The 288,358-nt window shown below is 38.7% G+C and overlaps 1 protein-coding gene and 1 long non-coding RNA gene across 2 annotated transcripts; one reads left to right on the plus strand and one right to left on the minus strand.

Moving 5' to 3' along the window:
- Positions 1–5,950: 5,950 nt before the first annotated feature.
- PDZRN4 (PDZ domain containing ring finger 4) lies at positions 5,951–241,967 on the plus strand. The gene is made up of 10 exons (XM_066319038.1): positions 5,951–6,580; positions 8,882–8,968; positions 12,672–12,776; positions 199,493–199,746; positions 201,303–201,405; positions 224,526–224,624; positions 226,819–226,881; positions 230,362–230,463; positions 233,700–233,816; positions 239,812–241,967. The coding sequence occupies exons 1-10, from the start codon at positions 5,951–5,953 to the stop codon at positions 241,336–241,338; spliced, it is 3,087 nt and encodes a 1,028-aa protein (XP_066175135.1). The 3' UTR covers positions 241,339–241,967.
- Positions 241,968–269,236: 27,269 nt separating this feature from the next.
- On the minus strand, positions 269,237–271,171 carry LOC136360866 (uncharacterized). The gene is made up of 3 exons (XR_010743522.1): positions 271,054–271,171; positions 270,696–270,836; positions 269,237–269,648 (listed from the first exon to the last, which is right to left on the minus strand). It is a non-coding gene; the product is annotated as an uncharacterized lncRNA (long non-coding RNA).
- Between the last annotated feature and the right edge of the window lie 17,187 nt (positions 271,172–288,358).

Raw genomic sequence — 288,358 nt, forward strand, 5'->3', positions numbered from 1 at the left:
TTGTTATATTTCACTCTGAACTTTCCACATATGTTTTAAAATATTTTACTTCTCTCCCTTACCAGTTGATGTGTAAGTAAATACTACAAAAATGCATAGGTGAAGGCAATTTTCTAAACATTGCACAATGTGACACTGGAAGGAGACATGCAAATGGTAGAAATACTCTGAACAATTTCTCTCACTCTGAACAGCTGTCAAAGCCTACACTGAGACATGCTGAGTTGGAAACTGAGGTTCTGCTTCTCTCCTAGTCTGTAGTACCTTATTTTTCCATCTTAGGTGTTTACATCATTTTGCTGTGTGAAAAGGAAACCGTAGGAACAGCCACTAGGTGTTTGCTGGTTGATCAAGTACTGCAAGGGCAAGAGGCCTTAACCCTTCTCAGGAGGGACTGTTGACAGCAATGAGGTGATTCCTTTCCAATCCAGTTTGGCCTCTGTCCCCTCATAAGAGCCTGGTAACAGTGAGTGGCTCTTCTCAGTGACAGCAACTGATGAGACTTCATAATGTGAAAATTATCCCCTTAGATTTTTTTCCTTGATTTAATGGGTGCTAAAATAGAAAGCTTTTTGTATCTCCATACCCTTAGGGAGCAGCTCTGTGGAAAGGAGGTGTCTGCGGCAAGCAAGGGCATTGTGGACTGGCTCTGCAGGGACAAATTTAAAACCTGTGACGTCTGGAGGTTGCAACAGTTGGATGGGGAAAGGGAAATGAGCTAGTAATGCCCAAGGCAAGGCTCTGATGTTCCCTTACATTTATTTCCACTGCCAGAAATTTCTGCTGGGGCTGCAGCCAGCCCCACGGTGTGCAGGGCAGTGCAGGACTGCCAGGCAGGGGTGGGCAGCCAGCACAGCCTGGCTGTGGGACTGTGCTACAGACCTGACAGGTATGAGGGGTTTACACACTCACAGACCTGCTTTCTCTCAGCCTGAGCCTCGCCTCTCCTTGCTACTTTTCTCCTGCCATGTTAAATACTAGCAAGTAGCATATGTTTAACACTGAACAAGAGAAGGGCGGAAAAAAAAAAGGTAGAGGGGAATAAAGAACAGTCTCAACCCTCAAACAAGTGCGTTGATATAGATCAAGTGCATTGTCTTCTCTTCCTGGGCTTCCAGTTTAGTGGATGGCTTTGCCTTGCTCAAAGTCTCCTGAAGAGAAAGAGAAGAGCAGTCCCATTCCCTGTTCTGACACATACTTCCAGTTTATTTGAATAATTTTGACACAGAATCTAAAGAATTTAATTATCTACCTCCTCATGCACGAAACAGGGGTAGGAACAATTTCCTCCTTCAAATTAGTTTACTATTAAAATATTCTGTTTAAAAGGTGTATGGGAAAACCACCTTTAAATGCTCATATCTACCTTTGACTTTGTACTAAGGACTTCAGTAGAAATATAATACTGAAAAAAAAAAAAAACAACAACAACCCTGTTCAGCTGCTGGAGGTTTCCAAAGCTGATAGCATAGTTAATTTCTATCAGGTAAGTTCCTAAAAGGCTAAACAGACATGCTTAGGGGCATTTGGCTTTTATAGCACTGGGCAGATTGACTCATATCACGCACCATCTCACTGCTCCTTGAATTCCTCTGTCTGCAAGGCTCAGACCACAGGGTGTGACTGCAGAGCACACCTTCCAGGTCAGGCACATCCTGGAAGGTACTTTTATCCACCTGTTGCATTGGAAGATGCATATTTCAGTCCTGACTGCCCTAAGGTGCCTTAGTGAGGTGTCTTTGTTAGCTGCAGGCATTGTATAGGAACTTTGTTGACTGCTGTGAATTCTGCTGGGTAGCACTGGCAGTAAGTGAAGTGAAAAGTGAAAAGCTGTTCTAGAATTTGCTTATGGCCATTTAGTGAACGAAAGAGGCCGGTCAATAATCTAGACCTCCCACTTACTGGTTTTTAGGACTTGTTCTCATTTTTATAGTAGCCAGTGCTGATTGTTGATTCATTTGATGTCAAAAATAGTTACACAAACATAGAGATCATATAGTGTCTTTGTGCTGGTGAACAACATAGATTACAGATGCTCTCTGGATATAATCTTCACTGAATGTGTGCATCTGAAATGAATTTTCTTTCCTTAATTAATGAATGCAAATACTTGCTCAGGTATCAGCAAAAATCTGTATGATTTCAGACTTGGACACTTCCTCAAATACTTTTACTGTTCTCAATGATAAACTGGTATAGAATTGCTTGCTGACTTAAAAAATTGTAAACCTTCGGACTGACTATCTTCAATACAACATGGGTAATGTGGTCTAACTTTAAACTTTTAATCTTTTTTTTTTTTTTTGACAAAGTGCAGTGACAAAAATGCTTTGCAGACTTTCGATGATAACAGATTTTAATAGCAAATGCTCAGATCAAAGTTCTTATCTCAGAGTGAAGTTGCTGAGTCTTCCTAGCTCTAGATTGGTTACAGTATTTTACTAGTGTGACTGGAAAAAGAACCTTCCTGTGAAATCCTATGGATGAATAATAGGCCAACATTTTTTATGAAAATGAGGCAGAAAATACAAAAATACATATTTTATTCCCACATATGTGACTTGGAAGTTCACAGGATTTTCCCCTTTTACTTCAATGGAGCCTGGAGGTTTACAGTTACCTTCAGGATTTCAGAGCAGTAATTCTTACTTTTCTTCTGATTTTTTCATCAGAAGGCTTGGAAACAGCTGTATAATTTATCCTTTAAACTGTAGATCATCTTAGGAGGAGAAAAGAACTGTGGGCAGATATGACCCTCTATTTATAATAGAAATAGCTCTTCCTCCCCTCTCTGAGGATCAGGAGCAGCTGGGTTTCTGTGCTGATAAAAAACTCCTTCAGCACAGTTATCCCCACCAAAATCCTCCCTCAATGTGTGCGTGTGTGTGTGCGCACAGGTACTTGTGACTCAGGAAGCAAATACTTTCTTACTTCAAATTACTTATTTTACCTTTCCAAGCAGAGCAAAAATGAATGTGTTAGAAGCTGTTGAAGACATGGACTGATCCAGAGACAAGACAGAGCACATTTTTTTGATCCATGACCAGGTTCATCCCAGTGTGGTGCTATCACAACTGTCCTCAGTGTTCATGACAGCACCTATCTCCCTAGACCTGCATTTCCCTCTTTGACCACTTCAGTGAACCCATGACTGGAGTGGCTGTATAAAACCTGGAGCTGTAGGCGCTGAGACCTCAGAGGAGCAAACAAAATTATAATTATGTTGTCTCTTTAAGAATATTTTAGGACGGTATGAAGATAGTGGTTTTCATTTCCTGATTACATCAGAACTAATAGGACTAATTGCATGAATCAGCCTTTGTAAGCACATTGGTAACATTTGCATGTATTTATCCATGTGTATCTATTTCCATGGAGGTCTGGTAGGCAGACAGCTGTTTCTTTAGATGAGTTTAGTATATTTGTCTATATTACAGGTTCCTGGACTGGAAAATTGCTTCTGCTATAAACCCAGTTGCCTGTGCTTCCATCTGTGCTGACATCATGGCAAAGAAAGATAGTTTCTTAGTCCAGTACAAGCAAAGAAAATGGCAACTGTCTTTCAGGCTAGTGCTTGGAACAGTTTTGCCAGTGCATTGACATTTCGTCAATGCCCAAAGTGGGCCAGAAATGACAGAGGGTTTTTTTTTTTTCAAGCATGCCTATCATAGGAATCCTAAACCATTGTTTAATTAATCGCTTAATCTAAAAGAAGCTAAAAGGCTCCAAGGCCCAAACTTGACTACCTCATTCCTACAACTGCATTTATACATAATAAAATATGTATATATGTATATGTATATGTATATACATATATATGTATATATGTATACATATATAAAATATGTATATAATATATAAAATATGTGAATAAAATGTGCCAGGGGCTCCAGAAGGACTTAAAGCTTTGCCCCTAAACCTCCACCTCCAAAAGAGGGCAGCCACCTCAAACTATCCCTTGGCCCTTGCCTCTGCAGCGCTAATGCTGTATCCGACTGTGATTGGGAGGCTGCTCAAACGTCTCAGCCAAAACCATTTCAAATATCACACTAGCAGACTGACAGAAGCAATACCAGTTTAACAGATTATGAACCAGTGTTAGGGCCTTTTCTCTGCCCAGTTTAATTTATGAATGAAGACATTACCGCCTGTGCTCGGACCTGAAGTTCAGGGCCATGTATAATGAGGTCAGGGAGATACATTGGGGTACTGGGAGACAGATGAAGATATAAACAAGTGATGAGGCAAAATTAATAGTTAAATTCAAAAATGGAGAGGAGGATGCTATTTTAAAATAATTTTCTATAATATTCTGAATGACACTGGTTTGACCCCATGAGCAAAGCAACTAAAATCAATGGATAGAGGATTAAAACCAGTATGAATAACACAATTAGTTACTCAAGGTGTCTGATTTCTGTTTTTATGTGAGAGAATGTGATTTTGATCTGCAATGAAATATTGGATCGTAGTGCATTGTCTTCAAGATGAGAGACTATTTGATGGTGCAATTCATTTGCTTATTTATTTCATGGCCATGGTAATCCAACAAAAACTGTGGGTTTCTGTTTGGCAAGTCAGAAAGAGTAGATTAGTGGTGCTTCTCAGTAATATTTGTGTCTGTAGATGTTCTGTGAGGCATTGCCAATCTTTTGTTAAGTAAATCATGAGTATACATAACAGAACCGCTATTCCAGATTCAGTTCTAGGGGCAGGTAAGTGCAAAGTTTTCCTTCTTGCTTTGAGAGAAAAAAAAATAATAAAAGAAAAAAGAAAAAAAAAAAAGTCTCTGCTCTATTGCTCACATGATGTCTTTTTAGCCATGGAAAACAACCATAACAACCATTCATTAGTGGATCTCAAAAGCCCCCATGGCTTTCCCAGAGATTCAGAGTTTGAAGCAGAAATTGCAGAACTGGTGAGGACACACCCTAGCTCTACCTCAGAAGTTCTCAGCCTAAGAAGTAACCTGTGATCGAGTCTGGATCGACCAAACCTGTCATCCTTGCCAAAAATGATGGTGTCTGATCCACGCATGAAGAAGCCCACTGAAGAAACCCCTCAGAGAGCTCCATCCCTCTCTGCTCTGGGAGGGCAGGGCTGGGGGCAGCAATCTGACCCTGTGTTTTCAATAGTGAAGTTATGTGGGGAATGTGTAAGGGGTTTCATGTTTCAGTGTCTGTTGTGGGTTGAGCAGAAATGAAGGGGTAGAATCCAGGCGGCTATTGATCCTAACTACGCTTTTCCAGATTTTGCTGCGTTTTAGCTTTTCTTTAAGTGAAAGTGTTGTTTATACATATGTTGTAGTTTAAGGGAGCTCAACAAGTAATTTTCTTATCCTGACTTATTTCCTTTATGGTGTGGCAACAAAGAGAGCACTAGTACTAGGGATTTCAGGATTCTTCGCCCCGACGGATATCCCAAAACGGGAGGAAAAGAGAGGAGGAAGCCTTTTGGAGAGACGTGAAACAGGCGCGCTCACACGTGCGCGTTCTTTACCAGCACAAGTGTGCATCAGTCAGAGTCTGAGCGATTCGCTGTCCCGCAGCCCTTCAACTCCCTTCCTCCCTCTGCGACCACAGCCCAGCCCCGAGTGACCGGCCGGGGGCACAGCTCTCCCTCATGGACAGTGTCCTCACGGAGGGCGGGGGGTGCGGCCCGAGCGGCGGCGCGTCCCCGCGCCTCGGTCCGTCGCCCCGCCGCGCAGCGAGGATGCTCCGGGAGGGCGGAGGTGGCGCCGGGGCTGGGCGTGGGGCGGTAGCGCCGCGGAGAGGGAGCTAATGCGAGAGGGTGGGGGAAGCCGCCGGGATCTCCCTCTGGGCGCTGCCGCCCGCCTCCCCCGGCGCAGCCCCGTTCCTCCGCCCGCCCCTCGCCGCCGGGAGCGGCTCCGGCGGCGTCGGGGCCAGGCCGGGGTCGCGGCGCCGAAAGTTTCGCGGTGCCCGGCGGCGCCATGGGCTTCGACCCGTCGCGGTTCGCGGGGCCGGTGGCGGCGGAGCTGCAGTGCGGGCTGTGCGGGCGGGTGCTGGAGGAGCCGCTGTCCACTCCGTGCGGGCACGTCTTCTGCGCCGGCTGCCTGCTGCCCTGGGCGGCGCGGCGCCGCCGCTGCCCGCTGCGCTGCCGGCCGCTGGCGGCCGCCGAGCTGCGCCCCGTCCTGCCCCTCCGCAGCCTCGTCCAGAAGCTGGAGGTCAAGTGCGACTACAGCCCGCGGGGCTGCGGCCGCACCGTGCGGCTGCGGGAGCTGCCCGCCCACCTCGCGGCGTGCCGCTACGGGCCGCCCGGCCCCGCCGAGCCGCAGCCCCGAGCCCGGCACCCCTCCGGCAGCGCGGCGGGGCGGCCGCGGGCGGGCGGCGGGCACCGCAGCCTGCGGGCGCTGCGGGGCGGCGGCGCCCCGGAGCCGGGTCACGAGCTGAAGAGGGAGGCCCTGCGCTGGAGCAGGAGGGAGAAGTCGCTGCTGGCGCAGCTGTCGGCGCTGCAGAGCGAGGTGCAGCTGACGGCGCGGCGGTACCAGGCGAAGTTCGGCCAGTACATGAGCCACATCAGCAGCATCGCCCGAGACCTGGCGGGCAGCCAGCCCGGCAAGGTGAGTGCGGCCGCAGGGGTCGGTTCAGCTATGCTCTCCTCCAACCTGCTTTTCCCGACTTGTGAACCACCGGCCGACTGACGGGGCGGTGTCCCCGGGAGCCGGCGGTCACCATCTCAGCAGTCCGGGACGCAGCCAGATCTCGCTGCGCATCCCCCGGGCGGTGTGAGCCGCCCCTTGCCTTCCTTGTGTCCCTTGCCTCCCTTGTGTCCCTTGCCTCTTTCGGGGAGATTTAGCCGCCGGACCCTGTTGCCAGATGAAGAGTGTTATTTTTACTGATTTTTGGTAACACCCCCACTGGGGGACACGCTTCTTGCAGGGTCCCTTTTCCGGCGCCTTTCGGTAGCCGAAAGCCCGTGCTGCGGTGAGCCCAGCAGTGCCTGGCAGAGGCTGCGACCGAGTGCTTCTTTGCTCGGGCGGAGAGGATGGGGAACGGGCGGGAGGGGAGATGGCTTCGCTCCTGGGCTGGCAGCTGGCAGACGGGTCCTGGTTCCTCCGATCAAGGATATCTACCTCATGCCGCCCCGCCTCGCAGGGACCCAGCTGCTCTTGCTGCTCATTTTGCTCCAGCTGATACTTGGCGGCAGCTCAGGGGCGTGGAGCTGGCTTTTAATTTGCATTTGAGCAGCTAAAAAGTTGTCTTTAAAAACTTGAGTGTAAAATTCTTATAGGCTTTGGAAACGATGGCGAAAGGGCAGCAAAGCTTTGGTAGAGTTGAATGACAACTACCGCCGTTGATAAGCTGAAGCCAGGAGCAGTGCTGCCCTCTCCCCTCAAATCTGAGGGCATTGCCCAGAGACGGACACGCTTCCTTAGGCAAAACAAACCATCCGAGAATTGCGTTGAGCTGGCTTCACATGCTGTCATGGAACTGGTTGGTTTTTAATTCCTGCCTGGAAGCTCGCTGTGCAGGCTCAGGCATTGCTGGTTGCAGCCGTGGTGAGAAGTGTTTTAATGCAAAGAATTTTTCTTTCTACCAAAATCTGCATGGGCAGTGAAACTTACACCCTAAGCAATGTAGTGTGCTGGGCATCTGCCTGCTGCATGGAAAATGAGAAAGGGGATGTTGTTCACAGGACACCAGAATACAGGTCTCACAGGTCTTCGTGGAATTGAGTAACTCTGTTTGAAAACTTTTTTTTTTTTTTTTTTTTTTTTTTTTTTTTTTTTTTTTTTTTAAAGTTTCCTCTGGTTAGCTAGTCCACGGGGTTTAAGTTGCTGGATCTGCGAGGTGTGCTCATACACTTGCTTCATCTCTTGGCAGATGAGCTAAGGTCATGTGGAGTGGGACAGCAGTGAGTGCTAGGGGTGGGCTGTGCGGAGAAAGCGGTGGCTGAAGAAGGGAGAGGCGTGGGGCTGTCGCTGAGGTGCGGGCTGAGGGCGGCCGAGGTGCGGGGACAGGCGGCGGCATCGCTCCGCCCGGGCACCCGCCGCTCCCCGGAGCCGCCGGCAGGTGTCGCTGTGGGCGATGCCGCTGGAATAAAGCAGGAATGAAACAGGAGCTGGGGAGGAAAACTATCAGTACAATAAAAATATACGGAATTAAATTCAAATGTACCGTTCGGGCATAAAACACGTCACTGGCACAGTTAATAAAATGTGAGTTTCAGCGTAAAATAATAACTTGCTGTGATAAAGCCTTCAATTTTTTTTTTTATTATTATTTACCTGGTCCACTGACGGAAAAGATTTTTCTTTTCTCATTTTTAACTTTTACTCAGTTTGCACTTCTCGGTGTTTGCTTTGTATTTTAAGCCTTTTTTTTTCAGAATGAAGCTCATATTTTTACAGATTTTTTTTTGGATTTATTCTTTTTGGAGAGAAAAAGTTTGGGATAAAGAGCTGGTTTTCATTTTCTCTGTGTTCTCTGAAAGTTGCTTTAAAATGTGTACTGCTATCACGTTTGGTTCTGCAAATTATAATGTTGTGTATTTTAATCTGTATGTTCAGTGTTTGGAATGTTAACACATACAGTGAATTTATGTTTATAGAGACATCCAGACATTTGGAGCTCTGACTTTTTCGGTGGTGCCAAGCATTCCTCACACCAAAAACCTGTCCTTTTTTTCTGTTGAGCTGAAGATAACTAGAGATAAGTAGGTGTTACCTGCCAACTTTTCAGTGAATCATGACTTTTCCTTTGGTTTTTTTTCCCAGTGCCAAGCCTTTTCAGTCTAGTTTTCCTTCAAGCCTTATCTTATATATTCCCCAGCTAAAAATCTTATGTGCAATAATGTTTTCATTTAATAACTTCTTCTTGAGACTATGTTCTTTAACAGTATTTAATCTCTTGCTTCTTAGGGAGGACAACGCAAACCATTAATGATCATGCTACACCGAGAAAATGATACTTTGGGGTTCAATATTATAGGTGGACGACCCAATCAGGTAATGAGAAAAGTAACTGTGGGTGATTTTCTCCGTATCTATTTTTACTGAATGCACTGTTAATTAAGAGTAGCTTTTGATGACAGTAGGTGTGGAATCTATTGTTCAGATAGAAGAGCTATTTATTATGAGGTATAACTGGGGTCATTGTTTGGAAGATGTTATCTCATGCAATTGTATTGCTCTTATTTTTTTGAAGGGTGTTTGTAGTGTTTTTGCTTTAAAACTTTAGGCTGGTTTACACTCAGTTCCCATGTGAGTAATATATATTCATGCAAACTGTTCAATCAAAATCTCTGGGACTACTTGTAAAAGTCATTGTTGCAGGATTAAGCCTTTGGAATTTTGTGAAACAGCTTGCCTTTTAATTTCATTTACAGGAGAGAAAAATTGCCTCTGTAGCTCAGATAGTTTAAGCCCATGTCCTGTTCTCACATGCCTGCTTTTAGTTTTTCTTTATGAACTGAAACAGTTTTCACCAATGCTGTGTCTTAATCTCATCAGTCTAGGCTTAGAAAGTTCATTGCAAACCACAGAATATACTTAAGGATCACTAGCCCCCACTTAGAATATACGCATGAATATGCTTGGTTTTGTTTTTTTTTTAATTTCATCTTTCCAAAAGCATTAATCAGGACTGTCATTGCTTATGAAGGGTAAAGAAACCTGTTAAACTGGAAAATTAATAGTTGATTAAAAAGGGTTGGTAATAATTATGTACTGATCAGGTTCTTGCTAAGTGGGAGAATTGTAGCCTTGTTAAGTGGGAGAATTGTAGTTGAGGAGGGGAGTAGGACCCTGTATATTAGTTTGGAAATCTTCTGCTCTAAAGCTATATTTAGTGGTGCCAAAGAGTCTGTTCCCATTAGTCCACTGTCTGTGCTGCAGAGTTACTGTTCCCTGTGGGTAAATATGAAGACCAGCAGTTATCAGATGTTGGGGCTGTAAATCCAAAGCAAGAGTTACTTAGATTTTTCTAGTGGAATGATGAGACAACAGGTGGCTATGAGTTAAAGTACACATGCCATGATTATATTCGTATTTGGAGTTTAGCAGTAATAAAATTCAGTCAGTCTTTAGTTTGGATTGCATTGTGACATCTCTTCTTTACATCTGTAGGAGAACTGCAGGGGAAATGGAGCATGTGTTCAGTTTTCTTGGGATGGCAACTGAGCTTCTTTAAAGAATGTAGAGGTTGACAGTGCATACTGCAACAGTGATATGTATCACAGACTGTCAGACTTTCTGACTTAATATTTTGTAGTTTTAAGGAGTGAATTATAAATATAGTAAGGTTTATAGCACCATGTGTTGTGAAAACTGCTGAATGGACAAAAGGAAATTAATTTCTATTAATACTCATATTTAGACACAATTTGGTGAGATTGTGAGGCAGGGATGTGTCTCAGGTGGTTTTGAGTCTTGGAAGTTCAGTTTGGAAATTCCTTTGTGTTTTGTGTTGACAAATGTGTCTACCACAGGCATTTGATTGGCATTTCCCGGGTATCAGTGTGAGACTCAGTGTGTTTGGAGCTAAGAATAGAAAAGGAAAAAATGCTTGAGTTGACTCAAATATTGAAAACACGAAGTTCTGCTTGGGAGCTGAAATAGTGGAACAGTTGCTGTTAAAAGACAAAAAGAGTTGATGAAGGTGCTCTGCACATTCAGGCTGCCCAGGTAAAAAGTGCCCTTGGTTGAAACATTGGCTCTTGCAGAAGAGCAGAACACTGATATCTCTATATTAGTCATGTGCTTGGGGATGTGTTCCTCATCACATGTTATTTGTGTTTTTTAAGTACAATGCAGCATTTTTCCATTGGAATGCAGGTGACTCTTGGTGACTTGGGTAGATACATACTTTCTGTTGGCTGTGTTTATTTTCAGTCCATAATAGGCATCCCCACTGTTTGCCTCCTACCTGAAGGAAGGAGGAGACGAAAGGAACAGCTCATCATAGGATCATCTTTTATTTTGTCAGAAAGGAACTTGCTTCTCATAAGTGTGTCTCTGAGAGGTGATTCATTATTTTGAGGGAGCAAGGCTGCTTTGATGGGCTCTGTCTGTCTGGCAGGATTGTTTTCCCTGAGGACACCACGCCAAAGTCAGGCTGGAGGGAAGTGTGCTGTAGGAACAGTTGCTGCACAGCCCCTGTTTTCCTGTCAGGAGTGGTGGATACCAGCACATGCAGCTGTTGGGGACCACAAGCCAGACTGCAATACCCTTATTTTTAACAGGCTACACATTGCTTTGGGAAAAGCCAATGACATTTCTGATGGAAATACAGTTTTATGTGGGCAAAGGTGCTATAATCTAGCTTTTTGTTTCCTCAGGTTAAAACCAAACTATATCGCTCTTGTATTTTCACTTATGGCCATTATGCTTTTTTTTCATTTCTCCCTGCTAAGATGGGAAGTCAGTGGAAGTCTATTTGTTCATCACTTCAAAATATTGCTAGAACTGTTACTGTGTTTCCCTTTTGCTTTTTACCTGACGTGTGAGTCTCTATGAAAGGGGTGGGGGGGGGAAGGAGTTTATGAAAACATAGTCTGACTAACGTTGAGATGAACAGATACTTATTGATCTTAAGTCAATAGGTCAGGTCTCCATAGGACTGTTGCCACGTTGTGTAAAGTATGTTTTACATATGCCTTTACAGTTTTCTCGATAGAAAAAGTAATAAAGTATTTTCACCACAAGTGTATAGGACCTAGACTTGAAACTTGTACACGTGTGAACTGTGTTGTTAGTCAGGGATTCGCCAGTCACAGAAGGAAAATAAGCATCATATAAGCTGCAGTCAAAAGCATAAATCAGCTGGAAAAAATTCCTTCAGTTACTGCTAGATAGGTTATTATTTGTATAAACACTTAAAACCTTCTAAGTTGTTGTCTGCTTGACATTAGTTCTTTAGTAGTAATTATTTAAAACTACTTTTAACTATCATATGGTGAAGTAAAGTAATTCCAGCATGTACAACAGCACCAGTTATATTGTTGCAGCTGTGGTAGATAACTTGTTTTAAATTTGACCTTATGTGAGTTGTACTTTGCATTGCATAGAGATCAACTGGAGATAGATTCTCTTTTTGTCCACAGCTCATCTGTATGGATTTCACAGTTGAGCAAGTTTTCAATCTCCCATGTGAATAGGATTTATGAGGTTAACCAACCTCATCCATGAGTTCCAACCAAATCCTCTCAATGTAATGTGCCAGCTAACTAATGTCACTTTGTTCTGTGGAGCTTTATTTTCAAATGCAGTAAGGCAGTTTGCAAGCAGCAGTACTGCAGGAACTCTTTTCCTTCTGAGAGAAACACCTGTGCATCCATTTTTATGAGTGTCTTCCACTGTGCATTTATGTGCTAGTCACTGGCTGCTGTGATGTCTGAGATTTGCTCCAAGTCTTTTAGCTGGGATCAGATTACTGTTGCACACTGTGTCTCATTTAGACTAAAATAACCGGAAGTAAATGGATAATCTTATAAAAATTGCTGGAATAGTTCATTAATTCTGTCCTTTTGATTAATAACTACTTTGTGTTAAGCAAGCTAAAAAAAATCCCAAGGAGCTTAATTCTTAGCTAGAAAAATGAACTGCATATTTCAGGTGGATTTACATTTTTTTTGGTTGCTGCTGATTTTAGTACCATCTCAGTTTTGTACTGATGTGGCTGTTTCTGCATCTTCCCTATTGCTTGGTACAGAACAATCAGGAGGAATCTGCTGAGGGAATTTATGTGTCAAAGATTTTGGAAAATGGACCTGCAGACAAAGCAGAAGGCCTGCAAATTCATGACAAGATTATTGAGGTAAGAAAGAACCCACACCAATGGATTAGTCTGTCATATTATCAGATTAAGAAAGGATTTGATGGTTTTCACCCTAAGTATGTTGTAATTTTCCAGTTTTGCTGTGTCTGAACATGATTCTTGTACACTGAACTTCCAGCTTGAACATATATTAGTATTAAAGACACAAGATGGATTTTTCCAACAAGTAATGAATTTACTGGTATTGAGATTGAGCTGATCTAGGTGAAGCAAAGGTATCAACACTTAAATAGCAAGCAATAGAAATATTCTGTGTTTCTTTTTGTTGAGAAGGAAGACAAATGAATGATGGAAATTTCACACTTTAGTGAAACTGATTTTGTCCTGTGTGGGGACTATTCCTTTCATGACTGAGATGAGGCATAGAAGATGGCTTGGTAAGCGCTGCTGTGAAACTTCTTAAGTAATTAGAAAAGTACTTTCTGCTGTATGATCAGAAGATCATCTGTTGTTCTCACCTGGATCACTACAGCACTTTGATGGTCATGTAATATGCTAGCATAGAACTTTCAGTTTCTTCCTGCATTGTATGCAGTTTTTCTCATAAAATAACTATAAATAATAAAAGAGATCAGTTAAGTAAGTTGGGAGATTAGTTTGATGTCTAGGCAGCATGTGTACCTGTAATTAGCCCTGTAGGAAATCTCAAAGGAACGGTTTCCAATGGTGACAGAAACAGACTCCTTAGGGTGCTGTCAAGATGGCATTTCCCATCCCAACTCTGACACAGATCACAGTGGCAGCCCGTGGTTTGTTTAGCAGCTGCTGCTGTCTAGTAGCTCCTGGGTTTGTTTAGGCCATGGCACTCTAGCTGTGCAAGGTTAGGGCTTAGAAGCATGGTGTGAACTTGCCAATGGGATGGGTGTTTGAACAAAGACACATGAAATAAGTGGGTTGGAAGAGAAATGCAGAATTCTGCTGCTAGTTTCTTGTATTATATGCCTGTTAAGGACTAAAAGCATAAGCTAAAACTGTTTGAATGCTGTCATTGCTCTTATGGGACCTATGGCAATGTGTGAAATCAAATGAATATATTTTCTTGGAAGAATAAAGCTTATGCTCTTGCTGGCAGATAGATGCATCTCTAGGAGATACCAAGTGGGCTGAGCAGAACTTGCCTGAAACCTCTTATTTCGCTAAGGTATACAAAAAGCTTTCACATCCAATTTTTTTTAACAGCAGCCTTATGCTGTAAAGATCTGTTTTCTTCTGACATTACTATTTCACTTACCACATTGTATTTTGGGTTTTTTTTACAGACTGACCAGCTATGTATTTTCATGCATTCCCTCAACACTTCCTGCTTTAATTTAATGTGCTTTTATAGTGCCTTGTTTTTTTAAGACAAAGTGTTTTTGGAAGAAGGAAGAATAAATTCACAAACTATCATTTATTAAATGTGAGGTCATATCTCAAAATGTCACCATAATTGATGCTTGATTTTTACCTGCTGAAAAATTTTGGCTGCATAAAATCATACTGAAACAGATTTCAGTTCTATGTGATGTTATAGATCAAATCTAGCATAAGTATTCACACAGTTCTGAATGCAGCATTATATTATTATGCAACAGCTTTGTATATAATTTTTGTATTCAGGCAAGCATTTAAAAATATTTTGAGTTAGGCCAGAATTTCTAGTATATGTTTCAGTGTTTCAAAATTTATTAGACCCAAATAAAAAGAGCAGGAGAAAAGAGGTAATTATTCCTCTGTGCTAGATACAGGAAGCAGCTGGAGTCAGAACATTGAATTTTTCATTGTCCATGCATAGCTATCAATGTCTTCTTGCAGTGGGATGCCCTGCCAGCTCTGATGTGGTTTGTTGTGAAAGATAATTCTGAAAACTTTTTCTGTGAGGAAATAATCAGGGTGGTAACTGATTATTAATCTGATATTAAACTGATAAATAATCAGTAACTCTTTCAAAAATGTTGGCAGATATATGGAATATGAATTTTGGTGAGAAGATGATAGGAGGTGGGAGTTCTTATTGTTTGCTTTTCGCTTTTTTGGTGATCTGATCTAATGGGTGATATTTTATGGGACCATTCTTCAATAATCAAGAGCAGAAGGATGATGTTATATGAAGAGGCTGTAATAGCTGAAGTAATTTGTTTGGCAGTGGGATGCCCAGGGTGTTTCTAGCAAAGTGTATCTAATGGGATAACGGACAGAACTGTCCCATTAAATCAGAAAATCTGTTCTCAAGGCATATTGCTAAATAAAGAGGGTTATTTGTTTCAGTGGTTTGTCACATGTTTAACAAAAATTAACTGCACATGGTTGACTATGGTGAGTTGTGCACATTTCAGATGGCCATCTCGTGAGCAACCTAGTGCAGCAAATGGATTTCACAGTCCTGTGGCACTGGCAGATGGAATTGAGAGCCAAGGCTGGCAGACATAAGTTTACTACTTATGTACCACTACATAAGTAGTGTTGCCTTTAATTATATATATCATTATCTATGCAGCAACATTGCCAAATAATTAAGGTATTTGGAAGAATGCCAAGGGAAGGAATCAGATTTATTTCTTCAGGTATTTATTCTAGGTGTAAAAGTGCCACACAAATTACTTGAGCTGCTGGAAGGTTTTGAGATCAATGTGCCTAAGCCTTAGGCCCTCTGACACTTTCATTTGAAGAAGATTGGTGTTTATTTGGGCTTTACCCTCAGGGAACCATATTTTGTGCAAGAGGACCTGAAAGCTGAAACAGATGCCTGTATGCTGGCAGGGTGACAACCTTGAGAGTGGCAGAGTGACAGCCCCAGGTCCCCTGTGTCAAGGGCCTGCAGCTCTTCATGGGGATGGTCAGAGGACCCTTGCTGATCGTTTTCACTGTTCTGCTGAAGAACAGGTTTCACGCACAGCATTACCATCTTTATTAAAAGTTAACACCTCTGTGAAAAAGCTACTTATGTGAAGCTGAGCTGGGACAGTGATGTGCACAAGCAACACTTTGATATATATCTTTCCAGGTGTCCTATTACAAGCCCCAGATGATCATTATTTACTCATCAAGAATAAACCCTTATGAATTACTTCTATGTAGCAGGTTCCTGTAGAAGTCATGGTCTTCTGATGCTTTCAGAAGTTTTTATCCTAAAATCTAGCTCCCTAAAATTGACATTGCATCATGTTTTCAATGACTATTTCAATTGTTCACGTTCTGTAAAATGCATCTCATAAAACTAGATGCAGCATTGATATCTGTGAACATGAAACCCTTAGTTATGAGCAGTGGTATAAAGCCACCCAAGATCTAGTTTTTGGATCTGTCTTCTACTTTTCCACCCTGCCTCTGTCAAGAGGAGACAAGCAGCGAGCAGTGCGCAGGGCTGTTTATTAAGGTACGCTAGTTCAAAGAATTCTGTTTGCTTCTAGGAGAAAATTATATTATTAAAGTATGTTTAGAGTCGTTCACAGTTATATAGCTCAGCATCATTTTACCTCCCCCTCACTGCATGCTAATCATTCCTACTGAGTAAATTCATTTCTCATCTCTCTTCATGCTTGATTACCTCCTCAAGGCAGCGTAAAACAGCTATGATCTTTAGCAAAGTTACTGATACACAGAAGTGTTTCACCTGCTGCTTTTTTTATCCATATTTGTAGTTCTGAGTAGTTAATGCTGAAAGCAGCTCTTTCCATATGGAGGAAAACTTGTATCTCAGTTTGCAGTCAGTTCAGCTTTATGTAAGTATGGCACCACATTGGCCAGGTCTCCAAGCACAACACTTAATGCCTGATTACCAAGCTATTCAGAACTAGTTCTTTGGGTTGGCTTTTTTGTTTGTATTGTATTAATTTTACAGACATTGGTATATCGTGTCCTCTGTTTTTAAGCACATCTTTGGAATTAAAAACAGTTCAGTAATTGTTTTTCTCACATTGTCTTCCATTCTGTAAGCCACAATGTCTTTCAGAATACTCTTGAATCACTTCAGTGTTGTTCAGGAAATACATGACCAGGACAGAATTTGCAATCCAGATGGAATTTCTGATGTTTTTGGGGTTTTTTCCTTAAAAAGAACATTATTTCATCAATTTGAGGAAAAGGAGCAACTGTTAATTAACATTGCCAAAGTAGATTTGCCAAATAAGAAAACACCAATGAAAAAGTTTGTATGCAAATAAAAAGGACTGAGTTGAAGTACAAAATATTTATATGTGGAACTGTAGGCACATTATCAGCTGAAATGCTCAAGTGTTTTTCTGTTCCTTGCACTGCAAGGAGAAGACTTCTCTTCTTTAACTCTCAAATGAAATGAGAATATTGGCCCTTCTGCAATTTTAGTCAGTTGATTCTCATGAATTAAGCAGGCATGATAGAGAAGGGAAAGGAAAACATTTTTAGTCTTGCATCTTTATGTCTGAAAAATAAGACAGATGCATTTATATATCATGACTGTGTATTTTGTTCATGCAGCCTGAGCTCCATAAGTGGATGATAAATAAGGCTTCATCCTGTATTCCATGTTTTCCTTTGTTCTTTCCAGTTTTTTGGAGAGTATTCGCACAATGGCTTTGAAGCACATGTCAGCAAAGCCAGTTTGAATAAAGATGAAGTCTTAAGGCTTATCCTGGCAGAAGTAACTTACATCTGCTAAGTGCCTACACAGAGACTTTTTTAACTATTGCCAGACTGCTGACTGTGCTGTGTGTCAGTCTTGTGATGTTTTATCTTCTGCATGTTTCTGTCATTATGCTCACTATGTTGCTCAAGCAAAATCTTTGATACTAGTCATGTTTATTTGGCTAAAAATCTCCAGTGTCAGATTATGTCTGCAGAAGTAGTGAGTCTTAAAATGTCTTGCTGGGATCAGAGCCAGAAGATTTGGGATGACTTTGAAACAAAGCTGCACAAGATGTGGCCAGTAAGATCTATGTGGTAGCTAAGAAAACTTAATATAGTTAATTTTAGTGGTGTAGCTTTCAGTGCATCTAAATATGCCTTAGCTTTATTAAGTTCTCTTAAATTTCTAACAAATTCCTAAGATTATGTTGCAGGTAACCAGGTTTGGCACCTGCAATCATTAGAAAACTCCTAATTAGTGTGAAAGATCGCTGGCATAATAAATTAATGAGACCACAGTCTTAGAAATGTCTGTAGAATCTTTTCACCTCTCCCTCATCTGCTGAGATACAGGTTTTTGGACACCTGAAATATTTCATCAGTCTGAATAAATTTTTAAAGTTGGGTGTGACCAGGTCTTCATAACTTCAGTTAAATTGGAGCTGCTGCCCCCATTGACTTTTTTACAAAACAGAAATCCTTAGAGTGTTTCTCAGAAAAGCAAGAGATCTGGGTTGTGGTCTCTGCCTGAGAAGGATTGAATTTACTTGCCCTTTACAGGTACTTGCCCTTCATACTAAGGCAGAGGCTCTCCAGTGTTAGACCAGCATCCACCCATCCTCCTCAAACAGAGCTGGGTGCCAGCAGGTCTTTAGAGAGTCAGGAGTATCCAGTGGTAATCTGGTGCGAAATGGACAGTTCCAGGGAGCTGTATCTGGAATACTTAACCTTTTCCAGGGAAGTGCTTGTGACAATACACAGGAATTTCCCTCTTTCTTCCACAGTCTTGTGTCTTGCGTGACACTTTGTTTAATGATACTTACATTTCTATGTTCATAGTGGCTTGACTTTTAGAGGGGAGGTAGCAAATGCTGTCAGCCAGGAAATCCTCTAGATAGGACACTTCTCTAAATGTTAAAGATGGGGTTCCCTGATTGAATAAATACCAACAGCTAGGGTTTTCCTCCTCTGCATTTTAATTCAAGCAGCAAGTATTACCTGAAAGATGGTTACTACTGCTGGTGCCCACTATCAACAGGACATGAAGGTTGGATCTCTCGTAGGTCGAGGAACTTAGTGTTCAAGGTACTGTCTGTTCTAGAAGCTGACCATGGTTTATCCTAGAATGCCTGAATTTTGTAATTCATTGACTCAGTACACAGATCAGTAGCCTAAATTTGGCTAGACTGCTACAGGTCTTGAGAGGTACCTGCATTCCTCTCTATTCACTGAACTAAAATGCAAATATTGTGTTTAGAGAAACAGGTTATGTTCCTTCCAAAAAGCACTTAAAATTCTGGAAATTCACTGTCTGTATTTTAAAAAGAAAAATGAGATTTTATTTTTCTGTGACCTAAAACATCTTGAGGTTTTTTATGGTGAACTATATTAGTCTTACTAAGACTTCAAGTCTTTTTTGTCCTAACGAACAGGCAAAAATAAAACAAAATGATATTTTAAGAATTGGTGAAATTTGTGTAATTGAGTAAATATTAAATTACAAGATTTTGTGAACAGAAATTCACTATTTGATCTCTTAGTTGACTGAATGAAGTCTTATATCCATAAACAGGCAAAATATTTTTTGATACTTGCATAGCACAGCTTAATGAAAAAATTCTAAAATTCCTTGCTTACCAAGAGGTGGGGTCTTTTAATCTGACATGTAAACTGAAATCTTGCTGTGGATGCAGCTTTAGAGGCCCAAACCTGTAGGAGGGCTTCCCATCTGTATTTGCTTGGTCTTGTACTCAGAGACAAACTGGGCACATGTGCAAGTACAATGCTGGGTTGTTTTTGTGAAAATATGTGTGCTCACACTGCTTTTATCTAAAAAATGATGGAAATGCCAAAGGTAGTTGGAATATGACCACCAGATGAGCTCTCCAACTAATTTATTTGCAGAATTGGTATATTCGACAGATAAGGCCTTTTCAGAAGTCTCTTCAGATTGTGAGTCATAGGGCTTGGTCAGCAAGGTGCTCCCAGTAAATAAAGAAAAATGATGTTTGTGGTAGCTGAATGGTATGAGGCAGATGGGGCAGAATTAACAGTGTGAGAGTATTTCTGAGATGTGACCCAGTGTGAAAGAAGTAAGAGTATGTGAAGTGGAAGTGGTGAGAATCATCTTCTACTTTGTTTTTTATGCTACTTCTACCATGCTGGGTTCTTGTTTAGGCAACTTTGGTTAGGCATGATGAAAGAGGTTTCAGGACCTTGCATGCACATGAATGTGCATAACACCTGCTCTCCCAGGAGATACTGCTATTTTACTCTGACTGTGGGGGATCTCTACAACAGATGGATCACTGTAGGAGCAGAAGGGAAAGAGTGAAATAGAATATGCAAGAAAAATGGGAAACTTTACAATTCAAGAGTAGAAAGCACCAACCTCAAGTTTCCACAGAAGTACTGCCTAGAACTTGCTCATAAATAGGAAGTGTGGAAGCAATGGAGAGCATGTAGGAGTAGGGGTAACTGAACTGTCAAATTAGATCATCTGTGCACACTGTCATGGCCTCTGATAGGTAAATGAGGGGGAACAATACTGGAACAGAATTATGGTAGCTGTACTGGGTCTGCAGAGTTAGGCAGTTGCTGAATTGGCAACTCAGAAGTGCTGTTAGGAAGGAAGGATTTTAGTTAACCTATGGAAGAGCTGACTAATGTAAGAACCTGCAAGATCCCATAAATGGTGTTACTTCCATGGGCCGCAGATCCCTCGGCATCATCTGAAGGCCTGCTCACACCCATCTCCTTCAGAAAGTGTCTGATCTCACCCCTGAGGTATAATGTGTCAGAAATTTGGCAAGTTGGAGCTTAGCATCTTCCTGGATGCCTTGTTTGAGCTTGACTTTGCTGCATGTCATCTTTCTCTTCCTTCCCATGAGTATTTTTGGGTTTCTTTAAACCTTTAAAGTAAACCTTGCAAAACAAAAAGACTTAAGCATCCTTCCATCTTGCCCAGCATCTGGAGCAATGCAGTTTTATATATAGCTTAAGTAGTAAGTTTAGAGGAAATTTTTGTTCATGTGAGGAGGTGTTCATTAAACACTTTCAGGAATGCGTTAAACAACTTGTCTAATATCTGTCAAATGCTGTTGCTTTCATCCCCTTCCCAGGAAGAGAAGGGTATGTGTAGGGGAGTGTTTTGTTTAGGAATTTTCCAAATAATTGCATACATACATATTTACATGTTGGTGTCTATTTATGTTAGGGAAGAAAAGGTCATAGAAATGTATCTTTATTGCTGGAGGTGCAAGGTCTTGTGTGAAAACCATACTCTTGCCATTTCCCAGAAAACCATTCTGGGAATGGTCTTGGGCAGTCCTGAAGTACGTGCTTTCTTATCCATTGATAAGCCAAATCTCCATGACAATTGGGTTGTAGGTTGTGTACCATTGCCTTGGCCTTGGTCGGAGTCTGTCTTACAGATACGGTAGACTTGATGATTGCTGTGGAGCTGGGTACCCTAACCTGGTGAACTATGGAAATCTGAAAGGAGGAAAGGCATTCTCCAATGACTTTCCTTAGCCTTGTCAACTACATAGAGAGCAGAAAAGGCCAGAAGCTTCCGAGAAGACTTCAGGATGTATCAGGGAGAGGTAACCCTTTGAGGCTCAGGTGATCAAGACTAGTGGGAATAATTGATGGTAAGCCCAGCTATGGGAAGCTCTGATAAAGTCTGAGACCATGCTGAGTTTGTTGCTTAGAACTGAAGGATGTGCAATGAAGCCATGTCTCTCACAGCACATGCTGCTGGCACCCCAGAAGCTCTTGGCATTTTCAGAAAGTGAAAAGAGCCGCCTTCTGCCTTTCATGAAGGATGTTCTTTATTGTGGTTGAGACAACTTCACAGTTAGAGGAGTTGACAGCTTACATGTGTTGTGCGAATGCAGTGTTTTATCTTCTTAAGTCACTGAACTGATGGTTGCAATCCCAAGGATATGTGCTCCAAGAGCTTTGATCTCTTCTTTTTCTTAATCAGCTAGTTATATTTATAAGGAGTAGGTAATCACTGTTCTCTATAATTGGAGGTTGAATGAAAAAAAACCTTTCGTGTCTGCCAGTGCTGAAATGCTCTAAATGAAGTAATTATTCAAGGCTTCACTTAAAAAATTAATAACCCAGTTTTTAAGAAGCTGTGAAATACAGCAGTGTGTTGAATGGGAGAATGTTCCTCCATAGAACTTTTGAATAGGAGTGGTAAAAAGCATGTACAGCACTGTGTTTTCCATAAGCTTTGAAAATAGAAGTAATGATGTTAAATATATATATATATATATTTATATATTTGGCAACTTCTCTGCAAAATGAAAAATTCTGCAGTATTTAAAACCATACTGTTCTGGAAAAACTAATTTTCAAATTGGCAAGAGCAGATGCAGTCACTTCAAACCACCAACAAAGACTATATACTTAGTAAAATCAAATATACTAAGCAAAGTGCATTTGTTACTAATGCACAGACATTTTGGTAAATATATGTCTTGTTTGGAATTGCAAATGTAATGTAATTTTACAACTTTGTGTGTAGACCCAACTTGATTGAATCACAGCTGCCACAGGAAAAGAGTGCAGAATGACTCAACACTGTTTCTTAATATAAATGATTTTGGAAGGCATTTTCTTTATGAAATATTGTTGACAAAATAAGTCACGGCTTCTATGTTTATTTACATAGAACTTTATTTACATAGAAAGTTTATGCATGTTATTTACAGTATATGTTTTACATATTTTTTTCTTTTAGGAGAATATTTGTCTTTCAAGTAGCAAGGCTGGGAAATAGAGAAGGAATGGGAGAAATGACAGAAAAAAATATTCAGAACTGTTGACATCCTGCTGATTTCTACTTGTTTTTTAAGTATGGAAACCTTATTTGAAGATCACTGTATTCCAAACACGTATTAAATGATTTAACAACTTTAAAATTGGATAAATTGTGATTCTCTGTGTCTAGAAGAGGTCACCTAATGTGGGAGAAGTCCTGAAATGGGTTGATAGAGAATATGAGGGTTTTTTCCCTTTATCCTATTTGGAGCATCCAACATTTGAGAGACCCAGAGGCTCAGAGCTTGCCCATCTGTTTCCAAGTACAGTCTCTCAATCTTGCATTTGTTTCTTTAACCACGCTGATCAAGAGGGTAAATATCTGAAGTCCTTCCAGCAGCTTGTGGGAAGAAGGCATGCTATTTTAAATGGAAGGGATTTGCTGTCTTGAGTGAATTAAAACATCTGGATCCCTACACTTCTCTGTTACAGTCTGATTGATTTAGGCTAGTCTTTGGCACATGGCAAATATGGAGCCATATGGTCTTCATGCTGTCAGCAAGATTTTTGAGCACATACCTCTGCCTGCCCCCCAGCTTTCTCTAGTAGCTGCTACTGTGACCTAAAAATAAATGTTCCGGCAGCTTTTAGGCTGTTGTGCCCTTCTTGAGCAGATTAGTTGCATTTTTTTGAGGGGTAAAATGTCCAGCACTTGGACCAGAAAGCTGAATCCTGCACTTCCCCTGCAGTGCTTGGAGCCCTGATCCAAATCAGATGCCTCGTGCTAGTGCCAGATGTGTAGCAGCACTTTCTGCCTTACACTTTAACTCTCTAACACTTCTAACTTGCACTTACATTGCATGTTGTTTTTTTAACTTTCTCCATAAAATCTCCAAGTGCTTGGCACAACCAGTTTTTATATATGCTCTAAGTGTGTGATTATATGGAAAACTGACTGTTTTGAGAAGCTTTTAAACAGAAATTTACTTATTAGTAACCAAGAGAATGGTGTTAAAACCACAGTGCTCTTGCTAGCACACCTTTTAATTTTCTTTTCTTTGAGTGGTAGGCAGAATAAGTATGATATATATCAAAATTTAGGAATTCTTCTGTGTTTCCAAATATTCCAAATACAAAATACCTTATTCTTTTAAACAAGTTTTTTAAATTATTTATCTTTTTTTCATTTTTATTTTAAAATAGAGCAGGGCGAATCTGAGTACTAGGAAGAATATTTCTATTTTTTCAATATAAAAAGAAACTGCAAGAAGGAAAAATGGTTAATATATTTTTTAATCTATTGCTAGAATTTTTCATTAAATAGGTGTAGACCACTTTTTTCAAAGTCACTTAAGTACTGTACCCTTGTACTAAGAGTTTTTATGTATTTTTTGTTTCCTCCGTGCTATGAGGTAATGGAAATCTAAAGGATCACTATTCATCAGTGAGCCCAGAGGTTGTATCTTCTAATTAGCACTAACCATGGACAATATTTAAAAGATTAAATAACACAATGAGATTTCAGAATACCTTTCAGAGAGTGAACTGTTCAGACAGTGCTGTTAATAATATCTTAGCAGAGCTACTTAAGAGCAAAGTTTTCATTTGGTTCCTTACACTCTTATGTTGGTCAGAGCCCTGCAGTCCATTACAGCCATTCTGCTGAGGGCACTAACAAGTGTTTCAGGGAGTTTTAGTGGAAAATGAGGAACTGTATGGGTGTACTATTGACTTCTTGCATTGCAGATGTCTCTCTCTTTTTATGTACTTTAAAACCAAAAAATAACCACTTCTGCTTTCTTAATCAGAGTTGCTACTTAGTGTGTAAGTACCCTATCCTCTCACAGAACTTGTTATCTGTCTATTGGGCTTTGAGCCATTAAAGATCTGTTCTGCCAGGAAAAGCCTGAACTCAAAAATCCAGTTACTAAGTTTTTCCTTTGATTCAGCCAGTTAAAAATGAAATGAGACTTTGAGCCTAATGGACTGGATAGGGAAATGTGTAGTAGACTACTACAAAACAGTGGAGTCCAATTATAAATTGCAAGCACCATCATTGATGCTGCTTTTTCCAATTTTAAATGAGTTGAGTTTTCTCCAAATTCATGTATTGTGCATTTTACCAAGAAATGATTGGCTAAACCATGATGAATCCCTGCTACTAAGTAGGAGAACAATTGTAAGTGATGTTCACCACCCTGTGCCAAGCCATCTGCCTGATGTTTACTTTTTTGAGTGCTGATCATGTGTTCAACAGGGTACAAAGCTCAAAAAAAACCCCGACAAACCAATCTAAAATTTGAACCTAGGGCACACACAACACTTAAGATGAGATACATACTGCCCATGAATAAGTGTCTTAACATTTCCTCATTCTCCAAATACTGAAGAGTTAGGCATGTACTTTTTAGCAAAGGTGATTAGTTCAGCCTGAAATATTTCACTTAGTGATGTCTGAATTAGGATGAGATTCAGTTGAAGCAAATGTTAGTGATACATCTTAAACTCTTTAGAATTTTCACATGAACCAACATTTTTTTTAGTGCTTTTTAGTGCTTTTGAGGTTAGGTTGTTGAGATAAAACTCTTTGTACAAAGTTCTTCACCATAAAGCCAGAACAAACCTTATTGAATTTTGCATCATTCCAGAATGAAGAAAATTTAAGAAGCAATAATATGATCTGGTTTATTCTTCTTTGTATATTATGTCTTACATGGGTCTGATATTCCATTCTTCTGGAATTATATATTTCACTAATTAAATGGAAAGCTCATAATATGTAAAATGTCAAGATAAGTACAAAGAGAGAAATTCAGGTAAAAAAAACCCTGTTTTTAGAATCATCTTCTATGCTGTCATACTCCTGTTTGAGGGGCCTGCTCCAACTCAATAGTCCTAAATGACTCAGTGTTACATTTTTCATTCAACTAACCAAACAAAATGGGCATACAACAACAAGATCAAGCCTTATTCTGGGTTTCAGATATTCCAATTGCAAAATCATGAACATTGTTACTCAAAATCTGGCAGGAATTAGCATGAAAAAAGATGTGACTTGAAATGCTCCAGTAAACCCTCCCTACTTAGGGACTAGCTTTGAAATCACGTAACATATGGTTTCATGATATATCCAGTCTTGTTAATCTCTGCACCTTAGGCCTGGAATAAAGTAAACCTAAGTGTTGGATGGCAGTCTGTGTCCCCTGAGGGGATGGTCGGTGTAGCTCTGGTTTAGCTGACTCTGCTGTAGCAGAAGAAGGAAGGAACCTCTGCATCGGCTGAGAACACATTCCAGATCTCAGTTTTGACTGTTCTCTGTGCCTTTGTAGAAGTCAGCAAACTCTGATATTGGCAATTTATGGAGGAGCCTGAGTAGGTGTTTGTGGAACCTTGGTGATGGGTTTTAGCAAGTGAAGATGTGGATGTGTGTTGAAATGGTTCAGGGCACCAGCCACTGAAAGCAGCAGAGAAATGCTTCATTTTTCAGCAGTCTTCAGAGAGATGGAGTTTGTTCAGAGAAACAGACCATGCAAAGATTGAGAGACTGGTGATGTCCTTTAGGCGAGAGAACAATAAAAGTTATTGCTCAAAATAAAAATTTTTTATCTGCACTTTTGCTGCTTTTGTGTTTAGTATTTTTTATGGAGATCTAAGTTACAAAAGGGAAAGAAGGCAGCATCTTTTATCAAACTTTTGGTTGCTTGGTTGGGATTTTTTTTTTTGTGTTGTTTTGTTTTGTGGTGTTTGGGGTATTTTTTAGACCAGGACTGAGAAATTTGATGTTGGGATTGCTTCCTGCAAAATAACATTTCCTTTTCTTAGTTATCTTCATTGATTTGTGTATCCACAGTCTATTCTGGAGTTTCATGGTTGGGTGTTTCCACTCAATTTCAACAAGCATATCTGAGCATTGAATGAGCGTATCAGGTTTTAGGGTGCACACATGTGAGATGCATTGATTCTGAGAATGCCTCTGTGGGGAGGCATTAAAAACTGCATTTGGAAGGAGATGTTGCCTGTAGAAGTACCTGGGAGCATTTGGAGGCTACAGAGAAAAACAGGGAACACTTGGCAGCAAAAGCACAAACACCAGTGTAAACTATAATCAAGAAATAACAATCTAAAAAATGAGGCAGACTAAAAGGAAGTTACAAATGTTTAATGTTCAGTACGAATTTCTTATAATACTTTTTAGTGGAAGGGCTTGTGGCATTTTATTTGATACAGTTAGGATATTAATAGGCTAAGATGTCAGACACAAGGGGATAATATAAAAGGAACAGCTGAAATTTTATCTATTAAACAGACTTTTGCAGTCTGATTTTTTTTTCTTTATATGGTTTTTCAGCGGTGCACTCTGGATATTATTTAACTTCCCCTTGCAACAGTTTTCCAGCTTCAACTATTATATGACTGTAAAACTGTGCTTTTGGGATGAGACTTAAACATTTTTTTACAATTTGTGAGCTTTCTGTATTCAGATGGCAACTGCTATCATTTTTCAAACTACTGTTCTACATGTGAGGAATTGGAAGTGTTTAATGTCCAAAAGACACTGTGAGTAACAAACTAGAATAGAATAGACTATTTTCAGTTGTAAGGGACCTACTGCAATCATCTAGTCCAACTGCCTGACCAAGTCAGTGCTGAACAAAAGCTTAAGTATGTTATTATTATAGTCTCTTTCTCAAAGTCTAAAATTGTAATCACTTTAAAGGAATTTTTTTTTAAATGCTAGTGTTTACATGAATACTGCAATAAAACTTTCAGTCTTCAACCAAAGCACTGTTGAATGTATTTGCACTAAGAAAGATCATGAGGGTGAAGAAGGTGGATGATGACAGCCTTTTCTTCCCTTCTGTGCCATTGCAGTTCATAGAAATGCATCAGAAGTGGTGGGGAGCAAAAGCGACTGACTTAAATGCATGTACTCATTACTTCCTCCAGCAGCACTTGAAGAATTTTTGAGGTTTTTGAACTGTTTTTTTAGAACTCTGGTAGATCAAAATTTCATGTCTTACTGCTCCAAACTGAGATGGTAATGCAGTGATTAGGGTTTTTCTTTTTGTGTATAACCAAGAACATTCATGTGTTCTCCTGAGATTAAAGGTCTGTGTTGGGGTTTGAAAAGTTTTCTGGAGAGTCTGTGTGCATTTTGGTGTTGGGTACTTGCATAGAGAAGCAAAGTGCAGTGAAATCATCTACAATGTGTACCTTGAGGTCAATCAGACACACTTTAACGTTTACTTAAAATACTTCAATCACTATATCCATGATGGCAAGCCAATATACAACAAATGGATGTTTATATGTATATGTGTATATGTACTTTTACAAAATCACCTGCCGTCTGAGGAAGTTCAGTCCGGCATAAATATAAATCTTTGCATTTACTTTTTAAAGTTTATTAAAAAATGTTTCCAGACAATTTGTGTGTTAGGTGAAAGGTGGGTTTTTTGGTAGTCTTTTTAATCCTTTTTTTTTAAGAGCAATCAGTGCTTTTTTATTCTTAAATAACAGTGTTCTGTTAAACACAAATGCTATATTCTAACTCAAAGCCATGGGCAAATGCAAAAAATAGTAAACCAACGTGTTTTCTTCTTACTTCATGCTTTTATCTGAAATCTTACTGTAGAAAATATTTCTTCCTTGATTTTGAAAATAGAGAAAATGTTTTCAGTATTTCTCTGTAAAATCCTACTAAAAATATTTCAAAAAATTCGATTCCTTCTTGCACATCTCAAGTCACTTCTGGTTTTCACATAATGCTCACACCACTGCATGTTAATGGCATTTAGCTGAACTGAAGAAATAGTGACACTTTTATTGTATTTCTCTTTATTTCCTGGACAATCACTCTATTTTTCTTCTCCTCTGCTCATGCAGTTGCCATCTTTTCTCAGTTTCTTGGTGCACAAGCCTTCAGCTGAGTAAGGGACCACATGCATCTGAAGGAAACCATTCTTATCTGTTCTTAATTTTTATGCACTTGTTTGCTGCTGTTTGATAAAGCTGTTAGAGAAGGTATTAAAAGTCAAGGGCCAGATGACTGAAGCTGTGAGCTGCTCTCAGTAAGGTCAGTAAGAAGAGGAAGGTGGTCATGCTCCTGTGTGAAGAGTGGGGCAGGAGATGGTAGGAGGGACCATGCAGCAAGTGGAGAGTCGAGCACTCTCCGGTCTTGTTATCTGCCGCTTTATGTAGTTAATTAATGAGTTTAATTCTTGTCATCTCCTTATCCTCTGTGATCTTAATTGCTTGGCAAAGACTTCTTTTTCTGTGTCAGGGTTTTTAATGCTGTCAGAATGTTGCATTGAGAACCTGACATTCATTGAAGTTTTACCTTATTGTTTTCTCCCTTTTTACATTAAGTAGGGTGAAAAAGACTTTACAGCATTGCCAGGTGGAGAGGTCTTAGGTAGTTCCTGGTATTTGAGTTGCACTGTTAGTATAGAGGCAGGTTGAAGAGCAGCTGCTGGAGTCTGTGTCATGTAAACTTTTTCAGATATTCCTCTGAAGGAAACCCAGTTGACTGGGATCTGGGCCCAAACTGTTGGAGCCAAAAGGCTGGATCAATGGATGATAAATAATGCTGTTGAGTAGAGCCATGGCTACTCCCAACTGACTAGATGGGTATTCTGTTAGTGACTCTGCCCATGGAACACTTGTTTGTTGAAAGTAGTCACGCAGATGCCTTGCTATACCTGAACAGAGGACATCAGCACGATGAAGACTGTTGCAGGATCTGCCTCCTTTTTCCTCAGTGCTGTGTTACACACTGCTGCTTAAAGAACAGAACTGGGTGCTCAGAGGCTACTGCTTATGCAAATATTTGCAATACTGGTGGAGGTGATTCTATAAAACTTCTTGGCTGTAGACTTCAAACTTTGAATGATTATTGCACAAGTTGACTTGTGATAAAATGCTGAGTGACTATATTAGTATATTTCATTCATTCTTTCCTCACTTTGGATGATTAAATACTCTAGTACTGATGAACAAATCTGCCCTTTCAGTGGGAGGTATTTATGCAATTAGTAATTTTATTACCATCAAGAAACTCCAAAGGAAATATTTCTGCAGACATTGCTGTTTAATTTGCTTTAAATAAGACTTGTAAGTCTATTTTTATTGTAGAAGTTTTGTTGAATTCAGAAACTTGTTTTAAAAATTATGACAAAAGTAACAAGTACCTCCTCCTTCAAAAAAACAGTGTTCGTAATTAATTGAATGCATGTATTTGTATACACATGCAAGCTGTCTCATGTACCTTAGTCTTCATACCTGATTTTGATGTAGATGACCCTGTTTCGTGGGAAGTTGGCTGAGGTCTGCATCATTTCACCCCAGGTGCTGAGTGTTGCAAGTGGCTGACATGCAGGAACTGCCTGTAGGTGTGAAAGGGAGCTGCTGTGGTGGAAGAGCTTCCAGGAACAGCTGGAAGCTGCTGTGGTTCTCTGTGACAGCACCCATTACCATCAGCAGCATTACCATTAGAGTCAATCTGTGCTTGCTCCCAAGGGACTTGTGTGGCAAGATGAGATCAAAATGTACAGATCCTTGGGTTTACATATATAGGCAGATTTGATATGTAAGCAGATTTGAGACTGATAAAAGGCCGTTAAAATAAGGAGGCTTGGTAAATGCACGAAGCAGTATTATTTAGATTGTAGTGAATCATATCCTCTGATTTCATGTGCTGTGCTGCAGCTGTGGTGACCAAAAGAGGATGGCTCTTTCCTCTGGCCTTCCATGCTTAGGTGTAGAGTACAACTCGCCTGCTAAATCTACTCTTACAAATGTTGAAACTGCTTGGGAGGCAGTGCTATAACTTATGACTTCCTACTGGTCTGTTACTGATTAATTATTGCTGATCTTTGTGTCTAATCAGAGCTTTCACTCCATGTGTTTTGTCATTAAAGAGCTCAGGGAGCTTTCAAAACCAAGATCTACAGGCCAGGGTGCATAATGCTAATTCAACAAGATTGTGACTTCCTCATAATTCAAACATGCCTCCCTACCTCCTCTTTTTTGATCTACTTTTTTCAATAATGTTAGCTGCCAGTGATGTTTAACTAGTTTAATTACTGTTGTTGATTCTGTCAGGAAGTTTCATAGGGTTGATGCAGACAATTTCTAATCCAATTGTTTAGTATTGGCTCATGGTTGATTATAAATTTGAAAATATTGTAGGAGTCTGGGAAATCCAGATAATAACACTTGATAATAGTTTTAATGCTTAATCAAGCTGAGTATTTTCATTTGCATATATTTCCTGAAAAGCCAACACTGATTGAGAATGACAAGGATTAGTTTTAGATCCTAGGGGTCCTTTGAAAATTAGGAAACAATTGACTTCTCTGGGTGTAGAGATCCAAAAAATTGGGAGACAAAGCTATGCTGTTGAGTCATTCAGTGAATCAGATTTACCCGTTGATAAGAAGTGGGTTAATGAATGTGTTTTAAACAAAAAGGACATGGAGAGCAAGGTGAGAGAACTTATGCTGATGAGTCAAGACCTCAGCTGCCTTCCCTCCTGCTCCATCAGCCTGCCATGTCAGAATCCTTACCTGCAGTGTCTAACCTACATGGTTTGCCTGCAATTAGTCCACATTTACAGGTTGGTGTGCCACATACAAGAGTCCTGCTGGGTTGATCTGCTGTTCCTGGCAAGGCCTGTCATTTGCTGGGAGTATGCCATTTATCTGATCTTTAAATAGCTCTCATTTTACGGAGGAGGCCCTGGAGTGCTCCTCTCTAGGGCTGTGCAGTCAGCTGCACTTGGCCTTGCCTGCTTCTTGTGAGCCAGGAACCTTGAGACCTTCTTCTCAGGGCCCATTCTCTGCCCAGCCTGTGCTTGTGCTTGCCCTGACCCAGGACCTTGCGCTTGGCCTTGTGGAACTTCATGAGGTTTGCACAGACCCACCCTTCAATCCTGAGGGTCCCTCTGGGTGTCATCCCTCCCCTCCAGCATGGTGACCACACCACACAGCTTGGTGTCATCAGCAGACCTGCTGAGGTGCACTCGATGGCAGTGTCTGTCACCAAAGGCATTAAACAGTGCTGGCCCCAGTACAGACACTTGAGGGTGTGTAATCACAATATATTATATATACACAGAATACGTTTTAAAACATATGTGTATATGAATGTATATATTAACATCTCTGGATCCGTCATGTGAAATCACTGTGAAAACTATGCAATGTAAAACCTGTTATTGCTTATTGGTTAAATTCTGACCTGTAAATGGGAATGAAAGTTTTAACATTGATTGTAGCTACTCTGAGACTTCACTCTGTGCTTGTTTGTTGATAGGCCTCTAATCGACTTAGTTGTGTGTATCTTTTGAGACCAGGTAAATGAAATTACAGTATTAGGACACGACCAATCTCACTGTTAAATATTTCCAGAGGATTTGGTTTTGCAAAATCAGGGTGCCAAGCATCATTACAAGCAATCTGGTAATGATATACCAGATATATATAATGATACATATAAAAGGGATTAATTTTAGGAAGGACAAACAGGATGGATCGCATTGTTCCCTTTAGAAGATTTTTAATGCAGTAAAAATTTCTAATCACAGGCAAGCATGTATATCTGTTCTTTCTATTTGGAAATAGCCATATCTATTTCTTCTGTTCATCAAAAGACTGAAAGTGTTGTAGAATTTCCTCAATTTTCATTTGAAGTAAATGTTTCTTTAACCTGTACCTTTTTATTTTGGTCTGGTTATCCAAAATTTGAATTAAATGGATATTATTAAAATAATGAAGATTTCTGGAAGTTCAAAAAAAAACCCCACAAAGAACAACCTCTTCAAAAATTGAATCTGAATACATTATATTTTCACAATTGTTTCCAAGGAAGTAATTGAGCAAAACAGATCAAAAAAGAGTTGCTATACTGAAGATAAAGGAACCTAGAAAATAATAATGCATAGAAAAAACTCTTCAGATCTTTTAAAGATCAGAATGAAAAATAGATGTAATTATTTTAATGTGGTTTTGCAAATTTAACTTGTTAGTTTTTACAATTTTCCACCTATTGTGATTAAGCTGGACCTCTTTATATTACCTGCTATAGTGAGAGAAAATATTTTTATCAGTTTATTTGAAAAACAAGATGATATCAAGCTATTATGTGTAGGTATCATTCAGAACATATTTGTTGACTTTTATAATTACAGCTTAGTGAAATGATTTATATTATTGTGAACCATTCAGTAGGCTATTAATGGCACTTTTGTCTTGTAAAATGAGCCAAAAATCGTATGTCTGAAATTTGTTTTCCTTTTTCAATTAATGTCGTGAGAATAGACAATAGCCTGGACTGAGGCAATAATAACAGCATGGAGCCAGACAGAGTGAATCCTGTGTTTGAGAGTAACATGAAAGGTTACTATCCACCCTTTCCTTAATCTGCCTCTACCAGAGAGCACACTGTTTTCAAGCTCTCATCTCTGTTCGGAACAGTGGCAGCCATTCATTGTGATCTTGCCATTTATTTTTCGTGATACTGGTCTTGCAATACATTAAGGAAATTCATAGTTTGATGGATTTGCTTTTGGGTTAACTTTAATTAACTGCATCACTGATTGATGGGTCAAAAGTTTGACTGCATGCTTTTAAAATAAACATTTTTGAAACTTAAGATAACAAAAAAACAACAACAACAAAAAAGAGTGGCATTATCTGAATATCTTTTAAATTTTTCTGATAATGCAACTGAAGAAATATGCTGGATTTTTACATGAAGTGACATCTTGTAGCTGTCTGCACTTAGGAATGTGATTTAAGTTCCTAATTAATGTGAAAAAAAGTTTTTGGTTTTTGTGCCTGAAAAAATCTCTGGTTTCATCCAAACACACACAACTGCCTTTACCTATCCCATGAAAGTTTCCATTTCGTGACTTTCAAGTAAGGATAACCTCTTGCAGTCATTAAGGAAACCAAAAAAACTTTGCTTCTTTTTAAAGTGTTTTTGTTTCTCAAGTGAAAATAAATACTGTTTCACTGTGCACCAATTAAGCCTTTGGAGCAGTTGGTGATACACTTCAGACTAAATTAATTGCAATTGGAATTGGTATCTCAGCATTTATCTGATATTGGGATACACAGAGGATCTAAAGACATACTAAAAATATTACTTGAAAATTACTTTTCTTGAGGAAAAAAAAATTAAAAATAACGCTTTACAAAACTCTTAGCAATTTCCAGACCATTGTATTTAAATTGATAGATGTGACCATAACCAGTCTGAAAAAAGAGTGTGGACTCCTGTTTATGTCAGTAGTGGCTGATTCTGTGTTTTGCATTGTGTTTGCATTGAATCTAATGCAAAATTTAGTTTGTAGTGAACATCTGTATTTTGAATAAAAGCATTCTAACTCTGTAGTAAGTAATATGAAATGTGTCCCGGTAATCCTTCAGCTGAAAGAAGCAGGTGAACTGAGTTTTGGTAAGGAAAACCTGAGGAAGGTTTGAATTTTCTTCTGTTTGTATGCAGTATCGAACATTACCTGGGAAGTTACAGCTGGAATTTTCTGTGCCTGGAGTTGCAAATCAGATTTCTGATTCCTCCATGTCACTGTCTATTTCCTGTTTTCCACCTACAGCATTTATATTCAGAAAGGTAGTGAGCTCCTGCTGTGAGCGGCCCTGCCTGGCCTGAGACCCATGACATTGGTCATGAATGGACAGAAAGGGCTTCACAATTAATTCTCTGTTGATAGAGTCTGCTTGTGTTGGGGATAGTGGCAGTATTTTTTCTGTTCTCCTACTTTGCCTTTGAGCAGTGGGTTTAGAGGAACATTTTTCTGGTAGCCTAAACCAATAAATTTTCTTTAAACTCAGTGTTAAACTAGTGCTCCTAGGGAGAAGCACAGTCTTAGAAATTGCCTTTTATAAATAAAACCTAAATAACTCATAAATATAAGGACTAGTCACAATTAGATGCAAGTTCTCATTTTGTCAGCACAGTATTATTCTAATAATAACTGTTTTTGTCTGCATTTTAACCTATTGTGCCAAATGATTCTTTTACTCCAAACCACATTGCTGCATGGAGGCACTTAATTTGTTTTGTGATTAAAGATTTTGAATTTTTATACCAAACTGTAAAACTTTGTCTTACAAACACCAAAGACATTGTCTAGAATATAACGAAAATTTAATTCCAGCATTTTTCAAAACCATTGTGATAAATTATTGTGTTTAATTTCACTTGATATAAATGAAAAAGAAATCAACAGAGTAATAGAGTAAAACACCGTCAAAGGCTATGAACTCCACTGTGAGCCTCTTCCCTGTAGAAGCTGGGAGAGCTAACTGAGGAAGGAATGTGTTTGCTCTACTCTGACTTTTCCCTTGCTCTGGATACTGACCAGCTGCAGAACCGACCTTGAGCTTGATGGTCCTTTGGCTTCAGTCAGCACAATTCTTGTGGGAGGATTTTGTGTTTGCTGGGGTTTTGGTCAAGTCACACTCATTAGCAGTCAAAGCTGCTGCCCAGGGTGTATCAGCACCAGAGCCCAACATTCTCCTGTTACAGCTGGGTTTCCTGCCCCAGCTCTGCCTTGGCTGTGTGGTCACAGTCAAACTCAAATGTCTGTTTTCCTATCGTAAACCTATGATAATCTTGAAAAAATTCATTTTCTTTAGGTCACTTTTTGCAGTGCCAAGGACTTAAATTTTCCTAGTTGACCACACATGATACCTACGTGGATGTTTCTTTGCTTTTTTTTAAGTTGCCTAAAAAAAGCCCGAAAACATTTTTTCTGCTGGGGTGTTACTGAAAGTATTAAAATGTTTTTGTTCTTTCCTAATCTCTCATATTTGATAAAACTTCTTTTTAAGGCTTGCTAATTAACATATTCTCTTCTGAGGGTTTTGTGTTTTGTTGGGTTTCTTTTCTGGATGACATTTTATGTGTGTGTTTTGTGTTACAGTTACATTTGTGTCCATAGATTATTTCAGATAAACCAGGCACAGTGACTTTCTTCTGTTGAGAAGGCTATACTCAAATTAGACTTTACATCCTGCTGAGCCAAATGTGCCACAATGATTTAATATATAATTTCTCTTTAAATTACTCCTAAAATCTTGACTGCAGATACTGATATTAAAGTAGATGTAAGGGATTTTTGTCTGGTGATAACTGAGAATGATGAGCAGTGGCAAAGTTCTTTACTGTATAACACCTGTTGAGTTTGGAAGCTATCTTTGAAAGAAGCCTAAGGATTCTCATTCTATGTCTGCTGACTTCAGCACACTTCTTAAGGCTGATGTTTTACTGATACCATTGGCAAAAAATTATAGAAGAATGAAAAAGGCCAAAGGGGCTGACATCCAGCATCACTAGCCACTTTGTAGTATGCACTGGAAAAGTTTCAGAAGGCACAAGCAATGCATAACCAGCCTACTGTTGACTGAGTTAAAGGGAGTGATAGCAAAAGAGCAATGACACTGCTTAATGATGAGGCTGATATTACTTTGTGTCTTGGGCAGGGGTATAATTTGTCATTAAATAAAAAAATCCTGGGAAACAGTTTATAAATTATGCCTTCAGATTCACTGGAAATGTTTTTCTCTGCTCCAAAACCCCTAAATGTTTATGATGTGTTATTCTCACAGTTCATAGTTAAGAATTATATGTATACACTTTAGTGAAATGTGAGTATCAGGATCTGAATGGATGGCAAGGTCTCTGCATTGAAGAGCTAAGAGCATTTGTGTCTGTACTGGGATATCCAAGCTGTTATGTCACTTAATGTATGAAAGGTTAGACTGATGGGAAAGTGCATAGCAAGTAGAAACACTTAAAATATCATTAAGAAGAGACAGGCAAGTGGATGGTTTTAGGGATACATATCCTAAATCACCAGACTGCTGTGGTAAACATTTGTTAGAGGGAATTGTCTTCTGAAGGCCTTCAGAGGGGCTCAGTAGCCAAACACATTATCAGATTTATGATGCTTCCTGAAGTTAGAAAAACATATATTTCTGTCTTGTAAGCAATAATTAATAGTAGTCTACAGAAGTTAAAGCATTGTTTGATTTTCTTTTTCTAAAGTAACATTTTGTGATTATAGGTTTTTAAAAAGTAGAAGAGAATGCTTACTATTTGCATCTCTCACAGTTATAAATAGAATTCTCCTTCTATATCTGTTGATAATCAGGTTAGAGTCTGCTTGCCTTCAGCTTGGAAGGGACCAGTTAAAAAAATCCTCTTGAAAATCTTGATTGGTTCAGGACTGTAGTTTGCAGTTCATGGAATCTACTGAAATCAGAGATGATTATTTAATCCTATGATGGATGAAGCCAGGATGTCTGTATCATCAAAGAGAGAAAAAATGAAATGTGAGTGAGCAGAGAAGTCAGTAAATATGAGAATAATTGGAGTGGGCATGCAGAGGGAGTAAGGAAGGATACATTGCTGACACTTTTTTTTAGCAATCAGCTTTGAAGTCAGCTACTGGTCTGTGTAAATGACCTCTACAGCCTAAGCTGAAAGAGGTTAGAGGGTTAGATAAATGCCCAGTTCCATATAAACATTTCAGGAACACCGATCCTGAACATTTTTTACAATGACAAGACAGCTGGGCTTCTTGCAGATCATGAACTAAATGATCTGAATTTGTCTTTTGCAATTTGACCTTGGTAGTGAGGTGGAGTTTTTAATATACTTTAAGGGTTTCCTCTGGCTTCTGTTGATAAGTAAGTACACTCATCTGGTTAGGAAAAAAAATTATTGATTAAATATATAATTAAAATCTGTTTCTTTGAAATGCTGCAAGTTGTTCACTATTGGAAAAAATGAGGCAGTTAAGACAGCTATGGACTGAACTCAGGCAGTCAGCTTGTAACATCCTTTTAACTGTTGGAGATGGTGCTTAAAAGTAATTACCTAGTCTATAATACTTCCACTGCAAACCTATTCCAGAACTTTGTTTTGTTGGTATGACAATTGTAGATGGTCTAACAATTTCCAAAATAAATGGGTTTTTAGCCATCATCATCAGTGTTAGCCTTTTAGCTTAAATGATTCCTGTCTTTCTAGAGTTTGTTGCTACAAAGTAGTTTTTAACACTCACAGCTTTTCTTGATGTTAATACATCAAACAAAGCATGTTCTTCTGTTTTCCTTGAAAAATTTAGAATTGGGTCTTTGTCCAGACAAGAAAGTTGGGCTAAGATGAAACATAATGTTGAATTAGAGCAGGAATTAGGACAAACTGAGTGAAATGTACTGGGAACTGCCTTCTGGATAGTAAAGGCTCTTGTATCATCTATTCGACCTCCCTATTTTCTGGTGTTTGGAGTAGACAGAGCATTCTGTGTCTTTCCATTGCATGGATGTCAGTACCTGTCTGTGAAACCTCGTGGTGGAATGTTTCTGTTGCTCTCCTGACAATGCTGTGGAGCTCAACAACATCCAATAGTCTTCAGTTAGACTTAATGAAAAAAATCAGTATATAGAATCTAAAAACTACTGCTGTTGGTTCCTGTGAAATATGTGATACCAGATAATAGACTTTGAAGTAGGGTGCTTTTCAAATTCTTTTTGAACTTTCACTGTACTGGTTTTAGACATTATGTATACTGAGAAAAGATGTGGGGAGGAAGTTGAAAACTCAAATAGCCAGGAGTTAAGTAATTGTCAGACTTCTAAATTCTATGCATGAACATACAGCATAATTTGGCCTTCAGTTATAGGACTAAAGTTGTTAGATTTTGGAGAAAAGGGGTTGTGGTCTGTAGTGTTGAACAGATTATGCTAGATTTCAAATCACTTTGAAAACAGGGAACTACTGAATTGAAGCTTTTTTTGTACTGGTTTGGTTTTTTGGGCAGATGTTGTATTGGAATATTTGCTTCGAGGATTTGCTTCTAAGCTTGCACCATATCTTGAGAAACATCTGAGTGACAATATTTAACCAAATTACTAAAGATATTTTTGATTGTTCGTATCTTGAACTTCCAGTTTCTCAGTTTAAATTGTCTGCTTCCAGCCATAATTTTCAGTTGAAATTTTCAGTGGAATTGGTTTAATGTTGCTTTGGAGAGCGCAAGGGATCTGGGGAATACTGGTCATGGGTGCAGACCATCAGCAGGTGCCAGAGATCTTCCTGGAGCCACGATTTAGAGTTTGCTGCACCTTTTCCATTGCAACAAGTTGTCTGAGTCACCTGCCTGCATGTACAAGAGTCATGTGAATATAGATGGTTATGTCTGTTAGGAGGAAGTAGGCAAATTGCCTAAAGAGATCTGGTAAAGGAAGAAGATACCAGCAGAAGGTATAAGATGGAGGTTGGCTACCTGGGACTACTCGTGAAGGAAAATGGTTTTTCCCCTCCCTATCCCAGCACATTAAAAATATGCAGTAACCAAGTGCTGTCCCTGTTCACATCCTCTGTACCTCCTGCTATAAACATAGATTTAGGAAAATCCCAAGCCCCTTCACTGGTCTCTGCCCTCCTGCTTTGAGGACTAGAGGTGCATACAGGGGCTTAGCCAACAGGCAGGTTCTCTGTCCTGCAGCTGTTCTTCAGCTGCCTATTTGTACTTGTTTGACTTCTGCTATTTCAATTAGTAGAAGAACATTGCCTAAAATCAGGGCTTCCATTAGAAGTTAAAATTGATTACTGTTTCAAGACCTAGTTAATAAAAGAAGGAGCAAAAGTCAACTAGAAGGCTTGGCTGAATGACACAACTTTTACATAGGTAGCTTTGTTCATGATGAGCTGAAAAAATTGTTCCCTTAAGGTATCATAGAAGGTAGAGCTTGAGGGTTTTATTTTTCTTTTCAACCATCAGTCTTGAGTCTTTGTTGTTAGCTTGAAAGAATGTGTTTATTTTTCTTGTAGAACTTCAAATCTTTTCTACTAAACAAACATATTGAACTCAAGGCCACTTACATCATAAACTTCTTGAATTATCAGCAGAGCAGCATGAAAGATCTTTGTTCCTGTCCTGATAACAGTGATAGATGTGAGAGACCTTAAAGAAAAGGCCATTATCTATCTTCCTCTTTTTATCAAAGAAGCAGAGTGCTCCAGGTCAATTTTGGAAGTTAAAAAAAAAAAAAAGAAAAAAAAAGCAATTAAGTATTCATTACTTGTGCTTGAAAGAATAATTTGCAATTTTTTTGGCAAAAGAAAAATGTTTTTGAAAACTGTCTCAGAAACAGGACCAGTTGCAGTTTATTATATTTACTGATTTTAGTGAGGGAACTGAAGGGGAATATAAGCTTTTTATTTTATTTTATTTTATTTTTTTTTCTTTATGTCTGTGTGAGTATAGTTATTTCACAGAAATGTATATTGCCATGTAATCTTCCATGAATAATCATGGATTTATAAATCTGGAATTAAATAAGTGAGAAGGTTTGACTGCCATAAAGGCAGTGAAATGAGGACCTGGGTGTTGAATTAATTGCCATTTGAATTGGAAGATTTATCAAGAAATATTTAATGTATTTTTTAAATTCTGTGCAATTTGGGGGAGTTTGTAACCACAGTAACATTTTGCAAAGGGCTAAAAGTCCAGCCAAGTAACGCTTAAGCTAACATTATGTGTTTAGCATGACAGCAGTAACACTACTGAACTCTTCAAGTCACTTCTTGACTTTTGCATTGTAACTGCAGAATTTATTCCAACATCCATTTTATTTTAAATTAAGAATCTTTGAATTCTGCTGAGTAAGTAGCAGTATTTTTTTTTTTTTGCCTCATCAGTGATACAATTTCACTCAGGGGATCAGGAAAGCAAAAACTGTGTTAAAACCAATCAAACAACATATGACTGCTGAATCTCTAAAAAAGCTAAATGTGCCTGTAAAGGAAATGTACCCTTCAAATGATTTGCCAAGATAATTTCTTTCTCTCTGTTAAATGGATTTAATCACAGCTAGCTACCTAAAAAAAGTTTTTTATGAAAATGAGATACGGTATCTGACTTTCACGGATCAGGTGAGACCACAGCTTTTGAATATAAAGAACTGGTAACTGACCCAGGGCTACACTGGTAGAAGGCAAGCGTGCAAAGACATGTTTAAGGTTTTGAATGGTATTTGAACTCCAAAAACCTTTCCCACTATCTGAGCTGGATGCAACCACTGATTAGCTGCAATGTTGTAAAGTAAGACTAAAGATGGTCCACATTAACTAATTCTACTGATTCTAATTTTTCAGCTTAGCACACCATTTTTCTATCTTGACTGGGGGAACCAGCTGCTCCTGAAGTGATCCCTTGCAGTTGCATACCAGAGGAAGGGCATGAATACATCCAGTATAAGTGACAAGTGATTTTAGATCCTTTTAGCTTGCTGTTGTAAGTTCAAGCTTATCTTCAACTGTTACTTGAGAGATTTATTTCCCTGTTCTAATGTCAATCTTCCTCGGTCCTCTTTACTTGCACCTTCTGCAGTCCTCTTTTGTGATAATCTTGAAGGTTGGGCTTCTGTTTTTGAACAGAGCAGCTTGAATGGAGCTACACTGAGTTAGGGGTAAAAACATCAATGTTGTTGTCATCCTTCAAGATGGTGTTTGAATTATTCTTTTCAGTGTTGGAAGAGATCCCTTTGAGAGCCTGATGTGGACTAGAACTGTGGATGGAGAGGAGAGAAAGAAGGAGAGACAGTCTCCATGTCCTGCAGTGCCTGAAGGTGCTTTGCCAGTTATACAGACAGTGTTTTGCAGTCCCTACTAATGCATATTCATTTCACATTTGGTAGCTGTGAGGGGAGAAAATAGCATCCTGGACTCATAAAACTTCAATAGTTATAGCAGCCAAAAAAAGTCAGATAATTTTAGATTTATGAAACACTGTTACCTCTCCTGAAGCTCTACCCTTTATGAAAGATGACTCTTTCATGGATCCTCGATATTACATTCACATGTCTTTAAGTCACTTAGTGCTGTGGCTGCATCTGAGGAACTCTTTCTGAAAGTGAAATGAATTTTGTTTTACCTTAGGTATATTATAGATCTCTGGCATTCTCATTTTCCGGAGACTTGAAAGAACAACTTTTCCTTCTGAGACAAAATTTTTCCTGCCTAGGGCCTTAATTATTTTTAGGGTAGCTGAATCAGGAACCTTGTGCATGCAATGGACTCATAGTGCTGAGTAGCAGATGCTCCGGAAGGGAGAGCAGCATCCCTAGTGCTAGATGGTGCAGAGGGCACTTTCACAGTGCTGCCATTAGTCTGGGCAGCACATATGAACTGCAGTTACAACCAATAGACAAATCCCTTGGACACTGTTGTGGCATGTACCATGTTACCTGAATACACCATGAATAAATTGAATGTGGGAGAAAAAACAGAGGAGCCCACATTTCTCATTTCAAGGGAAGGGAATATGGGTTATTTGACAGAGAAGAAACCCGCAAATGAGGCACTAAAATCTCCATGGGCTCCAGCCCATCTTTCTGATAGAAAATTCATGCCTGTGGCAATAATTTGAAGGATCCTGGGATCTTAGCTGGAAAGTGAGCTGCCTTTTCCTGTTCTCTCTTTGCTGTCTGTATTTGTGTGCCCTGTGCCATAAGAGGGGGAGGGAAGGGGGCTGAGATGTCCTGCTATATCTTGGCTCTTCATAAATTTGCTTCATATTTGGATGTTTTCAAAGGGGTTTGCTGCTTTTGCAACTTTCTCATAACTCAGTGGCTAATTTTTCTTCATCTCTGCTTGTGTGGTAATCAGTTTCTTGATGCACCCATAAAAAAGGCTGAGTTCATATCTTTTGCAGTTGATTGACGACCCTTTTTTTTTTCTCCTTAGCACTAATCCAATTCTTTAATGAGTTGCCAGAGCATGTTTTAAGCATTCCTTGTGCCAGTTTTTAATAACACCATATGTTTTTTACTTGCAACAGCAAGTAAGCTTATCTTTATTAGTCATGAAAAACTTAGAAATGTCCTAGAAATTAATTCCTACTAATACTCATCCTGCCTCTCCACATTATTGTAGCACTCTGAGTGTGCATGTGTAGCCTACTCAACGATTGTGCAAGCTGCAAAAAGACACAGACTCTCATAGTATAGTACCATAATTATTATCAAAACCTGTCTAGGAATGTGAGGGGGATTTATAGCATTGTAAACATAATGTTCATGAATCAGTGCTTGATTGAGCACTGTTGATATTGGCAATACTGTTCTCTACAGCCTCTTATGCTGCTCCTACGATACCTGCACGTTCCTCCATGAAGAACATGAGGCAAACAAGAGATTTCGGTATCATCTGCACACATCTGCATCTCTGCTCCAACATGACCAATAATGCAACATGAGTTGAAACACAGAATTTATCCATGCTCCTATCTGTCTATATCATGTAGTCACAAATTTATCAGTTTATTTTTAACTCATGAAGTAGTGAGTTGAAAATGTTTTTATAGTTATTGAAAATAACAGACAACCATATCTTTTCATTCTTAGTTTATGTTGATTTTTTGGGGTTCAAATGATTTCTTGCTGTATTGCTTTTTGAAAGAGAAGGTCAGTGTTGAAATTTGGACATGAAGTGTAGCAGTCAATAGTGAAGAGTTTCTGCTATGGTTGGCTATGGTCAAAAGAACTTACAGGTCAGCTTTTGGGCCCCACAGTGCAGAGGAATAACAGTCTGGATACAGAAAACATATAATAAAACTACCAGAGAGGGTATAGGAATCCACGAAGTAAGCAGTGACATAGCACTTGTGTGTTTCTGGTATTAACCCTGTCAGAAGTTCAGGAAATACATTTCTTTTTCTGTTTGCTCTATTCCCATTACAGAAATTTCTGATTTCGCTTTTCTTAATTTCTTTTCTTATCCCTATGAGGACAGGGATAGTTGCTAAAAGTGTAATGTGGCCTGCTTACTTTTCATCCCTGCTTTGAATTTTCCCATGCCATAAAAATTTCTAGGTGAAGACAGCAGCATATTGTCTCTCTACAGCCAAAGAAACTGCTTTCCAACTTGGGCCAGAAATTGGTATCCATGACTTGCTGTTACTTTTGAAAAGTCTGCTGAAGTAGGAGCTTTAGCAGAGTGTCCCCCAGGACCGTGACCCTGCCCTGCACCCTCTTCCCCCTTTTGTGGTTTCATTTAGTACCTGTTGCTTCACTGTCTCTTCTAAAATGTCAGCACTGTAATGTTATTTTATGTATTTTTCTGACCTCACACTGGAAAAAATCTATTAATCTCCTGGTTATTATTATGTCCTGCCAGCTGCTAATTCCCAGCAATTTAGGATATTGCTAAATCCTGCTGCTTTACACGCCCTCTGGACTCTTTTGTCTTGTTGTTGACCACTTCTTCTAAAGGTACTGGCTTCTTTCCCACTCCTCCCTGTTTGAGTGGCCTCTTGTCCGCAAACAATCTTCTTTACTATTCTACTTGCTAGTAACCTAGTTAAATTTTGACTTTTTAAGAACTGTTGCTACTTTTACATCATGAGTTAACATTTGAAAATCTGTAGAGCATCTGTCATTAATGTAATGTCTTTGTGTCGATTTTGTAATACTTTTTCTGTTGTGATATCCATAAGCACCTCCAACATGATGGGGATTCTGTGGCAAGGTGCATAGAGAGTGAATCTGCCCATGCGTCAGCAAGGAGAATTTTTATATTCATACAAGATTTCCTGGCAGCTTTTCAACACCCACTAATTGAACAGTTAAACTTTTACTGCCTATTAGATGAGAGGGATGAAAGAAGTACCCCAAGATGTGGACTAGGAAAGAGAAATTCCTGTAGGAATGGTTTTACTGTCTTGCCCTCCTTATGGTCTGCAGTTTGTCTGCATGTGCTGGTGGAATCCAGAAGGTCACCCCAGCTGGGATGTGTCTGCTTATGGTACCCTCCTTATGGCACAAAAATATATTATCATGTTTTTCCTTCTCTCTTCTGTTTTTAACTTGAAGAAGCCAAACTAATTCAAATTGCTTTGGGCAAGGTACAGTATTTTGTGTCAGAGTGGGATGCAAGCAAGGAAAGTCTCTATTGGCATTCAGTATGTCATCTGTGATGAAGAGCTCTGGCACATGCCACTTGACTGCAGCTGTGTTTTGGATGCCAGTGGCTGTGGAGTGGGAGATATGGCAGGAGCACTTGGTCAGGATCTGACCCTACCTCTTTCTAGGTGGTGTCTGTATGTCCTTGTTTATTCTTTGGATAATTATATAAATGCAGTTGTGCAAGGCATGAAACACTGGAGTGTCTTTTGCTCTTTTCTGCCTGTTTTCTGCCTCTTCTTCTGCGGGAGGGTTTTTCAGACTAGTCCTTTGATCTAATACTGCTTGGATACTTTAGAAAGAAAATCTACAAGAAAATCTCTGATTTTTCTCAAGGCTTCTGTGACATTTCAGGTTATTTTCTCTTGGAACTAGTCCCTTGTCTTCTGAGGATTCTTCACCCACACCCTTTATTGTCCATCACATAGCACTAATCCTACATCCTATCTGCCTTAGTTTTTCTGCTGTCAAAACAACTTTTGAGGAAAAAAGCTGAAGAATTTCTTAAACACGCTGGTAATTTTATCCAGTTTTCATCTAATGGTTTCTCTGGGTTTTTTTCCACTTTAAAGCCTTTTGCAGTGATAAAGGTGATCATACAAAGTTCTCTACTCAACAGTGACCAGATTTTTTCCAAATCTTACTGAACAACTCAAGTTTCTTTTTTGCTCAGAACAATACAGCAATAAATCTCTTACTTCAGCACCTACCAGATGAAAATCTCATTGTACTTAAATGAAATAACAAAAGGTCCCTGCGTGATAGGTTGATGTTTTTCTTCTGTCGGAGTCTGGAGACAGGCAAACAGGATACAGGGGGTTTCTGTTGTCTGTGATGAGCAATTAAGCTGTTGGCCTGCTCACGAGAGTAAAGGCTGTCTGACCAGTTTAGTTCTTCCCCAGCAGCCTTCTAAGGAACATTGCTGGTTCAGACTGGAGGCATGGAGGGGCCCCGGCTGCGAGCTGTGGCTGGAAGTCATCTGGTGAAGTTGCACATCTCCAAGCCAAAGCAATCTTTCCTCTGCACCTGCAAAAGGCCTCTGGTTGGCCTTCATGAGCCATTTTGGCCAGAACGAGGGGAAGGAGACAAACTTGTGTTCTACAGCAGATAACCCCCTACTTTTATGGGTCAAACTCAACCTTTGTGTACTTGGAACGTGTAAGGGTGTGTGTTGGGCTTTGTGTAACCTGGGTCACGTCATCTGGCAAGTAAACAGCTGAGCTGAGCATTCAGGCCTTTTGCAACTGAGTCCTGTGCTGTAATTGCTGTTCATCATTCCTTTCATTACTGGCCAAATCTGTAGCTTAAATCCCTGTTACAGTATTTCTGGCTCAATTTTAATAACTTCATGCATATTTCTCTGTGAGTGTGAATCCATGGTCTTGTGGAGACTTTGAGGCTCTTGCATCAGTCATCTTAAAGCCTAAAATGATTATCCTCAATGCTACAAGTAGATGTTTTTAATCATATATTGAGTAATGGGCCTGAGTTCTCCACATTCAAGCTGAGTCCTATATGTGGTATAGTGCTGTTCCCTATAGCAACTCCAGGACAGTGGTGGTCTGGGCCCTGGCAGAAGCCCTTGGAAAACAGCAGGTCCACGGTCGTTTCCATCTTGTCCTCTCTCCCACATACTAATAGCATTATAGCTTCTGCCTGGGTTTCTTTTGAAGCGTTAAAACCTAGATGTTTTGTGATGTTATGTTTTTATCCTCTTTGCTGAGATGATTCTTAAGAGTAGAAATGCAAATAAGAACTGGTCAGGAATTAAGTAAACCTCTCTATTGCTTTAATAGAAATTGTTAAGAACTAGGGGCTATTTCTGGTGCAGTGGGACTCTCATGGGTTCACTTTAAAAAAAATTGCACGTAGTTAGAGTTTTGTTCACTGAAAATGTAACTTCAACATGATTAATTCAGGGAGTTAATCTTACCATAATTAAAATGTACTGTTTTTTTTTGTTTGTTTTTTGTTTTTTTAATCCAAAGTAATTTTGTAATTAATAGCATTGACCTCTGGGTATGAACAGGTTAAATGAAGGAGAAAAGTACTATAATCCTTGTAAAGAAACTAAGAAGTAAGGATGCATTAGAGGAAGAAACAGTAACTCTTGTGCTGGCAGAAACTCTCAGGGAAAGGGCTTGTTTTGTAACCCCTGGCAGAAGGAAAACACCAGCTCACGAGGTTTTAGAGAGCTTGAACCATCTCTGGATATTTCAGCAGCAAGAGGAGCTGGCATTTATCCATTTGCTAAAAGACTTTACAGATGTGAGCTAGGCAGACTGTTGTTTTAGGCAGCCAGGAAATGAACTGTATGAAACAGGCGGTTAAAGAAGAAAGATGTGAGTGAGCTGCTCTTCGGGACAGATGAGGGGCTACAATTCTAAAAGTTAACCTTATCCTGTTAAAGTTAAGCAGATCATCCCATCTGGTGTTTGTATATGATACTGCTGAATTCTTGCTAAATCCTTTGAAAGTTGTTATAAGTGTAACTTTAAGCTGGATGAAATCTAAGAAAATCTGGATGATGTCACAGTGTTTTGATGAAATCTCTCTGCAAAGACAGAGATGCAGTAAGTCTGCATGTATTGTGGTGTACTCAGGGTGTAGGGAAAGTTGCACTGTGATGCTACTAGTCTATGACTAGACTTGACACATTTTAACAAGCCTTGAAAATATTGTTCCATAAGTATGTATAAATGCATACAGATGTTCAGGATGGAACAGAGAAAATGTAGCATTTTTATAAGTGGGCTAAAATAGCCTTAAGCAAGGGTAGATTCAATATTAAAATAATCACTGCCACTTTAGACATTCTTTTTTATTTTATGCCATTAAGTTCCTAGAGATGATGAAGGTAGGTTGTGTTAAGGAGTGCAGTATGCACTTTTTTGATGACTGAAATGAGCTATAACACTTGATAAACAATAATTAGCTGAAGATGGAAGAAAGTCTGAATTTTAACAGAAAGGCCAATCATAAACAGAGCAGAGACCACCAAATTACTGCACAGAAGGTATGTGTCTAGTCAAAGTTAAAATATTTTGGGAAATATAGCATAAGTGATTAATATAGCGTAAAACTGTCCTCTGCAAGTTGATTTGCATCTTGTCAGTGGTAAATCTAACAAGAATTACATTCATTGGGTAATGGGTAGGAAGTGTTTATAAGCCACAGTTTAAATAGAGGGGATGTGTTTTACTCATTTGTTTTCTGGGAATGTTTTGAAACATTTGTTTTAATTCATGTTTAAGTAGAAGATGTGTTTTGCTGTAGGCTTTTTGCTGTTTTGCATTCTCTTCTCAGAGAGTGAATTCTTTGATCACTTGATACCAGTAGAAATTATCTGCACCAGAAGGTGGAAAGAGAGGGTAGAATGTCACTGTCATATTTAGAATGCACCTCAGGGATATCATACCTTCCTTCATCAGTAGTTTGCTCATAAGAAAAGCTGCTGTTAGTGAGAGCCTCAAGGCCATAAACAGTTCTGTCACATGGAGTCCATAAAGAAGTGTTGTGTCACTTGCTTTATCTGACAGATTTGCTAAGTTTGGTGGTCTGACACAGTCTTCAGTGTGATGCTTTCATACTCTGTCACGTTGCAGCATTTAAGCTGAACTAGCTGTTCAATTTTTGTATCATTTTTGTTTGCCTTTTTTGATTGTTTGTTTGTTACAGGATAGAAATAAATTATCAAAGTTAGAATTTTAAATTCCTGTTTAAAGTATTTCCAGAAGTACAGAATACTAATTTGCTAACAGGAAAGGCTAACTAAATTATTTCCTGCCAAGTAGGTAGCAAATTTTCTGCCTTGATTCAGTAATCCAAGATAAACAAGGTATGTGCTATTCCACTTGCATGAATTCAATGGATTTAGCAAATGTACCATCAAGAGTCAGTCGTGCTCTCTGTACCAGCTGTGTGGGTGCTCCAATACTTCAGTAACTGCTTTTCTAGACCACCTCAAATGCTGCTTGCTCCTGCTGCGAGGCTTAACTTGGCTGAAGTGTGTCTGTGTGATCACTGTGTGTCCCAGGTTTTTTTTTGTTGCTGGCCTTTGTTCCAGAATTTATTTTTCTAAATAAAGGGTCCCCCCAAGTCAGGATCAGCACACCATGGCAGCAGCTGTCAGAGCTTGGCTCATTATCACTGCTCTTACCTATAATGTGTATTTTCATAATAATGGCAGCCAATTAGTTATAGATACATCCTGTTAAATAGCTTGCGGAATTCCTTGCTGAGGGCTTTAACTCAGAAACCATAATGATACATTTTCACTTTAATGAGCATTTTTGAAATACTTTATGAAGACATCAATAAATTAAGGTTTGCTAGATTATAATTTACTTTTATTAGACATCAATTTTTATTAACTTATTTTGTGCACTTACTACAGGAAAAATAATGTGTTCTAAATGCATATGAGCAATTTAGACAGTATTTTTAGTCCAGAATTATTAAGCAGTCTGGATTCATCAAGATATAAAACGTATGATTGGGTTGTTCTGGTTTTTTCGTGGTATTTTGTTTGTGGTTTGGTTTTGTTTTGTTTTTCTTTACACATTTTGAGATAAAACTTGCTCTTAATTCCTAATTGGAATTCCTAACTGGAGGCTATGGTAGCATTTTCTTCGAACTGTATGAAAGAAGTAACAACCACTTTGTGTCTTCTGTATCTAGTGGGATTCTATCCGCATCAGGGGGTCCTGTTTGTCACCACAGTTTCATATCGCTGAAGTTCAAAGAAAAATGCAGTTAATCAAATCCCAGACCCCTGACTTAGAACTACTGTGTTTGATTTCCATCAGTATTTATGGTTATGCCATTTTAGTGGTTTAGTGTTTCTGACAGCTATTGCACATTTCCCCAGTATTCAGTTACTGCAGTGACACTGAAGGTCAGCAGATAAGCTTTCACTTATGTTCTCTAAATTGAAAAAAACAAATAGGAGAAAGGAGTTTCTCTCACTGGAATTGGAACATACAAGAACACATTGAATCAATTATGTTATTATTATTTTATAACCTTAATAATGGGATTTGTCTTTCATGAATTTCTATTGGGATTCTTGTGTCTGTGGTTCTGTAGATACAGGCAAAGTAGTTTAAGCAGCCAGAAGTGGGTGTCCCCTTGCCTTATGGCCCTGTGGTTGGGATGCAGGAATTGGACTTAGGCTGTCACACTAGAGTAAAGTGACAGATTCACTACGTATTTTCAATTCTCTCTTAAATATTGTCCAAGGTTTTTAGAATTACTAAACGAGGCAAAATCCAACATGAGCATTTTTAAAAAGTCTTGCTGGGCTTCAGAAATATAATACTCTAGTGAATGAGTGTGTACACAAAAGTGTATTTTTTTTCTGATTTTCAGTTTCCTCTGTTTGCAGCGTTACAGCGCACACAGAGACATTTATTGGATTTTATTTTTTTGTTGTTGTTGGGGCTTTTTGGGAGGGATAAGAGGCTGCAGGGCTTTTGAATTTTTTCCTCTCCAGAATTTACTTATAATATGACATTCCATCTATGCATAACAGCAAGTCTGAAATTCCAGAGAGATTGGAGAGTTAAGCATGGCCCACATAAACAAACATGCCACCTCTTCAGTTTCATGGCTATAAGTCATTTTGTCAGTTGTCTTATTTGCTGTCTGAAATCACTTGCTCTTTATAGCATATGATGCCAGAAAAAGGGCTGATATTCGTGGCCAGAAATTGAAGCTGACAAGAGTTTGTAAAGAAGGAGTGACACAAGCCAGGATAAGCCGTTATAATGTGCTGTATTTGTCAATACCACATTAGGAAGAAATACTTTTGCAGCCTGGTGACATGGATGATAAATGAGTGTTTGCTGCAGTGTACCGCATGATCTTGATGAACTGACACACCATTGGGAATTTGTATCCTTGGGGCAAACTGCTAAGGAAAACAAAGTTTTTGAATGAAAGTGCTCTAGACAGTCAAGACAGTCAAAGCTTTTCATATATAATTTGAAGGTATCTTAAAAGTGCTGACAAAACCAAAATGATAAAGTGGCTGCAGTGTCTCAGTATTTGCATTTGAGGGGTGTGTCTAAAAAGAATTATTTCCAAGAGTGTCTGAAGGTGGGACTAATTACTGCTGTTACACTGATTTCATCATGGAAAAGCTATTCACAGCCAAGTAATTTGAAGACTTATCTCCTGCACACAGGAGATAACCTGTATTAAGAACCTGCAATGAGTGATGAGTTGGAATCCAGCACCAGTCCATCTGATCTGTCTCCTCTTTAGCAATGAGATGTAGTTGGTATATGGTCCCTTTGGTTGACGTAGTAGGAGGCATTTTTTTTCTTCACTACACCAATTCTGTTAATTAATTTTTTATTAATATTTTTCAGAGTTATGGTAATTCTGGTGTTGCCAGGAACACCATCACCTGTAGAAGTATCTTAATTAATTTAATCAGCATATCCTCATTGACCTGTACCATTTTGGAAAAAATCACAACTTGATTTATCAGGTGGTTTCCTCAGAGTTAAATAGAACAGGCTTTCCTTTGTTACTGCCAGTGGCTTTTTTATTGGAAGGGTCTTTTGGAGGAGATTTAGGATGTGTTTCTCAGAGTAACAAGGGAGTGTATCTTCTGCATTTCTGAAAGTTCATGTGAAACAGCATGAAGTTGCTCAAGATTCAAGTTCTGCATTCAGGTTCCAAGTCAGGTTGTTTTTGTGTTATGATGCCTTGTTGAGAAGAGCAGTGTTTCCTCTGTTGAGAAGAATATTTTCTATAAAATTTTGTAGTAAATGAAAACAAATGAGACAATATTATCAGAGGGAATTTGAAAGCTTTTTTTCTGTCTTCTGATTTAGTAAAGTAGAAGAGTTTCGACTAGAGATTTTGCAGCTTCTCTCCAAATCTCTAATGATTATCTCTTTGAACCGCAGGGTCAAAACCTGCCTGCAGCTATTTTGTTTTGGTTTGGTTTTGGTTTTTGGTTTTTTCTGCTTCTTTGCAGTGCCTCCAGCAGCACTTCAGATATACAGCTTACATCAGAAAAGATCGTCCTCTTGCTTGTGGCTGGTTAGACAGCCATTGTACCTGTTTTTGTCTCATGAGAATATTGAGCACCTTCTTGTCTCAAAAAAGACAAACCCTAAATCTGTCATGTCAACTTTAACTTTTACCAGAGGAAAACTTGACTAGAAAGCCGATGTTTTTACTGAAGTAAATACTGAAACATATGGACCTTGACTGATGTTAACACTTTCAGGGATAATAAATGCATTAACACTTCTTCATTGTCACTAACAAAACATTCCTGCTGAGGCACATCTCAGCTTGTAAACTGTAGAGGCCTTTACTGGGAGGATTAAGTACATTCAGTGCAGGGAGACGTACGCTGGTAGCCACAGCTTTTTCCATCAGATGTGTGTGTGTATCAGCTTTCTCTTTCTTCCTTTATATTTCATAGGGATAAAGAAAAAAAAAACACCAAAACTAAAAAATACAGGAAGGTTAAGGTTACGAAAACCCCAAGAACTCTTCTCTATTAAAAAATGGACTTGAAACTTTATTCCTGGTTGTGTCATTTTTGCTCACGTAAACAGGATTTCACCCAAAGGAAAACTCCGCAGGCTTGTGTTACTTATTGAAATGTCTGAGAACTGTCTGAATGCAACTTAGTTGTGGTTTTTTCATGATAGACTGTTGATTGATGGCAGTGAATTTGTATCTTCTTTGCATATTTTTATGCAACCATTGCTGAAATTCAATGTTGTCTTTACTTTTCTGTTAGAAGTAGCGGTAACAGTTTGGAAAATAGAAGTATTTTTCTTAATTGTTAAGGTTGTTGCCTCTGATCTTCATTAGCTAAGACTGAATTAGTGGGAAAAAATCTTTACATACTACATAAAGAAATAAAACCTCTCAGTATTTATTACTGTAATTTATTGGAACTGAAATGATAATACACTCTTTGGCTTAGCAAATGCAGAGCAAAAATATTATTTCAGCTTGCAATTCAGGTATAAGCGAAATTACAGAGGGTAAAAATGTTGAAGCACAGTGAAACAGATAATTTTAGGCTAGACATCTTAGTCTAAATTTTATGCTTTTTTACTTGTTTGTTTTTCTGTTTCAAGTGAGAGTTTTAAAGAGTAATTTAAAGAAAAACCCAACTGCAATGGGCTTGGAAAAAGCCTTGTGAAACAAACAAACAAAAGAAAACAGAAAGGAGAGAACATTTCTCATCATTGGAAATAAATACAGCAAGCAGACATTTAATGAGACTGATGCCATGGTTAGTTACATATAACTTGTTCAATGCAAAGCAATTATTTCAAAAAGATTGTTCACAAAGCCAGCTTCTCTATAGGTCAGAGGGCCCATGCTTGCTGTGCATATACTTGTGGACATTTCCAGAATTGTAGGAGTTTATGCCTTTGTGAGCTGGCTCTGAGGCCAAAAAAAAAATTTAAAAAAACCTATACTTTTAGATATTAGAGTCCAGAAGGTGTAACAAGCTTTTAACCAAAACATTCCAATTTAAAAATAGAGACGTGCCTAAAAAAGACTTCCTTCCAAGCTTAATTATTGCCAGCAACTTCCACCACTTCTCTCCACCTCACAAATATGCAGAGATTTTGATTTCCTTTTAAATTACCTGGCAGTTCTTTACATGTATATACTTCTGTTGGCTCTCTCTTCTTTTCCTATAATTTATCTTTCATCACCTGATGATGTAGTTTTGCATCTTTGCCTGACATTTGCAAGAATTGTTGCCAAACCCGTATGATGCTCCTTCCTGTTCAGATATGTCTCTTAGTACCTAGGGATTGCATGACTGCAGTATGATCTGTGATCTCTAATATTCAGCTGTCCTGTAACGACTCTCCAAGTTCATCAGCTGATTGAAAAGATAGTCCTTTCCCTTCCCCAGTCAGAAGACAGTGGCTGAGGTTAAAACAAATCAGATGCTTGCTCCCACGCAGAGCAAGCCTTTGTTCTGAAGCACCTCTTATGTCATCCCCAGTTTTACACACAGGGATGCTGAAGCAATGGTTTGTTGCATTTTTTTTTCTTAGTAGTGCCATTAGATATGGATATAGAAAAGAGGTGGAAGAAATGTTGGAATGCATTTCTAACAGGAGACAACTAATGCAACCTGAACAAAAATCTCAGAGATGGTATCTTCAACCCACATGTGGTACAATTAGTAGTCTAGCTGAACACCTAGTTATTTTGCAGAGTAATTGCTTTTTCTGATAGAGCTTGGTGAGAAGTGTGAATCAGCTTAACTTCCAGGTTGGGGTTTTTCCCCCCCCAGTTACAGTTTCCATCCTTAAGGCATTCACCCCTGTTTTCCTCAAAATGAGCATGTTGATGTTAAGGAATTAATTAGAATTTGTTCACAGATGCTAATGATTTGTCTATTGTGTTTTACTTAGCCTTAGCAGATTTATTTTGGACAAAAAAAGTGTTCAGACTTTACTGAACATTCTCATGAATAAAATAGAAATACAATTTCTGTCACCCCAAAACTGAACCAGATTCCATAGCAATCCATAATGGTTTCAAAAATGCTGCCTTCAGTTTGGAAGAAGTATCACTAGAAGAAGTATAGTCTACTGCTTAGAAAAAAAGACAAAAGGTGATGTACCCAAAACACAATTGAGGAAAAATACCCCCTTGATCTATTTACTTTATTTGCCAGTACTTCTCATGTCATGGTGTTTCAGCATTTCCCAGGGACTCAAACAGCTTCCTCTACTGTTTGCAGAATAAATATTTCTGCTTCTTATTGATCTGGGAAAGGTCTAGGCATTCCCTTTTATTTCCCCTTTTTGGTATTTTCTTTTAAATAATAACAAGAAGGCTGAGAAACAGAGATCTTTCTGCAGTCTTTCTAGAGCAGGTCATGTAATTTTTCCTGCTTTGTTTCGCATAACTGAGTCGCAACCATGAGGTTACACATCAGTTAGCATTGCAGTGCTTTTTTCTCCTTTTCTTTACACTTCTCTACTCTCTCCGGGGTTTGTACCAAATAACAACTTTCATAGAAGGGTTTGAGTTGAAAGGAACCTTAGGGATCACCTGGTTTCATGCCCCCTGCCATGGGCAGGGATACCTTCCACTACAACAGGTTGCTTAAAAACCTTCTGTTTGCTCTCTTAGCATCTCTCCCTTTATTCTTTTTTGTGAGTAGTCTGGTTTGGGGTTTGAGACAGGGTTTCAAACATTTTGCTGAAAAAGCTGACTGAGATCTGTATGTTTGAGAGTTTTCTCTTCACTACAGGGTTTTCTACTCTTAATCTCAAACATACTTTAAAGATAGCTTTGTGGAATTTGGATGTCAGCATTTATAACCTCTCCACACAAATTGGTTTTCTATGCTTCACAATATTTTCTTTCAGCCTTTTAATAACCCCAAATAGAGATACCTGTTGCCCAATCAAGTTTTTTTCTTCATTAATTTTAAATCCTTGTTTTTCTTCATGGGAGTAGATTTTTTTGTTTCTATTTGCTTATATGAGTGGGGTTTATATATATTTTTTTCTACTGCTTTTCACCCAGGCTGTTTTGTATTAGTCAGCTGGCTCATTTAGTTAAACTTCATTCAGCAGAAACTGATCTATTAGTTTTCATGTAAGTTACAACTTTAAGAGGACAAAGAGAGAAATAACCTCCCTGAACTACACTTTGAATAAATGTATTTTTGAATGATTGGATAAGGAAATATATATAGTCTCTGTTTCTGCCCTTGTCAGACAGTCAGATGCTGGGTGGTCTGGGTGTAAAAATTGTTTCTGTTTCTGTGTGCAGATGCCTGGAGTCATTATATTCAGGACTGTAAGTTAGACCCAGTTTCATAGGTGAAAATGTCGTAGCCAGTTTAGTGGACTTCTCTTCCATTTTTCTTAGTTTTAAATACAACTTCTCAAATCTCAATTCAGTCAGAACAGAACAGGAATCATTACTTGAAATTACATAGCTTTGCTAAAGATTCTTAGCCTTTATAAGCTTTAGAACACAAATTCCAAAGCGAGTGATTAGAGCTTTAGCTAGAAATCTCTGTCTCATGGTACACTGGTTGGATATTATCAGAAAGGCTTATTTGTTTGTTTGTCTGTACATATATGTGTTTTCAGACTGAACTGACTTGCACCTCATTATAAGAACAAAAGAAAATGTAATTTTCTTTGATATCATCAAAATCAAATAACTCTTGCAGCAAAAGAAACATAATTACTCAAACGTCTTTAATCCACAGTTTTTGCTACAACTTGTTTTAGTTTCATGATGTAGATCTAAGCTGATATTTTATTCTTCCACCGTTGGGTGCTGACACTTGAGTGTATGTTGCTTTTACTTTATGAATTTAACAATCCAGAAAGGTCTCTTCTTTCCTTGAACTCCCTTTGCCCTGTTACTGCTGGAAAGAAGATCTTTGATTGAACTGTAACATTCAGAGATTTGAATCTCCACTTTCTTCATGTTTATCAAATTTGATTCCCTATACTTTAAAGATAAATGGTTCTAATTTACAGATGATGGTTCTGGTTTTAAGGATAAAGCTAGGCAATGACAGGATGCCAATGACAGTTGCTGTGCTTAAATTTGTGCAGTCTTGCTCTTTTAATGCATTAAATATTGCATTAATTTGAAATTTATATAGGCTTTTTTAGTTTGTTATATGTACAATGAATGTTTAGCATTTTGAGAATGATGATGATTGAAAACTATTACTGGAGCAATGCTGAGATGCATTAAACTACCACCACCGAAAAAACCCTTGCCTTTTACTTTAAACTGCATATGCTATCTAGTGTAAATCTACGTGTCTGTAGTTTACTTTGGACATGACTTTTAGATACTATTAGATCTCTTCACAAAGTTTTAGGTTTTTTGTAAGCTGAAGTTGTTTTCCATCTGGAAGAGATAAGTGCTTTCTGGGGAGAGAAGACAAAAGGGCAGAAAGGCAGGTAGTTGTGCTGATGGTACCTTTCTGAGATAGGAGGACTTTGGTGGACTTGGCAAATTTAATGTCTGACATGGGGTAGGTAAATGTCTACTCTTTTTTAGTACTGTCTGACATGGGGTAGGTAAATGGGTTCAAAAGTTGAGTTGGAGTAGATGAAATTTTCTTGAGAAATCCTTTGCTATGTCAGCTTCTATTTTGTTTTTTTTTTGATAACCAGTTTTTTACTCTAGATTTCAAATTCATTTTACAGCCTGAGACCATTTAAAGACCTGAACCTCCAGCCACCCTTACTTCATTTTGCAGCTGAATACATTAAAATGAAAACATTGAAAATTAAAATTTTGCAAAGTTTAATTGAAACATAAAAAGATAATTAAACAGGAGGAGGAACAAAACAACTTTACCTTTCCCATTTCTCACGCGACCTTTTTGCTTATTCAGGACTTCTTTCATAAGGAAAAATAGGCCTGTGCAGTTGTGCAGGTAATCCATTAGAGGGCAATGTAATATTGCACTGGAAAGGATGAGCCAACAGAGACCAGGGGATATACAACAGGTATAAGTTTGATAAGGTTGAACTTAGTCTTCTGTTTAAAATTAAGCTGGTGTAATTGCAGGATGTATGTCAGCTCAGTGGTAGAATGAGAAAAATAATTTCCTTCATATTGTTAGGATATTTTGGTAGATGTAATGGATTTGTTGTTATAATAGAACTTCCTTAAAATCTTTCTAGTTAGAGAAGGTGTAAAAGGATTTATTAATGCAAATTCCATCAAGTTTACTTGCCAAATTTCTCAGGTAAGAATTTTTTAACCATTTTGAGGAAAAGCTAAGAATATATAAGTTCTCTTTGAATAAGTAACTTCAGGTAAAAATTCTACTGAAATTGTACCACTCAATACATGTTTTTAGCAGCTCAGACATATACTACCTCTATTCTTCCAGATTTCAGAAAAGTAGTAAATAATATAGCGTCAGAATTATGGTTCAAATTTTAACACTTAAACAAAATATTGTCTCATAAACACACTGCTATAAATGTAGTGTCACTGCCTGCTCTGTAGATGGAAGAGGTTTCTAAACTTCAGACATCTTGATCTCTCTTTAATCTCCTGATCACCACTTGAAAGTGAGAGGTGTGCCAGCAAAAACACTGCTTTATGTTTTTTCTATTTCTTAACACGTGTTAGCATCACTGATGAAAAGAGAACACTGATTTGGATCAGCCTTTGGGTTGACACAAATTGGTGCCTCTTATGCAGAGATAGTCACATGAACTTTATGTTTCCTATTTTCGTTTTCATATTAGGGACCTGTATTTTTTGTTCCTAGATAGAACAGTGATTAACTTTATTGAAGTCAGTGGATTGGGACGATGCCTATGCAGGTTCAAAAGTGCAGATGTGATTATTGGACTTCAAAGGCAGTTCTGGAGGAAGTTTAGGTTCATAAATTCCCTAGGTGTGAATGTGAATATTTAAGAAGATTTACAAGGCATCTATTACAAGAGAGCATGGGCATGGACAATGGTGTACTGCTCAGTGATAATTGTGTCATTTCATATTTCAAGCAAATGTTTTTTGTTGTATAATAATTCATGTGTTAGGCTTAAATGCATTATTTTCCATTTGGTAATTCAGTAAAAATAATCTACCAATGCCAACTAATCCAAACCTTTTTATTATTAAATTTTCCTTTGCAAATATGAAACAAACTGATAGTAGTGGTTATTATTATGCTAAGTACACATGTATGTCTGTTTTTACAGCAAGTGGTGCTTATTCTCTGTGGAGTGACTCTGCAGAGCTTTGTTTTGCTCTGAAGTACTGAAATGGAGCATCCATCCAAACCCCAAGCTTGAATGATCCAGTGTTTTATTAATTGTACACAGATGAAGAACTTACACTCTCTCATGTTCATTTTTTTTAACTCCTATTTTTGTTTTCCAGAGCTGCACAGAGACAACACATATAAATAGTCCCAAAGCTATTAACTTTCTCATCAGTGCTATTTTTGTCAGTGACCTCTGATTAGTGCTGGTTCCATTATGGAAATATTTGCATTTATTTCCCAAAGGGTTTACATACTCCAGAAAGAAACATGCAGCTCTAGTGTTACCTTGTGAATATGGCTAAATATGACACCTAAAGGTAAAGTGTGGGTTTGTTTTTTTTTTTTTTTCTCAATTTTACACACACGCACACCCCACACAGCCACACCCTCTGCAGGAGTGCTGCACAGGAGTGCTATCTCTGATGAAAAATGTGAAAAGAATGCTTTGTCTGTGAGTGAACCAGCTGTCTGACAGTGTCACACCCTTTACTCTGATTCTCAGGGTGGATGGTCTGCTGCAGAGGGTGACTTTTGTGCAGTTTTTCCTTTTTAGTAGATGGAGCACAGGAAAAATAAAGAAATCTGTTTTTAGCATTCAGTTGGCTGTTCAGAAAAGGTCCGCTAGCAGGGCATTTTGCTTTAGATTTTTTTTGCCATGAGATTTTTTACAAGATATGACTAGGTGGTTTGTATGTAATACACAGAATTTCATCTTAATGAAATAAACAACATTTATAACCTGCTCAGATTTTACAGTGGAAAATGCTGTTGTTGGTGAGCTGTCAGAGGTTTCTAGTATGATTGATGAGCTGGGTTTAAGTATATGAAATTTTAAAAACTGCTTTGTGAAATATGTTAGTCGTTTTGTTTTATGGCCCCTTTTCATTTTCATGAGTCCAGGCAACAGTGAGTTGTGAGCAGTGTTTAAAGACTATTGGTGACATTGAATCCCACTGCTTCCTGCCCTGAGTGAGGCTCCAGCACTTCCCTCTGACACAAGCTGGAGAGAAGCACTGGTAGAGCAAGTAACTCAGAAACTGAAGTTAGTTCTGTTTCACTGTAATTCAGTAATTAGTGATTACCTCATTAGACTGATGATATTGTGAGTGTGCCATATCTTCTGATTCCAAGTGGGTGGCCTCCTTGGCATGCTGCTGGGGCCACCCTTGGGAATGGTTTTCTGAATAAGTGACTTTTCCAGCTGAGGAGGAGCTAGAGGTGGAGAGGGGAAATGTGTGGTGAGTGACTGGCTCAGGCTCAGACTGGGATTTTTTTTTAGAAAGTTATGGTGGTAATTTCTGCTTACAAGCCTTGGAAAAAAATTATGAACTATGATATGAAAGCTGCAGTATATAGGAAACAACTGAGTTCTTCCAGGAGAATACTACCAGCTTATTATTTAAACTAAGAGAAATGTGTTATACACATCGCAGACTTTTTTTCCCCTGTTCATTCAGTCATTCTCTTCTGCCTCAACCTTTTTCCTCAAAACACTAAGGGAGGAGGGAAGGCAATTCTTGCGAAATGCACTCATGCTTGCTACCAAACTTGATTTTCCAACCCCTACCTCCTCCTGGGGATTGTAGAGTGGGAAAATGCAGATTTGACAGTTGGGCAGTTTTCTGTAAGGAATTACCTGTTCACACCATCACTTTGCTTGGAGGACTCCACAATGCCACAATTGGAAAATGCATCTAGAAGGGTACAGTTGATCATGTTTCTAGTTCTTTGGCCTACAGTAAACAAAATCAAGTGTGCAACAAATGGTGACATTCAATTTAAAAGTCACTATCTACTAACTGTATAGACACTGTCAGTATAGTAGGACGTAGAAGAAACCATGCTTCTCTAACTACAGAGACACACATTTCACAGGTGTACTTATTTCCTTTTTGATGGCTGAAAGTCATTAAAATTACTCAGGATAAGGTTCTCAGGTTGGTGATTGGTGAATGATTATATTCTTTAGGTAATCTGTTGCTGTAAAATCTTACCTCCCTGGTCACATTGATAAGGTGTCTATTTAATCTAAATTTTAAAATTATTACAATCAATTCAGGTTTGAGAAGGAGCTACTGCAGCTACACCTACAACAGTGAAGGAAGCTGGAACTACCAAATTTTGGTGCTTTACAGGCTGCCTTCTGCAAGACAGATTGCAGTTGCAAGGTTTAGGATCAAACTCTTGGAGGTCTTCTGAAAATTGTACAATTTACACACCAGTAAGTTGTTAATGCTATCCATATGGTCTCTGCTAATGTCAAGTTTCATAAGCATTTCCACTGTAATTCTAGGACTGAAAAACACCAGAAGTGCATTTGAGCTTTTAAGCATGGCTTCATGGGGCAAAGGGCTGCTTAAAGGTCCCTCTTCTTGAAGGACTTGCAGCAGAGATTGTGGGTTTGTGGCAGTTGTGCCTTGGTGGCAGCCCGATGTGCTTGGTGTGTGCTCCTGAGCATGTTCTCTCCTCTGCTGCATGTCCTGCTAGGTGGGCATATGTGATATTCTGTGTGTCCATTGGGAAGCTTGAGCTATGCAGTGCAGGTCCTCCTCCTGTGAGACTTCAGAGCTAGGTAGTGCACATTCTAAACCATTTAGTTTTAAAGTTATCTGTATCTTTTCCAACTGAAGGAAGAAATAGAATTACTTGAATATCTATAAATTCTTGCCTTGAAATCTACCTGTTTCAGGCTTTTTGTTCTTGTTTCTGTAAGTCTGCATTTGCCCTACTTTCTTATATATGAGCATTGTGGGTATAGAATGAGTTCAACTCATGATCATCTGTTGTTTGGTAGTTGTGTAATGTACTTCAGATGAACAGTAAGCAGGGCAGAGAAGTAAATACATAAATATGTTTAAATATCTGTCTAGGTAAGCGAATACTAAGTAAGAGATTTTGGCCCTTTTTTTCTTAGTCTTTTTTTTTTTTTTTTTTTTTTTTTACTTCCCCTTGGGTAGTTTAAAAGGTTTCCAGCTGTTTCATTTTCAGAGCTTCTACTTATTTATTTGGAGAAATCTGCTTGTATTTAAAGTCTGATTGCTTGGTAAGATGTAAGGACATAAAAACTTATCTAAAACTGACTTTTTACTGTTTGTCAAGTCAGTATCATTTAGTCATTAGCTTGTCTTACAAATAATTCATTAATGTTAACATTCAGCTGTATACAGCAATATGTTAATTCCTATGTAATTTGCATTAGCATATCTAAAGGAAGGCAAGATGCAGATTAAAATGAAAGATTCCAAACAAGTATTGCAATCTGTTTTGACACAAGGTATTAACTGCATTATCAAGAGTGGTGTGCCAGTAGTGACTGAGCTTACCCAACACTACTTTGCCATTTGCCAAAGAAATTTGGGGTCACTCTATCATCTGTGTGCTGCAGAGAAAAGTGTGCAATGTTAAGACAGATCAAGCCAGTGGAGTGCCAAGTCTGTGAAAAAGATGGTAATATATATATGGCCCTTTCTTAACAGTGGTAGGAAAATTGCCAAGCTTCTAGGAAGTTTATGCCATGGCTTATGTTTTGGTTGTCTCAGTTGAATAAATTCATGAATGATCATCATTTTTCTCTAATGTACTTTTGTTGTCCTCTTTGATCATGAAGTTGGTATCTTACACAGCCAAAGGGAATGTTTGTGATGTATGAGTCTATAGAAGTAAATAATTACCATTAAAGAATATCATTAGTGAATTGCATTAGTGCATTAGTGCAATTAATGCACTAATGTTCATCAGTTTGTGTTGCTGAGAAGAAATAAAAGTATGTTTGAAAGGTAATTTTAGGAACTTGATCAGCTGTGTGTCTGTTTTTGCCAGCAGCTGGAAGGTTGAAGGTGAAATGAATTCTGTTCAAATATTAGTGTATATAATGGTGGGACAAAGCCATGGGGTATAAGCTGATTTCTTTTTAAGAAGGGCTCCACTTGGGCTTACCTTTCCTCTCATGACTGATATTAAGCATGGATTGATGAAATACTTATGGCAACATTTTTCTGGGATTTTGCAGGCTGAAGGTCATCTTAGACTAAAGACTACATGCATTATGATTTTTACAGCTGAGCTTTGTCTGTATGGCTCTTCCAGCTAAGAATTTAAGCTCATTATTTTGCAGTAAGATTGTCTGCTTTCTGACACTGTAACCTGATTTACAATGCATACTATTAGTAGTCTGTACCTTCTTAATGAATATAATCAGGCTGAAGACACGTGAAACACAATTGACAAATGCTGTGTATTGATTTTAAGCCTGGCCTGATTGACATACTAGAAGAATAGCCAATTTGCCAATAATAGGCTATTTGTCTAGCAAAATAAATGTTAAATCTTGATAACTATTTGAAATTGCATTAAGGGGTCACTGCTCTAAGTGCCTCCTAAAGAAGATCACTTACAAAAATCTATGCACCCCCTTATCACTCATATGCACATCTCCAAACATGTAAAGGAACTGTTACAAGACATATAATGAGAGCAAGTATGGAAGAAAGCATATGTCCCTCTTGGGAACAGAAGTTATCACTGAGTTCTGGCATCATCCAACAAATTTGTTGATAGAAATTTGTTTGAAAAAATTTCTAATTAACTGCTGGATTTTGTTATTTACTTGAAGGTTCACATATATACAATGTATTAGAAAGTCACTGTGGGAAATACGTTGTACATAGTGGCCTTTGGATTATTTCTTACTTGTCCTAAAAGGTTCTGCTTGCAGTTTAAAGGACAAGACATTTGAATAATTTTAAATCAGTCACTCAGTGAAAGTGTGATACCCTCCTTGGTTTTTTGAGTGGTATTTTTAGTTTCAAGAATTGAGAGATCAGTTTGTCTTGAGTAGCATTGGCCACCCAAGGGAGCAAAGTTGCAATTATTTTCTGGTCTGCTCTTATACTGAATGTATTTGTAGATTACTTTTCTTCATCACTTTAACCTTCATCTGTAAAGTTGTCCTTTTTTCCCTATGATGTGTTTATCTGTAGGTGCTTTATTTTTCTTCTTTTTTTCTTGGTAAGCTGTTATTGCCTACTGCTGGCAGTTCTAAGTGCGGTTTGAAGTAACTGAAAAATACACAACTGCTTAGCACAGCTTCAGCATATTCCCTTTGAAATATATCTAAACTGTTTACTGGCACTTAGAGTTTTGTGTATGTTTAAGCTTGGCACTTAAGCAGCCTTTCCTTTAAGCCATTAAGTGAGAGGGAAGCATGCTGCCATTAGATATGCAACTTCACATGTTTAGTGTAAAACTGAACGGGGGACTTGCAATGGTGATTAGTTCAGCAGCTTTCTCTGGACTACAGGCATCGTTCCCAGTATCCTGGCTGACTTCCAGCTCAAGCAGTTGTGGTCTGCTCAGCTACTTATTTTCACTGGATCCAATATTTGAGTCCACTTTGCTTTTTATGCTTTTATTGTGTTATTCCCCAATGCAAGCTGAACTGTTTTTTTCCCTTAGCTGGCAGCCTTTCTGGGTGGATATGAAATAATCACTGTGAATAAATGTGTTTATAGTAGACGTGTTAAGTAGCTGAGGTTCCTTGCTGGTCAGATTATTTGTAACATATTATGTGTATATGTATTATTTCCCCTTGTGGGTTAATATGGGAATATTTACAGGCATAGCCCATAATATTTAATGGTGCATTTTCCTGGATAGACTAGTATTTTAAGAAGTGCTAGAAATAACAGGGCTGTTTTAATGCCATGGCTTCAGTGATGTAGACAGAAAGATTTTTGTGCCTTTTAGAGGTTTTATTTAAATTAGAAGCAACCTACGTGTATGCTCAGTCAGTCACCTGAGAACTCTGGTGTCACCTTGCTCCTTAAATGACATGTTGTGTTCTTCATTGATTATAAATTACACTGTTGCTGCTGCAGTGGAAAAAAAGTTTGTGTGTGTGTTTTGTTTGGTCTTAAACTTTTTTTTGTAATTGGGAAAGTGCTAAGCCAACACGTTTTAATAGATCAGCATGTAGAGATAGTGCAGCACTTTTTTCATATTGCAGTTTTTAGGAAGAGTTAGTTAAATAAAACTGCTTACATTTGCTCTGTGTTCCTTTCTGTCTCATCCAACTGACTTTCTGATTGCAAAGTACTGCTGGACGAGTAGGTTGCATATTGGTGTGCTGCTTTCCCCCTGGGCTCTCCCCTTGCTCCTCATCCTCCGTGCCTCTCAAGGCAGTAAGGCAGGCTTGCCTACACACAGGCAGATGTATAACCCCACTGCAGTGGCTGCAGTGCTGTAATATCTGGGAATATCCCAGAACTTTCTCCAAGAACTTATTTCGGGGTGATATGTGTGTTACCTGGCCAGCTAAGTTACAGCTGTCTTCAGTGCAACATGAAAGCATCTGTTTTCTGCTGGTTTGCAGACTTGCAGCACTGAGTGAGTACCTGAGCCACCCAGGGCTCCATGCCTGTAGCTGGGACTTTGGTTGGTGTAAGCTAGAGTGCCCCTTTACTGTTTGTGTCAGCTTTGAAGGTCACAAGCTAGAAATTAAACTCTTTGAGATGATTACAGTGGTGCTAAAGATAGTGCAACCTGGCTGGTATGGAGTGAGGTAGCTGTAATGGAGTTGCCTCATTCCTGACAATACAAGTAATCTGTCTGGACTGATACCTTCAGTATTTCAAAGATATTTTCTTACCTTGTTTCCAAGATTTCTTGGGGTGGATTCACCTCTTTCCTTTTCTGTAGTTTTCTCAAACATTTTTATTTGAAATTTGCTTGAAAAGAATTAAAATGCTCAGATTCTTGTGAAACCTCCTGAATCCAGCATCTGGGGTTTTAGCTGAAACAAAATTCACCTCCTTGCACCCTAAAATACCAAAACACTTGGAATAAGTTTCTAAATATAAGGAAACTGTTAATAGTTATAAAGTGTGAGTTCATCATCAAATCTTTCTGGATTACTGGACTTTTGAAATGTTTCTTTCATTATTCAAGTAATCCACAAATCCAGTTTTGCAAAGAGCTAATGTGTCTGTTAAAATTAGGTGTTGATATTACTAGAAGAGAATAATATGGTATTGTACAAAATTGTGCATACCTGGAGTAGATCCTGGCAAACAAATATGCCTTTAAAGTGCATACAATAGTACACATTTTACAAATAATTTGTGTGATGCACAGAATAATTTGGACATTTTTCATAACTTTTTTTGATGGATTTTAAAAGTCTGTAGTTACGTATGTAGTGATAAAGGGGTTGCAGAGCTGCAGCAAGCCATCTGCTCCCAGCAGATGGCAGAATATCCCACTTTATTCCATCCAGCCACATACTGGGCGCAGCCCAGGCTGCCTTCTGAGCATTTATGCTTTTGATATAGCCTCTGATTTAATAATGTAGTATATTTCCAATTTAAGCAGGTGCCTTTAAGGCCATGGAATATTCCTGCTTGTTGCTTCTATGAAACTTTTCTGAAGGGTGACCTTGGGAATATTCTGAGTCACAGACCTTTGTGCCACGTTGAGGTGAGGCTTTTGGGAGCAGATGGTGCCCAGGTTCCTTCAGTGGAAGAAGGGTGCTCTTTGCAGGTGGGTGGTCACAGACTTGCCAGGGCCACCTGGGCTGTGCCAGGTTGCAGAGAATGAAAGTGATCCGGGTTGTCCAGATGCTGCTGAGACTTTCAAAGAGCTGAAGGTCACACCATGTGGCAGGGCTGTGTCCATGCCCAGCGCTGGGCAGGCAGTGCTAGTTAAAGGAAATCCATTTCCCCTATAATGATTTAAGCAACTGGCTGAGCTCAAGGTGAAAACTCAGGGAGAGAGCATGTTTTTTTTTAGAAAGACTGTTGTGTAAAAGGTGGGTATCAGTTAGATATTTTAGCCTGCTGCTAGGATTTAAGGCAGACAACCCTTCATCTGCTCCAAAGCCAATTATGTTAATGGTCTCGTAGATCTAAAAGCCATGGCTGTGTGTCAGGCAGGGCCTCTCTCACAGAATGTATGTGTGCAGATAAAAGGGCGCCTGACATACGAGATGTGCCTGCCACAGATTAAAGTAATATGCTTTCTGTTGCATTTCTGCTGTGATCACTCAGCAAATATTAGTAATGTTTTGATGAATATTAGTAACATTTTAATGAAGTAGCAGAGAACTGAATTGCAATGGTATTGATGGCAGTTGTTTCAAGTTGAAATCAAAAGAGAATAGTATAAAGTATAAAGGGTAATAGTATATAGTATAAAGGGTAGGGAATAGTACAATTTAAGCCTTGCAAAACAGAGTATAGCTTATGAACTGCAGGGTTTTGGTGTTTAGGAAAACTGGATTTTTTAAGTTAATAGTTTAGATGATTATACTCATGTCTGTTCTATGTCTTGTGTTATTAACCAGTAGTTTTAGAAAAGTCTCACAGTTCTCAGGGTACCCTAGTATCTTTAGGGCTATCCCTGTTACCTTCATTCTGCAGAAGGCACTAAAACCAATGGATGGTGCTAACATAGACAGACTCACATAAAACAGTTTAATAACAGGCAAATAATTCAGCTTACATCTATATATCAATATAGACAATGCACTCAAAAGTAACTGAATGTGTTTGAGTGCAGAGTTTTGTATTTTTAGATTTTACAACAATTTCACTGAGATGGTTTTATTATCAGGACCAATGAGCAGTGGTGAAGGGTGCTCTCTGTGCTATGTGCTCATGTTACCTGCAGCTGAGGGAGGAAGAAGTGGAAGTCAGATAGACAGAGAAGCTTAAATTAGCCTTATTTTAGCCCCACCTGCACCTCTAGTTGTGTTTCTCAGTAGCATCTGAATTAGCCTTGTTAGAAATTAAACTCATCTTGATCTAGGAAGTGAAATTTATCTTAAGCCACTCAGCTGGCAGAAATCTACCTTCAAAGCGAAAATTGAATACCCCTTTCTACTTTTGATGGCTTTTTTGTCCTTTGTATTGTTCCATTCCTCGGCACTACTCAGTTCTGTGGCACTGATTTTTCCTTAGCCTTCTCTAAATATTAAACTACAAAAAATTAATGAAGTGGAGAGGTAGCTGTGAGTGGGAGCAACCTTTGCAGCCCTTTTGTTTCAGCTCTGTTGAGGTGAACATGTCAACAGCTGTCAGCAATAATGCTTATTTCTCCTACAGCAATGTGATGGATTGATATGTGTACCAAAATATGTTAGAAATTGAAATAAAATATGCATTTTTTTATAATTTATCAGCATTATGATGGCACCAAAAAGCCAGTCTTATGAATAATACAGAGATCTGCAGCGGGCATTATGTACTGTAGGTAATAAATGCAACATCTCTCCTAGTCTACCAGGAGAGTTGTAAAGCAGAACGCATTAGTTCTGCTATGTGATAATAAATCACTTTAGTTTGTCAGAAGGCTCTGGCTAACTTTTACTCTTGAGGTATGAAAGAGTGCAGTGCCATACGGCTCTGGATGGTTTCTGAAGTGTTTAGGCTGGCTCTGAATCTCCTGGGTGATGTTTAGAGTGAGCGATACGGTTAGATAACAAGTGGCAGTATTTCTCAGGTATCGATGTTGTGATGGCTCCCGTTGTTTTATTGCCGAGAGTGGCTGATTTTGTCCTAATTGGAACTGTAGCTCTTCTCTGATGCTTTGAGTCTCTATTTGCAACATGGTCTCCGTGCTTCTCTGAAGAGTGTGTGAGAATGCTGAGTGACAGCCTGCTCTGCTCCTTGGGCATCTTTTGGAGAGGGCAAATGTCAAATACCCTTTCTTTTCATTTTATATGCGTAAACATTGTTGTAGGCACTCAGAGTAAAAAAGCTAAATTTCTCTCCGCTTGCATGCATATAAGCTGATCATTTCTGCAAACAGCCCAGATGATGGCAACACAGAGTAGTAGAAGCAGACCTGGGCTGATTATGCAAGATTAGAGGAAAAACTACTTGTGTAAACTTCACTAAAATATGTGAGTTATCTTGAGTTCATTAATTTTGGTTTAATTTTCAGAACATTATTTATTGTAGTGTTCTTAGAAAAGATAGTCTCTATAATCCATGCTTTCATAATTTGTACAATTCATTATTTAGATTTAAAATGATGGAGTCTTCCATTCTTTAGTCAAGAAATAACAACAGAAATTATAGCAAAATGTTATTAAAAAGTTTTATCAGTTGAACAAAATATGCTACAGTGTGTGTATAGCATGTTACAAGGTGTTACAAAAAGAAATCTAAACTGCCTAATATGGGGAATGTGACTGTAACCTCTGCTATTTTGTATGCTTCCTGCTTGAAGAAACATTTATGAATATACTGGCTATTATTTTTTTTTGTTGTATTCACAAAGCCCTAATGTACTTTATTGTCCCACGTGATTACAAGAGCAGTCCTGTATTTCTGGCTGTACCTTACAATATTTGTGAAGAGGTTGGTAAGATGTGAATTTTGAGACACCTCAAATAGAGTTCCCATTGCATAGGAGCATCCCACCAGCTGCTGCAGATACTCACATCTGCCACTGGCACTCTAACCACAACCTCCTTTCCCTTTTCTTGTCATCGGCGAGAGGGAACAAGACCTTCCATCTGCAAAGAGCAGTGTGCTCCAGCAATGACAGTGCTGGGTTTCCAGAGTTACCTGTTCCATTTTTCTTCATCCTTGCATGGGTCCTTTCATAGGATGTGATTCTCCATTGAATGGTTTGCTTTGAAGACCTTGGTATAAAGCCCAGAGTAAACTGTTTTTTACCCACCGTTGCTGCTGCTGTATGCCTAGGATGCTGCTGGGGAGCCAGGGGCACCTGTATGGTGGCCAGTGACACTTCAGGGGGACCTGGCTGTTTGTCTGGCCCTGTGTGTGGTGCCACACACAAGCTATCACTGTTCAGTTGTCAGCGGAGACAACAGAGTTTCTGTGTGGGCTGCACAGAGCATCAGTTCTTACTGCTGCCTGTAGGGACAGAGAAAGGCAGGGGGAGCAGGAAGGTCCCTGTGTTTACGTGGAGACTTTGTGACTCCTTTTGCCTTGCCCGTGGTACTCCAGATGTTTCCCTGATCCAGGATACAACACTGTTCTTGGAGTACTCCTCAGTGCCAGTCCTCTGAGTCCATAGGAGTAGCTTGGCTTTGTACTCCATGGAGAGCAGTGTCTCAGTCTTTTCTGTGGGTTGGTACAATTGAACACACCATTCAGCCTGTTGACTGAAATTACATTGCCTCAGCTAAAGTTTTCCCTGGCAGATTTTGCAGCTCTTGAATTACATCCATTCAGAATAATTGTTCTGTGCTTTCAGGGCTCTGAATGGTGTAATTAGTCTCGTTTTTATGGTAACTGATCTGTACCTTCCATCTTCAAATAATGTAGTGACTTTTTTACTCTGGAATTGTTCACAGAAAGTATTGTGTACTTTAAAGAATGACAGTATCTTTAAAAATATTCTTCTGCAAATTACTCACTGTTGTGACTATTATTCTTTCTGTTGCTAAGAAGTAAAATAATAATGAGCAGTTCTATTAGTGTATTTAACAAACAGCAGTGTGCCTTGTCTCACAGAAAAGCAAACAAAATAAGGTACCTTTTGGAGCCTTATTTTATTTTAGATCAGTGGTGTACTATAACTCTTACTTTGCCTTTCACCCTTTTAAGTTCTGGTAGTGTGTTCTTATTCCTGTGTTTTTCTCACCTTGGCTCCCGTCACTGGCTGTTACTACAGTCCTGTATTGCAATTTTATTTGAGGCGTCAAATGCCTAACCTGAAGTTCTCATTTCTATGTGGTCAGTGTAGTTTTCAGAGGAGACTCTTACTGAATCAGTGAAACATTGTAGCCTGTCTTGTCTGATAGTGGAAATTAAGAATGTGCAGAACAAACTTTGTTACTTCTTGCTGTGTGGAGTTTCCTCTGAAAATAAAGAGAAGGTGATTTGCTGAAAAATTGAATGGCATTGCAAATTTTAATGATTATGTCAATAACTGTCAATCATAATTTTCATTTACTTGGGGAGATATCCCTAACGCCTCTAGACTCTCTGAACAGTCCTCTGTTTCATTTTGATTAATTCTCATTTCAAACAAGTACTAATTTCCTTGTTAACTGGATCTGGGAATTGATGCAAGCAAGCTGTATTTGGTTTGCTTAAAAGAACTGGGGAGCATGTCCCTGTCTCTTTCATGTAGAAGCCTGGTGTGCATGGTCCAGTGTGCAAAGGTGCTTGTTGGCAGAGCCCCTGTGTCTGATGGCACTCCTGAGGTCCTGCCGACCCCAGCTGGTTTACTGCATGATCGCAGCAATTGAGGCTGCTTTGAAACAGTCATTAACTTCCTCAGAACTTTGGAGACAATATTTTGCTGGACAGCTTCTAAATTTACTTTTTGGGATAACTTTTTATACTTTCTATATCATTAACACATTGTGAAGTCTTTGGTTATGGCTGTGGACTTTTGGTGAAACAATAATTGATCTTTTAAATCAAGCTGACTTTATCATAACACATCACAAAGTGTAAGAACTGCTTCATCCCTGCCTGAAAGAAGTTGCTTTAAAAATTACAGTAGAATCTGACACAGACTATTTGATCTCATGGCTGAATGTGCTTTCAACAAAATGTGATGCAGAGTCTGTCCTTTGATCTCATTTGTCCTCTTCAAGCACGTTTCTGGGGTGTTTAATGTACAGAATTCATTTTGTACAGAATAATGCAGTGCTGCAGAAATGAAGTCAGTAACATAAGTTTTAATGCTGAAAACTGAAGCAGCGGAGCATTATCGCACATGAACAGCTTTATCACAGACAGACCTGTTCTTACAGGTGCTTTGCAAAGCTGTTATTGAGAATAAAACACCAGAATCTTCAAATCAGAATTTGAAGAGTTTGACACTTGAATGCATTTGGGTTTTTCCTGGTGTCTGTGTGGCATTTCAGCTTTTCTTTGTCAGACCATAGATTCTTTACTTGCTATACATAGTCTTCACAAATGTGAGAAGGAAGGAATAAGCACAAATAAAACCAAGGTCTTCCTGTATATCTTATTAAGACATCAAGTGTATGTGCTGTCACTGATGAGATTTTTGATTCCAGGAACTGCATTAATGCATTAGGTTACAGAAGCTCCCCTGAAAGCAGAAGAAATATCACCTCCTCAAATTTAAGAGTGTAATAATGGATCATGAAGTGGAGGAAGTGCCTGTTTGAAAGTTGAGGGGAAGGATTCAAAGCAAGGTATCCAAATACATACAGAGCTTCTGTGTCCTGTTGTAAGTAGGAGAAATAACTACAGTTTTACTCACTAAAGGTTTCTGTTCATGGTGTGTGAGTGAAGGAGGAAAAAGAGGCATCAGTCAGGAAGGGGGCTGGAGACAAGGTACTAGATTAGATGGTGCAAGTTGAAAGAGAACTGGTTTATGTCAAAGTGGGGAAGAAAGAAGACCATGAGCAGGTACATAAAGTCAGTGAGGATCAATGAGAAGCAAAGGGAGCCGAGGAAGGTGCAGAGCCAGAACTCAGGCTGAGCTCCATTACCCCAGGGGTTGCTGTAGTCTCCAGATCAGTGTTGAAGGCAAGTTCACACACACAGAGCTTTCGTCACAGGATCCATAGCCAACAAAACCCACACACTCTTAGCAAAAAAAAGTTACTGCAGGCAGAAATAAAACGAACAAATAGAAAGACACCCCCCTACCCCCCACACTATGGCCAGTGATGCAGAACAGAGTCCGTGGATCAGCAGTTTCCTCTCTTGGGAAGGGCATGGAACAGGAGTTAGAGGCCTTAGCAATAACAAGGAATCATTTTGATTTTTTCAGAGGCTAACAGCAATTTCAGAGTTACAGCCTAAACCTCTTGATGCGAATGAAGAAGGTTTCTGCTAGCAGCTGGGTGTACCAGCTTGCCAGACCCAAAATTGGATTCTCTGCTCTTTTTCCTCTGTGTCATGCTGTATGAGTTGCATTCCTCCGTGATGCAGCACAGTCTGACATAATTCCTTGATGATGATGTCATATCTGGATTTTTGGAGGTGGTCATGCTTCCCATCTTGTGCACCATGATGTGGCAGCACTCCTCGCGGCTTTCTTCCCATTTAGGGTTCTAGGAGAAATTTCCTTTCCACATGGCTGTAACTGTGTAAAAATTAAGTATTTAAAATCAATTTCAGAAATTATTTTGTCTATAGAGACTATAGGAAATGATTTCAGAGCACAACAAGAAGGATGAATAGAGAATCTTAACGCTACAAAATCTGCCTTGCAACTTACCTTTCTCAGCTTAGATGTAAATCTGAGCTCTGACAATGACAAATGCCCACTTCTGACTTCCTATTATTAATTTTCCTTCGGTCAAAGTTGTTTGTTTTATGACCTACTAGCTCCCTTCCTGCCTGGGATTTTTGCCCTTAAGCTTTCCATACAAATTACCTGATATGATTATTTCCATAATAAAAAGTACCCAAAACTGCAAAACTCACATGCAAAAATAAAGATACATAAGCACAACAGTGCTCTTTCATAAACACTGGCTTTGTGCTGGAGTAGACTGAGAGGAATAATGTATTATATGAGTACAATAAATATTTCCTAATCCCTAAACACTTCTAAATCTTCAGTAGAATCTTGGGAAATATTCTGTATAGCAATATATTATGAGTCAAACTTGTAATATCGAAAGTTGGTGGACTTTTGGAAAGTTGGTGTAGTTTGCTCCCCAAACTACATGTATAGATGTAAGGCTTCACTAGGGGCTGTTTCCTCAACGGTATTTGCAAACAGGTATTTAAAAGTTTATTCTCTTTCATGTGCAAGTTTACTAATACCTTAACACAGCTTCTTTCATCTGCAAACCAGTTGATAGTTTATAGCCCACAAAGGGTCTATTCTAGGTGGCAATGACAGTAGAGAAAAATCAGATCCAAGGTGGTTCTTGAAATTCTTGTTTGTTACAGTATTTTGGGTTCAAACTCTGAATTGGAAAAAATACTTAGTTTTTTTACAAGGTTACATTTGCTTTGCTGTTAGTTTACTGTCTCCTTTTCTTGCTAACATATCCAGATTATTTGTCAAAGCGAGTGAATTAAATCACTACACAACTGGAGTACATATATTTGGATTTCTCTCTGAAGTCTGTTGCATCATCTGATGACCTTTTGCTGATAAGTAAAAGGAGGTTGGCCTACAGGTGAAAACATTAAAGTCAATTTTAGATTTGGGTTTTCTCAATTCCTGTGCAGATAGAGTTTTCTGGAAAAAGACATAATAATTACAGCATCTTTATATGTTCACTGCTATAATTCATTCTTCACATGTTGCTTCCTGTTTCCTGTAAAGAATCATTAATTGCTCCTGTCCTCTTTCAAATACATGAGTTTAAAATTTCTTCCATTTCTCTTGGTGCAGCCATTTTCTAATTATTCTTTTCTAATAATTCTTCGGGATTATTTCAAGATTCATAAATGCATCATATCAGAAAAAAAGCTACATACCCCTGTAGCTTTATCATTAATTTCTGCAGCCAGATGTATTCTTCTTTTTTCCTCTTCATTCCAGTTTCTCTGTATTCTCTTGCTCTGACTTCTCCAAACTCTTTCACAAAGGCACCACTACCCAACAGTGACAGCTGGTATTGTTGTGTAAGTAAGAGGTAACAGGAGTTTCTTAAAGCTTTCCTTAGTGTGAGACCCTTAAAAATGGAATAGCATTGTTTAAGTGTATTTTGTATTTTGATAATAGAATTTTCTTAGGCTAAAAAGGCCAGAGTATTAGGACTTAAATTTCTGTGTAAGTATGTTTAAAAACCCTGTACCTAAGGGATTAATTCTTTGTGGTTAGAATCCCCAGTGTGGGGATTTTAAAATGAATGGCAAAAAGCACTGTTACAAAAAGGACCAATTTCCTTTTAAGATGTGTGACAAGTAGAGACTAGACTAATTTTAATTTCCTGTATCCATCAGAACATATCATTTGACTATTGTTTGTATTAGAAATGGAGTATTCTATATAGTGCCTTTTTATTTAAGACATTTTTTATATTTTCATATGAAAAAACTACACCATGTTTCTAAATATAGGTGTAAGAGCATTGATTCTAAATCAATTGATCCTGTCTGGTCTTGGTTCCAGTGTGGACATAGGCTCCTGAAAGGGTTCAACTTGCTCTTATGTTTTAACTTCTCTGTTTTCCTATTATCCAAACCATTCTTCTATTAGGAGCTTATTTGAGCTCTTGTGACATTTCAGTATTTGCCATGCCTGCAGGTGTTGAAGTTGTGCCGTTAACAGCAGGAGTTCAAAGTCAGAGACTTAGTTCTGTAACAAAAAAATCTCTTCTATCAGTGCTCAGCATGGACAGTGAGCTGTCAATTGGTGAATCTATTACCAATGCCCACATGAAAATATGGATATTTCTTCTTAACCTGGTCCATCACAACCAGTTCATTTCAAATGGTTTAGTTCTGCAAGGTATCCAGAGCCTTAAGAGTCCACCTTCTCTGTGCAGAGATGGAGACACATTCTTTGACTTGAAAGATCTTGGGAGAAGAAGCTTTGCACACCCAAATTTCAGTTCCAAAGGGTTAAACCAAATAACCACCGAGATGATTTCTCGGAATGTAAAGAGTAAAAAAAGCATGCACAGTTTAGAAGGTCATGGTCTCTGGCTTTTTTTTTTATTTATTTATTTTTAAACTACAGCTATTAGCAGTATTTATCTGGTTGTTGTTCTGTTGGATTTGCAACTCAGCTGTGCATAAGGTCAGCAGTTTTTATTGTTAAAGACCATTTAGGAGGACTTATTTATTGATATCTTGCATAATTTATGTTTTCTGTCTCCAGATAGGAATACACAGTGTAGGCAATAGTGTAGGTTTCGAATGATGTACCACGTGGGGAAGCTGTGCAGAACAATGGGTTGATATTATATTAGCAAATGTAATGACTGGATGTGTATCTTCCTTTAATCATTGAGCTGTTTGCTGTGACCCACCACTGACCTCTTTAAGAACCATTTCTTTTTCATATACATACATTTGGATGGAATAATACCTTTCCTAGGTAATTATGCCTCGTGTAGATAATATCTTTGCCAAGCAGTTGGATGAATTGAGGCTTGACTCACTAGTTTCCAAAACCAGCAATCATTTTCTAGTGAAGCTTTAGAATTAAAATGATTCTCTAACTGAAATAGGCGCTCTAGAAAACAGTTAATTAAAGTAAAAATCTCTTACACACCCTTTGTGATTTGCAGTATTTCTTTGCCTTGGGGAAACACCAAGAGACTCCTAGTTTTCGCAGTGATCATTATGATTTCTTTGAAAATGACTCCCTAGAAATATTCATTTAGCCAGGTCCCATATTAAGAACATGAGGGGGTGGGAGGGGAAGTCATTAAAGAAAAGGTCTAGAACCTATTGGGAGTCCCCATGAGCTCATACCTAATATCAGAAGGTATTTCCAGTAGTCAGAAACTACTGACCAAATAATGTCCCTTTTCCCTTAAGATCCAAAAGGTAATCATATTCGCAGTGAGAGATAAAACACAGGATGCTGAACATGGATTTACAGTGGTTTAACTGATAGTGTTTATGTAAACAGGTAAAAACTTGTGTGTGGGGAAAAACCTTCCTAAACTGGAACATTTTGCTTCATATTTGGAGTAGTTTGCCTTTCCATCTGCTCATGTTTAATTTGAAAACTGGTCCCTGGGTGCTTTGAGAAATCATTACATGATTATGTGCCTTCAGCTTATACTTGCTGTTTCACTGATGCTGATGTTAAGCAGATAAAATTAACACTTTTATTTTTCCCTGTATGTGCTGCTGCTTGGCTAGAATGGATATTTTCAAGGTTGTGCACTATGCAAATGTCTTTGCACCGAATAGTTCACAAGTAGATGAGAGTTGCTCCTGTTTTCATGAAAAGTAGGATCTCTTTGCAAATTACTGACTGCTTGTGATGGTTTAACTGAGGCTGGATGCCAGGTATCCACCAAAAGCAACTCTGTCACTCCCTTCTGCAACTGGGCAGGGGAGAGAAAATACAATGAAGGGCTGATGAGTTGAGATAAGGACAAGGAGATATCACTCACTGATTACTGTCACAGAAACAGACTTGACATGGGGAAATTAACTGAATTTATTACTGATCAAAATCAGAGCAGGATAATGAGAAGTAAAATAAATCTTAAAAGCGCCTTCCCATCACCTCTTCCTCCTTCCCAGGCTTTACCTCCTCCCACCCAGTGGGGTAGAGAGACAGGGAGCAGGGGTTACAGTCAGTTATGACATGTTTTTTCTGCTGCTGCTTCCCCCCTCAGGAAAAGGAAATCTCACCCTGCTTCAGCCTGGGATCCTTCTCACAGGAGATGGTCCTCCATGGACTTGTCCAGTGTGACTCTCTCCCAAGGGCTACAGTTCATCATGAACTGTTCCAGTGTGGTTGTTCAGGAAAAGCCTACTCCAGTGTGGGTCCCCCACAGGGTCACAAGTCCTAAACATGCTCCAGCATGGGTTTCTCTCTCCATGGAGCCACAGGTACTTTCAGGAGCCTGCTCCAGTGCAGGCTTCTCAGAAGTCAGCCTCCTTCAGGCATCCCCATGCTCTGGTGTGGTCTCCTGCACTGACTGCAGGTGGATCTCCTGTGGATGCAGGGGCACAGCTGCCTCACCATGGTCTACACCATGGGCTGCAGGGGAATCTCAGCTCTGGTGCCTCTTCCTCCTCCTTCTCCACTGACTTTGGTCTCTGAGGAGTTGTTCCTCTCACTTCCTCTCACTCCTCTCTTCTCTGGTCAAAATCACTTCTATGCAATAACCTTTTTCCTTCTTAAATCTCTTATCCCAGTGGTACTACTGCCATTGCTCATTGGCTCAGCCTTGGCCAGCAGCAAGTCTGTCTTGGAGCCTTCTGGCATTGGCTCTGTTGGACACAGGGGAAGCTTACAGAAGCTTCTGACAGAAGCTATCTCTGTAAACCCTTGCCTCAAAATCTGACCATGCAAACCCAATACATGCTATGAGTTGTTTAGTGAAAGACAGTGCAGTTTCATTTTTTTCACTTCTTTAGTTCTTTCCTCACTTCTTTCAATTTACATTTGTGCTTACGCCAGTTCCTTATTAATATTAAAACTTTCAGAGTAGTAAAACTACTGTGGTGTATAAATTACTGTATATTAGTGTAGTTTAAATCAAAATGTGAGCAACCTCTGAATTTTGTCCTTGTTTAGCTGAACTGTTTTAAAACTTCACAGTCAGTTAAGTCATACCTCTTGGTTAAATTGGCATCACATTACATATATAAGAATATTAAAACCTTCTTACAATTTCTTCATAAAACATTAAAGCAGTCGGGATGGTAAGTGTGAAGAGAATGCAGAAGAAAAGTGCAATTATCTTCTCCTGTGAATTTTTTCACAGAGTAAATCTGACCTTGTAGATTGACCCAAATCTTTATTCTGCAAATTCTATCTGGTAACCTAGAACAAAGGTGGCTGGTGATACTGGGTATGTGAAGCAAATTGTCTCAGGATCACATCAGCCTTTTGAAGATTATCAGCTTGTTTGACATTGTTTTGTGCGTCACTTCCCTTGCAGATGCAATATGCTCACTGAATTTAATGTGAAATTCAGAATTCCTCCTGTCCATGAAGTTGTTTGTTAACCTTTCTATGGAATGTGGCTGTGGATTACTCTAAATTCAAATTTGTACCTTAATGGACAATTTACACTTTTTAAAGGTTTGCTTTTTAAGTGTTTGGCTGTGTATCTGCCTGTAGTGCTTATCATGTGGCATTTTCAAATATTATAAAGCCATGATGCATTGCAGAGAATGATCAAAATTACCTGTGTAATTATTCCTTCATATCTTAAAGTTAATGAATTAACAACATCACACCTGTCAGTACATTTGCAGGAAACCCTTTATTTCTTAATCATAGTTTGTTTTCTATATAATTAATGTTGTTTACCACTCTTTTGCTCTATTCTCTAGTAAGACAGCAGACAGCTGAGTGTTGCCAGGTCTTGATTTCTGCTCTCTCTGTACTATCACATCAAATGAAAGCTTTCAAACTCTATATTAATTAAAGCAAGTGAAGCTTGAATTGAGTTCAACGCTTGCTAATACTCTGCTAAGTACTTAAGTCAATCTGGAGATTGCTTGGTAAGTCTAATTATACTCTCAGGAATATATGGGACTGAAAGGTCATCTCGTGTTGACTATAGCTATAGACAAAGTGACATCATGAATCTTTACAGATCCAGTTTATCTTTTGGAGGTATTATGAAGTTGTACGCAAGGTTTAACAAAAAAAATTAAAGAACATGAAGATTGCATTACATGGTGAATGCAAATACTTAAGTGTACATGTGACTATGGCAGAGGACTCAGCTGGATTTTAAGTACATGAACTTATATTCTCATTTTTAAGTTGAATTTTACTCTTTATAAGATAATTTTCTTTGATAGCGACCATGGAATGTAATTTTGAAATACTACGGGATGTATTTAAAATGTAGATCCAAAATTTGCCTGTCTGCTCATATCACTGAAGGAGGTGATGGGACTCATGTATGCAGCAGAACTGCATAGGGTCACTTGAGTAGCTGTGTTTAAAATGTTAACCTGATTGGTTTTTCAGTAGCCAGCCCATGAAATTGTATGACAAAAACACTTAAAACACTGATATAGAATGAACTGCACTTTAAAAACACAAATGATTTCTTTTTTACTTTGGTAAAAAACGAAGTCAGGAATTTTTTGCTATGAGCTCAATTTCAGAATACTGAGTGTGCACTTTGATGGGTGAAGAATGTGGATGCAGAGATGTACTCATAAAAACCATGTTGAAGGCAGGACCTGGTCGAGCTGCATGTATGAACAGCATCAGTCTGTGCTATAATCTCTCCAGCAAAAGTCAGTATGACTTCAAATCTGAAAACAGGGCCCTGTAATAATATTGTTATGACTGAAAACAGAAGCAGGGTAAGAAAGGGACAAAAGCAGGTTAGTTGGATGAAAACTTTCTCAATTTCACACGTGGATTTAAAGCATTTTTCATGGGGAAAAAGAAAATAAACCTCAAATGTGTGTCATAAAATCTCTGGAGAATTACTTCTTAAAATCACCTTCTAAATTATGTTGCATCATATTTCACTGAAGGTAACAATCAGCTAGAGGTTTATTGATTTATTGTCCAATTTCAACTAAGCCAGAAAATAGTGGGATATTGTGGCAGCTGTCATAAATGTATGAAGTCCTTTCCCTCAGTTCCTTGTTTTTCAGTATGTATCAATATTCCATTGTAAAACTACCCTGACAGGGAAAGCCATCTCCCCGCTTCCCTGTAAAGAAGAATATTCCTCTGACAGGTGAACAGCTCTTCACATGTGGCTAGCACAAGGTCAGTTTTCCAAGCCTTTTGTTCAGAGTATAGTTTTATCCATCACAGAACAGATAAACACTCTAATGTTCTACTGTCAACGTATTTATTATCTGAATGCAAGAAGTTAACATAGATATTGTCATCTGAAAAAAGAACCCCACAGTGCAATGCATGAATGTTGTGCCATAAGCTTTGACATAAATTTTACGGAAGAGTTCCTTTTAGAAGCTTGAATCTGATACCCATAAAATGAAAGCCTTTTTTAAGTGTATGGTGAGTAGAGAAATGCTGCAAGCTTCATTTAATTTCCTTGCTGACTTTGTACTTATTCTCTGTTGGAGGATTTTTGTGTGTTTTCTTTGATTCTGCAGTCAAGTCTATTTATCATCTTTTAATGCAAACCCACACTCACTATCTTCCAGTCGGTTTTAACATGTTACCACTGTAGTTTCTGGTAGTTTCTTGTGCTTAAGCAGTGACCCTCTGCAGCTAAAATGGAATACTTAATTAACAGTAATTTGAAGATGCACATATAAATGGATCTTCTATTATCTTGTTTGGTTTTTACTGGCTTGTGGAGGAAAAGAGAAATAAATAAATAAGGATGGTGATGAGGCATACCCAATGTAAATGAAAGCCTAGTCAAAGAACAGCCATGGATAAATGACAGTTGTTACTATTGCAAGATACTAGGTTATGAAATCTGAGAAGAAGCATCAAGATTTATTGTCATTCAAGTCTCTGTTGTTAGGATGAGACTCAGGACTCCCCTTAACAGATACGCAGGAGTCTGGAAAACCTCCCGTGCTGATATTTTTCCAATCTCAGTTGACTAAAATGCACTGGAAAGGGTTGTTATTATAACTGTGGGTTTGTGTTTTGGTTTGGTTTTTTTTTCCCCAGTCCATTCTCACAGAGCAGATTAGGATGATTGCACCTTGCTCTATTCTCAGTGAACACAGAAAACAACTAATGGTCACCTGGCTGTAACAATTTCCCGGACTGGGAGACTATTACTGTCTCTCCTGTTCTTCTGGTAAAATGTTATCACCGCAGGCTTTTTGTCCTGTTGTTGTCTAGTCAATTGTTCCAAATATATTTATGTTCATGTGCATTGTCCAATCCTGATTTTTTGAAGTTGTTCTTAAAATTGCAAAAATTTTATCAATGTAGTGACATCTGCAGGGTTTATACACATACAAACTATTTTCATCTAAGCCATTCATGAAAATGGCAGGTTTTCCAGGACCTGAGACAAGCCATTGCAGATCTTCTTTATACCTTTTCTCGGCTTGATGGAGAAGAGCTGATAAATCCTTTAAATTGAGTGCAATTCAATCTTGACCATATTTCTTCTACTTCTGGGAATGTCACATGTGACAGCATCAACAGCCTTAGTGGTAAGGCTATATCACATCTACTGCCTGTTCCTTATCCACTACAGCAGTTGGTCTGTCAGAGAAGGAAATGAGATTGGCCTGACTGATTTCTTCTTGGAAAACCCAAATTGTCTGTTCCCTATCACATTATCCCTAAGGTCTTTAAAAATTGATTGTTTAATAATTTGTTTTACTGTCTTTCCAGTTATTGAAAGTAGACGACTGCTTTTCACTCATTTCTGACCTCTTTTTCCATTTTTTAGGAGAGATGTTGTGCTTGATCTCTTGTCTCCAAATTTTCCATTTTCTCTAAATTCCCAATGAACTTCAGTTGGTTCATTACCTACCATAAAGTGGCCACCACCAGGCCTGGCCAACCTGAGAACATCTACTTACTAACGTTATTTGACTTAATTTCCCATGGTAAGACAAAGTCTATACAGCTATGATGATTTTCTTTTCCCATTTTGTGGCAGTAATCCACGACTTTGGTGGGATGTGGGTGTGTATTTAAAAAAAATTGTATTATAGTCCAGTGAGGATGTTTGACTCAGATGCACTGTGAATTGCTACTGTGATAAAGCTGAAATTGATGATAAATCAAGCTTTTGAACAAGTTTAGGTCCTCTTGAGGTGTGATTGCTTTTACATGGTTTCACAAGCCAAATTGAGGCTTTATAGTTTCAAAATATGTTTAAACCAGGCTCTGTGTAAAGTCTCTAAGGCAACAGCCATCTCTGCCGGAGCACTGTAGTTGAAGTAAAGAGGTGCCTGTGTGTCCCGAGAGACTACCTCTGAAGTCTAGATGAGTATGTTTAGGTACCTGAATGATAAAGGTTGCACTAGAGGAATGAAGGTGTATAGCAGAGGTGTCTAATGACATGCTGGTACTGAGATGCAGGTGGCAAATCTGTGATACTTGTTCATTTCTTTACATGTCAAAGAACTTTAAAACTAGATAAGATTTCTGTGAGCCCACTGTGACTGTATTAGTGAAGCCACTATGGCCAGAACCCCGTGACATTTATTTTTTGAATACTACATATAACTTCACTACATATATTGTTACAGGGCCCATGTCAGTTAGTATTTTCTCAGACCATCTCATTCATGAAGCAGGGCTTGGTTCCAGGGGGCATGGTGAACGGAGCCACTATTTGGGAGATGGAGTGCATTTTTTGGATCTGAACTGAGCCATCCATGCTCTTTACAATGAGGAGGAGATTTGTGTCTGGGTTTTTTTAGTTTGGTTTTAGTTGTGTTTGGGGTTCTGGGAGCATGTGCATATGTGGGTTTTTTTGTTGGTTGGTTGGGTTTTGTTTGTTTGCAGGGTTTTGTGGGGTTTTTTTGTAATGTGTTTCAGATATAGACAGTGAAGTTGGGTCTTAGATCTGACTGTTGTTCATGCACTTTTGTAAATGCTGCCCTTTTGACACATTTTACAACTAAATAAATACCTTTTTGACAGAAATTATATCCTCATGATGTAGACTGTCTGGTCTGCTTTGTGAAATATCTCTTTAAAAATCTTGCTCTCTTGGTCTGTATAACATGCTAATAGCATGGAACATAGTCACTCACTAATCGTTGATATTGTTACTAAGAAGTAGTATAAAGTAGGAAAATACATTAAAGATTTTTGTTACTTTGCTCTTCTCCACAGAAAATCAGTTTAAACCTTTATGTTACATGAGAAAATAGAATGAAAATAAAAGTGGCATCAGCAACATTTAATGTAGCACAGAAGACCAGTGGTCAGTGAAACCTTGTATTAACTCGCTCTTTTTAAGGGTATCTATTCAATCTTTACCAGGCCTTCCAGCCTTGCAGAGAAGCATTGGGCTGGAAGGGAATGTTGCTCCATTTGAAACAGCTATCTACAGAGTGTAAGTACATTATAACTGCATTGATAGTTCCATTATCACAGTGTGAGTCTATCAGACTCAGTGAGGTTGCTAAGTAATCAGTCAATTGCAGTTCTTTCTTAAGTAGGGCTCTGGAAAATACAAGGAATGCTGTATGGAAAAGTGTTGCTCTTGGTGTTTATTTCCAGTGGTGGAACTTATTTTAGTAAAATACTGGCATATTTTATTCACAGATGGAACTGTGTGGCAAATCCACACTTACAATACTGAAGCTTTAATATGAGGCTCTGCCATACTGAATGGTGCTAATGCACAAGGTTGCTTCGAGATGCAAAAGAAAAATGGACAAGAAGAAAATAGAGATGCAAATCTGATGGGCATGAGAGAAGGATATCTATCACGTTTGAAACAGGTCATCTGTAGCAATAAACTGCTAGTTTCAAAACTGATACCCTTACAGATATAATGATGGTTCAGAAAATAACTGCCATATCAAACAGGAGTCAGATTGTCCATTACTGCAACAGCGGGATCACCTTTACAATTGCCTGTTGCAAGGTGTCATTAAAAAGATTAGTTGAATCGTTGGGCAATCTGAACACTGATGCCAACCTGTGAAAAATACAATCTAGAGCAATTTAATTTCTCCTGAAGTATTTCTGCTCTTAATATCACCAGACATTTGCTCTTTGGAAACTTGGATTTCAGGCCTGTCTGGTAAATCTTAATTCATAATATTTTAATAGAAATGTTGAAGTTTTCTTTGTGAAGGACTTGATCATTGAATCTTAAGGCAACAGAAAAACCTGGTAAATCAGTTAGTCCTACTTTTGCTAACCTTAATTTAATCTAAAACAGTACAAAGTAGATTGAAAGAGCTAGCCAAGTGTGAGGAAAACTAATCAAGAGTTAAAAGAATTGAGAAAGAAAAATCTTAGAGGTATATTATATAGAATATTTGCTATTCCATCTAATAGAACATCTTAAAATAATGTTAGCTTTTTATTTGGTTATATGCAATCATCTGGGAGAATCTAAAACTTGCTAGCAGAGACTACGTAAGGAACAAGGGGATCCAAGAAGTGAGGATTTCTGTGGCCTTGGTCTGCTAAGATACTTGGAGCCTACTCACTTAATGGTCTGTTCAAGCTACAGTAATATCTATTTATATTGCATATTTACAGTGGGTATTCACCAAGTAAGATTGATCATCATAGAGTCTCTCCATAATGAGGAGATGGAGGTCATCTTTTCCAGAAGATGTGTTACAGGAGCCAAGTTTATCTTTCTTATTGGTCTTTCTAGGAGGACTCAGGAGACACATTCTCTAACAGCAGAACTGCTGAGGCAGGTTCCTTCTTCATTACAGCACTAGGTGCTTGGTGTTGTTTGAGTCTGAGTGAACAGGAAACTGTATTTGCCATTTCAGAAGTTATGGTTATTCCCAGATTGGGTTATGAGAACAACTTGTTTGGAGATTTGTTGGGATTTTTTTAGAGAGTGAAGACATGATTTATATTTGGATTGATTGAGGGTGAGCAATTCCAGACTGGGCCCTTTGGCCTGCAGGGCTTGTGGGCCTCTGAGGCCACGGGGCTTGCAAGCCACAGTGACACAGTTAGAAATTCACATTTGTGCAGTAGAAAATCCACAGTTTATATTAAGGTGTTCTGGGAAGTAATGGGTTTCTAAGTGTAGAATTTTAGTTCTGGCACTTTAGCCACCTTAAGACTTAGATAAATAAGGGTTGTTTGCATTCTTTGTATAGCCTGTAACTGTAAACTATGTGGTGAACCTATATAACTCGCCGCAGGCTGATAATAAACGGGAATTCAACATGGTAGCCGCACTGATTAGATGTGTCATCTGTTCTGTCTGACCTCCTGATAGTTAGGGACCCTTGCTATAGGGATTGACCTGTTCTTCCTATGTTTCTATAGCATTTGAGTGTGGACATAGGAGCAGAACTGTACCTCAGATTTTGGATTCAGAAGTCCAGTTTTGCCACAACTGGTAATGCAGACTCAGTCATGAACAGTCTTGGTGTTCAAGACAGAGACGTGTATGAACAGCTCTGCCTTTTGTTCTCAGACTACATACAACCTTCTTGTAACCCTGCTGCTGTATCCTTGAGAGATAAAAGTTCCAGGAGATACAGCTGCAGCACACTCTGAAGCTGAGGGTACCAGATACGTGTTTTCTTTCAAGAAGTGCCTCAAGAATCCAAGGTACTTCTGAGTCCTGAGCTGCTTCCCATTGTCCAAGCTCAGACTTGTGAAGAACATGAGTGTGGGTAGTAAAGTGCTTTTTTGGTGCACAGCATCTGTGTTTCTGATTTCTTAGCTCTGTCTGTGGATCTTATGGCATATGCTGGAACTTGCAAAGAGAACACTGATTTAATAAAAAAACAGTAGTGTGATTCTTCAAACTGTCCCTGAAATTATATTTGTGGGCCTCATATTCTTAGACAAACACCAAGTTAATCACAGTACTAAACTAGAAGTAAAGCCCATATAAAATTTGCTACATTTTTTTCAAAATTTAACAAAATAATCAGTGTGCAGAATTCTTAGTTTTATCTTCTGTTTACTCTTGTGGTCTAATTTAATAGTGGATATCTGTTTTTAATAGAGCTCTACAGTAATTTTTACTGCTTTAAAAAGAAAGGAAAAGTGTGAAATTAAAAATCGCTGAAGGAATTCATAAAGATAAATACTTCAATATGGTAGAATGTTCAAGGGAAGTGAGTATAAAGATGAACCTTTAAATCCATTTAAGATTCTGGAGAAATATACTTGTCAGACAATATTGTTATTACTACTTCATAAAATTTTGGCAGAAACCCTGATGCATGTTTCTTCTATAAAAACATTTCACTGCCATATAGTTCAGATCATTTGGCTGCTGTTAAATAAGGAGTTCAAATAATTTGCCTCCTCTTTATTTTATTTGCATCTCTCCTTAGATTCAAGCTGTGCATGTGTGAAAAGAGGAGTTGAAGGGGATGGTTCCACTTTGAAATTCATTAATAATAATGATGCATTGATATTTTATGAATAATCTCTCCCAGCAAATTTTGGTACAGTTAAAGGGAATTGCATACTCAATTGTTTTAGTCTTAGACAACGAGTTTAGTTGCTTCTACTTAAAAGGATTCAAGGATATTTTTTTTTTCTTTTTTTTGTGTGTGTGGCAGATACTGTAAGTTCCAACAGTTTACAGCAATATGTTAAAAAAGCGAACAAATTGTACTGCAACTTTTTCTTCGTGTTCAGAAGCTGTCTTATACTGTTTGATACCAAATAAGCAGCAAACCTAGAAGAGGTATTTTTCCTTGCTACTGCTTATGGTAAAAATGTCCTCAGAATGTCAGTCCTTGACCTTGTGGGCTCAAATACTTTGAATGTAAATATGTGTATTATTTCCTGTACAGTGTCATTTGAACTCTATTTGTCCTTGTTCTCACACATTTATTTTATCAAAAGAGATTACTGTACTAGACAAATTGTATTTTCTACTTTCATGGCCATAACAGTGAAATAAGCAAACTGACATTTGCATTTCTCATTTCTTGCATTGTGAAGTTTTGATCCACTCTGCAGGCATTTGCCCTTTGGATTGGGTGAAAGACATTTCAAGACTCAGTTGCTAAAAGTAGACTTGTAAAATTCTTGCAATCAAACATGGAGGGCTTCAATGCCCCGTCCAGAAGACAGGACATTTCCCAATTTATTGTTGATTTTTTTGATTGTATTGAAAATGCAACTAACGCAATAACATATAAGACATTAAAATATGCTGATTATTGTCAAGTGGAACCCTAAAAATTACAAGTTTAACCCTTATCCATCAAAAAGTCTCAAAAAGTCTTGCGGTTGTATTGCTAGTACTAGATGAGTGTTTTGAAGAATTTTGCAGGAATTAAAATCCAAGAGAATGAAAAGAATAGTAAATGAGTTGGAGAAGGTAGGCCTGGGGATTTTATTTTAGCTCTGGAACCAGTTTTGTAGAAATTGTGAAAACTCAGATTTTAGTGGAAGTTCACACTTAATTTGTTGTTTAAAATCACTACCCATGATATTCATGGTGCTATTAATTACGACAATAGTGTACTTGTGGAGGGTATATTTAAATGATGTGCTATGATCTTTACTCCACTTTTAAACACTGGGCTAAGACCAGATGTAGTAGTGACTTACCAGTGATACTCTGTTCTCCTGGAGGACCTCTTTAACCCATCTAGTGCTATCTCCCAGCAGAGGTGAGGAGTAAATTTAGGAAGTCCTTGTGACAGTCCTTATTTCATTTGTGGGTGAATGGGCAACTGTAAACCTGCATAAAACAATGACAATGTTGTGCCAAATCCATTCAGAAATTAGTTTTTGCTAGTAATATTCAAAATTTACAATCATGAGTGATTGTCTTGTAAAAGGTATATAGACTTAGAAAAGCATTTGCCAAGGATTATCAACTATACATGATTTAGGGTAGATCACCTGCTCCCTGAGTGATTGTTTCCTCTAAATAGTTGTAAAATATAAGAAACTGTGTTGATCATGTCATCTTACCTATATTTAGGAAACAAAATACATGAACATGAAATATACTGTGTTTAGACTGCATGTATGCAAATCATCATGGGTAGAGATTTTTCATTTTAAAGGCCTAGTAATTTAACCTACAGGGTGCAGAGGTGGAATCTTAAATTCAGTGGGAATTCCAGTTCTTAAAAAGATTTCTTTACTGCCTCTGGAGCAAAGGAGCAACCTAGGTCTATTTTTAGATTTATGCATAGTAAGGATAGAAACACTACTCTGTATGTAACCTAGTGGATTGTTACCATGACTGTGTTTAGTAAAAGACATGTAAAATCATGTAAAAAGAGATGAAAGGTATGGTCAGAAATCTTAGCTGAAAGGCATTTTAACACTGCATGGGTTCATTTCCTTTACTGTTGCTGTCTTGCAGGTACTTAGCATTTATAGACATCATACCCTTGTAATTGAACTTGCATGAATCATTTATTTACTACGCTGCACTTACGGGTAATATATGTCAAGGGAATTCATTTTTATTATAGCTGATGGAGCCATTATGATGTCATAATATATACAAGGATAGAGATAGAGCTTGGACAGAACTTTTGTCTCTTACATCTGTGAAACTCAGCATTGTCTACATTTCTATTTCTCAAGCAGATTTTGTGGTGTAGTACTCTTCTATCCCTTCACAACAGCTTTTTGGTCAGGATAAAGATATAAGTTATCCTAGATATGGTAGTGATGGTATCTGCATTTAATTTGATATGAAAAAAAAAATCCTTGACAAAATGTGGAAATTTGCTAAGGAAGTTTAACATATGCTCTTTTCCTTTAGGATTTTAAATAAGAGCAAGTATCTTTTGAGGTTCAATTCTAAGAACTAACCATAATGAAAAAATATATAAACATATGCATTATGTTAGAGTAACTGACTGAATTGCCTGATTTCAAGTCTAGTATTTTGTTTTGTTGAAGAGATCACAAACTATCTCAGTTCTAGACCCAAGCTGGCTGCCCTGCTAGGTCTGGAGCAGAGTGAGTGAACCAGTAGACAATGCCTGTTGAATCCTCCCCCAGTGAGAGATTCTGAATTCTTGGGGTCTTCATGTCTTAGACACTCCAGTGCCTGAGTGAAGGGGATGAGCAAGTTTCTTTGTGCAGAGAGATAAAAAGCGAAAGTAATTTTCTATAGGCAAAAACAAGCCTGGTGATCAAGTTTAATGAAATAAAAATGTTCAACAGATCACCTCTATACTTGCACCTCCTATGCTACTATCAAGCAAGTGTAATTAGAAAACAGTGGACAGTTGTTAAATAAATAAGGGCTTTTCCAGCCTGTACCTTTGGCCAAAATAGTTCAAACAGAATTTTGTAATGGGCATAGCTTTTACTTTAAAGCAGAATGCTAGAATGGGGAACAACTTGTTTGTTATAAGGAAACATAGAACAGAGTTTTAGAGATAAGACCAGGCTTTTGCATACATAGTGTCCTCTGATGCCCTTATGGTCCAAGAGGAATGGGCACATTCAGGAGGAATAAAGGTTTGGTGCCTAAGAGTAATATCTTTATGTTAGCTAAATCTCTGAAGAGGCATTTCATAAGAACAACACATACATCTCTAAGAGAGCTTTTGAGAAACTTATTTTTGAGTTGTGGCTATTCTGTCCAGAGTAGCCCAGTGCTATTTGAGATGCTTAGTCGGATGCATCCTTCAGCGCTCAAACTAAACTGCCAGAAAAAAACCCTTGCTTTCTCTAGTCTTCTAGAGAGCTGTATTTCACAGGTTAGGATTTCCTGATTCAATTAAAACTATTTTTACAGACTAGTATAAAAGAAAATCTAAATAGGAACTCTTATAAATAATGCGATTTGAATAATCCTAGCTTAGAACTCCATCTCTTTTTAGAGGAAAGATTGCTGCACTGTTTAGTTATTTAGTAGTCTGTATTTCAGTAAAATTTAAACCTTAGTAGAAACAAGCCTCCAGTTTAAAACAGAAAGTCTATATCTGCATTCCCAAGAATCTATGATGTTCATATCAGTCAGTGTACAAGTGTCTGCGCTGTGCACTATTACAGAAATATAATATATAGCTCTCTGTGCATGTGGCAGTACTATCTGGATGTTTGTGTTAAGTCTGTAGTTGTCTAATACTTATTTTTATAAAATCTATCATGTTTTCTACTGAACAGTAGCAAAAGAATTAAAAACTCTCTATATATGTTAACAGAGTTTTTTAAGCAAGTCTGATAGTGAATCTGGACACTGTTTATGATGATTGTGTTACATTCCAAAAACACATCTTCTCAGAACAATAGTAGATTTTAAGAAGCAGAAACTGAGTCAGACAACCCTTTTGGAAGTTTTGATGAAAATAACAGTTTGATAAATTCTGTGTGTCTGGAGGAGAGAGTCTAATTAGAATAGAAATGTCTGACTTCTTAGATTTGGAATACACTCTTAGGCCTTTCACTTATTTAATAGATATTTTATCAGAGCTTAATCCCAATAAATATGCTACTAAAATAAAGATTTTAGTGCTATTTTAAAAGTGAAAAAATCTAAAAAAACCTTCAGCTCTACTTTTCCTTTTTTAAGAAATACGTTAATTAACCTAACTAGTATGCTAATATTTACGAGAAGGGAATTAACACATCATCTGAGAAGATGATGTCAGTAATTACTTGATTTCACTAACATCAAATCAGGGTCCATAAGATACTTTATAACCATTATTTATTTCCAAGTTCAGGTTTGATGATTTTTCACTTTTATTTATGGCAGCTATCTATGCGGAAAGTTCACTGCAAATTGTCTAAAGGAAAAATAAAAGCCATTTTTTTCTCCAGAGGAAGGCTAAACCTCTCCTAAAATTTAAACCAGATCAATCAGATGGCTCATCAATATATATATGCCATCTTCTGCAGTATTACATATGACCCTCAACTTCAGAAAGCATGAGCTCACTCTGAGGTACGCAAAACACGTTTGAGTTATGTTCTCTTTTTAAAAGCAAAGATTGCTTCTAATTTATTGAGGAAAGGGATTATTAATTCTCAGATTCAATACAGGGATCCAAAGAATTAGATTCCATTTTTAGATCCCAAATTAAGGCTTGAAACTAGAAACTGTGGAAGTAAGAGGGTTTTTGTAAACAAAATCAGACACATTCAAAAGTTAATGGAAATATGTGACTGGAGATGGTCTCTAACTATCATGTTAACAAAAATTTTCAAACATAAAGCCATAAAAGAATATCTCATTTCATTTTTTCCCACTCTCTAGGGGGAAAGCAGGAGCGTAATTTTTCTTTCTCTTCCTTCCTTTCAGTCTTATGGGGAACTACATTCTTCTAGGTGATGACACTGCCAAACTGTGTTTCCACATAGCTGAACATCTTGATTGCAAAACAGTGCAGCTCTTATGACTGAAAACATTTCTCTTTCCATCTGTCTTGTCTTTCTGCGTACATCAGTGCCATTGCATACCAGGTTCCTGTGATGGTTTGTTCTATCAGCTTAATGGGACAGGTTGTAGTGCAGGCACTCTAAATCTCTCAATTACTAAAGGTATTCTCTCCTCCTGCTGCCATTGTTTACTGTAAGGTAAAAATATACAGAAGTAAGAAGCAAAGTCAACTAGCAGATCTATGCAAGCTTGCAGTTCTAATTTCGCTTTTATAAGCTTGGAAAAGCACACTTTAGACCTTTGTGGAGACTTTTCTTGCACAGCAACACCTTCCTAACTACATTTTCTTTGCACAACACTAGCTGCCTGTTTTCTGTGTCACTCATACATTTTGATGGAACAGTAGGATGAGGGACAATACAGTGCTCAGGCCGGACTAGAAGATCAAGGTCAGTAATTCAGGGAAGTAATTTGCAGCATTCCTTATGGGACCTTATAACAGAAATTGTCTTCTGTATATGGAACCAGATTGTTTTGCTAAGATTGAGGCTCCTTTTTGCCTCTTATTTTGGTGTCCTTCTTGTTGATGTGAAGTGTGGGAATAACAGTGTGCCCAGAAATGTTTCTCTCAAATGGATAACTGACTGGTTGGTAAGTATGAACAATCTGAAAAATTGTATGCAAAACATCATCATTTCACTCTAATTTGAAAGGTGTTTTCAATAATATGCATCGCTGGATGTGCAAAATATGCAAACTGGATAGTTTAACATGATTCTGAATTGAGCTTTCCGTGTAGGAACTGAAGTTTCATCAGTCTTGTGCATGTTAAATGTATATAGATTCTCCTTGCTCTCCCCCATTTTTAATTAACCATCCAATTGTTTTTAGCAGTCAATTCTCTGTGTAGTTTATGGCAGTAAATTATATCGGCAGTCATTGTTTTGTTGTGCAATAAGCTATTGCTAATTGGCATTTCCTCTTTAATAGACTCTGTTAAGAATTATGTTTAAATAATTGCTGCCAGAAAGCACAGTACAGAACTCTTAATTACTGGCTAACAGTTCTGTCCTTCAGATCCTTCCTCCAAGCTATGCTTTCATAGAGCATGTGCTTTTAATTTGCATTCTGCTCCATAAGACTCAGGAGGATCTACTGTCTATCAAAGCCAAACTCATAATAACGAAGGATTTGTCACAGCAGATCAGACACCAGGTCTCTATAGTCTCGTGCCATGCCTCTGGCAGTGGCTATTTCTTGATATTTTAAAAGAAGGTAAATCTCTTCCCAAAAGGCTAATGCATCTTATCCCTTTGTGTGACACTACACATTTCTTTCTACACCTTACAATTCATTGTCTCATACCCTGAAGCATAAGACTTGATTACCCTTATTGTCTTACCTGGCATAGCTACAAATGTTATTATCAGTCATAAAATTATGCAGTTTTTTTAAAAATGTAGCTATGTTTTTTATCTTGATGACCTGATCTGACAGCCAGTTCCATTGACTATGGAAGAGAAATTTTTCTCTATATTGCTTCTGCATTTGCTATCCTTTCATTTAAAACTCCTTTTATTTTATGTAATAGAGAAAAGAGTAGAACCTGATCAGATTCTAATATATCCTATCTAATTATGAATATCTGCATGAAATTCCCTCTAAGTATCATATAATTTTGACTGCTATAAAATTCTGAAATTTGTTAATTGTTTTATTGCCTTCCATTTATTGGTTCAGCCTTAGAACCAGTCAGTTGTTTTCCTGGTGGTTTTTTTGTTTTGTTTTGTTTTGGGTTTTTTTTTGTTTGGTTGGTTGTTTTTTTTTTTTTTTTGTGCTGAACACACTAATGAACATTCAAGTGTACTCGGTGTATGAGCTGGGGCCTATATTTTTAAATTGTAATTACTTCATTTTCCCTCATGGTGAGAGAAATGTAGTAAAAGAATACATAGTAGGTCGTCTGAAGAGTTTTGCTTTTAAGTTAATTACTGTGGAATAATTATGGATTTTAAGCAGCTAAAATTGAAGTTCTTTCAGTCTTTTCAGCAGATCTTTAGAGTCAGAGTGATCAGGATGTGATACGTTATGGGAATGATACAGACTGTTTATGGACTTTATTTTTAATTTGCGTCACCTTGCATCTGTTTAAGCTAAATTTAGTCAGTCCTTGTGACACACAATTTAGATATTCCCTAGAAAAAGTGTAGTTTCATATAACCAGCAGCAAATGGAATAATTGCATGCTATACAGTATATGCAAAAAAACCACCTTACACAGTTATCATAGAAGCATATAGAATATCCTGAGTTAGAAAGGACCCACAAAGTTCATTGAGTCAAACTCCTGGCCCTCCTGGCAAGAATCTTGTCCAAACTCCTCCTGAACTCAGTCAGGCTTGTGCTGTGACCACTTCCCATAGGAGCCTGTTCCAGTGCCCAATCACTCTTTGAGTGAAAAGCCTTTTCCTAATGTTCAGTCTTAAACCCCTCCTGATACAGCTTCAGGCTGTTCCCTTAGGTCCTGTCACCAGAGAGGAGATCAGTGCTTGCCCATTCACTTGCTCTTGTGAGGAAGTTCTAAGCAGCTATGAGGTCTCTCCTCCAGACTGAATAAGCCACGTGACCTCAGTTGCTCCTCATGTGGCTTCCCTTCTAGACCCTTCACTGTAGCAGTAAGATACAAATAAAGATGCTTGACTCCAGAAGGCAGTAGAAATCTGAAGGCTTTATTTACGATTCATGCAGCACTTTTATAACATGCTGTGCTAAGAAGACACGTTACTGGTCCATAGGGCTGAGTCCTCTCCCATTGGTTAAGTAATAGAAGTAGCAAATAACACCTGTTGTTATGGGAAAGGACCATTGTTTAGACAAGATTGTTTTGTAAAAAGAAAAACTGTTGAAAAGTTTCCCTTTAAAAGAGCTAGCTCTTCTCAAGCTTGGAAACTACTGAGTCCACACTTCACCAGCTTCATGGCCCTCCTTTGGGCACATTCTAATACCTTTATATCTTTCTTGTATTGTGGCACCCAAACCAGCCGAGGTGAGGCTGCCCCAGTGCAGAGCAGAGTGGGACAATCCCCTCCCTTGCCCGGCTGTGATGCTGTGCTTAGTGCACCCCAGGACAGGGCTGGCCCTCCTGGCTGCCAGGGCACTGCTGACTCATGTTCAACTTGCCACTGACCAGGACCCCCGGGTCTCTTTCTGCAGCACTGCTTTCCAGGATCTCATTCCCCAGTCTCACATCCAGGGTTGCCTTGTCCTTGTTGAACATGTATGGTTGGTGATTGCCCAGCTCTTTAATTTGTCGATGTCTCTCTGCTGGTTCTCAGTACTTTCACTTTTCTGTTTCAAAAAACTGTTTTGTGGTCCTGTGGTGTACAGTGAGATCTGTTTCCTCGTGTTTTTTTTTTTTTTCCTAATGAATTTGCATTTTACCACTTGTAGTATCATTGAACGTTTCTTTTATCATCTACATTCTTTGGCTACTTGAAGATTGTAAAACTTTCCAGAATTTTCAGTAAACTCCCACTACAACAGTTCCTAAGTTGTTCAGTCGCATTTCCAAGTCATTAATAGATAGTGCTCATCTCAATTACAACCCCAGGAGCATTCACTCTTACATTTTCTTCATTTTGAGGGGCAGCCACTTGCCATTACTCATTGTTGCCTATCACTTAACTGTTTTTCAATCAATTCTATCACTCTGTCCCTTGCCCCACAGTTATTTATTTTCCTTAAAAGACTCTAATGGAGGGAGTTTATGAAAAGCTCATTTGAAACTCAGGAAAATTAAGTGCCTTGGGTCATTTAATCTGCTGTTTCAGCAACTGTTTCCAAAAGAGCTCAGGAAGCTGATATTTTTGTTGTTGTTGCTGCTGAGGGCGGTCTGAAGAAAGCTCAGGTTGTACCGTGTGCCCTGAATCTTCCCCCGGGGGCGGGTGGCCGGCGTGTCCCCGGCCCGCGGGGCGCGGCGCTGTCCGCGGTGCTGAACGCCCGCGCGTCCTCCGGCCCTGACTGCGGGGTCGTGGCCATGCGTGGCGTTCTGCGCTCCTGCGCAGCGCTTCCTGCACCTTCCTGCAGACAAAGAGCAGTACAGACTGGCAGAAAGCTGGGTTAGCATTAGAGTGCTCCTTGAAGTTCAGCAAATGCGCCCATCAGCAGCAATGAAATTACAGAGGTGAGGTTGAGATGAAAGCTGTTACTAGAGTTATGGAAATAGTCAGTTGTGGCAATCCAAATAACTGAATATAGAGTAATTCTTGGATTAGATCTTGGCTCCAAGAAATTTTTTATATTTAAGTTCTTAATTTTAAAAACATGGCACTGGATTTTATTTTTTTAAAAACATCATTGGTAGAAGTCTTTCTAAATGCAGATGAATTGATTATTTGGTGATATTTTTCTATGTAAAAGGCCAGCATCGTTGCTGTCTTATCTTTGAATCTGTCTTTCTGCCCAAACTGATGGCTGGAACAATAGAGATTGTTCTGGAGCAGGAACTTCTCTCAGAATCCAGGTCTTATCACAGTTTTAACTGCCAAAGGCTGCTATTCATACTGTCATTCACTGTTGCTACATAATAGATGGTGTCTGCCTTGCACACCATAGATAACTCACATTAGGAACTGGATTTAATTCCACGTAGTCAACTGACCCCAAACCCCTCCAAACACAGCAAAAAAAAAAATCCAACAGCAGAAGATAACTGATAATTTAGATTGTCTGAATGTGTGACTTTCTTTTTTGCATCGATTGTCATTGGGATTGTTGGCATGCCCACTTTTGATTAAGGCTGTTAAATACTGTTTCTCCATAAAAACTATGACAATGTAATCTTATCTATCATTTTCCCACAAGCAAGAACTGAACGTAACCACAATCTGTGTGTACTCACAAAGTGATTATTTGTATTGAGAAATAATTATTCCTGATTTTTTTCCCTTCATATGTGTGAAACATGGCATAAATTAACAAAATATATGTATATATTCATTACCAATATTGCATGGTGTATAGTGGTTTAAGATTTTTCATGTGTAGGCCTGTAGAAATAGTCTGAAGGTGGTGTCAAGAGTACCACAGGCTTCGTGGTATAATGACAGGGAAGGTTATACGGACCATAATAGCTGCCATTTGATCAGCGTCTCACTTAAATGAATAGGAGGATCTTCTTGTTGTACCTTTAAATAAATAATAAATCATATTTCCTGTGATTTTTTTATGTGAAAGGATTGAAACAACATGTAAGGAGAGAAAGTCCTTTAGTATGTGATTCAGAGCTTCTCCTCTGAGTCGTTGGTATTTAAGGTTTTGTTTTCATCAGGAACCAAATTGCAAAAGAGCTCCAGGAACACCATTTTGTAAGTCCAAGGAGGCCTAAGGAGACAGAATCTTCTTAATACTTTTCCTTGTCTTGGGAATTAAGTCTGGAGTAAGAGATTGCATGTATTCTCCATCCAGCTGGGCAGAAGAAGAGGGGCTGTTGTCATATGTTGCCTTTATTCCCTGCACCTGCCTCAACCCTCTAGCTAGTAGAGAGAAAGGGAAATACACTGCAGTCTCTATTTAGTTGCAATAAATTACTTCCTTCCGCTGTCACGGTAATGGAAAGAATTCTCTATTTGAATCACAGTTCCTTCCTAGGACTCATCCAGGACTGATGTTATAGGCTGTTTATTGTGCATCTTGAGTAAAAGAGGCTTAAGTTCTGCATTAGTTCTGTTTGGAGCTAAAGGATCTACTATTTCCAACAATAAAAATTGTGTATAGGTACATCATCCAGTTAAAGCCTTAATACTTTGTGTGCATAAAAATTATCAGTAATGGGTTTAATGTGACATGCAAATGGTAAAGGGGCATTTTGGGTAAATATTAAGTAATTCTCAATTGATCTTGTCAAGTTATTGTTCCACAGCAACATAATAGAAGTAATTTTTTTTTTCTTCTCTGTGTTCAATTTAACTGTTGTTTAATTTAACCATGACAGTGTTGTACTGCTTGGTTGGAATGCTGTGTGACCATTCCTATACACATAAATATATAATTTTTGTTATGATAAATGTACATGAGTTTAAATGAACGTGCAGTGGCAATTAGTTCCAGTGTCTCTTTCCCACAGGAATACAAAACTCAGCCTTTCCCAGAGGTTACTCTGAAGCCTGTTGGGGGAGGATGGCTGCAGTTCATCTTTTCTTTGTTGAAAAACAAAGAGGAGTTTTCTTTGTATGCTACTTTAGGCAGCCATGGCTCCTTCTCAGCCCTTCTCTTGCTTTGTCAAAGGCAAATGGAATTCTGTTTCCTGTTTCAGGCTACTCTAGTACTATTTCTTAGAGTCATATTCTAGGATGGTTTTTTTCCAAAAATATCTCATCATAGTATTTCTGCAAAACTGTCCTGATCAGAAACAAAAGGTCACAGTTCACTTCCTCCTGATGTTTTCCCGGTGTCATAGTGGCTTAGAGACAGTATTGTGGCAGTGCAGGGCTCTTCTGACAAAGAGGATAGTATGGCCCTAAACTTGTCTTGAACTCACAGGTTTTAACTTTGGGGCATTTATTTGGTAGGGTTTTTTGGTGGTTTGTTGTTGTTGTTGTTGTTGTTGTTGTTGTTGTTGTTGTTGTTGTTGGATTGTGGTGTTTTGAGGGATATTTTTGTTTGTTAGTTGTTTGTTTTGAAGTTTTTTGCTTGATTAATTTTGATTTTCGTTGGTGTTTTCTTTTGTTTTGCTCTGTTTTAGTTTGGTTTGGGGTTTTGGTTTTTGGGGGGTTTTTTTGTTTGTTTGTTTTGTGTGCGTTATTTGAGACCTGTGCCTTACAGCGACTTGTGTGTAACAGTGTATGCGGTAAAAGGTGAGTGAAGTCTGTAGAATAGGCATTTAGACTGTATTGCAGCGTACCCTTCACCTTTGAAAGTCCACAGTTTGATCTAAGAGGTATTTTACATGTCTGTAAGGCTATCTTACACTGCTGAAGGCGGCAAAATATTTAGCAGAGTAATAACATAAATGGGCAGCTGTGGGAAGATGACAAGAGTGCTTTGATAATGACCTGCAACACTTTCCTTATCTGACTTGGGAAGGGATAAAATATTCATTACTTCGCTGCAGCCATGTCAGGTTGGGAAGGCTGAAGATCAAGTAGTCTGGGGTGTTGTGCTGGAGCATGCAACCAGTATGCAAAGTTCAGTGAGCCTTTTAGTTGTAAGTGGCACTTTCATTTTTACCTTTATAATAAAGGTTTTTCTTCAGCTTCTCCTTAATTTTATTTTTTTTTTTTTGTTTCTTCTTTAGGCTTCTCTGTCACTCCTAAACTCTCCCTGATAAATCTGTTTATTCAGAGAGTTCATTTGTTCCAGAGGTAACAGTTCAGGGAGTTGCCCAATGCCTCCTCTAATTGTTCCAGTTGATCATCAATTAGATGCATTTTTTGATTGACAGTGATTTAAATTCTTTTTAGTATAAAAAATCGTATTTGCTTTTCTGTTTTTTGAAAACAATGGTAAGTTGTTATAGTGTAAACAGTAAATATCCTTGTTAAAGAAATGTGACTGGATGTGTTTCTCAAGTGTTACTGCATTTAGTCTAAAAGTATTAAAATACATGTTTCTTTCTCTTCCCTTAATGTGATCAGCAAATGAAAGGGACAAAAAAATCCCACTTCTAGATGTCAGACTGCTTCCTATTATTCTTTGTTTTTATATAAACTAAAGTTATAACAACATGATTAACTATATGGTTAAAAAATCTACTGCAGAGAAGGTATAACAGCTTGAAGAAAATTAAAAGGGCTATTCAACCAGCAGTCTTACAATCAACTGAACTAACTACGAAACATTGTTATTCATCTATTCTAAGATGAATATATATATATATAATAATATATATAAAGAAAGAATATATATATGCAGACATGCGTACATGCCAAGTAATTCTCTCTAGGTTCTTCCTTGCTTTAAAGATGGAAGTTGCATTAAAATAAAACTCCAGTTCTAAATTATCTCCCCAGCTACCTGTGCAGACCATTGGGTTGGCCTGGGAATTTTCTCACTACATGTACTGAAACAGTCAGTGATTGATGCTGTATTAATTCACAGCACAGATGCTTCGCCTTTGTTACCAACCATTAGACAAATTAGTTCTTACAAATTCACGTCCCACCCCCACTACATCCAAGCTCCCCACTCTGGCTGGTTAGTGTTGCTAATAAGCTTAATTCAGAACAAACTGAAGCTTTAGGAAGGAGGAGTTTGCTAAGGGAAGAGGCAGAAAACAGGTAGCAGCCACTGGGATCTAGCAATACAGTCATTTGCTGGGAAAGCTCAGCTCATAATGACAATGATCTTTTCATTGTCAGACCCCCCAAATTAATTTTCCCTCCCACTTCTCATGAGGCCACATTCATCACACAAATTGTGTTAAATGTACTTTCGACAGGACAGAGAAAGATGAGTAGTAAAATAATTTGATTCTAGTAGCTTCTTATCTGGGGAAGTTAACCAATAGGATGATATCTGTAAAGGTAATATTTCTCTAAATATTCCTGAGATAAATCTGTGTTAAAATTTTTCGCAACATTTGGGCAGAAGGTTAAACAAATGAATGAGTGAGAAAGCAGTGGAAGGAAAGTGGAGTCATATCTTTAGCTGTTTCCACTGACCTCAGAGTTAAGCCCTGCTTTGTACAGAGGGCACAGAAGCTGAAATAAATGTGCACAATTTATGTTGGTAATAATCTGTATAGAGTAAAATTGGGGTTTTTTATTCTCTTCTTTAAAATTAATTTGTCAGAGATGGTTTTCAAGTATGCTTTTATAACTCCCCATTAAGTTTTTGCTGTACATTGTCTCTTTTTGGTGATTTAAAAAGATGTAAGAAATTATGTTGTATGGAGGAAACCAAGAGATTTGTCAAGGTCAGCAGAAGCACTAGAGCACAAGGAGGCAGGGGAATCCCAGCACAATCTAGTTTTCTGAAATTCTGCTTATGGCTGGATTAAGTCACATTAATTGAGCATAAAAGCAGAGCGTTTAGTGCTTAGAATGTGACTGGAATTGATGTAAAGATTCTTGTGCAGCAAAGTGCAGAAAGTGTGCTCACTGCAAACTTGTCTCTAGTATTTTCAGTATATGATTTGCTCTCTGTATTTTATTTGTGTTTGTTTAAAATAGCCATAATTAAGTGAACTGAGAGCAGTAGCTGTCTGGACACAGATCATATTCAGTGCATGATACCTTACTCCTAGATGAGGTTCTATTCAAATCTGAAGGCTCTTCATTTTCACCAGTATTGGCGTTTGTTAAAGACATCCAAAATGCCTTCTATATTGCATTTGCATTTCCTTGATTCACATGGTCCCACACCTATAAACATGCCCTGGAAGTGTTCAAGATCAGGTTGGATGGAGCTTCAAGCAGTTTGATCTAGTGGAAGATGTCCCTGCCCATGTCAGGGGGGTTGGAAAGATGTGATCCCTTGGAAGGATGAGGTCCCTTACAGGCTAAATCCCCATTCTGTGATGATTTTAACATTTTTCAGTTGACTTCCTGATGTACTGCTGACATCCACCATAATCGTGCTTCTTGTTACTCTCCTTTTTGCTAGGGTCTTATGCTGATTGCACTTGAGCTGTGCAGAATTTCAGGTGTTGTGCAAATGTGAATTAAATACACAGATGCACTTTTCTTCAGGGAAATACAGCTCCCAGGTTGCACAGCTTCACTCATCTCTCACCGCTTTTGCTCCTGTACCTAGATAGGAGCAAAATTCCACTTGAAATTCTTCGGTTTTTATGACATGTTGGAGGTAACATGATTTCATAATTCATACACCACACTCACACGTGGTTGTTGACATAATTCATACTTCAGTTCACTTCACAATGCTTATTATTGACACTTTTAGCCAACTTCTATGTCTCTGGTAAATCTTACATGTTTATTTTCAATAATGGCATCTGTGTTGCAAGAGAGGTGGCAAAAGGTGGAGTAGAAAAGTTCTCATGTGGAGGTTGTCTATTCACACTGGATTGCTTAAAAACCAAAACCTTAGAACTCTCATAGCTTCCACTTTTTGTTCAGGGATGTTTGGAAGGACCATTTTTTTTATGAAGAGCATTGTATTTAATGTGCAGTTTAGAAAGTATGCATATTATGTATTTCAGATAGAGATCAAAAACATATTTTTTCACTCTATTTCCTTCAGAGTTATAGGAGGAAAAAATCTGTTTCATTGTCATAGAAAAACAAGTATTTCAGCATTACTTCTATATTGCATTTTAATTTCACTGGTGACAACTAGATAATACCACATTAGTGACTACAAAACATATGTTTACCTTTATGCATAACCACAATATTAGACAATAAAGGTGGAAGTCAAGGGAATGGAAATGAAAATAGCTTCCAGGGAAAATTAATAAAGGGATGGCAAAGCAGAATTAGACTGAGTTGCTTTAAAGGTCATTGCCCATCTTCTTTCCAGAAAAGAAATGGAAAAGAAATGTGTGTTGGGGTTTTTTTGAGGAAGGAGGAAGCATTCTGATGTCTGTCTTGGAGTTCTCCTGTTTACCTTTTTTATATAATTAGGCAGACCAGATTGGCATTTAGTCTTATTCAGACAACAGTAAATTAGGCTTAACTCTTTAATTACAGTGAGAAGGAAATCACCTTTCTGATATCCTTCAATTAGCTGAAACAGCTGTTAAGTTATAATTAAAATTTCACATGGATCATTTGAGGTTTTGGGATGTTTCCATTTAATATAGAAAAAACATTTACATATATGCATTTGCTTTTCAGCAACCTTTTCTAGTCTGTCAGTGCTATAGTATGAATACTGATGCTATATTAAGCATATATTTCTGGCTTTATGAATAGACAGCTGCTGCTAGGAAAATGAAAAAAAGGGTATAGAAGAAGGTGAACAGAAAATATCAAAGCTCGAAGGTGCACTGGAGCTATCTCAAAAGTAAACTTCTTTTTTCTCATCTTCTTTCTCATTTCTTATTTCTCATGCTCTTTGAGATTCTAATATTATCTTTAAAACAAGAAACGTGTTTTGGAGATGAGCAGTAACCTCAACACATACCCATAATGCTATACAACCTCTTGTACCTTTTAAGGACTCAGACTTGTAGATGCTTTGATTAAAATAATCTGTCATGAAGTAGTTCATATATTAAGCAGAGTTATATTCTTAAACAACAAAAAGTCTTAAAATACTCTAATTTAATCAAGGGATAAAAGTTTTCTTTTGTAGCACCTCTTGCTTCTGTGTGTATCTATGTGCTTAGCTGGTCGTGAGGACCTCCAGCATGCAGAGATGGATTAGATCAATAGTGGCAAGCACTGGTAAAACCTTGCAGCAAAATATATTGGGTATTTGGAAGTGAGTTACCCAGAAACTGAATAGAGCTGCTCAGTGCACTAAGATAAGAAGAGGTTTCCATACCATTTGTTACTTCTTAATTACTTAGAACAGTTCAGAGAACATCACAGGAGATTTGCCAAGTATGAGAAAAATAGCTTTTGTGATCCTCCTTTTTTCTTCTCTGCAGTCTCAGCGCTTCACTAATAGTCTGGTTTGTCATGGACCTAAATGGGCTGCAGGAGCACAGCTGCCTCACCGTGGTCTTCACTGTGGGCTGCTGGTGAAACTCTGCTCCAGTACTTGGTGCATCTCCTCCACCTCCTTCTGCACTGACCTTGGTGTCTGCAGGACTGTTTCTCTCACGTATTCTCATTTCTTCTCTGGCTGCAAAATGCACAGGGCTTTTTCCCCCTTCTTAATTGTTACCTGCACCAAATCGTTCAAGAATTAAAGCTAGATCTTGTTCTCTTGTAGGTATGTGCACTGGAGATGGGAGGTTTTGACTAAGTGGTTTTGCCTTTTCACTCCTGGATGGAAGCAAACTTCTTTTATGTGGCTTTTTCTGAGCCTAGTTATTAGTAGGGGAAGTTTAGTGGGCTGGCACTATGTGCTTGCAGAATTCAGTTTTGTTGTGCTCATTTTCAGGGTAAAAGTACTGGCAAGTCTTAAAGGATGAGATTACCAGAATCCTCTATTACCAGAATCCTTTATTCCTCTAGTCAATCTCCTCCTTTTCTTCTTCCTTTGCTATTTCCTCTTTTTGCAGCTAATGTTGAGATTAGTTCTGTCTTAATTTTCTTTGAACAGTTATTCTACCATGAATTGCTTTTTATTATAGCACACTAAAAATAATTAGTGGCTTAGACCCAGTCACATATCGTCAAGAGCTCCCACTTTACCATTGATGAGAAAGTTTCTGATGCCTTGCTTCTAGAAATTGTGCACTGTGGTTTCAGATTAATATTTTAGCAATTTTGTCGTTTTTTAACCTTCAAATCAATGACTTTTAACCTTCAAATTTTAATATGTCAGCATGGTGATCTTTTGTGTCTCTGTTCTACTTCTATTTGCATTATAATTCTGTTGTCTTCTTGAGAGCGCCACATTTAGCTAAGAGGATTTCCTGTTGCTGTTAGGTTTAGTTTTCTAAAACTTATTTCTGTTGTTTTAAGAGTGTCTTTCTCTTCAGAAACGTTACCTGGTTACATATTTTTCAAGATTGTATATGTTAGATTTTCTTAAATTCCTGGATTTTTGGGAGCTCTGCAGAGGTATCTATAAAAGTAGGTACAAAAGATGAGTTGGGGTAGCTGTAGCACAGTTTCCGGGACTGTGGAGGAAATGTATTAATAGTTTTCAATGGCATTTTCACATTATGAGAGGAGGGTTTTTTCTCAGTTTGAAGTATATCTGCCACCTTAACTGATATCATGAATTCTTGCTCTATGTTTTTTTATGTGTGGTTTGACTTAATTGTCTCAGAACTATTCTAAGATGCAGAAGAAATGACGATTTGTCATTTGGCGTGGCTTCTTTTATAAGGTCTTGCAATTTATTTTCAAACTTGGATATCGGCTACTGTGTGTTTATGTACTCAAGTAAAGGAAGAAAGCAAAACTTGGATATAGTGCAGTGTCTGTCTTCAAAGGCAAGGTTTCTTTGGTACAGTTGTGAAGAGCTCATACCTGAATTTTAAATGGGTGCATTGTTATGCAGTTTCCAGCTGTTATTATTTGGGAAGGGAAACAAAAAGCAAGAGTAAGGTCTGAGAGAACAAATATTTATCCGATGAGGCATGGAGCCTTCACACACAGCTTTTTGTTTCATTTATCTGCAGCTCAGTAAGTTTAGATATAGGCAGACCCAGCAGGTGCAGTAAAACTTTTCCTTGGATTTCTTCTTTACTCCTCTGAGAGCAATGACATTTTACATCAGCTGCAAGGGTTGCATTGTTCACATCTGCTTTCTTAAGTATTCCTTAGCTCTCAGTTGATTTATGTTTGTAATTTTAAAGTTTTGTAATTTTTGCTGTATTAAACCATAGATTTTTGCGTCACCTGGATGCTTCTCCAAAGCTTGTACCATGTAAGCTCTTATGGAAGAGGATGTTGCTGTCCTTTCTAAGTCAGCTTAAGAGAGCAGTGTGGTACTGCAGTGTGGTACACATTACAGGCTGGTGTGTAGGCAAAACCCCCTATTACCATTGACCACTTAACAGAAAGCAACAAGGTGCTAGTTTTCCTATGGAGAGAGACTGAGCTTTGCTTTCCCAGATTTAGATATCTGATATTGGTGCATGAAACAGTAATTTAGTACTTGCACATATCAGTTTTAGGGTGGTGTAACACCATTATGACAAATGACATTAAGATGGACTAACACAATGGAAGGCCAAATGTGCTGTATTTTGTCTTGTTTACTAGAAGCACGGGCATTTAAAAACGCATCTATCATTGTAATTCAGGAGCATGCACTGAGACACTGTCTTATGTCCAAAGCAGGAGATAGTTGAAAATGGTATATTGTGTGATTAAAGATTTTTAAAGAGACTTTGATTACATCTCAGTAAAGATCACGAGTGAGTGTAAAACTGCATATCTTCATTTTCCAGTGCCTACACTGCATTGATTAGCAATACCATTTGCACTGTGCCACACAAACTGATGCAGCTGAATTGACAGAAAGGAGAAAACAACATTAGCTAGTGTCTTGCTGTATTCCACCAGACAAGCTTATATATTTCTTATATCCAAAGGTTTAAGATATTTTAATAGAGCCCTGGATTGTAATAAAATGTATTTGTGGGTTTTCCTTTAACAATAAAACAATGAATCTAACAATAAAACAATAATTGCCCAAGTTTCCACAGTTTTAAAGCCCTAAAAGAGGAGGTTCATCAGTGTCTTGATATCAAGCTTGTTTGTTGAATTATGGCCATTTTCTGCAATAAAATTTGGTTTGGTGGAAGAAATGGATTTGCAAGCCTGGTTTTATTAGCGTGACTAAATATTGGGAACCAAAACAAGGAAATTCTTGCATACTGTCACAATTTGCATCCATATGGATCATAAACTCCTCTATGCATATTTCACTCATAGACTTCAAGTGGCATTATCTCATCACAGAAGGAGGAGCAAGGAATGCACTTAAATTTAGAAATTGTCCTCGTTACTGAATGTCAGATAAAGGCGAAGCCTTTAAAAAGGAGTCTCCCTGATTTACTACCTTTAATGTGCACAGGAAGGGATGTGCAAAGCACATCATTAGTGTGACAGGGTGAAAGGGGCAACATGTTTCTTCTGTTACAATGGAAAGAGGATGAATCTGGCACAGCTCTGATGTCAGAACCTCCATCACCTTTCTCACAGATGATGTAGATTTTAATTGTACTCTAGGCTGATTCACATCGCACCAGCTCCTACGTGACATTGAGATAGATGAAGCCATTTGTTGGCATTATCAGAGCCAGCTGTGTGCTTGGCTGCAGCTACAGTAGGCATTATATCTCATGCATAATCCTCTCATTGAGAGAGGATCACAAGCATCTGAACCATATGGCAAATAATTTTTTATGATCAAAAAAAGGACTCTTGAAGCTAGTTAAATAGAAGAGTCCTTGAAATTCAATCAGAGGAGGTTTTTATTTTCATGTAGCATTATCATCTTAAATTAATTTTTAGCTCTGTCATCATCTGTGAAATACAGGAATGTTATTTTTTCCCCAAAAGTAAGAAATTAATGTTGTGATTACAAGAAACACCAAGCAGACTTGCATAGCTCATTTTCTTCATGTTTGAAGAGTGCCTTGCAGATGTTAATGCCTTTTTTCACTAATTACATACTTGTATCACTGAGAAGCCCAAACAAAGTCGGAAGTGCCTGAAATTAAAAAAGCTGGGGAAGGGGAGAGAATTGTGCACATTAAGCTATAGGGGTGCTCTGTTGATGTCTTAATGCTTTAGTTCCTGAGTGCTGTTACCATTTCCTAGGGATGAAAACATACAGCTGTAGTAAAAGCCAATAAGCCATTGCTCTTCAAATGAAAAAAAAAAAAAAAAAAGAAAAAAACCACACCACACACAAAAAAAAAAAACCCACCACAAAACAAACAAACAAACAAACAAAAACCAAACACACACACACACACACAAAAAAAAAAAAAAAAAAAAAAAAAAAAAAAAAGGGTGGTAAGGAAGAAGAGAAGGAGAAGCTTCAGCTCTGTAAAGTTACTTCTGGGAAGCTGGGGTTGGAAGAAGGGACAGAATACTGGCATCAGAGACACCAGCATCCAAACCTTTTTAGCCTAGGAGTGGGTGATAACTACTCTCAGCAGATGAAGGTACTGCTCAGGAGCCTTCTACTTTTCATTCTGCCTATACAAGGAAAACTCTTGCTGATGTCTTTGGACACCCTCCCTTGAGCATACCATCATCATACCAGCATACCAAGAGGCAGCCAGAGCAGGTATTGGCTCAGCACAGAGGTCGGTGGCTGCTGGAGGGTGCTGTGTTAAAAGGGAAGGCAGTGTCTGCTATTTCAGAGCTTCAAAGGCAGAAAGCAGTAACACGAATCACGCCGCATGTGAATCGGCCGTGTGTGTGCTGGAAAAGATATGTGCTGTTGAGGACTTGGCTCTGGGGACACGAGCAGTTCTGTGGGCCACCTGGTAATAACATGCATGGCCTATCAGCAACTTTCATGCTGCAAACTTACAGAACATAAATAAAGGTTCACCAGAGCCAAATAGCAACAGCTGCCTTATCTGGAGGATACCTTTTTTATTGGTGCTTTATTGACAAATATAAAGCCTTTAATTGGTCTGTGGGAGGAATATAGCCATGTAATTTACAGAACCTTTAATTTTCTAGTGCTGCATGCCTGAAACAGATTGTGGTTGTTATTGCAGCCTCCTGAGTTAAGCAGAGGTCCTGGCTGAACTGCTGAAATACTGTGAATTGTTCATCTTTATTCTCACATTTAGAAAGTGTCTATGTGTGCCTTGGGGAAGAAGAGGATCAGGGGGAGGAATCCCTTCTTCAATAAAGTGATGATTACGAATTTGTGACTTCAGTTACTAAAATGAGAGTGAATGAAAAGCCCCAGCCAGGCTGTTGTTCTTGTGGCTTTCCCTGCAAACCGCCCATCACTCTCAGCAGGATGGGAAGCAGAGCTGTGCTCGTGGAACAGGCTAACAGGGAAGAATTGCCTTTGCTGCAGCAGCTGCTGAACTGAGACTTTCTGGATCATGAATGTATGTAAATATGTCCAACTGTTTGCCCTTCACACATCTTTGACAAGTTTGGAGTAAAAATACTGCACTGCTCCATTAGTTTGCTTGCCTATTACAGCAGATGCTGTTAAGAGCACTGAAATGTGTTTCTAGGTGAGCCTCCCTGTCTGAAATAGGATAAAGAAATAAGGCTAGAGAGACCCCCAGATACAATCTTGAAAAGAATATAAAGCAAGCTTTGGCAGCAGGGCATGCCCCAAGTCCACTACAAAGACAAAGTTGTTAGCTCTTCAATCTAATAAGCAAAGCAGAAAACAGTTGTGGCTTCTGCATGATTGTTCTTTTCTGAACTCTCTCTCCAACAGAGTAACAGCTGTTTTGGGGTCTTTGTACAGGTTTGATTCCCGACTGTATCTACTGAGTGACCAAAATGGCTGCATTTGGATACCAAGCTATACTTCATAGGGATTTCACTGGCAATGAAGGTTACGTATAAATAATGGATGAAGAAGGGTGACAGGACCTGAACACTTGTGGCTTGACAGATTATCTTGTGATGTATTACAATTAGATATGCGTCAGTGTCACTTCATTTATTCAACTAGTAAGGGTGCGTAGCTCTTAGATTTATTTGAAGGTGGATTTATTAAGAGCCTTAGTCATGTCCTCTCGAAGTTCAGAACTGATTTTTAAACATCCTTACCGGCTTTCTAAATCACTTTTTCCTAACAAGTATATGATTTTTTTTTCATCTTTTTTAAGTACTTGAGATTTTATTAGCACATATAATAGAGGGGTCTGGTTATTTTTAAAATAATTTCATTTGCTCAAGGTAAGTACTTACAAGGCAAGAGACCACTTTGTATATTAGCAGGTCAACAGATCAATTTGGCCTTTGGGAAGAAGTTTGTCTGGGTGTTTGTACAGGAAGCTGGTAGATAATCAGCCCCAGCCATCACTAGGTGGTACTACCTAGAATTGGAACATCTAGTGAACAGGAAATAAGACAGGCAAAGATTTTGTATGCCTTTTTGCTTTTTAAATGGAGGTAATGAAAAAGCATGTTGTGGTAAGGTGCAGAATAAAATGCTGCAGGAGATGTGAGAGATCAGATCTGACTTCATTGCAAATGGAGCCTCTCAGACTGTCAGGTTAAAGCCAGAAAGGAACTAGTGTTACAATCACTGTGAGTAAAATCACTGTAAGTTAATCACTGTAGATTTTAAACTACCATAATGCTTTTATCCTTTTTTTGTTCTAGATGTGTTTCTCTCTGTCATAAACGCAGTTACAGAACAATTTACAACAAATATCAGCAGTGTGCTCAGCCCATCTGGGCTCCTGTAGGCAGGACCTTTTTTCCTTTGAAGTCATTTATAAAACAAACTGTTTTTCTGTTTTTTAGTATTTTTTAGCCAAGGAGGTGGGTGTAGGACAGCAGGTGGCCACAGAACCCAGCAGAAGCTACAATCCTCCAGATAATCACTGTATCCCCCGCTGCCTCCCTCCCCAGCACATGCCAACCAACAACATGTTACTCATTTCATGGCAACCTCCTTGTTCTTCAGATAGGAACTTAACATGGTTTGGGGATAAATTGCACTCATAGCAAAGCTGATCCAAGCCAACAAGGTTTCAGAGCATTTGCTCTGTCTTGTAATAGCAGATGATAATTGATGGATGACCGGCGTGCAGGACCCTGACAGGCTGGTTGGCTGCCCTTTGCACTCTGCCAGTTCAAGCCTTACAAGTGTGAAATAGCCAATTACTGGAATACCTATTGAAAGTAATAGGCCAATGAGCAAATGGCTACTGTGGGATGTGGTGGTGGTGGAGGTGGAAGAACGCCAAGATAAAGTTCTGCTCTGAGCAGCTGCTCCCACCACAGCTTGGTAATACTATTGGATGACCAAATGATGAGAGAAAGGTATTTCCCATTTGAACTGCAAGTGTCCTGCCTTGTATTGACTTAAAGTTTATGATGCATGATACCGTCTTGTTACCCAGATCCTAATTTGCAGAAATAAATCCTCCTTTTAAAAGGTAGTTAAATAGGTAATAGGGATAGTCACGGCCATGGATTTTGTGAAAAAGCATTAAATACAATTTTTGCTTGGAATGAAAAGTCATATAGTGTGCAGAGTGTTAATACTTGCCAGCCATTTGCTATTGACAGAACAATTTATCTTGATAAAGGACAGTGAAAAATTCCAATCTCTTCACTGGCATCACATTATCAGCGGTAATATATGACTGCATCTAAATATAAGGTTCAGATCTGATACAGCTGAGGAGTTTCTGGTAATTTTCTCGTAAATATTGTGTACTGGACAATGAAAAAATGTCGTTTTTGCCATGTAATTGGATGACCTGTTTTTATGTGAGATTTAAAGTTTTACTGTGTTTAATGGAATAGACCATAATATTTCCTTTTTGGGCAACCTGTTTCTTTTTATAAGACTTTAGCAATATAATGGATATTACTGATTTGACAGAGCAGAACTAGCAGACAAAGAAAGATAAAACTTAAGTATTAGTCTGGTGAAGGGAAGATTCTGTGGCCACACAAACTTGTCACGGGGGAAAAAATCTATCTGAAAATATTATTATGAAATTGTCTGCTGTCAGTTGTTAGCTTAATGTGGATAGTATGTCTTCTTTTGCCAGGATAGGAATGCTTATGGGTAACTTTTAGGCATGAGCTTCTTAAATTTCTTAGCAAAAATATGTGATTCTTAATTTAAATTGTAATAAGAACTTGTCTTATTTATTTCAAAATATGTTAGAAAGAAAAGTGACAAGTAGCTTTGGAGAAACAATTTAAAAAGCAGTTGACAAGTTCTTTTATCCTTGTTTCTGTATTTGGAAGTCAACCACTGTGTAAAGACCAGAAGTGTAAATTAGGCCAATGCCAGTGCTCTGTATAATCTGTGTTTTTTTTCAGTTCCCAGTCACTTGTTTGATGCTGAAAAGTGAAATGACAAATGGCATTTTGATAGTTTCCTTTGAATTTTCTATTAGCTATTACCAAGTCCATTTTAGATAGAAAGAATAGAAGGTGGATTAATTTGATACTCAACAGAGATCAGCCCAAAAATAAGATTATTGTTTAAATCAGGGCAAAGTTTACAAAACAAGAATGAGGTAAAGACGGCATTTTGATCATGATTGCTTTATTACCTTTAAAAATGTGGTGGCTTTTACTTTATACTTAAAACTCTGAAAAGTATTATCCATTTGTATTTTTCACATTTTGTTTTGTTCTGAGTGTATCTGATTGCAAAACCCCTATGCGTAGTGCTCTGATGAGAAAGAGATCCTCTCTGCTTATCTCCTGGAAGGCAGTAGATATAATTCACCTTGTGAAGATTTCCACCAGAGGCATTGCCACTGTCCTTAGACTTAAAAAATTATTAGGCATGTGCCGGGCAAAGAACTAAAGTTTCTAATGACTGAAACAGTGAAAAAGCTCTCGAAGGAAGGCCAAATCTGAATGATTCATTTCCATTTTAAGGAATAAGATGGGTTCAGAAGTTTCTATTAAGTTTTCATTTGTGGACTCCTCTGCAAGGCCAAAGATTTTGTGTGCTTTTAGCAGACTAGGGACAGTTAGCCCTGTCATGGTTCCTGGGAGAGTGAGAAAATGTAATTAGTTTCTCTTTTCTCGCTTTCTTCAATCCAACAACTTTCTTCTAATATTTTACTTTCCAACTACTTGACTGCCCCGAGAGGAGAAACAGTCTGGTGTTATACCCCAAACCATTTGTCCTTCCCCAGTTACTGTGTCTGCTGAGCATTTTTATTGAGCTAGGCTAATATCCTCAAATTGAGCAATCCTTCTGCAATTCCCTTGCTTGTTAATTCCTCTCTGTTGCTCCTCTGAGAAGGTATGAGGAGGAGCAGAGGTATCACACTTGCCTGACTGCAGGTCCAGTGGTGAATAGAGGCTTACATTGGAAATGTTGTCTACCCAGCTGTGAGAGAAGGGCTTGCTGTCCCTTTTCCTCAGCAATTGATGGCCTGGATCTCAGCAGGAGGAGCTTCATGTTCTTTGGCAAACGGGCAGTTGAGGTACACTGAGGTTTAAGGGCCTTTGCTATATATCCTCCTGCTTCTCCATTTGTTAAATCCATGTGGGAGTTCAGTGTCATTGTCAGGACAAGCAAGGATAGGAATAAAGGCTGCTCCATGTTTGCAGTCCCTTTGGTGTTAAGAGCAGAGAGGGAAGATCACAAGATTCTTCCAGCTGCTTGGGATCTTTTTCATTTGGGGTCATGTAATGAGGTTTTTTCTTTTTTTTTTTTTTTTTTTTTTTTTTAGCTTTCTGACACAGGCAAGGAAAAATGGGCTTTTATATCCCTCAAATGAATGTCCAGGTATGACAAAACACAGGTAGTTTTTTTTCCTAGTAAAACTCTCAGCTGCCATCAAAGAAAAGACTTTTATGTCTGTCAGAGAGTGAGTTCTGTAAGAAATTTTATCTGAGGAAATAATGAAGAACAAACAAATGCTGCAGCCAGTGCTAAAATGTTGAAGAATTCCCTCAGAATCTTTGACTGGAGAATTATGGACACTGAAGCTATTAGACATGGAAAAATGTGGAATATCCCAAGCTGTGCATTTATGTTCCTTTAAAGATTTAGTCCTAAATTAGTACTGGTAGTCATGTGCTGGTTTCTTCTCTTATATTTACAGTGTTTTCTCTCTTCCCTTTCTCGGGTTTTTATTTATTTCATCCAACTTTGACTTGACAGTGTCAGACAATTTTATTGAAAAGGTGAAAATATCACAAAAGGTAGAAGCAGATATGTCCATCGTGTCCTTTTTCCTTCATCTTTCACCAAAAACTGGCCATTTATTTTGTAACCTGTTGAACTGCAGTATTGCAATGGAGTTTAGGCAGAGTGCTACAGGAGAACTTCCCAGTCGTTCTTCCTGGCACAACACTGGAGTTACAAAGTGAAGGATGAGACTTCTTGTTTTCAACACATGAACTGACAACACACATATTCCACTTATTTCATAGGTTATCCATTGTGCATGTTCCATTTTATGCATGTTCCACCTGATCTCTCAGCTTCCCCTGCCTTCTGTTGGTGTAGCACCACACGACATCTGTTAATGAGATGCAACCAGTGATGTGTGAAGTGTTATGCTGCTGGTTACGGACAAGCACATTCCAAGCTGTGGTAAACAGTCACCTGCTGCCCCTGATGCCTAGTGCACCACATTTTACAGGAACACAGCATGGGATGACTCTTTTTTCTGCCCCATTAAGAGGCTTCTTTGAAAGAAAGCCTGGTCAGGGCAAGGGTGTCTCCCAGGGCCAAGCTCACTCAGAGGCTGGGCCATGGCAGTGGCTATGGGGCAAGCTCTCCACTGTAAGGCTGGCACTGACTCATAGTCTTGCTGGAAAGTGCTCCATCAGGACAGCACGTTTTCAAGGCATGAGTGTGTCACGTGGTTTGCCCCTTGTAGATCTTATAAGGCCAGCATCTCTTGATTTCAGGCATCTGGTTTTAATGCTGTATTATAGCCTTGGTCAAAGGCAGTTCAGCAAGGCTATCATAGAAGCACATCATTATTTAGATGGAAAAGACCTCTAAGAGCATTGAGTCCAACCATTAACCCATCACTGCCAAGCCCACTAAACCATGTCCCAAAGTGCCACATCTACACACCTTTTCATACCTCCAGGGGTGATCAACTCAGCAGGCCTGTTCCAGTGCTTGACCACCCTTTTAATGAAGAATTTTTCCTGTATCTAGTCTAAACCTCTCCTGATGCAACTTGAGGCCATTTCCTCTTGTCCTATCACTTGCTACCTGGGAAACAGATTGACCCTTGCCTTGCCACAACCTCATTTCAGGTAGTTGTAGAGTGGTAAAGTTTCCCCTCCTTGTCTTAAGGCTTAACAACCCCAGCTCCCTCAGCTGCTCCTAACAGGATTTGTGAGAGTCCAAGTAAGAGTGCAAGAGGCTTTACTTGGCTTGACCAGAGATTAGGCACTCGCTAGGGTGTGTGGCTGCCTTTGCTGCTGAGGGATAACCACCTGTACCAACAGACTCTTTTGTGTCTATTCTGTCTTGCAGCCTGAGGAGCCTCTGTGACTTTGGGAGGAAGAAAGTTGCCTTTCTGATACAGAAACAAATCTAAATTGGGATGCTTACAACACTGTTTTGGATTGCTCTTCTCTTTCAGTGATCCATCTGATAGGCTCACTAATAAAAAATGTTCATGTTTTTTGGCTTTGGGGCAGTATTCTATTCAAACCTACCTTAGCTGTCTGGTAGGCTGGTTTAACAAAACAACAAAACAGAAGACACTAAACAAAATAACCCCAACATTTGAATTGCTTTATATTAATTTATGATACCATGTTGAAATAAATGATATTTCTCATTTTCCATTTTTAGCAGTGGATTTCTTGTGCTGAGATAATTTTCAGTTACTGTGTGTTGGTTGGTGGAATCAATTGAATAGAAAAAGGAGAAAACATTTGATATGATCAGCTGCTGCTAAACTTCTGCCTGCCTTCTTTTTTTTCTTAAGCTAACCGAGCACTTTGGAAAGAATCTAATTGGAGGGTAAAAAAAACCCACCTTAAAAACTATTAATGCTTGTGAATTTTACAATCTCATTTCAGATATTATGTATGAAGTACTTGAGTACATGAATAACAAAGTAGTGGGAGATATTTGAATGGAGAATATAAGGATTTAGTTCTAGCTAAATAAGAAGCTACTTAAATGTCTTGCTTGATATAAATATGTGTAGATTGAGGGAAAAAAATGCAAGCTATATATCTTGTCTTTCACTTTGGTGGCTTACAATCTCCTTTCAGTCTATGTGGTGAACTCACCATAGCTGTTCCAGGGGTTTGGTTGTAGTATTTTGAGGGGACAAAGGAAGGTCATCTCCTTCATTAAAAAGTCAGAATCAGGTTTTCAGTGTTTGAAAGTGAAAGATATTGGTTTATTAGGAAAAAAAGTCAATGTTATGATGTGAATGTGCACCGATCACTCATGGTGACAAACCTGGATTTTTGCACTCCTATATACCAACCAAATTAGCTGCTCTCACTCTGACTTCATTTGCAATACTCATTTTTAACATTTGTGTCAGAAGTATCTCATGCACTTTTTTGCATTTGGCTCCTCCTCTCAGCCACAATTAATTTTACTGTAGCTGCTTTTTACTCTGTATTTTGCCTGTGTTTTTCAGTTCAATCATTTTCCGTGCACATTTGTGTGTTTGGTTTTTTCCCACTTCATGGTATTTTAAACTTTCCCCAATGTAGTTCTGCTGCTTTGACATTTTAAGGGAGTTTCATTCTTTTTCCCAATACAAATAGAGATGTCACTTTAAAAAAGTGGATAAAATCCCACAGTACTTACCACATTTATAATATTTCTTACTTTGTTTACTTTTCATGTCTTTTTTGCCCTCATCCAGTTTTTTCATTGCATGATATTCAGACCAATTTCAGCATATTCCAAACCTTTATGCTGGCACATCCTCAAATCCTGAGATGAGGCTCCCTTAGATAAGCAAGAATGACAAAACAATTAGGCTTTATGCTGTATATAGAATTAGAGCAGGTGTTTCATCAGACGTGCCTTGATTGACAGGCTGCTATATCTTTGAATAGGAAGTCTGTCTCCACTTACAAATATTTGTTAATTTTTAATTAAATTCATTGCAAACATTCACTTGATACAGGATGATACAATTTCTATTTTTACGTGTGCATTCAGATATATATCACCCCTTCAATACTGGGCCGACATCTTTTAAGGAAAAAAGATGCTCAATTATGAGCTTTTACAAAAAAAAAAAACAAAAAAAAAAAACAAAAACAAAAAAAAAAAAAAACAAAAAACAAAAAAAAAAAAAAAAAAAAACAAAAAACAAAAAACAAAAAACACCTGAAAGAAATTATTCCTTTGCATGTGATGAAATACTTTATAGTTAGGTAAAGCTGTGTTTTCATAAAAGTCTATCTAAATGTGGCAATTAACATCAGAAATCCTTGCACACACAAAAAAAGTTTGTATTTTTAAGCATCTCTAGATGAAATAAAGCTGGAGTCTGCATTCAGTAGCCTGAACCTCAAAGTGGCCTTTTGAAAAACATAATGCCAACAAGCAGCTGACTGTGCTGTTAATGGGGTTGGTTTCACTGCCTTTGGGACTGAAGTGACCTTTTGGAAACTTTCAAGCAAGTACAGGAGTGCCTGGTCTAACTCCAGCACTCTGTGCATGGATGTTATAGTTACCTTTACCCTTAAAACTTCCTGGAAACAAGCGATCTTGCACATCTTGCCTGAGCAAGAATGGTGGTTCAAGAACTAATATAGATATTTGAGGTTTGGTTCCTTCTTGCCATCAAGGGAGAAGAGAGGCTTGAAGCAGGTGTTGGGCAAGAGGAAAAATTAATCTGTTGAGTGGTTGATCAGAACTTTTCTTTTAACAGAGCCCTTTATTTGGAAAACCCAAGCATGGCAGATCACTAAAGTACATCAGAAGGTATCGAGTAATAAATAATTTAAAATTTTTGAAGAAATCTAGTAATTCAGCATTTGCATATCAGTTAGGGAAAAGAGGCAGTAAATGTGGAATAAATGAGTGACATTAAAAGCTTTCTTTGTGGTCCAAAGTTAATTTGAATAACATTAATTTACAGTTGACAAATTATGTATTTTTAGCACTGGTAATCCAACCATTTATTAAACTATAACAGCAATGGCAATTAAGTATTACTGTCCAGCAGTGTTACTATGGTTTGTTAGTGCGGAATAGGTGTGAAATAACTTGTCTTACAATGTTAGAGAGAATGCAAAATGTTTGCTCTACTAGGGAGGAAGGCAGGAGAGGAGTGATATTGCCATGTGGTCCTTGCCAGCTGCAGCATATTCTTTCTTTTATTTTACCTACAGAGTCATTTTTCAGGGAAGTGAGAAGGGAGGCTGGGGGGGACAGGGAAACAGAGTAGGTGCTCTGTCTTCTACTTGCTGCTGACTGGAGCATAACAAAATTGCCAGTGCTGCTGATACTCCTTCATCCCTCCAGTGTCAAAGGGTGAGGGAAGCCAGAAGCCTTCTTTGGGCATCCTTCTCTGGGCAGCCAGCACTAAAAGGAGGTCAGAAACAAGGACTGGGTGATGTTTGCTTCTCTTCCTCATGCTCCTGAACCCAAATTATGTGGGCCTCTGACACGTGGCATCCCCAGCCGGTGGAGGTATGGTCTTGACCAGGCATCACACATTGCTTTTCTTACACAAGCAATGGTGTCACCTCTTGCCCACTGCCTCTTGCTATCATATCACCTGCATTCCTTGCAATTCTATCACCCATGTGAAAATTAAGTACTGGGAGCAGTCATGGAGTGAAACCTCCTGCATCCTGAGGAAAGGAGAGGTGAAGGGAAGGATTTGCAGACAGATGTCCCTCGTCCTTGAAGACAAATGTGTGCTTCTTGAAGGAGCTGCTGTGCCAGGATGCTGCTGGCCAAGTGGCAAGCTTGCATTGTCTGAGTTGGAAATATTCCTATGGGTTTTCTCAACAAAATAGTTGGGCTGAGGACTGTGGTAACTTCACATAGCACTGAATCAGAGCCATAAAGTACACTTTTTTTCTCACAGTATAGTGTACTTTTTTCAAAAGTAAAGTATTTCTGTGGTGAGTAGTGAGTGTCTTCCTTGGTGTCAGCTTTCTGAGGATTATCAGGTCAGGGCTTGGCTGAATTCACAAGGAGTCCCATGCCTGAGCATGTCTCACATCCCTCACCTGCTTTAGCCTCTCTTCTGGCCACTATGACTGTGGGGAACAGGCATTTATTTTGCTACCAATGAATGTACAACCATGGATGATCATCTTCCTGCTTATTTAAGAAAACTCTTGTTCTCTGAGCTGCCTTTTTTGACCCCAAGCATGATTCCATAAACAGAAATAAAAATTCTGATGTCAGCCTGGGCAGTTAAGAAAGTTTTGTAGTGGACATTTATGTCTTTCCCTAGGAATTACCCATGGGCTTCATGAGCAGTTTAAAGTGACAGGAATCAGTATTTTAATTTCCATCCCTTTTATGCCAATGCAGAAGCCCTGTCTCTCATTAAAATTCTGTGCTTGCCTGCTGCATATTTTTTAGACCTCCACCTGTTTTGTCACCCAGACTTCTGATAGAAACTTATTTGGATAATGTCTGCAAGCAAAGAATTTTCCCCAAAAAGATTGAAGATGGAGACACTCTGTCAGGACCTGACAGGTGTAAATTTCTTAATGTATGAGAAGTATATGAAAATACAAATCATCACTGAGAACCAGCCTGAAGCAGCTGAGAAACTGTCATAAGCAATTTTCAAAAAGTATGAGATATTTGGTTCTCTTCCAGAAGGAACAACTCCACAGGCATAAATTGTGAATGGTACTTGACAATTTTAACAATCCTTCCTCTCCCAGCGCTGAGCATGTGACAGAGGTGTGATAGGGACTGTGTGCTCCCCTCTCTTCCCCAGCTGTGGAGGAGCTGCTACAATATTCACAAGATAAATCCTGCTTTCCTGAATGTGAGCCATTCTTCCTTTTGCTTCCTACTGAAGCAAATTTCAAGGAGCTGATTAATCTGACAGTTAGGCCATGCTGGAGCTTATTATTTGCCAAAGGAGGTGTCATAGCTTCTCTTATTTTCCATTTACTGAGAGCAATGGTAGAAAAAAATAGCAGATGCCTTGTGACAGACACCTTGGCTACTTCGTATGCTCCTTGGTTTTGTAGATTTTTACTTTGGGCATGTGGAAAGATCATTGCTAACCTGATGGGTCTATGCACTGGTGTATGGAAATGGACTTTAGGAAGCGTTGTGCATGGACTGGCAAATCAGTTCTAATTGAATAAATGTCAAGGTCAAGACAAACAAGTGATGAAGATGAGAAAGCCCTGGAGTGGTATCTGTTTCAAATCATATTAAAGGCTATTCAGTAGTAAAGTGCTTCAGGGGGACTATGTGAAATTAAAGAGCAATGAAGATGCTGCACAGTTTTAAAACTGAAGGATCTGTTTCCCTCAACTGAAATTGAAAGCTGGTGCTTAGGAAATATTCTGGTTGAGGTGGCAAAGTTAATTTCTCTCTTGCAGGTGGACTAGAACAGATGGAGTTACAGATTTCCGACAGGTAGGAGGGCATGTGGCAAGGCCTTGCTCAGCACTTTGCTCTGGGATACAGTGGAGTGCCACAGTGGCCTTCTGTGCCTCATCCAATTGCAGTGACCTGCATACAATTGGCAGTGTACGTATACAATTAGCATGATGAACGTTTATATCATAGTGATTATGGACGTGTATCTAATACTAAAAGCTTGATACAACATTATATGTAAGTACAGTCCAGAATCCTAAAGAAGTCCTATGTAAGGATCTAGATTATTTTATTTAAGTCTTTGTGAAACTTGCATGTAAATAGGCTACAGGAAACATCCAAAGTTTTTTTCTGATTCTTTTACATCCTCATTAATTTTGACTTATTGTGGTGCTGCCTTTAAACTAGAAGTACAGGTGAATAGAAAGGTACAATGAAGAGCCCAACAAACTCCCTTTATCCATGTAATGTGTTTTGAATAAAGTTTCATTGCACATTATGTCACTAAGTGCAGACTGTGTGTTTTTCAGTGTCAAATATAAAAACTGAATCATTGCTGAGAGAGGACAAGAGCAAATGTTACTTGTTTCAGGTAGAATATAATTTGTCATTTTAAAGTACTGGAATGTTGTTTACTATGTAAGTATTGTATTTTTAAGCAACCAGTTGTTGTGGTTTGATTTCAAAGTTATTAAGATGCTGAGACATGTTTGAAGTTAAGGAGGAACTAGTCAGGTACTTCAGAAACTTAAAGTACGTTTCTGAACTTTTAAGAGCCTAAGCATGTTGAAAAGATTGTCTTCCTAGTACCCAGAGAGGTTTGGGTTTTTTCTTACCTCTGTTCTCAAGGTATTGTTTTGGATTCTGAAGATCAACTATTAAAAGTCACAATACTGAAATAAAATTATGGAAGTATGAATAGTATCAGCCAAGTAATGTCTCAGTGGTGGTTGATGTTAAGAGTAACCATGCTATGGCCTTTAGGACTTTTACAGATCAAGTAGAAGAGCTACTTTGTTGCAATGAAGGCAATTATGTGAAAAGTTCCAACTGCTTCAATTGAATTTAAATCAGTCATAAATCTGGTTTCTTCGGGTATGTTCATGGACCAGTTCAATCTTGACTAATTGTTTTTATTTTATTTTCTGGCGCCAGAAATCATTAATTATTTTGGTGCCTATATGAGAAATAAGATGAGTTTTCAGGCATCAAATAATCTGGCTTTAGGATTTTGTTTGACATTATTTTTATCTTTACACAAAATTTTGAAACTGAAATGCTATCACTCAATTTGTGTATGGTTCTCAAGGACAGCTGAGGTGCCACAGAAGTAGAACACATGAGTTGCTATGAAGAATTGAATGTTTTTAAGTTACAGTGAGAAATGCAAATTCTTATGCAACTGCATAGTTATCCAGAATATAAGAAATAAAACAGGTGTAGGTGATCTGTTTTGAGGTATTTTTGCTTTGTGTAATCCTGTGTCCTGATACACTGAATGCCTGCTGCCCTGGGATACCTTCTGAACCAGCTGAGCAACTCCTTATGCATTTGTGAAGGACTAGCAGGGCTTGTTATTCTCGTGCAGCATTTACCATTGCACATTGTAATGAGCTTAGTTCGAAAAAATGTACCTGATGACACATATAACTTGATTTTAAAAACCTTCATGTGAGCATCCCTGTGTGGCATTGTAGAATGGTGATGGAAAGCTGCTCAGGTGAGTAAGGATTTGTGAGGTTTTTCTCTCCTCTTTCATGGTGATATTTGGCCTTTGTCAGTCAAAGGCTACTTGTTGAAAGTGTGATATGGTGAAAAGATTGTCAGGTCTTAATAGTTTAGATGTTATTATTATCATTATCATTCAAATTAGTTTATATTTTCGAAACTAGCTGTAAACTGTTGCACCTATCTTGTTCCTGTTTTCAGATATTTTTATGCCTAATCTGGTCACAAAGAAAAGCTTAGGTTGTTTTTTCAAATGAGTGAAAATGACTGCTGATCCTACTGAATCTTTTGAAAGTTATTTCTCCCACTGTAACAAGCCAGAATCAAAATGACTAATCAGTTATAAGCCAGCCCTCATTAACTTGCAGTAAATTATTTTCATTTGGCAGATAAAATAGCCACTTTTCCACCCTTAATTAGAATTTGGTCTAATAGGATTGACAAGTCAATCTGGGGTGGGGAGGGGGAAATGCCCTTCTTAATTGCTTTTAAAATTGAGCAGTTTTTTTAACAGCAGATTGAATTTGCTATTTATGTTATAGGAAAATTCTGCCTTATTCATAAATGTATTCTTTTTCTTTTTAAAGCTTGATGGGATTGCCCATTACAAAATAAGGTTAACTAGGGGTTATCTTTAAACAACAGGATTACACTATACTAAGACTGTATCAGGATTTTAAAATTGAAGTGTTTGAGGGAAGTAGCCTTTCACTTTCTTCATTCACTTTTCAGAGTCATAATCAAATGAGATCACTTCAAGCAACTTTCAGTGAAGCAAAAAAGGGGTATGCAAAAAGGGGGACCATCTGTTTTCTCGACTTAGGAGTGTAATTTTTTTTCAACTTAACAGCTTCAAGAACACACTAAATCTCTCTTTTGAAAGCCATTCTCTGTATATTTTCTCTCCTCAAACTTGGCCAAGCATTATCAAATTACTGTTTTATTTCACATCCTTGAAAATCTTACTTCTAAAAACTTAGTCAAGTGAGGATCATTGGTGTGTATCCAGATCACTCCAGTAACATTTTTTCTGCTTCCTTTGGCCCATCAGTGGCCCCAAAATTTCTCATCTTGACAGAAGCAACATGCTCCTTTCTACATGGAGTCAAAGGGCAGATAGTACAGAGTGTGTATGTGTTTGGACCAGTTTTCCATTAGGATACCCTGATGAGCAGCTTGCCACAGTTCTCTTTAACTCCAGCAAAAATGCTGGGCTGATCCCTTACTTTCTGGGACACTGACTATGAGCTGCCTGCACTGACTTCAGTTAAGGATACTAGTTAGGTCGATTTGTTACATTAAGTTACATTTCAATGCTGTACTCTCTTATACCATTTTTGTAGCATAAATCAATAAAGCAGCATTGTTTCCCTGGAGATCCCACAAATAAGAAATATACTTATTTAAGGCTTCACAGCTTTCTCTTTTCCAGTTCCTTTTTTTCTTTAACCACAGTTTGTCTCTTCTGTTTTGGCAAACAGTGCATAAAGGCAGTACAAAACCCAAAATGAATGCTCTTGTCACACCCCTCCCTCTCCAAAATACTGGTCTTTATTTAAAGAGACTTGCTTCCACCTTGAAGTCTTTCAGATTTTTTTGTTGTTGTATGAAAATTCATATGAGATAAGAAATTCTTGGTAAGAATTGAAAAATTTAAGAAAGAGTTGGCTGCTTATGATAAGGTAGAGAACTCTTATCTTGTTCCTAGAACAACTTCAGTGAAATCAATGACAGCTTATGTTTCTCTCTGTTTCCCATCACTATACATCAATCCCAAAGTAGCCAAAGCTTTTGGTTCTCACTCAGCAGAACATATGCAGTCTCCAAGTCCACTCCATCCTTGATCTCTTTGCTGACACTCCCAACAGTGTCATTGGAAAAAGTAGCGTGTTTTAATCATGCAAACACCTGACCAGTAGGAACTTGCCTGAAACTGCCAGCTTGTTTCAGATGGAACATTAAACAGCTGTCCGGTCATAGTAAAGTTTAGTCACTACCAACTGAAGTTGAAGTCAAATTTATGACAACTTTGTGCAGCTGAGGGCTTTGTATCCATTACCTGTGCCTTGAACCATATAGTCATTTAGATGTCTTCAGGAGGGACATGTTTTGACAATTTAGTTGAAAAAAGAGAAGGAAAAGGATTTTGCAAAAAAAAGTACCATTTTTTTGTATTGATAATTACATGCATTGGGTACTGATTTTGTATTTGCATGAGAAATTTGAGAAAATCCAGATTACATCAATTATATCTATGGGCCAGGCAGGTCCTCAGAGTTGCATCACAGTGGTACTACGAGGCAATGCATATTATGCCATTGGATGCATTTTTTTCAGCTCAGTCTTCACATATTTGAATGTCTCTCTCTGTTTAAAAAGGAGAGCATATTGACGTAGTGTCTTTGTTTTGTATAGATCCTGAATCTGCAATTTTGTAGCAGCTTTCCAGTCCCTATAGAGCATTTAACTTAGATTTGACAGAAACCACAGAATGGTTTTGTAATGGATATTATCTGTGCTCCTGGTCCCTGGAATGCCTTTTAGATGGGCTACTATCAGCAAAATTTTAGTGGGTAGTCAGGGAATTATATAGAAAACATGTAATTGGACTTCATGAGAAATTGTTGACTAATACCCTTCTGATGGTACCTTGGAATCATCTATGGCTGAGTAATCTCTGTAAAGTGATTTGCATCACAGCCGAGTTAGTGTCAAGGGTATACTTTGGACAGAAGGCACACTTTAGAAATTAGGATCTCCTTTTTTTTTTCCATGTGAAAATACATTACATATGCTCCCTGTTTTTCTCAGGGACTATCACAGAGCCCTAAAACATTTACAGCTTTGGTTATGCTAGAAGGAGGGTATGAAAGGAGAGAAAATATGACAGTGGGGGCTGATGGCAGCATGAAGCTGCAGCTTTCCATGTGCTTTCAGTGCCTTGTTTATTGCTTTGTGCAGCACAGCCTAGATGAGGCTCATCAAGAGCCAACTCTAATTGAAGCTCTCCTATAAAAGTGCTGCTACGAGCAGATGTGGCTGTACCAGGAATATTTTTTTTAATGCACTTGCAAGTATTTTAAGGCCTAAAGTATTTCTAGACAGAAACAAAGTAATTGGCACAGACTGAACATTTAAGCTTCATCGCAGACACATATCTCAGATTTTTCTCCCTGTAATTACTCCTCAGTTACTACTGGGAATCTGGTCAGTACTTGCCCCCATTAATGCTGTGTGCTTTAAAGGTTTTTAGTTGTACTTTTCCATCTTGACAGAAACCACACCTTTTGGGACAGATTTTTATTGGAGATTGGAAGAAAAAAACCCTCTTATTTGTAAAAGATATCAAGAAAGACCTGGCACATTTTTAATTTGCATTTTCAAAATGGGGCCTACTTCCAGCTTTCCCAGGTGTACTTTTCCAAGTTCTGCCAAGGTAACTTGATGTCTATTGAAAATGTAGGTAGTTTTCATAAATCTTTTCCTATCCACCTATCACAACTCAAGTAATGGCAGCTGAGATGCTGCTCATCTCCATCCAGCATGGGAAGAAAGTTCAGCAAAATTTTATTGTGGACTGAGGCAGAGTGGAAAAGGGTGGTAACTGTGTGTGGTGAAAAGTAGTTACCAACTTGGGCAGCAAAGCCCAGGCACATGAACCTTCCTGGCTGCAGCTTTATGGTAGTTTGCTGTCCAGCTGCAACCAAGAGCTATTCATGCTGTTCTTCAGTAATTGTCTCTCCTGTCATTGTCTTTCTGGAAAATCAAGCAGTGAATTAAAAGGTGGGTGAGACTGTTTAAATAAAATAACCTGTTATTGCATGTAATTTTGGATTTGCTTTTTTGGAGAGTCAGAAGCTCAAAGGAGAGGCATTTTCTGAAATGATCAGGAAGTTTGAGCTAATGTGACAGCACTTGGAGAAGGTTGGTAGCTGGGTTTTATTTTAAAGTGTTCGTACATTGTCCTGCTAGTAGAAAAAGGGCTTAAAAAACCCCAAGCAACAAAGAGTCATGGCTGGAAGGTGAAGAAATTATTTAACTTTTAACTGTGAAAGGCAATGGCTGATTTGTGAGCGTGACTCCTCCTAGGCTTTCAGTTGTGTGTCCTGATGCAGAACTTGTCTTGCCAGTGGATTCAGGAACATCAGACTTAATACTTTATCTTGGGAGAAGAGACATTGTCTTAGACAAAAGTGTCACATCCCATCATGGGCAGGGTGCTCTCCTGGAGGACTAAAGACTGGCAGCAGTGCCATACCTTGGTTGGTGTTGGAGCAGCCAACTGGAGGCAGAGACTGGGGAGGCATTTAGAAGATGCTGGATAAAGCCAGGGAGGATAAGGTAGGAAGCAAGGAGCTCTTTTGTAGTTGAATTCTGAGCAAAGACTTCTTTGTCATGAGCACTGTCAAACAGCCTCATTGCCATGGCAACACTGGCTGGATAACCCATTTGGGAAAATACTTGTAGGACCTAACACTCTATCATCTGTCATTCAATAATTTCATGTTCATAATAACTAGGAAATCAATGGCCATGCTCCGAGGCAGTTTGCTGGAGGGGTGAGTGCTTGGCAGCATGGTCCAGGCTGCTCGTGCTCGCTGGGAGGCTCGCGCTGGCCGCCGAGCGCAGAGCTCACACAGACCTGCTTGGAGATTGAGCACTGTGGGCTAATTAAACTCTGCTCTTGACACCCATAAGAGAGAGGAGAAAATGGCAGATAAAGCCATTCAAGTAGTGTGAGGAGACAAAGACTGAGGTAGAATTAGCTTTTCATATATTAAAATACCAAGGAAAACTGTGTACTCAAGTTATCACATGGCCAGCGTGCACAAATTCTGTAACTTAAAGGCATTTTTTTCTTATCTTGGCTTTCTAATTAAACTGCTTATCATCATAAGGGCTGTGTTACCTTTATGTCACGTATTGAATATAAAGCAATCACGGAACAGTAATTAAAATTCTTAAACATGCACCCATTGACTTTACATACAATTAGTTTGCAGCAGCGTGCCATTCATTAATAACGCAAGTTTTCAGAACTGAGACCTTGTTTGGCTTTGCAGGGAAAGATGTATTTAGTAATTATTTTGGCAGTGTTTATCTGTTTTGAAAAAATGTGCTAATATGTATCTCTGGAAAGTAATTCTGTAAATAAAAAAAAATCTTAAATTGAAGCTTAGTTAGAGAGGGTAAGTCCTTGCTGATAGGAGTATTACAGACATGAATAAAAGGTAATTCTTATCATTCTATTAGCAGTATTTGAAGGATTCTCATTCCCATAATTCACAACAGGAGTTTCCTTTTCCTTTTGAAAATTCTTTTGGAGCACAAAGATAAGGTGGCTCTTTTCCAGCTGACTGTTTCAGCACATCCATGGTTCAGTTAGCACAGCACAGGGCAGATGTATGGGCCACAGGCTGTAGGTTTGGGTGGTTTGTGCTGGGGAATGTAGTGAACAGTCAGGTCAGTTTTTATGGGTTTCTGCAAAAAGCACATTATTTTTGAAGAGAGATTTGTGGTTGATTTTGATATGTAATAGTTATGTGAAGTGATACCTTAGGTATTAACATGGGAAATGAGAGGGCACACCATCCTTGTTTTGCACCCAGAGGTTGAACTATGAGTACTCAGGGTGGTGACTTCAAACTCTTCCTCATTCAATGTCCTACTTTGATTTCTTGAGGTAAGCACTTGCTCTCAGCTTTTGAGAACTTGTCTGATTACAGCACATTTAGTTACTTGATTGTGTGTTTTCTGCAAAAAACATTTTCAGTTGTTCAAGTCATCAGAAATATTTGCAGGTCCTAATTCCTGGCTCTGAATTGTGGTAAAGTTTCTAAAATCATCCACTTGCTCTTTAAGTTTAGATTGGCCTGTATTCCAGTAATATGTCAGGTTTGGAAAAGAAAATTCCTGCAATAGATCTGTTTGGAAGAAGAGGTGTGTTTCTTTCATGTACTCCAATGTACTAGGTTCAGGGAAGAAGACAGAGGTTCAGGAGGTTGCTGGTCACTACCTATCTGTTGAGAAACTCAGAACTCAATTTTAGCAGAGGAGGAGTCAAGATTTCATTGTGAGAGAGCTGATGAAGAAGGAATCCCTGAAGGAGATAGATTTATGGAGATACAGGAATGAGATCCCACAAGAAGTTTGGCATAGAAAAAAAAAAAGAGAATATTTATCCCCAAGTTAAAGAGCTTCATAAAGAGCAGAAGAGAGATGCAAGGGGAAGAAGGTTACGTTCTTCTTTTTTTAAAAAGTAAGTAAAAGTAAAGATGAGTTATATAAAAAGAAGTTAAGGAAGTTAAGGTAAGGGCTATGTAAGCAGGGACAATGATAGGAAAGAGTGACAGATAAGTGTTTAATGTCTGGGTCTCTGGTGGTGAAGGTGAGCACCTTGAATAGGAAGTGATTAAGAATATGTTTTCTCAGCAAAACTGCTCAAAATTGAGATATTCAATCAACAGCTGGCAGGGCTGACAATAGCCAAGCTGTGATGTGGTTCAACCTTTCTTTCACTTCATATGGAAAAACAATCTAGTCTATGTGAAGAAGGCACTAAAGGAGTCAGCAATAGACCCATCGTTGAATAGAACTGAGAAACTGTCCTTGAGAAAAGTACACCCACATAACAAGGTAAGGAAGAGTAAGAGCAGACAACTGGAGAGGAAACAAGTAGATGCTTGAAGTAGTAGAAGTGACTTTTTACACCAGGCTCACATAGGAATCCTTCTAGATGTCATTTTTCTATAAGAAGTAATCTCCTCCCCTATGTGACAAGATGATGAAGCCTTATTTCTTTGTGAGTGTGTCTGCTGGGTACCTCCAGTGTGGGCACTGCCAGGACAATGCTCCCACAGCCTCAGCAATTCCCTTCACACCTGGACATTTGACAAGGGAAAGGCTGGCTTCTGTGGACAAAAAATATGTTCTTCTCTGTCACTAGCTGGCAACTTTTATTCAGATTATTAAAGAAATGTAGGGAAGCATCCAAAAAATTCATTTATTTGCCTTTCTGTAAGGAATTGGCAGGTTCCATGACTTCCTATGGGGATTCTCATATTTACTTTGTTTAGGCTTGATGGAGAGTGTTAGAGATATGGATGCATATAATATTTATTGGTTAGGTCTTGTGCTTTCCTCCAGCATTTCTCAGTAACTGCTATTTTCTGTCAGTCTCTGGAAGATGGAAAGGAAAAGAATTTCAAGAGTGCCAAGGGAACATGAACTGTGACTGCCTCTTCCATACTTAATGTGAGTGGATAAATACACGACATTAGTTTCCAGTGCTGGCACTCACTTCAGCTGTGCAAGTCCTCTTTCCCATTCCTCCTTCCCCTCCTCTCCTAATAGAAGAGGAAAGCCAGGAGGAAGTTGTAACATGACATTCCCTGTGTGTTGCAAAGGATAAATATTGCCTCCCCTGGTCCTGCTTTGATGAATCTGTGTTTAGTCAGAGGTTAGATCACTAAAGCTTGCACTGGGGAGTGTGAAATAGCATTGATCAGACTGACTTCTGAAGCAGGGTGAAAGACAAAAAGAATCAATTAAATCTGAGGCTCTGGCACCCTGGTTTATTTTGCTGTGCACTGGGAAAGCAGGTGTGTAGCTGTTGCTTGTTATACTACCGAAGCAGGGTCCTGGGGAGCAGCCCCAGAGGCACCTATGCCTAAGCCCAGGCTTCTCCAAAGGTTTTGGTGGGTTCTCCCATCTGCCAGACAGGGGGAGCCTGCAGAGGACTCTCCTCTCCTCTCCTCTCCTCTCCTCTCCTCTCCTCTCCTCTCCTCTCCTCTCCTCTCCTCTCCTCTCCTCTCCTCTCCTCTCCTCTCCTCTCCTCTCCTCTCCTCTCCTCTCCTCTCCTCTCCTCTCCTCTCCTCTCCTCTCCTCTCCTCTCCTCTCCTCTCCTCTCCTCTCCTCTCCTCCTCCCTCTCCTCTCCTCTCCTCTCCTCTCCTCTCCTCTCCTCTCCTCTCCTCTCCTCTCCTCTCCTCTCCTCTCCTCTCCTCTCCTCTCCTCTCCTCTCCTCTCCTCTCCTCTCCTCTCCTCTCCTCTCCTCTCCTCTCCTCTCCTCTCCTCTCCTCTCCTCTCCTCTCCTCTCCTCTCCTCTCCTCTCCTCTCCTCTCCTCTCCTCTCCTCTCCTCTCCTCTCCTCTCCTCTCCTCTCCTCTCCTCACAGGAGGAATAATGCTGGGGAGGTTTTGAAGCCAAAAGTAAAAGGAAATAAGTAGAGAAGAGCTGGGAAGGAGCAGGACGTGATGAACAAAAGCAGTGCACAGGAGCAGGGACCTGTTTGGAGTCAGGAATGGATGAATTGGGACATAAATGCAGAGCTGTGGCAAGACATGGAATTCATGTGAGATGAAGGAAAAATGAAATATGCAAAATTAAAATCTCACCATACAGTAAAGGAAGGAAAGGAAAAAATGTGATACAACTACATAGGTTTGTGTTGCTGGCTGGAAGGTGATATGAATTTTATATGTGTTCATTTTAGCTCATTGTTAGAGTTCCCCTCAAAGATCTCTTTGTTCAAGTTCGAATTTAATATCATACTGATTTTGTTTCTTTGCAATGTATGCAAAAATCTCAAAATGGTTTTCTTATCCCAAGCAGCTCATCCTGTGGTGTGTGTGACATCAGCTGCCTGGTGCTGGGCAGCTCCCTCACTATGGGGTTTCTTGGTACTTTTTACACTGGTACTAAATTTTGCAAATTATTTGTCATATTTCAGTGTTATGCATTGCTAGATTTCTTCATTATTCACACATTATAAAATAGTAATAACTTACCTGATTTTATGAGGTACTTTGATACCTCTGTATGAAAAATTGTGTGGAACTTTACTTCTGTTTGTTATGTAAGTAGTTAACTGCCAAGGGGTTTCTTTTTTTTGGTGCAAGTTAAATTTAATTATTTTTAAATAAACTCTTTTACTTGCATATAATTTTTTGCTCTTCTCCTTGTACCTGAAGGAATAAAACACATTTTCAAAGAGAAAATAAACCTTTTATATAAATCTTCACCTATAGTACAGAGAGGGTTTAAACAAACCAGTTGAGGATGACAGTTTTTCAAGATCTTTGCTTCTCATTCTTATTTTATCACTTAACTTGTCATTAGGATAGCACATGTTGAGAAAAAGCACCTAAATGGTTCATTTTTTCAGTTGAGTTGTAACATTTTGCAAAGAGCTTGTACAATGAACTACAGTAGTCAGTAAAAAGATGAGACAAATGCCTTCTGCAGTCCTTCCTAAACATACAGAAACTTGAGCATTTCCCATGGTGATTTTGATCTGATCATAGCTGGGTCTGCTGGTGATCAATATATATATGTCATAACTTTAAAAAAAAAAAAAAAAAAGACACTGTAATCACAGAAATTAACAGCTATACAAGAGGTTTTGATCATATGACACATCCTCTGAGGTCAGTGAGAACACAGCTTTGTTTATGAGTAACACAGCTTTGTTTATGAGTTTTGTTAAGAAATCTGGGAGAAGCCAATCTAGTTTGAATTTCTGGTGGATTTCTGGGAGGAGTAAGCACTGAAGCTGTCAGCTGGGTTACTGCATAAGACTCGCAATTTTTTACAGCAAGGATGCACCTGTCCTGATGTAGGTTCTGAACACCTTGTGTCAGGAATGTATTCTCTCCAGTGTTTTGGTCTCTGTGCAGGAGAGCACCTGGTGCATTTTCATGTCTTGTTAACAGAAGTAGCTTTAATGGATGCTTTACTACATTCTCACTGGGGTGTACTCTATTTCTTTAAACGTATCTCTGATTTTCTGCTTTAGGAGTTCTAAACACAATTTTGGATGAGAAGTATGCTGAAATCACATTGGTTTGGAGCTTTTTCCTACAATTTAAATTTCAACCAAAAGTGGGAATGTTTCTGAAAAAAACTCAGTTCTTACATGACAACCCATTTCTGAGGAATGCAGAACATCCGATATTTTTGGTAGCTAAAATACTTGTGTTTCTATTCAGATCTGTAGCAGGAGACAGGACTCTTGTTTTCCCTGAGCTGGCAATATTGTTGCTCACTGCACGAGTTTCCTAATTTATTTGGCCATCACTATTGGGTCCCCAAAGCATTACAATAAATCCCTAACACATCTGCTGAAGGGGAAAAAACAACCTTGGGGCTTCTAGCTAGTCATTCCAGTGACAGAGTGAGGTCACTCTTGAAGGCAGTAACTTTTGAAGGAGACCACAGTGGGACAGAGAAATGTGTTATATGCAGATTATGTTTAACTACAGAAAATTGTTTTGTGTTTTGCTAGAAGTCATTGACTCAGAAAACTTACAGTTGAGGTGCTGGGCAAGGAAATACATTGCTTGCCATAGCAACCTTAACATCTCCTTACAGTGTGTGTGTCAGTTGTGCTAGGGCTAATTTATCATGTAAAGTGTATGCTATGTATGCCACATTTTACTGTCTGTTCATTTGTTTTGATAATCAAGATCTTGACAGATTTGTCCCACATGGTAGGATTTATAGTAAGGATTTTCTTATCACTGAATTAAGCTGATACATATAATCCTAGTGTCCTGCACAAGAACTGAATAGAAATGAAACATATTCAGACTAGATGCTAAGGTCTTGCAGAAAAAGCACTCACCCTTTCCCAATCAGTTATTCTCCTTGATTTTTTTTCCTTTCTTTTCCTGTGATTTGTTTCACATCTTTGCAGGAGGAATCATAGAGAAGAGGATAGACATTGACTTTGAGAAGGTTAAATACTTCCTCTTCTATTAAATAGCCTTTCTGTTTTACAAGATGCAAAGTTTAATTTTGTAAAAAACAGAAGTCAGTTTTGAAAATACACTACTTTTACCTCCAGTGTGAACGCTCACATACATGCTGCCTGTAGTTTGAAGTTTGATAAGTAAATTCCTTTTTCAGAGATGTTACTTCCTCCCCTGTAGTAAATGAAAGCATCTCATTCTCCTCTCTGAAGATGAATTGAAAATGTGGGGTCTGACTTATGGGAAAATATAAATGTGAACAGATTTAGTCACAGGAGTTGCCTACCTGACCTGAGGCCCCTTGTTTTTCTTTCGAAATAAATGGTGCATTAGTACAGAAATTGGCTCTGGAGTATATGAGATTACATTTCTCCATTTTTATATTGCAGCAGTCTGCTTTAGTCTGGGCAGGCAAGTTGGTAGGTGTGGGGGCACAAGACCTGCCTCATTGAAGGACCTGAGAAAGATTGTAAAAGTGAACCTTCTTGAACCTTTTGAGCTAGAGAACTCCAAACAGTGTCTCCTAAAATATCTATCCTGCAAAGATACAATTTTATTTTAAGATTTTTAAGAAATAGCATTTTTTTGCTTTGTAATGTCATAAGGGTACTGAGAGCACTTACTGCACTGCTGAACAAAGCAGGGTGGACATTTCCTAGTAAGGAAAGTTGAGATAAACTGGAGAAACACAGAATGCTTTGGGTTGGAAGGGATCCTTAAAGATCATGCTTTTCCCAGCACTAGTACTGCAGAGAACATCAGTGGAGAATTACAAAGCAAAGATCCCTGGAACAGGAGATTTTTGTTTTGTTTTTCAACACATTTTTCTGGTCTAGACTCTGCTTTATTTTTATGTATGACTGATATTGACAGCCAAAACACATTATGGATCTTGGGCATGTATTTCAAGAAGGGCATATTTTGAAATCCAGAACTTGAAACATCAGAGAGAGCATGTTTTTACTGTGTGAAAATTTAATTGGGAAGGATTTTCATCCCAGATGAATTGCACTGGTATTGCTACTATTTCATCAGTTGATATTACTGCTGAGGAAGGGTGCTAAGTGGCTCTTCTTCAGAGCACAGTGATGATTTTTATCTGCTTCAGTCATGGCAAAATGAATTAAACCATTGCCTCTACAATTCTGGCTTCCCACCTGAAGGTTTCTTTTAAGTGATCTTGATGTTTGTATTGTTTCATATGTTTTTTTATGCTAAATACAAGTTAATTGCTTCACTGTAATTTGCACCATTCTTTACCTGTAATATGATTGAATTATTTCCCTCCACTTTATATTGTCCTTTAGTTATTTTAGAAAGCAATATTCCAAAAGGGTTTTTAATGCCCCTGACCAGAGGGCTCAGATGATCCAGGAGTCCTGGCAAGCTGCAGTAAGACTGAGGCACAGCACAGGGGTGGCAGCAGCTGAGCAGAGGCTGGGTGGCAATGGTGTCCCTGTGGCCAGGCAGCAAGGGCTGGGTGGGCACCCGCCCCTGCAAACCACTGATGTGTGACAAATCTCCCCTCTGAAGCTGACAAGATCTTCATTTTGGCTTTTTATTCCAGGAAAAAGGAGAGGGGTTCTGACTAAGGATCTGAAATTTTGTTCAGAGATAAAGCAGGATTTGCTATGCTAATTTCTTTTCCACAGGACATCAAAATAGAAGGAAAAGAGGCGTTGTTAATCGGATTTCATTTGTCTCCATCCATGTAGGTCTGCAGGATGTTTTTTACTTTTTCTGCATTTTTCTTCCCAACTCCTTTTATCTGAGTTCAGATCTGACATTTCTGTTTCTTGATGGGTGAGTGTTGCAGGGATCTGGGGTCTGGCAGCGCACACTGGCAGGCTGAGCTCTGGTGTGATGCGAGGGCTCAGGGCACCCTGACACGGGTGGGGTGGCTGGCACAGGGCCGGGACCAGGCTTGTGCCCAGGCAGCCTGCTGGGTCAGCATCCAGCAGAAAAACCCCTGGACCTCCCTGACAGCTGCCACAGTAACCAAACACCAGCAATTTTCAGGGAAAGACGCATCTAATAACATTAATTTTCTTCTAGAGCAGACGGTAAGGTAACTAAAACCAGGTTGATTGGGTTTTGCTGGGATATTACCTAATGATCTTCTAGAAAGCAGGTGCACTGGCAGTGATTTTAAACTTTAAAAAGCCCAAACAGTGTACCAAGTAAACCTTTGTTGTTGTTAGGATTTTAAAGAAGAAGAAGCTGCATTCATTTGAAATCTTTAGAAAGCATTTGCTGATGACAATATGTATTAATGCTTTTATAGTAGTTGGTAGGGACTGTCAACAAACAGAGTTGACTGTAGTTCACATTGTTATTTTAAATCAGACTAGCCAGTCTAAACCAAACTCAGCTAGTCTAGCTGACAGGCATGGGTGCAGTGTGGGCAGTTCCTCCTGCAGCACTGTGCGGTGTCCTCCTGCATCCATTATTCTGTCAAGTGTATGTTGGAAGCCAGGTTTGAGATTCAATCATATTCACCACCTAATGTTGTCTTTATGGTGATGAAGTCATGATTAGTTACACACAAGCATCCAACTCCCCTCTGTCTAACTACTTCTTTAGAGACAAAAGTCAAATCTGTTACAGAATTATTTTTTAGTATAGTAATGGTAGCTTCTGACAGTTATATTACAACGTCCTTATACTTTGGTGGAGGAGAAAAGCAGCTGCTTTTATGGCCTGATTCAATACAGTTCTTCTTTTTAGCTTCAATACCATGAAAATCCATTCAAGGCTATGAAAACTTCCCTAATCCTGGTGTGTTTTTCTAGGGCACAGTAGGCCATTTATATGGGGCAAGACAGAATTATCTATTTTATTGCTGTATCCCTCAACAGTTTTTCCAGACTGTGACTTGTATGAGCTTTGAAAGTGAACAGTGGCATGTCCATATTGGTAAATGTGTCTCTGTACTGGTTGTGCCATATTCATGACAAACTGTTCTCAGCATCTTCACTTTTGAAATATTTGGGTGTACCAAAACTACTTTTGTAGATTTATTGAATTAATGGCACTTACACTCAAAGGGACTTCTCGCAAGGGACTTTCTCAAGTCATGAATAATTTTTCAATTTGTACATCTATACTGATTAGCAGTATGAAACTTAAAGCTCTTAATTGAGAAGCCACACAAGACATGTTAATTGCATTTGAATGCTTCAGACTGCAAGGGTGGCCTCAGCAGAACTTGGATGGGTGTAACAGCCCTCCATAATACATTCTTTGAAAAGCTCTCTAAAGTCTTTAAAGGCTTATTGAATTGATGCCCTTGCAAGACTGGGGTTACGTATTTTATAGGAATGTAAAAAGAAGAGCTTTTCTAATGATGCAGTTATCAGAGGAAAGAACAGAGCCAAGGAGTTCCTTACCACTGCTCTTGTCCTCTGAACCAGTTGCTGCAGCTTCAGCACTTGAATTAATTTTATAATGTGAGTTCAGTTTCTTATTGAGGCTTTTCATTGATATTTGCCATCGTTTGATCTGGACCTGAACTTGGCATATCTCAGTTCCAAATGGTCATTATTTCCCACACAGGTATAAAAAAAAACCTCAGGTATAATCTTCAGCTGCTGGGAAACTTTTCTTTTTTCATTCTTTTTTTCTTGTTTAATTTTGAAATAGATGTAGCTTGAAGAGCTTTGAAACTGATTAGGACAGTAATAAAATATACTTTTATAGATGTGTTTGAAGTTCAAAGTCATTATGTGATCATTAATGCTGTTGGACTCTATGTTGTATTAACAGCTAACATTAACTAAGAAACTTTCAGTTAAATAGATATTCTAGGTTTTTGTGCAAGAACTGGTAAATTTGGAGCTTTAGAATTAAAATAGTAAAGGGATTATGTTGCCAAAATTAGATTTCTGAAGAGGAAAATAACAAAGACAGGCAAGCTATCAGCAAGGGGATGCATGGAGGGAAATGTCAGAGCTGTTCTATCTCTCATAGCTCCCAGGAGTTGGCGAATTATGGGCTTCCTAGGCAGGAAGATGACTAGTGAACAGTTATCTGTTTTAAAGTTGTGTAATACCTTTTTGAACTCTTTTCTGCTTTTTGCTTCCTTCAAGGTTCAGTAATGCATTCCACTGTCGAATTTCTTGGAAAAAAAAGTCCAGGCTTCCTTTTGTTGTTTCAAATGTATCATCTTATTATTTCATTGTGTAATGTGGGAAGGAATGTGTTCTGTATCGGGAGAATACATATAAAGGTGGAAGATGCAAGGAAAATGAACTATTATCTGTATTTCTCATTTGTGCTTCATAGCTCTTCCATTTTCTTTAAATGATTTAGAGATGGAGAGACCAGGACTACTGGCTATATGGATAAAATATGAATATTTCTGATATTTGTGCAATTTCAATAGTTCCTGCTCGATTGCTAGTCTTTTCCTCAGGCAATTTGAGGAAACTATCCACAACTCCAAATCCATTTTCTGAGTAGATATAATTACTTTAGAGACGATGACTCTGAATATTTTAGCAGTGTTCCCTAAGCGCATTATTTAATGTTTATTGACATGAGACTTCACATCTAAATTTATCTGTACTCAGAGGTTTTTTCCCACAACTTTATTCATATACTTTAGATTTGGATATCCTGATTAATCCTTGTTTCCTTTAAATTGTTTCAAGCTTATTTATGAGTAATTCTACTCTGTGTACTCCATAGCGTTAAAACTCTCTAGTGCAGTTAAGAGCCATCAGCTCTTAACTGGTTGGTTTCACATGATCATTTGGTTAATAAAAGTGAGGCTGTGTGAGATGGTTTTCTTATAACTAACTGATGAGATAGAGAAAGTCAAGAGAAAGTCAAGGTGCTACTAGAAGATGTTAACCAAGCCTTGTTATCAACCGTAATGTATTCCTAAGGCCCTAAAGTTCAGTATTAGGCATCATTTGGTTTTCTGCAACAGTTTCCTAATTATTATGGCAGCAGTTTAAGGGTGATAAGGAAGCCACTCAAAGTAGAAACCATCAGGAAAAAATATCTTGGATGACACTTTGAGAAAGAAAAGAGAAAAAAGGTTTCTGAACAGTCTGAAGTTTAGCTAGTAGATGTGGTAAATGAACTGTACTTCTCCCAAAGAATGCTAGCCAGCTCATTCACATTGTATTGATAGATAAATGGGGTAAAACAAGTGCGTTGTTTTCTTTCTTTCCTGTGTAGAACCAAAAGAACAAGTAGAACTTGTATTGTAAGCAATCACAACAGGGAGAATTTTTCATGTGCTTGCTTTCCATTTCTGTTTAGACAGGTATTTGCATTTTGGACAAGGAATCCCATAAATCTCATAGGATCCCATAGATCCCATGTCAATTTAATCATGGATGGGAAAAACAATCAATAGATATCAATAGACTGGACTTGTGTAATATGATGTTATGGGTGCTCCCTGCCTTCCAGGAGGCATTTGAGCCCAATGGAAAATTCCACTTTAGAAGACCATTTGATTCACAGTCAGGCAGGCCTAAATAGTCTTCAGAGAAATTACAGTCCTCCTGGGAAATACAGAACATAGGAATTCCATGTCCTGCCTCTTCTCTTGCCACTTTTAATTTTGCTGTGACTTTGACCAGTGCATGGAAACGTGGTAGCTGTGGTAAAGGATATGAGATTAAACAAATGTCCTTCCTAAATTATTGTTCCAGAGAATGTTGCATTTTGCTATAGATACAAATTCTTAGGTTTTTTCTTCATGCATTTTTAAGTATGCTCTGATGACTGTAGAAAACATACAGCATTTTTACTTTGAGTAAAACTTTCATGTATCTGGCAGGGATTGTGGTAAGATTTTATAGCTTATTATATTTGCAAAAATCCACTTTATTGAAGCTTAAACCCATTTCAGTGACTTTGTACTTCCATAGTTTGCACCTTCATTTAGCCGACTGGTTAATGTATACATTTTATTATTTTAGAGTTCAAGCTGGCTAACTTATATCCAAATTCTGAGCCTTTGGATTGTATTTACTGAAGGTTTTAAAGTTTTCTCTGCAATCATAGGTCTGGAAGAGTCCTTGTTTTTCTAATATGCAAACTGACTGATGCATAAGATCACCTGATTCTTGAGGCTGAGGCTTTATGAAAAACATTAAATACCCAAACAGACTAAAAGATCTGCCCAGACTGAGGTTAAACTATGAGTTCAAGCCTTTGTTCAGAACAGTGGGGATATGCAAAAACTTTCTCCAGCTCCATTTTTCTTATGATACTTCTGTTCTACAGCTATGCAGCCCTTAGACTATAAATTGCATTGCCATCTGTTCTGTGAGCCAGATTTCTGGGAATTCCTCAAAATTTATGTAGTAAATGCTGTGAGATTGGTACATCAGGAGGACAGTGAATTCAAGGGTTTGCAAAGAAAATTTGGAATTACACATATGCTTCACTGAGTTTCACTGCTGAGTTTGGACCAACATCTTCACTAAAGTCATTAAATGAATGTTATATTTTATTATGTGTCTTTTTGGCTGTGTGATAAAGAAGATATAAAGGAATGAGTGGTCTTTAATTTGCAATGTCATTGTCTTGAATTTTTTGCAATGATAAATTTTAAAGCATGAGTACTTATAATTAGACATTGCTGTCATCTCCTAGACACTTAAAATTAATTAGGAGACCTAAACAAGGGCATGTTGTATGAAAATGTTAACAATTTTTGTTGTAACTCTCTTAAGATTAAACTCCATCCATTTGCATTATTGATTGCTTGTTTGACTAAATTATGATTTTAGTTTTTATGGTAAGATTAAATTGTAGGTAATGATATAGAGGACTCCACAATTAAGAAAAAACACTTAATTATTGAAATATCTTTGAATTACATATTAAATAAGAGTGACCTGATTATGTTTTTGTACCTTGTGACCCCTTTAGCTACAAAAAGTTGGAGAGCAATAAAGATGAGGAAGAGGGAAAGAAAGAGATTGCTTTCTTACCACTGTGAAATTCAACTTGAGCAAAGCACATCAATTTTTTTTTTTTTTTTTTTTTTTTTTTTTAAGTTGATAGTCCCACCAAGTTTTGCTTTGAATGTTGTTCTATGCTGCAAAAAGTTTAGTATTTTAACTACATATAAAGTCAAACTTGCATATTTAGATGGAGCTCGGGAACCTGGAAGTACACCTTTCCTTGTCTAATAAATTTATTCAGCCCTTCAGACTGTGCCCATTAGTGGCTGCAGAAGCAAAAGACAGAACTTGTTAATCTGTATAAGCAGACGGCAGGCATTTGATAAATTAATAGAGAAGTTTATGTTGTCACCAGACAAGTAAAGAAAAGAACCAAGGAAAGAACAAAACAAAATAGACACTGTAAGGCGTCTATTGGTTTTTATTGTTTCTTGTATATAACTGGAATCCCGTAATAATATGTCCTTTCTCCCCTGATTTTTTAAGAACTAATTTTAAGAAACTATCAAAAATATAGCAGGGTAAATAATTTTTCCTTTCAAGAATGTAGTTTAGCTTTCAAACTGTGTATTTGTCATAGGAAGGAGTGGTGTCAGTGGAAGAAGAGAACACTTTCATCGAAAGATGGCATGATTGTCCTTGCATGACTGTTGTCTTGTTCATTGATCTGACTTTCTTAAGTTCAGAATTTACACATCTGAGAATCTTTCTGCACCTCACAGTATAGAAACCTTCAAAGATTGAGCTGATGGTTGCTACATGGGTTTAAACCTCTCAGCATGAACAGAATTTCGTGTGAGTGTGGAGGAGTAGAACAGAGGCTGATTCTTTCTAACAATGATGAACCTGCCTCCATGGTTCATCTTTGAAATTCTTGGGCTTTGGAGAAAATTCATAACCAAACCTGCCTGCTCAGGTTCTTCCACCAAATGAAAATTAATCTTACTGTTCTGTTTCAGAACAGTGCTGGAAGCTGGTATGTGAAGAGCTTGCTCTGTTAATGGTCATTATTTGATTCCTCCTGACTCCACACATTTATTAAAGGAGATGAAATTTAATTAAGATTTAGTCTCAACCTATTTGTTATTTACCTAGAGGTTCTAGCAAACTTTGCTACTATGCAGAGTTTGCAGCAATGGTCCACTTTTTGCTGCAGGTTTCTCTGCTTGGCTCTTACTCTGTCCATTAGGTAAAATTAGGACCCAGAAAATCGGATTATTATATCCCAAGGCACTGAACTGATGAGCAGCACATGATTGTTGATCTGCTTGCTACCCAGTGTTGCTGGTGTTTGAGGTGCTGGTAGATGCAAAGCCAATTTCTTATCAATTAGTGCTCATTAGAATCATTTCCTGTTACTGATTTTAAATGTTTGACAAAGCACTTTTAGGAAACTGCACCAAAAAAGAAATAGTAGCTGTACATGATTTCTTAGGAGATGCAACTCTTTAGGGCCCAGTTAGTCTTAACTAACTGGTGTCATTGGTTTCCAAGTAATTAATTATACCTGCTTTGGATCCCGCCTGCTATCCTCTCCAGATTAAAGATGTTTTGAAACAAGCCTTGATATAGTTCTTTATGAGCAAACTTGTTGAAAAGTAAAGATTAAACAAAAATCAACTTTTGCTTTTTTTTAATCCTGTTTTGTTATGGCTAGGGCTTTTTTTTTGCATAACTACTTTGGATGACATGATGTTCATTACAGGTATTAGTGTCAGCCTTGAATTGTGTGATTTCCATTTGCCTTAATATTTAACATGTGGGTTTAGTTTAATTTTAAATGCATCTTTTCCTTTATACACACATTGAGAATTGTGGCACTATTAAAATCTAATTTACAAATGGTAAAATTGAATATAATGACGTGCTAAAATAATAGCTTTGATTCCTGGGAGTCCAAGAGGGTGTATCTGTTGAGTTTCTGAGAGATTTGGCCTATAATTACTGTTAATCTGTTATACATGCAAAAAAGAGGTTTGAATGTGAGATTATTTAATAAACAGTAAAATGTGTGTCTATATGTAAAAAAGCACCAGATCAGGCACACCTGCGTTTCCATGTATCCTATCTATGTATGATGAATTGTTATGGAATTATGCCTTTTATGGGTACAGTGGAATTTGGGCTAAATTTGGCAGTGTCAGAGTTGGAGCTATCAGTATAGCCATTTGGATAAATTTTCTCTCCTTCCTTCTTTAGTTTAAATTTTTAGCAGCATCAGCTCAGGTTTCACAAGCACTCTCTTAAAATGCTTACAAATATTTTAAATGTCTTCTGTGATCCCTGTTGCAGAAGGTGGAGACCTAAGACAGGACTTGGCTTTGCTTTTCCCACCTCCATTAATGAATTAGTCTCACAATTACTGTAAAAATTGAGATGAGTGTGGGTGAAATGCATGCAGCTTAGTCTCTCTAACCTTAATAAACAGAGTTGGTATTGACACAAGTGAATTTTGTTTAACCACAGTACATTTGCTTCTTAATTAGTGAATATTCATCTGTCATCAGCAGCAGCTATGACACCCCTCCCTGCTAACACGTTCTGTCATAAATAATCAATGAGACGCTATTAATATTCATGAGTGGGAATCTGTGTAGTCATGTGCACTGATGCAGAGACAGGGGGAGTGTTGCCATGAACTGAGTCGAAACTCTGTGTGTGTATACGTGAGTGTAAGATAGTTAGGGAAAAGGAAGAAGAGCATGCTGCTACGCACTGCCCTGCCTTGTGCTTCCAGCTAACAGTGGTGTGCCTGTGTGCCGGGGCTGGAGTGACTGATGAAAAACAGTAGACAAGTCTGGAGGGTGATTCCCCGTCAGTGCATTTGCCTTTCAGTGCTGGGGAAATTAGAGGCTTTGCTCTTGTGTTGCTTATTAGGATGGGCTGCAATCTGTGCACTTTTCAGAAGAGAGAGGAACACTACAAACTGCTCTATGAAGTTTCACAGGTGAGTGCAGAGGATATTGCTAGCATCTCCAGAGTAAAAATGTGTGTGATTTACAGACAGTAAGTAGAGATGCTTTTGTTTTGCTTTGCCTTTTTTCTTTCCTTTGCAAAATTGCTAGTGAAATTGTTTGGGGGGAGGTTGGTAATTATTAGTATTTTGGGTGCCTGTTGTTTTCTGCTCATATGCCACTCCCCCTTCAGATGACTTCCTGTGGGATTCTTTTAACATTTTTGTGCATCTTCTGCCAAGATGTCAGTCATATAGCAGCAGTCTCGTTGAACCATTTCAGTGATGTTTTAAGGGAGCCCTTGGCTTGGGTAATAAGACTGATTTCAGACAAATTGTATTGCTGCCTCTGAAAGCCTTAGGTCTGTGATCTCAGGTATTTTTAAGTTAAGGAACAAAGTTTTTATGGCATGTCTGTGCTGGCTGAGAAGTATGTTAAATTTTCAGATTAATTAATTAAAATTGAAATAATTCTGAAATATGTTGTCACCTTCAAACAGGTACTGAGTACAACAGGGTTCCATGGGTGAGATGTGCTGCTTGTTCATTCATTGTGTGTGTGTTATTTCTGTATACTACTAGACAAAGATCATAATCCCATTTAGGTATTTTGGTGTTTCTTTCAGCATCCTAACAGTGTAGTGCATAGCAGAGTAGCAGTCTGCTGCTGCTGTGTTCCCAGCTCCCTCAGAATAAGATGAGAAAAGACGAAACAAGTACTTCCCCATAATAGCCCATAATTTTTTGCTCAGATCCTATTGATTCAGTATTTGATTTGCAGCTTTTTGTTTGTTGTTTTCCTCTTGGCGTAGGAGACTCACAGATACTAAAGTTTAGTGCCTTTCAGCATCTGTTCTCTCCCTCTCCATAATTTGTTCTGGCTTTGACACATTGCCATTGATAGAGGCTGAACACTGGCAGTTTTGGACTGCACTGCTGCTGACAGGCAGTGCAGGGGAGAAAAAACAGCTTAGAGTGTTGGTGGTCTATTGGCACAGCAGCAGCTAAGTGCCCAGTGCCGACTGGTTCCCTCCGAGTTCCTCCTGACGTGATTCATTTCACAGTGGGCTAATTACAAAGTGGATTCTCTACACATGAAGCAGCCTCCTCAGTTGTGGTGTTAATGCACATTTTCATGGTAATGTGATCAGAGCCTCATTAGCCAGTTTCCAGAATGATCCTCTGCATTAATTAAATATAAAAATGACTCCTTTTATCACCATAGAGAGGAAGAAGAAGATTAACATTGTTAATTACTATTGGGGGCCATACCTCTGCATCATTTTTTACCACAGAACCAGCAAGTGTATTCAGTCCTAAATGAGTGTCCATTTGCAGGTAACATGCCCATTGCCCTGCCTGGTGAATATGGTCTCTAGGTGGAACACTTCCCTTTAGTTCAATATTTAGTCGTAATCCCATCATCATTTTTTTTATAGCAATAGCACAAGGAAAAGCGTAGCAGCAGCACATTTCCCTCTCTTCCCTTTCCCTCTTCCCAGCTCTGGATTGCCAAACTGATCTGAAAGTGTAAAATGGAGTAGAGTAGGTCAATGTCTGCATTTCTGTGCCAGGGAATAAGAAATGCAGGTTCTGCTGTGAAACATATTAGACATTAGGCATTTCTTAAAGGGCTGCATGTGTATATGGGAAAAAAGACTGTGTCTGGTTTAGAACAAATGCATTTTCAAAATATTCCTTGCAGTCATGTTGCATGGTAATAAGCGTAATTGAAATTATCAGCAAACCCAAAGGTGGGTTTTTTAAGAGATTCGAGAGAAATTCTTCTCTCTATCTGTTATCTTCTCTGCTATTGAGTTGGAGTGTCTGTGGATGTGAACAACCAAGGTGCAAAATTAACTAATGCTTTCACTTTTTACTCTGGTGCTTGCCAGATAAAGTGTTATCTCTGGGAGGATCTCAGGGAGGTTCCTTGGGGAGTTGAAATGCAGTGAGCCTGGTGCTGCATCTTGTGCTGTTAGGGAAATGTCACTGATAAGGTACAGAAGGAGGGCAGAGAAATGACTTAGTGTGCTCACTGCCAGATCCTGTGTTCATCTGTAAACTCATCCCTATCTTTGTTTCAGTGTGTGCAGGTCAGAGCCCAAAGGATACTGAGCATATTTTTAACCAGGTGCTGCAGTAAAGACCAGGTAGTGTCTCACACCATAACTGCTTCTGTGTACAATTCTGATTTGCAGCTGGGAGCGGGGAGCAGGAATAGAATATGATAAATTAAATTAAGCCAAGGCAGGCATTACTACTTGATTTGCAAATCCCTTTTTAACTCTCCAGTCCTGTAATTCCTATACCACAGGCTTGGCTCTTTCATCTACATGATTTCTGGAGAGCTTGGGACAAGTTAGCCTGTCAGGGACATGAATTGACTGAGGATGAGCTGTGGCTCCCTAGCATATGTGGATCAGATAGATTAATTTATATTCATATAAAGAAGCAATCCTTAGCCTCATCTGCCACCTTTCCCATGCTAGGCTACCTGATATTGTGGGTGGTCTGTACACTCGTATACTTTAAAATATAGTAAACAAAGGAAAGCATGTTTGCAGAGGAAAACCACGCAAATGCTTGCAGTGGGACAGGTTTTCTGTGACTGTTTTTAGTGAGGTCAGATTCAGCATCAGAGAGATTTTTGTTGTAGAGCTGCTGGAAAATTAAGGCATCATTAGAATATGTATAATTTCTCACTCTTTCCCCCATTCCTTTACTCCAGACTTTTCTTTTACTGAGGTAGCAGTTCAGAGTCCATAGGGGCCATCTCCAAAAACATCATTTGCTTGATTGACGGATAAGTTTATTTAGATAACTGTGTTTTGCACGTGCAGATTTGGATCAAAATAAGAAGTCAAATAGTCATATTTGAAGAATGAGAGCTTTTGAGATACCATTATGGTGAAGGACACTTTTGCTTCTGAGTGCCTTTTCACCAGTTCTCTGCATGGCTTGGGTTTATGTCTTGGCTTCACTGGGGGAAGGTATCAGGCATATTGCCCCCCTCAAATCCTCTTCCCCATATGCCTACCAGTGCAGAAATGAAAGATGTCTCAATTTGAAATTTATGGCCCTCCATGTTACTTCATAGAGCACTTTAATATTATTTCCTGTGTGCTGTATAAGCAGGATTGAGCTAATGAGTGTGCATCCAGGAAGTCTATGTCAAGTCACTTAGAGAGGGTGGGATCTGGTGTATGCTCATATCCATTAAGAGCAGACTTCTGCCATTCTCAGCTGATTTTCTCTTCCACTGCAGGGTCTAAAGAAGCAAGTTAAAGTCATTTGTTAGCAGCATGGTGAGGACTCTTCCCTTTAGCAGAAACGATAAGAGAAATATGGCTAGGATTGAAGGGAATCAGCAGTAATCTTCAATAGCCTTGTTTGAGACTCCAGAAAATGCAAGTTTTCTTCAGAATATTGAGGCTGTCATATAACTAGTTCTGTTTGCTTGAATTTTTGTTTTCAAAATTCAGTTGTGTAGTTAGCCCAGAGAAAAAGAGGCAAATGCTGGAGAGAGAACATTGCTTTTAGAGGCAAACCAAAGAATGGCACAAACTTCTTTTTTGAGTTACATGTTAAGAAACTGGTCTAGCTCAGGTGAGCATAGAATTTAAAGGGAGAAAGGAGAAAAGCCAGAAGGGAAAAGAAAGGCTATCTCAGATGGCTCACAAAGTCAGTGGTGAGGCTGGGATCAAAACTGGAAAGTTGCACATCTATGTTTTATATTTGACCTGGGATAATAGTAGAGCTTGCTCACAGCATTTTTAAATCCTCTGAAGACTGATTATGCCATTTGCTTCTCATGTTGGTTTCCATAATCACCAGAAAGCTCAAATTTTTACCAGTTTAGACTTCTGATTTTATGTTCATTTTGATATCTCCTGGGCTACTTTAAGTACTAAGTTCTAGTGGTACATCTCTTCAAACTCAAAGCTACTCACAAGAGAGACATCAAGCCTGTCCACTGAAAGAGCAGAGGCACTTCTGCAAATTTCAGGAGATGCTGCTTGTAGCTGGCATTGGAATATGGAAGACTGGGGTCCCAGCAGTATTCTTTAGCATTGGGACCTGTCTTCTCTGGTCTGGATGAAGTCTGAGCTTGTTCCAAAGATCAGTTGAGTAACTAGATGATGTGATACTGATTTTCCCCATGTACCAACCTTGAGCCACTAATATTCTCTCTTGGTACTTATGCCATGTGAGGTATTTACATGATGACTCCTCAATGTGGTGGTTGCCATTAGCTCTCATTCTTTTCTATAGATACCTGTCACAACTTTAGTGTACCTTTGTTTGCTGTTTATCAATGCCACCTGTAAATGCCCCTCATGAATTTCGCCAGCTATGGGAAAGTACTAGCTTGCGTTGCATCAGCACTAGCACATTTTTGCTTTATATCTAAGCTCTCTTTTTATTAGAAATTCTGTAGCAGCACGCTTTTACCTTTGGAGAATATGAAAGGAAAAAAAATCTGAATTTAATTGTCTGTAAATTAGCTGAATTATCTGAGTTTAATTAAATCAGTAGCCAAAGTAGATCTGGTTTGATCTTACTGCATTTCCTTTCTTTTTCTTCTCACTCCTCTAAATTTTCAAATAAACTAGTGATAACTCCCTAAATATTTTTTTCTAAGTAGCTCTTCTGAATACTCATTTATCTATTTAAAAGGTTCAAAAATAAAAGTCAACAAATTTGCAGGGGTACTGTTTCAGTTTAATTGAACAATTTGAGAGATCTGCTTTATGTAATTCCCCTGAAAAATGTACTGTCTCATATTAGTAATGTATGATTAAAATGTCATCAATAAAGCTTGTCATACATTTCTAGCCATGTCCTAAAAACTTTCTTGGCATTGCATTAAAGAACCTCTGCTGAACTGAAAACACTGAAAAATTACTTTAAAAATTTGACTTCTCTTAGAGATAAGAGATTGTCTTTGTGGTTAGCAGGCACAGCTTTCCTGGTTCTTCTGTTTCCTTGATTATTTACTTCACACTAATAATTAAGCAGCATGAAACAATAGAAATTAAATCATAGAATTTGCCATGATGTTTGTGCAGGCTCAGGAGGAGACAGCAGTGTCATGACATTGCTAACAACTAAGCATTGCTAACAACTTGTTCCTGGTAGAGGAGCTCACTTTCCCTCACTGGATACTGTGCCACAGATCAGGGAGCATTGGCTGCCAGCAGTTACTGTCCCCAGAGCCCTGGGCACCCACTCCCAGCTCTGTGCTTGGAGTCACCACGTGCCACTTGCTTAAAAGAGAGGAGACATCTTCAGGCCACCTCTTGTGTGGCTTTAGGCTCTTAGCACAGAGCTCTGTTTGGGCGTGAAGACTCCCAGAGTAGTCCTGGAGGAGTGGGATTTGGGTCTGGGAACACACAGTCTGCTTGAATAAAGAGCTCTGGCTGTTTGGTTGGATAGTGGCTGTAGAGAAGGCATCCATCCATACAACTACACATATAAGGAGGTTGTCATCTGGTTCTCTAAAAACCTAAACCTGTTAGCAAGAGTTTTTTGATCATTCTTTTGAACATGACACCTGCATTTCATGCCAAGTACCTAAGTATTATTTCTGATCTCTAACCAACAAGTGATAAAACACTTAATTTTTTCCTGGTAAAAATCCAGGAAACTCTGAAATGTTACCACTGACTTCATTGGAGCCAGACTTTCATTTTCTGTGCTTGTTTACTGTCTTGTAAAAAGCATATAGTTCCTGTGCATACCTCAAGAGGAAAGATAAAGAAAGAGTCATTCTGAGATAAGAGAGCAGACAATAGTTTGTGAGATAAGAATTCAGAGGATGGGTACAACATAGGCAGCTATAAAAAGCCATACTGAGATTATATCTGTAATCTGCAGGGATATTCTGTGATTCTGTGATTCTATATGCCATGAAAATTTTAAAAAATAAGTTGTTCAGGTACTGAATAGCATGATTTTCTCTCTCATTTTACTGTTTGTTCCTTGCATCTTGAATTTAACAATGGGGATTAAGGATTCTTCTGATGATGAGATTTTTATGCATTTTTACAGAGCCATCCTTTCTTGAGGCTTCCTTCTTGATGTGATTTGATGTGGATATAATCCTTAGGTGTCCAGCAAAATGCATCCTTTATGTGAGTTCTATACATCAGTGATGTGATGAAGCCTGTCTTGCTACCTTTCAGCGTTCTATCAAAAGAGAAGGATATTTTAGAGGTTCAATATTTTTGTTTTGTGGCTCATTGTGACAAACACTCCACCATGTGTGTGGGGTTAAGCAGATTGGCAGTAGATTGTTTCACCAGTTTTCTCTCAGGATCTGAGAGTTTAATGGAGACATATACAACAGGGCTTGGGGATAACTAGAGTTTTGCACCCTTAGGGATTTGTTGAGGTCTTATAAAAGTAATTTTAAAAAAATACTGAAAAATTCTTGGATCTTTGGCTTTAATACTATGTAGCTTCAGATTATGTTCAACCTGTTATTTTAAATGGCATGAGCTTTTTGTAATAGTATTTGCTTTTCTCTCAACCCCATAACTTTGAACCCACTGGCTAATTTCAATCACAAAGGCTTTTCTCATCTTTTAGTTTAATGCAAAGTAGTTTGATGATACTCTTAAGTAGATTTTTTTTTCAAGTGCAGGAATATTTCCAAGTTTGCTAACATCACCTCAAAATACCAAGATATGAAAGAATTTGAGAATTTCTATGCTGATTACTCTTGATACACTTACTTTGTGGTTGCAGTGAAGATAGTTGCTTTTCTATTTTTTGTGCAATAAGCTTGTATTTTGTTTTAATTTGCACATCAACTATAACAAATATGAATCTGTTAAGAGAGGATATTAAATCAGCTACTGTTCAAAGGTTATCTATAATATTATTATAAGAAATATTGGGTCAGAAAGAGAATTTTAAGAATATTTGTATGCCATTTCTAGGACTGGGCTTTGAAATGGAATTGGAGTGTCTTTATATAATGCACTGGAAAATCTCTTCTATAATTGTTTATATTTTAGTTTAAAATATTGATGTAGAGAGGCAGAGAACAGGGTGACTATTTGGCCATTTCTGCATAATAGGATGATGTAGACTTCCATGATCCTCTCAGAGTTTTTATTGTTTGAGGAAGTTAGGGAATTTTACATATTCTTCTCTCAGGTGGAATAAAGAATACCTTCTTTTCTTCTCCAGTATGAAGATCGGGGATTTTTTTTTGTTTGTTTATATGTTTAACTGAAAAAACCAAACCCTGATAATCAGCTAAGTGCAGCAAAGCAAACATTAATTTTTTTTTTAATTGTCATCTGATTTTTTTTATGGTCATGGTTATTCTCTAGAGGTTATGGCCATGACATTTGACTTTCGAAACCACATAAGCACAATGGAACAAGTAATCTTCCAAACTACCAGATCACACACAGAATTCCTGTGCTTCAAGTGTATTAATGTCAGAATTGAGCCTGTGAGGATTCAGTCTGCAAAAAGTCCACAAGTATCTTTAATTTGTCAAGATAAAACTTAGGTTATGGGTTCTTCACCCAGCTGAAGAATTCTTTCTTTTTTGTTTCATATCTTTCAGTATTTGGGGGGAGAGTTGGTTTTGGGGCTTTTTCCCTACCTCTTGGAATCATAATGTTTTGTAAAAACTACTTTTCATTAGTAGCAGTCTCACTCATGAGCAGCGAGAAAAGCTTGTAAGTATCAATCAGGTTTAATAATTCAGTTTATGAAATTTGAAAAGAATAGGGATGAACACAAAAGGTAATGTTTAGAAGCAGTCTTACTCTGGTTTGATATTCCTCTGCCTGTCTGGGTTTGGCAGCATTGCTTGAGAGGTGAGGCTGAAACCCAGCCACATGCTATTGGCAGCGGTGCGTGGCCCTGAGGAGGAGGGTATGGTTTGGCTCTGGACTGTCAGGGCTTCCCCAGAGACATCAGTGCCAACAGGAGCCAGCCATGGCTGTTCCAGCACACCTCAGCCCCGGGCTGTTTCTGGCGAGGATCTGCAGACATGCCTTCAGGGACTGTCCTGCTGCAAATGGCAGCTTCTGTGTCCGTGTGCATCAAACTGGTGAAGCTCCTGGGAAGGAGCCACAGACCTGTTACATGTTCAGTTGCTCTGCAATATCAGAAATACTATGTACTGCAATGCCAGAACCTGTGGCTGGGATTGGGTGAACTTGGCTAAATCCTTATGAGGACTGAACAATTGAAATAATCAAAGAAAAGGATTCTTTTTGGTTACCTGTAATACAACAGAGCAATTGACTGACCTCTGTTGTATGTTTGATTGTATTTGTAATGTGCTTTTTGCATATTATAATGATGAATTTGCTGGGAACACTGCTCAGGGAACAATCATTTTAAAGGTCTCTGACTTCCCCATGGCTAGAATGTGAAATATTCAGGTTCCTCATGATATCTGGGGTCATAGGAGCTGCCAGCTCAAAATAAATTTTAATGGAAGAAAAGGTTGATTATTAGTTAAAGTTCACCACTTGGAATGCATTCTCAGAAGTCAAGGTTGCTAAAAGTGGGGATGACATCTTTCGTTGCAATGTAGTTTTTCACTTGAATTTGTTATATCTACTATTACAGTTGGGAAAGACAGAGACGCATAAGTTAATAAATGAGGAATTCAGTAAGTGTGGATGGTATCTATATTGTTTCTCACTTAGGAATATAATTCCCTTAAAATCAAAATGCTTCACAAAAATTTAGATATTTCCTCAAACATGGGCTTAGAGAAAAAAACATAGGGAAAAAATTCTAGAAATGCCTGGATGTTATTTATATATCATCATAATTGAATATTTAGGTTAATTAACTTTTGAAACATATTCAGTAGTTTGTGAAACAGTGTGTTATTTCATGTAGCATGAAATTTGGAAGCCAAAAAAATCAAGTTTTCCTTTATCTAAAATTGTTTTGCTCTTTCCAGAGTTAGGTGTACTGTTTGAGGAATACCACAACTTCTCTTAATGTGAAATTTCCATTCTCTCTGGATTTCCCATTCTGAAATACGTAACTTACTGGGGGAAACTTCTGTCTATGTGCAATTGTATTTACCAGCATACACTTGTAGAGATTTGTTTCAAAGCAGTCTCTACCTTGTGAAAGAGGAGGGAAGTACCAAGAACAGCTGTAGTAGATGTAAACAGCTTCCAATGAGGTATTTGACAGAAAAAGAATTCACCATCCTATCAGGAGTGCATGTTGTGATGCCAGAGAGGAATGTTGCCCTGTTTAAGAGAATTTTCCAAAAGCTGTCTTTCTGCTTTCTGGGTATTGCACACCATTGGATGGGTGCTTGGAGTATATTGAGGTGTAGGGCATACTTCATGCAGCAGTGGGACTTGGAGATCTGGCTCTAATTCCTTCTCTTGTGGGTGTATTTTAAGAGGTTCTGATTTCTCTTTTCCTGTTCTTATAAAAAGTTCAGTATTATTTAAAGCTTAAAGATCACCTGTAGAGATCGTGGCAAATGGCCAACGAAGAAACTGAATTAGCATTGCCCAGTAATGATGATAGTGATCACAATAGCCTTTGTAAAGTGCTAGATGGAGCCACTTAGCATTAATTGGTAAAGTTATAACACAAGTGGATCATTACAGTAGAGAGTAAGCCTGCCTGCCTTTCCAGTGCTTCCTCAACATACAGAAAGGGTTTGATTCAGTTTGTTGGATGACTGATTTTTCCTTCACTGTCGCTTAAACTTCAGTTTTGATAGGAATTTTCATTACAATTTCCCCAGAACTGCTTCAGAGACAGCTAATGGGACATGCTGCTTTTTTATTAATATAGTTTGTTGTATTATGCACATCAGAGGCTTTTTATTTGAAGGAATTTCTAATTGCTAATTTGTTGGTATTGCTTTCCTCAGATCCTAGTAGAAATAAGGGATTTTTTTGGTATTTTTTCATCAGTAGTTGAGTCCTGTTGCTGTCAGTTCAACATAGATACCAAATCTCCTCACTCCTATGACCATAATATATTTCATATTTCAGGAAATATGAATTTCAGTGAATCTTACTAAACCGTTTAAAACCTTCTTGATGAAGTAGTTTGAAGTTCTTAACACAGGAGGTCATTCCAATTTATTTCCAAATGACCTCTTTGTCCCCAGATTTATGTATTTCCTTGATTTAAAAATGTCATTTGGTCATGTTCAGTAAGAGAATGTCTTTGAAAGCCTGACTTGTAGGAATATGATGAATAGTGACAGGGAAAGGACTTTGCCCAGTGAGAAAATATCAAATCATGTAGCACTGTAGTTTCACTTACTAAATATTGTCCAGGCTCTATGGTTGAACCCTATGCTGCCAGTGTCACTTTGTCAGGATGCTTTCTGTCCTGTGACTAGTGGCTTCAAATGTACTCATCCATCTTCTTGTCCCATTACATTTCATGTGACTGATGTTCTGCACCTATTAAAATTGATGGGAAAGAACAAAGAAGAAAAATGTGCCCTTCAACTGATTATGCCTTTGAAAGAGCAAATGAGACTCTACTGCTGTTTGGAGTAAATCAAACAGTTATTTCTAAGTTTATCTATACTACTTTACTTTAATATTAGCAGTAGATCCCTTACTTTGTTTTTTCAATATTATATGGAGAGCAGTAAGTTTGCATCAATATTTTCTCCTTCAGTTTTGTGACAACAAGTGATTATACAAACTCTCATAGATTTATCAACTGCCTCTGCTAATACTGCCTGTGAGATATTGCTAGCATGCCTGAGTTACCCTCTTAGGAAAGGATGGAGGCATGTTTGACTAGCCTAGGCCTTGCTTCTGAGGAAGAACCCGTTGCTTGGCCACAGTTCACGTTAGCTGGGAGAGCACTTTCGTGGGATGTCACAAGGTTCTGCTTGCTTACCTCATTTTAAGTTCTTCAGAGCAATTAATGGTAGACTAGAAATTCAAAAGATTTTGTAGTATTGGCTTTATCCTTATTTCCCGGATAGAGAGGGCTTCACAAAGTGCTAGTCCAATGTTTCGGGGTGAGATGAGGACCATTACCAGCTCAATGGAGAGGACAGATGTCATATTTACTGACAGCTGAAGACAAAACACTGAGGGAATTCAGAAGGAAAAGCTCCCAAGTGATCAGTATGTCTGATTATTTATAGATTTATGACAGCCTTCTCAGCATAGCAGCCAACAGTTCTTTCCCATTTGTGCATAGTAATGAGATTGTCATTCCTTTTTTTTTCAAATTTGAATTTTGACAATGGGCATTTGCATGCCCCCAAAATGCAACACAATGGGCCCTTAGGCTCCCTGATGCTCTTGTGGAGATTTCAGCAAGTGCTTTATATGTTCCCTCATCTAGTGGTTCTCAGATGCATTAAAGTTTATTTCCATGCCAAGTTCATATGTGTTCTGGATTTGTATATTTCTTTGCAAGGAGTGTGGGTTTCTTAGACTTTGTCTTGATTTTAATCCCTTGTCTTGGTAATTAAGGCTTAGTAGGTGTTCTCTCTGAAGCTCATAAAGTGTGTTTGGCTTGTGGGCTGGGAAATGCTTCAGAGAGCTCCGAGTCTTGAAAGACTGTTTCTTATACCATAATCTGTTTAAGGTTGCTGATAGTCTTCAAGTCTTGTTGCTTTGTCCAACATTTTTCTCAGTCTGGAGATGGTGTGCTGTGAAACGGATAATACTTTTACATTGGGAGTGGATTCACTTGGGTTACTATAAGGACAGTTTTCCCCATCTAGAATTTGTGAAGAGGAATTTGATTAAGATTAAAATAGGCAAATAAGACTTTAAGAATCTTAACTTAATAATTTCCCTCTGAGATCTCTCTTTAGTTACTTTCTTGACCTCCAGCTGAGAGTGGATTCATGATTTTACAATAACCTTCTTACAGATAATTAACTCCTGAAATGAGTAGAAGTTAAGCAAAAATACAATGGACCTGTAGTCAGATCCCACTTAGTACTCTAATCTTAGCAGGACAGCTCTGGATTCTTCAAGCACATTCTCACCCCTAGCATTAGAGGCACTTGAACAAGTAACCCCACGGGAATAAACTTCATATAGCCTTTCTTTTACTCTATGCTAAAATGACTTACCGAAAAGGGATTTGGAAGAATGCACCCTGTATTTTATTTAAGGCAAAAGGATGCAGCAGGTAGGTGATGCTTTGAAATTGCACCCCTGTAAGGATAATTGTTTCCCATGCATATATCTTCAGAGGGATATGAAAAAGTTGAAATTGGAAGAGAAATTCCAGCTTACCCTTCTGGATTGCAATGACTGCAGCAGCTTCTGGGACTAGGTCTCAATGAATTAATCCTGTTGTCAAGGAAAACCAGTTCTTAGCACTATACAGAAAGGTCATCATACAAATAGTACTGCTGTTAATTTCTGGTATGACTTGAGAAAGAATAGGTCTCAGCCTTCCACCTCCCCATACCTCGAGAGATTTTAGTTGGATCTAAAGCCCGTGGCAACAGATTTTCAGGAAAACTGCTGTTCCCACATTTTTGATTTTGAAGACACTGAGAATTGCTTATCTTTTTGTTGTAGTGAGGAAAATCTAAATTCAAGAGGAGGGATGAGAAAATTGGATTTCCTTTTATTGCACAGGAACACTGAACAACACTGACAGAATATTTACTCCTGTCTCTTCCTTCTAATTTGATTCTCTGACTACCATATCAATCTTTGTTCATTGGTAAAACAAAATTAGAGTATCACAGGTGCTGTTGCTTGTCCCTCTGCAACAACTAAAAGATGCGAAAGAATTAAAGATATGGGCCATTCTATAAGATTTATTTACCAGTTCACCCACAATGAAATATGCCAGCTGTACAAAATGTTATGAAAATGCTCCTCAAGCCATGTCAAGCAAAAGGTCCTTTATGGTTCCTATTTTTCTTTACTCTAGTGAGAGGTTTGACATGTTTGGTATGGATGTGTGCAGTAGTGGTAACTATTGAATTCTGATTGGTTAGCTTTGTTTCTGCTCCTCAGCACACATATAGTCATTCGAGTAATACGAATTACACTGGCATTAGTAGCATGTACAACATTCTGGAGAAAAAGCTTACTGTCCTCAGTTAAAGTACTGTGAATATTGTTCCAGGAGTAGGTTGTTTTTTTCCTAGTGGGCCCTTAAGTCTTTTACTTTGCTAATAAAGAAGAAAATACAGTGTTGCCTTGTCTCACCCTGCATGAGTTTTGTTCAACCCATGCAGAAGGAAGACAGGATCACCCTGGCCACTGCTGAGCAGGATGTGACACTGTTTGCAGCAATGACAGGGTGACCTCTTTTTTTCCTGGGGCATCAGAGAATGATCCATAAGCAAGCTAGTCTCATGGTTACCTTTGTTCAACAGGTCTGTATTGGCCATCCCTTTCCAGATATGCAACTGTGGGAGGAGTGAAGTTAAAGATACACGAGTATCTTGGTATCTTGTAAGATATCTTTCTCTTTGTCCTTTCAGCTGTCTGTATGCTTACAGAAAACAATATGCAGAATTAAACCTTCCAGTAAGGACACTTCTATAAGTGTAATGGAGGTTTATATTTAGATCAGGAAAAAAGTTATACTTCTTATAGACTGGCAGTATGTTGAACCTATTTGAAGAACAGAGGCAGAGCTCCAGAGAATGTTTTCCTAACATGCTCTGGAAGCAGAAGGTACAATTTGTTTCTTCTTCTTAGAAACAGGCCTGTAGTTTTAAATCTGTTTAGCATTCATAGAATACCTCACAAAATAAGATCTTTTTTAAATTAATTATAGGCTATGTAAATAAATCAGGAAGAAAATAATGTGTTGGGGATAATCACCTGGATAAAATTGCAGGACATCATTTTTGCTAGAACCTCTGAGAAGGTAAATATGTGGAAAATACTTCAAATACTTCAAATCTCCCCAGTTTATTTTTCATTCACAAACAGCTTCTAGAAAATACTACTTGATCAGAATAAGATGATGCTGCTAAAAATTCAGAAATATGTTTACAGTTGCAAGTGTTACAACTTTCAGAGCTGAGATTATATTCAGGAATATTGTCCATATGCCTCTATTGGCTGCAAAGTAATGCAGCTTGCATTACTCTAAATGAACATTCAGGGATTGGAAACTTGCTGTTGTTTGAGAATTTAGACTTTACTTGCACCTGCCTACACAGTGTAAACTTCTGATTGTCCTTTACAGATGTTTTAGCTCAAAAGAAGCATTTTTTAAAGATCGTTGATACATATGGTTTTCACATTTGTAGATAAATAGTTGCAGTAACTTAGATAGTCTGGACATAGCAGGGTTGATTTGCCTTGTTTTTGCAAACTGCTATAAAAAAATCCAAAATTTGACAGCAGTGGTTGTTTATCAAAGAATATAAATCATTTTATGGAACAGGAAAATTCAATTAAATGTTACATTTTATGCCTTACTATATGTGACTGATTGATACTGGGAAACTAAGAAAGCAAAGTCCTCCATCATTTATATCCAGGAAGGTGGAGAAAATACTCATTAAATTAACATTAGTTTAAGAAAAATGAAATTTCTGAGCCAATTACAGTTTACTGTTTAGACTGAAACAAAAAATATTACCTTTTTTACAGAATGTGTGACTTGAGCAGGCAGTTCCATATAAAATTGAGAAGCTGCAAATGTTCTGCATTTTGAGTGATGGTGAACGTGTGATCTTAGTTCTGCTTCATTAGCCCCTAGTGAATGAGTGGTAAATTTTTCCTATTTATACATTTCTGTCAGGGGATCATAAACATAGCCCTACTAGTGCATGTTTTCAGTGCAGCAATTTCTTTTTTTTCTTTTTTTTTTTTTCTTTCTTTTTTTTTCTTTCTTTTCCCCCCAGCTTTGATGAATAGTTTATATTCCACTTGAATAAATTTTTCTTCCTTTCAGATATTCAGATAGGTATTAGCACTGGTTAATTATGCACTCAGTACCTTTTCTAATAGAACTATCTGTCATTATGGCAAGCTTTTATGTTGTATTTGAGGTATTCAGTCTTTTCAGTAAAATATTGCTTTTGCAGTATGCACGGGAACGATCAATTTTATTTTCTGCTGATTTGATAATTTTCTACTGAAATTTAATCTTCAGTGCTATGGAATTTGTGGCCAAATGATAGATTTTTTTACTCTGCTGAGAGAGTATCTAATGCTTCAGTTTTTTACCTCCCATTGCATAAAGTACACCTTTTGATTTTTCTGCACTATAATACATTTACATCTCCTTTTAAGGGTAGAAAACATGCACCTAGATTGTTTTCTGTATCATTTACTAAGTCAGTATACCTGAGTTAGAAACAGCATTTTCTTTCTTCTAGACGTTTCTCAGGTGGTGATGTTTTGTGTAGAATGTGTAGTTAAAAAAATCTCTAGAGTTGGTACAGATGATGAATATTGTACAAGTCAATAAGTAGTTTGTTCTAGTCAGTGTTTTTTATACAAGTGAAAAGTATGTTGTTGGCTTTGGACAGAGAAGGTTTTGTGTGCTTCTATACCTCTATAATGTCTCTTTTCCTGTTTTCAGGTCTTTTTGTCCAGGATTTTCAAAGACTCTTATCCAGAGTTAAGTATTTGTCACAGTTGAATTTCATGCCATTTCAACAATTTTGTTAGTGTTCTGTGGAAACTTCAGTCTTAAACCCTGTTGGATGGAGCCCACCAAATTTAATTGGAAAGTGGTATCTTTGAGATAGACCTGAGCAATCTTTCCCAAAATGATGTGCTAGTCCTATCTCACCACAACCAATTGTAGGAATGCAGCTTATTACATCTCCAGCTCCTGGCAGCTGACTGAAAGTGACAGCAGGCATTTGACACCTTTTTCTGATAATTTTCTACACATCCTAGAGAAAGAGCCTGAGAAACTGTCCCCGCTTTGGATGGTGTTCTACATGGTGATGTATTTTACATTATTGGAAAAAGATGAGAGGAAGAAGAAAGAAACTCTGTAAATGCTACTAAAAATACATAGCAGAGCTAACACAGGCATGCCTTAAAGGCCATATTGTTTATCATTATTGTAAATCAATTCTCTGCTACATTAGAATTGCTCTCCTAATCACAATAAGATAAGATCATAAATGGGAACAGACTTAGTAATAACAACAGATTTTATCAAAGTCTACAAGATGCTTTTAGAACTGATTGCTGATTCCTTAATATTGACTATTCATGAATTCATAGAATCATTTAGATTGGAAAAGATCTTTAAGATCATTGAATCCAGGTGTAAGCTTAACACAGCCAAGCCCATCACTAAACCATATATCTGAATGACATAGCTACACTTCTTTTAAATACATCAAGTGTGGTGACTCCACCACTTTCCTCAGCAATAATATTTTATAATTTCCTAATAATCTTTTCTGTGAAGACATTTTTTAATATCTGATCTAAACCCCTGGGGCAAACTATCACTTGTTACTTGGATGAGGAAAGCAACCCTCACCTCACTGCAACCTCCTTTTAGGTAGTTGTAGAAAGCAAGATGTCCCAGCCACCCCAGACTCCTTTTTTCCAGGCTAAACACCTCCAGCTCCCTCAATCACTTCATGCAGCACTTGTGCTGCAGGCGCATCACCAGCCTCATTGCTCATCTCTGGAAAAACTCCAGCATCTCAATGTCTTTCTTGTGGTGAAGGGCCCAAAACTGATCACAGGATCTGATGTGCATTGCTGAGTACAGGGGGACAGGCACTGCCCTAAGTCCTGCTGGCCACACTATTGCTGAAAAAGCCAGGATGCCACTGGCCTTCTTGACAACCAGGGCACAGAAAATGCATAGGTAAGTTTAAAGGAATCTAGAAGAAACACAATTTTATTTACCATTGATGAAGATTCTTCTCCATAGTGCAAAACAAATTGAAGATTCAAGAAGGTAAGAAGGCTCATGAAAATTTAAGAGAACAGATGACCGGAAGCATAATGGATTCCAGTGGAAACAGCCTGTATCAGGGTATTAAATAGTTCCCATTTTCTTTATCCACTGATACATTCCTAGAATTTTTTTCCTGGTTTAGCCTTTAACTTCTCTGAATCTTTATACACTCTTCTTTTTCAACAAGAAGACGTAGGAACCTGGCATTTGGTTTATAAAGCATCTGTAAGTACATTACACAGGGTATGTAATAGTACTACTCTAGTCTATTACCCTAACTATAGCATCAAAGCATCCATCAGCCTAATAGAGAAATCTTGATCTGTGACAAGGAAGTACCAGGGGAAAAAGAAAAGTACAAGAAAGTTTTGCTCAAGATAATGTATAGTGACAACAACATTGAATTGGTGCTTCTACCTCTTCCCCTCCATACTCCAAAATAAAAAATGACAACTCTGCTGAAGATAAACCAAAAAAATATAATTGGATTTGTTTGGGAACAACTTATAATGCCTTGTGTTTTTACACCTGCTCTTTGGCTAGAGAAATTGTCTCTTATGTTTTCATGGAAGGGTAGATATATGTCAAAATAATTATGCTGGGATCAGCATCTTCTCAGGTTAACAATCAACTGCTGATTATCTGCTGATTCTTGCAAAACAGAAAATCTGTTCTTATACAAACACTAATTATGGAATATCTGCAGAATCATTCCAAACTAGTTTAATTATACGCAGGTTTTTATACCCTGCTTAATTGCATTTTACACTGAAGAAAGATCCAGACCAGTCCTCTTACTGATATTGGTCTTTCTTCAGTGTAAAATGCAATTTTACACATAAGCTCTTTTTAGATCTTTACTTTGCTTTAGAGGTTAAACTGACTGGATTGTCCCAGATGTTTCGCCATTGTGGTAGACAATTTTTTGAGTGGCTCCCCAACCTCTATTAATTACCATATTGGGATGAGCCTCCTGTACCACATCAAACAGATTGCATCTGTTACATCCAATAAAATTGGCGTGTGGTGGTTATTGATGGGGCCTCAACCATCCCAGTTTTATTAAGACCACTTTTACACCTAGGTTACAAGTTAACAGTGCCATTATCTTTCCCCAAAATCCCTTGGCAGTTAGTACTGCCAGCAGCAGTAGAAATTACAAAGGGATTAATCTCTGGCTCCATCCCCCAAAAGCTTTTCTCTGGAGGTACAGAATGGTATGTTGAACTGTGTTAAGCAGTGAAAGATTTAATGAAAAAAAGCCCCCAGTGTCTGCCTGCATGAGAGTCTGTGTCTGTCCCTTTCCAAACCTGTCAATACCATTTTCCATCTGTGCAAGCCTGTTGGGCTGCCACAATACACACAGGGGCTTGGGCGGTTTTGTTGCTGTAGTTGTTTTTAAAAGCCCAACCCTGCAGAAAGTTGGTTGATGCCGTCAATTTCAGAGGAAAATGAGGAGCTAGGGTAAAAGAAGGAGGGAATTACCCGTCCCTCTAGAGTCTCTCTCATTGCAAGTCATTCTTTCAGCTGTGGGAGAGTGTCTGGCACAGTGATCAGAGCAGGGGGAGACAGATCCCGTGGATGAGGACAAAGAGCAACGCTGGGCACAAAAGGGTGAGGGAGAAGAGAGGGGACACAGTGACTTGGCAGGTCATTCCGGTGGCACCCTGCTCTGCCTGATAAGGGTGGGTTTTACAGCGGGGATGCTGCTGTGGACACACCTCTGTGCGCAATGCAGAAGCACTGGGGTTTGGGAAAGGAATGATAAGGAACACAATGAATAACTAACAAAGCTCATTTGATGAATGCAGTCATTTGCATTACAGTGCCAAATAGCTTCGCTCCTGGTGGCTGAGTGTCATACCCAGCTACAAATATTAACGTTGTTTCAATGACATCAAAGGGTGGCAGTAGACTGTATGGGGGGAAAGGTTGTTAGAAACTTGGAAATTTTGCAAAAGAAAAGAAAGCCTAAGGAGTAGTGAGCTGCCCATCTCTCACTTTTATTTTCTTTAGGGCAGTCAACGGCAAGATTGCTAAAATAGGCTTCTTTGAGTTTTAAAGGGTGTATACAAGTAGAGGAAAAACACAAGACCTCATATATATTATATATCATTCCTTCCTATTTACATTTTGTGAATACTTTCAAATGCTAAATGAAGGGCACGGTAATTGATGGCTTCTCTGCACAGGTAATGCCTGTAGGTGCAGCATCTACACATCAACAGACCAATCTTTGTGACATTCTTGAAGATGCAGTATAAAAAGTTAGCCCAAAACAGAGATTTTCTTGTGTCTGTTTTTTGTCTTGATTTCACTTTCACTCACACTCATGTTTTCCAGTGAAATATAAATACACATTGTGTATTTATATGGATACACATTGTGCTATGTTTTATTCTTCAGGCTTCATTCCTTAGGAAAAACAAAACAAAACATTACTTCTAATGTCAGAGAGAGATCATACGGGTAAAGCATGTTTCATTTTTTTACCTACCACAAGCAAAAAATATAAAAGTCCATGACCCACAGACAAATGTAGGCTTCACCTTCTACTGAAGTTATGATCTACCACCAGATCCCTGATCTATAGGTCATCTATAGATCATACTTTTGCAATGGAAAAAACACAGAACATACAAGACTTGTAGCAAATATCTGCATGTTAATTCCATTTACGATGCATTGTCTTGATGTTCAGACACAGAAGACAAGAACACCCTGAATTAATAAATAAACTTTGTCTTCTTTGGTGTCCTTTTTCCTTCCTATTATTTATTTCCTTGGCCATTTTCCTTGGACATTAAGTTTCCTGAACTCATGCGTATGGCACTTTTTATGTGTCTGTGGTTCATATATGTTTATGTGCTCTGTATTTCCACTAGCTGATAATAGCAGATGGCAGTACAAAATATTCTGTGGTAAATGTCAGAAGGTGGAAGGGTGGTAAATATTAGTAGAGCACCTGTGTAGCTGTTGAAAAGGTCCTTAATTTCTTATTCTGTTGGGGGTACTTTGTTGCTGGAATATTTCTGAAAAATTACAAATGAAAGTTGAGAGACAAGAGAATGACATTTGAAGAGAGCTATAAAGCATTAAGAGCCTTAGACCTAAGAATTTTGGGGGTTTTATCATTCCTAGGAAAGAGGGTGATTGCAGACAATTCCCAGCAGCATGTAAGGCATGTTTGCACAGTGTGATGAAATGGCCAGAATTTGCATTAGCAAGCAGCTCATCAGATTGTGGGGAACCTTCAGCAATAACCAATCCTTCACAGATTTCAGGATCGATACAATAAATTTCTGATTCCAGTTTTACTATTGTATGATCGTGTTTTGGTTTTGATGCTATAAAATTTAATTAATTGTTTTCTCCTCTTTACTTGCAGTTCAAATCAAAATAAGGTACCAAAGAGCAAGGGGGTTTGGTTTTTTGGTTGTTTTGGACTGGATTTTTCTGGTCATGGAAGGTATAGTTTATGGTTTCGATATTCAGTAAATATGTGTAAAATAATATCTGAATCCATATAAAGTCCGTTTCAAAGTTTGGTGGGTATTTGCTTAGTCTGCAGAAATGCCTAATGGAGGTAGTTGCTGTAGAATTTCAGTACCTGGATATGCTTCAAGACGGTGTTTTCTAGTAATGTTGTGTCTTCAGATTTTTGAAAGTGCATCTTGCATATATTTTCAGTGCAGTGAGTCTCCCAGACACAGATGGGAAGCACAGTAAGGAAATAATAGCAAAGCAGCCAGAAAAATCTAAATTATCACTTTAAGAAATACCTTTTCTTTGACGTAGTCCAGTAAGAAGTTTGTTCATTAGTAACATCTCTTTCCTTCCATTGCTGTAACTCATTCACAGGCCTTTGTGGGACTCTCCTAGAGCTTAAAATGCTAAGTGCATAGAGGCAATTTTTCATTATGGCAGTTTCTGCAACAACTGATTTATAGTATTTTTGAAAACAGAGCCTCATTCTTACAGTTTTCCAAGGTCCTCTGCTACTGGAGAGTAATCCATTGTCACTTTCTTCAGTTTTCTTTTTCAGTTCTGTGTCCTTTTGTACTTTAGTTTTCTGCCAGTATAAAACCAAAATTGAGTCATTCTTGGTTATTAATATATTATGAATAAATACAGTGCACCTCCGACAGAGCTTAATCTCTCACACTGACTCCTAGTCATCTTTCAGAAGTATACAGAAAGTGAAAATGGGCCACTTGAAACATTTTAACCTGATTGGAAAAAATCTCTCCTTATCCTTGCAGCTCCCCTGTTAAAATTGTGTAGACTGCTGAGCTGAACACAGAAGCACGAAGTGTTGTTCAGATGACCACCCGTCACTTTGTGCTTATTGGTAGACCTCAAAGGAGAGTGCTGTGTGACTGACAGATGCAAAGCAACACATGCTTCACTCTAAATTTGGCATTCTCAAAATAGTGAAGTATGCTTGGAGCAAGCCCACTATTGCTGAGGATATGCAGCATGGGTCAATGTAAAACTTCATAATTTATGTGAAGGGAAAAACAGAAGAAGGAGGAAGAATAAATATGCAAGTAACTGAGAATTATAGAGTTTAACATACATTTCTGAAAATGCAGCATTACAGAGTTTGATTGCAAGGTTAACTCTGTTACTACACAGGGTAAAGCATTTAAAGGAATATCAAATTAGAAGCAATTTGCAATGATTTAAATGGAAGCTCAAAATACAAAAGGGAGTAAGGGTGGAAAGGATGTGGATGTACAGATAAGGGTGCAAAAGGGTTTGGCAGCACTTAATCTCTGGATGCTTTACCCTTTACAAAGCAATTTGACAGGGCTAACTACCAATTATAATAGTGCCTTAAATATATTTGAGATAGTAACATTCATACCATAATCAATTCATATACACACAGGTAAAATGATGTGTACACCTATTTCTCTGCATATAAAGGTACCTAACAAAAATTTCCCTCAGGTTCAGTAAAATATTCACATCAAATTCCTTTGCGTTTCCCAATAGGCAAGGGTTGCACCTCAAGGAGCATGGAATTGTGTATTGTGAGCAGTATTAGCCTAGACCTCATCATCAGTGACAGTTTGAGGATCAGAAGCTGGACGGTTCATGAGTTCTGAGAGGTGTCCCACTCAGAGGGAAGTGCTGGCCCAGCCTGCTGCAGTCCAGGAGAGCTCAAAGGGCCTCACTTAGGACCATTGTTTATAGGGTTGCAAGATAATTGGATCTGGTCATCAGTAAGTTTCCATTCTGGCCATAACCCAAGTTGGTATCCACTGGGCATTTTCCCCAAAGTGCAGTAAGATGGTACCATTCCACTTGCACTACAATTCACAGTGGTGCTACTCCACTTTGACTAGGGTTCAAAAGAATAGTTTACCAAGGCTACAAAGGGTAATTACTTATCCTTTGTTTCCTACCTTGACTGGGCAGCTGGTGTTTCTCATTGTTCCCACCTGTACCATGGAAGAGCTCTTGATATGATCAGGAAATGTCCCACAGCTGGCCTGGTCAAGGGATGCTTCACTACTCAGATGGTTTGGTCAAGGCTTAGCAGGAGCTTCTGAGATGAGGTCTCAGTATGATCCAAGGACGGGGGTAGGGGATGCACCACCACAATCCAAGAATACCCTTTCAAGATTAAGAAGGATGGCTGGGAGTTGCTTGTAGGCATAATAAACCCCTCTCAGGTAAATCCATAAGACAGGAGTGGATTTGGCTGATCTCCTGAGGCCAGTTTGTTCCATGACTTTGCATCATGAGTGTGTGTGCTATGCTTGTGTATATGTGTGAAGAAAGAGAAAAAGAAGGGGTAATTAATTATTTTTACTTCATAAGGAAATTGCAAAACATTCCTCCATTTTCTGATCCCTTTCTGATATTATATAGCATTCTAGACCCAAAGGAAAAATTGGGCATTTTTTTTTAAATTTTAGTGAAAGCCATATCTTCTTTTGGTATTCTATAAAGCAACATGGAATTGTGGAAAGTGCAGTATAACATCACTCGGAGATAGAAAGAGATGTAAAGTAGCAAGTTTGTGGCTTCGTGTATATGATTATTCTTACTCAACCTGAGCATCAATTCTGATATGGTGATCAAGCCACAGGCAGCTCCATCCCATGGCTCATAGGACACCCCATGATTTTCCATCCACCTGCTTCTAGCTGGGGCAGTGAGCTCCTCAAGCAGGGACCACTGCCCTGCCCTTGGTGTGTGGGTACAGGGTGCTAGGCTGCCCTTTTTCCTGCTTGCCCAGCAGCACCACACACCATCTAGGACAGGGAGCAAACACGTTGGCAATCTGCATGACCTTGCAAAAGAGAACTTCCTATCTTTCTATCTGTAACTTCTCGAAGGGCACCTGGCCCTAGGTTTTCTGTGTCAGGATGATGAGCCTGCTCACCAAACCATGAGCAGCATGTTGTTGAAGAGTCAATTTGGCAGAAAAGAAGGGTCTTGGTTAATCATTTTGCAGTCGTCATAGTCCGTCATGGTCAGCATTACCTTGGGGATAGAATCCATTAAAAAGGTTATATATTTAAGTAGGAATTGGCTCCCTCCTGGTGGACCTTAGCTATGATATTCCTGTGATCACTCTGCAGCTGTAAAATTCTATTATTTTTATGTAGCAGCTGACCTAGACTTCTCTTTATACAAATGGATCTTCCATTTGCAGAATATTTTATATATGATAGTTTTGTCTCCACCTGATGGGTACCATTTATTCCTTTGCACAAGTAGGTGTGTTAATGCTGTGGTTTGATGTGAAGACAGTGGTCTAATTGCTTGTCTTATTAGCCCACTGGAAATAATTGAAGACTATAGCATTGAATTGCCATTTAGCTACCCTAGCCTTGTGTGTACATGGAGCATGGCATAGCAGAGTTAATTCATTTATTATGAATTAACAACATATATTTATGTTGTTAATTCATAATAAATGAATTAACATTTAACAACATATATTTAATCAGTTTTCTGGTGCTCAGACCTTGCAATCAATAAGGGCCTTTTACTTTTGTGCCCTTAATTAGTGTATACTTGTTGAGATTGGCTAATTTGTAAGCTGCAAATGGTACATGGCAGTGAATTCTTTACATCATTAAATGAGACAGTTGTGAATTTTTGTCAGAATACCCTTGTAAGGCAAAACAAAATGAATCTCATTGCTTGACATTAATCCAGTAGGCTGCTGCTTTTTTTTTTTTTTTTTTTTTTTTTTTTTTTTTTTTTTTTTTTTTTTAAACAGTTAGGGACTAAAGACCAGTTAGGGACTTAAGACTAAAACTGGCAAGGGGCAAATGTCCTGTAATAAGACAGCATTCATGAGTATCACTGTAGTTTTGTTCCCTCATGTTTATAATTAAAAACCTGCTGTATTGGTGCAGTCATCTCTTCATACAGAATGCTCTGTACAGGTGTAGAGTTTCTTCGGGTTGTGCTCATGTTTGCATCAGAAACAGTGTCTGCTGAGGACTGAAAACTGCTTCCTTCTATGGATTAGGCAAGAGCATTTGATAAAACCACACATGAGCAGACGGATCTCTTACCAAGATCTAATTATACAATTTTAGTCGAATCTGAAACAGATGCCCTTCTGCTTACCTATTGTTGAAGCCATTTGGTAGCATTCTAGTATTACACTGACACCGGGCAGGAAGGCTCCTTTTATTCCCTGCTGAATCACATGCCTTTGGTGCTAATGTAATAACTTCACAGTCCCAGAAACCAAAGGCGTGTTTGCAGGACATACGTTGCAAATCTCCCTACAAGGTGAGCTTGCTGCCGTGGGGAAGAAGATGCATTTATTTATGTCAGTGGTATATGAGAGGGGAATTGACAAGCAGGAGCACCTTAATGGCTTCAAACTACCTGTTAATGATCATGGCTCTGGTGCCTGCCTGGCAGCCTCAGTCTCCAATTAAGCATCTGCCCAAGCTGGAAGCAGGTCTCTTAATTGGAAAGAAACAGATTCAAAGCAGGTTGAATCTTCTGCCAAGATAGATTTATCAGCGAGGCCATGCCTTAATCCACTGTATCTCCTTTCCCACCCCCACCTGGCTTTTCTCTCGATGTTCTCTGCTGCTGCAGGCACAGCCCTGGAGCAGGACAGGTAGCATGGATGGATGCTCAGCACCTTGGAGAGGTTTGGTTCTCCCCTAACCTTTTGCTGACCTGGAGCCCAGTGATGGATGCTGTCCTAATTGCAGACCCTCGACAGCATGCATACATCCATTAAGATATATTGCCTAGTACACATTCAGGAGATCTGTTTGCAGCTATCTTTTACATAGAACTGATTGTTTAATTGCAGATTAAAGATTAATGCAAGTATAATGATTCCATGAGGACACTTCAGACAAAAGCATCCTGCATCAGGCAGCCTGCATCCATTTTTCAATTTGGCCATAAATTTGGCTGGGAATTAAATAGTAAGTAGCTGTGATTGCAACACTGGTCTCTGAAGGCACTCACGGGAATGAAAATAAATGAACAGGCTCTCACACAAAGCATGTTTCATTATGGTCATTAGTGGACAGATCCTCAGCAGGGACTGAAGGTAGAATTGTCTACAAGAAATGTTGGCACATGTCTGATGAAATTGAAATAGTGAGGAAGTGAGTATGAAAACGTTCAGGTCACAGAGGCTATAGTGACAAACTTATCTTTCCTGAGCTGTGGGCATAAGCTGCAGGAGGTCCAGTTGTGGGGAGACTCTGGTATGCATTTCAGCATAGCTGTCTTCTTTTACAGAGTTTGAACATATTGAGGGAAATGTTTGCAATGTTGTGAATGCATAATTGTGTACATTGTTTATGTACAAAGAGTTACTACAATTCATTACCCTGCTGATTTTGATGAATTGTTAACCTTTTGCTTTCTCTTACATTTTTCAGGTAAGGCCACATTTTTTTCCCCTTAAAATGCCCAGGTGGCTGGTAAGTTGTTTATTTCTCTTCCCTTGTATTACATATTGTGTATGGATTCATGGACTGTTTGGGTTGGAGGGGATGGCTGCAGGCCACCACCTGCTACAGTTTCCTCTCAGAGCAGAGCCAGTTTTGTGCAGGGTGCTCAGGGCTTTCTGCAAGGATTGAATCTGCATGTTCTCCCTGTGGAACCTGTCCCAGTGTTCCACCATCCTTGTGGCAAAGCTTTTTAAGTGATGTCTGACTGGGATTTCATTTGGCTTGACTTGTGCCTGCGGAGGACTGGCTCTGTCCTCTCTGTACTGTTGGTGGCATTAGTAAAGTGACCCTTAGTCTTCTCACGGTGCTGGAACCTGTCTTGAGAGACTGGACTGACTTTCTGGCTCTGGATGTAGAACCAAGCACTGATGTTACAAATTATCTCAGCTCAGTTTGGTTAAAACAGCTTTTGGAGGACTCCCTGATGTTGCACAGCTTTCATAAATCTTAGCAGAAGCCACTGATTTTAAGTGATAGAATTTCATATTCCTTTTGTGTAAATAGTGTTTGCAGGATAATTTATGCTATTTTGAGACCAGCAATCCTAAAGTTAAAATCATTCTTCTTCTGAAAAAGCAGCATATTGTAAGAAAGTATTTCCTTATTTTCCCAAGTAAATGAAAGAATCCACATGGGGCTTACTGAAATGTAACAAAAGGAATCCATTTGGGGATTACTGTTGTCTGTTTGACTCAGTTTAACAGAGTTTTATGTAATTAAAAGCGAAGTGTTGACATCTTCAAAGATGTTCAGTATTTGAGATTTTGTTTGTTTTCCAATAGCCGAAGAGTCAGAAATATTTTTTTGAAAATAACGTCCAGTTTCCTCCAGTGTTTAGAAGGTTTTTCACCTTTTGTTTTATCCTTGAAGTTGCACATAATTCCCTAAATCATTAAAGGGGCAAAAATTATAGTCTTAAAAAAAAAGAGATGTGATTTAACATTGGTAGTAAGTTACAGAAAGAGATGATGACATAAATAGTGTCTGATATAGTCTGATTTAGCAGATTCCCATTGTCCCTCTGTGGTCCTCCTTTTAGTTTATTCTGTGCTTGTTTTTGTTTATTTTGCTTGTATACTGATATACAAACTCTTCTAGGCACAGATTGTTCTGCATTCATACAAAGAAAGTACTTCAGTTTCTTGATAAATCCTCCACATTGTGTAGCTGTTAACAGGTTAACATCCATTGATAATACTAATCTGTGCTTCCTTATGAACATGTCCCACTTGTATGTGTATGGGAAAGCACTACTTTTGGGCAGTAGTGTCTGAGTGGCAGTGCAAGCACTTTTGGGTTTTCTGCATTCCCTGAGAACAGGATAAAACACGAAGTATTTGTAGCAACCTGCAATTGTCTCACTATCTATAGCATCAAGAGGAAAGCATACTTCATGCTCCTTGAACCTATTTCAGTTTTTGAAAGGGACCTCCTTAGCAAGCCCCTGCCAGCCTGCTCGGTCACATGCCTTGTCACACCACACACTCATCCTGGTCTTAGCAGACTGTCTGCCCCTGCCTGCAGGATGCTCCACTGTACAAATCCTCTCCTTTTAAGTGCCAAAAGAGCCACTTAGCTTTAGCTGCATCTATTTAACCATCCCATACAGGTGAAGTTGGATAGAAAAGTGATGATCATTACTAGGGTAAAACAAGATAAACTGTTATTGCCCAGTGTTTTGTCAAAACCCTTCAAAGATCAGGCAAGGAGGACTTCTATCAGCAAGAGAGGATGTCTGCTGCATTGCTGGGGAAGGCTTCTGTTCTGGCTTTACTTGTCCTCGTGAAGGCTTGAAGTCTTCTTTATTTTGATATTCCCAGCAGCATTGGTGTGGTTTGTTTCTTGGCACTGACAGTCACATATTGACACCTCCAGCTCTGAGTCTTTCTTTTGCATGAGCAATTGCAGAATAAGTAGTGGAAGTCACAATAACATAATATTTGCTTGGATTACAGCATACAGATTTATTCTGAGTTTAAAAAGGCTTTAAAGTTTGGGATGAATTGTTACTTCTGTAAGGGCACAGCCCTGAAGTATCTAGGAAGACTGTGAAATTAGGGCAGTTTCTGTGCCAGAGGCATGTAAATACTGTTCTCCTACTACCATTCTTCTGTAACTGTAGAAGCATCTGTAGCAATGTGGGTGGTGATAATGACTCCATCTCTATAGTGGGATCCACTCTGGCATTTATCTGTAGACTCAGAGGTATGTAGAATAAAGAGAAAGGTATCTTCCATTGAAGAGTCTTTTATGTGAATTTAAGGAATTGAAGCTTGCTTAGCTTGGGTTATGCTCTGGAGAAAATAAAATAAACAGCAAAATGCAATTGGTAATGCTCTGTTGACTTTCTAAGCAACCAACATCATGACATAGTGAAATAAAAGAATTGTGACTTCTGCTAAATTTGATTAATGCTAGTTTTCACAGAGCATGGCCTGATGTGGCTTGGGAGGAAATAAGAATAACTGGTCTTTGCAAATTCGTGTCAATTTTTTTATTTCAAGTATTCACCAACTCACTTCCAGTCAGCAAGGTTAGAGACTTACTTTTATGATTAAAAATTAGAAAACTTCATCTGGAGTATTAGCCTTTTTCTTTTGCATTCTACACATTCCTTTTTCTATAGACAATGGCTCTGGTAAAATTTTAGGGACCACCCAGGTCTGCCCCAAATTTGGTGGTTTATTCAGTGAGTAAAATTCAACTTATTCTTTAGTAGAGCAAAGTAAAGCAGTATGCAGAGAAAACTGGTTCATGAAGTAGTGCCCTATGGCATGAGCCATAGGGCCTAGATCCAGCAAGCTATTTAGGATCTTGGGTATTTTTTAAACTTCACATTTCCTATTTTTTTTAAGGCATTGGAATCCTTTGAACCAGAATCTAAGTGTTTTCCTTCTGAGGAAAGAAAAAGGAATCTGTTTGCTAATTAAGATACAATGAAGTGCAAAAATTCCTTATGAAATCAGAAACATACTAACACTGAAATATAGGTTAGCAAAGCTAAATTTTCAGGTACTGTGACTTACCTGACCTGACCTAATTTATTTCTTTTCATTATTCAGTTGCCTTTGCTGAATTAGGACACTGTGATTTGTATTGCTAAATAATATAACTGCATTTTTCAAGGGTTCTGTGTTTGTTAAAATTACTGCAAGAAAATACTTCAGAAGGAACAAAAAAGCAATTTGTTACCATATTTGCCAATTATTTATGATGAGTTTATTTAGAGGCATAGGTATTGTAGGGTAAACTTATTAGAAGTGTCTATTTTGTCAGCTGAGATAATAAAGCCTGAGGAAGTGCTCTTTTTACTTCAAAAGACCACCAGCTTTTTAAATATTGACTTTGGGCTTTTAGACGGTGGCCTTACTCTAAATAGGTTAGTGCCATGCTTCTGGTAGTGAATTCAGAAAGAGGAAGAGAGAAAGAAGATTATTCACCCTAGGCATGTTTTATTTATCTACATGATTTATTATAAGGTTTTAACGATTCAGAGCTGTTAGTAATCTGTTTGTAATTGATCAATAATTCAAGTAGCATAGGGCACAGACTCTTCCAGTAAATGTCCATGTCTTTAAAGCAGTCACCTTGTATAGATGTGCAAATACAGTTCTGATAAGGGATGTTTGCATGGAAGTGCTGGTACTTCATGTACAGTGATGCTGCACTTGGCGATAACTCTGATGCATACACAGGGTGAGTTGTTAGCACTGTGGGCAGGCAGCGGAAGGCATCCATCTTGTTTCATAGAGAACACAAGACTCACTGAACTGCTTTAAGGAATATCAGTCTCTCTTCTATCCTTTTATTTCTTCAAGAAGCTGGTTTGAATATCCAGGGTGAGCTTTCTGTAACTGGTGAGGTATTTCTTTTGTGCTGAGCCAAGAGCGAGATTTTATAGAGGGACCCATCCATCATAGTCCAGCATTGCTTCAAGATAATTTACTTAGAATGGATTATTAAAGAAAGATTAAGGATGTGTTAAAATAGTTTATTTGATATTAATAGCGCACCTGAAATATGTGTGGTCATTCCAAGGTGCTCCCATAGTCCATTTATATGAAACAAATGAACTCTCTGTAGTTCATCCATTATGATCGAGCATCTGGAGATACAGAGGTCATGGAGGGAGTTCCTTGGACAAGAGATGGTGCATTAGCTTAGGAGAAGGGGGATGGAGTTGGACAAAAAGTACATAAAAGAAAGTATGAAAAGGGTATGCAACAGAAACATCTGCAGGTATTCTGATTCTTCCGATCAGTACATGGAAGCGAAAATCTTCATTATGAGAATATGGAGGAGAGAAATTGTAATTTTTCAACAGGAGACAAAATATTAGCAGTCCTGCTCTGAGTGAATTGTGCTGAGTGGGAGGGATTAAGAGCAGTGTAGCCTGACAAGGTACTTTCTTTGCTTTGCTTTGTTGATCCCAAACAGGATCTCAGCAGCAGCCTTCACAGTCTGCAAGAACCAAAGGAAATAGAAATACTCCCTTTTCCATTGATGGCATCAAGAATTAATTGATAAGCCAGTAGTTATTGAATGGTAGGTGTACCTACATTAGCTGTCCTAGGGCACCCTGCCAGAGTATCAGTGTGTAAACATTTAAATTGGATGGTTTTCACTATCTAGAAACTACTTTCTGTAATTTTTTTTCCCACATACATTTCTCCTTTACTGCTCTAAATCAACTCCTCAGGGCATAGGAAGGAGGACATGACTCCAGTCTGGAATCAGTGCTGCTCAGGGGCTGCTGGGAATGAACTCGCTCCTCATACACAAGTTTCTTGTGACTTCTGGTGTGTGTGATCTGAGAGAGAGACACTCAGGAAGTAGTACTAGCTCCAGGAATGCCTTTGTGAAACTTCTGGCAGTTTTTAATTTATCATGTGCTATGTGTAATCAAAACAGAAATTGTGCAGATGCTGAAAGATTGGTAGGTACCAATTTAATTTGTGACAGGAAATACTTCTAGCTCTGATCTGGTGTTTGCAATGTGTGAGGAAGAGAAATCTGTTCTTGTGGGGTCTTTTATTCATTCTGTTTTCAAGAGCTGGAACAATCTGTTTCTGTGCTTATTTAATTAATGTGATGTCAACAGCAATAATGTGTTAAATAATATAGAATGAGTTGTAAACAAAGCAGGATTTGAATCATCCAAATCAACCAAAAGTAATTGGCCAACCTCAGGGGATATTGTAGTGCTGAACCTTCTCCTAGAGCATTGTTTCCTTTTTTATGAAGAGTGAATTAGTTTCCATTTTGAAGGGAAATAATAACAGTTTTGTTGTCTCACTTAGAGAAATAGCTTACATTCATTCTCAAAAAAGAAAAGGGAAAAGAAAAGAAAAATCAAAAACCCTGTGACAGGCATAGAGCCAGATCCTGAGTTCAATATCTGTCTGAAGTAAGACTGGAAGTGATCCTGTGTGAACGGTGACAGTATTTATAGTTAGCCACTAAAACACTGAAAGCAATTAATTAGCAAACATCTGCATTTAGTTACCAAAATGGAAGTGGAAGTAAGGCTACCTGAATGAAAACTTCAGGTGGATTGTTAGTTAGACTATTTTTATTTAATTATACAACTTGCTGGATTTTAAATTGTATATTTTCCTCTCCATGGAGGCTGATGCCCATTTGCTCACTAGATGAAACAGCAACTCATTGAGGTCAACAGCCAAGCTGTCAAGAAATGAGTGATGCTTGAATAAGATTCATCTTCCTTATTTCAGCCATGTGTCTGAAATTGGGAAAAACAGGGTAAGAAACAAGCACCGTGAGAGAGCAGCTAAGCTCTTCCTTAGCAGAGCTTAAATAGATCAGATGCCTTGGCTTGAAGCTGCCCTCTTCCCCATGGACTTCAAAGGAAGCTTGCAGCCACTCAGACATATAGCTTCAGAAATCTAAAAGGCAGGTGAGGTGGATGCTATCTGTGGTTTTATGGTAGTATAAGTCTGTAGTGGAATAAACCTGCCAGTCCTTCAGGCAGGAGGGACACAGTGGCCTGAGGGAACCTTCTTTGCCTTCATGCCTTTCTTATGCTTATTTATTTGACTGAAACCCTGCTCTTGCCTTAATAATGAGCACTGAGACCTGCGCTCATGTTGAATTTTTCCTCTGCTTTGTGCCTGCATGGGCATATTTAGCCTCTGTTTAATGTTGCCATGTTTCTGTTTTTCTGCTCTGAAGCAACTGCAGATGAGAAATAAAGGAGAATGGGAAAGTTTCTGTTTAATTTTACATTAATCTGGGGGTTCATCCATTCTGACTGTCACTGGAGAAAAAAATTACCTTCTAGAACTCCTGAAACCTTCAGAGAAAGAAAGAAGACACCCTTTGTTTCTATTTTTTTCCTTTTACTGTGAAAGAGTAGTCAATCTGTAAGATTAATCCAAAAGGTAGAAAGGAAATATGAAAGCTGTCTGTGAATTTGGCCTTTTTGTGTGGTTTTTTTGGGGGCGTTGGTTTTTTTGGTGGGTTTTTTTTTTTTTTCAGATTTCTACTGTACAGGCTTGCAAAAGAGTGCAGAAACCCTAACACCACAGTCTCTTAGGTAACAGTGGAGACAACAAAAAGACTTTTTTTCCTTTAGAGACTTCAGATACCGTACATAGAACAGATGTATGACATGCTGTTCCTTTATGAAAGTACTAAGAATATTAAAATACTCCCATTACCAGTGCTTAGCCCCAAGCTTCCTTTAATGATCCTACCACATCTTGTAAAAACTAGAACTAAATTGAGTATGTGACTTCAGAAGGAAGCTACATAGTGACAATTAATGTTTCTTGTCAAAGTCCTGCACAATCAGTATCCATGAATTATGACATCTAACTACTAGCCCTTTTAATCTTGACTGAAGGTTTTCGTGTTCCTTATTAAAGTATCAATCTGTGGCTCTGATGTGTTCCCTCAAAAGGAAAAATAAACAACTAATCAAGTAGACAGTGTTCTTTGTGGTTTAATTCAAAGGCTGCTGTTGTACATATAATGCATTTATATGCTAATATCAGTTCATCAGACGTTTAGGCATGTATTCTTTTCATCTATATTTTGTGTCCTCATTATTATGTCAGTCTGCTGTTGAACTTTCCCCCATTCTCCATTCGGGGAAAGTGGCTAATACAGTCAGCTAAGCAGATGAAAGAATTACAGAGATAGGAGTTGGATCCTGCTGTTCTTGTTTTTCTCACCAATAAAAGTCGTGCAACTAAAAAAAAAAAAAAAATAAATAACTCTTAACAAAGACCTGAAAACCAAAAAAAGACCTTAAAAGTGGTCCATAACAAGAATGAGCAAGCTTTGCCTTTCTCTACAGGGTTTCTTTTTTAATGTACTGTGTCTGATCCTGGTGCCTTTTCTAATTTAGAGAATCACTGCAGATGTGCTTTAAACTTTTGAGTGTTAAGAGCTGAAACACATTTATTCCTGGATTTGGTTTGAAGAAGAAAACCTAAAAGTTTGCTTCCCATTGCTCTCCATTACCCTGCCTATGTACAAGCCAGGACTGAGCCACCAGGGCAGGTGGTAGCACGAGCTGGAAGTCAATCTTTTTGTAACATGTGGTATGCCCTGCATTTAAATTTTTACTCTGTCTTGATCATTTGATCATGTCATGGGAGGTTTGAAGTTTGATACTTAGGTTTGATACTTAGCCTGGTTTTTCAAGTGTAACTTTTTGTAAAACTGATGCAGCAAATCCCTTGTCTTTTCTCTTTGATTAAAAAATGGGCCCTGAGGGACAGATAAAATTGGCTTGAACCCTTTTCCCTGGTGCAAGACTGTCCTGAAGTTGTAGCAGATACTCTGGTTGTTTTCATCTCTTTCCTTTCTGTTTCTCTTTATATTAATCCTTCTACAGCAACATGATGATACTTCTAACCTTGACTCACATTACTGGATCTACTGGTGATTAATTTTGGATTATTTCAAGACCTGGGTTTTAAAAGTTTTAAAACTTTTTTTAAGAATGAAAAAAGGTGGATTATGCCCAGTAATTTCAATACTGAACTTCTGTCTTTGGCAGAAGACATCTAACTATGGGACACAAGCTTCCATAAGCAAGACTTCTGCATAATAACTGGTGTTAAAAAGCTAATCCTTCCTGAGCAGAAAATGTGTAAAGGGTTTGATTTTCAGACATATCCTAAAAAGTGTTAAATTCCTCATAAGTTCAGGAAACTCAGTTCAGCACTGAAGCCAAAAGAATGTTCATGATGTGTTTGTTTCTCCAGTTTATCTGAGTGGGTGCATTCCTAAACTAAGACAGGAAATTTCTCAAAATCAGGCATGTGATTTACAGTCTTTGTCATATACCTGTGGAAAAAAAGCACTGATACACCAGAATTGAAAAGATGAATAATTTCTTAAAAAGTAAAAGATGGAAACTCTTCTGCATATATAAGGGAAGATTAAAACATTTCACCCTTCAATTCCTGATCCAATTTTAGCATCCTAATTAGAGGATTAATTATCTCTGTATACTTTGTTCAAGTTTTGCAGTTATTTTCTCTATAATTAATTGGTGATGTGGTTTGACATCACCTTGTGCCAATGTAGCGAATATTATTTTAGAACTTGTTAAATCCATCTTTAATTGGTATTGTCCTGTAAGCAACAGATTCTTTTTTTCCATTTCTTTTACACAAAAACTTCATTTTAGAGTCTTAGAGAAACAGTATCTAATTTTTGTTCCGTTTTAATGATGGATCCAATCTCCATCAATTAATGAAAAATGATTACTATGATAACTTGTTCTACAAATGTAATAAAATCTGTTGTATAACTAGACCTAGAAAACAGGGAGCTCTTCATGGGAGACAGAAAAATACTGTCATACTCCAAATCATGAACTAGATAGAGACACTTAAGCATATTGTATTATTAACTCATAATCTACCTCTGACTAAGTTAGCCCTTCACTGTTCCACCCTGCTGGTTCTTTGTTCTTCTCTCTGGTTTCCTCCTCCTTTCTTACATCACCTCTTGCTCTACATGTGCTAACTACACTTTTGTTAGCCTTTGTATAATTAATACAGCTGCTTTTAAATCAGATCAACTGCTCCAGTCGTCGTTTCATTTAAAGTTGCTGTGCCTGTTTTGGATGAGGAGAAAGGCTTTCCTGGCTGAATTCCATATATATCCCCTATCTGCCTTGGGCTAACATTCAGTGATGCAGTAAGTGTTGCTCCAAGGCTCATAAATACAAGAGAGCAAATTCTGTGACTGCATCTCATATACCATTGACTGTGTTAAAATTCATCTTTCCATTTTGTGGAAAAATGTTGATTGGCTAATTTCCTAACAGCAGGCTTATGCTTAATACCAAATCAGATATCATCTGTCTGCACCATCCTAAATTTTTGCTGGTTCAGCTTTTGTCTATTCTCCCACAATGTCATGTAATTGGCACTGTACCATAAACTTGCTATCATGCACGCTGGCAGTACGTCAGAAATGTGATCATAATGCAGAGTGATACAACTGTATATATATTTGGGATCAGCACATTGTGGACCTGCTGAATGACCTTTCCTTGTACAAGATATATTATCACATTCTATGTACTTTGCTTGTAGATGTCTTTAGATAATAGTAGCAATAACACCATGACTAGGACTGTGTTCTGTGTCACTGAAACAGAAAAATGCTCTGTTATTTGGCCATTTATTGAAAACAAAAAAGATGAGATCAAGTACAACTTACTTTCTTACAGAGTAGAAATCAGTCATACTCCATATTCTGACATACTGTGTATACATGTTTTCTTTTGATTTTTTTTCTGATGTTCACTTGTTCTGGTATCTTCCTAAAGCAGATCCTGAAGGTATGTATCAGCAAAAGGAGCTATAAAGCAGCATTTTGATTAGTTTTGTTCATCAATCAGATTTTTACTGTCTTGATGCACCTGTATTTTTACTAAGACTTAGGTACAGAATTTACTCAGAGCAGAATAGATGAATGACTTCTGCTGCAATAATGCCTATGAAAGCAAGAGCAATCCAATCTTTTTAATGGTTCCATTTATTAAGCACTCCTCTTTCCAGTCTCGTTTCCATGAAATATGCAGAGGGAAACAATTGAGTAAAGGAACAGAAGGCAAGGCTCAAGGACATACATAGTAAGTGTTACAAATACAAAAATTTCTATCCCTTCAGGATGTGCTGTATGAAATGTTATTGGTACCGTGTGTAGGTGAACATGCTGCCTCATCTGTCTTTACTGCTCTTCTTAAATGCACAGTTGGTGATCAATACAGCTAATTTTGACCACTTTAAAATATCATCCTTATCTTCTGATCAGTTGTAAGGTATTATGCCTTGGCATAAGTGTGCTTCTTGCTCTGGAAGATTCACTGGTGGAAATGAAGGGTTTTATACCTCAGATTCTGTGGTCATGATTTGATTGATTCTATTCTTCAACATCTGTCTTTTTTACAAATACATTTCTGGCCTTTACTATTTATAGAACAAACAGCCTGAGTAAGGCTAACATATCCTAACACATCTAAAAAGAGGGCTGGATGGAAAACACTAGGAAAGCCTGTCATCACGATGGAGCCCAAATAGAAATTGTTGATTTGTGCTTTTCTCTGCACATTCTTGGTGCGGAGAAGAGATGTATGTATTTAATCTTTATTCCAAAGATATCCATTATCATATAATTGGACAATGTCTTGAAAAATAGTGATGATATGTTGGGCAGTGGAAAATATCCCAACCAAAGTGCAACACTTCTCACTAGCAACAGTGAAATCCAACAGAATGAAGAAAAATGTGGCTGGATACTGAGAATTGCTGTTAGGAAATGCTGGTTACAAAGTAAATATGCAGAGTAAGCTCCTTTGTAATTAGTTTGTAGAATCCTGTTCCAGAGACATTTTTGCATGGACAAGAACAAAACTAATGAACTAGCTGATTATCACTGGCACTATTTGTTATGGAAAAAAGGCCTAACTGTAAATCTTGGAAGGAAGTAAGAGCATTTATACTTAAATGTGTTTCATACTTTTACTGAAAAGTCATTTAACTGCTATACCTTTGCAACAGGTACTTTAGGCAAAATATATCCGAGATGTAAACGCTTTAGATGAGCTACTGCTGAGATGTAAAGATGACTTAAGAGATGTGTTTCAACCATTTGACTGCGGCATCAAAGTTTTTTGGTGTCCTGCTAGAAGAGCAGGCCATGAAAGTGAGGTCCTTGGGAAAAGCTTTCAAGAAACTTTCTGCTGCCAACTTAACAACCTTAAGTCTGTGCAACATGCTGATAAAGACTGCATCTCCATGATTATTAGGAAGAGCAAGTTTTGATTCTTAGATATAAAGTGAAGAGAATATACTTGTAGTACACACCAAAGGTAGAAAAGAAGACAACAAAAGAGAACTGCAGCATTAGGTTTTACTACAAGAAAAGCACTTGCAGCTAGTCTCCCAATAACATTTCTCCCAAAATCTGTGCAGGTCAGCTGTACTGGAATGTGTTTATAGTAAAGCAAGGATCTATAAATTCACTGCAATTCAGTCGTAATGACCAGAGTTTGCAGTGCGTGCATATACACATAATATATATTATAAATGAAGCATTCATTTTCATTTCAACACTAATTCCCAATAAGCTGGTATTCATCAATATATGTTTGCTAGCAGATCAATACCTAATCTGTTTGTCAATTTAATTTTATCAGGAGGGCGCATCAGACCAATAATTTTCTAGTCAGTCTCTTGTGTTTACTGAAAAAAAAAAAAAAAAGGGTAAGAAAGTATTTTGACAACTACAAATGAATTAAATATTTCAATGCAGCAAAAATGCTTTGCATTCTGATCTGTCTAAAAAAGCAGAGAGTCAAAGCTGTTATTTTTATTAGAACATTAGATATTTTAGGAACAGAAGATGCATCATGTTATATTAATGTAGCTATTTTATTTAAATTTGCATCTACTCAGTATAAAGGAGTGGAGATAATTCAGTGCAGGACCACATGAAAAACATGTTGCAGCAGCACAACTGGGAATTTGTGTCATATAAATGAAAGGAAGTCTCTAGTAGAAAAGATGCTGTAGCAGCTCTTGGCTGTCACTGTGTAAGTAGATGGATGAGTGTTTTTGTGACTCACAAAGCTGGAAGGTTTATATTATATTAATGGGGCTGTTTTCATCTGATTGCATGGATCAAATCCAGCATTTGGCCAGGCTGGCTTGAGCTGGAAATCTGCCAGCTATTCTACTGTGCTATGTAGAAACAAAGTGAAAAAGGCTGTTTTTCAGGTTCTCTGTGCAACTGACATTTTTAAAGAATAGTCTGTAAAATTGTATGAGTGCCTGGGAGGGAACATGGGAATGGATTGCCAAAAGTAGCTGGCCTCATGTGCTCACTCTGAACAGCGTTTGCCACTGCCATCGCTGGAAGCAAGCTACATAGATAGGGGTGGTTGGTCTGAGCCAGTGGGACATCTCCTGCGTTCTCTCCATGGTTCACTGGAAAAATCAGTCTCATTCAAAATTACTGTCACTTTAGATTATTTTTCCTCTTCTAGAGGAATCCAAGGCACTTTAGTAATTTTTTCCAGAAATTGCTGTTAGGGCATAATATTTAAAGCTGATTTCAAAAAAGTCTATCATATTTAAAAGGAAAACAACCTGCCCTCTGAAGGCTGGGGTTGCAATGATCTCTTTTCTGCATGGATCTTCTGTACGTATGAAATTTTGCAAATTATGTATTCTGTTTCACAGAATTACTATATTTATTACCAGAGGAAAATGGATTTTTATTACAGCCAGAGGCTGCTCTGATATAAAATTATTAGCTATGCTAAGCCCATCCCAAAGCTCCCAATCTTTTCAGCTGGATGGTTTTTCTAGAACTTTTAATTAAAATTGTTCTAAAAAGCCACCAGTTAGCTGCATGTGTACTTAAACTGAAGTTAGCTCTTCAGTTTTGCTGGTTGCTGTATGCCATCTAATTAATCTGTAGTGATTAAATGCACATAAAATCATCTGAAATACAAGGTAATTTGTGCAGATATGGAAGAGTGAAGAGCTTTTACTAGTCCTTGACATAATTGTTTTATCTCTGGAAAATTATTTCAAAAGGCTGCAGATGATAATTGTTTTGATGAAGTAACTGTGGAAAACAGCGTAGCAACCACACATGGTAAAAAAAGCAGCAGCAGAGACTTAGAGAGATGGAGGTGTTTGCTTTTCAGTGTGCAGCTTGTCTTTGTTTCTAGAAGTACAGGCTCTTGTTGGCTGTCCTCAAAAGTTTGGGGATCTCTCTGTGCTGTCTGGAAGTTTGCATCTCACTCCTGTTTCGTTGAACTGACTGTTGTGTGGCTGGGAGGTGGCTTGGGGCTATGTTTTCTTTCATGATTAATGAAAAAAGTTAGGGCTGAGTTTTCCGATGGGACAGAGAAAGCAAAGAGCTCCTGCAAAAATCCACAGTTTGTTTCTCTGTCTGCCATCAGTATTCCTGAAATCACTCTTTCACATTCCTGCTGAAGTGTTCTCAGCAAAAATCTTTGAGGGGTTAGTTTTAGATAGAAATATTCCTTCGAGAAGACAGTTTGTCTTTTAAAGTATAAATGCCTGTGGTCTCTGGCAGTTCCATGCATTTGCTTGGTCATGCATGGGGGTCACAGACCCTTTATGTCACAGTAGTGATCAGTTAAAGGAATGAAGACTGGTGTTGGGTCAGGGTGCATTGTCATTGTCACTGGCTGGAGCACGTGTCACTCCAGGGACAGGAAAGGCAGCCCCACAGGTCGTGGTGGTGAAGCCGCAGGAAATTACAGCACACGTGTCCAAGCGCACTTTGCTCTGAGAGCTGTCTCATCTCGTGGCCCTCACCAGCCATTTGCCCTTTTCCTCTGCTGGCAGCAGAGCTGCCCAGAGCACACTCCCTATGGCCCTGTGGTTAGAGCAATGTCCCACAAAGGCTTGAACCCTCCACGGTCTGGAGGGCCTCGTCAGGTTGTCTGTTTCCTGGTTGCCATTCCAACTGTGAGGCTGTAATTGTGTCAGACCATGAGCCTCTGGTGGGCGTGCTCACTTTTCACAAGATGTATGAGCCTTTACAGTTAAGTATTTTGCTTTGTTGTTCATGGTTTATTTTAATTCTCATTTGTTGTTTTTGTTTTGTTTTGTTTTGTGTTTGTTTGTTTGGTTGGGTTTTTTTGTGGTTTCCCATGAATGTGATGGGGCAAAGTTGCAAGTGATTTTTTTAATATTGGAAGTATCCCTTCCCAAAAAGGTCAGAGAGATACTAGAGGAGAGGTAGGCAAAGTCAGCACGGAAGGAAATTTTATTTTGTAGCTGAAGGTGGAGAAAAACAGTGTAAAGATAATCTCCGTGTCTTCTGACTGATGCTGACTTTACAATTGCAGGATATGAGCTTCTTTTCTGTCTTGTCCCTCTTTTTTCCTTCTCTTGAGGCTTAAGAAGTTGCAACAGGGTTAGGAACATAAGATCTGACTTAGGGCAGAGCTGTGCATCATAACAAAATGAGACATACTGTCTCCAGAAGTAGTGCTTCACCTCTCATTAGGCTTCGTATCTTTTTGTTCTTTTCACCAATTTAGTTCTTTTCACAAAAATGAAAGGGCATCTTTGCTTGGAGTAATATTAGTATCCAGAAGACTCATCATAAATATGCCACAAGAGAAGCAGCAAGTTGCTTTTCAAGGTCCTAGCTGGATTCTGAATCATCCCTATCATATCTGCACAGTTAGTTAGTCATGGCACAGTCTGTGTCCTAACCTCATGATTTTAATGTGTATGAGCCTCTAGCTCTTAATACATTAGCTTAATTTGTACTTGACAAAAACAATGTTCCAGTTTTGCACACTTTAATCTATAAATATCACTCTACTTCAGGCAACAATACCCTGGTCTCCTATCAAATAAGCCTCTTAACTTTTTTTCACAAAACTTTTTTTTTTAATTAAGATTAATTTTGCATTCACAAGCCTTGTTTTACATGTGCATTTCAGGGGGCTAATCAGTGTATACAACTACATATATTCGAGTTTATTCTATTTATCCTGAGGACTTCTCCATTTTATTATTTTGACACAGAAAGGAATTTCTGAATGTGTCAAACATCCTGTGAATGGTGGTTAAAAGCCTCTCATGCCATGTGACAAAGAACAGACTCCAGGCACAAACTGGCATATGCTACATGTCATAAGTTAAAAGGAAACCAGTGTAGCAGCATCCTGACCCAGCTGCACACAGAGACCCCAGTTTTGTGGTTAACTGTGCCTGTATCCACTGTGTTACTGAAGCTGAGAGTCAGAAACCTGCAGGCAGATCTGGTTTTGGTGCCAGACTGTTGCCTAAGAAATGTGCCAGAGGCGGAGCTGGATGGAGCCATGTAAAAGTGCTCCCAGTGGGAGTTTTCTTTGCAGTCATCATATTTTCCAGGAGCTGTACCTGCAAGCCATTTACATCTTTATCTGCCAACTAATGTGCAGACCTTAAATGGAGTCGTTCAGCTGTCCAATAGGTTAAAAATGCAGATATGCTGGCACAAGAACTATCCTGTTTCTCCTAACACTGTGCTGTGATTCTCCTCCTGGTCCCAGTCTTAAACATTGGTGACATTTGGAGGCGTATGAATGAGGGTCAGATATCAGTCATGACTTATGCCTGATTTTGCTTTGTGCTGTTCCTGCAGCTTTTAACAAATTTCAACATCTGTCCTTATTACAACTTGCTTTGTGAATGTGCTCTTTTTTGAGGTTAAGAAGTGCTTTGCAAACATGAACTCAGCCACACAGCATTTCTGAGGTGTGCTGCAACAAGCATACATTATGTTTGGGGATGGTTGTCTACAAATATGGGAAAAAAGCTATGTTCTATATTTTTTAGAAAATCAAGAGTTTATTACTGAAGTCAGAGTAGAAGTCGACTATCTTCAGCACAACAACAGGCAGGAAAAAAGTTAAAATGCAGTGAAGTATTAAAATACAGTTACATAAGATTAAGTTGCTGTGGAAAGATGACAGGGCTATGCCAATGATAAAAGCAGAGCTTGGATATTTCCAGTTCTGCCCCATCCAATTTACAGCTCTGCTTCCACCTTTTTGTTACCATAACTTTTAAATGAAAGAGCATTTATTGTCTGAGTGCAAGACCTGGCACTATACATATCTCCACCACAGCTGTTCCAAGCTTCAGTATTCAGTACCTTACACCTTTGCAGTCTCTTTCAAACCCAGCTCATTATGATCTTTTGTGTAAGTCTTTCTAAATTCACAGATAATTGACAAGACAGGCTCTAAGGGGCTTAAAGTGAACTATGTTAGTGAAGCTGCTTCAGGAAGTTCTAGTGCAGAAGTGCCTAATATATTATGGGAGAAAAATAAATGATTGCCCATGCTTAGCAACAGCTATAATAAATGAAATATTTCGGTTGATTTCTATTTTATTTTTTCACAAAATACCCAAAGGCAATAATCCACTTTCTGGATTAACTGCCTGTAAAATATTACTCTAAAAAAAAAGGCAGCTTTGAGCTAACTTACACCAACACAGAAGGCATCAAGAGGCAGCAGAGTCTCCGCTGTGTTGTGCTTGTGTAACTTGAAACCATGCTGAGTAAAAGCTTTTTTTCTGCTTTTGTAAGACATGGGAAGAATAATTTCTGTCCAAGACTATAAATCAGACCTCACCCTGGGAAATAGGTTTACAACACCCCTGAATATTACTATCTATTAATAGAGATGTTCTCCCTGGATTAACAAATGCCATAATAGTAAATCTTTATAGTTTTTTATAATTTTGAATTGTTCTCTTCTTGTCTTTCACTAATTTTATTTTCATATCTGATTATTTTTTTTCCCTTTTGGAGACCTCCAAAGCTGAGGTTATGTCATTTAGTAAATTGAAAGAATATTCACACAAATGTGAGGTATTTAGTACTAAAGAGCCACTTCTGTCCTCCTCTTCAGCCTGAAGATCTGGCTGGCTCTACTGTATGTTGCCTGTGCCTTGTGTCCAGGAAAATAGTCATTTTATCAAAGTCTGATCATTTTGAAGATTTTCTGTCTTTTGAGGAGATACAATATGTGTCAAGCAGAAAGGATTAAAACCTCTCAGAAAGATTTGCCCAGGTACACATTTTGAATGGGTGGGATGGGAAAAGCATCTGAAGAGTGAAGGGGTAGGAGAAGGGATTTGAGGGTAACATGGAGGGAGAAGGCAATTGTCTGTAGGGTAAATAACCCTAACGTTTGAATAAAGATGATTTTCAAAGCAGGATCTTTCAGTGGTTCAATTTTTAGGATAACCTCCAGAAGTAGTTATACTGGCAAAACCATGAGGCGAGAGATTCTCAAGTGTTGAGAGAGGCAGTAGCCAGAACAAATGTGAAGATTTGTTAATCTAGTTTAGCATGGAGGAGATTGTGAAATAAAATTAAATGGTGTACCTATGCTTAGGAACTTTGTGGGATTAGCCTGTCTTTAGGTTCAGAATATACAGTGTGAAGGTGTTGAAGTACAGTTTGAAAAAAAGGATGATTACTTTTAGGGGAGGCAAAGGATGAGTGCAGCATAATGAATAACAGACTAAGCAGGGGTGGATGGTTGCAAAGCCAGGCTAACCTGATAGTCTTTTTGATTAGCATATGCCTTGACTAAAAGTGTGTGGTAGGTCCTCTTCATCTGGATTTCAGCTAAAATATATGATCTGATACTATAAAGGAAAATACTAGCTAAATTGGAAGAGGAGCACTTAGATAAATTGTGATAAGGAGAACCTGGAGTTGACTCTGTAGATATATCTACATGTAGTGCTAAAAAGGAAAGTGAAAGGCTGGGGAGAGGTTACTGCTGGAACTCCAGAAGTTTTTGTCTTTGCAGTGATCTTATTTAATACTTTTATTAGTGACATTTGCAAAAATATCAGCCTAATTACATGCTTAATGTCTTTTAAAATACAGATGGCTTCAGTAGGACTGGGAGGTTTACCTGGGAACCCTGGGAGGAAGGGAAAGGAGGGGAGGAGAGGAGAAGGCTAAATGGTGAGGCAAGAAGGTGGAGAAAAAAGAGACATGCCATAATGAGTCATGTTTTATGGAAGTACAGTAATCAGAGTGAAATAATGAGAAAAAAAGAGGCTGAGACTAGACCTGTTATTTCTCCAATTTGATCCACTACTGGGAGATTTCGAAACATAGCTGTTGCACTCATTTGACTGGGATGGGATAAGCATTTCAGAAGAGTATCCTCCATCTAACTGCATACTTAACTCCTTAAACCCAGCCCTATTTGATAGGTGGTTAGATCATATTTTGTTACTTTAAATTAAAGCTTAAAAAAGCAGTTTGTAATTTCTTGCATTCCAAAATGTCCAGTAACTTGATGAAAAGACTGCCTTGCAGAGTGAAAAGTGTGATTTCATACAGTTATGCTCAGTTCAGCTCTTCCAGTTTCTAGGCAAGTAATTTATTTGTTAGGCTAATGTGTCAATATGCAGCTGCTACTGCTTCCTATCCATACTGTCCTCATTTTTTAAGGGAGAGGGAAAGTCTTGTGTTCTATTAGTTGCTCAACTTTTTAAGAACTCTGGTTGACTGTCCTGGGCCTGGAGCAGAAGTATAGACCTAATGAGGAGACATGTCTGTTTAATTGAAAGGCTTTGATGGCAGCTCTAAAAGTGCCTTTTGAGTTTGCTTCCAACCTGTTGTGCGCAGTGGCTCTTGGCTTGCCCCATGGATCATGTGCATCTCCTGCTGACAGGTCTTGAGGGGCACTGTGCCTCCTCCTACCCAAATAATTCAGGGTGAAATGAGGATACTGATAACTTTTGCTACCTGTGCACCTTGGCTGCTGATCATGCATGAGGATGTCAGATGGGATGGCATTGCCCTCTTTGAGATCACAGTATCACAATCTGCTCCAAGTAATCCCTCTCTCGCTCTGTAGAGCTGTGTGACATACAGGATGTGATGGCTGGCCTGCAGCTTGTTCCTACTGACTGCAACCTCAGTAGGGGGAAGCTGGAGATTAAGATTGCATGGCTGGGTACCTGATCCTCACAGTTTCTGGACTTTTCTAAGGCTAGGGTTTGGAGGGGTAGGAGGGAAAAAAAATGCATGTTCTGAATATCTGTGAGCACTGGCTGCCTTAACTATGTTTCGGTGAGCCTTATGCACTGACAACTCGGAGTATGATGGTCTTTCCATCTGATATTAATGAGGGCACTCAAGGCCAGTATGCAAATTCTTTTCCACAAAAAATCTCTGAGAATCTCCATTAAGAGCGGATTTGTTTCCAGTGTATGTAAATATTGAGTTTTCACATAATTTTCACTAATTAAAAACCTGCAGTCCCTTTTCTCAGTTGTTTTCTTTGTTGTCTAGCAATGTCAATAATTAACTGCAAAGTAGCCACTGTGAGAAACAGAGTCATGAGTATTAACTTGGCAGGTTTATTCTTAAACTGTCTGCCTGAAAAGCAACCTTACATTAGTATTTCCCATCTCTTATATGAATAGTAATCAAAGAACTTTCTTTATCATGGCAGATCTGAAACACAGTGGACAAAACAGTTTATGCTTGGAACAAAGAAAAGCAATAGGAGGGTTGGAGACCTGCAGTCGGGTGGTTCACTCTCATATCTGGAGGCTGGCCAAATTTCCCCGGTGGCCTGGCCTTTCTGCCATGGTTCCACATCAGCAACCGAGCCCAACAAGTGTCAGGATGAATTCAAATTGCAGAATTGATTGCTGGGAATGATTTATGCCTGTCTGCCTCGCCTTGGGTGGGGAAGGTTTGTTTAAATTTTGCCCTGCCATTTTGAGCTGGCTTCAGACATTTCTCAATTTATTGGAAGTCTCTGCTTTTCAGATGCAGATCTTTTCACCAGAAACTTTATGCTATGACATTTTACTTTACTAGCTTGTAAAGCCAGCTTACAATGAAAGTTTAAAGGAACATGGCTTTCTTAAAGAATATATTTATCAACAGTAACAAGAAAGCTACTCTCAAGTCCTACATGATGTGGATTTTGAAATAGGAACCCCCTTGACTTTAAATTCAAGGGGAAAAATACATTCTTTAACTGAGCCATTCTAAAACATAACCTTTACAACAGATAAGCCAAGAAGAAGCCTTTGAATCCAAGTACATCTGAGCTGTTAGAACACACAGGGCTTGGTTGAAATTTGCACTTCACTACAATTTATCGATCCAGTTGCAAGCTTATGCTGCTGCTCCCTGCCTGTTTCTTATTTAAAGAACAAACAAAAATTTTACAAGCTGTGAGGTTGCAACATCATATTTTGGTTTCTATGAGAATAGACTAGAATAGAATGAAATATTTACAGTTGGAAGGGACCTACTATGATCGTCCAGTCCAACTGCCTGATGACTTCAGGGCTGACCAAAAATTTAAGCGTGCTGTTAAGGGCATTGCTCGAATGCCTCCTAAATATGGGGCATGTGACACCTCTTTAGGAAGCCCTTCCAGTGTCTGACCACCATCTCAGTAAAGAAACCTCCTGTGGTGCAGCTTTGAACTATTGCTGTGTGTCCTGTGGCTGCATATGAGGGAGATGAACCCTGCCCTCTCCACTCCCCCTTTTCAGGAAGCTGTAGACACCCATGACGTTGGTGCTCATCCTCCCTTTCTCCAAACTAGACAAGCACAGACTACTAAACTGTTTCTCACAGAACATTTCTTCCAGCACTTTCACTAGCTTTGTTGCCATCCTGCAACACATGCAAGTGTTCACATCCTTTTCAAATGAACTGCAAGCAGGTACCCCAGGTGAGGCTGCACCAGCTCTGAATACAGCAGGATTATCACCTCCCTTGACAGGCTGGTGGTGGTGCGTTTGATGCACCCCAGGATTGGGTGCCCTCTTGGCACAATGCTGACTCACACTGAGCCTGCTGTCAGCCAGCATGCCCAGATCCCCTTCAGCTGGGCTCCTCATCAGCCACTCCTCTCCTAGTCTATATTTGTGCATGGTGTAGATATTTTTTATTTTACCAGTTTCTTGCCTCCTGCTGAAGAAAGTTGCCAAAGTTAGTGTAAGCAAACACTTCAATGCAGGGGTCATGGTAAAGTGACAAATATGACACCTTACATCTGTGAGGTTTAGTGAAGAAGTTCAGCTGAGAAGCATTTCAGTGTTGTTGATTTTGGTGAAATGCCTTCATTTGTTCAGGAACTTTGTTTTTACAAACACTATACTATTTTTATTACTTATTGAAAGCATTTCTAGAAAGTCTACTCTTAATTTTGTTATAAGCACATACAGAATTTACATCTTCCTTTATAAAATAATCCTCTGTATATAATCTCTATATTGCTATCAGGAATTAATGTGCACCTAACACGTCTTTTCTGATATGGGGCCTTATTTATTCTTTCTGTGGTACTTATCTTTTTATATTATATATGAAATGTCATATAAATTGCAAAAAGAAATCCTCATTTTTAAAAGGACTTTCTTCCTGAAACAAAACAAAGATGACGTTGCCCTTGTCTTGACATCCCCCCGTGTGCCATGATTAAAGTATTTTCATTGGCTAGGCCATAAACTTTATTTTAAAGCATATATAATTTAATTCATGTCCCCTTATAATTCATTGTCTAAATTCCCAGCATAGATGTATAATCATTATTTTTACTACAGCAATATCTAGAAGGCCCTACTTACTTTGGGACTCTGTGGTGCTTGATGCTACACAATCAAAAAGACAGTCCTTGCCTAGGCAGTTTTTTTCCAAATACATAAGTATAGTAGTTTGCAATATTCTTTTCAGTGTTTTAATTAAGTTGTTCATGCTGTTTTTAAGATAATCAAACCCCTATCAGATAATTTTCTTTCATATTAAATTTCTGTTTCTCTGAGCAGAAAGAATTACTCTGTTCCTGATAATTAAAGGTCTTTTCTGCTCTGTATGCTAAACTGCACCATCTGATGCTGGTGCATGGCAATTGAAAGCAGCAAGAACTGCCCACATGTATTCAAAGGCCAGTTTTTTTCTTGTAGAGTTAACACAAGAGATTCTTCAAAATCTGTTTGCATTTCAGTGACATTTCCATTATTGCAAGGCAATGGTGCAACATATTCTGTGACCAGTTAACAGCACAGCCTTGGCTACCAGCAGTGTGTAAGCTCACTGGTGTATTTTTGAGCCTTAACAGCCTTGACATGCCCTGGAGAGCTGGAACAGCAGCTCTGATAGCCTTGCAAAACACCTGGAATTGCCTGGGAAAAGAAAACTGATGAGCATTGCATGAACTTCCTCAGAAATTGCCCTTTGCTGATTTTTTGAGAGTCCATTGGAGAAATGAGTCAGCTACTTCATTCTCTCCTAAGCCTGTATGAAGGGACTTCCTGTACACTTCATTCAGGGAAAGATTCTCTTTGCAGGTGTTAAATACTAAAGCTATGCTGGAGCAGTTGCTGCTGCTTTCAACACTGCAGAGATTAAATCCAAGAAGATAAAGGGAGTCAAAGGAGCAAGTGAAAGATATGGGAAGGAAGCCAAAGAGGCAACTGGAATAAAACACAGGAAGGAAGTGGTGAAGGAAGGCAGCGATAGAGGAAGGAGAAAGACTCTAGAAGGAAGAATGGAGTTAGAAACACAGGGACAGAAATAGCAGCTGTAATTGATTTTTAGCAAGAAAGGAGCTGCAGCTCTTAGTACAGAAGATGTGTACACAGTCATGGTGCTGTCTAAATAAGATAGCATTAAGCTGGTACTAACATTCACATCCTTTTTAATTTTTTTTTCTAAGAAGGAATGCAGCAAATAAACTTTTGAAAGAAGCAACTTAAAATATTTCTGTGTCGGCACAGCAAGCCATCACTCAGCAGAAAACAGAAGTAATCCTACATAAATAAATAGTCTTTAAAAGAGGGTCAGAGGAGGAGAGAGAAAAACAAAAGGGAAGAAACAGTCACAATTATGTTTCATCAGATTTCTTTTCTGTGCCTTTACACGTAGTTTCTTTTGTGTTCATTGTGTGTAGCTACAAGTTTACAGCTGCTTTCTTGATGTTCAATTTAAAGCTTTCCTAAAAGCTATGGGGAACTTTCTGGTACAAAAGCATCTGATGAACTTTTGAATAGCAGGTAAAGCTCCATTACTTGCATTGTTTTATCAAATGAGTGGTTCCTCTGAATTTATTATCTTCTGCTTTGAAAAAGAGATCTAGGAGGTTGCCATGTTCCAGAGGCAGGATGAAGTTAATGTCTGTTGTTTTGTCAGCCTAAATGACTGAGAAAATCTAAATACATGTAAGCTTGTCAAAAGTATTTTTAAAATATTTAGTCCTGTCAAACACTGGAATGAATTTTTGAAAGTACTGTTATGCCAAGAAAAATTGCCAATATGCTTATTCTGGAGTAAAGCCATGAAAATCAAAAGAGAACAACAGTGTCAAATCAGTTTCAAGGCAGCATGAGAGAAGAATGGAAAAATAATGAAAGAGACTCTCCAAGTTTATCTTCCAAAGAGGAGGAAACTTTTCTATTTCTTCAAGATAAAATTTTAAAAATGCACTGTAAGGAATGAATATTAAAGCAGAGCCAGTCTGTTGTACTTTCATTTAAAAAGCAAGTGAGGGAGAATTAGGGATCACTCTAACCTGAGTACTTTGTGCGTGTGCCACCCCAGCAGGACGTTGGGTTGTGCTAGATGTGTGGCATGTTATAAATTATTAGAAGCCAATTCAAAATAACAGAATTTATTTAACAAATTTCCAAAACCAAATTAAAAAGCCACCATAAAATTAGACAACATAGATCGAATGCTGGGTGGGCAGAGTGACAGTAACAACGGTACCATCCAACCTCAGCCACACACCACACCACATCAGGGTCTCGATGTAAGATTTTTATACAGTTTATTTGCCTTGAGGTTAAGTCCATTGACAGTCTAAATATTCATGTATCTCTTTATTTCCAAGCGAGGTCTTGAAAGGGGTTCTTGTAAGTATGAAAAGACGATTCAAGAGTCTTCCCGATTTCTTCTTTGGGGTGCTGATTTGATCATCCTCCAGATCCCCTAATAAGATTGATATCAGATGTTGAGCAGCTGTGAAGTGGAGGCCCATCCTTGATGAATGGGCCATCTCCAGTCCGCCCATGTCATTTCTGTTGCAAATGTTGTGGTTTCACAGCTTGCACAACAGGCCTTGGAATCTCAGAGATGCCCTGGAGTAGCTTTTTAATAGACCAAATCTTTGATACATGAATTTATCCATTACATTTACCACATGGCAGAACCCAGGAAATGACCACCAGAGTTGAGACCGGTGGTCATTTTAATGTCTCTGCAGTTTTGCCGTGTGCAACGCTGGCACATGGAGCACCCTCCTGGCCAGGGCCAAACTCAGCTGACCAGATCAGCTGGAGGCAATGGGCTGTCAGCTGCTCTTTGCAGTGTCCTAGGAGCCAGCCCAGGGTACTGGTGCTTGCTGGTGGGACATGCTGGCAGAAAGAAGCTCCCTTGCTGGGGTGAGGAGCACTGTGGCACATGGGATGCAGGTTCCTGTTGCCAGCAGGGCTGTCAGAAGAAGGGTGGTGGGACCCAGCCAGCTGCCTGCACTTCCACAGCCATCTGTCCTGCTCCTGCACAGCTGGAGCAGCCAGGAGTTAGTCCTCCACGCTGGAAGAGATACAGGTCTTGCTGTGCTACCTTAAATTGAATTTAAGAATAAAAAAAAATAAAGTCTGCCTTGGGCTTAACTGCATGCTTTAAATGGGGAATTTTAATAATCGGCCAACAGCAGCAGTTTGAAGTATCTTACTGAGGAAAAGGTCACTGTGCCCATAAGTTATCCCAGCATTTGATCAGTGGACTCTTTTCCAAAGACTTTAAGTCTCATTATTCACTGCTTATAAAGTCACTTGAGATATAATAAGTCTTTTTATAGTAATGAAAGAACTCCCACAATTAGCCGGAAGGCAGCCATCTATCTTTTTAAACTACTTGCTTCAGAGGAGACCAGGAGTTTCAGTCGTCTGTATGTGGATGAATTGCTGTGACAGTGATAAGTGTAACAGTCATGGGGCAATGCCAGCCGTGACTAAGTTCATGGAAGGGTGTTGGGTTTTTTTTTTTTTTAGAAGTGAAAGAGAAACTTTTCTGTCAGCAAAACGTACAGTATGATTCCCTAAAAGGAAAAAAGTAACTACGCATGATTGAGAGTCCTAAAATCTGCCGTTCGGCATCTTCCATTATTCTTTGGGAACGGCAGATGATTAAAGAATGTAATTAATTTGATCTCCTAAAACTTTAACGGCAATTACCTTTTGAAGAGCCTCTTCTCTGAGAAAAGTACATACCCCGTAAGAGAAATTGGAGAGTGAGCTTGTGGTGGAACAGAGACACCATGAAGTTCACAGGAGACTGTAGCATTCAGTGCAAAGGCTTAGAGATAAGAAGTGTTTGTTCTGAGCACACACACTGGCTTTGATTGTATTTTTCCCCATCATCAAAGGATTACTGTATGTAGTAGATCACTTGAGAGGTTTATTTCATGCCCTATCCCCAAATAGAAAAAGTTTGAAATGATTAATGTAATAAATGATGTTCTAATTATATCAAGTAGTAACACAACATATTTTATGCATGCCACAGCTAGTTTAGTCTTTATTGCCCTCAGGCAGAATCTTAATATCATCAGAAAAACTGTTTGTCAATATTAAAAGCAATTTGCATAGTAAATATACCCCAGCCTTGCAACATTGCCATCTGGGTTAGCTGAGCATTTGTGCTGGTACCAGGAGGTGCTGGTGAAGGCAGACCTCATGAGTGTTCAGCTCTCCAGCTGTCACCCTGGGAGGATGACAAGTGCCAGCATTCCCAGCCTGCGGGGAGGGGACAGGTTCAGTGAGAGGGCAGTGGGAGGTCTTTGTAGAGAAGTGTTCAGGGAAGGAAAGATGGAAGGTACTGGAATCAGTAGGTGTGAGAGTCCTAGTGAGTAAAGAAGACCTGCGCTGAAAGAAAAAGGCAGAGTCAGAAGAGCCAACAGCCTAAGAGAGAGAACAGAGGCAGCAAAGCAAGGGAAGGAGGAATGAGGCTGAGGATACAACCTGGAAGAACATGCAAGAAAGATGGTAATTGCAACTAGTCACAGGTCTGCTGGCCAGATTGAAGGTGTTGGAAAAAGACAACATCAGCTGGTCACAAATACGTGTCTACCAGCAGTTGTCTCCAGGAAGGTCACTCTGAAACTAATGCAGTGATTCTTGAATTTAGTTTGATGATTTCATTTCACTCATGAAACAAATGCAGAGAACACAAACCAGGAGAATTGCAGATAATAGTATAGTAATAAAATAGTTCTCTCTTTCAAAACCTAAGTGAATCTTTTCTGAGCTCTTGCTGTACTTTTTGAGCTGGACTTTCTGAGATGTTCTGATGTTGGACATCAACATTAAAGGACTTGAAAGGATCTTTGTGAGATGCGCATTGCTCTAAAACACAGTAATGATTTGGAGGAAATATTCTCCAGTTGCCAAGCCTTGTGTTATGAAGTGCAGAAATGCATTGCATTTTGGCTACAAACTAAAGCTGCTTGAGTAATGATTTAAAATTTGTTGGGACAGTGATACTTATCCTGTAGATGTGAATTGTAGCATCCAAGTGGTTTTTAAAGAGATGTCCCAAGGTGACGGCCCAGAACCACAAAGAGTCTTTAGGGATGAAAATATCCCTTACAGTGTTAAGGAGATAGGGATGCTCTCAGGCATTCATAGTGAATGATCACTGTACCTCACCCAGCAGCCTATAGACATACATCTAAGACACAGTCCATTTCCTTTACTCAGTGCCATAAATGCAATTAGACAGTCAATACATTTGAGATTTAAAACTACAAACCTCCCCCCAAAGTTGGGGGGATCATCAGTGATTGCATTGCTTACAAGAGACTTGAATGTTTTTTCAAAGCATGGAGCATGATTCTGTACACAGAATTTAGGGAGATGCTTCTGGCAGTGGTTTTGTTTCATTTAGAGATGACTGGGTAGAGAAAGCAAAGTCGAGAAGAAAAAAGATAGTGAGTTTCTGAGCTATTGTAGAACCAAAATTTCACAAGCACAAGGTATTAGTTAGCTTTCTCACTAGTTTGCTGTATTAACAGCAGATGTGATGAGAGCTATTTGTGTATTCTTTGTACATCTGCTTGAGACATTTTTTTCCATTCCAGTTTAAAAATCTTCTGAATTTCCTAGGACAGCTTGTTAGGCAAAACTTCCAGGTAGTGCCCAGCTCTTTGCTGGGGTCTTTCCAAAATATGTCATGTTCTGAAATATGTCATAGAGAGAAGTTCTAGCTGTCAGACCTGCCCACAGATGTGCTGATCTCAGTGAACAACTCTGACAAAATGAAGCATAACCTGAAGGTCAGTTGAAAGGAGGGTGCTTTTTTTCTGACAACTGATGTTAAAATGATCAAAATGGCCAAGAAGTCACTGGGCTGTCTCCCTCTGAGAGAAAATTTTACAGAGTAGAAATAGGTATATTTTTATATTTCCCCATTTTTTGTAACATTTATTTTGTCTTCCTCAGATAAAGGCTTTCCCAGAGGCTTTACAGCCACAGTAGATTTCTGCTAATAACTGGGAAATAGAAGTTGTATGCTGGTTACACACAGAGATGCACAGAAGGCTGGAGTGCTAGGTCTTGCCTGGGCCTATCCAGTACCGTTGAGCCAACTACACAAACCAGCTATCAAACAGCACAAACCTCAGCTCTACCGGTAATAGAGATGTAATTCTTGTTATAAGCCTGTGGTTCAGCTTGAGAGAGGCAGCCGATGCCTGCATGTTCAGCAGCTTGTGTAGCTTTTAGGAAGGATGACAAGATTTCACAGTCAGGGCAGCAAAGGATCAAATTGGAACGAGAGTCACTTAACTCATCTGGCCAAGGAAGAGGAAATGTCATTAACCAGCATATAAAAGTTGTCCCTTTACTGAACTTGCATGAACCCTGACCTAAAAAGTGGTATTGGATAATGGCTGAATTTGCTATCTTTCAGATTAACTTGCTGAAGAAATGCAGCTTTGTACTAAACTGTAACCTGAAGTGTCAGTGTGTCAAATGCCCTCTCTGTAGATTAGCTATCACATTTGGGTTAGCAGAAGACTCTCAGTGTCCTCTCCAGCATCTGTGTCACTGGGAACTCACATATGCAGTGCCAACCTGTCCTGCCCAGGGAGTCTCACAGCCATTGGCCCTCAGCAGTGGAAGTTTTCTAGAGTTTCTGTATGCTGAAAGATGTAAGTCTGGGAGGAGGCTGAAATGTTCTTGTTCTTTTTTCCCCTGTTGCCTGCAGTTAGGAATTCCCATTCTAAAGAAGGACTGGTCAAACTCAAGGACAGTGTTTGATCTTTGTGCCAGTCTGCTGTCCAAGGATGCACCCAGGGAATGGTAGCCTGGGTGTATTTAGGGTGAGAGACAGAAGGTGAAGAGAATGCTGTGATGAGAGCAGATTTAGCACCTGTCAGGTCGGGGCCATCTTCTGCATGGGTGTTAAAATCTCCTAGGACAGGGAGCCTTGTGAACTCCATCATCATGTCAGACAGCATCTCTGTCATTTAGCTAGGAAAGCTGTGTGTCTAGACATCTCTGCTCTTGCAGAACACTTCAGTTATTCTTCCCATTGCCTTTACTGAATAAATGAAGTGTCTCAAAGGACTTTACTTCAGCAGAGCTGATCTTAAATTTAAACTTGCATATTCCAGATATTTGCTGAGGATAGGAGGTTATCTCATGAGCTGCTAATGCAACACCTTTTGTGATGATTGTATATACATAACTGTACATACTTTTCCCCTTTTTTTTCCTTTTTTCTGCTATTTTCCTTTTTCTCTTAATATGGAAAAAGTAAAAGCTACAGGAAACATCAACATTTCTGGCTCTTTTGTTTAAAAAATTCTACCCAGCATTAAATGATCAAGAGCAGAAAATTGTTAGAAGACAGACAAGGCAGTTTAAATTTTCAGTCACAGGCATTTAAATTCTGTAAGCAGTCTTCACTGAAGGACTGATTTTTCTTCACCTTTTCTTTAGCACTCATAACTGAAGATAACTTAACAACCATTTGTCTACATACTTTATAGTCGCTGTTTTGTTATTTAGTCCTGTCCTTACTTCTCTGCTGCCCACCTCTCTGTGTGTGGGAATAAGGCTGTGTACACTGGTGCTGGCAATAGACGTGGCAGTTGGCCAATGTCAGTTGATGTTTGCATGAAAGACAAAGCCCATTTCCTTGTTTATTTCCTGATGCTGATGAAGTTTTGCATGTGGCTGGGTTTAGAGCAAGAATCCAAAGAGGATGGCAAGGATCCAGGCAGTGGCCACTAGGCACTCTGGGGGAGATGTTGACAATGTTGGCCCAGACTTTGCAATGTGTCCAATAGCCAGGGGAGAGAGCATTCATTAAACAAAAGCTTAATCAAAGAGGGCAGGAGGGTGGTTTACATGAGAAAAAATATATTCTTTACTTAACATTCACAACTTGCTTGTGGATTAATTAGCCCATCTGCTACAACAAATGTATTCCCTTGTCTTTGTGTTGACTGTTAAAAGTGACTGATTTCTCTATCCACTTAAAATAGTACCCTGGATTCCACTGAAAGTAACCTTTCAGAGGCAAGGAGTTTATTTAATCATCCACTAAGAACCTGTAAATGGCTTGCTGTAAATATGCTCAGCTGTCTTTGACTCCCAGGGTAACTATATGTGAATGTTAAGTTGGGGTATAATGCAGGAGGAAGAAAATCCTTAAGGAACCTGTATGAGGAGTACTTCCAGCCCCAATCTCTAGTACTGGCTTTAGGTTTTTAAAAAAATTCTCTCTTCTCAGCCCCAAGTGGGCAGGACAGCTGGCAGCATAGAGTAATTCAGCTATAGATTTTCTTCTGAGGAAGGAGGCATTTGTAAATTAGGTGGCCTTTATGCAGGCCACCTAAGCGTGTTGGTGAACTTCAAGTGATGATTTAAACAAGTATTGGGTCCTGTGTGCTTGTATTTCATAAGAAACTAAATAAAGGAGAGAACGTGTTTAAAGTCATCAAATTAAATAGGCATTTAAATGAAAATAGAGGTCAGCCATAGGTTCCCAGGATAAATGAAAATGTGTATCTTTTGTGATTTTTTTGCATTCATGTGATTTTAATATATTATTATTATTTAGAAATAAAATTTGCATGTAAATGGAATTATTGTGAATTTATGTCTACTTCCTCAGAATAAGTGATAAGTATCGACTGATGTGAATAGACAGAGCTCCTGGTTTTCAGTAAAAAAAGGGGGTTATGCTATCCAAATATCTTTTAGATTTGTTGATGTGGATCTGTGATCAAGTGGTTATCTTGTACCAAAATCCACATGGTTCAGCTGGGATACAGAAGGATTGTTTATACTTGAATAGAGGAAAAAAATGATACATTGCTATTATTCCAAAGAACTTAATTTTAGGAGAAACACCATATGGTTATCTGAAGCTTAAAAAGTATCAAAAGAGACTGGGGAGTCAGGAAAGTAATTCTTCTATTCTTAGGGCCTTATGAATGAGAGTCTTTCAGATGGCCTATAAGACACTTGTTACAAAAATCACAGAAGTTGAAAAACTGTGTCCTTGATAGGATCTGAGTTAGAAACAAGAATGAAGCAGAGACTGGAATTAAAGAGTAGCTAGAAGGCCCAGGCTTGAAGCTTTATCTCTAACTGCCTCCATTAGATGGGGCTGAATCTGAACACCCTGGAAGTGTGACTTGAGTTACCAGAGAGGGTTTGCAGAAGCTCTCTCCTTGGGGAAATTTCTTTGGTTTTCTAATAACTTAATTCATTCTTTGACTGCTCTGGCTCTTCCTCTTAGATACAACTGATATTTTTCCATGTAAATTAGATTATAATTAGGTTATTATTTTATGGATGGTAGTTTAAATGATAAAATTATAGCTTTAATTATAACTTTATTTATAAAATTATTTATAAATAATTTTTAATTATTTAATTGTAAAATTATTCTATTTTAATATTTTTGGCTTCAGTTATCGGACAGACCACAGATATGCATTGACCTTAGGTGACCAACCTGGCTGCCTTTTGAATTACCTGCTCGCAGTCTAGGCTGCAGTGGTGTGGTACTTCTGGCTGTCACAGGCATTTACATAAGGAGTTTTGAGCTTTGATATGTATACAAATGTGCTCAAAATCTGCCGGCTTCTCATCACTGCGTACAGCATCAGGGCTAGCTAGAAAGATCAGCTGACCTTTACATTGTTGATTACATCACAAAGCTGTTATTTTGCATGTCCTCGTGAGTGACATGGCCGTGAAAGTGCTGATTCTTTGGAAGCTAAGTCAGAGGAAAGATGATGACTGCCTTGTACTTGTGCACACACTCTGGAAATGTATTGAGTTGACGTATATATGAAAACAATGGTCAGCAGTATCCTAGCCATGCACATAAATTTGACAGGACTATGGTTGCATGAATTGGTTCAAAATGTTACTGAAGGCTGCTGAGTTACTGAGGCTCTTTTGAGTTTGCTGACATTGTTCCTGTTTGCCTTTGTCCTTTTTGACAAGAAATTTCCAAGAAATTCTTGAATGAAGGAGTGATGTGGCAAAGAAATCTTCACTTCAACCACTATTTGCAAACATTGCAGAAAAGTAATTTATGGGGTCTGGCCCATTTCTGGAGAGGGTTTACACTTAGTTCGTTAAGTTTTATGAAGTTTTATGACTAATTGTCTATACAAAGAAGATAGTTTGAGCATAACCTTGCAGCAGAATCCTGTTTCTGAGTTGCCGGTGGTATAGAAGTTTTCTCAGGAATGTAAATTTTAATCAGGTTTTGGTGTCTTCAGACAGTCACATTTCTTACTAGAAAATCCTACCTTTCTACCCCAGCACAGGATCCTCTCATTTCCTCAGTAGCTCACAACAGTTAGGTCGTGTGTAGCAGTCAACAGTGGCCCCACTGCTCTAGAAACAGTGGAATAGTATTTTCTGTATAAGGATGTTGCACAGCCCTGTGTTCAAGGGCTTAGCTACTGACTGCCATTGACCAATTGGCCTTCACATTTTCTAGTGGGCTCATGCTTGCAAATCTTGCCCGAAACACCTGTATTTGTATAAATTTAGCATAATCAAACCTTGTGGTTATGTTTTTAAACACCCTAAGGCCTCATCTAGACCAGGAGGAATTTGCTGCCTTGCCTGTAGTAGCGACAAACCTTGGCACAGTCTTTTGGTTGTGCCAAGCTATGCTACATTTGCAGTGTAATTTTCTCTGGTTGATTATTTGTCTGTTCATAGCAAATTATTTATTGAGTTAGTTCTCTTTCCTTGAAAGAGCAGCAGCTGACTGTGCTAGTCAAATCTTCCTATCTTTGGTCCTAATGATTGTATAATAGCCATAGCAGATAAGTGACAAAACATTGAAAATTGGCCTTGTTTCTTTTTAGACATCAGAGACATGTTTATTGACATCTGCATTAATAACAGCGCTATGCCAGAAATCCTTTAAAACAATTGCATGCTACAGAAAATGCTGATATTCAAAATTAAAGGCAGCCCTTCCCTTCTGTTTTAGCTGTATTTTACAAAGTAAATAGAACAGGATAAGAGAAATAACTTTAAATTACTTTCTAAATATTGTAGTTTCTTTGCTCTGTTTGTATTCTTTTGGGTGGGACAGTTATGGAAGAGTTCAAACCATTTCTAATTTCTGGTTAAGATTAAAAAATTTAATTCTCCTCCCAGCAGTATATTCCCTCTTGCTTGGATACCAAAATATGCTCATCAATATCATCTAGTGGCTTGATGTATTGCACAAATAATTCATCCCCCTGTATTTTACATCTATGTTTTTATGATGTCTTTTCTCTCACCTTTGCTGTATTTTTCTGTTTTTCTCTAGGTCAATGGGAAGGACCTCTCCAAGGCCACTCACGAGGAGGCAGTGGAAGCTTTCCGCAATGCCAAGGAGCCCATTGTAGTTCAGGTTTTACGACGAGCCCCAGCTACCAAAACTCACAGTAGCTCTCAGGATGTTCGGCTTATGGATGCCAGCACTCAGACTGACATCACTTTTGAGCATATTATGGCTCTAGCCAAGCTAAGGCCTTCTACACCACCAGTTCCTGATATCTGCCCTTTTCTACTTTCAGATAGGTATGGTTTATGTTTTTCTGCTGTTTGCCTGTGGGATTGGAGCATTGCAGTGATGGCCTTCTAGCCTCCTGAAAAAGTCTCAGGAACACTTTAAATAAGTAATAAATGTTATTGATAACCACTATCCCATTCAGGCTTTCCTAAATTCTGCTTATAGATGAGGGCGACAGGAAGGAATCTCAGCCATGTTTACTTTGTGTTTATGTGACTATTCATCAAAAGCTAAGCCCTAGTCAAGAAGAAAAAACTTCTATGTTCCAAAGTACCAAAAAGGCTTCTTCTGACCTAGAAAGAGTTTGTCTTATTTTTTGTTCTTCCAAATTTTTTCCAAAAAAATCAAGGAAACAAGTGATTTTTTTTTTCAAAAGACCTTTTGATGATGGTATCTTTATCAAAAGCAAAAGAGTTCCAAAAATATAGAGATAAAAAAGTACCATTTCATCTTTTATGTAGCAAAATATATGAATTAAATTACCTCTCTTTGGAACTGAATAGGATGCAAACACCAGAAGGTGATGCTTAGACATAAGTAGGATGTAGGGTTCTTCCTCTTTTGACTCCACCTCATAAATAATGTCATGTAGTGGGTGACCCCAGATGACTCTACAGACCCTCTATAGCCTGCAGAACTATAATAGCCCTAGAGCTTTATCACTGATTTGCTGGCATGTTGTGTGTCCCTGCAGAATTGATGCTAATGCAGAACATGCCACTTTTGACTTTGATGTAGGTCCATTTTAGAAATTCTAGGTTAGATGGATTGGTCTTACTGCTGACTGCTGCACAGCAAGGAACAGGATACATGTATTTCTGAGTTTTTATTGGGTATTTCTAAACTGTGGCCTACTGTGATTGAAGTTCCCATGCCCACAGCGTGGGGAAGAGTTTCCAGCCTCTGCTAAGATAGATCCACACTGGATCTGGCCTTAGGTCTAAAGATGTTTTAAAGACCTCCTTCTTTGTGTTCCAAGCCCATTTAACAGTACAGTTTGCTGACATTTGTAACTGTGCAGTTGCTCAAGTGCACTTCACGACATTGTTACTCCTTTAACACAAAAGGAGAATGCAAGTTATTTTATGCAAATTCTTGAACAGTTTGTGAGCCTGATACAGCCTGTAGACTGTTCAAGACTATGACCAGTGAGTTGCCCCCAGCCATGACACAGCACCTGAATCTGGAGTTATGTACCTTTATGAATGTAAGGAATCCAAAAATGTCGCAGTGAAGCAATTTGGCCCAAACCACACCCTTTTAAGAAATCACCCTATGTAAATCTGTGTAAAGATGAACCCAGCAAAATTAACTCAGCCAGAGCATGAGCTTTTGCAAAGAAAACAGCCTGTTCTGCTTCTTGATACTGTTCCTTTCAGGCTATCAGGCCATTCAGAGTAGCACTCCTGAGATGAAAAACTATGAAGTGAGGCTTGATTGGCAGCAGGATGGGGGTGGAGGGTGGGGGATGGGGGACAGGGGGTGAGGTGGGCTTGTCACCTTTTAATTTATAAAAAACCATATTGTCTCATCTACTGTTATTGTACTGCTTTATTCCACATAGCTGCCATTCTCTTCACCCAGTGGAGCATGAATTTTATGAAGGTAATGAGTATCTTTCCAGCCTGCCTGCTGATGCAGATAGAGCAGAGGACTTTGAGTATGAGGTAAGATCATGGGCACACCCTCTCTTTCTGTTATTACAGATATGGCATTTACACAGCTGATAGCAGGCTCCTCTGAGAACAAGAAGAGTGGGAATACTTCATAAAAATCATCTCAAAAGGCATTTTTGTGTTATATCTGTGTGATGTCACAGGATTTGCTGGGGTTAGGCTAAAGATGTGAAATTCAAAAGCAGAACTCTGCAGTGGGTGACTACATAAAAGTCTAGGAGGCTTGTTAAATATGTTCTGTCTTTGTGCAGTGGAGACTGCAACTCAAATGCTTGTCTTTAGTAGGTTTAACACTTTAAAGCAGACCTTTCTGCAATTACAAATGGTTACTGGAAGCTTAATTGTTTTCCTGCTCTTTCCTTTAATTTCAAGAATCAATTGTGCTTGTATTTCATACCTTAGAAATCAGTCTTCTAGATGTTTGAGTATGTGCTTAAGTGTTTGTAAGATCACGCTTCAAGTTGGAAAATTAATATAGTTTTTAGTTTTACTCGTTCTTTAATATTTGACATTGCAAGTATTGCAATTATAAGAGATTGTGCTCTGTAGCACAAATTTTCTTTTTCCTGTGAATGTATTGCACTGTCTGGTGACAAGGCTGGATGTGTTTCTGAGTCACTGGAAAATCATTATGTGAAGCTTCCCAAAATGATAACATGTCATTAGTGATGTTGCTCTTCATTAGATTTTCATTTCAATATCTAAATAGTCTACTTGTCAGTCAGTCATTAGCTTTTCATGTTTTCCACTGTCATCTAGTAACAAAATATTTATAGGGACAAGCATAAGAAGCAGATGGTTCTTTTTATTATTAAACAGTGCTGAGTCTTTTCATAAGTTCAAGTTACTGTATATTAAATAAGAATGATTATAAATAATTAAAAAATCTTAATACAAGATTAAAAACATCCTATCCTCCTGATTGATCTACCTTAAGAAACCTTTTCAAAGGTTTCATATAACTGGATGGTATTTGGGAATTAAATGAAAGGCAAAAGCTTTGGCAAATATGCAGTGAGTTCACTTTTATTGTGTCTTTAGCATCTAAGACGCTCAACTGCAAGTTCAGCCCATTGTTCTTCTAGCAGACAGGGGAATCTGAAAATCAAATAATGTCTACTTAGTGAATTTCATCAGAACAAGCAAACTTTTATTTGGACTCCTCAAAAAATCATTGCTAGGGATAAGTGAAATAATTATTTCTTCCCAGCTGGATTGTGGTGTGAGACCTTAAGTTCTATTTTGACTCCCCCTGTGTAATATAATATTAAATTTCTCTTTCAAGTGTGTTTGTTCATGATACTTGTTCCTGAAATGTAATAGAAACTATTTTTTCTGATAATATTTAAATGAATTAGTAATATAAGCATCTAGAAAGATTTTTTAAATGGTAAAATAGAAATAATTTTCACCATTTAATAAGAGTATCAGTGACAATTTTTAAAGGGTTTACCTTGTGGAATCAAGTCCTCTTTGTGGCCATTATTTATCCCTAATAATAGATGGCATAAATATTGTGACAACAGTAAATGCTTGGGCAGGTTCTCAGTTGTCTGTATTCTCTGCTAATCACAACATTATAGTCACTATTTTGCTGTCAGCTGTGATTCAGTTGCCCAAGGCATATTCACTGAGTGATTGAATAAAGTGTTTCATGTGAAATTTAAATGGAAAACAGTCTAGGACTCCTTTGACAGGAGTGTTTTCTACTAAATATGTAAGTTTTTAGGAGGAAAAAGAACATCTTTCAGCTTTTAATTAGCAGAGCTCTAAATGTGAAAGACACTCCCCAAGCTTAAGCCTATATGGTAATATTATGGTTTAGGTTACTCGCTGGTTGTATTATCTGCTATTTTAGGTTCTTGTAAGACATTATTAAGCTACCTTGCCATAACCAGGGATCTGGAAAAACTGAGAGCACTGTCCTCAGAGTTGTATATATCCATCCCCAAAAACAGTCTCAGAGTCAACAGGGACTTCCCAGCTCCTGTTGCCAGTCTTGGGGAAAAGCAGCAGGACAGGGAGTGTAGTAGAGGCTCCAATGCTGTCATGGACTCTACAACAGTATTGCCTTAGTGTACTCTGCTATGGCCACTCTATTCCTCTGCAGAGGGATTTACCCTGATGCATTCTGCCTCCTCAATTATGCCAGTATTACTTACTGTAAAACGGATATGGGAACTAATCCAATTTTTTTTTTTTAAATAGAATTTTAGAAGTGTTGCTGGCTGATCTAATTTCCAGTATAGCTTCACAAGTTCCTCTGCCATGGCAGAAGCAACAGGGAAGAAAAAAATGCTCAAGAATTTGGGAAGACAAAAATGACAGAACACGAAAAAAATTAACACTGTCCATCTGATGCCAAAAGAATTTTTGCTCTTATATATTCTTCATATATTTGTAGCTCTGTAGACTATTATTGTATAGTTATATAGCTCCTAGCTAACTCCAGCATTTTTCCTACCCTCATAGACAGAAAGGCAAAACAAATTCCAAAGACCCTATATTAATCTTGCTTCTCCTCGGAACCAAAGATGAGCTACCCTCCCAAGACACTTTCCTATAAACAACTAGAAGAAGGGGGTGCCAGAAGAGATTGAACCAAGTGGGGGAATTATCTCATCACCTGTGCTTCTGACTGGGGATTCTTGGCAATAAGCTAATTTGCTAAACTTGCAAAAAAACTGTATTTGCTCTATATGATTGTGGGCATTTTTCCTCATTTTCCTTTGGAAGTCTCCAATTAAAGACCAGATTTTATATTACTTCCTATATTAATATTGTCTCAAAAGTTGCTTTGTTACTAGATTTTAATGGATCTACCATCTAAGGGTGAAAGCAGCATGGAGAAGGGGTGCAGAAGCCCTGCTCATGCCACTCCTCAGTCTGCAGGCTTGATGGAAGAACCACTGAGTGTTCTCTATCTCACACTGATCGATTTCTCCTGTGTTTAGGGGAAACAGGTTGTAATGGTTTCATGTTGGCCAAATTCTGTTTACCAAATTTAGTGTAGTGGTTTAAGTGTCTTTTCTGCTGTGAGATAGAATTAGGAGAAAAAAGCAGGCAGGCCCAACTTAAAGATACGAAGATAGATTTATTAACACACACTAAAAAGAAGAGAATAAGACTCAAGGTGAAATATTCAAAACACTCTTCCTCCTCCCAACCCGAACTATTTACTTTCCTACAAACAACAAAAAGAGACCAAACCTGGAATTTTCAGTCAGTTTTGCCATTTGAAAATAATCTTTCATCAATTCTTTAGGGAGGGGAATCTCTTAGTTTACTATGGAACTTCTCCCACTGACAACCTAGAACAGTTCTCTTATGGGTTTTAACTGTCACAAAAAAACTGTCACAAAAAAACTGTCACAAAAAGAGCTGCCCAGGGAAAACCTGCTTCTGTGAAGTCCCCCTTCATTAGCAGTTTCCCAAGCTGCTTAAGGGCCATGGGACTCAGGCATACTGGGATGTCACTTTTTAAAGATGAACAACTCCAAAAGCAAAGGATTCTTCATCTCTGGGAACAGAGATGTCTTCTCACTTCTTTCATTGGCACAGGGGGCTTCTCATCTCTCTCTGTTCAAGCATCTCATGGGATCACAAGAATCACAACTATTTCACTCAGTCCATCACAGATACCTTTGCTCAACATCCACAAATCTAAACAATCGTTTCCCCAAATGCATATTTTTGCCATGATTTAAAGGGATAACCTACATATAGAGTTCATTACCATGGCTCAATAAGAGAAGTCCAGCCTAAAATGGCAAACTCCTCAAACTCCCTTCTCCCAATAGTCTTTTCACTCTCTCTCTTCATCTGACTTGTGTCCCATGCCGAGTCTTCTCTATGTTTCACTCTGTCCTTTTCTTTTGCTCAAAAGGAGGATTAGAGTTTTAAAAAGTGTTATCTGTCCCAGGAAGGATTTAACATTCTCACCCAGGCCTGCAGATGGTCACATGATCTCTGCCAGGCAGCAGTCTTCAGGATTTTCAAAAGCTGTGGGGATGAGAGAAGAGAACTTCACCATGAGGGACCTCGGAGCAGCCTGGCTGGTAGATGCCTCCTGCCTGGGTGACCACTGGGGCAGGGCCAACCCAGCCGAGCCTGTAGCTGTTATCAGGGGCCTGGCAGACATCTCCCCCTGCTCGGCTGGCTCGGGGTAGGCTTTAAAATTAGCTGATGTTGAGCTGCAGCCTCCCCCTCCCCTGCTGGGAGCTGATGGGGCGCGGCCAGGCCAGCTCCCCCCAGCAGCAAAGAGCAGGGGGTCCTGGCCAGCCTGGGCTGCTCCACAGAGTTGGTACCTGCTCTTCCAGCCAGAAGGAAAAGGGCTGGCTCACACCCAGTCTCAGCTTTATATGTGTATTCACAAGGTCGCATCCAGCTTCCTCAGTGGTTAAACAATATGTTAGTGCCTAAGAATTGGCTTCTGATATGTCCCTGTCTTCTCCAAAAGAATTCCAAGGTCCAGACAGGGAATTGTCCCCACTTTAACTAAAAACCAAGCTGTGTTAACCCATGACATAGGTTTATTGTTATTACTGTGCTGTATTTAGAAGGAGGATTTTACCAGTGTTTGTTGGATTTTTAGTAATTTTTTACTTGTAACAACTTTCTGGTTGAACTTTAGCCAATCACATACAGAAAAAAACTTGTCTGATGTCAAAAGCACGGTTCTCTTTTCCAAATGCACATTAGCCTTCCCAAAAAGATGGAGATAAGTAGCTCACAGGTCTCCATAGCAAACATGAAAATTTTTAAATGGTTTAAAAACCAAACCTCGAGATTTCAGAAAGGAATTGAAATGAGATAGTGAGCAGAAAAATAACTAGAATAACACCTCAGTATTTCCTAGAAATTGTTTGTAAATGAGGAATGCATCAGTTCTGAGACACAAACAAAAATGCAGCCACATTAGGAAGTAAGGAAATAAGATGACTAGCAAATTAGGTGCTGGAAACAAAAATGTTTTCCAAGAAAGGGAATGTCCTGAAAAACTCTGATTGTTTTGGTTCTTGCTTACAAACATGTGCTAGTGTTTAGGTGCCCGAGTTACCATCATAAGAGACCAAGAAGAGGATCATATGTGATAGCCAGCATTGGGGATATGGACTTTTACTTGCAGTGGTAGGATTAGACACTTACAAGACTCTTCTACTCCAGTTGTGAGCTAGAAAAGCCCAGTGGGCTGTGATCAGATTGTCACAATACATGAACTCAAGTATGACCCAATTGTCTTGGAAGGAGGAACTCCCTGGGAGGCTCATTAGGCTCCATACAGTAGCATACTTTAAACAAATGGCTGGGAAGATGATGAAGCTGGGGGATTGTCATTTGCCAACTTGAGCATCCTTATGTCACCACTGCAAAAATTGTCCTAATCGAAATCTGAATTGCTGGTAGGTACTAAGATGAAGGCAGAGCCAGCATCAGTCAGTGTTGGCAGAAATGCATCAAAAGATTTGCAATTCTTGCATAGTCAGATATTCATGAGGACTTTTAAGAAGCAGGATTATTTTTAAGTGCTCCATTGGACTTGCAGTCAATATCACTGAAAGAGAGACAGATATTCAGGACAAACCCACCCAGCCTGACTATGAGTGGCTCTCTGCTGCTGGAATTGTATGAAGTGAGTTTACACTATGCATCACACTTGCTGGTACCAATGAGGTGAAATGACTAAACACATCACAGTCTCCAGTAAATCTGTGTTAAATATTGCTCTAAAATTTGTCCTTGTAAGAAGAATAAGGGATACTGGTGCTAGGGAGGAGTAAATAAGCTAACTGATGCACGCTTACTTAATAACATTTCTGAACTTACTATCCAGAAGACAGAAACTTTGTATACTTGGTTTGGAACATTAATAGTAATACAGAAATTAGGGAGACAGAGTCATTTAAATAGTGGGACAGTTAAAAAATAGGTAGAAAAAAGTTAATCGGCAGAGAATGTTGTAAAGATAGAGCTGGTCACTGATGTCTGGTGTCTGGTCCTACATCTTTAGTCTAATGAGACAAGAAAATAAGATGTCACAAGCAGGCACAAGCTGTTTTTCAGTCAACAGATCCTTATCCAAGGGCAGAGACATTCATGCCATATATGTAGTGAAGTAGCTTTTGAGCAAATGCAGAATGGGAGGTGATTGCTTTCTGCTGGGGGGTTTCAGCTTTTAAAACTTTATGTGTCTCAGACAGGAAAAGATTCTCATTTCCAGCTGAATGCTTGTTCCAAAGTGCAAAAGCAGACATCCTTGGGAAGGAATAGCAGTGAGTTACATCAACTATTAGCATATATTGTTGCATATATGAGGAAGACTAGACTTAAATTTGCTGTCAACATTGAGGGGGGTTGCTTTTTGGAGGAAAATTGAATGTTAGGCAATGTGGATTTACAAAGGAAACAATAATTGCCTAAAAGACTTTCCAACTCTGATTATTTTTGTTTTTAGGCATGAATGGTTGTTTCAGCTTTCAGGAGCCTGGAAAATTACATCAACAGTCCATCATGTCAGGAGGGAAACATTTCAGAGTGAAAAAGGGGGAATGGCAGCCATTGTGTTAACCCACTTGTGTCTGATGACTTTAGTTCTAATGCACGACAGGGCTAGTCCTGACAGATTGGGACACTTTTAAGACCAGTACCTGAGAAAAGTTGCTTAGGATTGAGTTGACCCAATATGAAATTATGAGGTATTCTGATATAAGGCTCTTCACTTAGAAACCATTGAGCAGCTTTATGTTACTTTTTTTGCTCAGAAATTTTGTGCATGTCAGTAAATGTACAGACAACCACAATGAATCGAGTAAAGGTAAAATCTTTCTGTGGTCATGCTTTATGGACCCTTTTGTGTCCAGGCAATGAAAGGATAAGGGTTCTTGGAGGAAAAGCAGCCATGGGAGACTCATAGTTTTTGAGAAAAAGCCATGTGAGATTTTTCCCACTTGGAGCATGAGCCAGAAACTGCACACATGCTATGTGGATTCTTCCTGTGTTATAGAAAATAGGACTTCTGGAAATTTGAATATTCATATGCAAGTTGCTTTACTGCATCATCCTCCTCCTATGCACAGCAACACATAGTGCTCTGAGGGTTGGGTAGTACTTCAGGGCAAAAATTATTACTCTTAAAATCATATTCTGATTCATAGACCCAAAGGACAGATTCTTCCATCAGAACAAGGAAATAAATGTGTGTATATGCATGTTGAATGCAAATGCTAATTTATGGTTTTGCACAGCCATTTGTTCAAGTGTTTTGTTGAGTATTTGCATTCATAAATCCGGTAACTGTAAATTTAGATTAGTTCTTCAAGTTTACTATTGTAAACTGTTGAAGTTCCTAAGGTTTCCTATTGACCTGAGCATTTCTGGATCAGATGCTGTCAACAGTTTTCACAAAGAACTAAAAATGGGCCTTGGAAAGAGATAAGCTAGAAACCTTTCAGAATTGGCCATGAGTAAGTCTTTGTGTAGACATCTTTTCACTAGACACTTAAAAATTGCATAGGGGAAAACTTTACCCTGCTCTCCTTGTCTCTTCTACTATAGCTGAGCATTGTAGTAGATACCGTGCAGCAGTAACACACTGGTTCTCTCTTCCAATAAAATCTCCTGTTGTGATGAGGGAAGGTATTTCAGGAGCAAATTCAAACTTACCAGTTCTGTGACATTACAATTTCGAAGTGATTGATTTTTATTGGAATTTTTTTCCGTAGAAATAAAGGAGGAGTAATTTCAGATTAGCAGTTTGAGTGAGGCTGTTTATCTGAATAAGGTTACTTGAACACCCAGAAATATTTATATGGGTTGAGGCTCTCATGGGCCACTGAAGAGTGGTCTCAGTGACATTCTGAACAGCTCACCACTGCTGTAATAGTCCACAAGAGACCTGCCTGCCTGGTGAATTCCTATTTAAGACCTTTTCAATGCATGGATTACTTTACCAATAAAACAAACAGGTCTGTCTATCTTGTAAATACATATTTAGGGCCTTTTTAACATAAGGATTACTGAGCTGATAGCCTGTAACAGCTCCCTCCAGAGCTCTGATAGTCTGCAAACACCCCTGTGTGAGCATTGCAGGAGCTTGCAGCAACACAACTAGAACTCCTCCTCAATTCCTAGCACCTGAACACACAGTTTTTATGGAAAAAACAGCTTCTGTGCACACTCTGCCAACACTGCTGATTGCTGCTGTCAGGCTCTTTCATTTTGTTATTTGGTAAGTGTTTCTGCACAATTAATCTAGATATCAGGATGTGCTTGTTTTTTTACTGTGTTTCCTACTGTGATTGGAGTCTTTATATTTTACCCTGCACTTCTTTAAATTGGAGATAAATCACAAAATGCACCTCTAGGAAATAAGAGGCAGGTTTTTTTTAAATTCAGAAAGCACCAGATATAATTTGAAAGAGAAGGCTTCAAGAAATATGGTTCCTTATAGAGATATGGGTGTTGTAGTTTGGAAGAGCTGAAATGGTGGACAAGGTTGTGTCGTTCCATTGTCATCAGACCTGACTGGTATGCTAGGAGAAATAGGAACAAACTTGCCATGTTGTAGATTTTCAATGGAAAAAACAAATGCTTCTCACCACATGCCTTACCTTATGGAGCTGCTGTTGCAGTGAAGGGACTGAACTGACAGCTCCAAGTGGGCTTATATAATTTGTGACTTCACTGTAGAATCATGGAATGATTTGGATTGGAAGGTACCTAAAGGATAATCTAGTTCCAACCCCTGCCATTGGCAGGGACATCTCTCACTTGACCAATTGTTCAAAGCCTCATCCAGCATGGCCTTGAACGCTGCAAGGGATGGAGCATCCTCAGCTTCTCTGGGTGTCTCACCACCCTCATAGTGAAGAACTGGTTCCTAATATCTTATCTAAATGTGCCCTCTTCCATTTTAAAGCCCTTATCCCTTGACCTGTCATGATATGCTTGTGTATGAAGTCCCTCTCCAGCTCTCTTGTAGGCCTACTTAGGTGCTGGAATGCTGCTCTAAGTTTTTCCTGAAGTTTTCTCTTTACCAGGCGGAACAACAGCAACTCTCTCAGTCTGTTATTATAGGAGAGAGACTTGGTACACTATACTAGTAGTTATGGCTGAATCATGCTTACCCCTTGGTATAGAGACATTTACTGACATCATTATTCTAATTTTTTTGTGGCAATTCTTAATATTCATCATAAGAAGTATCATGAAGCAAGTGAACAGGTATGTGTGTGCCCACAGTCTGTGGTCTTGGTTGCTTAGGAGAGTCTGGTTTGTAAGGACTTGGGGTGATTGGCCATTTTTCCCCCCATTCCACCTGTTCTATCATACAAACATAAAAGAGAAAAAATGGCTGTGTTTTAAAGCTCTCTTGTGAGGAATTCTCCAGGATTAGTAAGTAGATTATTAGAGTTGTTTCAGTTGGGCCTGAGGAAGCACTACAATGATCAGGGCTTCTAAAATCTTTCCTTGTGATTTCTTCTTTTTAACTCAAAAGAGTTCTGAGTGGCAAATGCTCAGCCTGTGACCCAGCTGACTGCAACTATTGACTAAAAATGGAAAAGGTCACAGTTGAAAGGGAAAAGTGGCACTGGAATATTTTTTGCTGTATTCCTTTAAATAACACTGGTTAATAATTAACAGAAGACTGTTTGAGCATGCATTTGGCATAAGGCAGCATAAGATTATGTATTTTCAGTGGAATTTTTATTTTTAAGATACGCATGAATTTACAGCAGTATAATTTACCCATAGACAATAATAAACTTGGAATTTCTCCCTAACTGTGGCCAATTGTACACTGTAAATGAGCGAAGGACTGATAAAAGGAGCAGTCCTTTTCTTTCAGTTTTTAAGTATTGAAGTCACTTTTCAAGTATAAATAAATTAAACAAAATTATTCTATTGATTTTCTTCAGTGTTATGATGTTCTGTATTGCAACACAAATTCACAAGCAGGTGAACTAAGGACAGTTGTATTGAGAGACTTGCCAAGTCAGTCAGTCAGTGGCAGAACTGGCAGTAAAAGCTAGAAGCCTGTAATCATAATACATCTCTTTTTTGGCCATTAAATCACACTTCTTCCTTGCTAGTCATTGGGTCATTTAGATAGAAGGCAATGTCAGGGTAATTTCTGCCACAGTTGTTTGTTGATTTTGAGTGTATTGGTGTATATCATCACAAAATTCTGACATTCAAAGTGAATGAAGTTGCTGTCATCTCACCTCCCCTAAGTAATGAATATCCCAATTTAGGGATTTGAATTGTGTCCACAACTGCAGAGGATCATGAGGGAATGGGCAGAAAAAGACACAAAACTGGCATGAACAAATTTATCAAGGTTATTACCATTTATTGTGTTTTAAAACAGGAGAAAAATATATCAAGTCAGTGATATTGATTCTGTTTCATGATTTCATAAAACAAGCACAGGGTTGCTCCTTACTTCACCTGGAAGCTAATAAAAATTCTTACTTGTTGTCAGAGCTTATGTTTTTCCAGTGAAATGAAGAAGAGTGACTTCAGTTCAACAACACTTTATTGCTGGGCAACATTACAATATATGAAATGTGCTTTCCAGTCAGTGAAGGAAGAAAAAGGCGCTGGCAATATTTTCATATTTATGGAAATTTGTGGAATATAAATCATCTATTTTGGAGAAATTCTTTGTTTAGACAGTTCTTACATTATTATCACACATACTTCCATATATGCTTTACAGTAAAAATGTTTCTAAGGGTTTTATTAATGCTATTTTTCATATGCCTTCTACTTGAATGTTCATGTAGTCTGTCTTGGAAATGTGAAATCTAGCTGTATGGACAAAAGATGGGAGGGAATAATTTATTCTACATATTCTTCTAAAAGCAGCCTAAGTCATGTTAACCAGTTTATAATAATGTTGCTATTTTGAACCTTAGTATCTGCCAAAATCCTAGAACACAGAAAGCATGGGCTGAATCCCCCTAGCAAGAGGGAACCTTTTACAATAAACTGGACTTAAAACAAGATTTCAGTATTATGCATGCTGAGGAGAAATTCAGAGGAGAAATCAAAAAAGAAGCAGGAGAGGCCTTTTCTCTGGGAGTTTGCTTTTTTATTTAATGAGGGATCTCTTCAAAGAGAATGTGATAGTCATTCCTAGAGGGCATGGTTTGGTGAGCAGGAATACAGGTGAAACTGTATTGTGCATCAAAAAGCAAAAGATGAATTTGCTTTGTATTTCATCTCATGATTTTATCAATCTGCACAAGTATGTGTTTGGGGGTAGAGGGCATTCCATGTGCAACAGAAGTTTGAACAGCTGAAACTCAGCATGGATATGGTGCCCACAGACCTCATTTTGGTGCCAGGAAAATCAAAATGTGTTTTGAAAGTAATTTTGTATTGCTTCATGTGCTTGATTTATAGGCACATGTTTGTGATTAAAATTTGCAAATTTTAACTATACATATTTTAATATGTGTGTACCTCAAGGTAAACAAGAGGATGGATGGGGTGGAATTTTAGTAGTGCTTTCTAACAATTTCTAAGTTCAACTTTAAAATTAGCTTTTTTCATATTTTGCCTTCACTGTGTCTAAAGGGCATAAACTGAATTACAGGAAGGATTATTTCTCACAAATGTAATTGAAAAACTACATTTTCAACTAGATTTCAATTATTATCCCAAAATAACCTTCACACAGTTGGAGATTTAGGCTGTCCAAACACATGGAACTGTAACTGGGTAAGAGTTTGAATCTATAGCTATATGTTCCACTGTCCAGATAAATGCTTGCTGCAGCAGATGTTGGCACATCTGTTATGCCTCCCTATTTCGATTGGCTGCCTGGGTGTTTAGAAAGTGCTGATGAGGCAGATAAATCTTCTGGCACATTTCAGGCCCAAAGCAGGCAGGCAGCAGTAACAATGAGGTTTACAGAGCCAAGAACTCAGCAGTAACATTTTGAAATACAGCAAATATAAAGTATGATTTTACCATCAGTAGGTGAAATTTATTGTATTGTATTGTTTTCATTTATTAGTTCATTTATTGTATTATGAAAGCTAATTATTCTAATTGATTTTCAGTTAATCTGAACTGCAGCTATGATGCTCTTTAAATCTCTGGACTATGTGTATCTAAGGTATATTGTCCAGAAGAAGGTGCTTGCTACAGTTTAGAAAGAGCTGTAAGCTATGAAGAGGTTCTTTATTAAACTTAAGGAAATGGGGAATCAGAAACAGCTGAGGTATATGTGGTTTTTTGAAGGGGAATAGCTATCATCTGAGGACCTGAAGTTCCCTGCCTTATCAGAATTCTTACTTTCAACAGGTTTCCTTCTACTCAATGAAGCATGTCAGATTTGAATGCTTTTATACCAATAGGGCCTGAAAAACCCCAGAGTATCAAAGATTACATTCACGGACAGAGAAGTACATATCTGACAGTGTCAAGTATGGAGACTGGTTTCCAAGTACATAGAGCTTTGGCAGGTCTTGGATCCCTTCCAGGGCTTAATCTCCAACACAATGAATGATAAACAGAAATGTAGAAGTCACTGTAAAAATTTTAGCACTGATGTCATGTGCTAATATTGTCTCATTCCCTTCAGTAGACATTACCACTAAATTTTCCAAGTGTCTTTCAGTTACCCCTATTTGAGGCAATTCCAAGAATTGCAGTGAGCCTGTTGTAGAAGAGCAAAGAAATGGATGCTGATTTTACAACTGATATAGTTATAGTTGGTTATGTTTTGCAGTATAAGGTCTACAACTTCTCAGGACAACTCTTGCAGTCTTTGACTACCCTCATAGTAAGAATCACTTCCTTAAATATCTAATTGGAATTTCCTGAGTAGCAACTGATGCCTGTTGTCTCATGTGAGGGTCACAATGCATCTCAAAGAAGAGTCTGGTTCGGACTTCTCTGGGCTCTTGCATTTGATACCTGAAGGAAGCAATAATATCTCCTTTTTGAGAAGGTGAATTCTCTTCAAAAGGCTAACCAAATGCATTTCTCCCAGCTTCCCCTTTTTTACTCCAGCCCTCTAATTAGTTAATGGAATTCTAACCAGACATGGAGTACTGTATTCCTACTTGATAACCAAGAGAAGGTCCATTATAACGTTTTATGTCAGAGCCATTTCCATTGGAAAACAAATGGGGGACCAAATTCTGGAAAGCCCCAAAAGGAAAAAAATACTGGACTGGTTAAGTTCGATGGGTTTGTTCTCCCCACCCTCAGGGAGCTCAAACCAATGTGACAGTTTCGTGTGTTCGCACACACTGCACAATAGAATAGCTACTAATCCAGTCTGCTTATTTTAACATAAGATTCAGTTTCTGTCCCGTCTGTGCTATTCCCACCTACTTTATTTAATGAGAGGAAAGTGAAATGTAGGTTTCGAGATCAGTGAAAAAGAAACACTTCACTGCATGTTATCAGGTAGCTAATTATACTTTAACCTCCTCTTGTATCCTTGCAAATTCACATTTTTATTGAGGGAAAGACTGATAGTAAGGACCAAAGTTGAATGCTGAAAAATACTACATATAAGCATTTTATCATGGATCCCTCTGCTCAAAAAGCAAGACTTCATGGTTTTCCCAAATACACAATATACCAGAAGGGGTCTCAAGCAGGACAATATATATCTGTGCATGCATATAATCAGAAAATATAGGTATATAGTTAAATATATCAAATAAATTAGCATTCATACTGCATCATGGGAAAATAACAGAAATAAAGAGGATGAATAGGAAGGTGGAAGAATCAAGGAGAAAAGTAAGACCATGGCTTGTCTGAAAGAAAACAGTGGATATTTTACTTTCCAGTAAGTGTGATCATCCAGACAGTAGGAGAAAATTGTTTTTTTAATAGCATTTAGAGTATTTTAGGTTTAATATTTCTTAGAAGGGTTGATTTTTTGGATTTATCATTTTGACAGGAATCTGAAGATTTAGTATCATGCACCTTCAAGAGAAGGTTCATGACTTCCTGGAGGATACACTGTCAGCTGTTGAGCCTTTAGCAGCTGGGAAGCCTGAAATTTGTAAAGGACTTTTTTTCCTCCTTTGCTTCCACAAACACTCATGCTAAAGTCCACAATGTGTCTTAAAGCTGAACTATCCTTTAAATGCAAGTCAGACAGGCCACACAAGGTCTGCTAGGCCCACAGAATTAAGTGTTTTTCTCATCCTCATATGCTTTAGACACTTCCTCCCCTGAAACAATGAATTTGTTCATAACACAGTGATCACAGGCTTCTCATATATGTAGTCAGCTCCATCATTTGCCCAGCCCAGCCAGTTGCCCCTTCTGCTCCATGACTGCTATCCACCCCCTGTCCTCGCCTGAAGAGAGTCTCAGCTGACACCAGGGTGTCTTCCTCCCACTCACGGCCAGCAGGCTGTTACTGATCATCACACATCAGGCTGAATACTCACTGGGAGGCCTACCATGCCTTAAGTTTCTCCATTGTTTGATTTTTCACATGGAATTGTAATGCACAACAAAAATTTTCAATCCAGAGCTGCAGGGTAAGAGTGAATTCCCACATTCATTGGAGCTTCTTTGTTATCAAAGGATACAGCAGCTGCAGGGCCAAATTCTGCTCCCCTAGTTGCACAATGATATTTAATTAATAGGTGCCTATATGTCAGCATATTAATTCTGGGGTTTTCTGATAGTTTTTTTCTTTTTTTCCTTTTGTTTTGTTTTTTAACACTGGTACCATTGTCTACAGCATCCTGCCATCCCGGAGCATTCTTTGTCTGGACACAGAATAGCATGTGGCTCTAAGGGTAGCTATAAAGCAGGGATCAGTAGGAAAGTGATCTAAAATATTTCTTATGCTACATTGTGTTCGGGTTTGGATTATGCATTTGAAAAATGCTTGCTGATATTTCTACTTTCTGCTTTGATGTAAACAAATCTTGTGTCAGAGATTTTTAAATCTAAACCAGAGTTTAAAAAATGAGGATTATATGAGACTTCAGCCTATAAGGTAAAACCCCCACCCCTTGGACTGAGCATTGTTTTTCCCCACCATATGGAATGGAGATAACCCTCTGTTTCTTTGTGGTAAGCTACAAACCAAATCCATTCTGGCAAATCTGACACCCAACGTGATTTGTCCTTTTCAGTGCTGTTTATGAGAAGTCAGGACAGTCTTCTGTCAAAATTGATAAGTGAGAAGACACTGGGGAATGCAATTTTATTTTTAACAGCGCAGCTGCCAGCAGTTCCAACTTGTTTACATCGAGGCTGGCTCTGTCTTGCTCCATAGCTTTTCTATTTCCATCCACATAGCCCCCAAGTACATTGTGGGTGTGCCGGTCTGTGTGAAATCTGAATTACAGAACATACTGGGACAGTTAGAGAGAGGAAAATATAACTTATTTCGTTAGGTTACTTTCACAACTTGAGAATCTCTATGAAATCTCTATAGACATTTACAGAATGGGTTCTAAAACTGATCTATAATGTGCTAAAAATCCTGCAGTGTAACCTTCCACGTGTAACCTTCCACGGTGAAGATACCAGAGAACTTTAGAACTTTGCTTTACTGATAGAAGCATTGTTTTTCTGGTGAAAGTGGGGAGTGCTTGTAAATTAAATCCCCTGCAAGCTTTTAAATGCAAGTTTATTCACAGTGATAAGAATGCAATAGGACCCTGCAGTGACCTGTGAAGGGGAGGGCTGTTTCATTGCACTCTGTTTCACACTGAATACTTCTGGAACACAGCCTACAAATAGACGGTGTTACAAAGACATGAATGTATTTCCTGGAAAATCCCTTTGACGGGAGAGCATAACTCTTGATGGTGTTAGGATAGTCTTGAAGTCGAGGATGCCTTTGTTTGCCTGCAGTATTACTTGCCTTCTGTCTGGAAGCCCTGGAATCCCAAGTGGTTTTGATCTTTTTTTTATTGGCACACTTAAGAAAGCTGCAGTGATAGGCATTTCCTCTATGCAGGCTCTCCTGTGAGCTGTTTCTTTACAGTAGCTCACCCTAAACACTCAGTTGTCATGGAGGTAAAGTGAGAGAAGGGGTTTATGTTGGACTGACCTATCTTAATGACAGAAGAGCTTTTCTAGAAACTGAAAATTCTTGTTTCCTTTTGCCATTTCTCTTTTGCAGTTATGAATAAATAGGTAGTCTATATGGTTTGTCATTAGAAGTTACAGAAGTCCAGAGGTGGCTGTAAATGTCATTACCCTGATTCTGTGAATTGTGGGGTGATCTGACATTTTTACTTTCTCTTTATAAGCATATACCCTTTCAGTAATTGTAATTGTGCTCTTAAATTAACTGTTACATGATTGCCAGAAAAGATTCTCTGCAGTGTAACTGACCTGCCTGGCACGCACTTACACACTGATATAAGCTCTATGTGTGCCTATATAGTCATATACATAAGTTTGCATGCAGAGACACATGCACATGCAAGTAAAAAATTAAGTATTTAGTGCCGACCACAACCCTGAAAGCAAAATACCTACTTTAGTATGAACTTACTTTGTTAAATATACAGCAGAGGTGTCATGTCACAGACTCTCTTCATCCAAACAGAGAGAGGTAGTCCATAGATAAAAAAAAATCATAGTTGAAATAGATCGTTTTGATGACTTCTACCAGTGATAGGATTTACATCTCTTTCTTCTGAGTTTCTTCGAATTACTTCTGTTTACCATTAAAAAGACATAACCTCCAAAAAAAGTGCTCAGTGTTGGAAGCATGATTTGGGCAATGAGATGCCTGTTTAAATAAATATGATACCTGTTTGAAACACTAAGTGTCTGTTCAAAATGTGTATCTTACCCATTGTACACACACTGATCGTTTGTACATGACACTCACAACTCCTCCTGCACAGTAAATTTCAAGGTGAAATAAACTGTGCTTTAAAATCAAGTCTAAAGGAATGGATAGATGATATTTGCTTCATCCCAAACTCCTCCATTTTACACCCACCCTCATTTGCATCATATGATTTTATGTAGCATGTAATACCATTATCATCTCTTCTGAATTTGAGATGAATTTTTTATTTAGTAGCTCCACTGTTAGACCTCCTAGGGCTTCATTAGATTGAAATGTTCCTGTATGAAGAGTTAAGGTTCTGTTTGTATTATTTTTATTTCATGAGCAGAATTACTTGCCAGTGATGATGAGTGTGTGGCATTAGGAAGATTAAATATTATACAAAGTAGCAATGTAAATGACCAGTGATTTAGCAACCTGGAAAAGGTAAATCTTTCACATTCCAAGGAGGAAAAGACCAAGAAAGGGAATGCTATTTGCGAGATGCTGCCAGGTGCTTGGATGTTTGAAGCCCTGTCTGATAATGGTCCCAATGCTTGCATCACTGAGATGCAAGATAAGTGATGAGACAAGAATTGCAGAATTGGAATTACTAAACACTTTTATGAGACTGAGACTGATCTTTACTTAGTTTACATAGTTTACAGAAACTAACAAGAAGCTGAAAAAAAAATCTTATTTACAGAACCTTCATGTAATAACCCTGACAGAAAGTGGGGAAAGCAGCCAAAATTTAACTATGCATATAAACTGGAGATGGGTGCATCTTCACCCATGAAGATGCAGAATCAAGATGATACTGCAGAATGAATCTTAATTTTAAGGTGTGTGTAGTCCGTGTCATCCCTTGGTACTTCTGTTTGATGCCTCAGAAGACTGGCACTAGCTCAGATAGGTGAGGATTTTTTTTTTCAGTGTAACTAATTTATTAAAATGCATCAGACTTCAATGTACTTTCTCAGTTAATTCCTCATTGAGCTATTCTGTAAGTACTCTGATCTCGGCCTTTTGTGCTTCATTCATTCAATTATTCATTCTGTCAATTATACCATTAGCAAGATGAACAGTAAAAGCAGCTTCTCAGCAATTACTACAGGTAAAAAAGGAAAAAACAAAGACAAAAGTAAGTATTCTTTTCTTATTTTGCTTTATTATTTTGGTATTGCTTATTCTTAAACTGTGTCCTAAATGCTACGCTTCTCTACTTTGGATCATCAGATATTGGGCCCCTTGTTCCATTCAATAAGCCTTGATTTCTTCTGAAAGGGCTATGGCACTTGCCTGACTTGCCAGGAATAACTTGCCTGACACAAGACACTGCTTCACAGGTAAACAAGGACATAATCAAAAAACCTGTCAGCTAAACCTTTGTGTATTTTAGCATTTCCAAACTCTTGAGTCATCTCAGTATGAGAGAAATTATGTGAAGAGTTTGGAGCTCTGCCTGGTAGTGGACTGTAAAGGGGTAAAGGTGTTTCATCTCATACTTGGGTTTTTTCAGAATCTGCACATGACCACTTACTTAGCTGTAGGCAGTAACTCACTTATTGGTGGTAAGTGCATTGTTCTGGGTGGCAACAAAGATGACATTTTAGTTTCTGTTTTGTTTTGGGTTTTTTTTTTCTCCTTGATATTGCAATAATATCAACTAGTAAGAATTATAATCTGGGTTTGGTCCAAAAGGTACTAGTAATCCTTCACTGATACAGAAAATTTGCTGAACTCACAGACATGTCCATGGACTGCATCTCTTGGAATTCTTTCCCTTAAAACACCATTATATTACTGTAGATTTTCTAGATGGAACTTGTCAGCCATATTTCAAACATTTTAGTATTAAGATAAAGCATCTCTGAACTGCATTGTTTGTTTCACACAAGGAGTTTTTCAGACTGGCAGCGTTTTTTCTTTCTGGTGATGGAGTAAGAATCCTTCTCCAGTATGCTGTGGTGATTTGCTTTTCTAAAACCCATGTGTGTCCTGTTGTGTTGGCTCTTAATTTAAAACCTGTTGTTTTCATACTTGTAAAAGCAAAGCTTCCGTTCCTCTATATAAATAGAGGAGTGTTGTTTGGACTGGAGAGGGAAGAAAGCACAGTGGTTTGGTTTTACAGGCTAGACTATACTGATCTTTTCCTCTAAAGATAATGGAACTGAATGGGATGAGTATATTCTAGTTAATGCTTAGAAATTAAATAGTTGACTGTATCACAAACTGAAAATGTTTAGGATCTTCTGACTTACCATATCACAAAAATATAAACTTTGGAGTATGAATAACAGGTTCTTTTACACTGGGGAGTAGAGTAGCACTAATTAAAATGGATTGATTTTTTTTTTTTTTTTTTTTGTTACTATGTCTCAATGGCAAGATAATATTCTCATTGTAATGAAGAGTTTGATGTTAACTGATCACACAATGTCCATTTAGGAAATATACTGTAGTGCTTGGATTTGATGCTGCCCCTTCTAGGGGACCCATACTCTGGCATACTGTATGGTGAAGGAAGCTCAGTAGCTGTAATGGTTTTGATAGTCTGTTTTGTCTTTGAAGTGGGTTCAACAATTGCTGTAATTGATGTAAAAGATGGGGATTTTTTGGAAGGATGTAGAGTATTTGTAGTATTTTTACAGTGCTTTTCAAATGTTCTGCAATCATTTGTTCTTTAATGTGCTGCTACTCTGGTAGCATTTGAATTATTTTCTGCTTATAGATAAGGAAAACAAGTCACAAAAAGTTATATGAGGTGACTAACAAAACAGTTACAACTGAACAGGGAATAGGGACTTAAAAGCAGAAAACTTCTGGAACTCTGCTAAAAAAATCTATCTTATGAGGCAAGATATTCCTTATTTTTTAAGCACTATGAATTTGATAAGGTAGAGAAATTTATATCCTACATTATTTGCATCTCGTTTCTGTCTTTTCTATATCTGCAGAAATTGACTACTTTGTAAATTTGCATCCCAGTCTTTCAAGAAAGGGTAGTCCTTATTTTAATTTCCCTGTCTGTCTTCAAACCAAATAATTTATGGCAAAACACTTTAAAAGTATTGTCTTTACTGTGGAAATACACTGAATTTTTGTTCTGGCCACACAGAGAAAAAAAGCAGCAAGTCAAAGACTTAGCAATTTAGCATCAATTTCTGTCACTTGGCAGCAAAGTACTCTTCGTCTTGAGAGGTGGCTGCCCCCAGTGTGCCCAAAAAAGGGGTAGGCTATCATCTTCTGAGTCTTCCTGAGCTTCAGTCCTTCTCATCCCACCATCTGTCTGTCAGCACTATTCTTATCCAAATATTATTTCTCACAGATTTTGAAAATGCTGTTTTTGAGACTGGCAGTTCAGTCCCTACATGCACACCGACAAAAGCCAAAGAGAAAGGAACAGAGTGTGTCTGCGCACACATGCGTGCATATATCAGAAAATATTTCAGAGAAGGAAATTATGTCCTTACAAATTCATTACTGCTACTAAACTTACTGTTTCTTCTATTAAAGACCAGTTGTGAGGAGGAAAACGCCCCAACACCTTAAAGCATCTGTTGCAAAATACTATGTCAAATGTATTTGACTGTGATAGTCCAGGTTCTCTAGTTTCACTTACTGCTATTCTGTTGAAGTTATTTCATATGTGCTTGTTACACAGACATAGAAATCAGATTTGTGGGATTTTTCTCTGAGACATGATTAACTTTATCAAAGTGTTTTTAAATTTAAAAAAATATATATTTTTCAATTCTGGTTTATTTGCTTGTGACCAGGATGTATTGTGTTTCCTGTAAAAAAAGAGATGCCATGAGGTTAGTAGTGCAGATGTGCCATGGGCAAAAGGCACTTATTTGGAATGACTTCCAGTGCAAAGCAACAGACTTTGCACCTTCTCCCTCATGCTGAATGAGATATTACTTGAGTATCCACCTGCATCTAGACTGAAAAACATGAATGGTTGTTGGGTACTTTAATACTAGGTACCAGGATCTCATCTGTAGGTATATACAGCCTCTAAGCAGCCACAGCCATGTGCAGTCATCAGACTACACCTCGCATAGTCATTAGGGAAAGAGATAGTCCAAGACTACCAAGTGCTAGCCTCAGCTCTTAGATCTGTGACTGGGCAGTGAAAGCTGTGGTAGCTCAAGTACTGTGCAGCCAGGGCTATTGCAGCCCAGTCAGAGGATGCTAGTCACTGGTACTTGTCATCAGTGGTTCCCTGAGCTGGTTTTGGTAAATCTCGTAGACGCATAGTATGAAGCCTGTAGGATTGTCCTCATTTTCCTTTGTTCTTTCATGCCCTAAATGGTTAAATTTTTCTGGTCATTGAGTCAGCACACTAAGAGAATTCAGTTTGTTTGCAGCCTGAAACATTGGTACAGTTTTGTAGCAGCATTTTGGGTCAAATCATCATAAGAACTTCAAGGTCATTGGCGTCTGAAGAAATTGTGTTTAGAGCAGTCCTTGGGGCCCCAGTCCAGCCTCAGCTTAGGGATACAGGAGGTTGTGCTGGCAGGACAATGAAAGTTAATGGATTTCAGCTTGTGCACTGTTCCCCGTTTGCCTTGATTTAAAGGTCCCAGTTTCGGTCCTTTATGGTGTATTTAGGTTTCCTTATAGGCCTCCAAGGAACCACAAACTTCCTTATTCCTTAAAGTATACCTTGTTGCTGTAATTGAAGCTGTTTTGTTACTGTAATTTCTCCCTAATATTACAGTTCTAGTCAAGTGGTCTTTCCCTCTGGAGGCATCAATTACTATGGGCTTTGAATAAGCCTCCCTCCAGTACATATCGTTTTGCTCCCAATGCCAAAATCAGGTCACTGTAATTCCCTTCTCTAATAAAACATATTTCTGTGTTTCTTCTTTCAAACCCAATGTGTAATGTGTATGGGTGAATAATTCCACTTTTTACCACCCTACATAGAACTCATACCATATCTATGAAAAACTAAGGAATACTACAGGTTTCATGAGTTTTTTCTACATTTTCTTTGATTTCATGAAAACATTGAATGTCCAAAGTCCATGGAGAAGCTTATAGGGTTTGTGCAGGTAGTGAACCTGTGTAGTTTTGAATATTTATGAGAGAGCAGGGGATCAAGCCATAGCAGTGCACTTTGTGAACGATGTTCAGCTGAAATGACAATGTCACAAGGCTCGTTGGCTAACACATGTGTGTTGGGGTATTTTGATACCTGGGTCCACAACTTGCTGGACTCAGTAATGAGCCCTCACTGCTGTGTACCCTGTGCTTGTTTGTGGATTAGTCTGCATGACATCTCTGGGAATGGGAGGAACAAGCTCTATGTCACAGACTACTCTGTATCTAAGAACTGAAGCAGATTGGTGTCTCTTCTTTTATTGCATAGCCACAGAAGCAGAAGCTGTCAGGGTCCGAATGTGACCTGAAGACTCTCTTTACATACAAATACCAACTAAAGTTGCAACTGAATACCAACTAAAGTGCCAACCACTTGCAACCAAGCTAATACTCTGTGTTATTTGGTTCATCCTGCTTTATTACAATTATTTGTTTCACAATGTTCAAACCAAGTGCAGCTTTGCATTTTTGTGAAGGATTCCCCTATGAAACCCTAAAGATGTTTAACTCAGATGGGTGTATGTAGTAGTTAGCACTCTACCATCTGCCCAAAAACTCGCACTTTTCATGAGATGCCACTGCTGGGACATCTGGCACTAAAAATATGTTTTCTGCATCATCTCACAATTGAGGATGATGCCACGGCTGTTTAGCTCCACAGGAGATTCCTTGAAGCATCTTTCTGTTATCTAACAGCTTCTGCAATGAAGCACAACTACACTGGCCAGGGAACGAATTATGCCATTAATGGAAGCCCGTATTTCTGCTTTATGGCTTGGATTGCTGTCAGAAGGGAGTGGCACTTGTGTGATGGATTGATTGATGGTAGCCAGTCTGTCCTATATGCTATAAATCAGCTGGTGTGATGTGACTAGAAGGACTATGTAATCTACTTTAAGTCAGCTTCTATTACCCAAAAGTCAAAAACCTGAAAAATTGATGCCCAGCTGTATTTCTCAAAGTTTGTCATGTCTTACCAAACAGTTTTTGTGTATCTTGAAGCTACATTATATTGGGATTTCCTTTTTAATTCATGGAATAATTTCCCCCTTAAAGATCCACCCATAGCATTCTGTCTCAAGATTGAGCAGAACAAGTAGGTCATACAGCATGATTATCTCAGCAGCTTGGTGCTCCCTTGTGCTGTGCAGTTTTTTCCACCCTTGGCAAGAGCCACCACAAAACCCTGTGTATTTTTTTGTAGGAGGTGGAGCTGTGCCGCATTGGCAGCCAGGAGAAGCTGGGGCTGACTGTCTGTTACAGAACTGATGATGAGGAGGACACGGGAATCTATGTCAGTGAGGTAAGGACATGAGATTGAGGAGGAGCATGGGAGATGTTCATGGAGGGTGACACATGCCAGGGAATGAACATGCAAGTGCTCTTAGACAGGAGTGCAGAAGTGTTGGCCATCAACCAGCTCATGTCACTCTCAATTCTTTTAGATTATCAGTTCAGATCATGTTGCCCAAGCAGAGTAATTATTACTTGTGGGCTTCTTTAGTATAAGTGCTTTTAACTACAACACTGTAGTTAGTAAAGCATAAAGCGGTCTGAGAATGGTTTGAATTTTGAAAGAAATGTGCCCTTATGATGGAGATCAGGCAGAGCTTTTGAGGAGAAAAGTGCCTTCTCCACAACCTTGCTTGCATTCTCCCTGTACCACAGCCTCAGTAATCCTAACAGTGGTTAATCATTATTGTATTATTTTTGTGTTTATTACAGTTGTGGTACACACAGACATACCACAGATGGGTGGAGAGAGTAGCTTGAGAGGTTAATATATTGGAAAACCAAAATATAGAATTCTAAATACTGAGGTGGGATGAATCCTCAGGTTTTCACTGGCTCCACTCAGAAAACGTGGCACTCAACACAGATTGTTAGCATTTCACAAGGTCAGTCCACAACACTTCCAAGAATACCATCTCCCTTTGAGTGAGAGAGAATGACTGGAGCATTCGCCCATCAAAGAGATTTTTTTTCCCTGGGTAAAACAGAACTCTTCTGAGTCCAAAGTCATTGCTGATTGTTCTGCATGAGCTGTGATCCAAATTGGTCACTTTTTTGACATATTGAACCAAATTTCAACATTAGAGAAAGGTTCTTCACTTTCACTAAAAGGGGGGGGTTGTTCCTGGAATCAGGCTGTCCAGGGGTATGGTCACAGCTCCAAGACTGTCAGAATTAATGGAGCAACTAGATAAAGCTTTTAGTCATATGGTTTTGGTTCAGGTAATCCTGTGAGGAGCAGGTTGTTGGACTTAATGGATCCTTATGGGTCCATGCCAACTTGAGAGATTCTGATTCTAAATTCTTAATAAAGCTCATGGATGGAGAGGATCAGAAGAGACAGAATTCTCCTATGTATCTGAATGGGACAAAGGCAAGATTGCACATAAAGAGGCTGGTAGCAATGTTAAATAAGCTAAAAAGCACAGCCTTGGAACAAGAACAAGGAATTAATATAAATTACCTAAGAATATATCTTCCACCAGTTGTATAAGCTGTGCTGTTAAAGTCTGTTTGACCTTGTGAGGAAAAAGAAAGTTCAGGAATCTCTTAATACAGTCCAGGATTTTACCTGAAATGTTCTGTTTATACTACATGATAAAATTTTCTCAGACCTTTGAAAGTGAATGTGTTGATATCATCTTTTGTACTTGATTAGAGACTTCCAATTCATTGGTGTTTTTTCTATGACAGTGCACAAGAAGAAGATAATATCTAACAGATGTAGAGGACGTAGCCTGTGAACTAAATGCTCAACTCATATTTTGGGTTTGAAAAAGAACTTATGTCATGATGAGGAAAAATAAATTATTTAAGATGACCATCAAGTGAAGGGTGATAGATTGAATTGTCCTGCAACAAACAGTAGGTCATTGCTCAGGGATGAGCTGTAGTGTCTTTGATAAACTATCACTGGAGCCCTAAATATCTGTTTGGGTTAAACTAACTTAAAATTAACTGGTTCAGACTAGGAATGATTTACAGGACCCATGAGTGATCTATATGATATGGATCCTTTGGGATTTTTTTGCTGTTTCCTTGCAAACAGATTGATTACTAATATAGTAATTTAATAGTAAATGTTTCCATGGAAGAAAAAGAATTGTGCCCAAGACAGGCCCATTTGTATCAAGGTATCAACTGCTGCAGAAACCTCTCAGTCCATAGTAAACTTCCAGAGAAAAGGATGTCTGCCTTTATTTTTTAATGCTCTAACAGTTAAAGGCTAATGCCTAACAGTGGCATAGGAAAGTATTAATTTGAAAATCATATGCTCCCAACGCTTTCAGTCTTGAGGCATTTATCTGAAACAAGTTCATATGATCACTTAAAGAACTGTGTTGTTTCTGTGACTCTAAGGGAAACTTCCGATTGCCTCTGTACTATGTAATAATGGTACTTTTTCAACTATTCCAATTGTGCAGCTGTTATAGTTTCCCATAAAAATCTTTTCATGTTCAGTTACTGGTTATTGTCCTCTGCAGGTTGATCCAAACAGCATTGCTGCCAGAGATGGACGGATCCGTGAAGGAGACCGCATTTTGCAAGTATGTGACAATAGACTCTTCCTTAAACTCTTTCTTCAGACAAACATGCAGTGCCATCTTCTCTGTGGACTGTTAATGAGGGAAGATAGTTCTCTTTGTTGCTGTGATCGATGAGAAAATCCATGTCTGTCTGTTTTTTAACACAATAGCTGGGAGGTAGAGTGCGTGTACTGAAAAATGAGACTGACAAACTCGTTCTGGCTCATGCACTTACGTCCCATGTCTTTTTTTTTTTTTCCATATTTATTAGAAAATCTCATTTCCACTATGTTCATCTCAGTGTCAAATTCTAAACAGGATCCTGCAGACATAAATAGAAGTGTCAGAGATGTGCTGATCATTCATCAATTGCATAAATTTGGGTAAAATGCATTTATGCTAAGCATAGGTAATAAGAGTTTTCACACAAAAATGAGTTTTTTAGAGAAGGATGATCTTGAACATACTTAAGGAGGGGATTCATTAGGTTTTTGTTGATATTTTCTTTCCTCCCCCAATAATACCTTGCTTTTCTGAATTCTTTTCTAATCCACCACCTTATTAAAGGGATGTTATAGAAGGGAGGCTTTTTTCCCCTCCCTTTCTTTCTGTTGATCGACTTGCTTAAAGAGCTAGCCCAAAGATAGGATTGTGTGTTACAGCACAGGTGGGTGGCTGGCTGCTGCACAGGGCAGTGTACCTATACACAGGGGGAAACAGTGAGAATTGTAGTGTGTTTCCATTTTCAGTGGAAAATAGCAATGGGTTGTGCATTTTTCACCCTAGTGCAAAATCATGAAACAGATACCAAGAATCCCTTAACTGGGAATTTTTTGCTGTGTTGAAGCATTGCAATTCTGGTTCCAAGTTGATTTGCCTTGTATTTTTGCCTTTTTTCACTGAAGCCCCAGAAGGAACTCCTGGTGATGACAGGTTGGTTTTCTGTAACATGATTTGTAATTGCCCATCTTTAAGCAGATGAGCTTTCAGGTTTTCACAAGATCAGTCTGCTCCTTCCTCCCAATCTTTTCATTTCTGCAGGAAATATCTTTGCTGAAACCTGTACCACTTATCCTGGTATAGCTTAAATCAGCTTTGGGAATCTAGGTACACAACAGTGTCTATTAGCTGGCTTATCAAAGCAGTCCATTTTCTAGAGAGGAAATAATAAATTATATTTTAATGTCAGGGCTCACTTGGGGGCTGCTGTTTTTTCTCTGTATAATGTTCTCCACCAGAAAGCACAAATACCACAATGTGAGGGTAGAGACGTCCTTGGCAGGATCTGGGGTGAAAGGATCATTACATGGGAGGTATATGGAAGAGGAAAACTTAGGGCACTGCCTTACATGTCTCTATGTGAAATACCTACTGACGAAATAACAGTATTTTTAACTTACAAAAATCAGAAAAACACCCCTTTTTTATTCAACTAAGTAGAAACAACTTTCCATTCCTACTGTACGTCTGTCAAAATAAGGAAAGAGAGAGTAGGTCCATTTTCCACTCCTTTCCTTGTTTTGTGAAATTTCTGGGTGGACAGCCAACAGCCGTTCAGGCAAATGTTCTCCTAATGAAATTCAATTCATTTCAATTTTGAGTAAAGACTCCAGGGCTGAGAGAAAACATAGATAATTCTGCCATCCTCTTGTGGACTGGAGCATTACTTTAATGTCAGTGCTGATATATAGCTATGAATTTGATCATTAAAGTTAATACCCGGAGAGTTATGTGGGGTTTACTTTCATATCTGAAAACACATTGACCCTCTATCTCCTTTTATTGATGAGATAGCTCAGAGAAATAGAAGGTGATGGTGCCATTATGGGGGGATTACACTGAGGCTAGGTGAGATACAGATCCTTGAGCACGGAGGAGTTTTCTGTGGGTGGCAGGTGGCATTGCTTAAGGCTACGGGGGAGAATGCCCAGTTTTGTGTATTCCTGACAAAATGACAGCAGGCTTCCTCTCGTTTTTGAGAGTTTAACTGCCCCCTTCTCATTCTCAGAAACCAGAAACCTTCAAAGTCTAAGCATCTGAAAACTGCCTAGGTACTTTATACAAAATGTTACAAAGTCAAGCAAAAGTTTTAGGAGGGCAGTCCTAGTGGCAGCTGCCTAAACTTCTGCTGTTTTTAGCTGTGAACCCCCAGGCTAAGCACAGTCCACAGGGCAGGATGAAGTCCTGCTCTGTCCCCATGATAGTGCAGCTGGGATGGGGTGGCCACCGTCAGGTAGTGTGGGGACAGCCCGGCCACCTCCTTTGGGCTCCATGGTGAGCAGTTACTCAGCTGGTAGGAGTTACTTGAGCAGCCACCATGTCTGGGGAAGTTTTGTACAGGCTGGAAGTCTGCTCCTGAGCCTCTCTGTGGCTGAATCCCTGCTTTTCAGGTTAGGGCAGCTCTGTATTACCTGATACCACAGACCACAGTTATGCCATCACGTAAGCTTTGAAGGGTCTCAGGCGCTTCACCCACTGCCAGTTAGGTGATCAGGGATTTTCTTGAATCTGGATTAAAGCTGCATTTTTGAATCAGGGCTTTCAGGCCAAACATATGTACAAAATTCAACTTTCTCTTTGATTTTCAACTACAAGTTCCTACTACTTTGAAATGGAACCATTAGAAGATTTAAAAAAAAATAAAAAAAAAAATCTGATGTTTCTACCACCCAGTTTTGTTTTCATTCTTTTTGAAATAGACTGAATTTTGGAGGCTTTGTTACCACAATGAGAATAATCCATGTCTTTGCTGTGAATTGGACAAAACTGAATTCATATGGGAAATAAGATTTCTATTTGATTCCCTCATAAATGGTTTTCGGACAATGAAAATTGTGTTTGTTACCATGTAGTCATAGATTTTGTTGTTTTAATGGGGTTACAGAATAGGAGAAAGGTAGCAAGAAAAGACAAGTTTCATTGAAGAACTGCTTTTATTTTTGATTATCCCCTTGTAAGGGGGATACATATGTTTTGTGTGGTATCGGCTACTAAGCTGTCTGCACAAATATGAAATGATTAAACGGAGCAGCAACAAGCAGTGGCCTGAAAGTATTGCCTGGTGAGAGATAATACTGTAGCTCTCTAATTGGCTCTCTACCAGCATTCAGTGTGACTGATTTCAGCTGTAGCATTACCAGTCTTCTTCCACCAGCACTATTATCTCAGAGTGACACTTCCATTACTCTGAACGGAGAAAGATGAACGTCACCTGTCAGGGGCTGGTTAATTGTGTTGCTAGATGTATGTTACCAGGGCTCAGGTTGGACATTTATGAACATAACTGCTTCCTCTGATGTCCACCATCCTTCAACGATCAATACAGCTCTTACAGTAAGCGCATAATTGAGTGAAGGCACTTACCACTGAGGGGCTGAAGATGAGCCCGTTGTGCAATTTTCATTGTCCATACATTCAGCACAAATGAGCTGATATCTGCCCTTTATTGTGTGTTGCTTTGTGGAAATAGAATCTAATGTGCCACTTTCATTTGTTTCCTAGATAAATGGCCAAGATGTCCAGAACAGGGAAGAGGCAGTGGCATTGCTCTCCAGTGAAGAATGCAGGAAAATTGTGTTGCTGGTTGCAAGGCCAGAGATGCAGGTTAGACTAAACAGATGCACTGAGCCAGAACTTGGGTAATACCATGCATTCACTGTCACTGTAAATAATGAACTGCCAAGAATAGAAATGCCAAAGTTACTTGACAAAAGGAGCAAACACTTAATTGCAGAGCTTTGCCCTTCTTTATCCAACAAAGAAAATAATATTACTAGGACATGTTTTCCCCAAGCTAAATAAGTTCTTTTCCAGCAGAGTGAGCAGGTATATAAATAAAGCTGGCAGCACCAATATGATATTAGTAAAATATGAAGTTGAACTTGAAAACTTTGCATTGCTCGTTAGACGATTCTGGTTTGTTCAGGGGATAAATTTTCCATACTTAACATTTATTGACTTTATCTTTTATATGAAGTTTGTAATTTATATGAACTTACACAAAGCAGTAGCTTTTTATTGGTGAGGGGTTGTTTTATGCTATGTGGTTATAAACAGGCATGTAAATGATTCATGTATGTATCAATTATGGGCCTTTCACTACAGTACCATTCAGCAAATGGAAGTCTAATTGTTTTTACAGCACCGTGGTCACAAAAACATGTCCACATCTTGGGAGGTACATTTTCAAAAGCTTTTAGAAGCATTTTTATGTTTTAAAAATAAAATTATGCCAATAATTTTTCCATTCCAAGAATTTTAATATCATTGCTAGGGACAGATGTTACATTGATTATCAGATAAATAAGAGGTAGAATGGTAGAAAACTGCTGGGTTTGCACCCCTTTAAATTCTATTTGTAGGCCTTTGCAAAGCAAAAGGACATTATATCGTCGCTGTTCTCTCTATCAGCCAACCATTCAGAGTCGGTTAAGTTGCCATTTGTCTCTCATGCTATTGTTCTGATATTTTCAGTCTCACTACCTCCATATTCTGTATAAATTAAATTAAGTGTAATTCAGTGCCACTTGGAATCTCTACTTGAATACTGTAGTTCTGAAAGAGTCACAATTTCAACATTCATATCCTTTATGTTTTTCAGGAAGCTATATAATTCTTATAAAACCAGTGACAAAGTATAACAAAAATATGCCTCACTTTATACTGCAAAATTGTAATCTTCAATTGCTGAAATTTTGAAACAGATTTTTCAATATTATTCCAACTGTTTTTCATTATGATTCTGATTTTCATTAGGGAACAGAAACTCACTCACTTATAAAATACATGCCCAGAGAAAGTTAATTCTGTGTATTTGTTTAGACTGGTCAACATGAGATAAGGAGTCAGTATTATAAAATTAGTATGAGATAAAGAATTACTTATCTGTACCAGTGTAGCTTCCCACATGAATACTCCTTACAAATAGTGAGTGTGGTTTTGGTTTGGGTCTTTGGTGCTGGATTAAGCAGGCTTTCAGTTCTAGATAGAAAATGGTAATGGCAATGTTGCAGCCTTGAAGGGTGACTGCTGAGCACATTCCCTCAGTAACAGGAATAAACCCCCTCTGACTATGTATTTGTGCAGTGAATAATGAAGTTTTGAAACAGAGCACCAGAGGAGCACACCACACACATGCAATTCTCACATGTGAACGTGTAGACAGTGTATGTATGCTAAGGCACATAATAGTTTTCTTTTAAAAGCCATAACATAAAATGAGCATTCTCATTAGTTATACACTGGGTCTGCCACAATCAAATCAGCAGATTTGCCCAAGTGAGATTCATTTTCCATCCTCCAAATTTGTTAATCTGTACAATTCCCTCACATGAGATGAATTAAACTGTGTCTTTTACAATAGAGAAAGGCTGTGCTTATGCTTTCCTTGGGGAAAAAAGGTAAACTAGACAAGTAAAAAAAAACTACCAGATGTTTCATAGAATGGTTTGAAAGTCCCATTAAGGACAAGCATAAAAAAATATGTCCTCAAGGAAAAAAGTCACCTTCTAATGCCAAACCATAGATGGCTGGCTTTACCAGGGGAGATGAAAGGCTTATTATGTTCTTTATAAGAGGAAAGAATTTGTTGACATGGGCAAAACCACATCAAAGTTTGTTAATGAAACAGTGATGTTCTGCAGTATTCCATTAGAAGTATTGCACAGCATCAGTCACTCCTTGTGTAGCTTTGAACTGCTACTGCTGCTACTGGTTTGGTGTAACATTTCTGGCTGACATCTGTGACCAGACAGGTCCTGGCTATGAGGCAGTAGTAATGCTGCTCTAGGTGTTGGTCTGTGCTATATCACTCTTGCTGTCTTGGGGCACAAGTACTTGTTAGTCTTGTAATTGTCTTATGCTGAGGCTTTTCCTTTCAGCAAGTTTTTGTCACCCTCTTCCTATGGTTCCTTCATCAATGATGAAACGTTTCCTTTTGTAATCCTGTCATTATAGCCAAGAGTGCAACTGACCAGTGTTTTTCTTTCTGATGCAGTGTGCCATCTGGCAAGGGATTGCACGTACAAAGGATGGGTGCCATATGCACACGTACATAATGAACAAAATGGGAAGAACAGTGTTTTAGGCCAGGGTGCCTGTTTTATCAGTTTCAAAAGATGTGAAGGGTGTGAAATGGGTTTAAGAAGAGATATGTACTTGACAGAAAACATAGCATCCCCTCCTGTCCTTTTGCAACACTGTGTTCACCAAATGTCAATGTACTATTTTACACGTGGGAAGAAAAAACCAAGCAAATAGATAAGCCTTGCTTCCAGACACATCGGGAGAACAAAAAATTGCCTCCCTTCAAGTCGCCTCATCTTTCTATAACCCTGTGCTATTTATTTGTTTACCTGGAAGATCAATGGGAAGATAGTGACAGAAACGCAGCATAAGGTTTCCATTGAGGTGATGGCAGTAAGGCTGGAATGGAGGTGGTTAGACAGAAGAGCCCAGTTGCTTCCTGGCCCTATTAGTAACATTGCCATTCTTGCAGTGCAGGGTCTCTCAGTAGTAATGAACACGACAGCTTCAGGATTATGCACTGTGCCTTTCATAATCTTTTGAAAGGAAATAATGTCTACGCTGTGCAGTCTCCTTCATTATGAGAGAAAATCAGTCGTACTGTTTTACAAAAGGATAAAAGACATGAATCCCATCTTTTTATCCTTTTTCTTTTCTTTTTTTTTTTTTTTTTTTTGAGACGTGAACTACTGTATGGCTTTTTGAAGAGAATCATTAGAATAAAAAGAAGTAGTCAAGCATTGCCATTTGGGTTTACTATATTTTAGCATGTGTCCTTGCTAACATAAAATAACATACTGATGTATTCTTTGCAGCTGGAGGAAGGGTGGCTGGATGATGAAAGGAATGAATTCTTAGAGGAGTTAAACTTGGAAATGTTGGAAGAGCAGCATAATGAAGCAATGCAGTACACAGCCAATGAGGTGGAGCAGGTAGGACCACTACTAAATGTATAATTTGAAATTTTCCTAGGTATACTTTCTATTAATAGAGAATGAAACAATGTGCTGTTAAATGGAGTCAAAGGCTTTGATAGAGTTCTCTCTCCAAATGCTGTGATCTCTGGCACAATATATGTAAGGAAAATGAGAACAATACATGCTCAGGCCCAGTATATCAAGTAAACAAACAATTTACAGGGTGTGATAAGTGCATATTTCTCCTTTTCTCTGAACTCATAGAATAATATTGCTTTCCTTGATTAATTCTGAAGTGTTTGGGACTTATGATGTTATACTTCATGTCAGTTTTTATTAAACTGGTGCTAATAACACCAAGGTCATGGGTTCAATCACCATATGGGGGATTGAACTTTAGAGTCGGACTTGATGGTCCTTTTGGGATGCTTTTCAACTCAGAATATTCTATGAATATCAGTGTAGCACCTAGAGCTCTAAGCTGAGCTAGGTGCCCTTCTTGTTGTATGCATGCAATGTATGAGCCAGCCTTGCACCAGGGAGCTTGCAAAACAAGATGGAAGAGGTGTTTAAAATAACAACAGGTGTTTTGTTAATGCAAGTGTATTTCTCTTACATCGACAGCACACAGCTCAGCACTTGTTTTCTTAATGGAGACAAATAAGCTATTATTAGCATAGTCTCAGTTGCTACTATCCTGACTTTTATCCTGACATATGTTCTGTAGGCTGTGTGACTGTGGCAAACATACCATACAGTTTCATCAAGGGGTGTTCTCAGTTGTTCGTTGCTGTGAGAGGTGTAAGTACCCACTCCTGGATCAGATGATCTGCCAGTATGCACACCTGTGTGGAGCTAAAAAAATGAAATTCAACTTCTGCTGGCTTCTGGATTTATGCAGCTGGGGAGAGATTGTTTTTCCACCCACAGAACTTTGTGACTTACAACTTTTTCCCCATTCTGAATTGCTCAGAAAGATATCCTGAGGCACTTTTCTTTGAAGTGAAGAGAGGAAGAAAGACTCTGAGAGTCTTCTCTTTCCTGGAAACCAGAGAGATTCCTTGACTTCAAATGCCTCAATGCTTGGTCCATATCAAGGGGCCTGAATGTGCATTTAGTGTGTTTCCTCCTGACCTCCCCTCCAGTCTTGACACTGGGTCATTAAGTAGATGATAGTTCATAGTAAAGCTCTTACCTGTATATCAATGAAATATTCACTGGGACAGAGACACTGACAGAATAATTAAGTCAATTATCTGAAATATGATAGATCAGATTAAAAATATTTGATCTTATAAGCACTTAACTATTTACACAAATGGAATAACTCCAGGGTTGGGGGGAAGGGGGCCTTGCAACAGGATTTTTACCAGCCTTTTAGTTGTGACTCTCCTTTCCAGGCAGTGAGCCAAGCCTCAGTTTCCCAGGTTAAATGTGCTTACTGCTGCACTGCTAGCTACTTTCAGCAAATACATGGCATCTTGTTTATTGTTTTAGCCAAAATTCATCTTGGATACTAAATATTTCCTAATACTTTCTCCTTCTCTTTGCAAAACACTTTCATTTGCATGGTGACATTTTCACGCAAGCTCCCAGTTCTGGTAGTCTGGTAGAAATTCTTGGACAAGTCTATCTATAAACTCCTTCTAGGCACTCACATTACATGTTGGGACCTCTGAAATCACTTCACAATTGAGACCTTCCACTGCAAAGTTCTTGTCAAGCTTTGGCTTTTTCACTGAACTTGGGTTGTAGATAGTGTTAATTAGTAAACAGTGCTATTCTGTGATGTGCTTTCACAGCTTTAACAGAACCCATTGAAATTGTTTATTCCCCATTGGAATCATCTTTTGCCAAGCTTTTTTTTCTTTTTTTTTTCTTTTTTTTCCCTTTTTTTTACCATATTGAGATTTTATATTACTGTAAGAGAACACTATACTGGAAAAAATTGTGGTCACTTGTGATCTGTCAGTATCTGACATTGCATTGCTTGAAGTAATTCTAGGACAGCCAGACATTTCCTTGCCCTTCTGATGAATAATCGAATCAACCAAATGCAGCTTGGTGTGTAATGGGGCATCAGTAATTTGTGACAGCTACTGTCTCTCTAGACTCCATGTAGTGACTCGTCAGGTCAGAAAACCGGTTCTTTATTCCTTGTAAGGCTGGGAAATCTAGCAGCTTCCTGAGGGGAATCCCCATCCATTGGAGCTATGAAACCACTCTCATTGCAGCTGCCTGTGGCATATCTGAGTATCTTCAAGCTCCCTGGTTGGCCATGGAGACCAGCCTTGATTTTTGTGAACTAAAACTTAGTCCTGTGGCTTCATCATCATCTGTCATGAATCTCAAGAGCTGCAGGAATGAATACATTTTATATCAGAATATCCTTCCAAATGCAAGTCTGTTTTACAGAATGCCTATTTAACATTTAATGTGAGCTGTCACAAAAAAATTTGGTACAGTTTTTAATAGAGGAGTCGAGTAGATAGTCATGTCTTTTCTGTATGGTTTTGACCTACTCTGTAGAATTCAATCAAGAATTGTATCTTCTCTGTATGGAATAGTCCAATAAGCCTCAAGGAAAGCTGTAATTCTCCATTTTTTATAACTCATTGTATTCTTTTCCCTTTACAACATCATGGTTCATTGTGCAGCAGAGATAATTTTCAGAAGAATACCATACATTTGCCGTGCAGAAATTCTTATTGGTATCGTGGAATATATCAGAACCTATTAAGAAGAAAAAAGATTGAATAAAAAAAATTATTCTAGTTCATTCAAAGCTGAAATACAGACAAAATATCTGGGGAAAAATCCTTTTTTTGAGAGAAGCCTGTTTTATAAGACTAGCATTGTTTGCAGAAGAGCATTTTCCCTTTTAGTGAACCACTGAAATCAATTCCAAATTTCCTTTATGGTTTGAGTACGTCATGGTTAGCCTGCCACTGGAGATTGCTCTTCCCAGTCACCAGTCTCCCTCTCACTGTCAGAGACTGACCAGAGAGCCCAGCTGTGTTTGTTAGAGCTTTCAACTGAATCATACTGCATTCAGACTTTAGTAGCAGTCTGGGTTTTGAGTCCCAATATACATCATAAATTGTGAAATAATAGAACAGTGGCTGAATTCCTGCAAGATTAGCCATTTTATAGGCAGGAATTCTTGCTGGAGCTGAAATGCAGAATCTTTTGAGGTTCATTTATTGCTTGATTGTACGCACCAGTGGGTTTACCTTCTCATTATCTGAGTTCTCTCTGCAAAGATGAGGCCTAAGGAGCCCTTTGGTATTTCAAACAGAAATAATTGTAGAAGAGATTGACAGTGTATGTTTGAAAACAAGCACTTTGTTTGAAATAGATAATAGATAACACCAGAAAAAGCAACACACTGAAAATTGTGGATTCTCTCTTGTTTTTCAGAAGAGATGTAATGTGGAATTAGGCTTGTTATCTTTCAAAATAAGATTAAAATTATCTCATGCTGTAAAAGACTGCTCAGTCTGCACATGTTTAGGAGCTCTGTCAAGCATGAAATGTCCAGGACAAAAATCCCAGGGGCTACCTAACTTAAGTCACAATGGATTTTTTAATAAAACATATTTCATATTTCAAATAAAACATATCTCTGTACTGTACATGCAGTACAATAAATATCCATATTACTTTCCATTTTCTTAATTGACTTAGCTGCAAGTATCCACATACTTGGGAAAAATTTAGTGTAATGTGGATGTCTGCTTTAGTTTGAGAGGAATCTGATTGTATAGGCACTTGTTTGGTCCTGAGGGAACCCAAAATCACCATCTGACATTCAGATGCCTGTACTATAGACACATTTCATCAGATGAATCCCACTCATCTGGTTTCTACTTGACTCAAAAGATGGGCTTTGCTTTGTTTACATCTTTTGTGTGTGCGTGTTAATTCCAGACAGTGTCATGTAACTTAAGTAGATGGCAGTGTATTATATTCAGTCAGTATAAATGAAGTCGAAGTTGAAGAGGCAAAGCCTAAATTATTGATAAAAGCGGTGTGGAAAACAAGAGCTACCAGTTCTGAAAGTGTTGATTGCCTGGGCCTCAAGGGTAAAGTCTCTTTCCAATACCTGTACAAATAGCCTCATTAAGTGTTTTGGTTTTTTTCCAAAAATGCTCAAATATATGCTTTGGGTGGTGTAGTACCATGCAGAAGACATCAGAGGAAGTATCATGAAGCTCTGCTCCTGTAAACTGTAAAACTGTGCTAACTCATAAACCACCCTCTTTGGAGTTTTAGTCATTTGGATGCAAATTGTGCCGTATCACTCACTCTCGGAGTCAAATAGCAGATCCTGACTCTCCTTGTTTGGTCATGTGAATGGAGCCCTGCATTTGAAATAGGCACTCATATTCCTGACTGTTCTGCAGCACTGCCCTCCTATTGTCTAGTGGAGCTGTTCTCCCTTCTGTTGGTAGTTAAATGTTTTCCAGAGCAGTGAGAAATATGGATTACACATTGCAGGGGCTGGGGTGAAGTGTAAGCTCCCCAGGCTGGAGTCACTTCTCTGCTGAAAGGTTTGGGGGCAGAGGAGATCAAAAGCAGCAGCTCCAAAGCAGGGGAGAGAAGGGAACAGAATAGCACATGTAGCAGCACTCACCTAGAGGAGGTGAACTAGAAGGATACTAAATTAAACTTAAGACAACTTTTCAGAAATTTTTAACTGGTTTGTCACAGACACTGAATTCTCCTGGTGGTGTTTTTCTTTCAGTATTTGCTTTATTCCACTCTTACACTGAACTGGGGGTGGAGGTTATTTTTGTTTTTCTGACACTAGGCCATTATTTTTTCCTAACAATTGAAGAAATGAAACCAGATGATGGGTAGGTGATCATGAGGTGCACATGAAGAGAGGAGAAGAAATGACACAGGAGACACATTTTCATCCTGTTTTTCTGTTTGTCAAAGTAGATAAGAAGGGAATTATGACAGTGGCCTCTTTAAGTGTGTTTTCTTTCACTGGGTGTACTGTACCTCTTTTCTCTCCTGATTATTACAGTCATTATACATAATTATGCAATTATACCTCCTAAAAAAGACATGGTGTTTGGATAGTACTGTGTGTAGTTAGGTACTTGGTCATATAAATTACACTCTGCATGATTCTTTGCTTATCTGGTTTGAAAAATAAAGTGTCTGTCTTTTCAGAGAGGTATTATCTCACATTCTATGGAATATAAATATGTTGAGAATATAAATAGGTGAGGTACAATGAGTAGAGTGCTAATCAGCAGTCAAAAAGCTTGACATTATACCCATGGCAAAGCATTCAGTGTTGCCCTGCACTTAATATTGAAAGACTTTTCTTTATTTTCAAGGAGCATAAATTGTAACAATGGAAATTAATGTGTTTTTAAAAAAAGTTTCCAGGGGTGGAATGGACTGCGGTTCTTCTGAGAAAAATCCTGGAATCCAAAATGAACAGTTTTTCAGAAAAAAGCTACTGAACACAAGAAGTGTAGAAGGCTATGGGAGGTGTAATAGAGCAAACAAAAGTTCACTGTTTAAAAAAAGAAACAGTAGTCTTTGTAAGGTTGTACTAGTCATTGCTTCATCAGCTGCTTGCTCTGTTTGTTTGAGGTGATACCAGTACTGAGGCTTTCTCTTAAGTGTAAGAAGATTTCATCTCCACCAGTTTCTGGCCATAATCCAGAGTCAAAAACAGCTCACCATCTGGTGATCATTATCTTTAAGCATTGCAAAGAGATGGCTCAGCTAGAGAGGGAAATATTTCTTTCCGGACTTTAGAAGTTATGTCACTAGTACTGTAATTCACTTTCTTTGCTCAGTATGGAAACCACAGCATGACTCTCAGAAATGTTTAAAAGCTATGAGCAGTAGGACTGTTGTTTAGTGATCTGTTTTAATTCAGCTTAAATCAGATCCCAGCTGTTTAAGCAAAAAAGAGCTGGAAAATATTCTCCTATAATAGGATCTGCATTTAATAATCCTTTTGGTTTGCTCATTTTTTTAGCCAAAGAAACACGAAGAGGAAGATGGCACTACAGACACTGCAACCTCATCATCTAACAATCATGAGAAGGACAGTGGGGTGGGGCCTACAGATGAAAGTCTCCGAAATGATGAGAGCTCAGAGCAAGAAAATGCAACAGAGGAGCAGAATAGAGCTACCCTGCAGAGCAAACGGGATCTGGGCCACAGCCAGGACACATTAGGCAGTGTTGAGCTCCAGTGCAATGAAAGCTTTGTGTCTGGGGAATACATTGAATCTGATTTCATAGGACACCCAGAGGAGGAATGTGAAAGGTTTCGGCAGCTGCTGGAACTGAAATGCAAGATTCGAAACCATGGGGAGTATGATCTTTATTACTCAAGCAGCATGATAGAATGCAACAGAAGAGAGCAAGATGGAGTGGAGCATGAGCTGCAGCTACTTAATGAGGAACTGAGGAATATTGAACTTGAGTGCCAGAATATTATGCAAGCTCACCGGCTCCAAAAGGTGAGAGATCAGTATGGAGACATTTGGGCTTTACATGATGAAAGTTTCAGGAATTATAGTACCAGCACAGATGTACAAAGAGGCAAACTGGATGACATCATGGAGCATCCTGAGAAGTCTGACAAGGACAGCTCCAGTGCTTACAACACTGCTGAAAGCTGCAGGAGCACTCCACTGACTGTGGAGCGATCCCCTGATAACTCTCTCCAGAGGATGATCAGCATAACCAACAGGAAAAACCTAAGGACCACAATTGTTGCTAATCAGTCATCCTCAGGACAAAGCAACAGGGAGACAACCTCAGCCAAAACCAAACCCACTGAGCAAAACAGTGCTGCTGAGAACACAGTGCTGGCATCAGAAAGCAGCAAAATCACAGACCAGGAAAGGCAAGGCAGTGAGCACATTCCTTATTTGTCTCCATATCACAGTTCTTCTTACAGGTATGGGAACATACCTGCTCATGCAAAGCATTATCAAAGCTATATGCAACTGATCCAGCAGAAGTCTGCTGTGGAGTATGCCCAAAGCCAGCTCAGCCTGGTGAGCATGTGCAAAGACTCACAGAAGTGTGCAGAGCCGAAGATGGAATGGAAAGTGAAAATAAGGAGTGATGGGACGAGGTACATCACAAAGAGACCAGTTCGAGACAGGATCCTGAAGGAACGTGCCTTAAAGATTAAAGAGGAGCGCAGTGGGATGACAACAGATGATGATACAATGAGCGAGATGAAGATGGGTCGCTACTGGAGCAAAGAAGAGAGGAAGCAGCATTTGGTGCGTGCTAAGGAGCAGAGGAGACGGCGGGAGTTCATGATGAGGAGCAGGCTGGAGTGTCTTAAGGAAAGTCCACAGAGTGGCAGCGAGGGCAAAAAAGAAATCAACATTATTGAACTGAGTCACAAAAAGATGATGAAAAAGAGAAACAAGAAAATCTTGGACAACTGGATGACAATACAAGAACTGATGACACATGGTGCTAAATCCCCAGACGGCACAAGAGTGCACAATGCCTTTTTATCAGTTACTACTGTATGAACACAACTTCTAACAGAGAGTATACTACCAGTTTAGGTAGAGTACAATTGCCTCGTTCAATGTGGCATTTTTATATATTTTGTGACTGTTTATAGTTTGATCTTTTTGTAAGCAAAATGACCTGGTATTTTTCATTTGTTTTTCATATAACAGTACCTTCTTTATCTGGCAGTCTTTCTTTATCCTGCAATATATTCATATTATTCATTTGTAGAAAAAAAATAGAAAAGTAAAGCAAAAAATTTCTTAACCTAACACATATCCTGTAACTTAAGATCTGGATTTATTTCTCTAATTTTGCTTTTTCTACTTTAGTAACAATACAATGCCAAACCAAAATGCTTTATACTATGTCCTTGGCTTGACAAGTTTTAAAGTTTTACATCTTAGATTGAATCTGTTCGTAAAACATATGCCACATCCCATCACATAGTTAAGAATGACATTTTTCCAACTGCATATTTTACAGTACATTTAATCTGTAAATTGTAATTGTATTTGTCCAAGTAAAGTGTAGGTGGGCAATTCTCCTGTGTTATGTAGTGGCATTGGTCTTGTAGCTGGGCAGTATGTGATAATTGTGAAGATGAAAGAGAAATAAATTATTGCTTATCTTTAAGAAAAAAAAAGGCAAGCATTGTTTTATTTAGATTGAGAATTTGCCTTTAAGTGTAAGCCATTTCACTGTGCATGATATTTACAGCATATAGAGATTTCAAGAACAAAGGAAATAATTTCATAGAACATTTCTTATGAATTAGCTGTTAATTTTGCAGAACACATAGAATGAGTGGGTCTTTTCTGTTTTTTCCTTACCTGCTGCTATTAGTTAATTAAATGATTCATTGATGTATTACTGTGTTGTAAGATGTTAGGTAACTGCCATGAGTCCTCTCCCTGGCTGAGCTTGCTATTTGTTCTACACATACAAAGCATGAACACAGCATATGCCTAACTTTGAGCCAAATCTCATGCAAGAAAAATTAGCAGTGACATTTTCATAGAATGAGAGTTAAGGAAAAACAGAGAATGAAAAACAACTAATTGAGTTAAGGGTGTAAAATTATTGTTGAGAAGCATCCAAGTAATTTAAAAGAGCCTCAGTGGGAGCAGGTTGGAGCTCAGGAGCAATGGCAGCTTGCTGTCTGGGTGCTTGATGGACTCCCTGGCTCTCCATGCAGCAGAGGCACCTCTGCTGCCACTGGGGCATCTTCTGAGCTACTGCTGCTGCTGGCAGCCCAGTGAGTTAGAGCAAGCTGAAATGACTGGTCTTGGGCAGTCAGTGGGGTTGAAGGCCTGGCCTAATACCTTCATTTTCATTGTCCCAGTGGTTGACTCATGGCAATTCCTAACTGATTGTAGTGCTTTCTACAGCAGGATTAGGTGCTGAAGTCACTTGGCATCAGGCTTTAAAAGATACTATTAAAGTTGTAGAAGGACACATTATGGTATTTCCAAACTACCGAATTCTGGGATTCGTTCACTTGTTTTTTAACCACTTTTGGCATTAGTTGACATTGACAGTGCTCTTTGCATCTCCAGGCATGTAAATACCACAAGAACATTGCTCTCCAAGTGCTTAGGAAAATTATGCCACTGATAGTTCACAGTTTGATAATCAGAAAATTCTCTCCTCAGGACTCAAGAGAGACATCATGCTGAATCCTCACTGAACATACATCTGTTCAGGCTCAATGAAAAACACCTCCACTGTTTTATGTTAAATTAGAAAAAGTGTGCAATCCCTGACCAGAAAGGATCATGAGGTCTCATACAGTATTGCTTCAAGGGGCTGATAAAATATTGTCTCTCCAGCTGAGCCTAGGAATTGTCTTTGACCTACCTAAGTCATCTAGGAAGGTACACATTCTTCTGGAGACAACACAGCCCAGAGGTTTGGCTGTTTCCCTCTTTGCATTCCAGTAATCACACTTATATACAGGTCTCCTTCCTAATCTGAGTTGAGCTGCTATCAGCTCAATACAATGGCTACTTTTGTGTCTTTCCTTGAGATACAGTATTTACTGATTTTTTCCCATTATTAAATCATGACTCAGGGCTCCCATCAAGCTAGTGTGACACTCAAACTCGGAGGACAACAAGAATCTTCAGAAAATGTAATGTCATTATTTCATCAGTGAGAAATAAAAGTAGGAATATCCATGTCCAATTAGAGAAAAGTCCTAACTGGAGAGGGTTCGGGTGGGGAGACTAAGTGGAGGGAGGAGCTAAGCAGTAGATGGTAATTAGAAAAAAAAAAAAAAAAAAAAAAAAAAAAGAGTAGACAATATTTATAATGTACTAATAGTCTGTAAATGGAAATAATTCCTAATCTGGGGAGATCTGTCCAAGTCTAGTAAGACAAAAGAGAAAACCGAGAGCTGATACAGAGACAGTTTATAGCACATATGATGTGATTTCTAGCTCAGCAAATGCCTGCCAGAGCCCAGCTACCTTCTTCTTCACCAGCTGAAATATCATGTCCCTACCTAATCCTTAATCTGGGCAGTTTCAAGCAGCCCACAGTTTTCTCTCCTTTTTTCTAAACTGCAGTTATAAAGTGTCATTTTCCTTTTTCTCTGGGCAGTTTCAGGGAGAAATATTAGTTTTTGCCTGATGAAATGCCTTAATCATTCTTGCTAGCATGGAAATAACCACACAGCCCCAGAGCAGGGCTGCAAGGCCACCCAGGTTGGTGGTGTACAGGGGCTGAATGGCAGGTGAGTGTTTTACTGTTCACTGCTCTCAGTTGGTTTCTCTGCAGGGCAGGACTCAGCATTGCACTCTCTCATTCCAGCAGTTTTGTATCAGTGAAATCCAGTGCTGACATCCCACATGAGGTTTATTCCTGCGTATTTTTTTTTCAAAATGTCGTAACTTTTACTGAGGAAAATAACATTTTAGCACTAAGGCAAATTAAAAGGGAAGGAGCTTTTAATTAAAATGCTTTTAATATTGTTATAAATCTTTAAAGACTTGGCTATTGATAACTTTTTTCATATGAGGGAACATATAACTGCTTTCCAACTGGAACAAGACCAGATCTTGTTTAGCAGGATTGCTCTGAGATAAAGAACAAAAGTCAAGGAAGAGTAGCTGCATGGATATGTTACCATGGCCACATCACTGCTGGGAAAGGAGTTAATGTCCCACTCATCCTTCCCCCAGCACTAGTACCCAGCTGAGACCAGTGGGAAGTAATTTTTCCTATGAAGCCAGCAAAATGGCCTTGTAAAAATACTTGTGCCACTTGACAACTGTATTGCCAACTGATTTAGGAGCACTGCTCACCAAAAGTAAGGTTAAAATCTCTGGGATCCCTGAATCATCACCTCAATGTAAGTATCCTAAAAGGGAAAAGAGTATGAGTATGGCAATAAACTAAACCTGCATCATGTTTTTGGGATTTTTAAAGAAAGAGACTGGAAACATTACTTGAATTGAACACAAGCAATCAGAGATGAAATCTAGTCTGTTAGCTACTGCTTGATACATTGCCCTGTGAGAGGACACAAGAATCTCACAAGACATGATACAACTTTAGCATTACACTTTTTGGACTAACGGGGATTTAATTATTCACTACTATCATGATGCTTGACTTTTTAGATTTGTTTTTGTTTACCTAATATTCATTTTCAACCTCCATTTCTTGGTACAAACTGTAGAATAGCACCCTTTTCTTTTCATGATGTGGCATTGATACTAAAATATTTCCTGGTTCAAAGCTGGAATCACCCCAGGTTCTTAACCTTTAAACTGCTGATCACAAACATTTATGTGCTAAGTGCCCTATTAATATGAATTTTATGCACCCACTCTTTTCTCAGAGTATAAATGCTCTTCAGGAATGAGGATAAAATGAAGATTATGGGAGCTGCCATTTGGCTACAGGAATATAGAGCAGCTGCAGAAACCTGATGGTGTTACTCTCAGAGAGGCCAGTTGGCTAATACCTGGAGGAGGAGAAAGGATATTGCAGAGGGATCATGAGCAGGTTTTGTTATCTTTAAATGCCTTTGCTTTGAAACATGTTTGTTTCAAGAAGAGCATTCCACATACTTGGATGGCAACTGCTGCATATATAAGACTTGAACAGATTTTGCCCAGATTTTCAGATGTTGCTGATCTTGCTCTAATGTCAACTACTACGTGAACAATGGAGCAGTTTTGGATGGCACCTCTGAGACAAGGTGCAGTCTGGGATTTGGGATGCACCTGGCAAGGCAACAAGCTCAAGTGTATAGTCCCTGGGCCATTCTTGGGAGTGAGGGGGCACCTCTCAACTCTCAGAGCCCTCAGCCATGTGCAGCTTTTCCTGTTCCTGGCAATTAAGGATCCTGGCTTCCCTTGCCCATTTCTTCTGGTTCTGAGCCAGGAAAAAAAATGGCATTTGTGTAGAGGTTCAGAACCTCAATATCTGGAAAATTAAGAAGTGCAAAGATTGCTTAGATGGAGCTCAAAGAAAGAAAGGATTGTTTTATATACTCATATACCATCCTGGTTGTGACAGCTGTGGGTAGTGGGGCTGAGCTACAGGCATATTGCTTACAACTGATATAAGCTGTAAAGTAAAAATCATGTGCTGCTTTTCACAGGCACTAGACCATGGGGAGGGACTGAGTCCTTACTCACTAATTAGTCTGTCTCATGCCAATCCTCCCGACTGATAATTTCTTCCTTCAGTAAATGTACAAGACATCCCAAAACAAAGATGTCCTTCAGGCATACAAAAATCTATAATTTGACAGTGTCATCCAAATTACAATGTGTGCTGGGATACACTCAGGTACCAGGGAAGTACCATCAGCAGTGTTTCACAAAGATGCTGGCCTCCTCCTCTTCCAGACTAGTCCATGGTTTAGGTATAAATGTCTGATTTTTTTAATTTGGATTTTAAATTTTGGTTTAAAATTTTGATTTCCTGGCTGTCTAAGCTCAAATTGCATTTTTAACCAACTCTCCTTCTCCTGCTTCTCCTTCTCCTTCTCCTTCTCCTTCTCCTTCTCCTTCTCCTTCTCCTTCTCCTTCTCCTTCTCCTTCTCCTTCTCCTTCTCCTTCTCCTTCTCCTTCTCCTTCTCCTTCTCCTTCTTCTCCTTCTCCTTCTCCTTCTCCTTCTCCTTCTCCTTCTCCTTCTCCTTCTCCTTCTCCTTCTCCTTCTCCTCCTTCTCCTTCTCCTTCTCCCTTCCCCTTTTCCTTTTCCTTCCCCTTTTCCTTCCCCTTTTCCTTCCCCTTTTCCTTTTGGAAGCAAGACTTCTGAACTTGAAAGGTAATAAATGTTGAAGGGGGGACTTCACTAAAAGAAGCCATATTTTTTCTCATAGATCAGCTTATCAACACAAATGGAGACCTTTGTCTGACTGTAACTAAGTTTTCGTCTGTAGTCAGTTTAGGTGGTTCATTTGGCACATTTCCTATGCCACTTGAAGTTCATTCTAATGAAGTGATGCAAATGTCTTTGGTGATGGCTCAGTATAGAATGCATTTTTAAACGCTGGAGGAAAGGAAGACCTTTTAAAACATATGTTCCCTTATTTGTGAGATACACATACAAAAGTGCGTATTAACCCAAATGCTTTTATAATGAACAGACTTGCAACAAACAGTAAATTGTGTTAATCTGTGGATATATACATAAAGAGGTATTTCGCTTGCTGTAGAATTTTTAAGAACCTTCATTGCCCAAAACTCAATTTGAAAAATAAAACATTGGTTCTATTCCTTAATAGATTTTAAACAATTCAGTCCCTGTTTTTTCTGCACTTAGACTGATACTAAACCAGAATGATGTTAAAGTCTGTTTTGACCTAGGAACAAAACAATAAATTTCAATTAGTGCAGTATCTATGCAGGCATTTATTGAGATCAGGTGTTGGTTATCAAACCCCACAGCTTTAATACTTTGTCATCACTTGGGAGCATCTGCACCACAATAAGTATTAGACATACTGTGCTATTTGTTCTTCCAATACATTCCCAGAAGTGTCTAACTTATTCCAGAGCACTAGGAGCAAATCAAAGCTGATGTCTGGCTCCAGTGACAAAAAAAAGATTGAATGCACAGAGAATTTTAAGTATGAAGTGAATATATGAAACTCTCATCTTGACAGTGGAGAAGAAGCCAAAAGATGAAAATTAAAATTGCATGATGAAAGATGAAAAGGTTGAAGCCACTGTTTTGACTACTGGACCTTGCAGGAAAGATATTTGGAGAAAGACTGAAAGAAAAAGTTAAGTGGGTGAATAGCACATAAAATTTATCACTGATGAAAATACTACTTTCTTTGCACATCAAAGGCAATCCTCTTATTCTCGTAAGTTATTTAACCCCATTGGCAATCTCTGCAATGTATAATTTTTTCTGATGGAATGAAAAGTATCTTCTTAATGGTGTATAGACACTATATGGAGAGTAGGTTGTACAGTATAAATATTCATATAAGCAAAGATGCTGCCAAACTCCCGACTTGACATGATATCTAAAATGAAAATATAACAAAGATTAGGATGTTCATCTCCTTTTTTTCCCCAGATTTGGGACCTGGCTGCATAGTCAGGGTAAAGAAATGCACCTGGAAGATTTTGTTTTGGTTAGGTACAGGGAATTCAAATGAAAGCTCCTCAAACTCGACAGTTTAATTTACTTCTCTTAAGCTCTTTAATACCAAACTTATCAGTTCTCTCTGTTAGGCATTAACTTGTTAAATGAGTCTTAATTATACATAAGCAGATGGAGATTTGAATTAAAATTACCTTACACTCGAGTGGCTTTAGTTCATTATAACATATCTTCCTCTTAATCATTTAGGCAGTCTCATCATCTTTCATATATAAAGTTATTAAAGTATTCCAATTTCCATATTTCTTCAGATACATCCACTATTAAATGGCACATAATACACATTAGTTGGTGACTTATACCATTCAATAGTTTGTGAATTATTCATGTCAGTAACAATTTTTACACTTTTATGTCATCTGTATTATATTATTTTAAAGGGTTTATATTTACAGAATATCTCATCTTTTACCCCATCTCAATTTTCCGTGCAAATTTGAATGCATCACCATTTCTGCTGGCATGAAAAGGATTAATATCCCCTGCTTGTTTTGCACTCCCATTGTCTGAGGAATGGAAGTGGATTCTAAGTGGCTCCCACTACCAAACAAGTATATGCTTACTGGGAGGTTTGTAGTGAGATAAAAGAAGACAGCATTATTCTTTTCTCTTGTCTTTTTTTTTTGCATTATCATAATATCTGGATTCTCTAAAATCAAGATGTTCCTTAGAATTTGCCTGTCCTGCAAAATTAAGAAGGAGAAAATGCCTAAAGGAAAAAAGAATTGAAAGTTTTTGCAGGCTTTGGTGGATATCACCTCACCTGAGTGTAGTGCCCTCAAAATTGGGGTATTAGTTAAACTAGCCATCTAGGTAAAGAGTTGAAGTTAGCTCCAGGAATAGAGAGAAGATAACCTCCAAAAGACAGCTGATTTCTCTCTTCAAGAAGGATGTCCTGTGGAGAGCATTGGTCCAAATAATTCAAGCTTTAGCAAAGTAAAAAAAAAGTTTGTCTTAAAGTATGTTAATGCCTTTCAAAAAATGGATACAAAACAGGTAACTGTGTATGAAATGCTCCTCTTTCACCTGTTTTTAAAGAATCCTAAATGCACATGCTGAGAGACTCAGGTATCTGTCTTAAACAGATAAAAGCACCAAGTGATTTAATCAACTGGTTCTATGTACCTCATGGGGAAAATCAAGACAGAATTGGACAAAAAGTGTCATTTTAGTTCCAGTAGGCAATTTACAGCCATTCACAAAGGAAAGACCAGTGGGACTTTTCAAAGACAAAAGCATCCAATATTCCCCACTAAAGGCAGTATGCTATTCTCAGTATCCCTTTAGCTAATGTATTAACCGGGTATCTTCAGTGTCAGATAATGGGTCTATAATACAGAAATCACTGTGTTAGCTGGATGATGGAGAATGACAGCTCAGTCAAAAGGCTGAGGTCACACTGGCTGAGACTGCAGCCATCATTGAGCAAAGGGACAGGTTGTGACAGGCTTTTGCAAGAAGAGGATATTGACATTGACCTGAATGTTTTTAGAAGGAAAGGAGACTCATTGGATCCTGGAAGTCTCAGCAAGACACTTTGACCATGTGTCCATTTCACTCTCCAGTTCCTCTGAAAACACTGATGCCCTATAAGATGTAGATTTATCATGGTTAATCTTAATGAATTCCTGTTCTATTTCCTTGAGAGAGAAAGAATGCTGCTGCTTGCCTAGCAGGAGGTTTATGAAAGAAATGCCAAATCATGTGAGGCCCTGAGGAGTTGGGGAGAGGAGATATCAGTTGGAAGGAGCCTACAGCCCTCTAGTACAGCTGACCAACCAATCCAGGGCTGACCAAAAGCTTAAGGATGCTATTTAGGGCATTGTTCAAATGATTGCAGCATGGACCACATCTCTAGGAAGCCTAGTGTCTGACCCTCCTGTCAGTAAAAAAATGATCACTGGTGTCCAGTCTCAACCTCCCCTGGTGCAGTGTTAGACCATTCCCACATGTCCCATAACTGGATCACAGGGAGATGAGATCACAGCCTCTCTCTCCACCTCCTCTACTCAGGAAGTTGTAGAGAGCAAGGAGGTCACACCTCTGCCCCCTTTTCTCCAGACTAGACAAACCCAAAGCCTTTAGCCTTGCCTCAAAGTACCTTCCTTCCAGTCCTTTCACCAACTTTGTTGCTCTCCTTCAGACACATTTGAGTACCTTCACTTTATTCTTGAATTGTGGAGTCCAGCACACAACACTCCAGGAGAGACCACACCAGTGCTGAATACAGTTGGCTAATCACTTCTTTTGACCAGCTAGTGGTGCTGTCCTTGATGCATGCCAGGGATGAATTTGTCCTCCTGACTGCCAGAGCATGCTACTGACTTAGGTCAAGCTTGTAACCAGCGAGCACACCCCAGATCCTTTTCTGCAGGGCTGCTTTCCAGTCACATCCTCTCCTTCAGCAGGATGCCACAGCACAGAGATGTTCAGTTGTGAACATGGCAGTGAAACAGAGTTGAATAACAAAACTCCTTATTAACATGAGCTAAGAACTTTCAATGAAAAAACCAGCTTAGCTTAGCTTAGCTTAGCTTCTATGAAGCACTAAGATCAGGGCATGAGGACTAAGGATGAGAAAGAGTAGCAGATGCTGTGATGGTCTCTTTTCCTCATGGTGATGGTGAGGAATAAATATGGTGCAGTGTTCTGCAGCTGGAAGATGGAAGGAGTAATTTCAGCACTTAAGGATAAAGAAGGTGATTTCTTGGATCCTCTACCACATAGTTGGCATGCACAGCTTAGTACCAAAGAACAAGTTTGCAGGAGGCTGTATTTACACAGAAACACATTGGTAACTGTCCCCCTGCACAGACTCACATCCACAGCAGCTCCTCACCATGTCACAGTGGGACCTACTGTAACTGCAGTAGTTTTTTGCTGAAAAATGTTAAGATATCATCATTCAATATCACATATTGAATAAATACACTCCTTTACGTCCACTGGCAAAAGTACTGTTCAAGGCAAAATGAGCTTCTTTAACTAATAACACACAGGGAAGTGTGTTATTGTGTTTATTTATACTCATCTTGATGGGTGAGTCACCAAGGACACAATAATCCATGGAGGAGGAGAGGAAAAGCTTCCCTCACAGCAGGAGAATATTTTCATTATCCCATTAATAGTGCAGAAGAGATATGGACAAAAGATCCCCTCTGCTTGCAGAAGGAGACCAATGAAATTGACTGCACACTTTTCATCACCAGTCATACACCTACATGGGTTCATGGACCTGTATAAGTCCAGTGGATTGGCATTCAATAGAGCAGCAATCAGCATCCAGGCAGGGTGAGCTCAACTACATTTGTGGCTTTGAAGAATATAGTGACAAAAGCCATAAAGTTTCCTTAGTCATTTCCCCCACCTCTTCTGCTTAACTCTTCGTTCATGACCTGGGCAACGTGACAGAGTGCACCCTCAGCAAGTTTAAACTATACAAAACTGGAAAGGGTTGCTACCAGAGGTACCCGGACAGGCTAGAGAGATGGACCAACAGGCATCTCCTGAAGGTCAACAAAGGGAAATGCCAAGCTCTGAGCCTGGGAAGGACTAAGCCTATGCACCAGTGTATGCTGGAGGCCATCTGTCTAGATAACAGCTTTGCAGAAAAGCCTGATGTACACTAAGTTGAACATGAGTCAGAAACATACCCTGTCCATGTCAGTGGAGAGTACCATATCCAGTCCTGGGTTCCCCCCACAAGACATACATGGACATGCTGGACTGGGTCTAGTTAAGACCCATACACATGATTAAGGGACTAGAGCACCTGTCAAAAAAGGACAGGCTGAGACAGCTTTGTCAATTCAGCCTGGGAAGAGAAGTCTCAGAAGGACCTAATCAATATGTATAAATACTTGATGAAGGAAGAAAGACAATGGAGTCAGAATGTCTTCGTGAGGATCAGCAAAAGAATAACAGGCAGTGACAAAAAACTGAAATACAGAAAAATCTGATTAAACAGGAAAAATGTTTTTCTTTGATGTGCGTGGTCAACACTGTCACAGGATGTCCAGAGAGGCTGGAGAGTCTCCAGCCATGGAGATATTCAAAACCTAATTAAACACACATTCCTGATCAAACTACTCTAACTGACCCTGCTTTGAGAAGGGCATTGGATGGGGAGATCTCCAGATGTGCATTCCAGTCTCAGTGGTTCTGCGATTCTGCGGTCAACTAAATTATAAGCACCAAGTTTTTCAATGCAGGAAAGGACAATGAGAGCTGATCAGTCATGTGGGCTCTGTAAGTCATGAAGTTCTTTCCTTTCTGACTAAAGCTCACACAGAGCCCTTGGCATGTTTTATGTATAAAATGCAGCCCATTCCCTGCAATTGATGAAATTTGGCAATATCCTAAAGGCCACCAGCAGAACCATTCCAAAGGGTGTGATCTCACAGACAAGCAAAGCCCGTCAGTCCACATCTGCATGAGGATGCCCAAACCCACAGGTTTCTGGAACAAAACAATCTATTTTCGATTGCTGGGGTTTTTCCCCACAGACAACCTGCAACCAGTATGTGAACGTAATGTTAACTTCTAATTGCATCATATTAGCAGTTTGACATTGCATCTTACTAATGCTTGTTTTTCCAGGATATAGTGGAGAAATATAATCATATTAACACTGTGAAAGCAAACACAGAGGTAGTATAAATTGTTAATGCAATCTCCTTTCAAGCAGCTTGTTTGAACAGTGCACTGGTGTATGAGAAAATGCCAGCCTTTCAGTCTTTCCAAATAGTGCAGTGCTTGCAGTCCGCTGCAGGATAAACATATACATTCTGTTTAAGGTAACAGATGTTCATTTGCTGTATGTTCCCATGAGCACCCAATCTTTCGCCTGCATTCTGCTACCATTTGCCTGAGACCCACCTGTGAGCCAGCACAGCAGTTTCTTAGACACGAGGTTGCCTCACTGATATGTCATATACAAAAAATGGTGGGGTCTGTAGATGTGTATTCTTGTAAGTCTTTCTCTGTTTTTCCTTCCTATGAGTGGGATCGTTAATTCTTCTGACTTGCAACATCAGACTGAAAATGGCAGTCTCCATGCATAAATGCTGCAAAGCTGTTTGGATTCTTCAAACTCTGAAGATCAGCCTTTAAACAAACTAATTAAGTTTTCTGCTTGCTGCCATTGAAAGTCTCAGTCAGATATAATTAAAACTGAGCAGCAGATGACAGCAGTGGCATTTGTCGGAATCATCCAGTGGTTCAAATACCACTTCTGACAGAAATGTCAGAATGATAACACTCCCATCTTCCCTATGCATGCCAGGAAAAGCAGGAAGAACTTTTATTATAAATGCCTTACTGATAACCTTTATGAATACTAGAGCACCAAATGCAACATACAAAATTTCATTATCCCAAGAGAGGATGCTAATTTCCAATGAAGTACATCCTGCAGCTTGTTGGGCTTCCTTGCAGTGTCTGTGCCTATAGGGACACTTGCTCAGAAATTTAAAGAGGAAAAAAGCCCTGATCCTTAAGTATGGGAAATTTCAGCCTTGCAGACAGCTAAGCTGGAAGAAATTCCTTAGAGAGCTAATGAGCTGAAACCAAATCAACATATTCCTCATACGGAAAGGGCAAAGCCACAACACGGCTGTGTTAGCTATCCTTGAGCTGTACAGAAAGGTGAGAAGACAGAATCCTTTCTTCACAGAGTTTAAATGGAACTGTTATTGCTAAGATCACAGAACAGCAGAGTAAACAGCAGAGACAGCCAAGAACAAATGAATAGGGGAAAATTGCTTTTAGAAACATTTTGAGATTACATTTGCTGCAGCTTCATACACAGGTTTTTCCTATTTTGTCTCATCAGTTTTGCCAACAGATTTATAACACGGTCTTCTTGCCACACTCTTCTCTTCCTTGCGTGAAAATTAGGGCATTTTCTTCTTATTTCTTTTTTGTTTAGCTTTGTTTTAAATAAATGGAGAGCAAAAAGAAGAACATGTCAGAAAGGAGATCAGTGGCACTTTGAGACAACAATGATACCAGTGCTGCTGCTTCAAAATCCCTTGGCTCTACTCTTGCCTGTAGCAATTACATGTTGCCTGCATGCAGCCAGAAAGCCACCGTCACAACAGCAAGCCCAAGGGGAGGGGACATGCTGGCTGTGACTTTTTGGCAGTTCCCAGGGGAAGACCCTGGCAGTGAGTGGCTCAGCTTGGCCTCAAGGTGCTGAGCTGGGGCAGTGGGATGAGCAGGGAGCAGCACTGTTGCTTATGATTCATCTTGGCTGCAGAGGAGGAATAGCATCAGAGCAGATGTGCCTATTGAAAATGACTGAGTCGGGGTTTTTACTTGCTGTAACTAAAATGCAAAAACATGATAAACTATTAAAAATAATAAAAATTGGATGCTTTGATTGTGCAATAATTAGACCATGGCAAAAAAAGAAACCACCCACTCTAATATACTTTTTGAAATGTTGTATTTTTAGAGATGAACCTGATTACATACTTTTCCACTTTTACTACTCTGTCTTATTATCAGGAAAATCACTTCTCCTGGGAACAGTCAGACCTGAGGCCATGTTTTGCCCTAATTATCCTGAGAGATTTTCCTGCTGGAGTTGAGCAAATATTTCTATTATATTGCTTTTTGGTATGGTTGAGGAGGAGGACACAAGTACTTCTTTTACCTGCAGGGGTACTTGTATTGCATTATTACCCTAGCTCTGCAATAGTTTATATTTGCAGATGATGGTGTGTGACCTGACCAGGAGTAGCATTACTCTTTATCTTGAACTCAGGAGACCACATCACACTGCATGGTGCACTGAATCCAACAGCACAGCCTTCTGTCTGAGCTCTTTTCTTTTTAGTAAGAAATCAAAGAACATATACAGTTTCTTTTCTTTTGACCTTTATTGGATAAGTGGGCACCTTAATCAGGATGTTTTTAGGTGAGAATGAAGTCTGGAAGGATTGTATTCTGGGATGTAAAGGTCTCAGGTCTCTTAGTGTTTGTGGCAGAACTGCATTGAAATTAACATATTACAGTAGTTTGTGTCAGACTGAATTGCAAACTTTTCTGAAGCAGGGTGAACAGAAAGGTCATATTCCTCATCAGCTCATCTATCAGACTGCATGAGGGTATCTGAAGAGGTTAAATTCTTCCTTCAGGAAATAAAATCATGATTTCCCATTTTCAGGTCCCAGCTGTGCCTCTGAATTTCCATTTACTTTGAACAAGAGCTAGCTTCATTACTTAGGTGTATTGTTTTGGTTTCAGAAAGGATCCTTATTTAAATTATAACATGCCATTAGCAAAGATCCTTTTGTAGTGACTGTAATTAATACAGAGTTCTTTTCTCTCTTGCTCACCTCGGTACAAATGCATGTTGTGTCCTTTGTATTCTGCCAACTGAAGAACCTTCAGAATGATCTTCTGCCCCCAAAATTGATTTAACACCTTTTGCTATTATACAAATAAAAAGAGAAAAATAGGTTCCTGATTTCTTTCAACAGGCTGAAGCTGGCAGCTCTGGATTGCTTACTCAGGTAGCAGGGTACAACAGGAAATGCCTACACATGGGTGTCTGTCCAGCTGCACCATAGGAGAGCAATTGAGCACTGCAGCACCATCCCTGCTCAGGGCTGGGCTAATGGCACTGCAGTTCGAGTGGAAGGATGAACTTGCCCTGGCTTCATGTTCAGCGTGCTATTGAAGTGACAGGCAATTTTCCATTGGTGGTTTGGAAGTCTTTTTATTTTGTTTATCCTTTCATCAAGTAACAAAACCAGAGTCTTTTATTCTGTTAAACACTGCTGCCAAAATCTCATAGCTCCCAGTGATTCTGGCCAAGCCAGGGAAATAAATGGGCTCCGCTTCCCTTGTGCCCACCTTTGCCTCCGCGTGCCTGGGCCAGTGAGCAGTGTCAGCAAGCTGAAAATGTCAGGCCACTGCTTTGGAGATGCAGCCTGTTCTTGTGGAAAAAGAGGTGGCCAGCTTAACTCATGCAGGAGATGTGCATGAGCATCTGCCACGCTTCATGACACAGTGAACAATGCATGGTTATCACCAAAAACCAATGAATTCTTTTCAGAAGTTATCTTCTCTCTAGAACATGTCTAATAGAGCTACAGCCCAATCCTAGATAAAATACCACATTTTAATATTTTTTCCTTTTCATTTCTTCTCTATCCCTTTATTCTTTTTTTTTTCTTCTTCTTCTTTTTTCTTTTTTATAAAAGCATGCTGTCTTTCAATTAACATAGTAATGACCTATTGTCACCTGTTACCATGCTAATCCTGAGCTGGTGTGAAATTACTTTATAATAAACACTATGCAGTTCTGACTTTCAATTAATTTTTCCCATGCTGTGCTAAATCAGATTAACTGTACCCCACCCTTTTGGCCACAGACATAATTCCTTCCTTATAATGAAATAGAGGATTAATTTATATGAAGCATATCTATACACATTTGCAAATAAATGTAAAGATAGACTTTGTACCATATTTGAACTGCTCACAGTGTCAGGTTGAATACAGACTCTGAGATTATTAATTATTACGTTCAACGGGGTGCCAGAGGATATTGCTGGTTTATTATTATTATTATTATTATTATTATTATTATTATTATTATTATTTTCTCTGAATGTCTAGAACTAAAAATAGATAAACAAATTGAGTACTAAAGGACTGGTACCTTCCACAGGGAATTACACCTAAAGCTGTACAGCATAATGATGATCCCCAAAAAAGTAAACACTGCAAAATAAACCAGATCATCATTAATTTACTAAATTGCCTGTTATCCTTCTTGGATGTACATATTTGCAATGTGGCCAAATATAATAAATGCAACTGTCTTATCTTTTTAATAGTTATTAACATTATGAAGATGGTTGATATCCTGAGTGAAGCCTTTCAAAACATGTATATTGGTATAGCAAAACTGTATAAGGCAAATTCTTTAAAAAATCTCCATTTTCAATGCAGAAAGAGCTTTCTAAAACTTTTTCTGGTCTTAGTAACTTCCAGAAGGCAGTAGACCTATGTGCCATTTCATAATCAAAAGTAATATAAATATAGAGTTGACTCTTGATTTTTCTCTGTACAATCATTTTCTCTCTCTTGCTTAATTTTGAAATCCAAAGGTGAGGAATTATTGCAGATGTGAATCTTGTCCTTGGAAAAGTAACAAAACAAAGATGAAAAGAAGGTATTTCTACAAGCTTATGGATATGTATACTTCCTTGTGCTAATTGCTTGTTTGATTCAGTTTAGCATACCTAACTGGTCCAAAATATGAAGGTTTTCATCCAAATTTAGCTCCTTGAGAATCATACTGGCAAACTGTCAGGCCAAGCCCAACTCAACCAGTTGGGTTGTTTTTTTTCTTCACTAGCTGCATTGTACTAGACACTTCAGAGCTAGGCTGGGGCACCCTGCACCCAGCTGGACCACTCTGTACAGATCCCCTGGCTCCTTGCATCCACATCAGAAGCAGCCTCAGGACTGTGCTAGAAGTTCAGATTTACCTCTCATTCACAGTTCCTCATTGCTGGAGCAGCCTGTCAATCACCTTTTGCTGATTCAGCAGCTAATCCAGTGGAAAAGTCAGGAGCAGCCTTTGCATTAGTAAGGGTGAATGTCCTATCCAATGGTGTACCCTTGAGATAGTGAATGATTGACTTTAGGCAGACAAGACCAGGACTAGCTGAGATTAAATACAGTTTTCTTTTGTGTTTCCTATTGATTCTTTGAAATAGTACCACTGCTGTAGACAAGGAAAAAGTCATTACATATTCAGTGTTTATTGGCTTGATACTGAAATTTCAATGCACTCATTTTATTGCTTTTCTCATACTGTTTGTGAAGTCCAAGTGTACAATAATAAAGCAGAAAACCATATGCATAGCTGGAAGGGCAAGAAATGGCAAAATGACCTACAGGATGCAAGAGCTGGATATTCTTGCCACTGTGGTGCAGATCGTATAAATAAAGTGAATATACTGGCATTAGCATTTGGAGTAATACATTCCAGGAACAAAGTGAGCTAAACCTAGTTAGATCAGGTCAAACAAGCACAATCTCCACAAGGGGATTAAGGAGGTTGGAAGAGACATCAAATTATTTTTTCATTTTTCTTAGGACTTTCTATTGCACACCAGTAATGAAAGGTCTTATCTCTGTCTTTTGCTATGTAGCTTTTCAACTGTATATGATCTGACTTGGACTGATTCCAGCTTTGTTATTATTGAAAATCTGCTTTCAAATGCAAACGTAAAAACACCAACACCAATGTAATAGCCAGTACTCTGTTCACAATGACAGCACTAAATGAGTGGGTCATTGATAGCTTTTTACTTTATTTTAAAAAATATCTTTTTTTTTTTTTTTTTTTTTTTTTTTTTTACTTTACTTTATTACTTAAAAATGTTTTACCAAATATCCATAAAACTTCACCGTTACCACCACTTTCAACCAACTGCAACTACCACATTTATGAACTGGTTACAAGCCTTAGCCACATTAATATAATCTCTCACACACACATTTCTTTCAACTATCTTCTTTGCTTTGAAGAAAGCAAAGAGAGGAGAGATCACATAAAATTCTCCTGCCATTGTAGCCAAGAGAGGATAAACACCTTCAGTTATGATATTCCAGTCAGCAAAGTTCACTCCAGTTTCCCAAATGTTAAAATATTGACAGCTCCTGTCTATCCATGTTTGCAAATCAACAAAAAATAAACAGGTGTATAACAGTAGTCCTCTCACCTATTCAAGCAGGCTACCAGCTCTCTTCTCCCATTGTATTGCCTATCTGCTTTAGCAGACATAGGACATTAATTAAAGTGTCAGGGGGAAGTTAAAGCAATAGACTTTTCAGTCTAGGCATTTCAGTCTGAAGGGGTTGGTAAGCACTGATGATCTTTCTTCTTATGTCTGCTTATTTTCTACATCTTTGATGATATGGTGTGATGAGGAGTGGTGATGCTGAGCTGCCGTGCTCAGCACTGGGCAGATGCACAGGGATGGGTAACGAGTTCTACCATTCCATGTTCATCTGCCATGACCTGTGGGGTGGAGGGAATGTTGCTGAACATGTTCATGGGACCTCTTCACCAAATAGAAGTGTCACTGAGTTACCTTCTCCAACAGAGCCTACTGCAGATTTTATTTGCAGTGAGATTTATATTTGCTGTGAGATTTATGTTTGTTGTGATGGCCACATCTGCCTGACTCTGGACTCTGCTCTGCCCTTTTGGAAACCAGCTCCACCCGGAGAGGTGAGGGCACATAAAAGAGGACCTGTCTTCCAGCCATGAAGCACTGAGAGGAGCAGGTAATAAAACCCAGCGGCTGTAGACAAAGGACAAAAACACAGTAGGGGGAACCAATCCTGTGGTGGTGTAAAAGGTGTTAATATTAAAGAGATATCAGTAATGTAGCTTGGAAAAATGAGAAACAATGTATTTTCAGGGAGAATGGGGTCATGAGTTTTACTGATGATGGCTAAAGACAAGTCTCTGAGTTTCAAATGTCATGCAGTACTGCTCTGGGCAGTAAGTTAATGTGAAGCATCACTGCAGCTCATGAAAAATATTCAAAAGTAACATGAAAATATTCTTCAGACAGAAGGAGAGGAAGAAGCATCTTCTTGAATAGTGTACAACTGTATCTTGCAAAATCCAGGTAGAAGGAGAAAAATAACATTGAGCAGTCTTCTGGTGGGTATTGTACTGTATTTCACTGTGAATATGCAAGTGAAACAAAACCTGGCTGAGAAGCAGATCCTTTCAGAGATGTCCACACATAAGTACATTGCTCATTAATGACATACAGTGAATATAAAACATCCTCTCGAATCAGGAGTTGCTGTCAGATGATGTGCCTCAACAACAGGAGAAACAGTTCATTACAACTGCAGAAAATGAATGTGTTTTCTTTTATCCAGCTCAACAGCCAGGACAGACATAATTCAGCTGGCAATTTTTGTGCTCAGGACATTTGAATATAAAAGCAGCTATTCCACTGACACTGTCAGTGAAGAAGAGAGCAAGGGAGCAGGTATCTTAAATGAGTTCAGAAGTAAGTCATTAACAAGAAAGTAATGATAATAGAATTGGTTTCTTTAACAGCAGATGGAAGCACAGGTATAACTGGATCCAAAGCTTTTCTGCTTATAATCATCAGCAAGCACTCTGTGGAAATGTGAATGAGTCTTAACATTATAGAAGCAGTAGTAAAAACAAAAAAAACCACCTCCATTAACTCGATTTGAGTCAGAAGCCTTTGTGTTTCAAAGGCTGCTTGATTAAGCTGCTGCAGCATGTAATGATCTGATTTTACACACTGAGATGAATGAGCAAAGGTATGGTTTTGCTGTGGCTTTTCCACTGCTTAAGATCAGCAGTCTTTCAATCAAGGAAATGAAAACCCTCTGATGATCCATCTCAAAAGAAGAGTTTACTCTACATTTCTCACTTCTGAGTGACTTTGTTGCAAGACAAATGAAAATAAAAGTTGTTAGAAAATGGGATAATATTATTAAGGTGCTTTGTGCAGTGAGTAGATTCAAACTTGATTGAATGAAGAGCTCAGAAAGCAAATACTACAGTGTTTCATGGCTGTGTGAGGAATGTCAGAGGGCTATGAAGGCAAAAGTAAGTAGAAATGTCAAGAGGAATCATGACTCTTTCATACATACTGGCAGGGCAGCTCTGTCTCTCTGTCCTTGAGTGTGGCAGTGCAAGAGCAGAAGGACTAGAAAAGAAAGCAGTAACCTCATCCAGTACAACAGACATGGGCTTATGCTTTGTAAGGCCAGACCTGCACTGTTTTATGCATAAATCAGATGGCAGAAGGTGGTTCTGGTCTGCAAGTTTATGTCTCAAAAAATCTAACTCAGCTCTACAAGACAGAATCAGCATTTAAGGGGAACAAGCTTTGGAAAAAAGGCATGTCAATTATTCCCTGTGGTGTACTAAGTATCACCCAGTGTCCTGGCTCCAAAAACACTCCTGGCCCATCCCTGTGGCTTCAGAGAACTGTGCCTTGGCTTTTATCCTCTGCATGTGTCAGTGTTGATATATCTGGGACAATCTCCAGGTGAGCTTGGCCTGAGAGTAAGGAGCTTCCCTGCTCTAGAAAAACCTTCAGTGGAGCCTTCACAAGGTGGGAGCTCTCCAGAGATTCTGGCGCACAGTGTTTTGCCAAGGTCTGTGCTCTCAGCTGGGGTCTCTGAGTAGCTGTAATAATTAATTGCACCTCCAAAAACAGGGGAAGATTTTTCAGGACCTGTTCAGAAAGAGATGCTGTCTTTGCCCTTCAGGGACCAAAGAAATGCAGGCAATCAACTCAGGTGGCTCATGGCTCAATGCTGTCATGTGACATATTGGCAGGTTTTGAGCTGCCATCCCATGAAAAGTTCAAATGCTTGGATTTAGGTCCAACAGTACATCGGGGGGGAGGTAGGAGTTATGTGTCCCAGGTACGATGTGAGTTAGAAAACAGACCTCTATAACTCAGTGGCATCTTGTGGATTTTGTTGCTGTACTCTCCCAGTGACACTGGTGCAGGACAAAAAGGCTCTGTGAGGTCAGTTTGCCTGAGGTGCAGCTTTGCTACAAACACATCTTTATGACAAGATAATCTGCTGCAGATGGAGACACAGCAATAAGTCCTTCTGCTCCAGCAGTATCTTCTACATGGATTTCCTGCTTTGTTCTCCTGCACTGGGGAGCTGCCTTTCTACACAAATATCTTTCTCTGAGAAAACTTCTTGGGAAATAATTCAGTATTTTTCAACCAAATTGAGGTTACTCATTTTACACTGCTGTCTTTCTCCTGTAAATAGCTTTTCAGCTGCTCTTCTCTTTATTTTCTTACTTCCAGGAATGATGAATTCTTACAACATGAATGCTCTGTATAGAAGTAATATGTGGATCTGTTTACAAAAGACATCTAAAATACATTAGAATCTTAGAAGTTGAACCTTTTTTTCCCCCTAGGAATTAAGCATGCAATTTAAAAAAACATTTTCCATCTCAGGTGCTTTCTTGTACTGTATCACACACAGTGGTCCAGGTAGAAAAGTTATATTGGTCCACTTCTAGAACCCACAAGTAGAGAAGGAAAGTTGGATCAGTTCTTTTATGTATGCTGTTGAAAACCAGAAAACTACTCATTTACTGTAACAAAAATTAACCTAACAAGCAAACTAACCAGTCTTAATTCAATGGAAGAATCTACATCTGCTAATGTGCCATTTAATGTGCTGTGTAATACAATTCTGCACTCTTAATTGAAGAAAATTTTACATGTGCTATATCAAATGTCTCGTTGGTTGTGTTTCAAATGTCTCCCCAAGTCTAATTATGCACTTGCACCAAGAGAAAAAAAAATTAATTATAACTAGTTCCTGTTAAATTGTCTAAGGTGAAATAATCATGACTATAAACATGATCTGAAATCCCCAGAACCTGAAAGAAATACTCTGCTCAGTTCAGTAGTCCTTGGCTCCAATTTTGTGCTAACCCTCTTGTGGCCATACCTGTGCTCCACCAGCATTGTAAAAACAGGTGAAGAGAGCCCAAAGTATTTTGGAATTTTAATATGGCAATATTAAAAATGCCATAAACAGCTGATAATCCCTTCATATATGTCTCTAGCCTCATGACAAATGAACACAGCTTTTGAGCAAGCAGGGAGAAGAAACACACACAACATGCTTACAAAATGCATTAGGACTATTTTGATGAGAAACTCAAGTAACTGAGCTGTTCGTGGCTGTGAAAAAGGTTATTAGATACTGTCAGTTTAGTGGGATTTTTTCCTTATGGTTCTTAGAGCATTCTCAGTGAAATAGCTCTCAAGCAATAGGATTTTCAAAAGGCTTATGCTAAATACAGTGTGATGCATTTTGACTATGAAAAAGGTTGCATCTCTTTATGGATATTTACCTCTGGTGCACTGAGCTATTCCAGTTGCCAGTAAAAAGTGGGTAGGAATCCTTTGTCTGTTCCCTTCAGCTGAATTGCCTCACTGCTAACACCTTCCAAGTCTCTATCATCATGGACATCAAAATAAGTGCTAGGATGGTGTGAGTATCAGCAAAACAGAGTTCAGTTTACCTGTATTATCAAGCATACAAACAAGTAGGCAAAGCTTGTGGAGACATTTATTTCTCAAAAAGAGAGACCCATGCAGAAGCTAACCTTAATTTCTTATAGTGACTCCCTTGCAGGTATTGTAACATGAAATCAGGAATTCCTGCTCTTGTGGGCTGTTTTACTGAAATAGAGAACCTACACAGTGAGCTTTGCAGTCTTCAAGCCCTTCTCTTCTTTCACTCTTCAGTGGCAGAATGTTCATCAGCTACAGGCGAGCTACATCATACTTAACTCCATAAACAGTGATTCTAAAGCAGATATTTTCCTAAACAATGTTCTCCTTTCTGAATCCCAGCTTCTATATACTGTGAAAACAAATTCATTGTGGCAGCAAAAATGTGAAACTCTTCGGAGGCTGGTTTGATACATTCCTAGATAAAAGAAAAACCCACCGTCTTCTGCTGAGGAATGAGTCACTTTGTGTAAACCAGAAGCCATACCAGAGAGGGGATGAAAATTAATGTGGTTACCTCTGAGAGGGAAGCTGTAACCTTCACAGAGACTTTCTTTCCAGCTGTTTTCAAAGGCACTGTAATGACTTCAGAGAACTGCAGTGACTCATTTTAGTTGATGACTACATAACTATTCATTTACACTTAATGAGTTTATTCCGTCAGGTATTGGACAAAGTCTAAACAAATAATGCCACTGAATCATACACATCAATAAATTTGAGCGCTAAACTGATTCTGGGCAACAAAGGTAATGATAGAGAGAGCGGAAGAAAAGCTTCTTCCAATTAATGAAAATGCCCTCTGTATTTTCTAATGGCTCAAACATTAATTTGAAAATGGCTTTCTAAGCAATAATTTACAGACAACCACTTCATAATGGGGAAACAATTCAAATTTATGTGCACTCAAACGGTGATGATCTGATTAACTTATTAAATTCTTGTTGATTCTACAGTCTAGATGAAGTGTACCATTCTTCATGGGTTTCATACCTTGCAGTATTAAGTTCTCACATTATCAGACTTCAGGCTTCAGTTGCTAGTGAAGGTCTTTTCTCTGCCACATCTTCTGGTGTAGAGTGGACAGAACCAAGATCCCAGGGATTGATTTAATTTGTCTCTTTCCATTAATTCCAAAGATATATTCTCTTCCACATTGGAGGAGCACTTGATTAAATTTAGCACTAGAATTCACATAGTCCTCAGCTGCTGTGGAGTATAATTTAAACAGTGTGAAATATTAGATACACACAATTCAAGTTAAAGCTGATTCAGTCAGGGGATATCCATGCTGGATTTAAGTTCAAGAAGCTTAGCTTGAACCATGTCAAGCTTAATGTCCTTCAAAGGAAGCGAGTTAGCCTTTGGAGCAAGAGAAGATAAAAAATTATCCATGGGGAAAGACAAAAGCACAGTCAAATCAGTCTGCCAAATCTAGTGTCCAGTGGCTTTAAACAATGATCAGTAATACCAATTTATCTGTAACGTATTTGTCAGCTGGAGCTACCCCAGCTTTAATCACCATCCCCTCGGATATTTTGTACACCCTAGATAATTCCAAGGACAGTACAAAGTTGTTCAGACACTCAGATATTGTATAGAAAAGACTACTGAGGCACCACACGTTAGCATAAATTATTGTAAATAAATATGTAACTATCTCCAGCATCCCTTTCACAATAAAAGAGAGGCTTCCGGTGGCTATGCAGTGTGGCACATTAAAATGTTCAACATATTGGTATTGAGTAAACATGAGCCCTAAAACAATCAGCCCTTCATTTACCACTGTGCTTTATGGCTTTGTGGTAAATGTAATAGATAAATTTGTACATCAAAGATTTGGTCTATTGAAAAGCTACTCCAAGGCATCTCTGATATTCCAAGATCTGTGGTGCAAGCTGCGAAACTCAACATTTGCAACAGAAATGACATGGCCGGACTGGAGATGGCCCATTCATCAAGGATGGGCCTCCACTTTACAGCTGCTCGACATCTGATATCAATCTTTATAGGGGATCTGGAGGATGATCAAATCAGCACCCCAAAGACGAGATCCGGGAAGACTATCAACGTCTTTTCATACTTACGGGAACCCCTTTCAAGACCTCGCTTGGAAATAAAGAAATACATGAATATTCGGACTTTTAATGGACTTAGCCTCAGGACAAATAAACTGTATAAAAACCTTACACCAAAACCCAGTGTGTGGCTGAGGTTGGATGGTACCATTGTTACTGTCACTCTGCCACCCAGCATTCGATCGATGTTGTCCGAATTTATTGTGGTTTTTTAATTTGGTTTTTTTGAAATTTGCTAAATAAATTCTGTTGTTTTGAATTGGCTTCTTATCATTTATAATAGCTTCAAGGCCATTCAAGCCTTGCAGGATGTTATCAGACTGTTCAGACAGAAGACGGACTTGAAGTATAACTGTATTTCCAGGTGTGACTTAGATGTCATGACTCTCATGCGTAGCCCCCTGAAGCTGTAATTGCCTCTATTCAAGAAAGAGACAATTGTTTAAAAAATCTAAATATTTTAGCCTATTTTAGACAAAAACTTAAGTTTCTTTCTCCAAAACTGCCCTGAGTCGTGCCCAGTGAAATTCTGAATAAGCCTAGTTTGTTTACTGGATGAAAACATGCATTTTCCTTATTCATTAAACATTTATCTTGCTTTTTATCAGTAAAAAAATCCAGCTTTGTCCATTTACTGTATTTGCCTGTTAACATTATTAACCCCAATATTTAAGTGTGTGATCTCACTTGTTATTTCCAATCATTCTTACACTGAGTCTGGGAGTCCATTCCACTCACCCAAAAGGACAGCCTCTCTTTTTGGAGACCAGGGTCTGAAGTTGGGATCAGTCCTTCCTTAAAATGCTGTAGAAACTTAGAAAGTTTGATTTTTTTCTTTGTCTGAGTACAGTTTAAATAAACAGAAGTGTCAGTTTGACAGAAATTATCTGCAGAAATGCAGTTTAACTGACCAGAGTCACTAGCTGTGTTCACTAGGGTTTGTCTGCAAAAGATCACCTTGAAGAGGTGAGATACATGATATGTAAATGTAAGGTCAGCATTCTTACATTAAGTTTCTTCTAGAAGTTATCCACAGCCACTAAAGGACATCTTATTTCCAAGTAAAAGGAGCCACAAGTGGTTTAAGGCTCTGTAGCTCACTCATGTTTTCTTCCCATCTTTCTTTGTTTCTCTTCAACTTCCATGACATTTTCCCCCTTTCTGTTTGTCCACAGGTTTTTTAAAATGCTGTGTTGTGGCTGAGGCAAAAGACAATTTCATCTGTCTTCATTAGAACTCTTGCCATAGCAAAAGTGAAAATCCTGCCTGATACAGATGTTTATGCTATGTTTTAAGCGGGACAATTCCTTTAAATGCACCACATGAAGCACAGCTAGGTGCAGAAGCAAATTAATGAAACAAAGCCAAGTCAGATTCCATGAGCACAGGCTAATTCTACCTACATATAGGAAAGACCATGATCCTAGTAACTAAATGTCACCACCATTAACATTATTCCTGTCAGCTTGGGATGGGGTTAATCTTGGCTCAGCTTTTTAGTGTAGTGTTCAGTGACACTATATTGTCAGGATAACAATCTTTTTTGTCTCTGGCTTCCTGGCATGAAAAAAAAGGGCAGACACCTTTCTTCGTAGCTGCATGCATTCTCCTCTGTATTCCCTGCACTGCTAGGAACTTTTGCTGAAAGATATTCCAGCAAAATTTTATCTTAGACACTAAGGTAAGTTAATTCTTTGCACATGTAGAATTTTTAAAAATCCAGCCATTTGAGATGGGAAGGCTTTCTTTAGCTAAATGAGTCTGCTTATTGGCTCAGATTTGTAATAGAGGTTGCAGCCCAAAGCATATATTTATGACCACATTTCAGTGTTAAGAAAGATCCTATGGCATCTTGAAAATTCAGTATCTCTGACAGTAGTGCTGCCACAGTCTTAGCTAAAGCAGTCAATATAAATGCATAAATAGAAGGGACAAGATTAAGGCCTTCAGGACATTTCCCTAAAATAGTAACAGGTCTCTAACTAAGTATTTAAAGTGAATTTTCCCCTAATAGGAAACTATAGAGCCAAAACTAGCTGTCATTCCAACCAGGTGACAAAAGGGCAGTATCTTCTTATCAGCTGATTGAAATTATCACACAGAAAAAGCGCCCATTTTTCTTCTTTAATTTAGGTTGCTAGCATTTTTTTTCTCCCAGAAAACTTTCTACAGAGAGACCTTCATTCACTCTTTCTTTGGCACTGCCTGATGAGTTTTAAATCTAGTGGTCAGTGCTGGGCTCTCATCGAACACAACACAGCAGCCACAGGTCCACTGGGACAGAGCCATGGGACAGAGGTCAGTGGCAAATAAAATCATGTAACACTTGTGCATTGCTAAATGCAGGTCACTGATTTTACCTATCCCATTAATTTTAATGGTCTGATCACATCAGGATGAGGTAGATTGCTAAACTTCCACTATCCACTAATGCTTAGGTGTGAGGAGCTGCCCCTTGCATGATGGGAAGTGTCACTTCTATGTAGTCTAGGCATCACTGGAAGGTAAGATTGGGTGTGCAGGCTGTAAATTAACTCTTGCAGCAGCCTGAATCACTTATGTAGCATTTCAGGAGCCATATGTCAGTGTATATCAAAACAGCAATATATCAACAGCTGTCTGAGGTGTAGGACATGAGATAAAAAGAAAATGGGATCATTAAAAAAAAAAAGGATTGGACAACTATGAGTTGCTGATGAGCAGCTTTAGAAGTCATTGGTCATATGCCAGCATTTGCTAAAATCAGTTCTGGTGAGGCAGCAGGCAAGGAGAGGGACTGATGGACCTGGGTACAGCATGGACACCCCTCAGCTCCAGCAGCTTGAGCTGGCCCTTGATTGGCCTTGTGCCATATCACTGAGAGGTAGTTAGTTCAGGGTCATTTAAAATGTGCTCATTTGAACAAATGCAGCACATACCTCATCAAAATGAGAGGGATTTACATCAGTCTTACCATTTGTATTGAGGTTCACGCTGGCTGTGATGGGAGCTATATATTTATAGATGCCTCCAGAAAGATTTGCTCTGTCATGTACTGCCTGATAAACGAGAGAATGAGATTTTGATACCACATGAAACAAAAAAGGGGGAAAGAAGATGAGGAATGTCATTTGATGGACACTGATAGGCATTTATTCACCATGACCTAATTCACTGCTCATTTCTGGAGCCCAGGGCAATGAATAACATATTAAGTAATATTAATGTGAAATATGGTTTCTGCTACAACAGCAGTATTAGGAAAGAAACTGCCATTATATGTAAAAAACATACACAACCCTTCATTTTTTGCAGAATCCTTTCCTCAGCTGCAGAACTATGGTAATAATGGCTAGTTACATTAATTCTAACATTATTACCAACACCAAAGCCTATGACTTTCCTAGTTACCCCACCAAACAACCCTATTCTTCTAATTCTGTTTCTTTCTGTTCCTAAGTAACTTCCAACCCCTTTTTAAAGCATAAACGAAGCAGTAAGGGAGCTTACATTTTTATGTCTCTCAGCACTTTTAAAGATATTAACCAAAGCTGTTTATTCCCCTCTCTCTGTAGAAAAGCAGAAGCTAGGAAACAACTCTTTATTTTCTAAAATCCTGGAAACTGGAGTGCATGTTCCCAGGTGTATTTGATGTAATATTTTATATCAACATGCTCATTTTTTTCATGAGGAAAGCAGTAAGCAGATGAAACTGGGAAGTACTAGTAAGAAAAAGCAAAAAAAACCCCTACATGAAATATGATATAAAATTGCAGCAATAGTATTTATGGTTTTTTACATGCATTCCCATGAAGAATAAATCAGGATAATGCTGAGATTATATTCCTTCCCCTCTTTAGTGGAAGAAGAAATGTGAATACTCTAGACACTACAATTCATTTCTTGCCTTTCTTGGAAACATATGTATGACACAGAGGAATTTTTTTTATTATTATGTGATTGACTTGTACATGAAAATAAAAATACCCATACTAAAATAAGGGGAAAATTTGTGCATCAATAAAGGGAAACTTTGAAATTAAGCAAATAAATAAAGAAATGTTAAAAGTTTAATGCCTAGTAAACATGAAGGCAATGTTCACTGCAGTTTTTCTAAGTGTAAAAAGGTTTCAACACATCAGGATTTTAAAGAAAACCTTACTAAGTTTCTTAACGAATTTCTGATTTCTTTTAAACAGGCTTTGCTAACCTGAGAAGCTGAATTAAATCTGACTGTATTTTGTGTCAACCCCACTAATAGGGTGACAATGTCAGCTTGCTTCAGATGAAGGTTGTCTAAATTGATCTCCCCTTGCTCTAAGGTCTTAGGGCAGGAGCCTGTTTGCCCCAAGGTCTCTGTATTCTCAGTGGAGAGAGAGGAGCCTCCCCAGGAGCGAATCAGGTCCTCTACATTGACTGTGCAGCCTCTGCTGGTATCTTCATGCTTCATGGCACAGCTGGGCTCCTTTTCCGCAGGCAGCTGAGGAGAAAAATGGGTGAATGAATATGTCCTGGCTTTCTGTGGAGGAAAACCTGGATGCATGGTAAGGAAGAAAGCTACACCACACTCAACAAAGAGTTTATGTGGATTGTGGGCTGCGCCACAGACTCCATCTGTATTGTCATGGAGATCCAGAGTGAGGCGGAGGCTGTGGGGTACACTTTGTCAAAGTCAAAGTAAGGGTACCTGAGATCAGCTTTATCTCCAGATCTAGGCTTGACCCATCTACACACCCTCACCAGCAGCTCAGTTTGCAAACATGTCCTTGATCATCACCCTAAGTCCTCAGGACACGGAACTGGAAGCTCCTTGCATTGATGTCTGTGCAAGACACAGGTCCAAAAAGCAGTGGCATGGAATTTTTTCTTTGCAAAGTGGTTTTCTGAGTAGAAAAACAAACTCAAACATCACCCCAGGCATAAGAACACTGCATATTGCCATGACGGGGATCCAACAAAAGCTACAAAATTGTGCTCAGTATTATGAGATAAGGGAAAGAGAAACCAAAGTGCTCAATACCCCATAAGAATGAGGAAACGAAATTATTTCCTTTTGAGGGTTGAAAAATAACCATGCTAAAAACAAACCAATTTAGAAAAGCAATTTTTACAGAGACAGAAAATATTGAGAATCTTTGCAAATAATTAAGCAGTGTAATCGTAGATTATCTTTACTTAATAAAGAGAAAGGTTAGGTATCTCCAGAGCTTTAGAGGACTGTTCTGTTATTATGTCACAATTTATAAGAATTTAATTGTTCCACTTGAGTATTATTTGTCTCTTATCCTCATGATTATATCCTTTTGGCTTACTAATCAAAACTAGTTATCAGCAAAAGTTATTAATTTCTCTTAAAAAAAGAGTTTTCTTTTGAGATCTTGTGCTAAAACACTAGTCTTGAATACCTTTCTTCTGTAATTTATAGAGAATGGCTGGTTTCCCTCTCAAATTTACCCAGTTTATGTATTCTTTACCACAGGCTAATGGTTTCATCCATCTCAGAGAAGCATAAAAGCTCTTAAATTTAAAAATTACAAGTCCTTTCCTTTCTCTGAAAAGGTAACTTGGTTGAAAGAATACAAGAGGTCTCTGTTTAGCAAAAAGTTGCAAATGAGATAGATGTCCCTAGATAGCTCTAAAAATCTTGAGCTTGATGTTCCAATGGGGAATCACCTGCAATCCACACACCACTGTAGCCTCAGGCACTGATGTTTATCATTCCTGTTCCAATGGTCACAAAGGGATCAAGGCATCAGCTGCATTGGATTGAAGCATATACAGATATATATATACACATGTAGCATGCACACTGTATTTTTTTGTTTGTATTGTCTTTTAACATAAGAATCATTTTATTCCAGACTTCAATACCAAACACAAGACTCCTATAATCACACAGAAAGCAACCACCTCTATGCTTGCTCAAGAACAGGATTACCTTTGTTTTCATGCTCTTCATTTCCCCCCACCACTATTGTGCTTTTTAGCATAATACAAGCCTAAAATGATCCTGTGCTTGCCAATTGGTGGCCCGCCATGAAAGCCAATTTAAGCGGTTAGCAAAATCCCCCATCTGGTATCTGGACTTCCAATGTATGTCCTGCACATTAGCACAGCTGAGCTTCCAGCTGAGACCCTCTGCATTTCCACCAGGTGAGCCAAAATACTAAGCCAAGAGGTGCTTTACTAAACCTGTCTCAGCTGGAAGTTGGTCTCTGCAATATTTTTCAGTGTTATTAAATTAGTTCATTCCATTCACAGATTCAGATGCTATTTAGAACAGTTTTACTCTTTTCCCCAGGCAACCTGGTTTTTATTACAAGCTATTTTTATATGAATCTTGTTCTGCAGATTACTTGGAAGAAAGAAAATGGTCTCTGAGCTTAAGGTGTGCTCAGTGCCTGCTGTTCACTGATTTATCATGTGAATTTGGCATGATGCCTTTTTTCTTCTGCTCAACTCTTATGTTACTCCCTGAAAGCTTTGTTAAAAAGACCAATACCCAGGAAACATAGTACTTGTGATTTTTATGGAATACATTGTGTAGTTAAAGTTTTTTGAAGTATGCTGTTTTTTTTCAGAAATTATCTTGTTATTGGCTCTCAAGTAGTTTCCCTGACTGAAGAGATGTGGTAATAATATCCATTGTGAACGTATCTGAAATGTCTCTTTGGGTCATACCACCATATCCAGTCTCATCTCTTTTTTTTTCAATGCAGTCTATGGCTAGATGCTTATGTTGTTTGTAGGTCTAACTCCTCCCATCTTTGGACACATAAAAGTATCTTCAGAGTCTAACATAAAAGCATTGTCAATTGGAAAGAATAAGCACCTGCATTTAAGTTTGGGCTTTCTTTGTTGGCACCTGTCAAAAGTTTTTTAAACTATTGTCTGTTTTGAGACAAGTGAAGGGACAATTGCACTGTCAGAGAGATCTCAAGTGATTGTGTAGAGAAAAGGAACTCATTAAGACAATTACCAAGGGTAAACAGAGGGAGTTCACCCGTGATGTTATATTTGGTTTCCCTGGCATCCAAAAGGCTGCCAGCTGTTCATGCACATGGCCAATCACATCCTGGCCAGGGGCACAGCTTCTGCCTGGCCAGCAAGAACAGCACATTTGGTAGAAGACAATCTCTGTGTGTAGGTGCAAGATATGTAGATTTGACGTTAAAGGTACTTTGACAAATGAATGTGTTATGGTTCAGAGCTGGTTGTACTGGGGAATGTACCAGAGTCAGTGAAGAAAGCTGTTGCATGGTTAATTCCTCTTAAAAATAAGGAAAGCTGTTTTACTATGGGGGTGGACACAGTTGGCCAGAGAGATTGTGGAGTCTCTGCCCCTGGAGGTATTCAAACCTTAACCAGCCATAAGCCTGAGCAACCTCTTCTACCTGACTCTGCTTGGGCATGGTGGGTCGGGCTGGAGACATTGGAGACATCCAGAAGTCCTTCCAATCTCTGCAGTTCTGTGACTTAGTGAAATGTAAAGCACATGGAAGTGATGAGGACAACTGATTAAGTGGGGATGCCAGAAATGTGGAGCATGCTGAAAGTTGTTGTTGAAGGCCACAAGGCACATGGAATGTGGGTGGGGAAATGAAGCTGTTTTCAGGGAGTTGCTAGGGTATTGTGGGGCTGTGAGAAGGATGATAAGAGCCCCCATAAGACCATGGGCTTAGCAGTGTGGATTGAACTTGAGATACTGAAGAGGGTGCATAACAGATGATGGAGGTGGGATTGACAAGAACCAGATGGATATATTACCAGAGAAGATGAAGACTATAGAGAATCTCTAGGTAATGTGTCTTGTTTAGTTCTATGGTCCTGAGAAGCTTCTGATGTTTCAGGATGTTTTCAGTTCCTCAAATGTTTTCTACATCTTTATGCATAATCTTTGCTGCTGGTTTGGTTTTGTTCCCCAGTTGTTGTTATTGGGGTTTGGGGGCTTTTTCCTCCTTAATTTTTGTTTTAATGTCATACATCTCAGTAAGACCATTTCCCACTTTCTTGAGTTAACTGTAGGCACGAGGTGGAACCTGCTAACCATATGTTACTTTTTAATTAATTCTTTTTTTCTGCATGCTACTTTTTAATACAAATTACTTAGTTTGGCTCTTTTATTGTGATCACAGGGTGCTAATGCACTTCTAGTGTGTCATAGGAGTCATTTCTATCAGAAGAGTTTAGCTTTGATCGTGCTTTTCTTGTTATCCTTGTTGATTACCACTATTTGCATATTACTTGATTCCTCAGGTTTGTGATCTCTTGTTTAGTCTGGTTCCATCCTCTCTTGTCTCTCCAGGTTCCTTGTTTGCTTTGCTTTCCTACTTTGCTCTGCTTTGGTGTAAGAGATATTTTAAAACTCATTAATTTCAAAGGCAAAGGTTTGTTTTACACATTTGCCTTTTTAACTTTTGGCAGTTTTAGTTTATTTCCTTACAAATGAGTCTTTGATATTCATCAGAGATCCTGTGGTGAATTGTTTGCTATTAAATTCCTGGCTGAAATAGGAAGTAAGGTAAAATGACACTGCTTCAAAGAACCAGCACTGAGAAAATGAGGAAAGTGGTAACTTCAGCATCAAGGTTTTGTCATAGACAGGTGTGTTTCCAAATTAATTTTCTGTACAGATGTCATACTTCTGTCTGCATGAAAGTTTGCGGTCAGCTGCTAAACTCACACAGCGAGAAGTGCCTAGTTTTTGTGGTGTTTGGGACAGGGAAGGTAATTTCAACTATTTGCCTGTGTCTCCCCTGTAGAGCCATACATTCACCACTCTGTTTTGTAATTTCCAGGATGCTCCTCATTATGTTAACTGCCTATGAACCTGCTTGTTGAGTAAATGAAGTCTTGATAAATGGAAACTAAAGTTATTTCCAGTTATGAATGATAGTGCAAGTTTCTTGTCTGTCCCTGTCATCTTCCTCTAGTGTTCTCCTTATTGTTCTCCATATTATCAAGTGTTTGAATTTTTTTTTAACATGCTAAACTGTTTATATCAGTAGCTGGTTATTATAATTGAGATATGGTCATAAAATTGAAACAAAATTGTCAAAATAATTTACTGGTTTGCAAGAAATGTTTACCAGTAATATGAGCTGAGAATATTCTGTGCATAATGAATATAATTTCTTTTTAGAGGAGTTTAGTGAGATACATTTTGAATTTGAAAATATCAAATATGCTAACATAAGCCCACATCTTTTTGATGAGAATTAAATGCACAGATTTCTTAGAGAAGTAGGGTCTTTATTTTCTCTTTGGGATAACAGAGTTTTAACTAGTAGATCCCTGGAGAAAGTGAAATATCTTGGAGGAATCATGAGAAAATGGGGGGAAAAAGAAACATGGGGGAAGAAAAAAAACGGGGGAAAAAAAGATAAAAAGAAATTGGTGTTTGGTGTAAGGGAGATGAAGGATGGCATTCCGACTAGGGGCTTCAATTTGCAATGCAAAGACTGTTTTCCAATGAAAATGTATTAGTCTTATCCCCAGACTGAACCAGATTGAAAAATTGTGTTTTCTGGTCCTGAATGTTTCTCATAATGTAGTATTGTGCAATGGAAACTGCCACAGTCTTCCTGTTTATCATCCCAGTTTTTTTTGTGAAAAGTGCAGCATCAGCCCTTTGCAAGATAGGGTCATGAGATAGGAAAATTGTTGCTTCATTTCAACAATTTTACTAGTTTTCTTTATGTAATCTTATAGTGTGTTATAGCCATAGAGTTCTCTGCCAAGTAAGCACAAAAGATTCCCCTTTGCCTACTTTCTATATTTTTCTGTACCTGGAAAGCAAGAAAAACCCATGAATTTTACTGGTTCTTAATAAATACTGAATAGTGATATGAAGCAGCAGGGGAGATGCAAGAGGAATAATAATTCTATTAAATGAAAAGGAGTCCGATTAAGCCAGTTCATTTATGTTCAGGAAGGAGAAGGAATATGCCTGCATATGATAAAAATAAACTGATGAAATTTCCAATATTTATAGAATATTGCTTAAAAATCATTTCAATGTGAATAATGAATTGCCTTTAATCTTCCCATCTGAGCAAGGCTTACCTTCAAGTCTGCACTCTTACCTCATTTCTTTTCTTTCTCCCAGTTTCTACAGGAGGGAGAAAGCAGGGCATTAGGGGATCTCGCACCCTTGGGGCTGGAAAGGCATCAATACAAATTACCCCCCAGTCTAATTCATTCTATTTCTGGAGATGTAGTAGGGAAGCATTTCTAATCAGAATGTCACCTTAAGGGAGAGCCCCATGCTGCCAGCATGACTCTGAGAAGTCCCAAAGGCCAAACAGCAAAAAACTTCTCTCAGGAGATTGCTTACCTGAGGAGCACTGCACAGCTGCATCAAAGATCCACTAGACACAGTGAAAATATTTACATTTCATGCACAGTTTACCAATAAAGAATAATGTCCCACTCCCTGCCAGGCAGAACCAGACATCAGTTGTTTCAGTACCAGCATCACTGTTGGGTCATTTTTGGGAAACCAGAAGAACATAGTTCACTACGGAGTGATCTAATTAACAGCTCTTGCTCGTGGTGTGGTGCTGCAGCAAACCTGTAAGAGCTTGAATATTCTGGATCCACAGCTCACATCATAGCTATTCACCTCTCGTTGCCACTATTTCAGATTCTGAGAGTTGGTTAATACCTAACTGAGCCTGAAGCCAGCATAGAAATTTGTCATTTTGTACTAACTTTTCCTCCAAAATGTCCATCTGCTGCTCCCCTCATCAATACACAGTTGTTATTCCAGCAGGAAAAAGGCTACTTGGCTACAAGTGCAGACACTTGGCCACACCTTAGCTCCAGTTTTGTCATTTGGCTTTGGCTAAAACACATTTCAGTGCTGACTTAAAGGTGGATGCTCAGAATGGGGTAGCTGCATTGTGACCTGGCACCAGCTGTCCTGGCCACACCGCTCCCCTCTTCACCGCACCCGGCTCATGCCTGTCCACACTGATGGCTGTGCACACCCATGTCACAACTTTCCTTTGTCTTTTACGTGCTAACAGCCTGAAGCACACAAAGCCTGGTCTTCCTGAGCTTCATTTGATATATTCAGAGTGTTTAATCCTTGTTATAACACTTTTCATAGTGTTTATATGTTGGACTGTAGATGAGACCAGGAATGTGAAGCAACTGTCATCATTACAGGTCCCAGTTAAACCCATGTACTGTCAACTTGACGATCAGAGCTGTTATTTCCTCACCAATGCATAACAAAGCTAGCATGGGTTGGAGGCAAATGTGCATAGGGGAGTAGTCATTAGCCCAGGGATAGAAAAAAAGGAAAGGAACCAGTTGGACACAGGAATGGAGGAAGAAGGACAGAAGATTGTTGGGCTGTAGTTTGGTTTGGTGCAGCTTATGAGGCATTTGGTACCTACAGAGTGTCACAGCTAAACCTTCCCTTTGCACAATGTGGCTGTGGGTGGTGGAAGAGCATTCCTACTCTCAGATTAACCTAGTCCATGGATTTTCAGGAGGGTCACCTTCCAGCCTCCATCTTTCTAAAAATTCAATGACCCAAAAGAATCTGGGCAACATTTTCTTATGCTTATGTCATGGTTCATAAAATAAAAATATTTTTTGACTGCCAGAAAACCATACTAATGCCTCTAGGGTAACACCCTGTTCTAAGCAGGGACTTTCCTCTGCAGCTGCCTACTCAAGCAAAACCTCACTGTCCTCACATGGGAGATATTGATATGCCCAGCTAAGGCACACGGAAAGAGAGTCCGCTACAAATTGAAGTAGTATGTTAAACTGTCTTTTGGCATCGGGCTTATAGGCACCTGAGCAGTGATGTCAATGACATTTCCCTATGCAATAGCAGCTACTGTGGAATATGCTTTCCATATCCTAGTGCCTCACTTCAGCTTCCTTAGTGTCATATAACTACTGGTCTCTTGGGGGAACAAAAAGATGAGAATTATTCACTTTTCTGTTAAATTACCCTAAGACTGCAAGAGTAATATCCGTGATAAAACCTGAAAATTGTCTATTCATACACAGCTGCATTCAGGATCTATCACTGGTTATGTTTTGATGTTTACAGCCCTCCTCTGATTTCACTTTTTTAATTGCTTCTCCTTCTGTCGTCAGTCTCTCACGGATCATCATTTGCATATTTCCATGCTGCATTCCCATGGTCTGCAAACAGTTCACTAAATGGAGGGATGTGGGTCCAGCACCCTGCTGGGCTCTTTCAGTGCCAATGCCTGAAATTGCCAGGGTTGAGCTCCTGGGAGGCTGTGCAACTACCTGCCTGCTCTGTCTTCAAGTGGGCAGGAGTTGCATCAAACAGGCAGGAGATCCCTCTGGACTGTGCTTGCCAGCTGTCCAAAACTGCTTCCAGTTGGGATGTGTTGCTAACTTGCAGGGCAGAGTAAGGTGTGGGAATAGATGTGGGTGACCCATGGCAAGGGCAATCCACTCTTTCATTCAGAGATGGAGAAGACAAAATGCAGAACACAGCATGCTGTCTATATTCACTCCTAGAATGCATAATTTGTCAAAATAATGTTCTTTTAATGCCCAATTAGACTTTCTTACCAGCCTGAGGCACTAGTACTTCTTCTGGTTAATCAAGACCCCTGTTGCCAGGGTAAGTTCTCCTGTACAGGAGCCACATTCTCCCACTTCAATGAGGTAGGGAAAAACCAGGCTGCTTTTGAGACAGTTATTTTTACAGGATATTCCTGGTACCTTCTGGAAGAAATTTGTAAAATATTGAGTATGCTATGCCATGATTTTAGTGATTATTCAAACATCCTATGGAAAAGGTTTATGGAAAAACCTGTGTCAGTAGCTAAATAAATAATGTGCAGGGAGCAGATACAAATTTTGGTAGTAGTGAGGAAGAAAAAGTTGGAAAAGGGGGTGAAGCAATGCAGCACCCCTTTAGTTCAATCTTCTGCAGTCAAATAAAAGCAGTTTTTAGATCCACAATCAGTAATTTAAATCTGCTGACCTGACCTTTAATTCTCACTTAGAAACTATAAAACAATCTGATATCCATATTTCAGGTAAATCTGTGACCTTGTTCTAGAGGAAACTTGGTAAGCTCGAGACTGAGGGGATGTGGCAAGGGATAGTCTGTTAAATAAAGCCATGGTATGAAGGACATTCCCTTTAATACAAATATTTCACCTCTTGGTATTTACTGTGCAGATTGTGGCTGTGAAATCTTTCTCTTTGTGCATGGACATTTTTCACAGTTCCCATTTTCATTTTTTCTGTATGCTCTTATTAAAATTCACATCACACCATAGGTCAGTTCTATTGAAAAAAGAAATCCCACTGTATTCTTTCTCTGATACATCCTGTGTGCAGTTTTGGTAGCACTTACCTCCATTGATATTGTTAAAGTTTCATAGCAAGCCTTCACACTGTTCTGCTTCTGTGTAATCTTTATAGTAATAGGGCTAATTCAATAATATTCACACTGCCAAGTGAAGAAGCCCATAATGTAAAACTCAATTACCTTTTCCATTCCTTTTCTCAGTTGCTCTTCTGCTGTGCTTGGTCTTTTATCTTCTTCACTGTAAACAGGTAGCTTATTTAAATTTAATAGACACCACTGCCTTCCTCGTTTCTTTTATTTTTCTTTGAACCTTCTAGACACTCTCATGAGATGTTCGTTCACCTTTGTGTAATACGATAGTAATAGTAATACAGGAAAAAAAATGTAATGATTGTATAAAAGCTACTGTAAATGCCTAATGAACACTTTGTTTATGAAGAATTTTGCTTGGATTCCTAACTGCACTTTGGTAAATTATGCAAATTAAATATTCATTACTTTGTACTTCATTAGTTCACACATGGAACTTTTTTTTTTCTTTATAGTAGCCTGGGGTAAAGGTTTCTTTTAATATGGCTTATTCTGTTATTTTTTCAGAAAATCTTTAGTTAAAATGTTAAGGAAAGTTGTATTTATTCCACAACAGCCCAGAATATCCATATATTCCAGAGTCTGAGTATTTTCTCCCACAAGAATATTATGCATATTCTCAAATTGTTCAGAGTTCTTATTTTAATAACCAAAGTAACTAAATATTTAAATTGATTTTTGCAGTAAGTTTGCCTACTGATCATATCCCCACTCAGAAAGAATTACAATTCCATTAGCATGAGCAATATCTGACGAATGGGGAAGCACAAAGCACCTGTTCCACACGGTTGCCTTGCATTGCTCACAGTCAGCGCTGGCTGTGACCCCTCAAGAGGGTTTATTTGGTGCAGGAGGCAGGTGCTGCTCACCAGCCTTGAGAAAGTGAAAGGAGCTACAAGCAAGGGGGAAGCTGGGGTCCAGTAGCCCTGGTTGCCCCCCAAAGGAAGGCAGCCATGGGATTCTGCCTTCCCGCAAGACCCTGGCCAACACACAGAATTTGTTCTTGGTGCTATTTTAAATGGTGGAAGGATGTTAACCGAATGAAACCTCTTGAAAGGTTTAGTGCTTCTGATTTGCTTTCTTCACATATTCCTTCATCCTCAGACGTGGTATCTGGGGATACAGTCCATCTCCAGAAAGTCTCCTCACAAGCTGTGCAATGCTTTAAAGCAGAAAAGCATTTTCTGATTGTTTATGGGCAGTAAGCCATGTCAAACTTTGTTGTTCAGACTTGAAACTAGGGAGACTGGCAATTCCAGCTGAATTTCTGATGCACTACAGGGAGGGGATTCATTAAAATAAAATCTTAAAAGAGCTTAGGTTTAGCTAGTTGGTTTTCATTGAGCACACGGTAGATAGATGTAAAGGAAACATCCCTGATCTGGTGGTTAGTAACAACACAGGGAGAAACAATTTACTTTGTAAGTCATCTGGCATACTGCTCCTTGCCAGAAGAAATATTCTTTTAACTATCTTTCCAAGTAGTCCTGGGCAACAGGATATGTGTGCATGGGTGATGGGATGAGGTGAGTGTGTTGGCCTGTCCATACTCAATCAGTAAGGCTGCAGAAGGCTGAGCTGCATGTTGGATGCTCAAAACCCTACGTAGGGTCAAGTGCAAAGTCAAGCCATTGTGATTTGGGGTGAATATGAACCCAGGCTTGCAAACCATGCTTTGTGTGATTTCACTAAGGTTACGCAGAAATCCCATGGATGAACCATGAAGAATTCGTGTCTTGGGATTGTCTTCTCCATCGATAACAATTTTTGTCTGTTCTGCCAAAATGCTGTGTGGAAATAAAGTGTGATGCTTTTAGTCGCTGCTATAAGATGCAGTAATAACAGGGTAAACCTGTGTTTAAATGAGATTGTTATTGCTTGAGGTCCTTATTCTTCTCCAGCCAGCAGGGACTGTGCACATTTTGGCAAGCCAGCTATTCTTGTTGTGCTTCTAGCAGTGCAAGTGGAAAACTAGGGAGAGAATAGGACATTGCTGAAAAGAAACAGTTGCATCTGTACTGGGTTAATAAATCAGAAACAGGCAAACATTAAATCTGAACAGTGTCCAGCTCTCTGTGTGCCTGCATTTTGCTGCATACTAATTTTCTCATTTTTTGTGAGAACTGCATCAAACACAGATCAAGTTCTACCTCAGAGGCTGCATGAAAATAAAGTCACATGCAGATCTTGATTTTTTTGCTGGAAGCAGACGTCTCCAGACTATGTTTAGAGCTTCTAGGGGATGCAATGGAAGAGGTACAAATCAAGGTAAGATGCCTTATTACCAGTCCCTTTCTTAACAGGTAGTTGTTTTAACAAAGGAAATAAGCATCATTTGAAAAGTTTAGGGCAACAGCCAAAAATGGATCAGAAAAACTGCATGCTTGGTCTTTGCATGTTTTATTAGGCCTGGTCCACCTGATAGTTTTTTCCAGTACAGCTGGACAGATTGCTATGTTAGGAGCCAGCCCATTACAGCCGTGTAGTCCAAAGTCTCTTTAGCTTCTTCCAAAAGCTTCTTTTAAAAGATGTGCTACTGTGTTGTTGTCACATTGTACACACACATGCAGATCTGAAGCCTAGGCAGGGAGCTCCCTCACCAGTCAGAGGATTCAGTTTCTCCCTCCTCATGTCCTCTGCCTTAGTAGACTGTAGCACTGGTGTTTTACTGGTTGCACTTCCCTAGACTTTTCACCCTTAGACTTAGAACCAATGTCTATTTTCTTATTCGCCAACTAACTTGAGTGCAACTAAATCTCTCCAAAATATGTCCATATTAGTCCCCAGTTAAGTGTCTATCAGTTTTCATTTGTATACATCTGTGTGTTTATTGGGATGGGGGCTCTGGCACAGATTATCCTTTGATCTGTGTCCAAGTTTCCATCTCAACAGACCTACGTTGTTTGTTCTGATTCAGTGGTTCTGGATTAAAGTCCAGGGGTGCAGTGCAATATCTGAGGGATTCTGGGCCCTTCAATGGAGTCAACAAAGTTGACCATATGTTAGTTCTCTCAAATTACAGTTTTCTACTTCAGGAAGGTATGACAAAAGCAGGATAGGCACAGGCACACACATACACACCTGGATTTCAAAAGACACTTCTTAACTGGGCTCTTCTAGTGACTGAAGAGCACTGCTTCTCTCTTGCTTCAGCCGCCCCTTCCTCCCAAGGTCTCTCATGAAATGAGTCCTGAGGAGTCCTGGCCAAGCTCTCTTGAGGGTGTTTGAGGAGGACATCCACCTGAAGTGAGAAAATGCCTCACTTTACATCCCCTGGTGCCACGGGACTCATCAACTTAAGTTGAACACAGAAAAATTTCCCCAACAAAGTAGCGACTTATGTCATTCAGTTATGAACTTTCGTCTAAACAGAAGTGACCAAACACCAATTATGGAGATGGCTTCTCTAGTGAAAGTAAGTGAATTGTACATTTAATGCAAGAAATACACAGAAATATACTTCTAAACATTGTGAGTGAATTAACACAGCTGCAATCTATAAATAAAAACACCAGATAACACAAACATTAACATACAAAATTAGTATCTTCTGCAAGGGACTTACACAGCTTGAAGCACAACTCAGGATACTTAATGAATCCCCTTGTGTATATTATCCAACAAGAAGACCTGTGTCATCAAATATTTTTATTGTTAGTTGAGACTGCCTACACTCTATAATACAGCTGTAACTGAGAGCTCAAGTTGTGGTGTCTATTGCATTGTCTCCAAGCAAAAACAAAATTTTAGAACAATCTATTACTACACTACACTTATAACTTATCCAAATCATGCAGAGCCATATGAATTCTGTGCTTTAACATGTTTGAAATTATGTAGCTAGAATAGATCTTGTGCTTCGTGACTGTTCAGGGAAGATGGGAATAATGACATGGCACCATGGGCTGGAAGGATTTCACCATATTTGTTCTTAAGTGTCCTTGCATAACTAATCATCAAATAAACAAACAGAAAATAAATATCAGTAATGCAGAGCCATTTCAGAAACAACATAAAAATAATGAGATGGTTTAGAGCTGTCTCATTAGTGGCAGAGACGTCAAATGCAGACAATATTCAATATTAATTCAATGTCTGTTTTGAGTTATTGCAGTTAGGCAGGAAATGAGGTTTGAGTGACAACTTTATTTACTAAGTCATAGGCTGCTGAATATTTGCAACATCCATGTAAAACAGTGGAGCTTTTCATTAACAAGGCTTGATAAGATACAGTGAAAATATGAGTAATTATCATTAGCTGTTTTTCAATAAAGGACATGGAAAATAAATTATATTAAAACCCTACTCTGCATAATTCTGCCTTTGTGTTTGCAGAAGAAACCTTATCACAATACCTTTTAATAATATGGAACACTTATTGCAGAATTTGTTGTTTTGTCCAATTTTTTTTGAGAAATACTGATGGTTCTCTTCATTTTGCCTTCAGCCAAAACTCCCATTTGTGATTTTGAGCAGTAGCTTCCCCGGTACTCTTACATCAGTGGTGCCTATGAAATACACGGCAGTTTAATTGCTGTGGATACTACTTTACCAAAGGTACATTTTCAGGTGCAGACACTCAATTGCTTTCAGAAAAGCTGGTATGTGTGCAGTGGCATGTATGCCCTGCAAGGACATTCATATTGCACCTAATGCTGAATTAAAACCAGCAGAAAGAGTCAGAGATAAAAAAGGTGAGCAGAGCGCAGCCCCAGGGCACTATAATGAATATCACTCTCGTGGAAGATGTCATTATTGCTGGCATTTGAGATTGAAAATAGGAAAAGTTATTATAAACCTCTCATAATAATAGTAATAACAATGCTTTAGAATAATTTTTAAATTAACCTTATTAGTAAACTGCTTTAGCTTTAGTCTTTCCCTAGTTCCCAGCTGAGGAATTCTTTAGAGGGCTAACACCAGCTATGTGTTTCCTCCTCTTCTGACAGCTTTCCTTGAACTCTACACAGAAATTAATTTACCTCCTCAGTATTCAAACAGGTGGCAGCTTCTACATAGAACTATTCCTCTAAATAAAAGCCAAAAGGTCTGGCAAACTGTTTTCAGAAAAGAAAGCTGCAGGTTCCAAAGTGCTGAAAACCAGAGCCAACTACAGAGAAAAAAAAACAAATCTATTTTCTTTTTCCAATTTATAAGCAGACCTATCCTGGTGCAAGACTTTTCTAAATGACATGGGACTAAAGAAAGATATTGTAGTTAAATAGAGAAGAATAATAATTTTCCTTGGCTTTCTGAAGTAGCACAGAAATATCTGTGAGTAATGCCACAGTGAACAGGATACTTTATAAAACCCAAACAACTGTCACACATAGGTTATAAGGTCGTTTCTCACACATAAGATAAGCTGGAAATCCATCCCATGGATGGAATCTGAGAAAATGTTATGAAGTTTCAAAATAAAAAATGAGTTTCACATGTTATTTTATTTTCAAGGGCATTTTGCTAAACATATGCATACACTCTCACAGCTTACCCACAAAAAAAAAAAAAAAACAAAAACAAAAAACAAAAAAAAAAAAAAACCCAAAAAAAAAAAAACCAATATCACAGGTATTTAAAAGATGAAGTGCTCTTTAATTGCATGGTATATTATTTTTGATTATATATACAATGAAAATGCGCAGTTATACAGTGATGGTGTTATTCAATGCTTTTTCCTGATTGTATTTAAGATACTGTCGGTAAATTTTATTATTTTATCATATTGATTGTATAATATTTATAATATTGATTGTATTCAAGATACTGTAGGTAAATTTTATTATTGCCTCATGGAGGAAATAGTACATGAAAATGAAACATGGAGTTCGTGATCAAAGGCCAAAACTATTTGTCTCGTTTCCTAAATGAAGCATCCAAGTCCAAGCCCAGTGGAGTAAGTGTGTAGCTGGGCTTCAGGTAAAATGTTCTTCTGCAGCTCAGCATGTGGTTGCTGCTCTCTTTGCCTTTTGAGCTCATCAGAGGCTGTAGATGTTCAGCACCTCTGAAAACCAAAATTTCCTGATTCACCCTTTAGGCAACCAAATTCAAGCCTCTTGTTCTAAATTAAGTTCTTAAAAATTTCTGGGGGAGTGACAGAACAAGTCAAGAGCAGAAAACCCACTGCTTTAGCCACTGACCAAGGGCATGCAGGACAGCCTGTGAGGAAAGGATCCCTTGGTACGAGTTTTCCCAGGGGCTGCCCTCACTTCCAGAGACCTACATCATAATGGCACTGCCCTTCTGGTAGCTGCCACCATCCAGCTGAACATAAGAAGTCAAGTTTTGACTGAAAACCTTGGTGTCCTATTTACACTTAACTCCCATGCTAAGTCTGACCTCTATTAATGATAAAGGAAAATATAACCTGGGGCCTGAATGCCTTGGATTCCACCTTCCAGCGCATGCTCATCCATGGCAGCTGGGGTCATGCAGAGTGCTGGCACTAGCAATCCTCATATTTCAGTGGCTCCTCTGCTAAAGAATCCCCCATACATCTAGAGGCAACCTAAATTCAGATGCCTTTCCAGCTCAAGGGATGTGGGATTTTTCCATTCTCTGAGATGGAGAGGGGGAGTTGGCAGGGATCTCCATTCCAGTCATCTTTCTGGCTTCTGCAGTTGAAAGGAGATACATATTTGTGCTTCTTATTAAAGTGCACCAAAGGTGCTCAGCACCTTTGGTCGATCTTAAATAAAATAAAACTTGCTTTGAGGAGGCTATCAAAACTCCAGCCAAGCATAGATCTGAGCTTGAATAGTATTTGCCTTGAAGTTTTGCAGCACGGATTTGAATCTTCTCAGAGGTGAGAGAGGGAAACCCCCTTAACACAGGGCTCTTGCTTGGCAGCCAGAGCAACCAGGCTACCCCTGGAGCAGCTCTGCTGGCCTCTGCCCCCGTGTTCCACATGGAGGGTCGCTGTGAGCCTTGCTGCCATATCACCCCTTGCTGTACTGTTGTCCTGACTTTGCAATGCAATATTCAGTAAAGCAAAATGTCCTGTTAGAGAAAGACTGATGGGCAGCGCAGACACCCTAAAAATGGTCACTGACTGAGGGAGGGAAGAGCCCTCAGCTCCACTGCCCACAAGCTCTGGGTCATCCAGCTGCAAATGGAAGACAGAAGTCCATGGGAATGCCATTCCCTTGTAGGATGAGAAAGTACAATATGACACAACTTACCAAGCATTCTGTCAGTGTGCCACATGTATCTTCAAGAGTGCAAGAAATAGAAGGAGAGGGGGAAAAAGGAGTTTGAAGCATAAAGAGACAGAGTCCTATCTCTGCAATTCCCTTGGCCCCACACCTTGTCACAGCCGCTCTGGGGTCCACACCACTGAAACCTGTAAAACCCTAAAGTGGAAATCAGAGCATGAGTAATAGGACTTTTTCAGCACTATACCATTTCAGACACCCACATAAAATGCACACCATGAATGATTGCCCAGATCAGTGAATAGATCTTCCCATGGTCTCCATGACCAACAGGGCAGAGCAGGAACTTCCTGTGCCCTTGGGCACACCCATTTTGATTAAACATCTGAGAAATTTCCCCAAAAGACTATTACACTCAATCAATATGACATTGCTTCAACTAATGAAATTCTTTTAACATCCAACATCCTTTGAATTGTGGATTAGAGAGGGCAGGTTGGTTCAGATACTGAACTACATTTTAAATTACATAATTATCTAGTAATATCACTGTATATATTAGAAGACCTATTTTCAATAGAAAACCCCAATGTTCTTGAAATCCTGTTTTAAAAACTGTAAGAACTGATTATTTTAGTATTTTGAAATATTTTGAAAGCTTGAACAAGCTTTCAGGCTTTTTAATGTCATTCAAAGTAAATTGCATATTATTTAACATAGGAAAATAAATGAATACACCATGTAATTATTACTGACATCTAAAACTCTTGAGGATAAGGCAGGCAAAAGCATAACTACTTATGTGACTGTACTTATTGCTGGATTGTGGATGATTTATTGTTAGTAAAGTATTTTTCTATCATGTGAAACATGAATATCTCATTATATAAAACACTTTTCTAAAAGAAATTTTATTAAGGCAAATAATTAATAAATTAAACAGTCTTGATTTTCCTTGTTTAGATTGCTTACCTTGGGTTTTGTTACTGTTCATATATTTAATTTTTTTTAATTTTATTTTTCTTTTGTGGCATTTAAAATGTTGTGGTTTACTGGAATGCGGTAGATATTATACTGATAAGACATTGCCAAATATATTCATAAAGAGCCTCATGCAGAACTCAAACTTGTATAATTCTTTTAATATTATAGCACATCCCAGTTATATTTACAAATGCATTTCAGTCCAAGTACCCCCCAACTAGTCTTACTTTTAAAATTAGTAGGCTATGTCATTGACTGAGGTACTGTTTTTCTGTGAAATTGAAATATATTGGACTAACTTTTTGGACTAAAATCTTAAAAGATCTTGGGATTATGGGATTAGGTTTGGGCTAGGTTTTTGTTTGCGTGTTTGGGAGTGGGATGTTCTGAAAAAAAGAAAACAAGACAATGAAGCTGAGCTCATTTTTTGCAGATGCAGTGAGAATGGGCATAAAAGGCCATTTCCCAACCCATCTTATTACAGAGTCACAGAATGGTAAGATTGGAAGGGTGCACAATGGATCATCTGGTCCAACCTCCCTGCTCAAGCAGGGTCATTCCCAAGCATATGGCACAGGGTTGTGTCCAGGCAGTTCTTGAATATCTCCAGCAAGGGAGACTCCACAACCTCTCTGGGAAATCTCTTCCAGTGCACAGTAAAGAAGTTCTTCCTCACAGTTAGGTGGAACTTCCTGTGCATCAGTTTCTGCCTGTTGCCTAATAGTAAGTCTAATAAGACTGCCACAGGGAAAAAAGAAAGAGGTTTGTCATAAAATTATTATATGTACATTTAAATTTAAATAATTGTTAGGATGAGATGAGACGAGACGAGACAGAAGAATATTTGGGGCTATGCTTTATTTATAAGTTGTGTCCAATTCAGAAGAGCTATGGAGAAAAGGCTAGAAATTGAATGGCAGATCTGACAACTCTTTTGGGGAAGTTCCCTGAAGAGGTGAAGGAAAAGAAAGAGGAAAGCTCTTAGATGTCCAAATCAAAGGGATTTTTCTGCTTGAAAAAAAAGTCAGTGTGAGCACACAAATTATTTTTATGAATTAAAATTACTAAAATACTCAATTCAAGCAGACTTTATTTGATCATCAGGTCATTGAATTCAAACCCTTTTGACTCTTACATTAAATGAACCACAACCACTTTTCCCTAATTACAGTTCCTAATTACATAACTTGATCACAGTTTTTTGTAGGACAGTGTCAGTTATAACCCAAAATATTCCCTAAAAAAAAAGAATGAAGCCAGCATCAGGAAACTGTACAGACCACAACTTGGCTGTCAGCCTAGACCTAATCTATAGATATATCAAGTTCTTCTCATGGGAAAGTGTTTTATGTCATGTCAAATTTTGTCTGGCCTTATACAAGGATAAATGTATAATGCAGGAAGCACTGTACCTCAAATTTAATTTCTTTCATGGACCTAGGTAAAAGACTACTTCACCAATAAACAGCCCTTCCCAGCTGTCTTAGAACATGTAAGACAACCTCATGCACTAGATTCTTGCTGGATTTTCAGTCAGTGCAGTGTCTCTCCAAGTCCTTGAAGAGTGCAGTAAGCATGAACCATGAATGTTTATTTTAACAATGAGTACTTTAAAAATCTTGGGTTGAGGAAATAGAGGAATGAGGGACAAAAGGGTCATCAGAACAATAAGGTAGTGAAGACAGGATAAA

Source organism: Sylvia atricapilla, chromosome 5, assembly GCF_009819655.1.
Source record: "Sylvia atricapilla isolate bSylAtr1 chromosome 5, bSylAtr1.pri, whole genome shotgun sequence".
Taxonomy (NCBI): Eukaryota; Metazoa; Chordata; class Aves; order Passeriformes; family Sylviidae; genus Sylvia; species Sylvia atricapilla.

Excerpts from the sequence above, each read along its gene's own strand:
- PDZRN4 (XM_066319038.1), top strand. The coding sequence starts at position 5,951 with ATGGGCTTCGACCCGTCGCGGTTCGCGGGGCCGGTGGCGGCGGAGCTG. Across the intron at positions 201,406-224,525 it reads CAGAGGACTTTGAGTATGAG|GAGGTGGAGCTGTGCCGCAT; the intron begins GTAAGATCATGG and ends ATTTTTTTGTAG. Across the intron at positions 230,464-233,699 it reads TTGCAAGGCCAGAGATGCAG|CTGGAGGAAGGGTGGCTGGA; the intron begins GTTAGACTAAAC and ends TATTCTTTGCAG.